This window comes from Sarcophilus harrisii, chromosome 2 (genome assembly GCF_902635505.1).
Source record: "Sarcophilus harrisii chromosome 2, mSarHar1.11, whole genome shotgun sequence".
Lineage (NCBI taxonomy): Eukaryota > Metazoa > Chordata > Mammalia > Dasyuromorphia > Dasyuridae > Sarcophilus > Sarcophilus harrisii.
In genome coordinates, this window is record NC_045427.1 from 43,482,351 (window position 1) to 43,770,708 (window position 288,358).

Sequence of the window (288,358 nt, forward strand, 5' to 3'; positions counted from 1 at the left end):
AACCAGCTTATTAAATGCCTTAAGAGTTCCAAGAAGGGGAAGATGAATGCAATGAAATTATAGAAAATATTAGGGAAGAAGTGAGACTGACACCAGTCAGGAAAGGATGGATAGGGAGGTGTTCAGTAAGGGTGTGTGTGTGTGAGTGTGAGTGTGTGTGTGTGTGTGTGTGTGTGTGTGTGTATCCATGTGAAGATTGAGGAGAAAAGGAAGCAGAGAAGATCATCCAGAGAAACAGCAGAAGTAAAGACAGAAAGGAGAGAATAAACATGGCACGCTGGAAGAAGAGTTAGGGTATTGCACCTTTATGTCCCCAAGGGATTGGGGAAGGCTGCACTACAGTATCCCCTTCACAGTACAGAACATAACTCTTCCATACCTATTCACCCCACCATACAATTCTTGTCCATTTCCTTGCATAATCCTCCATAGAAAAATCTATCTAAAGCACATAAGTGTTCCTTCCCCTGGACTTTTTAATACTTTGCAAATACTAATAATTAGAGTCAGAAATTCCCCAGCACTTTAAGATTCGCAAAGCACTTTATATATGTTATTTCATCTAAAACTCAAAACCACCCTGTGGGGAGTGGACTATTATCATTTCCCATTTCACAGATGACTGGTCCATGGTCACACAGTTAGTGTTTGAGGCAGGATTTGAATCCACAATTACCGGACTTGTATCTAACATTCTATTCTCTGCACTCCCTAGGTGCCCCTTCTGTAAATAGTGCTATTCTGATATACCAAATTATGCACTCTTTTCCTATTGGTGACTTCCTCCTGGAGCTCTTTGCTGCAAAAAAAGTCCAGCCCAGTGGTGTAATGGATCAAGCCCCAGACGGGTACACTGGAAGGCTTGAGTTCAAATCCAGCTCTAGATAATACTATCTGTGTGACTCTAGGCAAGTCACTTAATAGCTATCTGCCTCAGTTTCCTCATCTGTAAAATGAGGATAACAACAATGGCATCTCCCTCATAGGATTGTTATGAGATAACATTTACAAAGTATTTAGCATGGGTGTCTAGCACCCAGTAGGCATTTAATCGATATTTGTTGCCTTCCTTTCCTTCTCTGGTTTGTTCCTAATTTCTGGTCTTCTAAGTCATGTCATCTAACCAGGTACAACCTTCTCTACATCTTTAGCTCCTTTTGTGTGTTGTTTCCCCATTAGAATATAAGCTCCTTGTGGTCAGAGACTATCTGTCTTAAAGATTATATTTGTATCTTCAGCTTTTGTATGGTACCTGTTGTGTAGTAAGTGCTCACTATAACTGTTTCCTTCTTCCTTCTTCCTTCTTTTCTTGTTTCCTATTTCCTCCTTTTCTTCCTTCCTTCCTTCCTCTGACCATTTCTTCATTCCCTTTTTCTGTCCTTTATTCCTTTTATTTTCTTTCCTCCCTACCTTTCTTTTTTCTTCTTAAATCTTTTCTTCTCTCCTTCCTTCCTTTCTTTTCATTCTTTCCTTTCTCTCTCCTTTCCTTTCTTCCCTTCTTCTATCATTCATTCCTTTCTTCCTTCATCCCTTTTTTTATTCTTTACTTTCTTTTCTTCCTAAACCCTTTCTTCTTTCTTCCTCCTAAGTTTTTGAACTCACCACCCCTTCTACTCTAAGATACATAAAAGCAAAATAATTAAAAAGTTCTCTCTCTCTCTCCATCTCTCTCCCTTCATAGCTCTCTCTTCATCTCTCTCTCTCTCTCTTACTCTGTCTCTCTCTGTGTCTCTGTATCATCTCTTTTTTGTTATTAATATATTCTCCTTTCTGCCATTTAAGGGATAAAGACATCATGAACCAAGGAAATTTGGAAATCTCTGATCCAGATCTTTAGATTCAGCAAAATAAGATGAAATTCATTAGGGAAAAAATGTAAATTCTTGTTGGTCAGTCATTTTTCAGGACTGTCTAACTCTTTGTGACTCCATTTGTAGTTTTCTTGGTTAAAAAAAAGATATTGAAGTAATTTGCCATTTCTTTCTCCAGATCAAAAGTGAGGCAAAAAGGGTTAAGTGATTTTCCCAGAGTTGTATAGATAATCTGAGAGATAATCTGAGACTCTTGCATTTAGATATAAAACTACATATAGAGAAGGCAGGCTTGGCTGAAGTTTAAAAACTTGGGGAAAGGATTAAGGATCATTATACTTACAGTATGTATAATAGTTATACAGCATGTATATGGATATACAATATGTGACAAGTTATACAGTATATATAATGGAGTTATACATACCATGTAACTACATAACAAGCCAGGTCTCTACAATCATGTTGTCTCCAGCAGCTCTCTACAGCCAAGGACCAATAGAGAAAACATATGATGGGAATTGAGATAATGAGTTTGGCGAAAGCAATGTGAGGAAGTCCAAGATCCCAGAGTAATGACATTGGGTAATTGATCCTGGCTTCTAGTGTAACCAGAAACAGGCTGATGTTTCTCCAACAGGATTGGAGGGTTTGAATAATTGAAGGCACCAGAAGAGCGCACAATGAATGTCTGGTGAGGAGTGAAAAATCTAGTGAGCCAGGAAGTTGTGTTTGGAAAGCAGGAAAGCTGAGTCAGAGATCTCAGTTATGGAGAAGAGAAGACGGCTCATGAATGATACACGAGTTGGATCTCTTCAGGGTTAAGGACAAAGAATTACAAAGTCAAGAAGCATGAAGATTTGTCCATATGAATATTGGAAATTTGTAAGGATGAGCATGAGAGAAACATTGGTGGGGGTACAAGGGGGAGAAAAGCACATGAACTAAATCTCAAAATGATCAAAAATTTAGAAATGGACTTTGGGAAAAGGAAGACAATAGTAAGGAGATCTATAGATGAGTGGTACAAAAATGTTTATAGTAGGGCATAGTAGAGTAGACGTGGAATCAGGCCTAAATGAGTATAAATCCCATTTCTGACACTTGTAGAGACAGACATACACATACATACACACACATATGTAATACACCCTATGATGTAGATATTATAAGCCTTACAGAAGAGGAAAGTGAGATCTGAAAGCATTAAGTGACTTGCCCATAGTCACAAAGTTGGAAGGTATTGGATTTAAACCTTCTTCTGACTTCTCTTCCCATTATCCCATTCACCTTTTGAAATCTATTTGTAATTCTGGATGACTATAATAATTAAAATTATTATAGTATAATAATTATTATACATGTGATATTGATGATTCTACAAATTGGATAAAATGTTTCATTTTATCTGCTGGTTCAAGTTTAGGGGGCTACATGTTTCATCACCCCCTTCCCAACATGGCTTTAGCCATGAGACTATAGTAGCAATTATTGAGAAAACAAAACGGAAATTTTAATTTTATTTTTAAAAAATTATTTTGTGTGTGTGATTTAGGTCTGTGGGTGGAGGCCCTAAGCACCCAAATGGGCCAACTAAAATATATCAGGTGTCATGGGAAGAACATGTGAGTTGGTATGTAAGAGTTATATTATTAATCAGCTAATAAGCCAAGGGGTGAGTCTGAAAATACTGCAGGTGAGGTTATATTCACTTCCTTTTATACATTTTCTGTCTGAACAACATCTGTTGTTCTCATTTGTCAGGCTTTTTTTTTCTTTTTTAACATTCTTCTTAATATGGGGCCTTTATTTGGCTCTCCCAAAGGAATACTAGCAATTTCTTGTAGCAGGAGGAGAAATTTCTGTCAATTCTGCATAATGACCCAAACAGAGAGATTGTACTGTTTAATTGAAGCTGTGTGGATTGGAATGTGATGTATATTAACTCTGCTCGAAGCAAAAAAGAAAGCAGTAGGTGGGTATTCATGTGGGTTGCTCGAAAAGAGAATGGAGGCAATTTGGGCCTTTCTATTTGCTTTATTTATCTGAAGCTCATGCAATCCACAAGGGATTCTCTCCATAACTCTGCAAAAGTCAGAGGTGATGCTGATGGGGGGACGAAAGGCGGTGTAGAACAATAAAAAAAAAAGTCTAAAAGCTAAGTGCATATAAAAGCCTTGAGTTTATAGATTAGAATAATTTTATCAACCCACAACAATTTCACCTATCTAACCATCACTTCCCACACTTGTCAGGGTCTTAACAAAAGATGCACCCAAGAAAGAAATTGTAGCCCCAGGACGTATTGTACCAACATGATTGACAATATATTTTTTTTAATTTGGCCAGATTCAAATTCCTTCCAGCCCCTATCTCTGGATCATCCTGGGGCAAATGTTGTGAGCAAAAGGCCCTTGTCAGCTCAGATTCTGTGGTGCTAACAGAGGCTTTTTCAGGCTAGGAGAGATCTAGAGAAAGGTTTCAACTGAGAGACCATGGTGGGAAAAAATGGAAGTCAGAGAAGCAGCAAGTAAGAAGTTCTACACTTTGAGATGGGGATAAACTCTTTAAGGTTTGAGGTTAGTAGTTAGTAGTTTGAAACCCATAGGACTAGGAAATAGTAGTGCTAAGGTCAGTGATTGGGAATACCAATTGTCAAGATGAAATGAGCCTTTGGTTATAATCCAATGTATGTCCAAGGAAACTTCCAGGTCAAATTCAAAGGCACCACCAAGTCAAGATCAGAAGCATGATTAGAGAGCAGAAATAAAAACTTTGGCATAGGGCAAGCCACTGGTTATTTAACTAGTCTAAAAAGATTATAATTTGTTCTACTCATTCATATAAGTTCTTAAGTCCTTTAATATTCTTCTCAAACCCAGCCTCTAGCTTCTCCTGAATTTAGAGCTAGAGAACTCCCTTCACTTCTTAGCCCTCAAGATGGCTTTAGTGAATAGGGTACTAGATGTGGTCAAGGATTCAGAATCCCACCTCAGATATTTAAGAGCTGTAAAACCTGGGCAAATAATTTGACCTTTCTATGCCCCTCAGGTTTCTTCCCCTAAATCTATGATTCCATAGTAAATTTGGAATCTATAGTACTACAAATTTTAATAGGCTACAAGGGAAAAATCAAAGGGCTAACCTAACCTTAGAAGTGAACTACAGTTTTCTTTGGATGAGTATACAATAACTAAAATGTGGCTTCATGGAGGTGAACCTTGTTTTAATATATAGATTAGTCAACAAAATGGACCTTTTCAGTTTTATTTGGAGTAAAAAAAAAAATGGGGATAGGCCAACCTTAAGGGAAAGAATGATGATAATCAATGAGCATGAGAAGATAGAACTATTATATAATCATTTATTTTGCTTCTTCCAAGGAAAATGACTTTTGGATTGACAAGAATTTTTTTAAAAGTGTTTATCTATGATCTAAAATCTAAGATCAGTAATGGAAGGCAAGGTTGCACCTATCTGACTTCAATGGGCTCAAGTAATGAGACTCAGAAACCACATTTCGAGGGTCCTGAGAAAGCCTTCCAAATGTAATTCCTGAGCCAGTGAATACAATCTTAACAAAATCATGGAAAAGGAGGGAGGCACCAAAGGACTGAAGAAAAATGAATATTATAGTTACTTTTAAAAAAAGAAAAAACAAAAGTATAGAATGAAGGCTATAAACTGACTACAAATAGTAGCTTGATGTTACTTTCTTGCAAAATTCTAAATTGCATCCATAAAGGAATAGTCACTTATGATGAAAAACAATGACCACAGAGCCAGCAGGCTATGTTGTTTGGAATATTTTTCACCAAGATTTGGATAAAGGCATAAATGAAATTTATATATGGTGAATTACTATTAAGGGGAATAACATATTAGACAACAGAATCAGGATCCAAGATGATACTCAAAATATAAATTTCTTGGGAAAGGAAGCTTTTCTTTCTTTCTTTCTTTGAATGCTTTGTGCCTAACTCAATATTTTGCTGTTAAGAAAGTACTTAATGAAATTTGAATTAAGTTGAATTTTTAGAAACTAGGAAAAAAATGTACTGAATGTAAGGAAATGAAACAATAGGAGGGAAGTGAAGTTCTACACTTTGAGAGAAATGATTATTAATAACCAATGATTGGGGGAAATAAAGTTGCCTCTTTTTCTAAAGTTCTGATTTTAAATCAATCTCTTGAAGGATATTACTGATGAGATTGAATTAACTTTCTTGTTCAGGGAAGCCATTGTGCTCTACTAAAGTTTGAGATGGGAATAAACTCTTTAAATAATTTGCCCCAGACTGGAAGTAATTTAAGAAAAGTAAATGACAAAATCAAAGTTCAGATCCAGCTCCTCATTGTAATATTCATTCTCCCATTATTCGATAACCAATCAGAGTTTATTGCCACCCTTAGGAACCCTTCTCTTCCAGTGGGGATATAATTCCATGACTCTACCTCCTCCTCACCCTCACCATGATTGTCTTTGGTCCCAGCAAAGATGATAGAATGGCCATTCTTTTATAACTAAACATCCTGGCATTATTAATAAAGTGATTAAATTACCCATAAATTATGTCTCTTGAATCTTTTAAAACATCACAATTTTAAAATATCAAAAAAATAATTTAAGTATGGATTAGAACAACAGTTAATGGGTAAAGACAGGTTTAGAAGGCAGTCAATATGAAACAATAATGTGATGTGTGGATTTATGAAGAAACAGAAAAAAGAAACATATTATTGTTTTACATAGAGATGAATGTATATGTGTACGTATGTATATGATATGTGCGTGGGCATATGTACATATATGTATATATTTGTGTGTATATGTATACAATTAAGTATGTATTTATATCTATGCATATATACGTACTTAATTGTAACCTACTGGGGAGAGGAGGAAAGGGGGAAAAGGGATAAAGTAAAATGTACACAAAAGAGAACAAAAGAAAACATGGACAGCTCTGAACACAATGTGCAGTGTACTCCAGGAGAATCTGAGACTAGGAAAAAACTAAAAACACTTATGTTAGCCTGTTTTATTTGTTATCATCTAAGACGTGCCATCTTTTAAGTGTTTAGCAAACACTATAGGGTTTTTTTAGCTTTTTATAGCAGTTATCTGTGTCACTTTAATGCTTAATCAATTGAGAACCCTGACAAGAGCAAAGAACAATAGGACCTACACCTTCTACTCGCACCTGCCTTTTGCTGCCTCTCTATTTCCTTTTCTGGGCACAGGTCAGTGACTATTGATCCTGAGAAATAGACATTTCCAGCCTTGGGGGTTTATTCACAGGTAATCTTTAGATGGAGTGCTGAATTCAACATACAGGAAACAGCTGCCCCAAGGCAGAAGATTTCTATAACACACTTTTCAGAAGAAAAGAAGACCCAATGCCCATAACCTAAAGATTTTACCTTTAAAGGACTAAAGCAATGATGGGAGTGCAGCTTCTAGAGGAAATATAGCAGTAATCCTGAAGTCTCCTGGCTTCAGGAATTATATATTTCTTCCCCCTAGATTTTACGGAAGATACAGTAGTAATCCTGAGGCCCTCTGATCTTAGAAGTGTTATTGTTCTAACAATATGTCTGTCAAGGATTCTAAAGTCTTCTGGTCTCGGTCTGTTGGTCAGTCTTAACCAAGTTCCTGAGACAATAGTGAATAGACTATCCCTCAAACCTACCCATAAGCCATAAAATTAGCAATATAACATGAAGTTCTGGTCTCTCTAATTTTGTCCTATAAATTTATCTTTTGCTCCTGGTTCTTTGTTAAAATTCTTTTGGAAATTAGCCCACTTCAATTGAAATTACAATTATAATAAACTTTGCCTTTTGACTTGGAGATGGGTACAAACCTGCAAATTCTTTTGAGACACTTCACGACACTGGTCTGCAACCCCAAACTTTTGGAGTCTTCAATATGTTAACTAAGCACAATATTTGGGACTCTATCAACCTCCCATGATTATTATTATAGTGAATTGCTTATAGAAGGTTGATCCAAGATGAATGCAAAATAAGTCTTCAGCAGTTCCACAAAAAGTCTTTACTTTTTGTAAAGGAAGTGGAAGGGTCGTTTGTATAAGGTTATAATGGACTATTTGATTGTTTTATGTCCCTGTGTTTGTTCATACATTCCTATAAAATTGTTTGAATTTTATGCATTTGTAATGAGGTTTGGTGCTTACCCAGACCACCTAAGATGACAGCATCCATGAGGAAGAATCTAGGAGGTCATGTGCTTCCAAGAGACTGGAAGTTCTGATACATATGTGGATTTTTTTAAGTGACCTACCCTAGAGTTGCAAGCAGCCTCTTTCCACTGACTGCATAGCCAGAACTGTCAATGGCTTTGAAACCTTTGAAACTGTGACTTAGTCACAAATACAGACAAAAACTCTACATAACCAACAACATCCCACCTCTCCATTGCTGAATCGGACAAGTTTTACTCATACTGAAATTTTAAAGTTTTGATCATATGACTAATAGGGAAAAGATTTCATTTGGAGGCATTCAAACCATGTAATAGGACAATATAGAATATCAAAACATAAATCAGTCTTCCAGCCTCCCAGAAGCAGGTCCCCTGAACATTACAAATGGACTATACCATCCTAGATAGTCTAGGTGTGCACATTTCTGGATGGTGGAATAAATTTTTTAAAAAATGTCCTATAAAAATTGACCATATATTAGGACATAAAGACCTCAAAATTAAATGCAAGAAAGCAGAAATAGTAAATGCTTTCTTTTCAGATCATGATGCAATAAAAACTACATTCAACAAAAAGTTAGGGGGAAATAGACCAAAAGTAATTGGAAACTAAACAATCTCATCTTAAAGAATGATTGGGTGAAGCAGCAAATTATAGATACAATTAATAATTTCACTCAAGATAATGACAATGATGAGACATCATACCAAAATTTGTGGGATGCAGCCAAAGCGGTAATAAGAGGGAATTTTATATCCTTAGAGGCTTACTTGAATAAAACAGAGAAAGAAAAGATTAATGAATTGGGCTTTGCAACTAAAAAACTAAAAAGACCAAATTAAAAACCCAATCAAATACTAAATTGGAAATTCTAAAATTAAAAGGAGAAATTAAAATATTGAAAGTAAAAAACTATTGAACTAATTAATAAAACTAAGAGTTGGTTCTATGAAAAAGCCAATAAAATAGATAAGCCTTTGGTAAATCTGATTAGAAAAGGAGGAGGAAAATGAAATTAGTAGTCTTAAAAATGAAAAGGGAGAACTTTCCACCAATGAAGAGGAAATTAGAGAAATAATAAGGAGTTATTTTGCTCAACTTTATGCCAATAAATTTGATAACCTAAGTGAAATGGATGACTACCTCCAAAAATACAGACTTCCAGACTAACAGAGGAAGAAGTAAATTGCTTGAATAGTCCCATTTCAGAAAAAGAAATAGAACAGGCAATTAAACAACTCCCTAAGAAAAAATCCCCAGGACCAGATGGATTTACATGTGAATTTTACCAAACATTTAAAGAACAATTGGCCCCAATGCTATATAAATTATTTGATAAAATAGGGAATGAAGGAGTCCTACCAAATTCCTCTATGACACAGACATGGTACTGATACCTAAACCAGGTAGGCTGAAAACAGAGAAAGAAAATTATAGACCAATCTCCCTAATGAATATTGATGCTAAAATCTTAAATAAGATATTAGCAAAAAGACTACAGAAAATCATCTCCAAGATAATACACTATGATCAAGTAGGATTTATACCAGGAATGCAGGGCTGGTTCAATATTAGGAAAACTATCAATATAATTGGCCATGTCAATAACCAAATTAACAAAACCATATGATCATCCTCAATAGATGCAGAAAAAGCATTTGATAAAATCCAACATCCATTCCTATTAAAAACACTTGAGAGTATAGGAATAAATGGACTTTTCCTTAAAATAATCAGCAGCATCTATTTAAAACCATCAGTAAGCATCATATGTAATGGAGACAAACTGCAACCATTCCCAATAAGATCTAGAGTGAAACAAGGTTGCCCACTATCACTGTTACTATTTAATATTGTATTAGAAACGCTAGCTATAGCAATAAGAGCTGAGAAAGAGATTAAAGGAATAAGAATAGGCAATGAGGAAGCCAATTATCACTCTTTGCCGATGACATGATGGTATACTTAGAGAACCCCGAGAGATTCTGCTAAAAAGTTATTAGAAATAATCCACAACTTTAGCAAAGTTGCTGGTTATAAAATAAACCCTACATAAGTCATCAGCATTCTTATATATCACTAACAAAATCCAACAGTCAGAGTTACAAAGAGAAATTCCATTTAAGTAACTACTGATAATATAAAATATTTAGGAATCTATCTGCCAAGGGAAAATCAGAAACTTTATGAGCAAAATTACAGACCACTTTTCACACAAATTAAGTCTGATCTAACCAATTGGAAAAATATTAAATGCTCTTGGATAGGAAGCGAGCAAATATAATAAAGATGACAATATTACCTAAACTAATCTATTTATTTAGCGCTATACCAATCAGACTCCCAAAAACTATTTTAATGACCTAGAAAAATAACAACAAAGTTCATATGGAAAACAAAAGGTCAAGAATTTCAAGGGAATTAATAAAAAAATCAAATGATGGTGGCTTAGCTGTACCAGATCTAAAACTATACTATAGAGCAGCAGTTACCAAAACTATTTGGTATTGGCTAAGGAATAGATTAGTTGATCAGTGAATAGATTAGGTTCAAGGGATAAAACAGTCAACAAATATAGCAACCTAGTCTTTGACAACCCAAAGATCCCAGCTTTTGGGATAAGAACTTACTGTTTGATAAAAATTGCTGGGAAAATTGGAAACTAATATGGCAGAAACTAGGCATTGATCCATACTTAACGCCAGTACACCAAGATAAGGTCAAAATGGGTTCATGACCTAGAGCATAAAGAATGAAATTATTAATAAATTAGAGGAACATAGGATAGTTTACCTCTCAGACCTGTGGAAGGGGAAGGTTTTTATGACCAAAGCAGAACTAGAGATCATTACTGATCACAAAATAGAAAATTTCGATTATACCAAACTGAAAAGTTTTTGTACAAACAAAACTAATGCAGACAAGATTAGAAGGAAGCAATAAACTGGGAAAATATTTTACAGTCAAAGGTTCTGATAAAGGCCTCATTTCCAAAATATATAGAGAATTAACTCTAATTTATAAAAAATCAAGCTCATTCTCCAATTGAAAATGGTCAGTGATATGAACAGACAATTCTCAGATGAAGAAATTGAAACTATTTCTAGTCATATGAAAAGATGCTCCAAGTCATTATTAATCAGAGAAATGCAAATTAAGACAACTCTAAGATACCACTACACACCCGTCAGATTGGCTAAGATGACAGGAAAAATAATGATGATTGTTGGAGGGATGGGGAAAACTGGGACATTGATTCATTGTTGGTGGAGTTGTGAACGAATCCAACCATTTTGGAGAGTAGTTTGGAACTATGCTCAAAAGTTATCAAACTGTGCATACCCTTTGATCCAGCAGTGTTACTACTGGGATTATATCCCAAAGAGATTATAAAGAAAGGGAAAGGGACCTGTATGTGCACGAATGTTTGTGGCAGCCCTTTTGTAGTGGCTTAGAAACTGAAACTGAATGGATGTCCATCAGTTGGAGAATGGCTGAATAAATTGTGGTATATGAAATTATGGAATATTACTGTTCTGTAAGAAATGACCAACAGGATGATTTCCAGAAAGGCCTGGAGAGACTTACACGAACTGATGCTGAGTGAAATGAGCAGGACCAGGAGATCATTATATACTCAACAACAATACTAGATGATGACCAGTCCTGATGGATCAGGCCATCCTCAGCAACGAGATCAACCAAATCATTTCTAATGGAGCAGTAATGAACTGAACTAGCTATACCCAGAAAAAGAACCTGGGAGATGACTAAAACCATTACATTGAATTCCCAGTCCCTATATTTATGCACACCTGCATCTTTGATTTCCTTTCACAAGCTAATTGTACAATAATTCAGAGTCTGATTCTTTTGTACAGCAAAATAATGTTTTGGTCATGTATACTTATTGTGTATCTAAGTTATATTTTAATATATTTAACATCTACTGGTCATCCTGCCATTTAGGGAGGGGTGGGGGGTAAGAGGTGAAAAATTGGAACAAGAGGTTTGGCAATTGTTAATGCTGTAAAGTTACCCATGTATATATCCTGTAAATTAAAGGCTATTAAATAAATTAAAAAAAAAAAAAAGAAAAAGAAAAAAAAAAAATGTCCTATACCCAATATGCACACTCCCCATTGACTACAGTACCATGTTACCAAGATTTGGAGAAACATTAAATATGAACCATACCTCAGCTTGTTTTAGAGATTTTCCTGAAGTTTTACTTTGGTTTGGGAATGGAACCAGAAACACTAATTGTCTTAGGGGCCCTTCAAAATTGAACTTGTATCTGCGTGAGCCCAGAGTTCCTTGTGCGAGATCCCAAGCCATGCTTGACACCGAAATAACAGGCTAGGAATATAATGTACTTAAAAGAATTAATAAGAATGTATTGATCTGAAATTCTCCAAATCTAATAAAAAGAGCTTTAAATAAAAAAAGGAAGAAAACTTCCAAAGTACATTGGCCTGTCTGCTAAGATAGGTAACAATGAACAAAAAGAAATAGCAATAAAAACACCCAGAAGTTCACTTGAAATAAAATCTGAGAAAGTAGTCAATGAGAAAGCCCAGGGCCTTAGCTTTTTACAATCAAATGCACAAAGGATATCTTATTGCAAAGAGGCAATTTCACTTCATAAGTATCACTAAAGAGACAGAGGGGCACAGTGGATAGAAAGCTTGTTCTTGAAACCAGGATGGCCTCTAACACATAGTGGCTAGGTGACCCTAAGAAAGACACTTAACTTCTCAATGATTTAATCAATTCTCTAAGAAAAGGCACTCACCTTTCTAGATAGAGGGAATTTCCTCATGAAGAAATTCCTTCTATCAATAAAATTATGGGACTAGTTACAATCCCCATGTATCATTGAAACTTGGTGTGATGAGACTTATACCTGGAATATTAGCATAATCTTATTCAAAAGAAATAAGACAAATAAAATGGATGAGCAGAGTCTGTATATAAAGAAGACATTTTCATGTAAAGAAATCCAAGGACCCAGGGGAGGTAGGAATGGTAGAGAACATGTGGATGAAAGAGAAAAGATCCAGTCAACCTAAACAGAAAAAAGAAAGAGATAAGGAAACCAATACAATAGGGATAGAGTTTGTCAACTATCCAGAAATTTGTTTAAGCTCTCACTCTATAACACACAAAGCAATAAATAGTTTCTTTACATGGATAAATGATAGTTTTCTGCTTCAAAATGTAGAGTAAATAGTGTGGATATGACTCTCAACATCATAAAAGAATTGGATGCTAAGATCAAATTTATGTGGAATTATGTGGGAAATTATTGTGAAAAAGTGCCTCTTCAATCATAGAATTTGATCTAAAAGAGAGAAAAGTCCATCAGAATTTGAAACAAGGTGGCACAGTGGATAGAGCACCAGCCCTGAAGTCAAGAGGACCTGAGTTCAAATCTGATCTCAGACACTTAATATTTCCTAGCTGTGTGACCCTGGGTAAGTCACTTAACCCAAATTGCTTCAGAAAAAAAGAATTTGAAACAAAAAGCAGATTTCAAAAATTCAAAGAAGCTGGGATCGCTTCATCAAAAATTCTACACTTGTCATCATAGGAAGGATGAGAAAGTCTACTTGGTCAATCAGTCTTACTTCTCCAGGCAGAAACCTCTACATTCATAACATCTAGAACTGTGAGATAAGACATAACAATCACATTACTGACCGAGAAAAAAAGCTACCCAGAATAATAGATATCTTAACTCTATACCTATGAGATCTGCCTTCCAGCTAGATGAATTTCTTTTATTCCAGTGAAGTGAATCCAGGAATGAAAAATAATGATAGAAAATATATATTTAAAACATGTTGGAGTAGAATTTAAAGTTGGTGAGAAAATCCCCTGCACCATAAATATGAGGAACGATCAGAGAATAGCACATGTAGACAGGGATCTAGGAGGGATCAGTATCAGAAAAATCCAGATGGAAAAGAGAGGGTGAATATGTAATCAATAATAGAAATGCTTCAGAAACATCATAAAAAGAATTGAGAAAAGCCATTAAATTTAGTATCTTTGAAGAGATAAGTTTCATTTGAGTGATGAAACCAGAAACAGCATTGTCACCAGGCATCCCCCACCAGAGAGTTTCAGAAGTGCTTCTAAACATCCTAGTGCTGAGGCAGTCCACATGCAAGCCATAGCATGAAACAAGGCCAGACCAGGACCTGAGCAGCTCCTACCATATATCAAGTGCCAAAATAGAACTAGGGGCAGGACAGTCCCTGGGGAGCAAAGCATCTGGGGTCTTTCAGAAGGCCAGTGCAATCAACACATGTCCCAATTAGAGTTTATAAGAGTCACAGCAAGGATGGAGCCAATTCTGATTTTTAAGTTGTACAGGCATAAGGAGACAGAAGAGCAATCAAAGACAAAACAACAGTCCAATCGCCAAGCTAAAATTCAGTAATTTCTATATGGAGACTAGTCTTAAACACCACATCCAGAATCATTCATAGCCTGCCCACATTATGCAAGAGCATGGGAGCAAACAGAGATTGACCTAAGAATAAAGTCCCAAAATGAGGCTAAAGAATATGTCAAACAAAATGAGGATATACTATGAATTGAAAATCAACTCAAAAATAAATTCAAAAGAAGACAGTCCAGGACAAAAAGGCCAAGAGATCTTCACAGTCCAGGACAAAAAGTCCAAGAGATCTTCAAAGAGAAAAATGCTTCGGTCAGAAAGACTACAAGACTCTAAGGATAAAATAAAGTAAGACATTCAAAATGTACATTTTATTAGAAAAAGAGCTATGAAAGAAAGAATGGGAAATAGAATCAATAACATAGATAAAAAGTAACCTGGACCAACTGAAAACTAGAATGGCTCAAACCAAAAACATAATTCTACACAAGTCAACAAAAATATTGAAATGAAGTCAAAAGTTTTTTTTAAAGTATTTAAAGTAACAAATCAAAAACAACTAACCATGAAAACAGACAAAAGAGAAATTGTCTAAGAATCACCAGACTACTTGAAAACTAGTCCTGGATACCATATTTTTAGAAATCATTAGGTAAATATGCTATTAGAATAAGATCTAATTAGAAAATGAAAAAAATCCACAGGTCACTTCTTGAAAGAAACCCCAAAATGAAAACTCCAATGAATGTTATAACTAACAGTCAGGTCTCCAGGTCAAATAAAAAATGCAGCAAAAAGCCAAAAGAAAGAATTTCAGTACCAAATATCACTCAGAATCACCCAAGACTTGGAAGCTGTAATGTTTAAAAAGAAAAAAAGAAAAGAAAGTTTGGAATACAATATTCCAAAAGACAATAGATAAAGGCTTACAAAAAAAGAAAAACTTACCCTATAAAAATTAATATAATCCTGGGGGGAGAGGGAAAGACATCACAGAGAAGGGGTGAATTTTTAAAAGAATAGAGGATTTTTCAGTATTTCTAATAAAAGGACCAAAGCTGAGTATAAAGTTTAAAATGAAAACATAGAAGTCAAGAGAATATTGGAAAAAATTTGGAAGGAGCTAAAGGAAGAGGAATCATTTACAGTCTAATAGGGAAAACAAAACAAATGTCCTTTCATAACTTTAATGTCTTCGAGGGTCATGGAAGGAAGTAAATAGAGGCTAGAGTGGAATTTCCCAAGTTCTTCTTTCTTAAGAGAAGAATAAAAAGAAGTAATACAAGACATGCTAAGGAAGAATGGAAGGATACTTACTATCTCACATAATTGGGATATACAAGATGAAGAATATATAAACATAAAAGAAGGAATGAAGGAACAGGTACCACCTGAACCTCACTTTCTGAACCAGATAAACATGAGTCACACATTCTCACTTCTACAAAGACAGAGACAGAGAGACAGACAGAGGCAGAAACAGAGAGACAGAGAGACAGAAAGAGATCAAGATAGAGACAGAGAAACAGAGAAAGATAAATTCAAGGAAATCCCATCCAATATAAAAAATATTGTTGCAAATCTACTTCCATGTAGAGAATCAAAAGCGAATAAATATTTTCTAAGGATTATATTATATCTAAAAGAAATAAAGCAAGAGATTAAAAAAAAAGAAAAGGAAAAAAACTCCTAAAGTTCAGGTATGGTGGGACATACCTGTTAACGCAGGATGGCTGTGACTGGCACATTTTTTGAGCTGCAGTGAGCTATTCCAATCAGGTGTCCATATTAAGTTTAATATTAATATAATGAGTTCCCAGGGAACAGAGAACTATCAGGTTACCTAAAGAAGGGTGAACTGGTCTGGGTCAAAAATGGAGCAAATCACTTATGCCAATCAGCATAGCCACTGTGGGCGAGAAAGAAAGACTCAGTTTGTTAAACAAAATTTAGAAAAGCTGTTGAAAAAAGAATTGAAAAAAGAAAAAGTAGTAAATCTTACCCAAGAAGTGGAAAACCTAAAAAGTGGAATATATCAACCACAAATTAGTCTCCCTGAGACAATAATAAACATTACAGTAAATCAAAATATTGGAAAAAATAGGAAAAAATTGGTAGGTATATATATGGTATCAAAAACAACAGACATAGAAAACAAGTTGAGGAGAGATGATTTAAGAATCATTGAACTTCCCAAAAATTATGACTTGGGGAGGTAGAACTTAGACTCTTACTTTCAATAAATCATAAATGAAAATTTCCCAGATCTTTTAAGATCAGAGAGCAAAGTATACATAGAAATAATTCAATAATCATCTCCTGAAAGGGAAGCAAAAAAGAAAAATCCCAGAAATATAGTAATTAAAATCCAGAGTTCCTATATCAAAGACAAATTACTGCAAAAGTTCAAAAAGAATGAATTCAAGTACCAAAGACCAAGAGTCAGGATCGCACAAGAACTAGAAGCTGCTACAAAAAGCCAGGGGACAAGTTATGAAGGACTTTGAATGTCAAACAAAGGGTTTTATATATGATCCTGTAAGAGATAGGGAGCCACTAGAGTTTATTGAATACGGAAGTGAACTCTGCTTTAAGAAGAGAAATTTGACAGCTAAGTTGAGAATGAATTAGAGCAGGTAAAGACATGAGGCAAGGAGATCAACCATTAGGCTATTATGATAGTCCAGATGGGAGATAATAAGGCCTATTCCAGGATGACAGTAGTCTCAAAGAAGACAAGGGAGCATATGTTGTTGTTTTTCAGTTGTCTAACCCAATTTGGGATTTTCCGGACTGTTGCTGGAGGGGTTTGCCACTTACGGAAATGTTATAGCTCATTTTACAGATGAAGAAATTGAGACAATCAGTGTCATTGATTTTCCCAGGGTCACAAAGCTAGTAAATATCTGAGTATGGATTTGAACTTAAGTCCATCCTAATTGAACTTCAGGTCCTGAAGATTCCTTCCAGATCTGGCACTCTATTCATTGAACCATTCCGTTGCCCTGTTATAGAAAATGTGGTCATCTGTTAGAGATCTGTGTTTTATCTACCTTTCAGGTTATTCTCAACAAATCTTTTATCATAGATTGACTTTCCCTACCACTCATATAAGTCCACACAAAACATAATTAGAAGTTAAAACATTACCAAGAAAATCTACATCTCCAATCAAAATAAAGACTTTTTTTAATTTTTTGTTTCTTTGGCTTATCCCTTTCCTTGCTCCCTTTTATTACTGTGATAATTAAGAACTGATTTCCGTAGCATCCTCTTTGATTGCCTACTAGTTTGACTTGAGTAGGAGAAACTCAGCATGTAATCAAAATGAAATCTATTCTTGTTTGAACCAATTAAATATATTAATTCTGTGAAACTGTCTGATCAACATTAATGAATAAGGAGCCAATCCACAAAGAAACACCTCTCTTCTCTTCTGACCAAAGTAAATGCCCCCAAACCAACACCGATCTTCGGCAAAACTGTGGGTCTTAACCATCTTCTCTCTAAGTTGTTCTCTACTTCAGAGTATCAAGAGTCCTCCATGTGGGTGCCCAGGGATCTCATGCTGCTGACTTTTACCTTTGCAAGGACTCCCACTGCAGAGTCCCTTTCAGATCCATCTTTCCTAGGTACATTATTCCAAACGTAGGATTTTACTCCCCATCCTATCAAAATTTGCCCATAACAGTTATCCTATTCTCAATAGATTTTCTGCAAACATTTCTGCAGTGAGATAATCTGATAAATAAATTCACTCTGACATGTTGAAAGCTGATGGTGTAAGGAATAATATAATGGAGGAATTCAGAGAAATATGAAAAGATTTGTATGGCTCATACAAAATCAAGTAGGTGAACGGAACCAGGAAACCAATAAACATAATGGCCATAATACTATAATGTAAACAAAAAGAATCCTACAAGTAAATTCCAATTAATCATAATGGTTAATCTTAGTCCCTGAGAATTTATTTTGAAACATTTCTATAGAGAGGTGGGGGTCCAGGGATGTCCTGTCAGATCTAGGCCACAGAGCGCTGCTTTTGCTTAAATATTTTCTTTTAGTACACTAAAGGCTTATAGGGGGATGGTGCCAGATAAGGAAAAATGACTATTGTCTAAAAGTAAAAGAAAACAATAAACCTTTAAAAAAAATCTTCAGATCTGATAATTAGTTTAATGTGTTCACTGTTCAAGGGTAACTACATTTCAGGAAAAGGTTCTTAAATGACTTACTTGGCAATGACTTACTTGGAAGGGAAGGCTAAAATTTCAATTACCCAGGAAGGTTAGAGGAGAAGATGTTTTAGAGCAAGATTGTCTTCCCAGTGCCCTTCACATCACATCATATCAACGGCCATCTACTCCATTTACTGTAAGGCTGACCTCACCCAGAACCTTCTAGGGTCATTTCACACCAATAATGGATAACCTAGACATTCTATCATATCCACTATTTAAAATAAAGAAATTTCTAAAAAAAATTTAATTAGAAATTTTCTGAAAATGCATCAGTATATAAAAATGTTTAGATTTAAAGAGCTGGACCAAAAGAAAGAGTCCAAAAAATTACATCCTGATAACAGATTCATAACATGGTAGCCTCTGAAACAAAATATGTGAAATATGAAAAAGAAAATTAAATAGAGAAAGACATACAGATAGATAGAGACAGAGACAGAAATAGAGAGAGTGACAGACAGAGACACAGAGAGACAGAGACAGAGAGATGGAGAAAGAGAGACAGAGAGAGAAAGAGAGAGAGAGAGGGACAGAGATAGAGATACAGAGAGAGACAGAGAGGCAGAGACAGAGACAGACAGGCAGGGAGAGGGACAGAGACAGAGATAGAAAGATTTAGAGAGATAGAGAGATGAAGAGAGACATAGAGAGGGACAGAGACAGAGAGAGACATAGAGACAGAGAAAGAGACAGAGAGACAGAGACAGGGGCAGAGACAGAAACAGAGAGATACAGAAAAACAGACGAGAGAGAGAGAGAGAGAGAGAGAGAGAGAGAGAGAGAGAGAACTATGCACAGCATGATGAACTCTTACCAACAAGAATGTTGCAATGTCCCCTCCTGTTCAGACTCAGATTCTCCAAACTGAATTAACACTTGTTCATCTTTGTTTTCTCACCTTTTTAATGCCGTCCCTGTAATCTCCTTTTGCACTATTTTCTATGGAAAATAACTTGGAAGTGCCTTCCTAAGTCAATAAATAGAGTGGTCTGAGACATTTCTAGAAAGCTTATGTACCATGTAGCTCAAAGCCCCACTTACATCTAGGCTTGGGTGAGGGATGGGGCTAGCGAGAACTTGAGAAGAGAGATGCTTGAAGTCTTCTGAATGGTAGCTTCTAGGGAAAGTGAGAAAAAAGGGGTGTGACTGAGGTGGCGGCTCCTTCAGGTGTCCCCTCCTCAGGGTCTCACTAAAACCCTGTCTCTCAAGCGAAGCATCATAGCATCTCTATTCTCAAACTTTCACTCATTTTGCCCCTCATGCAGACTTGGGGCAGTGAGTGATCAATACTCACCAAGAAGGATAACCATATGCAGACTTTTGAGCCACACATTTCTTTTTTTAAGTTAAAATGCTATAGAAAATGATCAAGTAAAAAAAATTCTTGACTAACACTTCCCCCACATCTCACACATACTGTGCCCCAAAATCCATGTCCCTTATTATTTGAAACTGAAACAAAAACTTCTATCTCCTCTGAATGTTTGGCTCACACCTTATAGCTCAATCCAATATTATGAAGTTGATATTCCCTCCTCTTCTCCCTGTCCCCCTCATCCTACCTGCTCCCTTCTCCCTTCTGCTCCCTCTTCCCCTTCTACCCTTATCTACCTCTTTCTCTTCCTCCTTTTCCTCTTCTCTTCCCCTCTCTTTCTTCTTCTCCTCTATTCTCCCTTCATCTTCTCCTCTTCTCTTCTCCCCTCCCTTTCTCCCTGCTCTTCCTTCCCCCTCCTTCTTCCTCTCTTCCCTTCCTCTCCCTTGCCTCCTCTCCTGTCCTCTCCTCTCCTCTCTTCTCTCTCATAACTTGCCATATCCCTGCCATATCTTAGGCCATATCCATGAAGATTGATTTCATTATTTGTAGAGAAAATTAATACCTGCGTGATGGTGACAAGTGCTTTGGTTTAACTTCACCATCTCTGATGTAGAATCTCTGTTCCTCCACTGCAGTCACCAAGAACGAGACAACTGTTTACACGGGTGGTCCGCCAGAAGCAGGCCTCTCAGAAGACACAAAGAATTAGTCAGGCATTTTTAAATTAGTCTGCTCTGTTTTATTTTTAGATCATTTATAATGGATCCACTTAGGGCTGCCCACACTTAGATTTATAAGGGCCACCAGAAATTTAGGATGTTTTCAAATACCAGCTTTAATAATGCATGCTTCCAGATGCAAAAGGTTCTGCTATCTTTCTTTGGAAATTTAAAACCTGCAGGACATTGCTGAAGGTCTCTGAATACAGGCCTGAAAGTGAACCCCAGACACCTGGCAGGGAATTCCTTTGAGATGATGGCTTGCTGTCACAACAAGATCCCCTTTAATTGCTATGAAAAAAAATGTATGTTGCACACAAAACAGTACGGTACTATTGTGTTATAAGTACTGTAAATGCATAGAGTACACTCCTCTAACAATAAAAAAAGATAAATTAGAGAATAAGGAATCACATTACAAAAACAGTCTTTGCTTTGCAAAAGGTTCCTTTAATTTATAAATTCAAAGGAGCCCAAATTTAAAGCCGAAATGGATGTGATAAATTATCTAATCCAAACTGTTCGTTTTACAAATAAAGAAACTGAGATCCAGAGGGAGTAAGTAATTTTCCCAGAGCCATTCAGTTATAGCGATGCCAGTTTTTAAAACCAGAGTTCCAGAGTCTAAATCCAACCCTCTCTCCTGATTGTCACATTGCTTACATTTTCCCTTTGGCATCTAAAATATGGAGGAAGAGATTGAGAGAAAGAGAAAAGAGACCAAAAAAAACCAGATTGGAATAGAAAGAAAAAAGAGAGAGAGAAAAAAGACAGAGAGACAGAGACAGAGAAAAAAAGAGATACAGAGAGAGACCTACACACACACAAACACAAATATAACCCCTGTTCCAAAGATCTCTAATGACAGAGCCTTCCTGACTCCAAGTCCAACACTCTCTGTTTACTAATGTCGTGCCTTAGATCAAATGAGCCTTATAACATAAAGGACCACTTCGTAAGTGATTATTATCACTATGTGACCTAATACCCAAAGCCTATTGGTAAGGGCTCTTTCCTCTATTGGGAGAATGGAATGCCCCAAGCCTCTGAAAGCCTAGGATGGAATTGGGGAAAGGGGGAAAAGAGAGAACCTGATCTCTTCAGCCCCTTCATGTTCTTCTTTCTTTCAGTTTTGAGAAAGAAAGTGGGCTATGCCAGTTTCTCTTTGAGTCACTGAAGGGTGAGGAAGACTCCAAGAAGAAGTTGACATGAAAAGAGTTAGTAGCCTCCATCACATCCCTATGCTCAACTTGCTGTACTAGAGATCAGAGGATTTTTTCCCCAGGTGAGAACTCGGTCTCTCTCTCCCTCCCTCCCTCTCCCTTTCTTCCTTTCTCCTTTCTTCTCTCTCTCTCTCTCTCTCTCTCTCTCTCTCTCTCTCTCTCTCTCTCTTTCTCTCCCTTTTTTCTCTCTCTCTTTCTCTCTCTTTCTCTCTCTCTCTTTCTCTCTCTTTCTCTATTTCTTTCTCTCTCTCTTTCTCTCTCTATTTTTCTCTTTCTCTCTCTCTCCCGTTCTCCCTCCTGCCTCCCTCCTCTCTCTTGCCCCTCTTTTTCTCTCTCTCTTCTCTCTTCTCTCTCTTTTTCCCTCTCCCTCCCTATCTCCTTCTCTCTTTTTCTCCCTCTTCCTCTCCATCTCCTTCTCCCTCTCTCCTTCTCCCTCTCCTTCCTTCTCTTCTTCTTTCTCCCTCTTTCCCTGTTTCTCTCCCTCCCTCCCTCTCTGTCTGCTGGACTGATATATCTCACTCCCAATGAAAGAATTACTTCAATCTATATTATCTGCCTGGTAGATATTCTCATATATTTACTTTCTCTAATTTCTGTTTTGCTGTAGACTTGGATAAATGCTTTCTTTGCTATGTGTATTCAGTAAAGAATTGGTATTTTATGGGAAGGGAGTCAAGCTTTGGATATAAAGCTCAGTTGTTGTCATTGTTGTTGTTGTGGAATGATTCAGTCGTGTCTGACTCTTTGTGACCCTGTGGTCTGTGGAGATTGCCCATGGAATTTTCTTGGCAAAGATCCTAAAGCAGTTTGCCATTTCCTTCTCCAGAAAATTAAGGCAAGTAGAGGTTAAATGACTTGCTTGATGTCACACATTTATTAAATGTCTAAGGATAAATTTGAACTCAGTTCTTCTCTGTCCACTGAGTCACCTCACAGTCTTCTATAGAAATTTTTGTTGTTCATGACTCTTCATGACACCCTTTGAGATGTTCTTGACAAAGATACTGGAGTGATATGTCATATCCTTCTCTGGCTCATTTTACAGGTGAGGAAACTGAGGCAAATAGGGTGAAGTGAGCTACCCAAAGTCACACAGCTACTAAGTGTCTGAAGCTAGATTTGAACTTAGGAAGATGAGCCCTCCTGATTTCAGGTCCTACACTCTATCCACTATGGTACCACCAAACCATTTTCCCATTAATTAATAACAATCCAGAATTTATCTTGAACCTAACATTTATTTTCCCTAAAATAACAGTAGTCAAGGAAGCAGGTAGGTATAATTCTATTCTAGAACCTCCTCTCTGAATAGATCTCAGGACCAAGCTCTGGCCCCAACCTTCTCCTTCCCCTCCTGACAGAAATTAAAATCTCTCTTAGAAAAGGGTATGGGGAAGAGATGCTAAAGAGGACTATTCTTGCCTCCCTGCAAACCACATCAAGATAGCCACACTACATATGGGAGCGCTATCTATAGGAATATGACTATAATTTCTGGTTATTTATTTTGCAGGAAATTGTAGGATTTTGTTTTTTCAAAAGCTCTGGGTCATTTTTTCCCCTGTCCTTGTGTGGTTCTTCAGTATTTTGACTCATAAGAAGCCATAAATAGCACCTCTGCTATAAGGAATTGGAATAGAAAGACTCTTTTCCTGAGACTCTTTTCAGAGCTATTCATCCACCTTTGGTCTCATTCCCCCAACTCTCACCGGTGATGCCAGGAAGCTGTAGCAGGCCCAATAGCCACATCCCAGTAAAACTGTCTCAAAGGATGAACTAAACCAAGTTGAACATAACTGAATATAACTCACAGAGGAAGTGGAATGTTAGCATTTAATTGAGGCATTCAGTCTCTGTAAAAATATCTCCTTTGATTAGAAGGACCTCTTGCTTTTAAAGCAATTCCTTATCCTCAAAGGGTAGGCAAGTCTGGAATTCCCAGAAAGAACTTACTCTTAATCAGTATACTCCAAGTATCTGAAGACTTCCCCTACTGAAAGAAGCAAATGAGAACAATTTATTCCAATGGCCATGAAGACAGTTGAAACAGGCATTGTACAGTGTTGACAGTATTGAAGACACCAAAGTCAATCTGAGTCATTACCAGTCATTTTGACTTTTGGCCTGGCTTTGGACTTCAATGATCCTGCAAGAGAAGGTGAGACTAATGACTTTGGGCAACTTTCCTTCACTTAAATCTAATTCATGTGCAAGTCAAGACATCACCCTTTGACACCATTGCTCTTCTGCAGAAAAAGAAGGACAAACAATCATAAATAGGACTGTTTGAATATAACTTTTAGCCCACTTCACCTCAGGCTTTTACTGAATGGTCACTGAAAGCTCCAGCCTTCAAGACTCATTGCTTTGTGTCGGATTATACTTTTGTAAGCCTGAAAGGAATTTAGGTAGAATTTTTTTTTCTGAAAACACCAGTATTCTAAAAATTTATGTGAGGTTTTTTTTTTTGTTTTTGCTGAGAAATTCTGAGGTCTTATCCTTTGCCTCGATTTCTGATCTATCCCTTTGCATTTGAATGGATGTTGCTTCAGTTTAAGAAGTAGATTTCTGTGTTCCTACTCTGTGAAATCTTTTGTTTACATTTTTCTTCTTCATTTCTTCATAGGAAGTAGATTTTCTTTAGTCCTAGATAATTTTGTTTCTCTCTTGTCATACCTTCAAATTTGTTTAATGCACATTTTATTTTATTATGAGGTTTTTGAAGAACTGAAACAAGTTTATCCAAATTGACATTGCTTCATGGAAAATACTGTTATGCAATTGTTAAATTTATAATATGCATCTCTTAAAAGACTGGATACTATATATATGTGTGTATATATATGTGTATGTAACATCTATAATTGTTATATGTTAAAATATTTAAGTCATTGGCATTATTTTCATGATTTGAATTCATATATTTTGTATTTTTGCTTTAATAAATTACACTGATTAATCTCCTTGATAACTGTGTATTGAAATGGGCACATATGAAGCGATCTCTGGTAAACATGGGAGCTCAGGCAATTAAAGAGTACTCTTGTTTTTGAATTGAAAAGCATAGATCCCTCTTCAAATTAAGAATAAAACCAGACCTTAAGAATGAGAACATTTTAAGGATATAAGACAGAAAAAAATGACAGGTTGTTGGTAAAGACAGTAGTACTGTGTCTCTGATATGTCCAGATCCTCTCACACTCACTAGAGTGTCAGCATTGATGGAAATAATTCTAATCTTTTCAAAATTCTAGCAGAATACATCAAGCAACAAGCTAGAATCCAAAAGCTATACTCCTTGACTATTCATGCAGACTGTCCAAGGCTTTCAGGAGGATAGAGAGAAGTTTCAATGAATATCTAATTGTACACGCTCTGAGCTACATCCCCATGGTGTTTTATTTTGGGGACTAGCCAGTACCACAAGAATGGAAGGATAAAATTGAGGCAGGAACTCAGCATCAGGTGAAGAGGAAAAGGAAAAAAGTGTGAAAGAAGGAAATAAAATCTCATGAGTTCCCTGTCCTTTTCTTTGCTGTCTGACCATTCCTTCCTTGGTAATAATCTCTTTGACTTCTCCCCTGTTACAACTGCTGACTAGGAAGCAGAAAAAGATGAGCTCTAGCAATAAGGATTCAGCCCATGGGAATACTTTTTTTAAATTCCATCAAAACAGCACTAACAACATTCGCTTTACTGTTAACTTTTCTGTTTTTGGTCCAGATCCATGATTTTGTAATGAAAATCCCTGGTGTGGAATTTCTCACCACCTGATACATTTCAACCATTTGTCTGTATGCTTATTATCTTTGTACTTTCTACCAATAGAATGTAAGTTCCTTGAGAGCAGGGATAATTTCATTCTGGTTTCTTGCCAGAACTTAGCACAGAGTATGACAAATAATAGGTAACCAGGTAGCAGAATAAATTAAGCATTACGTGTCTAGAATCAGGAAAAGCTGAGTTCAAATTTGCCCTCAGACATTAAATGTGTGACTCTGGGCAAATCACTTAACTTCAGTTTCCTCAATTAGAAAATAGAAATAATAACAGCCCCAGCATTCTTGTGAGTATCAAATGAAATAATATTTGTAAAGCACAAGCACCTACCACGTAATAAACAAATGCTAGTTATTATTAAGTTTTAAAAGATGCTTATTAGATGAAAAAATTGAAAACTAAAGGGTTAAGTGGCTTACTCAAGCTTACCAGTATGTATTAGAGACAAGTTCTTAATCTAGGTCTTTTCAGGCTCCAAGGCTGACTATCCAATCACCACATCACATATGATCATAGGTCTTTTGTAACATGCTATTAGTACAAATTATATTCTCATCTAGGACACTGTTAATCATTTACTAAAACATACTGGACATTTCCAAAATCAAGCTTTAAAAAATACGGACACTTTATTCCTAATATAGTGTAGAAATCATTTGGAGAAGTCAAGAGTCCTGGCTTTTAACTTGAAATTTATCACTAATTCAATACATATCTTGGAACAAATAAATTTTTTGTACCTGTTTTTTCATCTGACTGACAGAATGAATGACAACATGTGTTCCATTGACCTTAAAATTGGAAGGATAAACCAATATGATTTACAGGAAAGCACTTTGAAGAGTATAAAGTGATAGACAAATAAAATACCATTATTACTTCTTTGCAAAGAAAATTCCATAAGGGCAAACAACAACTACTATAGTGATACAAAAATTCCAAAATCTGTTATGCTAAGAATCAAGATAGAAGGTTAAAATATTTTTTTCCTAGAATTTCATATCTGAGAGCCACAGTTAATGGAAGCATGCCTACTATAATACTATACAGAAGATCTTGCTCAAGGTAATTCAAAAAAGCTCAAGGGACATCCCTATCTCATGATGCACAGATATAGCTTCCATTTACATTAATAGCATCTATGTGCTCAGATCCAAAGGCAGACTCTTGTCTTAGAGGAGAAGTATACTCCTCTAAGACATAACCAAAATTGACAGACTTAATATTGTAGGAGAGAAAAGAAAAAAAAAAACCCTGAGAAATCATTAAACATATTTTGTCTATTAACTTGTGGATTTCACTTAATATAGTGGAATGGGGGAAGGAAGGGAATAAAGGTCTCACTTGAATTTCTCTTGTGAATTAAGAAAAGTTCACCTAGGAAGAAGCATTTTACCAGAGTTCAGAATAAGAAAGTATATCCTCAGAAAAAATTTATTGAGAAGCTATTTTGCTTTGTTCCAAGAAAAGATAAATGAAACCATTCTCACATTTCTGTAAAATAGATCATTATTAAATTGCCAAATTACATGCACAATTAAATCTATTTATTAAACAAGACATATGCCAACAACACTGCAATAATCCTGTAAGCCATAATAGCAAATTTTCAACTTTAATAACAACACTGTGCAGCCAATACTCACAGGGCTCATTTGAAAAGCTGGGGCACTCGGTAATTGAAACTGAAATTATACAATTAGGCACTTGAGTAATTTAAATATGAGCATAAGTGTCCTGACTGTGTTGCTTCTGGCTTTTAGTCAAATTTACTAGCACAAGTTGGACTTTATCACTCTAATGATTTCTGTGGTAGATCAGATTTTGCTAAACAGAAATTGAGAATTATTTGAAGTATTATTTTTATAATTTTTATGACTATGCATTTTCTGCCATATTATTATATCCTCCTTCTAATTAAAATTTCACAGAGATAATCAAGACAACCAAAGTGCTGCCTTTGAGGACTTGGATGGAAACACAAAGATAGCTGTATTTTGATATGCTTAGTTATTTCCAGTTAGAGGGGCAATAAAGAAACTGCTTAAACAGTGTAATGGGGACATGAGTCTTTGCTCTCATGGCCTGGTTTCCAGCAGCAGTCACCAGCCTCATTCCTTCTCTCTTGAGTGCTTCTAATTCTTACTTGGAACTTCTCCAATCAAAGGGTAATTTGCATGGTCACCAATGGGAATTATTGTTCAGTCATTTTTCAGTTGTTTCTGACCCTTTTGGACCTCCTTTGGAGTTTTCTTGGCAAAAAGAAAAAAAAATACCATTTCTTTTTCTAGCTCATTTTACAGAGGAGGAAACTGAGGGAAACAGAGTTAAGTGACTTAATCAGGGTCACAGATAGTAATTGTCTAAAGTCAAATTTGAATTCAGGTCCTCCTGACTCCAAATCCAATGCTTTATTCACTGCATCACCCTGCTAATTGCTAACAGGGATAAAAACAAAAAATTAAAAGGTCAATGGAAATCAGTACAAGTGTTTTTGCTCATCCCCAGAAAGGGGGAGTCAGCTACTCCTAACTCACTAAGAGTGAGTGCCCAGAACAATTAATTAAGTTAGTTGCTACAATAAGGAAAGTTAAGATGGAGTGGTGAATGGTGGGACTTGACAAAGAAATGTTACTAGAAATGTATTAACTACCTCAAGAGCATTTTAGCTCTAGGCACTAAATTATAAGAAAACTGTTAACACTTCCTCTAAAAAAGAAAAGAATTAGTATTATAAAAATATAAAAGGATCGAATTTTTGAAGATTATTTCCCTGGGGCCTCCTGAGTGATCTCATCAAGAGAATGAAGATATTTATAATTGAATTTGGGGAATGAGAAGTGATTTTATAAATATTCTAATTGGGGAGTTCTTAACATGAAAACCAAAAACTTTGTAAAAGATTTAATATTTAATTTTCCCCCAATTACATGCAAAAATAATTTTGAGTTGCAAATTCTCTCCCCCTTTCCTCTCCCCCCCCCCCCCCACAATGAGAAGGCAAGCAATCTTGTAAAAACATTGTACATGTGCAGTCAAGCAAAACATTAGCAGGTTATTCATGTTTAAAAAAAAACAGACCAAAAATAAACAAACAAACAAACAAACAAAGCAAGAGACAAAGAAACTGAAGAAAAAGTATACCTCAGACTCCATCAGCTCTTTCTCTGGAGACAGATAGCCTTTGTCATCATAACTCCTTCAGAACTGTCTTTGACTATCTTATTGCTGAGAATGGCTAAGTCGTTCAAAGGTGATCATCATACAATATTCTTTTACTGTGTACAATGTTTTCCCAGGCCTATTCATTTCACTTTGCTCCTATTCATGAAGTATTTCCAGGTTTTTTAGAGAGAATCCTGCTCATGATTTCTTATAATACAATATTATTCCATCACAATTATATTCAACCATTTGTTCAGCCATTGCCCGGTTGATGGACATCCCCTCAACATCCAATTCTTTGCCACCAATAAAAGAGTTGATGTAAATATTTGATCAAATAGATCCTTTTCCCTTTTGTTTTTTGGATTTTTCTATCTCTTTGGGATACATACCAAGGAGTGGTATTACTTGGTCAAAGAGTATGCATGATTATAGATATAGCTCTTTGAAGAATGTTTGAATCAGTATACAGCTTCACCAACAGTGCATTAGTGCCTCAATTTTATCACAAACACTCCAATATTTATCATTTTCCTTTTCTGTATTATCAATCAATTTAATAGATGTGGGGTGGTAGCTCAGAGTTGTTTAATTTGCACTTCTTTAAACAATAGTGATTTAGAGCATTTTATATTATTATAGATAGTTTTATTACTTTGTATGAAAACTGCCCATTTATATCTTTTGACTATCAACTAAGGAATGGCTCTCATTTGTATAAATTTCATTCAGTTCTCTATATGTTTTTTAAATGAGATGTCTATTAAAAAAAGCTGCTGTAAAAAAATTTTTCACGGTTAAGATTACTATGTGTTTCTCTCCATCCTATTCCCCCTATCTTGTTTATCCTCTTCTTTCTCTCTTGTCAACCTGTCCATCTTCAAGAGTGTTTTGTTTCTGTCTTTTACCTACCCCTATCCTTTCTCTCACCATCACCTTTTTCTCAACCCCTTCCCCTCCTACTGTTCTGTAGGGTAAGATAGATTTTTATACCTAACTGGATGTGATGTTATTCCCATTCTGCGTCACATAAACTTGTTTTTTTTTAATATTTTGATAATTTTATTTCACTATAATTGGTTTCCTTTATAATCCTATGTATTTTGTTTTATGCATTTAAGAACATTATTCTAGAAAGGATCCATAGGCTTCACCAGACTGCCAAAAGCAGTCCAGAACACAAAAAAGGGTTAAGAATTTCTGCTCTAGTCCAGTGGTTCTCAAACTTTTGTTTTCAGTATCTTTATCCTATTGAAAATTATTGAGGATCTCTCCAAAGCATTTTTGTTTATCTGGATTATATTTATAGACATTTACTATATTGCAAATAAAAACTATTTTTGAATTTGTAGACCCTCTAAAAGGGTTTCAGAGATCCCCAGGATTCTCTAGACCATATTTTGAAAACCACTGCTCTAGTCTAACTCAATTAATTAACAGAAAAAGAAACAGGGTCAGCAAGACTATGTGATTTGCTCAAAGTCACACAAATGATTACTAAGTGACAGAATAGGACAGTAACTCCTAACCTTATGCTCTTTCTTTCCATAGGGCTTATTTATTCACTGAGCTCAACACCTGAACATCATCTCTGCTTTGCAAATGAGCTGAGTCCCCTCAGATCACTGAGCCCTGAAAGGCTTGAAGATCTCTGCCACTCCACATCAGAGTTCTTCAGCCACTCCAATGGGCCACTTTACTGACACTCCACAGAAAAGGGGTCATTAGTGACAAGCCCAACCCTCTCCTCAGGTTCCCTGGCATCCATAGGAATGTTTATGTAATAAATCACACTATCAATGGAGCAAACGAACTTGTTGTAGGAAGATTGAGGCTTTTTTGCCAGCTAGACTGAAACTGCAAGCAACCACATTTGGATGCTGAAAGGTAAATACAATAAAGAGAGGAAAGCAGGTTTGATGCACTAAAGAATAATGACATCACTCCTTAGTCAACTTTTTGTTCTGCCTCAAAATTATTTGCAAACTAAACCAGAGACATTTGGGGATTATTTAACACTAAAATAGATAGTTGATTTTTTTTAGGAGGATAATTTTTTTTGCCTAGATACAGAAGTTTAAAAAAAAAAACTTAATCACACTCTGGGTGATATAGTGTTTTGAGAAGCTCAGGAGCAGGAGGAGCTGTGGCTGCCTTGCCCTGGGGAAGGCTCTGGGTGTAAAGGTGTCCTTGGCCCAGAAGAGGCTTTGGAGCAGGGCCTGCAACAATGAGGTCCTGAGAGTTATCTGAATAGGCTGGGAAAGAATGCTAGTTTGCCATGATGAGATAATTGGTCAGAGATCTCTGTCAGTCACAGGACATGAAATAGAAAAATACTACCCTTTAGAAATTCCTATTTGCATGTGATTCTGTACCTTATGCCCAGAGAGGTCTCAGGTTCAAATTTCTTAAAAAATTTCAGGATTTAATTCATTTTTAAACTGTTATGTCATCTTCATTCCTTTGTCCACTCAGAATGCAAATAACCATGACAGCTAAACAAAGTTCACCATACCTTCCCAGAACTCAGTTGCACCAACTAAAGACTGCTGAGGTCTTGAAGAGTCTGAAAGAGCATAACTGAATTGTAGATGTTGTATTTTTAATTTTTGTTGTCATTATGTATTTCATTTATTCTATACCAAATATATATAATACATATTATATAACATATGTTAATATATTATATAGCAAGTGTAAAAGGCTACATGCAGTTAAGTATGTTTTGTCCATTCATTTGGGAGAAGTGTATCCATTATGCTCACTTCACAAGGTTGCAGGGTACAATGAAACACAGGTTTCAAGAAAGAGAAAGAGGCACGGTTTGCCAGAGATAAAGACTAGTAAACTAATTTTGATGGGGTAAATACATGACAATCCACACTATTGCTTTGTAGCCATTTGGTTCTACCACATAAAGAGCTGACAACCAGAGAGAAGGCTCTGTACTTCTTAGCACTTCTACTTGGTAGGATATATGTGCATAGCCACCAGATTTTGCTTGAAAATTCTTATATTACCTGTCAAGCTACTATGGCTAGAGGAAGAATTCTGAACCAAAAAAAAAAGAGCTCATAAAAGAAAAGATAGGAACTTGTGACCACATATAATAAAAAAGCTTTTCCATTAACAAAGAAAATGTAACTAGGATAAGATAGCAAACTATCGATTTATAAAGAAATATTTGTATCAGAGTCTGTGAAAAAAGCCTGATTTCTGAGATATAAAGAGAAATAACAAGGATATGCAATTTTCAAAAGTACTGCAAACTAACTGCCATATGAAAAATTGCTCCAAATCACTAACAGTAAGAGAAATGAAAATTAAAGCAACTCTGAGGTTTCATTAGGCAACCAGATTTTTCTGGAGGTTTTTTTGGCAAAGTTAACAAAAAATGGATACATCAATACTGAAGGAGCTGTGGGAAGACAGATATATTGACAACCTAATCATTGTGAAGCTGTAAGTTGGTCTAATTATTCTGGAAAACAATTTCGGAATTATTTGACAAAAATCACTAAACTATTCATACCCTTTAACCCAAAGATCAAAGACAGAAAGAAAGGTGACATATATATCAAAATACTCATTGAAGCACTTTTTGTGGCAGCAATAATTACTGAATACAAAGAGTATACCCATCAATTTGGGAATTGCTAAACAAATAAGGTATATTAATGCAATGAAATAATATTGGACCATAAGAAATAACAAATATGAAAGCTTCAGAGAAAGATGAGAACACTTGTAAGATTAATATCATAAACACACCAGAAAAACAATATATTCAATGACTCCAAAAAATGAAAATAATAAAAAGCCAATAAAATTTGGATCAAATGAGTATTATTGATCTCTAATGACTGATTTCAATTTTTTTTTCTTTTCTGTTAAAAAAAAAAATAAGTGAAATATAGCCCATCCTTACAGAAGGAGTTTGCTTTGGTTTTTTGTTTCTGTTTTTGTTTTGTTTTGTTTTGTTTTTTAAAGAAAAGTACTAGGGTGGGAGTAAGGAGGTGCAAATGAAATGCATTAATAAAATCATTTGAAGTGGAATTGAATATCTAGAGAGGGGTTTTGATTTCACTTGAGGTCTTCAAGCAAAGGCTAGGCTTCCTTGTGAAGTATAGTATAAAGAGGATTCTTTTTCAACCATAAATTGAACTATATGGCCACTGAGGTGTCTTCCAACTCTGAAATTTTGATTCTATGATTTTGATACCTGGTCTCTATCCTAGACAGAGTTGAAGCAGGCATTATAAACACATATAACTATTCACTTCAGCATACACCCATAACATTGAGACCATTTTCAAAATTATGCAAATAATTTAGTCTTCCAAAAGTAGAGCAAGTTCCCCTAGACAGGGTGCAAGATACTCTGAGGTAATGCGCTAAGTGATAATCAAAATTGCTAAGCATTTTTTACTTTAACTCTCACATAAATCCATTTTTTCATGAAAACAAAGTTAAAATTAAAGTTAATGGAAGTGCGATTAACATTGCAAATTTGTTCCAGATGACAGTGAATATAGCACAGCAATTATTTAAGACTATTTACACAAAGTCAACTCTGAGTCAGTACAGATGGTGAATCTTAACAGGAACACTGTTGCCATCAGTTGGCATAGTCTTCTGACACAGATAAGTTGAATTGTCTCCCTGTTTCCTATATTAAAACATAAAGAACATAAGCTAAACATCAAATAATCTTTAATTATTCTGGTACTATAAATTGTTAGTGGGCAAATTAAAAGTACTACAATATCTGCTATAGATCTCAGTTGTTTTCATAGTACAATATAAGTTGATTTAAAAAAATATTGCAGCTTTTAAAGTCATAAAATCATATATTTAGAGCCATTAAACCTACAACTCTATCACAATCAACTACTTCATTTTAAAGAAATTTAAGCATAGGTCAACAAACATTTATTAAGCACTTACTATGTACCAAGCACTTTGCTAAGTGCTGAGGATAGAGGAAAGACACAACAAGTTGTTGCCCACAAGGAACTTCCAATCTAATTGGTGAAATAACATTTTGTTGTTATTATATGTATATGTATTATATATATGTAGATATTATATGTGATCTACATAGGCATCTACATATAAGATCTACATAGGGCATAGGGTCAGTCACTTGCTCAGAGTCATAAAGCTAGTATCTAAGGTAGAATTTAAACCTAACTTTTCTTGTCTCCAAGTCCAGTGATCTATTTAGTATACCAGACTTCTCAAAAATTGAGAGACTTAAGCGTACTTATAAATAATTATTTTAATATTCCCTAATTAAATTAAAATTTAATAATCTTGAATTTTTATTGTCTGGAAGTTTTTAAAAATGAAATAATATTCCTTCAGGGTGGGATAAATACATAATCAACTTAAAGAGCAAATTAACTAATGCCACCAAAACTAATAAAGATAAATAGAAGAAATTTCAGAAATATAAAGTAAAAAGGCCAAATTCAGAAAATACAATGTATTACATTTACAATTAAGAGTTAAAATTACTATTATTGATGAAGAAAAAAAATTCTTTGTGTTGTATGAAAACTTTAGTTGTAGATAGTATGAAACCTAGCTTTTCTGGGTAGTTCAAAAACTACTTTTTGAAAGAGTAAATTAAAAAAAAAAATCAGGTTAGCAAGCTATAATAATTTTACCAAAGAAATTTAGAAGCTTTGAACAAGTAAAACTATTTCCCCCCCCCCAAAAAAAAAAAAACCATGTCTATGACATCAGAAAGAATGCTTGGTTTTATAAGGTTGCACATAGAATTGTTTCATTTGAAAAAAGAACCATTGGTATAATCCAAAGCTATTGTTATGATTGGAATGATGCTTGGGAATCATATAGAAAATAGCTTTCAATTGGTCCCATGTAATATAGAGGGAAGTAGAATTACCCATATTTTAAAGACTCTACAGTCAATTCATCGAAAAACTAAATCTTCATATTTTCCACTGTAAGTGGATGAATGGATCAATATTAAAAGCTCAGTGAATGTCAGGGCAAAATGCAAGTCTATAAGTACCAGTTAAAAATGCAACCCTCATAAAATGTGGACACATTCAATACTTCAAATACCATCACTTTTATCAAGCAAGAAATATAAGTGAAGAGTATAATACAGTTTTCCTAGTTGTTAAATGATTAATCAGCTTTATTTTTTAAAGTCTGTTATAAGGAATCCTCTGCAAAATTATGATGATATGGGGGCAGAGAATAGGGCATTTCCATATCACTGCAAAACATTCTGGTTTTCCCATGGCAAAGTAATTCAAAGGGTATTCAAGCTAAGAGAAGAAAGTAACATGTTTCTTAGTAAAAATAGAGATGAAGTAAATTCATTTTATAACAAAAGTTTCTTCCTCCAATTTGTATATGTAATGGATTTTTTAACCGAGAAAGGAAATCAATGGAAGGTCTTCAAACTCACATTCTGCTCAGAAAGATAAAGTAAATGTATTTATGAAAGAGATAGAGCTATGGATATTTTTTCTAAATTATTTTTTTTTACTCTTTTCAATTTTAAAAATACCTGCCCAGCAAATGAAATAGAAGAAAGGGCAGGCTTATTAATTAATTTATTTATATATTGAAGGCATTCTTATTTGCTTTTAAAGACCCAGATATTTCTAAATATGAATAAATAAGGAACCAATTTGTTCCCAACAAATGTTACATTTGTACACTTCATATGGACAACACTGTAACAAGTAATGTTTTTCATCTTAGCTCCTTCCAGAAAACTCTATTAACCAAGTTTAATAGCTTGATAACAATGCATCAGGGGAACCGAATCTAACATTTCTCTCTGAGGGCATCTGGCAGATTCAATCTACAACTTCTAAAGATAATCACAGGGTATTGGATAGAGAGAAAGTCCATGAACCTAGTACTTGTTGTTGAGGAAATTTATCTAGAGGTTAGTAGCTGATTTAGATTGGGAGAGTAGTATGAATAGATTGCATTATTTCTGTCACTATACATGCACCTTAAAGAATTAAGACTAAATAATGGGAATGAATTTTCCAACCAGGAGGATTTTGAGACAGAAATATCTTACCAGAAAAATTGCTGAATCACTTCTGGAGATTTTTTCAATAATTTATCAGCAACCTAATATTTAAATTTGCTTGGTAACTATTTGCTTTTAAATTAATTTCAATGCATAAAATATCATAGAACTTTTTATCCACTCTTTCTGATCTTCTAAAGAATCTAATCAGATTCTTTTCATTCACCTTTCCTCTTCTTTGACCTATTGTTAGGAAGTTTTCATATTTCTTTATATTCTTCATATTTGTCCATTTTAATTGCATTGTAGGATTCCATTAAATTAATGCACCACAATCTATTTAATCATTACCTACCTTACAATTGGACATTTGGGTTACTTCCATTTTTTTACAATTACAAATAATGCTGCAATGAAAATCTTTGAGCAAATAACATATAATTTTTTATGAAAACACTTGGAACAGAATCACAGGTCAAAAGGATATGGTTTTTTTATAATTTTTATTGCTGGAGCATTCTCTGAAGTTTGCAATCCCACCAATAACAAATGAGTGTTCCAGTTTCTACATCCCCACCACCATTTTAAACTTTATTGTTTGAAGATATTTTGTATCTTCAATTTGATGGACATGAGACAGGACTTCAATGTTGTTTTAATTTGAATATTTCTAATTATTATTAGTGAAGTTAAATATTTTTCAATTAATGATTAAGTTTTAACAATGCAATATTGCATATCAATGCAGTTAACTGAATGTTTACTATCTATTTGCCTTTAAATTAATTTCAATGCCCAAAATATCAAGATAACTTTTTAGTAACTCTTACTCCTACTCTTATTCTCATCCACTTTCCCTTTTATATGGCCTTAGCATATGCTGTTCTTCTGTTTCAGCTTTTTGTGAGTGTCGTTTTATATTATTCCAACAACAGCCACAACTGCTGACCAACTGCTATCAATAGGCAGATAAACAAAAGAGCCATAGGAGTAGAAGCATTCTACCATTACCACTACTACCAGTCCAGGATAGCCCTGAAAGCCATCATTAGAAAAGCAACTCCTATGGCAACCAGCCCCATCAACTCCTAACCAACTGCCACTCACAAGGCAGGTGGAGAGCATGACTGAAGCAGCACGAACTATAAAACAGGGATGTTAAATGCACTCACCTTGAAGAGTTCTTATAAGTATCAAATGAGATAATATTTGTAAAAATTACTTAACACAGTGCCTGGCACACAGGAAGTACCATATAAAAACTATTCCCTTCTCCTGTCACCAAAGTCCTGAGCACTGTCAACATCAGAAACTAGCATGATTTTATCAGTAGAAATGGCATAAAAGAAGAGGCATTAATGTGTGCTTCACTGCTCTATTCTAAGAACCATGGAAGCTTTCCATCACCATTGTATCTAAAACTTTTCATATGTTTCCTCCCTCATTAGAATATAAGCTCCTTGGGAACAAGCACTCTCTTACTGTTCTGTTTATATCCTTAGTACTTTGCACCTAGTCAATAATTAACAGATTCTTATATCATTCATTCATTCATTTATCCATTGTAAATTGAGTTACTTTTTTGAATCTTAATAGATTATTATACATTTTAGATTTCAAGTTTTTATCTGTCATATTTGCAATGAATATTTTCCCAATCAGTTTTTATTCATTTAATTATATATTTGAAGTATAGATTTTTTATTCTAATGTAGTTGAGTATATATATATGTATATATACATATACATATATATATATATATATATATACTCAGCTACATAAACAACTATATATATCTTATCTCAAATAACTCCTAATTATCGAATAGGAAAAAAATATTTTTCTTTTGTAATTGATACTATTTTTTATTTTACCTTTTAAGATTTTTTTAAATGTTTCAGTCTACCTGAAATCCACTGAGGTATATGGTATAAGTTTGGGATCTAAATTCACTTCCTGCCAAATTGTTTTCCTTAATACATTTGTTTAATAATGGATTACTTGCCAAGTTTTTATTTAATGCAGCCTCATCAAATATTAATATTTTGTACATATTTGGTTATTCTGATCATTTTTAGCCATCAAAAAGTCTTTATACTTTTATAAATTTGTTAGAGAAGTAGAAGAAAAGAAGTAGAAAAAACTTTCCTGATGCCCTTCACAGCTTTATGATTAGTATACTGCAGCATTTTTATTTTTGCCATACTAAATCATTAAGGTTTAAATCGTTACACTAGTTTTAAAAAGCAAGTTTCACACAATTCAACATTCATTTCCTCATTCAAATCATTAAAGAGTGCATATCAGACATACAGCTTATTTCTAAGAAAACTGAATTTTAAACTTGATAAGCCTATGTGCGGCTCTAATGTAATCTACAAATGACCTTACTAAGCCTTCCTACCTTCCATAAATTTATATTAATTGTATCATTTTATTGAAGTTCTCAACTTGCTGTGATGTATTAGCATATTAAAATTAACTCTGCAGGCTCTAATCACTTCACCTTATAAACCAACTTAGTAGGACAAATTTGATAAAATTTTAGTACCCCCTTGTGGTGTTACCTTCATACCCCAATAGGACATTTCTTAATATTATATTTTACAAAAATCTTCTTCCACCAAGCTCAGTGGATAACTAATTAACCTTTTCCAAAATCCAATAAAAGCAATGGAAAATTAAAGGCCCCTTCACCAGATTGTGAGAACAGATGAGATAGGATGACATTTCACCATAAATTGAGAAAGAAATCCTGAGAATCGATACAGAAATACTTCCTATGGACTGGTCTACTCAGCCAAATTAAATTAAAAGGTTATGCAACTATCTATTGAATTTGAGTCTGTGGTGCCAGCTAATTCAGATAATCCAAAAACTCCTAAAAATGAATTTTCCTGTTTTATCAATGAAGGTTTTTTTTTTCATTCAGACAAAGTAAAAAATCAGTTAAACTTTTTAATAAAAGGATTCTTCCTTAAAATCATACCCAGTTCTCTTTCATATCTTTTTCAGTAAATCTACAATAAATTTTCAATATCTCTATGTTATGTGGAAGTTGAAGTAAAACCATCTTCAGTTTTGGGGGTAGAATTCTTATAGTCAGTGATATAGTGGAAAGAGTGGAAATCTGAGTTCAGATCCTGCCTCTGACATCTAGTGAGTAACTAGATGGTCTCTAATTCCTTAACTTCTTAACTTCAATTTCCCCAGATATGAGATGAGGATAGCAATCCCTACAATTAAAAAAAAACTCAAATAAGAGAAAAGTTGTAAGGAATTAAAAAGGAGAGGTTCTTGATCAGTTTAATGAGTCTACAGGGGGATGAACTTTTGTTTTGGATTTTTTATTGAATCAATAGGGGATGAATTGTGCATTGATTGTGGTTGATTTGGTAGGATCTGACCAGAGAAATTTGAATCCATCCCTTAGTACTGGCTTATCAATAATTTTTTTTTTGCTTTTTGACCTTCTTTTTGCCAGTACTAAGGGAAAAACTTGACTACTCACTATTGATGAGCATTGGGGCAAGGGTGCCCACTTTCCACCACCTGATTGTTATATCCCTACATCTAATGAAGTGCCAGGACTCCCAGGATCCCCTTGGTCTTAGTACACCCACATTGCTGAACCCCTAAATCCATTGCAAATTTGCTTCAGAGAAGGGGAATTGTCAGAATATTACTCTTAGAAGATTTCATTTGACTCAACAGAGCAAAGCCAACAGCAATTAGTAGGAGTTGAAAAGAGACAAATTAAGGCTTGAGGTCAAGATAAACTTCCTAATAATTGAAACTGTCCAAAAGTAGAAGTGACTGCCAAGAGAGGTAAAATGTTTCCTCTTCTTAGAAGTCTTCAAGGCCAACCTTTGCCAGAAAATCATGTTAGGTATGTTTTGGGGGAAGATCTCCTATATGAACAGGTTGAATTAAAGAGCCATAGGGGTCCATTCAAACTTGCAGATTCTGTGATCTATGGTCTATTTAACTGCTAATAGTAAATGGAGCTGGAAACATGTTCCATTTTGTTGATCAGTCATGTACAGTTGATTTTTCCTGATCCCATTTGGGGTTTTCTTGGCAAAGTACTTTGCCATTTCCTTCTCCAACTCACTTTACAGATGAGAAAACTGAAACAGAGTTGCATGACTTGGCCAGAGTCACCCAGCTAGGAAGTGAATCCAGATTTAAATTCTGGAAAATGAGTCTTCTTGATTCCAGACCTAGCACTCTGTCTACTGCACCACATAGCCACCCATACTTCCCATTGGTCACAAACAGTTCTAAGAGATACTGTGTTGAAAAAACACAATCTACCTTCCTGACTGCTCTGAAGCCTTTCAAACCATCAGTCACCCGTCAACTTGATATTCCCTTTTCTTCATATTATCACAACCTTACTTCTCCTGGTTCTCCTCCTACCTATCTAACTGTACTTTCTCAGTCTTCTTTGCTGTACCTTTATCTGGGTCACACTCACTAAGAGTGTATTCCTAGGATCAGTCTTGGCTCTTTTCCTTCTCCATACCATTTCACTTAGCAATTTCATCATTTCCTATGGATTCAATTATCAATTATATTGATGATTCCCAGATCTACTTATCAAGACCTATTCCTCCCACACAGCACTCCATCAACAACCTCCTGTGTCTTTACCTCCACATTCTGGCTTCCTTCAAAATTCAAATCAAATCCCACCTTCAGCCAGTGACCATTCTAGGTCCTTCTTCCTATGCCTCTGCCTTTCTGCTGCGATTACCCTATATTTACACAATGTTTGTCTTGGTTGCAAAATAGTCATCTATATGTCATCTATGCTCTTAGAATGTGAAGTCCTTGTCGCCAGGGACTTTGTTTTTGCCTTTCTTTGTATCCCCAGCATTTAGTCAATGTCTGCTACTTAGCAAGCACTAAATAAATGACTTGTTCACTTGACTATTGCCTCTATTGTAAAATACAAATTCTTCTGGCATTTTAGATCCAGTCTCCAATCTACCTTTCTGGACTGACTCCACATGATTCTATTACACCCTACATTCCAGTCAAACTGACCTATTAATTTTTACCTGTATATATAACACAGTCTCTTCCATTTCATGGGGAACTGTATGGACTGTCTGAAATGCTGGAAGTGCTTGTCTTCCTCACCTCCACCAGAGAGCTTCCTAGCTAAGATATAGTTAACTGAAGGCAGTTGCTGCTTCGTTTTTGGTTTTGTATTTAAGATGTGACACATCCAGGCCACCAAATGGCACAGTGGATAAAGCACCAGCCCTGGAGTCAGAGGACCTGAGTTCAAATTGGACACTGACCAGTTATGTGATTTTGGGCAAGTCATTTAACTCTGTTTGCCTCATTTTTCTCATCTGTAAAATGAGAATGACCAAATCATTCCAGCATCAGTGCCAAGAAAACCCCGAGGGGGGATCACAAAGTCAGATATGACTGCAACAATTGAAACATCATAAATGGATATTAAGTTTAATTAAATTAATGATTAAAAGTTTGTTATAAGATCATAGGATTAAAAGATCATCGATTTTATAAAAGGATTATTGATCTAGTTCAAACCCTCTTATTTTATGAGGAAACTAAGGCCCAAAAGGAATATATGGCTTGTCTATAATCACACTAGCAGTGACAGAATCAGTTCTCTTTAATACAGCTATGTAGTTACATTCATTAAACTTCTGTAGGAAATTGTTATTATTGCCATTGATGTCCTTTCCTCCATCCATTTCACATATTTCAGTATCAGGAATATGTTTAAATAGGTTGAACTAGAGTTGTGTAAATTGCCTCCACATCCTTTTCTCTTTTTAATATTTTCTTCCAGTTTTGCATTAATTTCGACCTTTGCTCTAACAATCAGTGGTCTGACTATACACCGGCAGCTGCTCCCAGAACAACTCCCACATCAGTAATGAGTTATTTCCTCTCTGCTGTAATAAAATAAATTTCATTTTTGTGGTGTTATTCATTACTCTTCATGTTCAGCACCTACCAATTCATTTCTCAAAGAAAATATAAATGATATATAGGCTTGAAGCTTCCATGTAACCTATAAACCTTTGGCTTTTCTCCTTCCCTACTCATCATACATATCTTCTGACATATTTTCCACCATCTTCCCCTGTGTCCACGTTTGCAATGAAGTCATCAAGTATCAAAGTATATGCTGATTTAATTTGGAGAATCTTACCGAAGCCTTCATAAATATTTTTCTGTCTTTTTGTTCTTTGAAACTGACAGTGCATACACTGCAATCATTTTCACAGGTATCTTTTTACAAATATTTATCATGAGAAGTACAATAGGAGACAATCAACTGTCCCTTGAAAAGCCGTTTCTTGTTGCCTTTGGACACATAATAAAAGCAATTCCACCACCTATTTCTTTAATTATCTCTCCAAGGAGAACCTGTGAGTCATAGGGTACCACTGGGGAAATTCTCCCCACTCCACGCCCACTATATTTACTTCTTCCCTTCCTCATCACCTCATCAATGCTGGAGGCTCTCTGCTCTCAGGCAGTGATCTATGACTAAGAGTCTCTTTTGGTTGGGGGTAGGAGAGAGTGAGTCACCCAGGATGAGCAGGCATGAATGAGCTGTAATTTGCATCACTGAACTTATTATCTTTACCACAAAACCTGATTTCCCTATTTCTGTTGTAAGTACTACCATCCTTCCAATCCTAACTAGCATTCTCAACTCCTCCCTCTCATTCACCCCATACAGCTAATCAGTTGCAAATCTTGTCACAACATTTCTTACTGTTGTCCCCATTCTCTCTCCTCACTCCCTTGTTTGGACCCTTTCCATCTCTTGACTGGCCTATTGCAATAAACTCCTAATTAGTCTCTTGGCCTTGAGTTTCTCCCCCACTCCACTCTATCCCCTACTCAGTTGCCAAAATGATTTTTCTAAAATACGAATCTAATTAAGTCACTCCCCAACTCATTAAATTCTAGTAGCTCCTTATAGACTCTAGGACAAAATTGCATTTCATCTCTAGCTCATCCTTTTTTCATTTGTTTTTTGGTAATTCCGATAATTATAAAGTATGGTGGTATATTATGGACAGCTAGTTGACATAATAGGCAGAGAGCCAGGACTGCAGTTAGGAAGAGTCAAATCTGGTTTTAGACATTTATTAGCTGTATGACCCTAGCAAGTCACTTAACCCTGGTTGCCTCAGTTCCTCAGATACAAAATGAGCTGGAAAAGGAAATGGCAAATAATTCCAGTATCTCTGCCAAGAAAACCCCAAATAGAATCACGAAGAGTCAGATACAACTGAAAAATGACTTTACAACAGTATATGTATATAATATATAAATAATCAACTATGCATGTAATGAGGACCTGAAACATGTGTAAACCCCATCAGCTTGCTCAAATGTTGGGAACCCATTTATAGAAGAGTGGTGATGACATGTCAGGGAAGTACCTTAGAGGGACTAGAGTATGAATGGACTTCCTGTAGCTGGTTCCAAGCAGCTAACTGCTTAATGAAAAAACTCTTTGATTGACTTTGGAGTCATTCAAAAAGGCATTTCAGCTGTGGTAACTTCCTCTGTCGCTCTTCATCTTATCTTCAACTATGATTTAGTAGTGTAATGACATCTGGTAGAGAGACTGTGCTGTAAGGGATAGGTCTGTCCTCTGAGGCAGAGGGACTGGTCCAAAAATAAGGAGTGGTCTCTAACCTTGAGAGTTTTAAAGGTTGGGATAATGAGCCATAGAAATCCAGGAGCCCAAATCCAAGCTGGGTATAGCACAATATCAATGCCTCAAGGAGCAAGGAACAATATTTGGGAGTGACCTTCAATACCCCAGTCCAGTGGAAGGATTCATTGTCACCTTTGAATGTGAACTTAGTAGGCTGAGCCAAGTTTCAAGCCTAATTTTCTCCCAGAGATTGGGGTGGTATAGATAGGACTATTGTCCTAAGGTAATGGAAATATAATTTATTCTTGCTGAATCTTTTGAAATATACTGTATATAAAATATTTTGTATATCTGTGAAGTAAAAATTTGCTTTGTAAAAAAGTTATCCAATATTAGGTGATTAAATGAAACTAGAATACAAGTCACTGGCTTGCTAACTAATGGGAGAAATACAATTGATGGGGGCTCAAGTTGACAGGAAAGAAAAGAGTCTTCATTAAGTCCCTTGGGGTACCTGGAAACCTTGAGAGGAGGGGAACAGAGAGAAGACGCCTGATCCTGAGGGAGTAGGGAGAGGTTGTATATATTATATACACATAATATATATGTTAGAAGATGGAAGTAGTTTGATCAGAAAAAATTACTGATAGGGTACACAATCAAAAATGTTTGGAAACCACTTTCTGGTTCATCTTTCACACAATTGACAAAACAAAATCTCTAATGTACAAATCTGGCCTCAAAAAACTTTAGTGACCTCTGGGATAAAATACAAAGTACTCAGCCTGGTGTTTTTAAAAAATCTTCCCAATCTGCCTTCACCTTGCCTTTCATGTTGATTTCATAAACCTTTTTACAGGTAGAGATTACTCTCCTTCATTCAAATAGACTAGCTTCATGTTTAACCTGTATCCCATTGCTTGATTTCTTGGGGTGGGGAGGAGAAGAGGGTAGAAGACATAGAAAATTTCAGAACACAAGATTTTGCAAAGGTGCATGCTGAAAACTATCTTTGCATGCATATTAAAATTAAAAATTAATGATGAAAACTATCTTTACATGTATTTGAAAAAAAATAAAATATGATTTTAAAAAAATTTTAATGAAATCATTACCTTAAAACTCAGGGAAAAAAAAGTCTAGTTTTAACCAAACTAGATTATGAGCCTTCTCCAGTCTCAAACTTCTGTCTTCCACCTCCCTGTCTGCATGGAGGCTGTCTTCATTCCTCATCTTCTTTTTCATCTTCCTTCAATAATAATAATATTAATAAAAATAATAACATTTATATAGTGCTTTAAGGTATGCAAAGCACTGTACATAAGTTATCTAATCAGAACCTCACAACAAACCTGTGAAGATATTATTTATCCTCATTCTATAAATAAAGAAATTGAGAGTGACTTTTCCAAGCTCACATAGCTACTAAGTATCTGAGATGAATATTGAACTCAGATATTCAAAGAATTCCTTCAAGGAGGGTTCCCTGATGACTCCTAGCTATAAGTGTACTTGTCTCCACTCTCAAATTTTCCTGGAATACTTTGTCTGGATGGTTCCTTTGTCCCATCATGTTCTACCTTGTAGTTTGCTTAGCTGTGGGTATCTAATATCCTACCTAATGCATTGAAAACTCCTTGAGGACAGAGATGGTGGAATATTGTGAAATAAACTGGGAGGGCTGAAGATGAAAGACTTTAAATAAAAGGCTGAGAGGTTTGTGTTAAATCAACAACTACTGCCAATTTCTATCTTTGTAATTCAAGTTGTACATTAGCCTGATAAACAAGCTGTAAGTGCTCAGATTTGAATTTTAAGATGCAAAAAGTGACTTACACAAAAGATTTGTGGTTATAGAATGGATCATGGTTTATTGCTTAAAAAAAAAATGAAGTGCTAATCAGAAGCCCCAGTAGCAGAATGACCACCCAAACCACTAACTCCACCACAATGACAATTTCTGAGGGAACGAACAGACTGGAAGCTCACCCTGATCTCAATTTCCAACTTACTGTAGTATACAGCAGGCCAAACATAAAATGGGATTGCACAGAGGAAATTAGGATTCTACTTCAGTGATGAATAAACCTACTCTCTCAAGACAAGGGGAATTTATACCCTCCAGGAGCTAGTGGAAAACCACTGACACAGATGGATTTTGTTCCACTACAGCCAGTTCCCAAATAGTCAAGAAACACAGCTGAACCTCTGACCCTCCTGGAAGTTTCATCACTATTTCAAGATGAAATCTTCCCAAACTTAGTTGATTCCTGGGAAACCAAAATCTAAATAGAAAAGCATGTAGACAGGACATAACCATCTTGTCCCTAGAAGGGACATAAGAGCACAGAACAAATGATATGTTTACCATAATGTTTAGTATTGGACTTGGCCTCTTGAACCAATTTATGGAGTAGTAATCTGTTGATTGCAGCACCTAGTACGATGCCCCTCATAGAGTAGGTGCTTAACAAATGTGTGTTGAATTAAATTTAATTAAATTAAATTCAATCCTGATTCCTGAATATAAACCAAATACCAACTATATTCATATAGAAATACTAATGATCAAGAAAGCATAAAATAACAATATTATAACGAAAGACACATTTAGCAGATTTTCAAACTGATCAATGAAATGATAAATCATGATACCAAAAAACCAAAGATTATGTAGAGGAGATGGGCTTAAAATTCAAATTTTTTTGACATTTTTTGGATAAGCCTAAGGTGGGAATTTGCTTTGTCAGATTATGAATATTTGGCATGAGGGTTTTCTTTTCCTTGTTCAACGAACAATAGTTTATCGTGGGGAAAGGAAAGGAGAAATCCTAGATAATCATAGTAAATAATATTAGGTTGCTAGGTAGTGCAGTACACAGAATGCTGGGCCTGGAGTCAGGAAGAACTGAATTCAATCTGACTTAAAACCTTATCAGCCATTTGATCCTGGGCAAGTTACTTAATTTCTGTCTGTCTCCATTTCCTCATCTAAAAAATGGGGATAATAATAGCATCTTCTTCCCAAAGTTGTTGTGAAGATAAAATGAGATGAAGATTATGAGCTTCTCCTAAGCAGGAACAGGTTGGTTTTTACCCTTTTTTGAATCCCCAACCCTTATCATGGTGTTTGATATACAGTAGATATTTAGCAATGATAACTGATTTGTAAAGCAGTTTGAAAACGTTAAAGTTTATGTAAATGTGCCACTATTATTACCCTATTATTGCCATTAGTGTATAATTAATAATAAGTAAAGAATAAAGTGATTAATATCTGAGTTTAGCTATATATTTCTAGGGCTCTTGAGTCAGGGGAGCAATGGAAAAGCTTCAAGAGTCATCTAGCTCAAACCCCTGCTTTCAAATGTTATCATACTTAAATAACTCAAAAAAAAAAAAAATGATGGCAATGGAGCATCCAAGAAAAAAAGGTAGGAGGTTAAAAAAACTTTTTCACGGCCAGGAGAAAATATACTCACTTGCCAAGAAGAACTCTCATACGATGTGAGCCCACATGTGGCATGACCCTGAATAAAGGCTCCTTTCTATACTCTCTAGCACAAGTAACGATGAAAATGTTTTGCTCGTCAAACAGGCACATTTAATTCAGCAGCAGCCCTTAAATCTGCCTTTCATTTTCCTACTGCCTTTCTGAAATTCCAGAGGAAGGCGTTATTGTTAAACAGCAGCAAGTGTTATTCTCACAGCAGTGCACATTAATAATAATTCAGTGTGGTGTCATGGAAGCCTGTGGGCTCTTAGTTGAATTTATTTGAAAAATAAAGTTTGTTTTTTTTCCCAGAGATCTTTACTTAAGTCAGCATGGAACTCTTGTAAAGATAACTACCAATAAGTCACAACTACCCAAGGATCAGTCTTTTTATTTTTTTTTTAATTCATTACTCACCATGACAACATAATAAATGAGCCCTTCGAGACTAAGAAGTGCATAACTATTTAAAATTTTATATTTTATCTTACATTGTATGCTTCCAATCATAACTTTCAACTATTTTTAAAATAATTCTCTTAAATAGCTTCTAGTAAAATGGTTTAATTCTCAACCACAAGCTCCTAGATAATAGTACTTTAAAGTTAGAGAGAAAAAAAAACAAGCCTTATTTGGTGAGTCATCCATAATTCTACAATTTCTGATTTTTAAAAATGAATGCAACATCTGTTTTCTCCATTTTTGTTTGGAGTTCTGTTCGATGTCCCTGTATCCTTTCATATATGACTAATAGGAAAGATACAAGACTAATAAGAAACATAACTGCGACTTCATTGAGGGGTGGTTTTAGTTAACAGCTGGTCTTTAAACTATCCAACATAAAAGCACACATTTTTTTAAAATGACCCCAAAACTGCTTCATAAAATAAAATATTTCATTTTTCAAAGCCTTAGGATTGTTTGAGAAATTATAGCACTAAAAGGTCCCTACAGTTATGGGTTGTGTTGCTTTGTTTTGTTTTAACAGAGAAAACAAAGGAAAAGCTGGAAAAGTTATGTTTTCAGCCTCAAATATATTGGAGAAACTAAAGATTTTACAATATTATAACTATCATAAATAAAACAAATCCATTCAAAACCTGTTGTGTAAAAAGTAGGATTCTGATACAAGAGTTTTTCCTTCCAAATTTTCAGGACTAACATAAAATAATAATGAGCAACTCCAGCTCTTTTTCCCATGATGTGTAGTCACCCAAATTAGGAAGAATTTCCATCTTTCCATCTATATACCGAATAAACTGGCAGTATTACATTTTCTCTGATAACTCAGCAGCTGATTCTTTTTGGCATAGTAAATACCATCATGGGGCATCATAAAGCCCCATGAATACTACATTGAATACTAATTCAATATCCCAGCATAATGCTTCCTCAAGCAAACCCTCAAAATAACCTTCCTAACCTATATAGAACATATGATATACTAAAGACTTAATTATTAATTAGATTATTAAATATTATTTAATTAAATATCATTTATTCATTTAAAATCAATCTTTTTGTTCTCTGTCTCTCCCCTTTAACTGGATTATGAAAAGGTGTAGAAAGTATCTTTGAGAAATATAGAAAAATAAGAATTCATAGCAATTTAGGTTAAGATAACTCAAGAAAGTCAAATGGTCAACAATTGCTCTGAAAATGGCTCATTTGAAAATTATGTGATCAATGTATAAGTCTGCCTAGTTTTCTCTGTAGCCATGATAATGAAGTTTTCATTACTTTTGGCAAATTACTGAAAGAAAAAACTAATTCCCCTTCCTATAAAAAGAAACTAATAGTTACAGACATAAGAAAAGAACTTTAACTATTAGGTTATATATTTTTTAAAGGATGAAAAATTGCATTTTCTTTTTTTTAGAAACAGTACATTTTCACACATAAATTTAAAACACATAAATTTCACATACACATTCAAAATAATCACCCCCCAAAAAAATCTGGGTTCTAAATTTCTCTCCCACTAAAATATGAGTTGTTAGCATGCACAAAATTGACTAATTTTAACTTCTCCTCCAGGATTATGCTTGCCTTTTGCTGCCTTTCTTTGAAGGGAGACACCTTAACTTCTCATCAATAACTCTAGCAGTGGGCAGTTGGAGGAGATACAAATTTGACAATCAGTCCTTGGATAATTAAAAATTGATAGTAGTTTATAATTGTAATGTGTCATGTCCTTTTCTAGGAGTCTAAATGGACCTACATTACCCTCCACACATCAGGAATGACATGCACAATTTAGGAGTTGTACTCATTTTTCATTTTTCCCAGACTAGTGTGTACTGTTCCACAGCACTGAGATTGCTCCCAATAGCCTGTGTGCCTCACACAGCTCCATGTGAAGGTGAGAGCTTAATAAATACTATTTGGTGATGAATGTGCTCAATTTGCGAACATTCAAAATGCTGCATTTTTGAGTGCCCTAAAAATAGCCAAGTAGTCACGTCCTTTATGTCCAGATTAACTCCAAGTTCAACTAATTCATTTTGAATGTGCAATCAATGCTTCATGACAGCTTCACTTTAAACAGTGGTTTTCACAGCTGCCAACACTAGAAAGCAAATCTCACAACCAAAATCAAATACAAAGTCATTGGAAAAGGGAGATGATGCAGCTGATTTTGTTGAGATTGTTTTGTTGGGTTTTTTTAAGCATCGAAACTCCGGTGTGCCATTCTTTATTCTAACAAGAAAACTGTAATTTATTACAAAATCAGAATTCTATGATCTTTACCAAAGACCATTTCCATTCATCCTCCACTCCCCATACTATAAAAATATCAGGAACTCTCTGAATGTTAAGAGTTAATGTGTATCACTTGGATGACCAGCTACTGTTCCACATGTATCCTCATTATTTGCATCTAATCCATTCACCATTAAGCACTATAGAAAAATAGGGCCAAAATGCCCAAAGAAATCTAACATGCACAAGTTTAGAGAGCAGGGAATAGAGAATGTGTCTTGGTTATAGAACAAAAGAACTCATTTTATCACTTGGCTTTACCGCTTGAGAAAATGGCTCCTGGTGTGCTGAACTCCATGATAAATGTGCCCCCTCTAGTTCTTTATTGCCTCTGTAAATCACAGGACTGACAGCAGTTAATAAGAAAAGCTTTTGAGTGGTTTTGAAGTTTTGCTTTGTACAAATAAAGTCTCATATTAAAGAATTTGCTAGTCCTCAAGGTGTGGAAAAATCAGCACAAGTAGGACTTCCATACTTTTAACTATTTGTCTCCTTTTTTAATTCCAAAACATACACACACACACACACACACACACACACACACACACACACACACAACCTACAACTTGGTTTCAGATGGAAATATTTTAAAATATTCATTTAGATTATTCAATATAGGTTTTATCTTTAATATTTAGGTTTTTATAACTAAATATTCAGAAAAAAATACCAAACACAAGAAAGGTATGAGATAAAAAGAAGGGATTTGCTATAGATTTAGTGTTGGGCTTCTATCCAAAATGGTATGCTCTGCCTCTTTTAGCCAAAGCAAATTTTGATGCAGTATCTAGAAATAAGAATTCCAAATTCCACTTGGATAGTGTAAGATGAAAAAAGTCAATTAATCAGCTGCCAGCTAAGGCATAAAGATAACTGACATTCTTATATCAGATTTTAGGGCATATTCCATAAATAATATTTCCTATGATATATCCTATATAAAAAAGAATTTTAAAGTGATTATAATGTCATTCTTTTCTCTGATAAGCTCAAAGAATCTTAGAGAAATTATATCATTAATCATCACAGCATCATCATTTCTTAATTTAGAAAAAAAAAGATATTATTATCATCTTTTCCAAAGAGGAAACTGAGGCAAAGGAAAAAGGAAGTGCCTTTTCCAGATCATCTAATGAGGTAATAGTACAGTAAGACATGGGACTTATAATCCCATGCTTTTCCCAGATGATAAATTCTTTCAAAGATCAGCACAAGTAACTTTGTCTACATAAGGTTTTTCCTGATAGCCCCAAGAACTAGAGTTCCTCCCCCTCCCACGCCTACCCACCTCCCCGCCACCTCCCCCCCCCTGCCCAAAGCACCTTAGTGTTTTATACATGATTATATATATATATATATATATATATATATATATATATATATATATATATAATTTCCCCTCTGAGAACTTAAACTTCCTGAGGGTAAGGGCTGCTTTTTGTTTGTTTTTCTATTATCAATGACTAGAAGAGTATCAAGCAGAGAATATATATTTGTGAATTGCTTGTTGGCTAATTGATTGATTGACCAACTGATTTCATAAACTACAAAACAATGATTTTGAATTTATATTTCCCTAATGAAATTGTCTCTGCCTAACAAAGAGGCACTTCTAATCTGGATGATGTGACCCAATACATTTCAACACAACCACCAAAGGGATACTTGCCCCAAAATGAGCAAATTGGCTAATTTACGGCCATAGAGTAAAAATTCTAGTTGGCACAAAGCAATCAGATTTAGTAAAAATGGGACTTTCTAACAATCCACCTAGAGAAAGCATTTTATAGTTTGGTACATACAGTACAAAAGAGATCGAGGAGCAAGACAATAGCTCATTTAAAATGTATTCTTTTACACAGTTCTGATTATTAAACACGCATTTCACTGCAATATACATTCAGTGCACAGCTTTTAGCATTAGGGTTTCTTTGAATGGCATTCAGTGAAACAAATTGGAACTAATGTTTTGATGATTTTGTTTTCTTTTCTGTAGCTTATATCATTCTAGTCTAATTCTGACCAATTCTTTCTAAAGTAGATTTTGTGTGAACAAAAATCCATATTCATTCAGACTTCACTGATTGACAAAAGATTTCCCATCTTAACAGGTAGTACTGGGCTTAAATAACTATCTTCTAAAGCAGTTTTTTGACACAGTTGTAGAAGGTCTCTTTGTGAAAAACCTATATGAAGCTAAGACTCTATTCGATGGCTCCCTAATCAGATGATAGTTCAGAATTCCACAGGCAACACGAAACTTAAAACTAATTTTTTTGCTGGAAATAAAATTCCTGCTTCTGATTGAATAAAATGCTTCATTTTTCTTCTTTGTCTTTCCAGCAGAAATTTGGACAAATAAAAGGGTAAGGAGACACTAACTAATAAGAGGAAGCCCACCATGGTCTACCTGATGAGACCCATTATGTGAGTCTCAGAATATACATGGGTCTTCTGTGACTATTTCCTGCCTAGAATGTACTGGTCACTTAATAAATATTTATTGGTTTATTGACTGATGTACCATATGATAAAGAAGAACTTTTTGTTTGGCTGTTGAGTCAAAAATGAATAGACATACAAAAGGTTATCAATTCTCAAACCAAATTCCTTCTTTCTGTTGGCCATCACGGTAAAATAAGCTCTCCTATGTGTGGCCCTCCCCACCAGGGCTAATAATACATGGCCTAAGTATAAATGGCCAAGCTGTGGTGTATCTATTCTTGCTTGTTCTTAGATGAAGGAATATTAGAAACAGAATGGACTAAGCTGCAACTGTGTGACCTTCAAAAACTTGGAAGAGTTATCAAGGATCCATGAAATAGAGGCCATGCCAGAATTTTCCAGCAATCAAAGCTGGGGAGGTGCCAGCAATAACCTATCAGATTAGTCTGTTTGACCTAGGAGACAAGGAATTAACCCTGAGTAGCCAAGATGCTATTTTTTGCAAATAATGGAACCACTTCATCCATCAGTTTTGTGGCATTCAGAAATGAACTCATAGGGCAAATGCTTTAAAGCGACCACTTTTAAGTTTGAGTTTGCTCTCCACTAAAAAGGTGGAAAAGAGGGAATGGGGAAGAAGAATATATTTGTAATTATTCTGGTTTTGCTGTATTTTCTCAATAAATTCCCTTTGGAAAAAGGAAAGTCAATTCAAGGATATTTCATGGGGTCCTCTCCCAAAGCATTAGGGGAAGTCCTGACTGGGAATATGCACCTATCAGGCCTTCTGTGGACATGATTTGTCAGTGAGAGTGAGACTTAGAATAAGGACTCTCAGCAACTATAGAAGCCATAATATCACACTATGAATCAAAAGGAATAAGAACTCAAAGTTCATAGGATGGTTTAGACTGAATCAAATATTGGATGCGCCTTCTCCAATTAAACATATTCAAGGGTTTGCCCTTCTAAGTTTAATTAAACTTTAGAATTAAGAGCCAGATAGATAAAACAATGGATGTAGTTTTGGATTTGGAATCAGGAGGACATGAATTCAAATTCTACCTTAGATGCTTACTTAGAAGTATGACAAATTATGTTACAACTAGTCTGTTTCCTTATTGACTACTAATGGAGGAAATAAAGATCTCTTGAAAGGATCAAATGAGATAATACATGTAAAATGCTTTGCAAATCTTCAAGTACAAAGTAAAAATGCTATTATTATTATTATTAAAATAGACTCCAAGATCTCTGGAACTTTAGATTGTCTTCCTAGGATCTGGAGCAATGATACAAGTGGTCCCATTATTATAGAGTCCTTGGCTGAAAGGAACCTCTCTTTTGGCTCCTTTCCAAAACTAAACTAGCACAATTTTCAAAGGAAAATTGCCTACTTTTTCAAATTCAATCATTAATTAATCAAGTATTTGTTGAGCACCTTTTCAAATTCAATCATTAATTAATCAAGTATTTGTTGAGCACCTTAGTATATATTAAGTACCGCACTAAGTTCTACAAGAATACAAGGATGTATAAGACAGTTTCTGCCCTCAGTGTAATAGGGGGTACAATAGGTACATAAATAATTATAAAATAAGATGTTAAAGGATAAGTTTTCCCAAAAGGGTAGGATATTTTTTAGTAAAACCCTCTTCAGTAGCATGTTTCTATATTCTTGTTATCCTCACATAAAATGCTCCATTTCGCATTTCTATACCTTTCTTCTAGCTGTCCCCTCTCACAGGCACCTCCTGGCTTCTGCTTCAAGACTGTTCATCAGTCCACAAGCATTAGCACCTTCTATGTGGCATGTAATGAAATAAGTGCTGGGGATACAGAAAAGGACAAAAACCAGTCTCTGGTTTAAAGGAGCTCACAGTCGAAGAAGAGAGACAGAATGAAAACAACAATACAAACAATATATATACAGGATAAATTAGAGATAATTAACAATAGGGAATTGGCATTAAGGGAGATCAAGAAAAGCTAAGCTCAAATCTCATCTTCTACAAGAAGCCTTTGCTGGTCCCCCTCAAAACTACTGCCTTCTCTCTGAGATTACCTCCCAACGACCCTGTATATATTGGAACAAGAGCTTTATAATGACTGTATAATGAAGGAGTTTCCCTTCTTTGCAGAGGAGAAGGACTATGGAATGGCATAACAACCAGCCAACCAGAAAGACTTCTGAGGTTCAGAGTTGCTTGACATATCAATGATCCTTTGCAAATGAACTCTAGCTAAATTTGGAGGTGCCTCCAGGAGGCAGAAACCACAGAACCAGCTTTGACTAGCTCAAGAGCACCTTTCTGCAGCAGCTGCAGGCTCAAGACTTTGCTCAGAACTTTCTAAACATCCTGGTTTATTGTGTCTACAGACATCTCTTTCCCCTTAATTCTACTCTTTGTTCAAAAACCGCTAGAAACTATTAATAACTGACCCTTTTCCACATCCCCCTTGAACAGCTAAGAACTATCTCTCTTTCTGCTCCTTTGCAAGTCTTCTTTTGTAAGCTCTTCTCAGCTAACATTAACACTTTGTAATCTGTGATCAGACTTTCATTTAAGTTCCCTTTTGGGGTTTGGGGGTCTTCCTTAAACAATATCTTATGAGTTCTTGCATGTTTTGCCTTTCTTGTATCTCTAACATGTGGTATAATACCTAGCAAATAGTAAGTGCTTAATAAATGCTTCTTGATTAGCTTGTTGACAAATATTACCAAAGAAGTCATTACTGAGGTGATTCAAGGCAATTTCAATAGACCTGGGATGGAAAGAGTCATCCACATCCTGAGAGAGAACTATGGATATTGAATGTGGATCAAAGCATAGTATTTTCACTTTGGGTTTTTTGCGGTTGTTTGCTTATTGTTGGGTTTTTTTCTTCCTCATGTATTTTTCCCCCTTTTGGTCTGATTTTTCTTGCACAGCATGACGAATATGGAAATGTTTAGAAGAATTGAACATGTTTAACCTATATTGTATTGCTTGCTCTCTGGGGGAGGGGGAAGAGAAGGAGAGGAGAAAAATTTGGGACACAATGTTTTGCAGAGGTGAATGCTAAAAACTATCTTTGCATGTGTTTGGAAAAATAAAAAGCTATAATTTTAAAAAGAAGTCATTACAAAAATCCAAACTAAAACTGTTCTATGCAGGATAGCATTAATTTTTCTTATTTTGCATATAAAGACCAACTGCCTCAGAATCTGACAAAATTTAATACAGACTCCATCCCTTTCTATGTCTATGAATTGACTAATTTCAAAACTTTCTAATATCATATACAAATATTTTCTTCGAAGTGAGTTCAGTTGTGGAGCTATGTAAACATATCTACCTTTGATAATCTAACTGCAAAACATATACAGATTATGTCAAAGAAAACAAGCAGCAAGTCTCTGCATCTTAAAAATTCCTGATAGGAAGGAGACAAATATTTTCATCCTAAAGTGCTATACAAATACTAGTGATGATGATGGTGGTGGTGGTGGTGGTGGTGGTGGTGATGGTGATGGTGATTTGAATTTGAATACATAAAGGAATAAATCCTTTTTCTCTTAATCTATTCATTTCTTTTTTATTAGTTTTTTTTAATTTTCAAAACATATGCACAGATAATTTTCAACATTAACCTTTGCAAAATATTGTGTTCCAATTTTTTCTCCTTCTCTTTCCCCCACCCTCTCCCCTAAATGTCAAGTAATCCAATATGTTAAACATATGCAATTCTCCTATACATATTTCCACACTTAATTGTGTTGTACAAGAAAAATCAGATCAAAAAGGGAAAAAAATGAGAAAGAAAGCAAAGTGCAAGTAAACAACAATTAAAAATGTGAAAATAATATGTTGTGATCCACATGCATTCCCCATAGTCTTCCCCTCCTACACACACACACACACACACACACACACACACACACACCAGAAAAATCCTCCTATATGAAAGAACTTTAAAATAAAGTAATTGAAGCACTGATATGATTAAATAGTTATGGCGTACTAAGTTTAAGGAAATGGAGTAGAAATGAAAATCCCTTAAGTTGAACAGCTGATATTAACTTCAATATAGATACACTCTTAGCTGTTGTTGAGTTATTTCAATTGTGTCCAACTCTCCAAGAGTCTATATAGGGTTTTCTAAGCAAAGCTACTAGCATAGTTTGCTATTTCCTTCTCCAGCTCATTTTACAGTTGAGGAGGCAAATGGGGTTAAGCAACTTGCCCAGGGTCACATATAGAATAAGTGTCTGAAGCCAGATTTTAATTTAGGCCTTCCTGATTCCAGGGCCAGAGTTCCATCCACTATACCATCTAGCTGCCTTCACCCAGAAATAGAAACAAATAAAAAAAAGGAAAATACAAATGCTATCAATGAAAATAACCAAGATCTTCAATTAAGATTTATGTAATACCTCTATGTATGAAAAACGGCAAAATTGCTTTTATGAAATCAGGGCTACATTCCTTAAGAGACTATTTATATCTGGCTCTCAAAAATCCTATCTATAAAGAGTTATGAAATTATAAAATCATATATTTAGAGATAGTGGGAACCTTAGAGGTCATCTAGTTCAACCTTTTCCTTTTATGGATGAGGAAACTGAAGCCCAGAGAAATTATATAATTTTTTCCCAGTCACCATATAATAACAAATAGAATTTTAAAGAAAGATTTACAAAGCAGAGAGTAGAAATTTTGGTCAATTGATGTAGATCATATAATTATTTCTTGAATACCTATCTACACAATCTGAATTCATTAATGGATATGAGCTCCCTTTTGCACTTTGTCCCCTATTTCTCTAACCAAAAAGTAGAAAAGGCAAAAGGTGCAGATCTTGAGATATGGAAGCCAAAAGGGTACATTACACCTTGTACAGGCATATGATTAGTGAAGAAATAGAAGATATTGGCAGAGCTTAAGTGTAGAAGAATCCCATAGATCCGACCATGTCTAAATGCCTCAGAAATAACTCAAAAAAAAAAAGCAAAAAAAAAGCAGAATATGAAACAAAAAGGGCCTCTTTTTCATATTTCTTTCCCATGAGGCTTAAAATGCTCTTGTATAACTACTTTGCTTTCTATTGACTATGCTTCTATGATTATTATTTTTAATTCCCACATTATTGTTATACATTCATTCATTCATTTGTTCATTTGTTCATGCATTTACCTCCAACTAGACACTCCAAACTCCCATCCTGAGACCTTGGACTTCTGATTAGTGAGCATGTACCACAACTGTTCTCTACTTCCCAGTCATACTGAAACCATATATTTGTATACTTACCCGTCTACCTCAATCCCTGCTCCTTAGTTTCTAACAATGGCTCTGAAAACTGTAATCAAATCAATATTATCAAAACAGTCCTTCCAAGGCACCATTGCCCAAGATATATTGTCTTCCCCTATTAGAATGAAAATTCCTTCTCTTTTCCTTGCTTGTATATTTATCCCCAGAGATTAGCATACTGCCTGGCATACTAACTTAACAAATGCTTTTTCTTTCTTTCATTCTTTCAGTCATTCATTCAATAAGCATTCATTAAGTCTCTACCCTTCTCTAGGCATTGTGCCTTACACTGGCAATACTAAAGTAAAACAGTATCTTCCAGGAGTTCTTCTGGTTCAGTAATGTTACATTTTTATTTGGTTTTCACTTACAAACAGATTTCACAAAGGCATTTTCAGTATCTCAGATATGTTTAAATTGATACCTATCAGCAGTTTTTAACAGTTTTTTTTCTGTACCAGTCAATTGTTACAATCAGACATGTGAACTCATTTAAGGGAAAGAACCCAGCTTTCCCTAAAATCATTTAATAGATCTAAGCATAAGTACACATTTCCTTGTGAAATTAATATTTAATAAAAGAAAAGAAAAAGAAAGGTTCTATTAATGATCAAAACATTTGCCTTTATAGACCTAGTCTGTTTAATGGGGAAAATTCAGGTGTCTTTTCTTGGTCTCCTGCCAGATCTACTTTTTACTGAAGAATCATTCTAAACTTCTAATCACAATTCAACAACCATCTGCCAAATCATATACAGATATTGATATTTGCCACTCTACAGTTAAACTGTATCAAATGTCAATCAATGCAATCAACTCATTAGCTGGCTGTTATCGAGCTTCAGCGCTCACTATATACTTTTGCAATTCTTTGATTAAGCAATGACTATATTCCCTGTCTACATCCACCAACTGATTAGCTCAGTGATACAGCTAATCTTCTGAAGCCAAATGAGTAAAAGAATCATAGGAATTTTAGAGCTATTAGAGACTTTGGAAACCATTTCCACACAAATCCCTTATTTTAAAGCAAAAGAAACTATGGCTCAGAGAGATTAAGTAGCTTGACCAAGGTTGAAAGTAGGCCAAAAATAATAAAGACCAGTGATTATTCTCTGTTCCTTTTACTCTGAATATCAGTATACAGCAAACCATAAAACAACTTTTCAAATGAAATTTTAAATTTTCTTAGAGAACTCTTAAACAAGAGTCAGATTAAGTCTTTCAAACAGTTTTTCATTGTGTCCAGGTGATAATCTGTTTTCATTCCAACATCTTCCTAGCCACCTGAGATTTTAAATTTCTCCAAATGATGTCACGATCAAGAAAAGATTGCGTGATTGTCACATACAGAATCTAAAAGCCAAAGGTCAATGCTGCTCACTGGTGTGCTGGCCCACTACTCCAAATTTTATATCTTTTCTGTCCCTCAGTTATTGCCTGACATGATTTAACAACTGTAATTCCTTATTTAACGATGTCAAAGGTTTTTAGGAAATTGACTGTATTTCACTGACGATATATTTCTTCTTGATTACAGAGTGGTTAAAATGATTTTAAACCAAGACAGCAAAATAAAGCAGTAATAAAATCAATAAAAGGTGCTTAAAACATTCCTTCTATTAGGTAATGGCATTTAAAATATCCGTAGCTTGTAATGGCACTTAGGATATGCCCAAAAATCAATGAGCTAAATTACTTATTGAACTAGTTAATTTGAACATTGAGTTTTTTATGTATATTGATAAAATAGGCTACTGAATACTACTAGAAAGTAGCAATATCATTTTTGTGGTCAAATGTCTCCCTCTGCTGGGAAAAAAAATAAATTAATTCTCTCAGGTAGGGAACAAAAAGATATCAAAATTAAAAGCTGTAACCTCCAAAAACTCCACAAGAGGTCCCCGAATCTTTGCAGGCTTCCTAAATTCATGCAGGTTAGTAGAGAATCTTTAAGGATTTATTTGAGTAGGAAGAGTTCACGCAAAAACACTTCTTTAACAGTTTAATAATTTATTCACTTAAAGTACGAATCATATTCAGATCTATGTAAATAACTGACAAAAAGCAAAATGAGTTCATCAGCAAATCAAAAATCACCAAATGAAGACTATAAGATTTTTCAGGCATTACTAGAATTCAACTTTTAATAATCTTAGATCCTTTCTCTTTTCTCTTATGTCAAGGGGTTTTGTTTTGGGGTTGGGGGAAGGGGTTTGTTAGGTTTGAGGGGTTTTGTTTTTTGTTTTGTGGTATGTTTTTTAAAGGCTAAATCTATTTTCAAGGAAATTTCTGCATTTTTACTAGTATACTGATTTAAGGTGAAGTCTAGATTGAGCTACTTTTAAACATTCTTTGAGAAGTCTAAGATTTGAATTATTATTTCATAACACAAGAGAGCCTTAAAGTGTAAATGATATGTAGGTAGGCTATATAAGTTTCTGATAGTACTCTTACCATGACATTTGCCAAATATATATATAGATTTACATATATGTATATTTTTATATAGAGATATATAGACATATATATAGGTGCTTGCAAGAGTTCACTTGCCTTTGTAAAGTATCTCCAGTCTTCATTTCCCTTCTCATCACTGAAACAATCTTTGTTCTCTCCCTCTCTGTGCCAGATGAATCCCAAGCTGATTCTGGAGTTCTGAAGACTTTAACTGGGGATTTTTAGCTATAATTACAAAGGCAGTTTCAGAAGTTACTTATATAGCAGGCTTAAATAAAGGGGATGTTGAAAGGTCATCTGTAATCACTTTTAAAATTATACCTAAAATTTTGAGGTAAACATTTTAACTATGCCCATGTTTAATTACTTTCATTACAATGTTTTCATCAATAGTGGTTCACATAGCCTTTCACACACAGAAAGTTCCCTGCATTTCAATTTTATTCACTTTTGTGTATTTAAAATGGCATGGATTACTCCAGAGAAGAAGGTAATAACAAATCATTGTGGTTTGAGTTGGTTGTGTTTCTTCACAAGCAAAAACATTACAGCCTAAAGAATAAAGCAATAATCTCTAGAAGATTACCAATCGAATCTTAACTACCAGGAGAATCCTTGCCAAAGACCAGGAAAATAAACAATTTTCATTATATTCCTTCATTTAAAGAAGCTTTTACTACACAAAGGGTGATTTTTGAGAAGACTTATAAAAAATGTTTATATTTGAGTTTTATTTGGCTAATAGAAAACTGGATTTTACTATAGAAACTGCATGTCAGAGAAATTGCATGTTGGAAGGGATCTTTGTGGCCATCTATTCCAACCCATTACCACAGTACAACATAACTGGAAGACTTCCAAGAAAGAAGAATATAATAACCATGAACCCAAATTAACCCATCCTACCACTCCAGTACAATCCAATTAATATTTTAAGTGCCTATTTTTTGCAATAGCATTATGCTAAGTGCCAGGGATAAAAAAAATGGAAAAAATGCCATAAAAATTCCTGACTTCAAAGAGCTTACAATCCATTGAGGGTAAAGGAGAGGGTGTGACATATACACAGCAGAATGTGATAAGAACAAAAAGAGAGGTTCAGACAAAGGACTGTAGACAGATTTTAGGAGGAGGAAAACTAGGAGAATTTTGTTGAGGAGTTAAACCTTTATAGAAAAGAATATTAAAAGGCAAAGATGATAGAAAGCATTCCTGACATAAAAGAAAGCCTAAATAAACAGATGCAGGAGAAGTTAAATTGAGAAGAGGAATTGTTACAATCAGTATATTGTGAATGAGATGAAAAATTTGTGAAGTAATAAAAGTAGGTAAGAGTCAGATTGTAGAAGTTTCCACTTACTAGGCTTTACATGATAAGGAGCATTCATTTTATCCTGTAGGTGTAAGCAGCAGCTCAAAAGGGTGACAGAGAAGGGATCCCAGCTATGCACAAAAGTAGACAAGATTCAATCTGAACAGATCCCTGAGAAAGAGATCAGGCTTTTCTTCTATTCTCATGTCTTAGGCTCCATCCCTGGGTTAGAACCACTGGAAATTTCTTAAATAAAATCTACAGTTTAAGATCTTTCCAAAAATAACTAAAAAGTTCCCTCTGGAAGAATTATTGTGCATAGTATAATATCAGGTATAGGACAGCTATTTTCTCCACTCTAAAGTGCTTCAAATGTAAAAGACACATAAATACACGAATACTTAAAACAAAGCGGTAACCTTTAAAGAGTATTTAATATCCTTCTTTGATACTGAATAACTAAAACATAAAACATCTGTGGGAATGTAGAACAAGTACTTCACCTTCACCTCAAATCTATACTGTCCAAATAATCCAACCAAAGACCCCATCTTACCCAGCCAACCATGCTGGAATACTCCTGTTTGTGGTCATCTTCTCTTCCAAGAAGCATTTAGTGCAGGGCAACCTCAGGCAACCAATATTTGATTCAATGACTTTAGATCTCTTAAAATTCATATAAGTAGCCATCAAGGTTAGAAACATCCATCTCAGAATTGCTATATCCTCACCTGGGCATACATAGTATGCATAGTAGCAGGAACAGAAATAATAGTAAGGAACTTGCTATCCAGACTCAAATCCTAGACATCAGATGTATTTGCTTTCCTGTGCATGTATCCACAACAATTACTGGTGGAAGGTCTCCCTCCATTGGCAGTCCAGAGAAAAGTTGGCTGAGTTCCAAACAACATGTTCAACAAGAAGTAGAGAATGACTCAGACTGACTAAGATGACAGGAAAAGACAAGGACAAATGTTGGATGGGATGTGGGAAAACTGGAACACTGATACATTATTGGTGGAGTTATGAACAGATACAACCCATTGTGGAGAGCAATTTGGAACTATGTGCAAAAAGTTATCAAACTGTGCATACCCTTTGACCCAACAGTGTTACTACTGGGCTTTTATCCCAAAGAAATCTTAAAGGAAGGAAAGGGACCCACATGCACAAAAATATTTGTGGCAACCCTTTTCATAGTGGCAAGAAACTGGAAACTAAGTTGTTGCCCATCAGTTGGAGGATGGCTAAATAAGTTATGGTATATGAATGTTGTGGAATATTATTGTTCTATAAGAAATGACCAACAAGATGATTTCAGAGAGGCCTAGAGGGACTTATGAACTGATGTTGATTGAAACAGGAAATCGTTATACACGACAATTTCAATATTATACAATGATCAATTCTGATGAACATGACTCTTTCCAACAATGAGATGATTGATGCCAGTTCCAATGATCTTGTGATGAAGAAAGCCATTTATACCCAGAGAGAGGACTGTGGGAACTGAGTGTGAATCACAACATAACATTCTCACTCTTTCTGTTGTTGTTCGCTTGCATTTTGTTTTCCTACTCATTTACTTTCTTTTTTATCTGATTTCTTTCATGTAGCAAGAGAGTTGTATAAATATGTTTAGACATATTGGATTTAACATATATTGAATTGTTCTCCATCTATAGGAGGAGGTGGGGGAAAGGAGGAGAAAATCTGAAATACAAGCAATGAAAGAATCAATGTTGTTAAATTATCCATGCATATGTTTTGAAAATAAAAAGCTTATTTTAAAAAAAAGTGGTGAGTAAAAGAGACTTTGGTATCTCCTTTTAAGTCCACTGAGTAGGTAGCTTTTCCTTACTTAATTACCCAATTCTCTTTGACACAACTGCCCCTTACCTTCACCATTAGGAGATCATAAGAACAAAGTTCTAATCATGAGCCTCTGGTCACTCATTCCCTTTAGCAAGAAGCCAAAGCATACATTCCTGTCACCAAAAATGGCCCAAGCACATGCTTAGTCCCATCTCCTTTGTTACTTGGGCATTTGAAACTCTTTGCATTCACTTCCTTTCCTCAGCTATATTAAAATGCTTCATTGATATAATCTTAAAGAATAGGAATAATGTCTCTGGCTCTTAAAAAAAAAGATGAAAAGCTTATATTCTTTAATCTGTTTCCAAATCTCATGTTTGTTTTTAAACAATTTGGTCCAAAGTAAATGAGTCAGGTAAAACTCCAAGGCATTTTTAGAATACTGCATGGTCAGGAAGTATAAATTATTTGTCACCTTAACAAGGGCAAAAAATATAACTTAACTCACCTTAAAAGTTTACAATGATATTAAATTAATTTTAAGCAATTCTTTTCTTTACAATTGAAATTGTCTAATAGAAGAAAGGAACAGAAGGGAGAAAAGGCAACAGGAAAATGAAAGCCTGACCAAGACTTGCTGAAGAGGAAGCAGCTGCAAAGCCCAAATGCTCATCTCCAGGGTTTCTTTGATATTTAACTGGCCTATGTGTTCATGTGCCAAATGTACATGTTTTATTTTAATCATAGTAATCCCTAACTCTGATTCTACAAGAAAATTAACTATTCAGATGGGAGACTCCCTGTAGTTTATGCACCAAAATCTGCCTAAGCTGTCTAAGCTGAATCTATCCAAGACAGACTCAACTGAATGCCACCGTATCCCAGGCTTTAAGGCTTCCAATCCAAAATGGAAAAATAATTTGTAATCCTCTTGTAGTGTGCCAGGTTTCCTACATGGATTACTATTTCTGTGATGTAAGGAAGAAATTGCCACAGTACTGTTGCGTTTTTTTATTTTTTTTCATTTTCAAGTAAATGAATTATAATACAAGCAAGAATAATGACTATGTAGTTACAAGAGAATATCATGATGCAATCATTTATATGAAAAATGCAACAAAGAAAGAAATCAAGTATCTCTGCAACAGCTATTCATTTGGGAAAGCCAATACATTTGAGAAATGGGGGAGAGAGTAAGAACAATTTTCATGTAGTTAAAAATAACTAAAAAATAATAGCTGAAGCATATATTTTAACTAGATAATTAGATAATAAATAATAAAATGAGGACATTCTACTAGATCGGCAAATACAGAGAAGCCTGGGAATAAAAAAATGTAAAAAATCATCATAATACATCACAATTTCATCTTAATTTTAAAAATTTGTATGAAGCACTTACCAAGTCCTAACTATACATCTAGCCATATAGACATAAAGGCAAAAGTGAAATTGTTCTTGCCCTCAAGGAACTTATATTCTACTTAGCACTCATACACTAATACTTTCATATTCTTTATCTTAAAGAAACTGAGTGTGAGGGACCTTAGTGATCATATTTTCCAACATTTTTTTACAAATGACGAATTCACATCCTAGAGAAGTTAATGCTCTCTCTTCTCCACTACAACTACTGACCTCACTGGCTTCAAGTCCCAACTGAAATCCCACCCTCTAAACATTGGGCTTGTTGCTGCGGTTTAGTCACTTCGAACACATCTGACTCTAACCCCATTTTGGGATTTTCTTATCAAAGAAACTAGAGTGATTTGTCATTTCCTTATCTGGCTTACTTTCCAGAGGAGTACTAAGGCAAACAGTGTTAAGTGACTTGTCCAGGATCACACAAGCAAGAAATTTCTGAGGCCACATTTGAACTCATGAAGATGAGTTTCCCGATTCAAAGTTCAGTGTTTTATCTACTGCACCATCATCTATCTGCTCCATATATAATTTACTTTGTATATATTTGTTTACATGTCTCCCCCATTAGATTTTTTGCCTCTTTTTGTATCCCCAGAGCTTAGCACAGGGCCTGGCATATAGTAGGATCTTAATAAAAGTTTAATGAATTTAATTTAATGATTTTTCCATTACTAACTGCTACCAAGAATAGAATTAACTCTGAAGATTCTGACAACAAAACCTAAAGTGGATGGGCAGGTCCTATCCTCATTTTACAGAGGAACAAAATAAGGCATAAAGATGTAATAGAATGAAAAATGGCTATAGAGTCAAAGGACATGGGTTCAAATCTTTCCTCTTATACTTACAAATAATATAAATAAATAAATTACAAATTTATAAATAAATAATGATTTAGAATCATTAGCAGTGAAAGGAGAAGGTCTAGCTGATCTCTGAGGTCTCCTCAGTTATAGAGCTGGTTTCATTAAATATCAAAACTACTTGAACTGCCATTCAAAATATTTTATATAAAATGAAAAGCTTCCCATAGTTGGATGGTGGTACTTAAGCAAAATTTTGAAGGAATCAAATTATTCTAAGAGGCAGAAGTAGTCAGTATAAAGACACAGAGATAGGAAACAGTATCATATGAGAAGATGAACAAACTTGTCAGTTTGATTAGTCTATGGAGTATAGGAAGACGAATAGTATATAGTAAGATTGGAAAGGTAGATGGTAATCCTACTGTGGAAGGCCTTAACTTGAAAAACCAAAGAGAGGTCCTCATATTTGATCCTAGAAACAATAGGGAGCCATTGGGTTTCAATGAGCCAAAAAGCAATATCTGGTTTACACTTCAGGAAAATCATGTTGACAGGTGTCTGAAGGAAGGATTAAAGAATGAAGCTTGGAGTCAGACCCTAGTGAGGCTAATGCAAATAATCTATACAAAGGGTGGTAAGAGCCTAAATTTGAGTCATAACTGAGAAGAGAGAAGGAACAAATATGAGAGATGTTATGTAGAAATGACAAGATATAACTTCTAATTGGATGTGGGGTGAGAGAAAGTTAAAATGTCAAGAATGACAATGGGTTTGCAAATCCAATTGATGGGAAGGGTGGTAGTGGTTTCAACAGAAATAGAAAAGTTTAGAAGAGAGGTGGTTTTGAGTGGCAACAAAATAATGAATTCAGTTTTTAGACATGTTAAATTTGAGACATGTAAGAAACATCCATTTTGACATACCCAATAGGTTGTGGAGATGTACAAACTGATGTCAGGAGAGAGATTAGAATTGGATATATAGCATATGCATGGAGATAATAATTAAACCCATGGGAGTTAATGAGGTCACTGAGAAATAATGTAAAGTGAGAAGAAAAGAGAGCTTGGGATGATCCTGGGCGTACATAATTAGAAGGCTTGATATGAATGATGATATAGCAAAAGAGGCTGAGAATAAATGACCAGAATGAGTAGGAAGAAAATCAACAGAGAACTATGTCAAGAAAACTCAGAGATGAGAGGGCATTTGGGGAGAGAATTTGGTCAATGTCAAATGCTGCAGAGAGATCAAGAACGATGAAGCCTAAAGAAAGGTCACTAGAATTGTCAATTAAGAGATCACTAGAAGAATGACTGAATAAGTTATGGTATATGAAAGTTATGGAATACCATTGTTCTATAAAAACAATGAACAATCAACCAAGAGTGAAAGAAAGGTTTATAAAGAATTGAGGTAAGCATCTCCTTATGCTATAAAGAAAAAAAAATTCCAAAATCCTGATCTTTTGGTAATAATATAATTGTACTATACTAAACTTTAGGAAGAAAGAGGGAAAGAAGAAACCCTTTAATGCTATTTTAGGTAGCTATGTGGCACAATGGATAGAATATTGTACCTGAACTTAGGAAAACCTAAAAAAAATAAAAATGAAAATGAAAAAGGAGAGGAAGTAGAGTATACAAAATGGGGGAAAGAAGCAGGGAGAGATGGAACAGAAAATTATCTCACAGAGGTACATAAGTAGATATCTGTAGAATCAAAAAGGAAAGGATAGAGAAAGCAGATGACACTTGAACCCACTCTCTGAACTAGTCAAATGATGGAAGAATATATACACACATGTGCTCCTGCATGCATAAAATTGAGCAGAAATACATTTTACTCAATAGGGTAGAAAAGGAAAAGGAAATAGGAAAGGGAAAGACAAAATAGATTAAGGGAGGAATTGAGCTAACTGTAGGCAATATAAAATATAAATTTAAATGCCAAGATAACTTAGGAACTATATGAACACAATTACAAAACATTTTTCACACACACACAAAAAGTCAGATTTAACAATTTGAAAAATATCAATTGTTCATGGGTAGATTGATTTAATATAACAAAAATGACAATTCTACCTAAATTATTTTATTTATTTAGTGTCATATCAATCAACAAAAAATATTTTATTGGGCTAAGAAAGATGACAAAATTCATCAATAAGAAGAACAATAAGCCAAGAATATCGAGGAATTAATGGAAAAGCAAAGGAAGATAGCATAGTTATACTAGATCTAAAACTGTTATAAAGCAGCAATCTTCAAAACTAATTGGTACTGGCCAAGAAGTAGTTTTGGATCAGTAGAATAGATTAGGTACACAAGACTTAGTAGTAAATTACTATAGTAATTTATTGTTGGATAAACCCAAAGAATTCAACTTCTGGGATAAGAACTCACTATGTGATAGTGATAAAATTTTAAAGCTTTTATGTGATAAAAACTGCTGGGAAAACTAGAAAATAGAATGGCAAAAACTAGGCAGAAACCAATATCTCACACTATATACCAAGAATGAGTATATGATTTAGACATGAAGGGTCATAACATAAGCAAATTAGGAGAGTCCTTAAGGAATAAATTACCTGTCAGAAGTATAGAGAAGGGAAAAATTTATGACTGAACAAGATATGAAGAATATTATGAAATGCAAAATTGGTAATTTTGTTTACATTAAGTTAAAATGTTTTTGCATAAACAAAAACAATGCAATCAAGATTAGCAGGAAAGAAGAAAGCTGATAAATGATTTTTACAGTTAGTGTTTCTCAAATATATAGAAAACCTAGTCAAAGTTATAAGAACACAAGTCATTCCCCAGCTGATAAATTGTCAAAAGATATGAATAGGCAGTTTTCAGATGAAGAAATTAAAGTTATATGTAGTCATATAAAAAATGCTCTAAATAACTATTGATCATAGACATACAAATTAAAATAACTCTGAGATACCAACATATACCTATCAGATTGGCTAATGAAAAATGATAACATGAGGGAAAATTGGAACACTAATGAATTGTTAATGGAGTTGTGCACTAGTCCAACCATTCTGGAAAGCAATTTGGAACTATGCCCAAAGGACAATCAAACTGCATATCCTTTGATTCAGAAACATCACTACCAAGTCTCTATCCCAAAGAGATCATAAAAAAGATCATCCACAGGTATAAAAATACTTATAGCAATTCTCTTTGAAATAACAAAGAATTGGAAATTGAGGGGATTCCCATCAATTGGGGAATGGCTGAACAAGTTGTGGTAAATGAATGCAATGGAATCCTATTAAGGTATAATAAATGATGAGCAGGATGATTTCTGAAAAACCTAGAAAGATTTGCGTGAACTAATACTGAATAAAGAGCAAAACCAGAACATTATACACCATTGCAGTAATATTGGGCAATGTCAACTATGATAAACTTATCTCTTCTCAGCAATACAATGATCCAAGACAATTCCAAATCTTAAAGCAATAGAAAAAATAGACTTAATTAAAAGAGAAATTACATTTTGCGAAAGATGTGATGGAAAATGAATGAATATCAATACAAAATACACATGCACCAATACAAAATATACATGCACCAAATGGCATAGCATCTAAATACATGAAATAAAATTAAGTGAATTAACAGTAAAAATAAAAAGTAAAACTATAATAGTGGGGGACCTCAAATTATCCCTTGTCAGAGAGGAATTTTTTTAAAATGAAGAAAATGAACTGAATTTTAGTAAAACTAGACAAATCTCTGTAAATTATTAGAATGGAATAGAAATGGAATGGAGTATTTCTCAGCTATAGTATAGTAACAAAAATTAACTATATATTGGACATAAAAATCTCAAACAAATGCAGAAAAGCAAAAATGTCAAACATTACAACAAACCACCAAGACCATCATTTTATGGATTACAATGCAATAAAAATTATATTTAACAAAGAGTCCTTGGTGAAATAATTAAAAATTAATTAAAGACTAAATAACAGAATATAAAAGAATGGTTAGGAAAAAAAACAAGTCATAGAAACAATCAATAATTTTATTAAAGACAATAACAATGAAACAACATATAAAATTTTGGGATATAAACAAAGTTGTCCTGAGGGAGAAATTTATATCTCTAAATACTTTTATCAATAGAGAAAGACAGATCAAGAAATTGGTCATACAACTTTTTTAAAAAATGGAAAACCAACAAATTAAAAATCCTCAATTAAAAGTCAAATAGAAATCCTGAAAAAAAGCAAAGAATAAAGTAACAAAATTCAAAGAAAAAACTTTTTGAATTAATAAATAAAATATTAGCTAATGACTTAAGAAGCAAGCCAAATTACCATTATCAAAAATGAATAAGGTGAATTCACAACCAATGAAGAGGAAGTTTAAAAAATTATTAAGAACTATTTCACCCAATTATATGTCAATAAAACTGACAATCTAAATGAAATGAATGAATAATTATAAAAAATATAAAATGTCTAGATTAACAGAACAAGACATAAAAATATAAGTCTTAGAAAAAAAAAGAAGTCCCAAAAGAAAAAAAGGACCAAGACAGGATGGATTTACAAGCAATTAATATCAAATATTGAAAGAATATTTTTATATTATATTAACTGTTTGAAAACATAGAAAAAGAAAGGATCATACTAATATCCTTCTACAGTACAAATTTGGTCCAGACCCCTACACCAGGAAGCTTGAAAACAAAGAAAGAAAACTATAGACCACTACCTCTAATGAATATCAATGCAAAAAGTTTTAATTAAATATTACAGAAACTATACCTAGATAGCCTATCACCAAGATAACATGGTATGATCAAATTAGATTTATACTTAAAAGCATGTCTGGCTAAATATTAGAAAAATCATAAATATAACACCATTTTAATAGCTTGAACAAAATAAATTCATGATTATATCAATAAATGTAGAAAAACCTTCTGATAAGCTATAATATCCATTAATGTTTTTAAAAAACCTAGAAAGTACAGGAATAAATGGATCTTTCCTTAATGTGATAGATAAGCAGCTATCCTAAATCAAAAGCCAATATTATATGTAATGAGAATCAGTCTAGGCACTGTGCTGAAGACTAGTGATACAAAAAGAAGATATAACATCTGTCTTTCAGAAGCTCACAATCTAATAGGTTTATTATTACCATTACTATTCAGTCTAGTGCTAGAAATGCTAGCTATTGCAATGAGAAGAAAATGTAATTGAAATAATAAGCACAGGCAAAAAAGAAAACAAATTGACCCCTTTTGTAATCTGTAAATTTTGTAAATGATATGGTCATATTTAGAGAACTCTATAAAGTGAAACAAAAAGCCTAACTGAAACAATTAACAGTTTCAGAGTTTCAGAAAAGATGAAGGATATAAAATAACTTCACATAAATCATCAGCATTTCTGTATATTACCAACAAACCAATGGTGTCTAATTTATCATGAACTCAAGGACCACAGCATGCCAGGCCCTTCTCTCCTCTACTATCTCTCAAAGTCTGTCCAAATTCATGTTTATTGTTTCCATAATACTATCTACCCATCTCAAGTTCTACTGTCCCCTTTTCCTTTTGCCTTCAATCTTTCCTAACATCAGGGTCTGTATTCAGTTAAATATATCTTTCCCTTTCTCCTTTACCTTTTACCTTTTTTCTTTCTTTAGTTATTTATAAAGCCTCATCAGAGAGCCATTTTGTCTTCCTGCTCTTCTTTTTTTTGTTTGTTTGTTTATTTTATTTATTTATTTATTTTATTATCTATTTTTTGTTGCTGCCTCCTACACAATATTGCAAACATTTGCCCATAGTTCTTCAGACATTCTTTCAGATCTTATCCCTTGAACCTTTTTTCATGTTTGCTTCATATTCCTAAGGGATGTTATCTAGATCATACCTATATGGTATTTTGTAGTTTTCCTTACTTTCTTCAATTTTAGTTTGAATTTTGTAATAAGAATATCTTTATCTGAGCTACAATGTGCTTCAGGCTTATATTCCTACTATTTATGCCAAAGAGCCCAAAGTTGATTAGTTCTATGAATAAACCTACAACATCTTCTAGAAATGACACCCCTCCAAAAAAAATATTACATTCATCATGAGTTTAAAAAGTTAAATTAGAAAATTCAAAAAAAATTGTATTACAGGCAAGTTTGTCCTTGGAGTACAAAATGAAGCAGAGACTAACTTAATAGAGTTTTGTCGAGATAACTCACTGGTCACATAGCAAATACTCTTTCAACAACCTTAAAGGCAACTCTATATATTAACATCACCAAATGGTTAATACAGAAGTCATATTGATTATATACTTTGCAGCCAAAGGTGAAGAAGATCTAAACAGTTAGTTAAAATAACTACATACAACATAAAATACTTATGTTTACTTTCCTACATACATATGTATGTGTGTATATAGGCACCAAACACAACCAGAACTTACTCTTTACACAAATGAAGACAGATCTAAATAATTACAGATATTTTCATTGTTTGTGAATAAGCCATATGTGATAAAAATTGATAATAACACCAAAATTAAATGGGCTATTCAGTGCCATGTAAATTAAATTACCAAAGAAGTAGTTTATAGAGCTAGAAAAAAAATAATAAAATACATCAGGGGAAACAAAAATCCAAGAATGTCAAAGGAATTAATGAAAAAAGTGGGAAGAAAGTGGTACTAAGAGTAGAATATCTTTATGACAAAGCGATTATCAAAACATTTTAGCACTGGTTAAGAACTGGAAAGATTGATCAATAGAACTTCTATGGCATATAGAAGTAAAGAAGCTCAGTAATCCAATGTTTAATGAACTCAATGATCCCAACTAATCAGGCAAGAACTCATCATTCAACAAAAATCATTGAGAAAACTGGAAAACAGTCTGGCAGAAACAAGATATAAACCAGTATTTCACACCATATGCTAAGATAAGCATTAAATGGGCATATGACTTAGACATAAAAGGTAACATTATAAATAAATTAGATACCCCTTTGGATGGGGAGGGTGGTGTTCATGACCCAAAAAAAGAGATAGAAAGTAAAATGGATCGTTTTTATTAAGTAAAATCTAAAAAATTTTGCACTCACCAAGAATAAATAAATAAATAAATAAATGATGCAGCCGGAATTAGAAAACAAGTAGTTTAATTAGAGAAAAAAATCTCTGTAGCAAGTTTCTCCAATAAAGGTTTCATTCCTAAGATATATAAGGAACGGATTCAAATTTTAAAAAAAAATTTTTAATTCCTCAACTAATAAATGGTGAAAGGATATGAACAGGAAGTTTTCTGATTAAAAAAATCAAAGCTATCTACAGTCATATAAAAAAATGTGTTAAAATCATTACTGATAAGAGAAAATGCAAATTAAAACAACTCTGAGGTATCAGAAGGAAAATGACAGATGTTGAAGTGGATTTGGGAAAATTAGGAACAGTAATGCATGTTAGTAGAGTTATGAGACACAAACATTTGTAATTTGAAACTATGCCTAAAAGGCTATAAAACGATGCATACATACCCTTTGATCCAGTAACACCACCATTAGGTCGACATCCCAAAGAGATCAGAGGAAAAGGACCAATATGTACATAAATATTTATTATTTATATTGTATGATATTTATTATTGTATGATATCTATATTGTATGATATATATTACAATATATAATATAAATATTTATATAGCAGCTCTTTTTGTGGTGGCAAAGAACTGAAAATTGAGGGAATGCTTATCAGTTAGAGAATGGCTAAGCAAGTTGTAGTGTATTATTGTGATGGAATACTATTGTACTGTTATAAGAAATGATGAACTGGATGATTTCAGAAAACCTGGAAAGACTCACATGAACTGATGCAAACTGAAGTGAGCAGAACCAAGAGAATGTTGTACATAGTAACAGCAATATTGCATGATGATGAATTATGAATAAATTAGCTATTTTTAGCAATACAATGATTCAAGAAAATTCCAAAACACTTGTCCAAAGCACATTCAAATAAAGAACTGTTGGAGTCTAGCTGCAGATCAAAGCATACCATTTTTCACTTTATTTTTTGTGGGGGTTTTGAAGGTCTGTGTAATCTTTCACAACATGGATGATATGGAAATATCTTTTGTATTACTGCGCATGTCTAACCTATTAAAATGCTTACCCTGCCATGGGGGAGAAGGGGAGGAAAAGGGAGAATTTGTAACTCAAAAAAAATTTAATGAATATTAAAAATAAATTAAATTATTTATTTATAATTAATTAATTTAGTTTCCACATCCTTTATTAATAAATAAATTAATATTTTATTCTAATTTTTATATAAATATTATCTATATTTATATTTATATAAATATTTTATTAATAAATAAATTAAATTTTTAAAAAATAAATTAAAAATAAAAGGCCAGAGGATATAGAAAGTTTTTACCGGAAGAAATACAAGCTAGCAATATCCATATGAAAAGAAATGTTCTAAATTGATATAAGGGAAATGCAATTTTAAAACTCTGAAGTTTCATATCACTCCTATAAAATTGGCAAAGTTGACCAAAAAAAGGAAAATGATAAATTTTGGAGGAGCTTTAGAAAAATAGATAATACTCTATGGATAAAATTATGAAATAGTCCAGCTGTTCTGTAAAGCAATTTGGAATGGTATCCAAAAAGCAATTAAACTATGTATGACCTAGTGTCATTATTACCCTCAAATACTATACTCCAAAGAGATCAAAGAAAGAATAAAAGAGTCCATGTGTACAAAAGTATTTGTAGCACTTTTTTGTGGCAGCAGAGAATTGGAGATTGAGGGAATACTTACAATTGGGCAATGACTGGGCAAATCATGGTCTATGAATATACTATAAATATACAGTATACTACTGTAGTATAAGAAATTATAAAAAGCATGTCTCCAGTGAAACCTGAGAAGACATAAAAAGATGAAGAATAGAGTGAGCAGAACCAAGAGAACAATTAGTATAACAATATTACAAAGACAAAAATCTTTCAAAGATTTAGGAACCAGATCTGATCAAAACAAGGCCCAATCATGATTCCAGAGGATTCATAAAGAAACATGCTCTCTACATGCTGAAAGAGAGGTGATGAACTCAGAGTAAAGATTGAGACTTTTTTTTACAGCTAATGAAATCATGTTTTGCTTGACTAAACTTATTTACAACAGAGCTTTTGTTATTCTTACTTTCTCAATATAGTGAGGAGGGAAGGCGGGGAGATGGCTCTTCACTTTAAAAAATTAAAATTTTAATTTCTTAAAAAGATTGCCAAGGAAATGTTAGAATATTCTACAAAGAAGCCTTAAAGTTTTCCTAATACAAAAAGTCTATTTTCTTAAGAAATAAAAAGTCATATTATATCAGATCAAATACTTGAAAAAAAAATTTTCAATATTTCACAAAGTGAGAAAAGAAATTAAATAATAAAAATGATAGCTAAGACCAGAAAAGGTAAGGCACTTCCTAAATGAACATGATATGAAAAAGCACTGGATTGGGAATCAAAGGATAAAGAATTTAAATCCCTGTTCTACCACTTACTAGCTACATGACCTTGGGCATTTCATTTTAAAATCCTTTAGGTTGACCTGGAATAAGGAAATTGAATTAGATGACTACACATCTATAATACTATAAACTAACGAGGAAAAAGTTCAAGATTCCAAGAAAAAGTCTTCAGGCACTAAAATGCAGAAGGGAAGGATCTGATTTTAAGAGTAGTTGATGACCACAGCCAGTCTTCAGAAATAAAGAAGCCTTGGGTGCCTGCACAGTTACAGTTTAAATCACCTACGAATGGAGGATTAAAAATTTAAAAGACAACAGCAAGTACCCACTAAATACAGTGATGGACAAAATATTTATATAAGCATATAATGGAGGGATTTTTTGCTTTTGCTGATTTTTAATGTACATATTTATTTTATATCATAATTAATTCAACATTAAACATTTTTTCAAAGGATGAGGAAATCTATCAAATTCAAAAACAGAACTTAAAAAACTTCTTGAAACCAAAGCTTCAGGATCTTTTAATGGACCACTAGGTTCCCCCCAAAGTACTGTTATAATTATCATAATTCAACTTTGAAATCAGTGAATTTTATAATTGAAATTTTTCATAAATGAAAAATTCCATCAAGTTTCTTCTTTTTGAAGTAGAAAAAGATCCACCTGTGTCCAGCACTGTTATTGTGTGGTTCAAAGAGAGGCAGAATAGACACCTCCAGCTTCTTCAACTCCCACCCCTTCTCCAAAGATGACTTTCATTCCTGATAGGAGGGGAAGCAAGAAATTAAGGCTAGAGGCCACTCTGTTCTTTTTTGAGAGAGGATTAGCAAGCCAAATTTGCAATTTTAAATCTTTATTTTAAAAACTTAAATTTTTAAATATTGATTTCTAAAGGATTTGATTGAGTTCAAACTAACTTTTGATTGCTCAATTGGAGGGAAGAACTCCAAGCTCTAAATCTAAGACTTGGCCCCTTTCCTACCAAATAATACCAGTTCTAAAATGAACATCTAAAGTGAATAGCAAAGAAATCCACTTATCCAAATCATAGCAAAACAGAAATGAGAGAAGGTAATGGCCAAGTCTAGCAATGCTGCTAGACACAGTATACTCTATCATTTGCTCTCTGATTGATGGCTATCCTAAACTTGTGGATTTTTCAATTTGCATTTCTCTGACACCCTTCACTTCAGTCTGATAGAGAGATTGGATGTATTTCCTGCCTTTTTAGAGGAAGATAGGTGATTCGGTGGAGTGAATAGAATACTGGAAATGGAATCAAGAATACCAGAATTTAAATCCAGACTCATTTGTGTTATCCTGGGCAAATCACTTAACCCCTTTTTGCTGCAATTTCCTCAACTAAAATGGGGGCAATGATAGTACCTACCTCTGAAACTTGTTGTGAGGATCAAATGATATAGTTGTAAAATATTTAGTATGATACCTAGCACATAGTAGGTACTTCCTTCCAATATCATCAAACATAAACTGTGCCTAGCTAACAACATTATTTACTACTTTTTCACCAAAGTTCAATCTCTGTCCTAATCACTATTATATTTTTAATTCAGAAAATATTAATTAAATACTTATGTGCAGGACAATTAGAAAGAAAAAGAAAAAAGAAAAAAACAGACTGTCCTCAAGGAATTTACAATCAAATAGGACAATATATGCATAAAAACACCCATAATATGATCAGAGAAGTCAATGAGAGAACTATGAGAAATTCAGTGAGAAAAGAATTACTTCCAGTTGGTAAACACTCTAAGGTGGATCTTGAAGGAAGAAAAGGATTTCAATAAATAAAGATTATCTGCTTCTCAAATGCCTCATACGATAGAAATGCAGGAGTGAATAAATATAGCAGACAAGGACAGTGACTGCAACAGTGAAAACAGAGACCAATGAGAAACTTCTTTCTAAATGTACACAGAAGTAGAGGTGAAAGCAGAAGTCTTGTGGAGGTAAAGGTGAAGAATTAAGCCTGGGGCATTATGGATAGAGCCTAGCAACTCTTCCTACAAGTGAATCTGCTTTTTTGTTTTGTTTTCTCCCAATACATATTTGTATTAATACAGATTAGTGGATTTACTCAGGACTACTACTTAGTAGTAGACTACTATTGGTAGAACTGTGAATTAGTCTAACCATTCTGAAAAATATTTGAGACATTTCACTTCTGACCAACCAATCCCACTACTGGCCCTACACCCAAAGGAAGGTAGAAAGGTCTCATATATTCCTAAATATTCCTACCAGGGTAGCTAGATAGTGCAGTGGATAGAAGGCTCTGACATGGTGGCTCTCCTTCATTTCTCCACTGAGACCACACCCTGTCAGAAGGGCCTCCAGAAAGCTAGCCAGGGCTCAAGTGAAGGAGACACACTGTGAAGGAGATAATAAAGAATTTGGACTTTATCCCTGGCTATCCTCCTGGTGATTATTCTGCTGAAATGAAGGCTGGTCCCAAGATCTCCAGAAAGCTAACCAGAACGTTATATTTTGGGTGTCCTGAATCCTTTCAGTTGGGATGGCACTGTTGTCTAACAAAAGAGACCATGGGATCATCTGGCCTCTGGTCCATTTCCTCTTCTGTAGGTTCTCCAGCGTCATACATGCTTTTCTTTTTTTCCCCTCCTTTTTTTGCTGAGGCAATTGGGGTTAAGTGACTTGCCCAGGGTCACACAGCTAGGACATGCTAAGTGTCTGAGACCAGATTCCAACTCAGGTCCTCCTGACTTCAGGGCAGGTGCTCTATCCACTGAGCCACCTAGCTACCCAGAATACAAATGCTTTTGTAAGGCCTTTTCCTCTCATCTAGTTTCATGATCTCTTTCAGTTTTTATTCACCCTCCCCATCAAAGTCATAACACTCTCCTTTATGCACCTCTTATGCCACTATCCAGATGAACTGTATTCTTTTTGTTTCTCAAATTGGGGTCTTTTTGATGGACCTGCATAACATGACAAAGAGAAGATGTACTGAAGAATATGAAGACTAAGTTTTTCCTTTTTCGTCTACTTCAGCTGAGGTATCTCTCAGCATTCTCTGTTCTACTTGACAAACTGAGAGGAAAAAAAAGCAGGGTGGGGAAGGGATGTGTGAAAAATTGTATAGCTGGACAAAAGTGGAAAAGAGAAAGGAACTAATAAGGAAAAATTCCAAAGGGAAAAGGGTAATAGGACCACTTTTTTAAAAAATTAAGGTAAAGTAACTGGAGGAATATACTACTATGTTTACAGCTGGAGCAGAGGAAAAAGCAATTTGAAAGAAAATCAATATTAGAGAAAAAAATGGAGGAAAAATATGAACCTAACTCATAACTTTAAACATGAATAGGTTAAACAATATAATAAAATGAAAAAGTGACAGATTAGGTTAGAAAACAAAACTCTATAATATGTTGTTGACGCTTACATTTTAAAAATATATATGCATATACATACACACACGCATATATATACACCAAATGAAACAGGAAATAGATTTTCTAAAGATGAAAAAGTAGACATATAAGTCTTTTTTGGAGGGGTGAGAGGAGATTGGGAGGCAGTCAGGATTAAGTGACTTTCCCAGAATCACATAACTAATAAATGTCATATTTGAAATCAGGTCCTCATGATTCAGACCAGTTCCAATGATCTTGTGATGAAGAGAGCCATCTACACCCAGAGAAAGAAGTGTAGGAACTGAGTGTGGTTCACAACATAGCATTTTCACTCTTTTTGTTGTTTGCTTGCTTTTTGTTTTCTTTCTCATTTTTTTCCTTTTTGATCTGATTTTTCTTGTGCAGCAAGATAATTGTATAAATATATATGAATATGTTGGATTTAGCATATATTTATATCATGTTTAATATATATTGGATTACTTGCCCTCTAGGGGAGGGGCTTGGGGAAGGGGAAAGAAAACTGAAAGGTTAATGCTGAAAAATTATCCATGCATATGTTTTGAAAATAAAAAAAAAACTTCCATATAAAAAAAAAAGGAAGAAATCAGGTCCTCCTTATTCTAGGACTGGTGCTGTATCCAGTGTCACTTAGCTGCCTTTCTAAATCAATAATTTTTGATGTTTTCTCAGTCACTCCTTATTAGTATTAGTAAGACTCAAAATTTTTTCCCATGATTTTGATATGGTCCCTTCAAACATTGTGAATGATGCTTTGATATCATCACAAGTGCTTTGCTTCCAGCATATATCACTCTGTATACCTTTGGTCCAATCTAGTTGCTGCTTCTGTTCCTCCTGCCATTTCTACTTCCAAGGACTGTAATGTTAGAATACAAGAGGGATAATTCTACTAATCTAAATGGTGAAAAAATTGTTATATAGTCACATTGTTGGCAAAACTGCAAACTAATTTACCAAGTTTATAAAACTATTTGGAATTATGCTTTTTTAAAAAGGTGACTAAAGTGTTCATACTATTTAACTAAGAGATCCCACTATTAGGCATATGCTCCAAATAGGTCAATAGTAAAAATAAAGAATCTATATACAACAAAATATGCACAGTATTTCTTTTCACTTGCACCTTACACATTCAATCTGATTGTCAAACCTTGCTATTTTCATCCTGAAAAGCATCTCTTTTATTGTCCCTTCTCTCCATTCTAGACTAGGCCCTCATCCTATCTTATAGACTACTGCAAAGACTTCAAATTGGTCCTCCTGTTCTTAAGTCTCTGCTGTCCAATATTCTACTGCCAAAGTGAATTTCCTAAATTACAGGTCTGACCATATCATCGTACCTATTCAACAAATTCCAGTGGCTTTCTATGGCCTCCAGAATCAAGTCTGTTTAGCATTTAAAATTCTCCATAACCAAATTGCCTCCTACCTTCCCAATCTTACTCTCTACTCCCCTCTACACACTCTATAATCCAGATTGCTTCATCTGGACTCAATCTGAGATTACTTTCCATATGCTCTGTATTTATGTCATATGTTATTTATATATTGTCTCCCTCATTAGATTACCACCCTTGAGGGTACAGCTCATGAGTTGGGGTTTTGTTTTGTTTTGTTTTGTTTTGTTGCTTTATTGAATAGCCCCTCACTTAATACAGTAACTAGCACATAGTAGGCTCTTAATAAAAGTGATAAATGATTAACTTTCTAATTTGCTAATGGTAGCACAGATCAACTGTGCTATATCAGTTGCTGATCAACTGAGCTATACAAACTAGTTCATGAATATAATAGAATACAATTACTGTGCTAAAAGAAATGATAAGTAGAAATCCAAAGACACATGAAAAGACATAGATGAGTGGATATAGGATAAAGTATGCAGAACCAATAAAACAATACATACAGCAACTGCAACAATGAAAATGAAAATAAGAAAAACAAGACCTGATACTTTGTACAGTTCACATAATTATACTGGGGGCAGTTAGATGACAAAGTGGGTAAAGCACTAAGTCTGGAGTCAGGAAGACTTGAGTGCAAATCTGACCTCAGATACTGTGTGACCTTGGATTAGTCACTTAACTCTGTCTCTCCATCTATAAAATAAGCTGGAGAAGGAACTGGTAAACCAGTATCTTTGCTAAGAAAACCCCAAATGCAGTCATGAAGAGTCAGACATAACTGAACAACAAAATAATCTTAGGGATCAAACTTGTCCTTAAAGAAATGATTAAATAATATACATGAGGTGGGGGTGGGGCTTATGGGTGAGAAAATAAAAGCATATAGTCAAATCTAGTTGGTATGCAATTTGGTATTATTGAACTAATTTTTTTTTCTTTTTTATCCTATGTTATGAGGAATGGCTCACTAGAAAAGGGAGGTGACAGGATATATATTTTTAAAGATCTACAAAGGAAAATAATTTAAAATTAAAATAAATGACTAAATTATTCGTAGATCATTTCCATTTTTCTTCAGTTTACTGTGCCTATTCCATCTTTATCCTTAAATGCCTTTGGAATTACTCTGCTTAGTAGGATCTCTTGCCAAACTTGCTTTTAACTGGTTTCATTTTCCACTGCTTCTCTGTTTTATGAGTTGATACTAATCAAAATAATCCATCAACCTTGTTTATAAGATTTTACAAAGTAGCTTATATTCAAAAATTCTATTGCCTTTGGCCACTATCTTTCTCTGTTTTAGTAAGTCAAGTGTCACTAACTATGACCCTTCTTATGCTTTTTTAGTAGTTGAATTATAATAGATTTCCACATAGACACTATAATGGCATTTATCAATTTATCAATGGCATTTCTACTATCCATTACACATTTTTCATTATCTTGCTTAAAAATTTGCTTAGTTTAAAATTGTTTTGATTTTTATACCATATCTGAATTGAAGTCTTCCTTTTGACAAATACTAGCTATGTGATCTTGGGCAAGTCACAACCCTTAGGGCTTTTTCAATTGTCTTGAAAACAACTATATGTTGCAAAGAAGGCACCAACCTGCATGGTTAAACACATTTTCTTCACCTGGAAGTTCCTTATACCAGTACCTATAGCACATTGAGGGAGAGAGGGTGTCTATCCCAGCCATGTAAAGACTTCTCCTGGTGGAATGGACAGATGAGAACAATTTGTTCCAATGGCCATGAAGGCAGGGGAAGCAAGTGTTGTGAAGTGCTTAGAACTTGGCTAGACATCGAAGACACCAAGGTCATCCACTATATCTGCAGTCATCACCAATCTGTCCTGCTACTGGATAGAGGGAGCTTTAGAAGAGAGAGTGAGGCCCATGACTTGGTACAATTGCCTTACTTAAATCCAATTTATGCACAAATCAAAAGACATCATCATACCATTTTTTCTAATCTATGCCACAATTCTAGTCCTTATCCCCATTCATATCTTTTTCTCAATATTTTTTTCCTAACTTTTTGTTAATTCTAACATTTTGATCTTCATTTCACAAAGTCTGTACACAGATACCTGAATACGACGGTTCCCACATCAACAAGCATTTCCACATTAAAAATAACCAATTTCATTTTTTGTGATTTCACTTGGTGCTCACCATGCCTAGTGTCTATTTTTAGAGAAAATATTTAAGATATAATGATTTGTATACTCTACATGTCTTTGTCCTCTCTTCATTTCTTATGTCTGATCCATGCTTTACTATATATTTATCTATTAGCTTCAATTATTTCTATCTTTGCATTAAGGTGCTAGGTGGCACAGTAGATAAGACTGTTGGATCTGGAGTCAGAAAGATATGTTTAAATATGGCCTCAAACATTTACTACATAACCACACACAAATCATAGCTTCTTTAATTGCAAAGTGGGTATAATAATAGTATCTACCTCTTAGGATTGCTGTGTAGATAAAATGAGAAATTTGGAAAGCACTTAACATAACAGATACTATATTTTAGATATTATTATAATTTCCTTTATCAATGAAATAATATGTTGATTGCCACAGGGTATGTTCATTTAATTTGGAAGGTCTTATTGCATACTTCATAGAATTACTTTACCCTCTCATCCTATACATTTGATGTTAGCATATGAAGTACAGTTATTTTCCCAATAGACTTTTTGGAAGCATGTATGAACACTGTAGTATAAAGTGACTAAATAAATTTGAAGGAGTTGCAAAGCAGCCTTTACTTTTTTTTTTTTAATTTAATAGCCTTTTATTTACAGGATATATGCATGGGTAACTTTACAGCATTAACAATTGCCAAACCTCTTGTTCCAATTTTTTCACTCTTACCCCCACCCTCCCTAGATGGCAGGATGACCAGTAGATGTTAAATACATTAAAATATAAATTAGATACACAATAAGTATACATGACCAAAACGTTATTTTGCTGTACAAAAAGAATCAGACTCTGAAATATTGTACAATTAGCTTGTGAAGGAAATCAAAAATGCAGGTGGGCATAAATATAAGGATTGGGAGTTCAATGTAATGGTTCCTAGTCCTCTCCCAGAGTTCTTTCTCTGGGCGTAGCTGGTTCAGTTCATTACTGCTCCATTGGAAATGATTTGGTTTTATGCCTAGGTCATGAACCCATTTTGACCTTATCTTGGTGTACGGTGTTAAGTGTGGATCAATGCCTAGTTTCTGCCATATTAGTTTCCAATTTTCCCAGCAATTTTTATCAAACAGTAAGTTCTTATCCCAAAAGCTGGGGTCTTTGGGTTTGTCAAAGACTAGGTTGCTATATTTGTCGACTGTTTTATCCCTTGAACCTAACCTATTCCACTGATCAACTAATCTATTCCTTAGCCAATACCAAATGGTTTTGGTAACTGCTGCTCTATAATATAATTTTAGATCTGGTACAGCTAAGCCACCTTCATTTGATTTTTTTTTTTTCATTAATTCCCTTGAAATTCTTGACCTTTTTTTTTCCATATGAATTTTGTTATTTTTTCTAGGTCATTAAAATAGTTTTTTGGGAGTCTGATTGCTATAGCACTAAATAAATAGATTAGTTTAGGTAATATTGTCATCTTTATTATATTTGCTCGCCCTATCCAAGAGCATTTAATATTTTTCCAATTGGATCAGACTTAATTTGTGTGAAAAGTGGTCTGTAATTTTGCTCATAAAGTTTCTGATTTTCCCTTGGCAGATAGATTCCTAAATATTTTATATTATCAGTAGTTACTTTAAATGGAATTTCTCTTTGTAACTCTGACTGTTGGATTTTGTTAGTGATATATAAGAATGCTGATGACTTATGTGGGTTTATTTTATAACCAGCAACTTTGCTGAAGTTGTGGATTATTTCTAATAACTTTTTAGTAGAATCTCTGAGGTTCTCTAAGTATACCATCATGTCGTCGGCAAAGAGTGATAATTTGGTTTCCTTATTGCCTATTCTTATCCCTTTAATCTTTCTCAGCTCTTATTGCCAAAGCTAGCGTTTCTAATACAATATTAAATAGTAACGGTGATAGTGGGCAACCCTGTTTCACTCCAGATCTTATTGGGAATGGTTGCAGTTTGTCTCCATTACATATGATGCTTACCGATGGTTTTAAATAGATGCTGCTGATTATTTTAAGGAAAAGTCCATTTATTCCTATACTCTCAAGTGTTTTTAATAGGAATGGATGTTGGATTTTATCAAATGCTTTTTCTGCATCTATTGAGATGATCATATGGTTTTTGTTAATTTGGTTATTAACATGGCCAATTATATTGATAGTTTTCCTAATATTGAACCAGCCCTGCATTCCTGGTATAAATCCTACTTGATCATAGTGTATTATCTTGGAGATGATTTTCTGTAGTCTTTTTGCTAATATCTTATTTAAGATTTTAGCATCAATATTCATTAGGGAAATTGGTCTATAATTTTCTTTCTCTGTTTTCAACCTACCTGGTTTAGGTATCAGTACAAACGCAGATGTTCCTTGTGGATCAGGAATGAAATAAACTAGAAGAGGGAAGAGGAGAGAGGTCAGAGAATGCAACTGCCTCTCATTCTCTTTGTATCATCATCATCTTCTCACATGAAGAGCTCCATCCTACAGATCTGAGTTAGACCTCCAGCAACCACTGGCAGGTGGCTTCCGTATCACAACAGGCCTACCCTTTATGATCCCAGGAACTTTCATACAACAATTGAACACAGAGTAAGACTTTGTGTCTAAGAGGAAGTTGTGCTATTCTAGGCTCTCCCTCAACCGACAACACATAGTCAGAATTAGTAAAGCCAAACAGATTTCTGTATAGTATACTTAGTTCTCAGATATAATCCACATCAAAGATGCTGAACTTCACAGAAAACAAACAGAAAGACTATAAAATAAAACCTCTTTTCTCTTCATAAAATGAGGGGATTGCAAGAGATAATGTCCTCCAAGGTTCCTTCCAGATTTTAGCTGCAGGCTCATTTCTTCTCAGTCTTCAGTATCTGAAGAACTCAGTCTCATTATCTGAAAAGGCCCCAACTACCATGGCATAAAGATCTTTCAATATTTTTAGAGAAGTGGGACTTGGCTCTCTTCAGCAATGAGATGATTCAAACCAGTTCCAATTGTTCAGTAATGAAGAGAGCCATCTACACCCAGAGAGTGGACTATGGGACTGAGTGTGGACCACAACATAGCATTTTCACTCTGTTATTGTTTGCTTACATTTTTGTTTTCTTTCTCAGGTTTTTTGGGGGGTTTTTTCTTTCTAGTTCCGATTTTTCTTGTGCAGCAAGATAACCGTATAAATATGTACACATATATTAGATTTAACATATTTAACATGTATTGGACTACCTGCCATCTAGGGGAGGGGGTGAGGGAAAGGAGGGAAAATTTGGAGCAGAAGGTTTTGCAAGGGTCAATGTTGACAAAATTAACCATGCATGTGTTTTAAAGTAAATAAAAAGAAGGAAGGAAGGAAGGAAGGAAGGAAGGAAGGAAGGAAGGAGGGAAAGGGAAGGGAAGGAAGGGGAAGGAAGGAAGGAAGGAAGGAAGGAAGGAAGGAAGGAAGGAAGGAAGGAAGGAGGGAAGGAGGGAGGGAGGGAGGGAAGGAAGGAAGGAAGGAAGGAAGGAAGGGAGGAAGGAAGGAAAGAAGGGGAAGGGAAGGAGGGAGGGAAGGAAGGAAGGAAGGAAAGGAGGAAGGAAGAAGGAAGGAAGGAAGGAAGGAGGGAAGGAAGGAAGGAAGGAAGGAAGGAAGGGAAGGAAGGAAGGAGGGGAAGGAAGGAAGGAAGGAGGGAAGGAAGGAAGGAAGGAAGGAAGGAAGGAAGGAAGGAAGGGAAGGAAGGAGGAAGGAAGGAAGGAAGGAAGGAAGGAAGGGGAAGGGAGGGAAGGAAGGAAGGAAGGAAGGAAGGGAAGGGAAGGAAGGAAGGAAGGAAGGAAAGGAAAGGGAAGGAAGGAGGAGGGAAGGAAGGAGGGAAGGAAGGAAGGGGGGAGGAGGAAGGAAGGAAGGAGGGAAGGAAGGAAGGAAGGAAGGAAGGAAGGAGGGAGGAAGGAAGGAAGGAGGGAAGGAGGGAGGAAGGAGGAAGGAAGGAAGGAAGGAGGGAAGGAAGGAAAGGAGGGAAGGAAGGAGGAAGGAAGGAAGGAAGGAAGGAAGGAAGGAGGGGGAAGGAAGGAGGGAAGGAGGGAAGGGAAGGAAGGAAGGAGGAAGGAAGGAAGGAAGGAAGGAGGGAGGAAGGAAGGAAGGAGGGAAGGAAGGAAGGAAGGAAGGAAGGAAGGAAGGAGGAAGGGGAAGGGGGGAGGAAGGAGGGAGGAAGGAAGGAGGAGGGAAGGAAGGAAGGAGGCAGGAGGAGGAAGGAAGGAGGGAAGGAAGGAAGGAGGAGGGGGAGGGAAGGGGAAGGGAAGGAAGGAAGGAAGGAAGGAAGGAAGGAAGGAAGGAAGGAAGGAAGGAAGGAAGGAAGAAAGAAAGAAAAGAAAAGAAAGAGGGGCTGGGAACATAGATTTAGAAGTTTTTAATATAGAAGAGACAGTTGAATATATGGGAGAAGAGATGCTTGGGAGAAATTATATGAGTCCTGAGAATCAAATCATGTTATATGGCGCTTAACTATAAATAATAAATCATGTTGGAAGTTTAAAAAAAAAAAACTTTAGAGAAGTGGTTGTCGTTACTATAAGATGTCAATACTTTTTACTTAAAAGAGTATTTTAGGAAAATAATTGCTTAATGATTTGGATGTTGTTCATCTTTCATTTTTCAAAAGGACCGATAACATTAGGGGTGCTATCCTGACTTGCGTGTGACTCAGCGTTAAGTGTGGGAGAACTGCACCAAGTGATCAGCTTCACTCTCTTCCAGTGGTCCGTGTCCTGCGGCAAGACAAATCAAGGCGACTGGCTCACGATGCGGCGGATGACCTCAGTGTCTTCAGCGTCTGACTCCCCGAACCTCCGTTTTCAGGCGCCTTGGTGGCCGTTGGGACGAACTGTTCTCAATTTCCCACGGCACTGAGGAGTCTTCACACGCTAGAGGCTTGGACATCCCTACAATTCCCTCATGGGTTTGGTGCCTGTGACTGGGATAGCCCACATCCTTTTCCTGCGTTCCATCCCCTGGAGCTCCTAAAAGTGCTGTGACAGAAATCATCGACCCTTAAGGAGCATTTAGACGCCCTCGGTTTGCGGCGTGCAGGAGGGGCAGAGAAGAACAAAAGGGGAACACGCCCGGATTTGGGAGCAGGGGACTGGGAGGGGCAGCGCCAGCCTCGTAGCCCGGAACGTCTGCGAATGCCGATCATTAGCGCGGGGGGAGGGGGAGGGGAGCCTGGCAAGCCGTTCCACACCTGACTCCGTTTCCTCATCTTTAAAATGAGGAGAGCGGCTTCGCCGGCCCTTAACGGCCTTCCGGCTGTAAATCCAGGGCCTTACCAAAGGGATAACGGAGGGAAGGGGGGAAGAAGCGGGGGTTGACGGAGGCGGGGGCTTTGGCCCGGAGCCCCGGGGCTTCCTGGCACAGGGGTCGGGGTGGGACATTTCGGGAGCCAAGGCCCCTTTCCGGTTCTCAGTGTCCCCATCTGCACTACTAGAGCTTCGGATCTATACGGGACCGCTAAACGCCGGGATAACACTTCCCCAAGCCGGCTCGCTTTTTCAAGATGGCGGCGCCCGCTGGCGTGGTGCAGGATGGGAGCGGAAGCGGGAGCGGAAACGGAAGGAGGGCGGAAGAGGCGGAGCCGGAGCCGGGAATTTGCGGACGCTCTGGGGAGTCGCTGGGGCTGCAGACTTGGGTCGGGAGACGGGCTTGGCTGGCGGGCGCGATGCCGGAGCTGGCGGTGCAGAAGGTCGTGGTTCACCCCCTGGTGCTGCTCAGTGTGGTGGATCACTTTAACCGGTGAGCGTGGGGCGGACGCGCGGGAGGGCTGAGGCCTAGGCCGTCGCTGCTGAGGCTGGGGCTGAGTCACGGAGGCCGCTCGGGCCCGAGGCCTCGGGAGCCACCATGGACGCGTCCCGGGCCCGGAACCCTCCGTCGCCCCTTCCCAGGGCCAGGGCGCGTTAGATTCAGGCCCTCCCGCTGAGCTGCCTGGGCCAGTCCTTCCCCGATGGGGCGCCCCCCCCCCATTACTGACGTGCACATGTCATGTACATAAATCCTCTTCTCATACGTCTGTGGGCCCGGGGTGGCTCGGGGTACGGGGCGCGGGCTGGGGTCGGAAAGACGCGTTCAGATGCGGCCTTAGACGCTTCACCAGCTTGGACTAAGCAGTTACCTCCGTCTGCCCAAGGTCCCTCCACTGAAAAATGGGGGTAATAACGATGCCCACCCCCCGGGGACGTCGTGGAGATAATTGCAAAGTGCTCTGTAAGACTTAGGGGTTCTGGGAAAATTCTGCGATTGGCTCATAGGGAAGTAAACCCGCGATAGGTGTAGTAAAGCAAAATACTTTGCAAACTGAAAACATTGTGTATAAAAAAAAAAAAAAACATTGCTTTGTTTTATATAGCAAAAAAAAAAAATTTGTATTGATGGTCATCCTTAGGGCAGAAAGGGGTTCTAGCGCTCATTCAGATGGTAGTCAGGTAAGGAAAGTAAGCTCTCCGCAATACGCAGTGCTGAAGAAAAACAGAATAAAGATATTAAAAATGCTGCATGAGATCTAAAGACTTAAGGCATTTTTCTCTAAACACCTGTGAAAGCTGTACTGAAAACCCTGCACCAGCTCCCTGGCAGGAATTTGTCTTTTGGAAAATAATTCTAATAGGGATGTGTGTGTGTACTTACACTACATACACACAAATATGTGTGGGTATATTGTTTGGATATCATTTACTGACGTAAAATTCAAATATAAGGCAGGATCTGCAAAGTGATTTTGTAAGCATCAGATCAGTTAGTTGTTAGTGGATTAATTGTAGAAATGGAGAGGTAGAGAAATATTCACCAAGATCATCAAACGCAAGTACTTATTTATGTTTGGACTGCCCAAACTGTCATACTTAAGTGAGTTTTTATATTTTCAAATATAAATAAACATTTTTGGACACATTTTCTTTGACCCTCAGGTTCAGATTATTTGTTCCAAGAAGGTGGACTCTGCTTCTATTTGACTTAGCTTTATATATCCATAGAGTTCAATTTAACAACTAAAACACTTAAAAACAACAACAAAAATAAAAACACTTTTATGTTGATTTGAGAATACCATTTGGGATATAATATGCGTATTTTTTAGGATACTGATCATTGTTTTTATTTTTCTCATGGATTAAGAACGGCTTCAAAGGCATTCTTTCACTTTTGGCTTTATTGTTTATTTTAAGAGTTGGATTTTTAGGAGAGCATGATAATGCTCATTTCAACAGGTGTAGAAACTCAGTATTAATCAAGTAAAGTAACTTGTCTAAAATGAATAAACAAATCAGTAACATATTCTACTCAAGAGTCTCAAAGTTTAGTTGATCCCATATTTCTCTAGCTTTTTCTGGTATAGAGTAAATATCAATAGTAACTTATTAAAGGAAAAATTAGGTTACATTGAAAAGCAGGGAGCATATATGGCCACTGGAAAGAATCATCTAATTCCCTGTTCTTTGATAGATGGTGGTATATGGTACAGTGGAGTACTGGGCATATCAGAAGGACCCATACCATAAGTGGTTTACTTAACTTCTCCAAAACTTAAAGGGATACTATGTGTGCTATGTAGGAAACAATGTAGATAATGTACCTACTTCACTCTGGGATCAAGTGATATAGCATATGCAAAGTACTTTGTAACCTTAAAACTAGTGTATATCACTGTCAGCTGCCATGATGGCATGATAAATCATTTTACTTCGTGTACCTCAAGATTCTTGACTGTTAAATGAACTTGCCACCAAAGATGTCCTATGTCTCCTAGGGAAGATCCTATACAGATTGTATGCTATCAAATAAATGAAAAATATTTGAACATGTAAGGACAATAATAAAGTAAATTCTAAATGATGATGGGAATATGTAAGTTCATTTTTTTCCCATTTCCTTTTTTCTTGCCCAGATAGGGTCACCAGATTATCACTGGTAATTGTATGCTTCAGCTAGCACATAAGCTATAATAATAGCTAATATTATATGGTGCTTACTATGTGCTAAGAATTGGTAAGCGCTTTTATAATTATTATCTGATTTAATTATTGCAACAATCCTGGGAAATAAATGGTATTAAGATCTCCATTTTATACATGAGGAAACTGAGGCAAATGGAGGCAAAATGACTTGCTCAGGATCACATAGTTAATAAATGTCTGAGTCCAGATTTAATCCCAGATCTTTTGGTCTCCAGACTCAGCCCTCTTATCCACTCTGCCACCTAATTGCCTTTAATAGTTGAATATATAAGTATTCAAATCATGGATTCTCAACTTTGGATCCATGAACTTGGTAGAGAAAAAAAATTATAAAACTAATTGAAATTTAGCATTTCCTTCAATTATGAATGTAGGCAACAATCCTTATTTAAAGAAGGGGTCTGTAGGTTTTACCAGACTGCCAAAGGTATCCGTGGCACAAAAAAAAAATGTTAAGGAATCCAGCTGCGGCATTTGGCAGGTACAAAGTCCAGTTGACCTTACAGATGATAGCAAAAAACAGAGTGAATGCCCATCATGTGGAGAGTGACTAAATAAACTTTGGAATATAAATATAATAGTGTATTACACAGTGAAAATGAGGAATATAAGGAAATCAGAGAACTACAGGAATAGGATTCTAGGTTAAGGTTGGACTGGACTTTAGAGGCCAAGTCCAACCCCCATATTTTACAGATAGGAAACTGAGGCACAAAAAGATAAATTTGTCCAGGGCTAATAAATCTTTGAGGCAGAATTTGAAAATAATTTCCTGATATTCATCAATTGATGCAGAGTGAAAGAAGCAGAACCAAAGAACAATGTTGTAAAGGAAATGAGCAGAAGCAGCTAGATGGTGTAGTGGATAAAGTGCCTGGCCTGATATCAGGTGGACCTGAGTTCAAATCCAGTCTCAGATACTTAATTTTCCTAGCTGTGTGACCCTGGGCAAGTCACTTAACCCCAATTGCCTCAGCCCCCCCCCCAAAAAAAAAAAAAAGAAAAGAAATGAGCACTCAAAGAAAACCAGACTTGATAATTAGAAACAAGTAATAGTCTCAGAAAATGAAATTAACTATATTTCTTCTCTCTCATCAGAGAGACAGGCAAGAGAAAACTACTAGGGCATAATGTATATGTTATTAGACATGGTTTGGTTTTGGTGGTGGAGTTATTTCCAGAAATAACATTAAAAACCAAAGGTAGTAAGACTTTAGGAAAGGAAAAAAGATTGGGAAAACAGGGGATACAACTACAGTAAAGCCAGCCACATTTAGACTGTAACAGCAGTCGTCAGGTAAGGCATAAAACCTAGTCACTAAACATGTTGAATAAAAACATTATGCAATATATTGTACCAGATAGACATGGTGGAATTCCTAGAAATAAGATCAAGTCCTCCAAATATTTTTGTTTGGGATAACATTGCTACAAGTCCCAGAACATTGAATAGCTTCCTAAAGGAGATCAATATTCATTCTAACTTTAACTGACCACAACAGAAAAATCAAGGGGATAAAGAGTACTTGTTCAAATTGATAAGAAAGAGTAAGCTTACAGAATTGATGTATTAGTATTTTTATCTTATATAGACACTTGAAAGGATCAGTAAGCTTGGGTATGTAATTGAATAGATGGGGGGAAGTAGACTGGATTTCATTTTGGAAATTTTTTAGTATTTTTAATGACCCTGGGTTTTCTCTAAAACAAAAATCTGTCTTTTTAAATACCAGTATTCTCATGCTACAGCATGGCTTTGGATCGTGGAATGCCACAGTCTTCATATAATTAAAATTGTGAGTCATCCACACAGCAATGGATAAATTCTTAATAGGTATGAATAGATGATCTCCTCACGTTCCCCCTCCCCCCCAAAAAAAGAACATTGACAAAAATTATGCAAAAAACATTGGAGATTATACAGCCAGGTTAAAAATGGCACGATTAAGTCGTGAGAGTGAGTAGTAATCAGTGGATAGCCAATTGCCATTTATGTCCACATGATGTCAAAATCTAAAGCCAAAGCTTCTTAGCCTGAAGTCCATGAATAGATTTCAGGAGATCTATAAACTTGGATGGGGGAAAATTATCTTTCTTTTCATTAATCAACATTTCTTGAAGGCAACAAATTTGCAGTAATATTTGGCTTCATTAGTCTTCCAAAGGCATGTATGACACAGATTTGGAATCCCTAATGTCAAGAAAGGCCCCCCCAATCACATTGTGTAAGCCTCCTTTCAGAAATTTATAAAAACACATAATCAAGATTTACACAGATCCGGTTGATATGGGTAAATTTCATACCATCAGAGGAAATGTCTCCATCAGAGATCACAGATCCCTAAAAAATCCTATTCCTGATTTTTTTTGTCTAGTTAACACAGACTTGAAGAATTTCTAACTTTTAAAATAGCAAATAGTTTAAAAAAAAAATCTCTCAAAACATGTCTTATTCCCTTTTAATTTAGTAATAGCTGCCAAAAAGATCGATCTATGTGTATCTGTGCAATCAGTATTTTCTTTTTTTAAATAAGTTTTTGTTGACCTCTTAGGTTTTTTCACATTATAATAATTTGCTCCAGGAAGTCTCCCCCATAAAATAACAAATAATAACAAGAATAGGGAGGGGAGATTAGTATAACTAAGCAGTATATCCAAAAAAAAAAGTCTTTAAAAAAATGTAGTGTACTCAACTTATTCATGGACCTCCCATTTCTGGAAAGGGGGTAGAGAGAATGTCTTATATCTGTCTTTGAAGCCATGCTTAGTCTTGTAACTTAGTCTTAGTCTTGGTAATTTTGGGGACATTCACTTTTTGATTTGGGAGAATCATTGTGTAATGTTGTTTTCTGGGCTCTTCACTCTGTATCACTTCATGTAGATTTCATTATGCTTCTCTGTATTCATCATATTTGTTATTTCTTACTGCACAGTAATGTTACATTATATTCATGTACCATATTTGGCCATTCATCTACTTTGTTTCCAATTCTTTGCTGTCACTGAAAGTACTTCTATAAATATTTTATGTATTTGGGGACTTCTTACCAGTGGCTTTCTTGGGATTTGAGCCTAGTTTTAAGTTCTCTGGATGTGGATGATTTAGTTGCTTCGTTTGCTTAATTCCAAATTGCTTTCCAGAATGTTTGTATTGATTCACATCTCTCCCAACAGTGCCCTAGTTTTCTATCTTCCTCCAACCCCTCTAACATTTACTGTTACTGTCTTTTGTTATCTGCTAATTTGCAAGGTATGAGGTGAAACAAGGTTGCTTTGTGAAAAGAATTATGAGGTTCTAAGATGTTATCTTCAGAATTCATGTGTTTGTGTTATCCAAGCTGGCTAGCTTCTGTTTTCTCTCTCAGAATAGGAAAAGTTGGGAATCAAAAACGTGTTGTTGGTGTGCTTTTGGGATCATGGCAGAAAAAAGTCCTTGATGTTTCCAACAGTTTTGCAGGTAACAAATAACATTACATTTTTCTGGCCAAAGGTTAGACTCATCATCAAACAATACATGTTTAAAGTTTTGGAGGTTGTTGTTGTTTTTTAAACCTTTTCTCAAACATTCTGGCCACTTAACTAGTTAGGGATAACTAAAGTTGTCCTCACATAGACATTATTGTTTATTTTTAATATTGATTCCAGGATAGGACAGTAAATTAAGATTCTGTCTTTTGTGATTGTAATATCAATATAGACTATTAATTGATAAGTTTGAGGACAATTTGTTGGTGTTTATATATTTCTACGCTTTTCACTAACCAACATAATAAATTATACTTTATTTTTCTCATTAGTCCCTTTTGATGAAGATGACAAAGATGACTCAGTCTGGTTTCTTGATCATGACTATTTGGAAAATATGTATGGAATGTTTAAGAAGGTCAATGGTATGTATTTTATTAAAAGAACTTGTAACATTTTTAAATTATACATAATCATAGTCAGAGCTAGGTATATGTAAATCTTAGTTAGCATCTAATCTAACCTCCTAGTTTTACAGATAAACAGACCTGAAGAGTTTAAATGAATTGCCCATAATCACATTTTAGAAGGGGCAAAGCCAAGACAAGCAGCCAAGACTCTTAACTCCTAATTCAATGTTCTTTCTGTTATATTCTACTACAATTCTATGACTAAAAAAGTATTTTAGCAAAATTATTTTGACAGCAGACAGAATATATTCCTTTAGGTGCTTAAATTTTATCTCGCATTTAAATATTACCCAACATCCTCTAGTTTTTGCTGTTTAAAAGTGTTGCTAATTCTATATTGTAGAAGCTATTATATATTCAGACGTAGTAATGAGGGAATGTATTACTAATATAGATTATAAACACATTCTATCTATAAAAATTTTAATTTCAGCTTATTTATTGTCTCTTATTCCTCACAGTAGAGTAGATGCTTAATGATTACTTGTTGACACTTCATTCATTTTCCTCTCTAATTAGAAACTTAGGAAACTATAGGTATTGAATGTTGCATGTTCCACCAATTAGAGAAAGATGCCTGGGATTTTCAAAAAACAAGACATAAATTACTTCCAATTCCAAATTCCTTCCCTTAGTGAGTGATCTTTTCAAAATTACTCTTACTAGAATTCTTTTTTTTTTTTTTTTCCTTCCCAGCCAGAGAAAGAATAGTTGGGTGGTACCATACGGGCCCAAAGCTACACAAGAATGACATTGCCATCAATGAACTCATGAAAAGATACTGTCCTAATTCAGTAAGTGCTCTCCAAATAATAACTCCTGAAGAGTGCCTCTTGTATTGCCAACTGGCTCAGATGGGATGGTCATAGAAGGGACTAAAATGGGTTTATAGTAAATTATTTAAACTCGAAGAGAAATAACTCCATCAGGTAATAAATTTCTTATTCCTTAACGATGTTGAAAATATAGCGCAAGCTCTATAATGTGGACTTGTCTCAGCTCATTGCTGACAAAGTAATCCTGTGGTGCAACTTGAAGACTTGATGAATCTTAAACTTATTCTGTGCTGAAACGTTTTCTCCTCCAGGTATTGGTGATCATTGATGTGAAGCCAAAGGATCTCGGGCTGCCCACAGAGGCATATATTTCCGTTGAAGAAGTTCATGATGTGAGTCACCATTCCAGCATTTTGAAGTTTTCTTTTTCTTCATCTTCTATAGGAGCCACATGGCTTTGGTTCTCTTTGGCACATAACGTTTTTCAAGGCAAAAACCCCTGTCTTGTTGCAGTAAAGCAAAAGGGCATTGTTAGTTTCTGCTAACATTTTAGTTTAAAAAAAAAAAAAAGCTTTTCTTTGAGTACAGTATTAGAATTAGAAAGAACATCTTAAAGAGCATCTAGTTCTTTCCCTTCTGTCTGCAGTTAAGGAAACAGAGGCCTAGAGAATCCAGTGAAAAGTTCGTATCAAAACTGGACTCAAGTTGTAAGGAGTTCCCTTCCTTGCTACTCAGCCACCCCGAGTTTACTTTCTAGAGAGCACTTTGGTGGTACCAGGAGATGTATTAATGATAGGACTGTCCATCCAATAGATCTCTTGCCTCTCAGAAGAGTTGTAGACGGGCCAAAGTATTACTATAGAACTGATTGTTGGCCTGATGGTGACTCCTGATCTTTGTGTGTATCCTCATCATTACAGTTACAGGAGTGATGAAGGGAAGAGGAGAAAGCTAGACAGGGCCAGATGGTTTTGTTTTATTTTCAGGGCTTTTTGTAAACTGTTAAGCAGCACTGCTTATGAAAGTAGGCAAAGTTACTACCAGTAAAAGTTAAATTTAAATTATTTCAAGGGCCTGTAGAATGCAGCCCATCCACTTTTCATGCTGTGATTCTTGGCCTTGTCTTATGTGTCTGTTCTCAGTAAAAGAGCCATTCAGAGTCTTGGTGCATTTCCTATGGATTATAATGTATTATAATGTTAATGTTATGACAGACCTTGTCTCTTCCAGGACGGAACTCCGACCTCTAAGACATTTGAACATGTGACCAGTGAAATCGGAGCAGAAGAAGCAGAAGAAGTGGGAGTGGAGCACCTGCTCCGGTGAGACCTAGTCCTAGAGGGTCACAGCTACTGCAGTGCAGAGCAAAACTGTGGTTGTCATAGAAGCACAGACGAAGTAGTGAAAGGCACCTCAGGAGCCATCTGGCCCAAACCCGTGCTTTCCAGAGAGGAGAAAGGCTTATCCAAGATCATAAGACAGGATTGAACCATATGCCCTTTTCACTATGCCCCTTGCTTTCTGCCATTTGCCTAAAATACAGTGTTGCCATATTTCTACATGCACTTTTTTGGTGGGGGAAGGAAAGTGTTCTTTATATTTTATCCTAGTGAGTCTGATTCGAATACTTGTATTTGTGTGACTCTTCTACTTGCTACAATTGTTAAAGCTCCTTTTGGTTGTGATTCTGTTATCTAATTAAGCTTCAGCATTCCACATGATCAGATAAGTCATAGGATCTTTAGATGACAATTAACTTTTATTTTAACTTTGCAAAATATCTTCTTGACAACAGTATTTTGAGATAGTCATATAGGTATTATCATGATCCTAGGATTTAGGGCTGAAAAGGACCTTAGAAATAATGTTATTTAATTAAGTCTCATTTTAGAAATGAGGGAACTGAGGTAAGGTGAATGTTGAAAATTATCTTTGCATGTATTTTGAAAATAAAAAGCTATTTTAAAAAGAAAGAAAAAATTTTAATTTTCTCTTGTTCCTTGAATTCCTTTAGGAAAATTGAACTTTTTTCCTCTTTAAAATGATGGAGTTGGATCATATGAACTTTGAAGCCAGGTCAAAATCTATGATCTTATAAACTCTTCAATATTAAACATAAATCTTAATAGTTAATGTTTCTCCAAATCCTTAAATTACCTGATAGTTTAAGATACAAAATGCTTTGTTTCACTTTACTTCCTTTCTCTGGTAAAGCTTTACCAGAAGTAAAGTGAAACAAAGCATTTTGTATCTTAAACTGAGTGTTTTCTTAAAAAATATGGAAAGTTGATTGCCTAATGTATTTTCTCATCCTTTTCTGGACAATTGCAGAGACATCAAAGACACCACAGTGGGTACTCTTTCTCAGCGTATCACAAATCAGGTCCATGGCTTAAAGGGACTGAACTCCAAGCTTCTGGACATCAGGGGCTACTTGGAGAAAGTGGCAATGGGCAAGTTGCCCATCAACCACCAGATAATCTACCAGCTGCAGGATGTCTTCAACCTATTGCCTGATGTCAACTTGCAAGAATTTGTCAAAGCATTTTACCTGAAGACCAATGACCAAATGGTGGTGGTGTACTTGGCTTCACTGATCCGCTCAGTGGTTGCCTTGCACAACCTCATCAACAATAAGATTGCCAACCGGGATGCAGAGAAGAAAGAGGGGCAAGAAAAGGAAGAGAGCAAAAAGGAGAGGAAAGATGACAAGGAGAAAGACAAAGATAAGGAAAAAGGTGATAACAAGAAAGAAGAGAAAAAGGAAAAAAAATAAAACTTGTGTTTTTTTGGAAATTAAAATATTGCAGGCTAAATGAGTATGCTGCTAGAGGGTTCTTTTCACTATCAAGTGCTTGTTATAACATTGTTTTGATAGTTTTCTGCCTTATCTCAGAAAGGGAAGCCCCTTGCTGTGGGATCGTTCAACTAAAGAGGATAAAAGGGATTGAGTTCACCTAAAATGGCAGCTCTGACACAGGTCCGTGATACCAGGGTTTTATGGTCTGGGCCTGAAGCATGTGGAAAGGGAGGAGCAGCAAAGATTTAGTGTAGTTTCCCCACTCCCCACCTCCCCCCCAATAAAATCATGTTTTGAAAACCCATTGTCTGCCCCCTTTTCCTTACCATTCGGTCTGTCTTCAGCAGTACATAAAACTTTCAGACTATGCACAAATGCATGTACACTGCCTTTTAGCTGCCTGCATTTTGTTTCTTCTTTTGAACTCTCAGTAGAGGATGCCACACCAAGGGATTTCACTTTCTGAGCCTGAGATTGCCTCAGCAGCCTCGGGATTTGAGATTAAGCTCCATATATTGTTTACCTTCAAAGATCATTAAATGGTTTGGTTTGTAAATTTGTGTTCTAGTCATTTTTGACTCTAGAAGTTAATATTCAATGAGTGTAAATGATAAGATAACTCAGTGGAAAGGCTTTTTTACCTCCTTTTTAAAATTTTTTTTTTTTTTTAAAGTTATAGATATGCATTTTTCTTAATACACATTTCTTTATGAATGATGTTAGGAGAGAAAAATCAGAAGGGAAGGGAAAAACCTCAGTGGAAGGTCTTAAAAGTAAGAGTCTAACCTGAAAGAAACTCCCTTAGAAAAGTCATTACATACGATGCTTGGAAAGTATGGATTTCAAATCATCAAATGGACCTAAATAAGTAGGCAATTTGGTGTAGAAGAGAGTATTTTTTCATCCCAAAATGTAATGTGTTGCCTAGTCCCAATTCTGCTCCCAACTTTATGTGACTAGGTCATCACCCTCACTAGGTATATGTCAGTGTCAGTAAAATGAAGAATTAAGGATTTCTTAATATCCTTTTATCTCAAAAAAGTCAATTCCATTAATTTAATATTTTATTTTTCTCCAATTACATGTAAAAAACAATTTCCAAGATTCATTTTTAAAACTGAGTTCTAAATTCTATCTTTTCCTCCTTCACCCCCCTCATTGAGAATCCAGCAATTTGATATAGATTATATTTGTGTAGTTATGCAAAACATTTCCATATTAGTCATGTTATAAAAGAAAACATCAAAATAATCCCCCCAAAAAAATTTTTTTTAAAGTGTGCTTCAATATTCAAATTACAACAGTTTTTTCTCTGGGGATAGATAGCAGTTTTTCTAAGTCCTTCAGAGTTGTCTTGAGTTATATCACTTAGAATGGCTAAGTCATTCACAGTTGCTGTTACTGTGGACAGTGTTCTGGTATTATTTCACTTTGCATCTATTCATGAGAACATCTATTTCATTATTTCTTATTTCATAATAGTATTCCATCCCAATCATATACCAGAAATTGTTCAGCCATTTCCCAGCTGATGGGCATCCCCTAAATTTTCAATTCTTTGCCACTAGTAAAGAGCTGTTATGAATATTTGGATATAGTTCCAAACTTTTGCAAAATGTTGAATCAGTTCACGATACCAGTAGTGCATTAGTGTCTCAAGTTCTCTACATCCTCTCCAACATTTATCATTTTCCTTTCTGTCCTATTAGCCAATCTAATAGATGTGAGGTAGTATTTTGAGTATTTTTTCAATTTAATCAGTAGAGCATTTTTTCATGATTAAATAGTTTTGATTCCTTCACCTAAAAACTGGATTCATATTTTTTTTTAACTTTATCAATTACAGAATGACATTTTTATAAATTTGATTCATATCTGAGGTGAGGACTTTATCAGAAAAACTTGCTTCAAAATTTTTTTATGATTTTTAACTATTTCCATTAACCCTCCCCATTTATTCTATTCTATGTCTTCTTTCACCCTGTCCCTCAAAAGTGTTTTGCTTCTGACTATTGCCTCCTCCAATCCACCCTCCCTTCTATAAGCACTTTCTCTTATCCTTTTCCCTCTGATTTTCCTGTAGGGTAAGAAATTTCACTGCCCAGTTGAATGTGTGTATATTATTTTCTCAGAATCAATTCCAATGAGAATAAAGTTCCAGGATTCCCTGCCACTTACCCCATGTTCCCCTCCACTTAAATAGCTCTTTCTTGCTTCTTTTATGAGATAATTCACCCCATTTCTACCTTTCCCTTTTTTCCCAGGACATTCCTCTTTCTCAGCTCTTATTTTTATTTGTAAAGATAACATTCCATCATATTCAACTCAGACTTGGGCCCTCTGTATATATGGTTTTCTAACTGCCCTAATAATGAGAGGCATTATTAATAAGAATAAGAAATAATATTTCAGCAATAAGAATAAGAAAATTCTTAGGAGCTACAAGTATCATCTTCCCATGAAGAAATGTAAACAGTTTAGCCTTATAAGTCCTTTATGATTTCCTTTTCCTGTTTACCTTTCTATACTTCTCTTAAGTCTTTTTATTTGGAAATCAAGTTTTTTGTTAAATTCTGGTTTTTTATCAAGAATGCTTGAAAGTCTGTTTTTTACCCTGAAGGATTATATACATAATTTTACAGAGTAACTAATTTTTGTTTGTAATCCTACTTCCTTTGCCTTCTGAAATAGTACATTCCAAATCCTCTGATTCTTTCACATAGAAGCCTCTAAATTTTCTTTTTCTGATTGTTGCTCCACAATACTTGGCATTGTTTCTTTCTGGCTGCTTGCAATATTTTTTCTTAACCAGAGACCTCTAGAATTTGGCTATAATATTCCTGTGAGTTATCATGTTGGATCTCAGGAGATAATTGGTGGATTCCTTTTGATTTCTATTTTCCCCTCTAGTTCTAGAATATTAAAACATTTTTCTTTGGTAAGTTCTTGAAAGATATCTAGATTGTTTTTTTGATCATGGTTTTCAAGTAATCCAATAATTTCAAGATTATCTTTCCTGGATATGGTTTCCAGATCAGTTGTTTTTCTAAAAAGATATTTCACACTGTCTTCTATTTTTTCATTCTTTTGGTCTTATTGTTCCTTTTGTCTCATTGAGTCATTAGCTTCGGTTTGCTCAATTCTAATTTTTAAGGAATTATTTTTTTGACCTAGGTTTTGTACCTCCTTTTCTATTTCACCAATTCTACTTTTTAAGGCATTTTCCTCATTGGCTTCTTGTACTTCCTTTACCATTTGTCCTGGTTTGTTTTTTAAGTTGTTATTTTCTTCAATTTTTTTTTTTTTTTTGCTTACCAAGCTGTTGACTTGTTTTGGGGAGTTTTCTTGCGTTGCTCATTTTTTCCCCCAATTTTCCCTCTACTTTTCTTACTTGATTTTCAGGATCCTTTTGGGACTCTTCAATGGTTTGAGATCAATTTGTGTTTTTCTTGGAGGCTTTGGATGTGGGAGTTTTGACTTTGTTGTTTTCTGAATATATATTTTGGTCCTCTCACCATAATAACTTTCTGTGGTCACATTTTTTTTCTGTTGTTTGCTCATTTTTCCAGTCTATTTCTTGATTTTTAACTTTTTCTTATAATGGGGCTCTGCTTCCAGGATGGAGGGTGCAATGTCCCACAGTGCAGGGATTTTGTGTAGCTGTTTTCAGAGACACTATTAGGGATCTATAAGTTTTCAGTTCTTCCCAGGTATGTATGATCCAAGGAGAGATGTTTACTACTCTTCTGGTCTGTGAATGACCACAAGGGCTCTTTTTTTTTTTTTTTTTTTTTTTTTTTAGTCCCAGAAGTGTGAGGAGCATCTCTGCTTTACTGCAGCCACAAGCTCTGATATGTTAGCGTTATCCTGGGACTGCAACTTACATACAAAAATGAACAAAGCAACAGAGTCCTGCCTCCTGTGACCCCTATAATCTCATTCTGACCAGTCTTTAGGCCCCCTTACCATCTGTGGCAAACAGCCACTACAGCTGCTGATTCATTCACACCCAAAGCATGCTCCTGGTCTGCACCAGACTGCACTTCATTCTCACCCCAGTGCAACAAACCTTTCCTGCCAACCTTCTAAATTAACTGTCTTGGACTGGAAAATTATTCCACCTCATCTTTTTGAGAGTTCTACTGCTCCAGGAATTGTTTTATGGTATTATTTAAAAGTCTTTGAAGGGGTTTGAAGGAGAGCTCAAGCAAGTCCCTGCTTTCTCTCTGCTGTCTTGGTTCTGCCCCCAAGATACTTGGTTTTAATTAAGTTTTCTTATAAAGTCTGTAACTGCAGTTCTCAATGTCATTAACAAGATTCGAGTCCCAATATGCAAACCTGAGTTTCAAGTAGCTGCCTTGATCTTATTGCCACTAAACCAAGTAAATTGACTTGCTGTCTGCCTCTTTGGTGAGATTTAAGCCCTATACTAAATGGGTATGTAGCTGAAACATAATATGAAGTGAAAGTTACTAGTGAATTTGAGATCAAGATCCCTTCCATCACTAATTCTACAATTCTTTGAAAGCAGTTTCTCATATAATTACATCTGTATGTATTGGCTGTGTCAATTACATCACTCCTTCAGAATCATGGGAAAGGATGATAGTAATGACAAGGAATGGATCATTGGGTTCTTCTGCAACCCAGATCCAAAAATGAACAAAGCAACAGAGTCCTGCCCTTAGTGCCAACAAAGAGACCCTTGTAATATTCTGACCAGGCTTTTGGCCCCCTTACCCTCTATGGACTGAGAGCAATCAGATAGCAATCAGTAATTATGAAGGTAGAAATAATGACTTGGCAACAATTAGGTAGGAGAGGTGTGAAGATAAGGAATAGAGAGCAACATCTATCTTGGGTGACTGGGAAGGTGTTAGGACCCTCCAGTAATGGGCAAGTTAGGAAGAAGGGGCTATTTAGAGAAAGCTAATGAATGCAGTTTTGGACGTGTTGACTTTGAGATGTTTCTCTAAGACATCCAGTTCCAGACGTCTAAATACCAATTGGATATTGCAAAATGGGAGGTTAAGAAAAGTTTGGGCTGAACAAGAAAATCTGAGACATCTGAGTAGGGATGATAATTGAAAACATAGTAGCTGATGGAGAGTTTGTCTTCTCTATCATGTAGGAAATACTAATTTTCAAAAGAACTAAAAATAAAATATTTAGCTCTAAAAACTATCCAGAGGACACTTTTAGTATTTACAGAGTTCTAAATTAGCCTTATAATCAATTGTATGACCATCTAAAAGGCTAGCTAATAAATGGCTGGTTAAAATTATAGAAGGTATAGGGGAAATGGTACAATGGATAGAGCACCAGCCCTGAAGTCAGGAAGACCTGAGTTCAAATCTGGTCTCAGACTTCTAACACTTCCTAGCTGTGTGACCTGGGTAAGTCACTTAACTCCAATTGTCTCAGTTAAAAAAAAAAATTATAGAAGATATAGCAGTTTTCACCATACAAACCATAGAGTTTGGTTACATTGTTATGTGTCACAGTTATAGGTCACATTGATATGCCTATATATTAATGTCTAAGAGGCATGCTTCTTTGAGTTTGAGCTCAGTTTAAAAGACAGAAATGTGGTGTGACAAATAGAAACAAAGAAAATGTTGTTATGATTTTTCTCTCCACAGAAGTTCCAATACAGAAAAGGAAAGACTAGGAGTGTTGCCTGAAGCATAAGGGAGAGAAGGGAAAGCATGGGTTGGGTAGAACAAGTAGCTTACAGAAAAAAAAAAAAACCTTTCAACTCAAAAGTGAGAGCCTAATTTATTTAGAACTATTTCCTCAAACCTGAAGAAGCAGAAGGAAGATTGACTTGGTTGTCCATACTTAGAAGAGGGGAGGGTGATAGGAGCAACAGAGCCTGGGGGCTCTGTTAGGGGTTAGGTCCAACAAAGTCACATAAAAATAGAATGGAAAAGGTAAATTCAGGAACTGATGTAGAAAGAAAAATTGAATTTACCAAATAGAAGTATCTCATTGCAGATCACTGAAAGGCAAGGATTTGAAATCTGGCCTTGTTAATGGCTAGTCTGATTTGAGCACTTTCCCATAGAGCCTGATCAAAGGATAAAGTTATACAAGATTGGGGGGGTTTAAATACCACATGTTTCTTAGTTGACGGAAGTGGCCATTGAGCATCAGAGTTAGAGAATAACCATGATTTCAAAAGTAGATCAATTATAGGTTAAAAACAAAAGATAAACAGCCCAAAAGTTGGACTCATATGGATAAGACCTCTAGAGTATTGAGTAAATTCTCAGCAAAGGATTTTAAGAAGACAATGGGCAAGAACGATGTTGGGGGGAGGGAGGCTTAACTTGCACTCCAAACCTACAGGGAAAGTATCCCTACTGATGACATGACAGACCCAGCAAAGTTTTGAGCAATAAGAATATTGGACCTATCTAGTTAGTCTTTGTTATGATGTCATCAGTGTGTACGACATAGATGGTAAAACAGTCTGACTTTCTTCTTTGTCCTTTCTGATGAAAATTTAGATGGGACATATAGTTTAATTAAGGGAGAATCATTCTATTTACAGCGAATGCTGCCTTCCATAAGATGATGGAGGACTTTACTTCCTGACCCAATATCATTGGGATTTATGGAGATGGGGAATGACAGAAATTCCAGTGGTTCTCTGTTACCTCTGAAATCAAATACAAAATCCTCTGTTCTGCATTAAAGATTTTCACCACCTGACCCTAGCACCCCTTTCCTGCCTTCTTTACAGATTACTCTCCATCCAACCTAGGCTATAGTCAATCTGGCCTTCATAATATTAATTATTCATGATATTTATCTCCTCTCTCTTTGCATGGTCTATCCTCAAGGATAGAACTCTATGCTTTTTCATAGTCAGTTTTTAATTAGGTAATTTTCTTCCATGAACAATGTTCATTATAAAGATTTTTCTCTCCATCTTCACTACCAATGCACATAAATACTTGATTCCCTGAATCAACACATTCTTACTTTCAGAAAATAAACACATGGGATCATTTGAATTTAGTAGCTGGGGAGAGGGAGGGTATTAGTCTAAAAAAAGAAAATATGATTGCTAGCTTAAAGTGTCTTGGGGCCACCGTGTAAAAGAATAATTCAGCTTGTTCTCTTTGGCTCCAGAGGATAGAAATAGGAACATTTGGGGGGAAGCTAAAGAACAAAGGAGGCTCAATGCCAGGGAAAATTTCCTGATCCTCAAAGCTCACAGTGAGTTCCCTCTCACTATCAGGTTATTGCTGTGCAGATAGGGATTAGATTAGACGGCTTTTGAATCTTTTCCAAACATCAGATTATTATGATCTTCTTTCTTACTTTTGTTCTTCTTTCCTTCCTTTCTTTCTTCCTACTTTCCTTCCTTCCTTCTAAGAGATCTCCCTATCTTGCCCAGGTTGGAAGTATATCAATAGCTCATGGGCCTTGAATTTGTTAATTGTTAATAACTAGAAGCTAATTCTATTCTATATTCTATATTCTAATATATTCTATTAATGTTAATAACTATTATTAACAACTCTAACTGTTGGATTTTGTTAGTGATACATAAGAATGCTGATGACATATGTGGGTTTATTTTGTATCCCTGCAACTTTGCTAACAGTGTGGATTATTTGTCTTTTTAGAACTGAAAAGGACCTTGAAGATCACTTAATCTAACCCTCAACTGATTTAACTTTACTTTTCATTCTTCTAAGGTTAATTGAAAATGAGCTTTGTAATACAAACCAATTTATTGCGATTTTACTGAACTGCTCTAAGTAACTAGTTCAGCAATTCATATATTTTATCCTTGTAATATATAGAACCAGTCTCATGGACTAATGATTTTTTGGCACTAGATGGCAGTGTTGACTGAATCCACACCCTGAAATATAAAATTCTGTTCTCTAGGAAGTATCCCTTAAAACCTATTCATAGTACCCTTCTAGTTTTGGCTTCAGCTAAGGAAAGCTTGATGAATAGCCCCACAAAAACTATAAAATTTCTCTTTGTTCTACCTAATCTAACCCATACTACTCCAGTCAAGCTAAAGTAAAGAGAGATAGTAAATTCTCTCTGCCGACTAGATTTCTTATTCCCTAGATTTTTCACATGGCTGATCCAACACAAATTCTCTTTAAGGCCATATATGGCCAAACTATATGGCCAGTCATCCCTAGCCCATTCAGCTGCACCACTATCATTAATATTCCTATGGTTATTACTCATGAGTTTTAGGGAGCCTAAAACAAGGGCAGTGATTTCATCTTTCACTTATTGTGCATCCTTAGCCAGTCCCCTGATATTTTCCTTTTGATAAAAGAAACGTTTTAGGACTCTGTCTTTTTTAAATCAGTCTATTTCAGAGAACCACAAAAGTTATAGATGGAAGAAACAAGGACCGAGTAGAAGTTTTTACTGGATTTCGATTTCGATTTTGTTTTTCTTAAGTTGTAGAAACATTTCAACTTAGTGTTTCTATATATTTTAATGGATTGTTTTTTTAAAAAAAATTGTTTATAGAAAAAATCATTAGACTTGGAGCCCAGAAGATACTGGTCTGAAATCTATCATGTTTACTAGCTATGTGAACTCAGGTAAGTCACATAGTATCTGAGCTTCAGTTTATTCATCTAAAAAAATCAGGATGATAATTCTTGCCCTACTGGTCTCACATTTGTGGGAAAACTCTTTTGTAAACTTTAAAGCACTATATAAAAGTTAGTCATTATTGCTCCTTCCCTCCAGGATGATGGGCCTGCCTCAATCTCCTCTCATAGATATTACAATCAACATCTGGAACCAGCAAATTTCAACATTAACTGGCTAATATCTTAACCAAACTATATAACCAAAATAGCCAGTTAAAAACCTAAACTACATGAGAGAAAGATCTCTTAACTAATGGTAGCATTTGTCAATGGTTGTAACTTGACCAAACAAGAGACTTCCCAAATACATACTGGACATTAGTCAATCAGTAGATTGCATGTTGATATTAACCATCTTAAGATAAGACCTCAAATACAACAGATTTTTGGATTGATGGGGAGCAAAAGTGGATGGGCTAGAGAGGGCAGAGGGAGAGGAATCTAAGATAGTTCAGGAAGAAAAACAGAAGAGGGCACTAATGAGTCATGAATGACTCAGGATAAAAGGTAAGCCAATAACGGCCCTTCAGCAGGGAAGCAGGGTTTTAAGAGTTTAGAAGTGAAAGGGACCTTACAGATCATCTAGGATAAGAATTTTTAACCTGGGATGCACGGATAGATTTCAGGAAGTCTTTGAATTTATATGGAGGAGAAAATACCTACTTGTAATTTATCATTTCTTTCTATTATGAATGGAGAGGACAACTATTATTCTGAAAGGGGTCCTTAGGTTCCCCAGATGGCCAAATGGATCCAGGACATAAAAAAGTTTAAGAACTCCTGATCTAGAAAAACTCCCATTTCACAAATGTGAAAACTGAGGCAGAAAGAGAAGTGACTGAAATAAGTAATACCATATTTAAAAAGTCAGATCTTCTGACTTAAACCAATGTCCTTTCTATTGGAACTTTTTAACTTTGTGTCAACCTAGATATATATTAGAATAGATGACCAAAGCAAGCAAAAACTTCTGTCAAATGAAAGGAAAATCAAAAGTTATCCTATAGCAGTAAAATTAATTCTCTCCCAATACAATGGAAATTTCCATAGTCAGCTGTCTTCTCCCTAAAGCACAGTCATCTAACATTTGAGAAATGGTAGTATAGGATCCCTGCCTTGTGCTATACTTCAAACTAATTGATGATCACAATGGTATCATTAACCCCTGCCTCTCCACCCTATAATTACCAATAACCCAGAAATTGTCCTTGGCTGATTACATGTGGCTTATGATAAATTGGGTTAGTTTGAAGCCCAAATACTAATGACATTCTGAGATCAGACACTGCAGGAATATAATGTCCATATAAAGGCAGATTATAACCACTGTTGCTATGTGAAGTGATGGCGGGTGTTTGGTAGGAAGAGAGAAAAAAATTACTTCAGATTCTCCGGATTCTTTTGTTTTCCCTGAGACATTCAGTAAGACCGGGCTAGGAATTAAGATCCAAATTTCACTTCTACTGCCCACTCTTGATTACAATTCTGGTCTCTGTGATCTGTATCTCTATAAAATGTCCATACTTTTACTTTTTTCATCTATAAAGCAAGACTGATCTGACCAAAGTAATTGACAACGGACTGCCAAAAATATTTCCTTCATTATTTAAGAGCCTTCATTTATAGTAATGGAGTTTGTTGGTTAGAGGTGCACAGGACAGAGAGCTGGAAATGATCACTGAACAACAAAAAAATCCTACTATGACATACCCAACAGGTAGTCATTTAGGCTTTTCTTAAAGACAAACTCCCATAGGGAGCCAACTCCCTCCTAAGACTGCCTATTCTATTTTTGAATAGATCTAATGATTAGGAAGCATTATATTTATGTCAAACTGCAACATTCACCCATTGCTCATCCTAATACTGACCTCTGAGGCCAAGAACACATCTACTCCCTTTTCCATATTCTCTTCAAATAGCTGACAAAAACTTTCATGTCCTCCTAACTTGGAGATTTTCTCCAAGTTAAACACCTCCAGGGCCCTTTGATCAGTCCTCATATATCATAAACTCAAGAGTCCTTCAGATTTGTAGTCACCCTTTTCTGGATGCTTCTTAAAATTGTGCCACTCAAAAATAAACAGTATTTCTAATAAAACACTAGGAAAGCTATCTCCCAGTCCCAGACATTATACATCTCCTAATGAATTTTAAAATCATAGCTTTTTTGGCTGCCACATCACGCTATTGACTTATATTGAATTTGATGTCCACTAAAATCCTCAGGTGTTTTTCAAACAAATTACAATCTGTCAAGCCTTAATTTCAAATCATTCCTACCATGTACTTCCTTCCCTTCTATTCATAAACTCCTGGACAATGTTAGAGTAAATCACGAAACCATGCTGAGTGATCGACCACAAATTTATGTTACTACTTTATCTCACCTGGGACACTTCAATGAAGCAAGGCAAATTTTTTATACCTTCACTATCCCACAAACCACATAGACTTTTCCAAAATTTTTAATCCCTTTTTAAACCTTCTATAGCTCCTCTTCCTACTACTCTCTCAAACTAAGAACCTTACTTTCCCTCATATTTCACTAAAAACATTAAAGCCATTCTCTGAAGGTTCCATCTTCTTCCCACCTACTCAACTCACATCACTCAGATGGCTTCTAATATGTCTGACATGATGAGAGGGCCCATTTTGCAAGACTGATCTTCTACATTCACCTTTTTTTAGAAAAACAAGTCATTTATTTTTAACATTCATTTTTTAAAATTCTGAGTTCTGAATTTTCTCCTGCCTTCCCACCACTTTTCCATTTATTGAGAAGGCAAGAAATGCGATATCAATTATATGTGATGAACTGAAGGTGATTGAAGCAAGGAGAACCAGGAAAACATTGTACACAGCAATAGCAAGATTATGTGATGATCTCTTGGCTTGGCTTGGCTCTTCTCAGCAATTCAGTGACCCTAAGCAATTCCAATAAACTTTGGATGGAAAAAGCCATCTGTATCCAGAGAGAGAACTATGGAGACTGAATGCAGATTGAAGCATATTATTATTAATTAATTATTATAATTAATATAATATTAATATGTATTATTTTTATCTTTTTTCTTGTTTTTCCTCCTGTTTTCTTCCTTTTGTTGTGATTTTTCTTTCCCAACATGACTTATATGAAAATGTTAAAAATGAATGTACAATCTAAAAAAATTTTTTAATTACACATGTGAAATTATATAAAACATTTCCATATTAGCCATGTTGGGGGGAGACAAGAAAAATAGGAGGAAAAGGGTGTTTAATTCTGCATTCAGACTCCATTAATTCTTTCTCTAGAGATGAATAGTATTTTTTCAACCTAAGTCCTTCAGAATTATCTTGAATGATTATATTGATCAGAGTAGCTAAGTGTTTCACAGTTGACTATATTTACATTATAACGGTTCCTGTGTAATACTGTTCTCCTATTTCTCCTCACTTCACTTTGCATCAATTCATCATTCCCCAGGTTTTTCTGAAACCATCTTGCTTGTCATTTTTTAGAAGCACAATAATATTCCATCACAATCATATGCCACAACTTTTTCAAGCATTTGTCAGTTGGTGGACATCGTATCATTTTCCAATTCTTTGCCATCACACACGTAACACACCAAAAAAAACCCATAACAACAAACTCCTATGTAAATGCTTTTGTACATTTTAAATAGCTCTTTCCCTTTTTCTTTGAGTTTTTTGGGATCAAGACCCAGTAGCTGTATTGCTGGATTAAATGTAGATACTAAAACATTTTTGATGGAATTGTGAACTGATTCAACCATTCTAAAGAGCACTTTGGAACTATGCCCAAATGGGTATAAAACTGTGCATAGCCTTTGACCCAGCAATATTTCTACTGAGTCTGTGTCCCAAGAAGATAAAAAACAAAAAGGAAAAGGACCTATATGTACAAAAATATTAATAGCAGCTCTTTTTGTAGTAGCAATGAATTGGAAAGTGAGGGAAAACCCATCAATTGGGATTTGAACTAAATATGGTATATAATTGTGATGAAAAACCATTATGCTATAAGAAATGTCGAGCAGGATGCTCCCAAAAAAACCTGGAAAGACTGACATGAACTGATGCAAAGTGAAATACGTAGAACCAGGAGAACATTATACACAGTAACAACAATATTGTATAGTGATCAACTGTGAATGACTTGGCTACTCTCAGCAATTAAAAAAAAAATCCAAAATAATTAGGACTTAGGATGAAAAATGCCATCCACCTCCAGAATAAGAATGCAATGCAAATTGAAGCATATGTTAAAATATTTTCTTTATTTTTCTTGTGGATATTTTTTTTTTTGCCTTCTGTTTTCTTTTACAGCATGACTAATACGGAAATATATTTTGCATGACAGTACTTGTATGACCTATATAAAATTGTTTGCCTTCTCAATGAGTAGGCAGGAGAAAGAGGGAAAGAATTTAGAAATCAACGTTTTTAAAAATCAATGTTAAAATTGTTTTTTATATGTAATGGGAAAAATAAATAGTAGATATATTGCTGTAATCTTGTTAGTATCAATTTTAAATAATACTAAAACTTTTGTATCAATATTCATTAGGGAAATTTGTATGCACCTCATATCCCATTCCATCTATCTTCTCTAGCAAATCATCCCTTCTGTCATCCCCACTCTCACTAATCTTCAACCTCTACCTGGCTACTGACTGTTTCATTGCAGCCTGTTAAAGGGCTGAAACTCTTGAGTTGATGCACTGGGGTTGGACAACCGAGCACTTAGGGCTAATTACCGATTGGACAATACTCTATAAGCATATGCTTGGGAAATGGCCCTTCCCATCATTCTGTGCTGGCTCGGATCTGTTGGTGTATACAGAGAATTGTAGGAGGGATTAGAGGATGGAGTAAATTTGGGGGGGAAGAAGAAGAGAAAGAAGGTGTGGAGACTGCTGTGTCCATTCCCTTCAATTCTACCCCAAGAATAAAGACCAAGGACTTTTGCTTACCCTGACTCTGGCCAATTCTAAGGGCATCCAGGGTGCTAACTCGGTCTTCATAGTAGCCTACAAACACAATCATGTCTTCTCATCATGAAAAAAAGGAGCCTTTCATTTGATATAACCAATCCTATTATTTATTATTCCTTATATCTCTCGCTCTTTCCCTTCCTCTCTCCACCTGTCCCTTCCTCCCTCCCTCTATCTCTCTCTATCTCTGTCTTTCTACTCTGTCTCTCCCCACTCTCTCTCTCCTTTTCTTTTCCTCTCCTTCCCTCCCTTTTTCTCTCTCTTCCCATTTGGCTCCTGACCTCATCATTCAGCCAAAACTCTCTCTAAAATTACTAACAACCTCCTAATTATCACAACTAATGGTCTTTTCTCAATCTTCATCCTTCTCTGTAGCCACTGACACTGTCAATTAACCTCTTCTAGACACTCTCCTTTCCAGGTTTTTGGGACACTACTGTATTCTAGTTTTTATCCTATCTATCTGATTGCTCAATCTGTTTCACTTTCTTGATCTTTATCCATATCATACCAATTAACCATGAGTGTCCCACAGTCCTCTGTCCTGGGCCCTCTTCTCTCTCAATTAATATTTTCCCTTGGTGATCTCATCAGCCACGATAACCAATGATTTCTCAGATCTCCTCATCCATTCTCAGCCTCTCTCCTACCCTTCACTCACATTTTTAACTGACTATTAATTATCTCAAACTGTATAGCTAATAAACAACTTAAAATTAACATTTTACAAAATGAACTGTCCTCCACTCTTCCTAATTTTCCTATTAGTGTGGGAGCCTCCTAGTCATCATCCTCCTAATCACCACATGACCTAGTATTGTCCTTAAATTCTCACCCCCATATGTCAAGGTCCATTAATTCTATCTTCACATCTTTTATGTGTGATTTCTTTCCTCTGATACTGCTACCACCCTTTTCAGGCCTTTATCACCTCTCCTAGACTAAGTGGAGAAGTAGACATTAACCTAATAGTTGGTCTCCCTGATTCAAATCTCTCCCTGCTCCATTCCATCCTTCATTCAGTAGTCAAGGATCTCTTTCAAAAGCACAGTTTTGATCATCTTGTCCTTTTATTAAATAAACTCTGGGATCACATATAAAATCCTATTTGGCATTCAAAGCCCTTCCTACATTTCCTGTTTTCTTGCATCTTTATATCCTATAAAACTCCTTGATGTTCCTCACAGAAGCCACTCCAGGTCTTGACTGCATTCTCACTGGCTGTTCCTCTACTACTACTGGGATACCCTCTTTCCTAAGTTCTTTGTCCTGGCTTCCTTAACTTCCTTCAAGGCCCAGAGAAAATTCTACCTTCTGTAAGAAGCCTTTCTCAATTCCCCTTAATGCTAGCATCTTCCCTGTTAATTATCTCCAATTCACTCTGTAGATCTCTTACTTGCATCCTGACTTTGATTTCCTTGAGAACAGGAACTGTACCTTCCCATTCTTTGTATTTTTGTATTCCCATGCTTAGCACAGTGCCTCACACATTAATAAATGCTTAAATATGTGATAGATGTATGATATTGATATTTAGTCACACAGTCCATACATTGCACTTAGAAGGTTGATTTTTTTTTTACCCTCAGTGTAAGCCTTTGCATCTATCCCTATTAATTTTCATGTTCTTGGATTTGGTTCAACTTTTTGGCTCACTAAGAACTTTTGGGACCCAACACGCAATCCAGTGTGTCTGCTCTCCCTCCTAATAGAGGCTAATCTGGAAACTTAATAAATATACCTTTACATGGAGTCAAGGGTAGATCTTTGGATTACTGCATGAGAGGCCTTCTTGCAAGACTATCAGTCACCTATAAATAATTTCTTTTTTGTTCTGGTTATTAATCCAGTTTCAAAAAATCCTATAGACTATCATCTGGCCCACATCTCTCCATAAGAGGAGCAATGCATGATATGAAATGTTTTGCTAAAGATGAGGTAAACTCTATCTGGATCACCATTGGTAGAAAGGACTTCAGAGGCCGTCTATTTAGTCCAGGCCCTTTATTTTATAGCTATGACTTATCCAAATCCACACAAGTAATATAGGTCTGAAGTAAGCTTTGAAACCAGGTCCTCCAACTCCAATGCCAGCTCTCTTTCCAATATCCTGTAATATTCTTCTCTAAAATATAATGTTGTCTGGGAGCAGGTTTCTTGAGGGGCTTCTGGAGGCAGCCTTAGTTTCAGTTCTGTGTAATAATCACCTCAAATGCAGCCAGGAGTTGAAGTCCAAATCTTTTATTGTCTTCAAAGTCTTATCTCCTTCACTTGGGGCTCGGCTAGCTTTCTGGAAACCTTCTGCCTCTAACTCCCTCCAAATGTCTCCCAATCCAAAGGTTTGTACTTCAGCTTCCAGCCAGCACAAAGGTAGAAAATAGAATGAATCTGTCTCCACCTCCAAGAGTGGGCTTCTCTTCTAGTGGGTTTGTCCTTTTATATGCTCTCTTAAAGGTGTGAATCTTGTAGAACTCTAATAAGTACTAAGTACATTAGAGAACTGTTAAGTACCCTGCTAAATTAGATAACTGACTTAGCACCTTGTAAGAATCCTGTCAGCTCTCTTTCCATTATCCCACTTTGTATTCCACTTCCCTGATCTACCTGACCCTTTCAAAAAAGGAAATCATTGATCTGGATGAAATCATAACTCTTTGTGATTACTTCCTTTTTTAGATATTCATTAATTATCCCTCAGATATTCTAGAACCAAAGTCAAGTCAGTGGCCCATTTTTTGTAGATTCTACTCTCTTTTCAGAGAGGAGAGGGGGAGACAAAGGCAAAGAGAGGGAAGGAGAAGGAAAAGAGAGACAGAGATGGAGAGGGAGGGAAAGACAGACACAGAGACAGACACATTTTGTCCTTTTCTAGCTCTACAATTCTGTCATCACCAATACTTTCAGTATTTTAACATATACGTTTAGTCCTGAATTCATGAAGGCAGCTAAATGCCCTCTTATCTCCCTACTCAATTCCTTGTGATTCTCTCATTCGTATTTTTCAGATTATTTTCCTTCCCAGAAGAGGGTAGGGGAGACAAAATAAAAAGTCGAATAAAGTTGCACTTTCTCTGGCATCCATCACTATTGTCATTGCCAACCAAAACAGTGAGCCTAAATCCTCTCTTTTCTCCAACATTGCTTAAGCATACCTTTTTATTGTCTTTGACTTTGCTCTTGAGCCCAAGTCATTCTGAGCTTTATCACTTCTGTTCTGAATTTGAATAATTTCTGGGAAATTCCTTTCTCCTAGTTTTTGGACAAATAGGTCTAGCCAATCAAAGGAATTGGACTTTTTTATAGTACTTCATATATTGGGATAATTTGCATTTGTGTCATGGGCCAAACAGACATGATTGGAAGCCAGAGAGGTTAATCCAGTAGAGTTCCTAATCTTATTGTCACAGGACCATGACACTTTTATATTCTTCCTCGGTTACCTGCCGTTGCTTCCATTTTTTTTTTCCTTTTAAACAAATCTGCATGGCTCATTTGAGTTCCCTGTATATTTACATTGGTCTCCTTAGACTTTCCCTTTTCTTCTTCATTGAAAGCTTTTCTCTATGTCTTCATAATTTCATACTTGAGAACCTCCCATTCTTCTTGGACTACCTTGTAGCATTTTAGTCCCTGTGCACCATTTTATTCTGTGAACCCTCTGAAATTTACTTTCCCCAAATTCAAGAAGCGTGTCAACCAAAATTCACTGAGCTTTTCTCTTCTACTTCACCACAAGTTCTAAATTGGAGTGCTCACTTCTACCACACAGAATTTCCTGCATCATTTCTACCCCAAGACCTAGACTTCTTTTGTTGTGATGCCCTACATAATAGCATTTCCCATTGTTGCTTTCTCCACTTTCTGTAAGAAGCAAACATAGGCTCACAGAATTATGGATTTAGTGCTGGACAATACGTCAGAGACCAGATGGTCCAACCTTCCTACTTAAGAGGAAACCCTGGGGCTAGAAAAGAGGTTAGGAACACAGGTCCTCTAATTCCAAATCTAACACACTTTCTGTATTGTACTATTAACCTATTATTAAGTTATTGCCATATCTTTACATTGTGATATATCTTAAATCCTCAAGAAACATTTATTGCAACAGTACTGTTTTAGGGGCATTTCCTCCCTTTCTCTGGCCTTTTATTTTTTGGTGAGGCAAATTGGGGTTATGTGACTTGCCAAGGATCACACAGCTTGTGTTGGCTGGATTTGAATTTGGGTCCTCCTGACTCCAGAGCCAGTATTCTATCTAACCACTGCACCACACAACTGGCTGACTCCATGTCTTATTTAAGAGCCAAGTTTGAAATCAATGATTTTTGTGACCTTGAATCAAATTAATTTTTGTTTTGAGAGGAAGCTATGCCTAAGTTATCTTCAGTGAGATAAACAGCTCCAGCTGTCAGGCTACCTTTCTGCCATCCTCTTTCTAAAAATTACCTTTAGGGGAGGAGACTACAGACATTCTGCTGGTTTCCTCCTGGGATCTCCTGATTCTCCATGTTGGGACAAGCACTACTAATTCTGTCAGGTGGTAAGCAGAGCTCCAGGAAAATGTGAATAATGTTCTATATTGGCTATCACGTCAGATATGACCTTTCTCAAAATGGTTCCTATTAATCCACGTAAGCCATGCCTCATTTTGTCCCTTCACCCAGAGAATAAACATAACTCCTCAGCTAAAAGCCCTGCATGAAGCTGCCATGCTTTCTGGGCCAAACTCCCAAATGGGCAATGCTTTCGTTGGCAGGCCGGGACCACGGGCTTGACTTTGGACAATCTGTATGTGACAAGTCTTTTCCAAAGTCTTTAAGGCGCCATTGTGAGGGCCCCCCTTGCAAGCGGGTGTTCAGAGTTTTCTTTAGCTGCACCTGGACAGTCCAAGAACTGACACCTCTGCTGGACTGGCAAAGACGTAAACTACCGTCAGCACTTCCAGTCAAGTATTGCCCCATCGCCAGAGAGGAAGGTACAAAGAAATCAGCGCCTGGAAAGCCTGACAGAATTAGTGCTGCTTGTCTCCTTCCCAACTCTGAGATGGGGACCCGTGGGCCTCAGCAGGGAGCCTCGGGTTTTCCACTCTGCCAACGTGGGCACTGGCTCTCCAATAGACTGTAAGTGCAAATAAGGTTTTGAAAATGTCTTTGAATACTTGACATGATGAGGTTAAGAGGTTCCACAAAGAAATGATTTTTATGTTTTGTGCAGCCCTATGGAGACTCTTCCTGGATTTAACAAGAGAAGTACTTGTTTACTTTAGGATATGGACTCTATGAGCACCATTACCCAGAAATAGCACAATTCTCTAAGATAAAACGATCCACTGCTATAACACAGGAAGAAGGGAGAACAGAACTAGGGCTTTTCAAGACATCATAAACAGCAATATCACATGACTACCATCAATTAAGAAAAGGAAGGTTTAACTATTTTCCTAAACAGCCCAAACCCAAAAAAACCTCCAATAATTCTGTTACGTGATTTGCAATGTCAATGAAAAGTGACCTCCTGAGACTTTCACTGTTCTGGGGTTAACTCTCAAACAAACCAGACCAATAATGCATGTGGATATACTTGGGATTATACTGAATCCTGTGCAAAATATTGGATACTGTTATTATTGCAATGTCCCATCCAGCAGTAATTTCACCAGTGGTGGGAGATGATGGGCAATAGTCTTCCATTGGTGTCCTTGAGATGAGGAGAAATGGAGAAAAGCCCCTTTGTGAAAAAGACACCAGCTCAATTGTTGCTCAGATATTATCTGTGACTCCTTGTCACCTACCTTTCATCTATAAAATGGGGAGTAAAATGGCACTTCCCTTTCAAGTTTGTCGTGAGGATAAAATATTTGTACAGCATTTTTGCTTGTCTTAAGGCACTATGTAAATGTGCTTTTGGGGTTTTTTTAAAAGTCATTGTTCACAAAACTCTTCTCACAAGAACCTAAAGAGGCAGGTGGTCAATAGATAATCCTCCGTTATCTTATTAGAATGGGAACCCTTTGACTTAACAGATGCCTTGGTAACTTAGCCACCTTTACAATGTTGGTGTTGAGCAATTCTCAATGCAGTGATGCTGACCTTCCGCATTCCCGTTCCATGAATGACACTCCCACCTCAGCTCCAGCTTTTCTCTGGCCGTCTCTCACACCTGGAAGCCATATGTGCCAATTCCCTGTGGATGCTATGGCTGAACTTCTGTGCTTCCCCAGTGCCCTTTGTCCCCACCACTCAATTAGAAGAGGCCATACCTCAAAGAAAGCATCTTAGGAGAAAGTTCAGAGCCCAACCGCCAACCTTCAACAACCCGACCTTTACGCCATTGGTTTTTGAAACCCTCCCCACACATTTCAGAAAAAAGACTTCGGAAGTCTGACGTGGGGACTGCAGAGTCATTATTCTCACTGAAACATGCTAGTTTGCCCACCCCTAGTTTAATACCCAAATTCTTGCTTTAAAACAAAAAAATCCCGAATTGTATAGAGATGTGAGGCTAGAAATGTCCAGAGGGAGCAGGAGCAGCTGACCCTGAGCACTGGGAGCCCAGGCAGTGACTCAGGCCTGCTTCCCAGAATGGCGAGGTGAGCGGGCACCCACCCTCTTCCCAGAAGGGGCAGTGAATGATTCCATTGACTTCCACACCAATACAACCTGCAGCTGCTGATTATTTATTGCACAAGAGATCAGTGTTACTGAGGCAGAAGGGGCATTACAAAATGAGCTGGTGGCCAGCCCGCTGCTACAGAAGGAGGATTTTTTTTTTTTACAGACACTTCATTTATATACACATATGTACACGCATATAAGCACACGCACGCGGGTGCGTACACACACACACACACACACACACACCCCTAGAACTGACACCGTGCGGCCAAGGTGGGGCGCCCCGGCAGTGGCAGCCTGAAGGATCAAAGGGGATCGCGGTACAACACAGCAAACAAGTGAGAAAACAGGGGCTGGTCCCCCCTCCCAAGCTAGGCGTCATTCAAAGGAAGACATGACACACATCATCACGGAGCTGCTGGGCTCAGGTCCCCACAAGGGGAACGAGCCAGGAAGCAGCTGCCAAAGAACCCTACTTTAAAGCTAGAACCCTATGGCACAGGGCGGGGTGGGCAAGGAGCAGCTGGAAGAGGCATCTGGGGGCTCCGGGAGTTAAGGAGGTCTTCGGAGCAGCATGTTCAGATACAAGGAACAAAACAAGAAGCAGAATCCTCAGGCATCAGGAGCCTTCGGGGACCAAGGAGGTAAAAGGGGAAAGGGAAATGTGGGTCCAGACGCTGGGGCAAAAGGTGCTGCTTCCCGTCTTCCTTTCTGGCACACCGAGGGAGGAGGACCTTTGTTTGTGGGGGCAAAAAGAATGAAGACCATCCTCCCTGTCCAAATCTGCCACTACCCGTAGCACCCCCAAACAGGAGATAACAGGGGACACTGAAGAGCTGGGGAAGGGCCCCTGGGTGTCAGGCTTCACTCACGGAAGCCCCTGCATGGGCAGATGCCCAAGGACCCGGAGAGAGGGAAGCTGAACAAGCCGGTGGGCAGCTCTCCAGCCAAGCTGGGCCCGGACCTGGGGGAGCTTTTAGGGAATTGGTCACCCCAAGTCTCAGCAGTCCTCTTAAGGCCAGACCCAGGCTCAGAAGACCTTGACCTATGTTCCTGAGAGGGAGGAGGGGAGAACTTGAGCCCCAGGGGCCTGGTTCCCCAAAAGTCCCAGCCAAACCCAGAGCTAGGGCTCCACGGAGCAACAGCAGCATCACACCAAAAGGAACAAACAAAAACCCACGATATGTTAATCAGGAATAACCTCTGCAGTGGCCACCCCTCCTCCTCCACCCTAGGGAGCTGGAGTGCTGAGTACGGCCACCCAAGCCCCTGTGGGACTCATATGGAGGTGGGGGGACAGGCCCAGCCTGACCCTCAGGCTCTATTCCAAATCCCTCACTCTCACATTCAATTTAAATGAATCACTAAAAAAAAATTAAAACTTCTATTTCAAAGATCAAAACTTCTCCTATTGGGAAAGGCAAAGAAAAGCCCCCCAACCTATCCCTCTCATCACCTCTTCATCTGATCGATTGCTTGGTCCAGCAACAATAGGGATTCCTCCCCCACACGCACAAATGGGATTCTCCAGCACTAGAGAAAGTGGGAACACCTTCACTGAGGAGATTCTGGCCCTCTGGGGCCCTCACACATGCGCACAGACACGCACACGTGCACATCCACTGTGAGAAGAGGGGCGATGGGTAACCCCAGGTGCCGTTCCAATCTCCCAGTGGCTGGCTGCCAAGAGTGGGGCACAGGAGCTCGGGCGCGAGGGCCTGGAAAATCTGCCAATGCTAGGGGAGTTAGAGATCCTCACCACACCCCCTGCCGGGGACCTCCTGAGAGTTAAATGTCCTGCTGCCCCACGGACAGGACCTAGTGACTGCCCAGCCATGGCAGGAAACTCAAGAGGAGGCCGTTCTTCATCACTCTTGTCCGAAACCCTCTGTCTCCTCAATGGCATAGAGTAGCTTCTCTTTCAGCTGTTCATAACTCTTGTAGGGGGGAAGATCCAGACGGTTGAAGCTGGCAAGAAAAAAGGAACAATGCTGTCAGTGAAAATCCAGGGATCTTGGACTCTCCCCTTGGAGGCCACTCACTCAGAGAGGAGGACGGGTCAGACAGACCACACACCTGAGCACTTTGGGCTCATCTTTCTGAGCCAGGCTACAGCCCACTGCTTGCTTTCAGAAAGGGGTACATTTCAGGCACAGAACAGGGGGACCCCCCCCCAATCAAGTATAAGCCTCAACCCCATCTTGTCGGGGAATTCCATGTTCCCCAGGCACCTTCTCCAAAGGAGCAGACTTACCAGGTGTGGCTCCGAGGCAGCCAGGTCTCCTTGCCCACCTTATCAATGCAGAACTTCTGGGGTCCATTGCTGCCTAGTGGCCATGATGAAAACACAGGTTTCAGTGACGTATAAAACTGCCCCACCCCCATTCATGGCAGTTCCAGTATTTCTAAGAGACTGAGGCCATGACCTCCCTAGCACCACTGCACCTGAGCCTACGGAACTCTGGGACTCCGCAGCTTCTGAGCCTATGGGCTATCACCTTTGGTCTCCCCTCTCCTTGTCTGGTCCCCACACTTTAGGGGCTAAAATACCAACCGATGAGTTCAGCAAATCCTCCCACAGGCAGGCGGCAGGTGCCAGTGACAAACTGCAGGAGGCGGATCCTTTTCTCATTGTCCATCTCCTTTACTACCTGAAACCCAAAAAGAATGATGTCCAATCAGACAAAATGCTGGCCCCATCCTAAGCAACAACCCAATCCTCCACCCAAAATGGAGAAAGAGTTAGAGAGAGAGAGAGATCCTTTTCTCTGCCCTGAGATAAGACAGTATCCCCAAGAAGATGAGACAGTGCTGGACACCCTAAGCTAGCCCTCTCCCAAAGAACAGAACTGCAGAACATTAGCAGCAATGCACAAGGTAGTGCTGGGCCCCTGGGATCTCTCGGTCAGCCTCCAGGTCAGTACTCCCTCCAGCAGCAATCAAGCCCATAGAGCATGAGAAGAAAACCCCTAACCTTGGCTAATCTTGGACCTTTAATGTAGAAAGCACTCAAACTCACAAAGTCCAGGTCTGAAAGTCCATCCCATTTCTCTGAAGCTGTATCTACCCTTCCTGACTGACTAGTAGGGAAGTCACTGACTAGCAAACGCTTCCTCCTTTCCAGCCTCTGCCCCTTGTCCAGTGCTCTGCCTCCTCCACACCAGTGATTAGAACCGGAAGGAAGGTGACCACTAATTCCACTTATCACCCTAGATCTGCCGTGCCAGAGCCTCTCCAGGCCAAGAGAGCTTCGACTTCCTTTCCAAGGAACCACATTTGAAAGCCTGAGGACAAACAGCCACAGACAATACAAGTATGTATGTCTCTGGGTGGGTGTTTTTGCACAAGCCATCAGCACAAGGGCTAAGAGGTAGGGAAGCAGCGGGAGACGATGGGAAAGGGCAGCACAAGGTGCTCTGGGCTTAGAAGGCTTCTTGGGCTCATGCTCTGTGTCCTCTTTGCCTACCCATCCCTCCCTAGAAGCAGGGGCCTATCCCCAAGACTCACCTGCCAGAACCACTGAATGGGTCTGCTGTTCTTGGTATAGTGACGATAGATGGTGTTCTTCTGCCAGTCAGCCATATCAATCTCCTGCATGCCACACAGCATCAACTAGAAGACAGATGAGGAGACCCATCAGCATTAGGGCCAGTTCCCTCGAGAATTAGCTTCAGGGCTAATACCCAAACCAAGAGGGCAGGGGCTGGGGTCGGGGCAAGTGCTGCTCTCTATATCCTGAGCAGCCACAGACCCCTACCGAAGAAGGATGTTAGATCTGTAAAGTTATCTGTATTCATTAATTTCTCAATTGGGATTTATCCCCTATAAGGAGCAAGGCTTTAATTTTAACCATTTGATAGAAAATCCTTCTAAAATAAAAAATACACATATTTCTATGCTTTCCTAAACAAAATATTCTGGTCATAAGGTAACCTCTTCTTGCTGACTCTGGGCAAACATGATGACTATCAATTACTGTATTCTATCATCCTCAGAACCTCCTAATGTATGCAGACAGATGTCTGCCCCTGTCCAAAGAACCTCAAATTTTCATGAATTTCATTTCAAGTGTTTGATACTTTCCAAATTCACATGTATTTTAATAGGTTTTCTGCCTTTTACTTGACAAGAGGCTGTCAGCTGTAATTTTTTGCTGCTTCACTGTACCAGGCCCAAGCCTCTCTCCTCCCTGAAATTTTTAATTTGTTGTTCTGATGCTTCTGGACTGGACAATCAAATATCAAATCAAAAAAGAAGAAAAAACAGGCCTTGACTGAGGGTCTAAAAGCTGCTTATGAGTAGAGTAAAAATGATTTATTTAGTCGGTGGACTTTTTAACATATATTTTGACTATTCAGAAGCCTCTTTTGCTAACTTTCTAGGGAGGAATCTAAGTTCTAAAAGGTCAATGCTGTTATAAAAGCAACCTCTGGGAATGAAAGGCCAATCTCCCAGCAGGATACTTCCCATCAACAAAAAAAGAAGTCTCTACAAATAAGTAGCCCAGAAAGGATCACAAGCTACCCCTACCTGACTTGGGAACCTCAAGCATGTTAACCTGGGGCCTGAAAATCACAACTACAGAGTTCAAGGAGCCTAGTTAGCTAGTCAGACCTCTTCCTTTTCCAGGTGAGTAAACTGAGGCCACAAAGATTAGGGAGTGATTAGTCTCAAATTCCTTAAATCACAGATGGCAAAAGTGGGACTCAGCCTTAGCTACCTGAGCTTTAAATCCTGTTCTTTTCCAAAGAACTATGAAGCTCTGATTATTGAAAGAGGAATTTCCCCAGAAGCAAGTTATGACCTCTCAGCTACTTAAAAGGAAAAGAGCCCCAAGAACCTCAAGGATCTCACCTCTAGTTCCTTTTCATCAAAATAGCGGAGCCATTCCAATGGAGCCACTTCATTGAAGCCATCCAGGAAAGCTTTGGTCTGCTCTTCTACACCTCGGGTGAACCTCCAATCTGTCAGCAACCTAAAATCAAAACCGGGACCATCAGCCACCAAATAAGTTGAGTCTCCAACCCTTTTTCTCAGGTTCTCTGTTACCCGTAGAATTATTTTACATGCCCCAACCCATACAAGCAAGGGAGCATGCCTGGATTCAACCCTGTGCTCCAGAAGCACAAATTTCACTCATTCATTAACTCAAATGTTTACTGAGTGTGTTCTTTGTGAAAGGCCCTATAGAGTCTGAGATATAAAACTGAATAAATTACACAATCCCCACCCTCACAAAACGTATAATTGAAGAAGAAAGATAAGACAACCAAAAGATGTGATAGTGTTGCATTATAAGGATATAAGGGAGATAAAAGTACAATAAGTCATGAGAAGACACCTCCCCTCACTGCTCTGTGGAGGTGAGAAATTCACAGATATAAAACTATATGTTGCCAGATTTTTTTTTTACTGATTATTTTGTAATTTTCTCTTTTTCTTCTGAAAAAAAAAATAAAATTATAAGGGGTGATGATGAGAGGGAGGCAGGAGGAGTATACAGAAGGAAATTTTGGAATTATGTAAAAAATATGTATCAAAAAAATTTATTGTTTTAAAAAAAGTTAAGTGCTCAGTGAGATCACGCCTAAATGGTAAATAAACTGAAATTACATGGAAAAAAAGAGAATTTAACCTTAGTCTTCATGGATGGGTAAGTAGAATTTTCAGAAACAGAGATGGTAGGGAGATCATCCCAGAGAAGAAGGCTATGAGAATGTATCACCCAATTTAACTGCATAGAATACACGAAGGACAGATTTATTATGAGCCAAGGCTAGGAAGAAGAAGAATCATGAAGCTATTAAGTCTAAACTATATTCAGTTTATTGTAAAATATAACTGAAGACATGCATTAAGAAGATTAATCTTACTGTATGTAGTGTTTAGGAAGATTAGATATGAGGCAAGAGGCAGACAGTCTAGCTAAGACTATTGGAAGATGTAATAAAGGACTAAACAAGAGTGATCAAATAGTGACTATGAAAAGGGGTACAATCTACAGAATGTACATTCCTGAAAAAAAGGAAGAAGCAAGGAAGAGGAAAGAACTGAAAATAAAATACAAGGTTTCAAGCTTGAATAACTGGGAAGGATGAGATGGTTACAGATGAAAGATGAGTAGTTCAGTTTGTAAATGCCAAACTCAAGGTATGCCAGCAGGACATGCAAGGAAGATGTCCAACAGATGGTTGGAATTACAAGCCTCAAGTCTGAAGTCTGAAAAAAGTCAAAGCTGCAAAAACAGATTTGAAAATCATCCACAGGGACAGCCAGGTGGCTCAGTGGATAGAGAACTGTCTCTGAGGTCAGGAAGACCTGAATTCAAAACCAGCCTCAGACACTTACTAGTTAGATGACTCCAGAAAAATCAATTAATACTGTTTGTTTCTGTTTTGTCATCTGTAAAATGATCTGAAGAGATGAAGTGGCAAACCACTCTAGGATACTGGCCAAAAAAACCCCAAATGGGTTCATGGAGAGTCAAACAATAACAAATATCATCCACATGATGATATAACAGATGAAACTTATGAGAATGGATGAGATAGTCAAGGAAGAGGAACAGAGGGAAAATAATTATCTTATGATGACAATTCATATAATAATATTTTTAAAGACTTCCTCTTTGAAAGTCTTTAAAATGTAAAACAGTGAGAGAAAGAGACAGAGACAGGCAAGGGCAGAGTCCTGAGGAATGGTGACATTTAGGGGAGAGAAGAGAAATAAAGAATCTTCTTTGGTCACAGAAGTCCAAGAAAGAATAAAGGATCAAGAAAGAGAAGGCAGTTATGTTAAATTCTGCAGAAAGGTCAGAGAATGATAAATGGGAGAAAAAAAAAAAAAAAAAAAGGAATGGCATTTAGCAATGGGCGATCATTGGTGATCCTTGAGAGAATAATTTCAGTAGAGAGGAGGGAAAGTTGCACACTAAGTGTGTGTGGGGAGGGGGAGAGAATAAACAGGGATGAGAGTGATCAAGGACTACAAGGCTTGGCAGTAGAAATATGATAGTGTGAAAAAATAGAAACCTTTTTTAAGGCAAAATTGGGAAGAGGAAGAAAAGCCAGTGGGGCAGGCTGAAAATGGATTTTTTTTTCCCCTGAAGCAATTGGGGTTAAGTGACTTGCCCAGGGTCACACAGCCAGGAAGTGTTAAGTGTCTGAGACCAGATTTGAACTCGGGCCCTCCTGATTTCAGGGCTGGTGCTCTATCTACACCAACTAGCTGCCCCAATTAAAATATTCATTAAGCCAATATAAGAAGTAGAATAAAACTATGAGTAAATAATAAGTATAATAAAACTATGATTGTTAGAGTATGCAAGAAGTGAAAGTCTTCTTGTCTTGGGTAGTTGTGCTGAGCATTGCCTTTCCCAGAAAACAGGAGGCAAGTGAAGTAAGTCACAGAGGAATATGAGAAAAATGAAACAATTCCTATGAGAAATTAAATAAGTAGATGATAATATGTGAATAACACAAATGCTCTGTAGTGATGGAGTTCCCATTAATTACTATTAATAGGCAATGGTTCCAACCAAGAGTTTCAAGCCTTTCTCTGTCTATAAGTGATTGGCAGCATAGGTAAGAGAATGGACAAAACAATGTCGATGGAGAGAGATCCTGAGGTTGGGAATCAACAAGGTGGGTAGAGAAGAGTTCAATAGACAATCCATTCAGCCCTACAGAGGCAAAATTCAAATGGTCTGGAGATAAAGAATTTTAGGGTAGTCATGGGATGGTGTCCCGACAGAGAGAAAGCTAAAAAGACATTGCTGGATTGGGAGAAGTAGGACAGGTAAGTAGGAAGGGAAGTAACAAGTAGGACAAAGTAAGAACCTGGAAATCCTGGTGCACAAGAAGGAAAGAGTGGATCAGAGTGAGGTAGAAGGGCAGGAGGTGACAATCAGAGACCGGATTCACAGATGGTTCGGGCTCTTTGGGAGTGAAGCAGCAGAAGAGCTTCCAAGAAAGGTCGGGGGCCTGAGACCATATCACCATCAGAATGAGCGCACCAGAGAAGCTTTAATAAGGGCAGGGGGCGGGAAGAGGAGCGAGAAAAGGCTGGGAACAAGCAAGGGAGGGAGGAGAGAAGGAGGCAGAATGGTCAGAGAAAAAAAGTCACATTTCTCATTTGAAGCATTTTCTTCTCATTGAAAATCCAGGAATGTAGGACTTTATTACCTCAAAGGGCTGAAACTTTTCTAATATATTTTTTAAGTATCCAAAATTATTCAGCGAAAAGGAGATTAAAATTCAATCGATCAATTAAAAACAAGTCCATACAAGGGGCTGGATCTTCAGGTCATCTGACAGAACACTGACCAGGGATGTCAATGAGAGGCCAAACCCTGCTACCACTGAATATCTGTAAAATGAGACTGATCAGGAGTTCCCGCTTCCTTCTCGGCCTTAGGTGAGGGAAGCACTTTACTGCTGCCCAGCCCAGCCTCATCCCCTGTTCAACGAAGAATAAAGAATGGCTCAGTCTAGACCTGGTCTGGAGCTTCTAGGTGCAGCGTTGTCTCCCCCATTACAACGGGAACTCCTCCAGAGCAGGGGGGGTGTTTTTGCCTTTCCCCACATCACAATCCTTAAGAGGGTACATAGTTCGCACTTGCTGGGTGACTGGCTGATCGCAGAGCGATATAGGGACCCTCCCTTCTTCAAAACATTAGCCAGGTGGCGAGACTTGCTTGGGCACATTTGCCATGGGCAGTCAGAGCACTAGACTCGGGTTAGCAGCCTGTCTGCACCTCTGCCCACACTAACTTGGACATGCCATAGGACTTCATGCTAAGCCCGCCTGCCTATGGAATGGGGATCACAACACTTGCCCACATCGGGGCCATCAAGTCAGAAGAGAAAGCGCTGCCTCGAGTGAGTCGCTGGGGAGCCTTTGCCATTCAAGGCCTGGCTTGTGGCAACTCACAGGCACAAGGCAGAGATACCCCCTGCCGTGGGGACCAGGCCGCGGCACCCAGCTCAAACACCGGCTCCCTCACCTCAGGGCACAAATGCAGTGTCCGAGAAAGCCGAGGGCCAGGCTGGCCGAAGGGACTGGCTCAGCCCTGGCAAACGGCAGCAGTGATAGGAGAGGGAGATGAAGGGCCCCCCACGGCGGCTCCCACCCTCTTACACCCCTACGGCCCACCCCGAGGTAGGCCCAGCAATATCTCTCCTCTGGCGGTCCCAGTGCAGGGTCTCCCTCTCCCCATCCCCATCCTCTGAGAATTACATGATGTATTCTTCTTTATTCTCCTCCGTGACCCGGATGCTCTCGCCACCTTCCTTCAATTCATGGGTTGTCACCTTACCCAGGATCTCCATGTCCTGGATGAAATAGAGCTCTAGCCCACACTCCTCCAGGTTGTTTTCTCTGGGTGGAGAAGGGACCGGAAAAACAAAAAAGATTTACATCATGGGAAGGGACCAGCACAGGAAGATGCTCTCTCATCCTCCCACAGGGCCCACAGCCAAGGACCCAGGGGGTCCATGGGTTCCTAGTCACTACTGGGGGCGTCCTCCAGAAGCGACAGGTCACTGACGCCAAGCCTGGATCCCACCACACAGTCTCAGCTCCACGGCACAAAGCTGCTGACAGGGTCTTCATTCCCGCCCATCTACATTCTAGCTCCACAGGCAAAGGGCAGACAGCTGCGCGGCGGTGCTAATCCTCCACGCCGAGGGCCGGCTCCCGGGCAGAGGCCCCAGCACCAGACCCTGCCTGCCAGTGGAAACCACTCACTTGATCCAGACGATAGAGTTGTAGAATTCGGGATCGATGGATTCCAGGTCCTTCAGCGTTGGCCTCTTGTTCAGCATGCGCTTGTAGAAGGGCAGCGTGAAGCCGGTGTCAATGAACTTTCCATGATAGAGAGCCTAGAGAAGGAGCCACAGGCAGTGTCACCTCACGCTTGGGAGTGGAGGAGTCGTCCTCGGCCTCCACAGGGACCCGGGGAGGAGGGCTGAGGAGAGGAGACCGAGGGCCCTCCCACCCTACTTCTGATGCTCCATCATGGAAGAGTTACTCCCCAACTCCCAGGACATGGCCCAGTGACCAGTGCTGCCCTCCTGGGCAGGGCCCGCAGAGGGGCCTGGGTGCTGGCTGCCCCTGGGCTTATTGAGAGCACTTGTCTAAACAGCTCCAGGGGGCTGCCTGACTCATGGGCTGCAAGATCTGGGAGGCAGAGGCAGCCAAAAATAATGCAGACACTGGAGAGGACTGGCGGGCCAGTCGTGAGTAATAGTCTGGGGTTTTACTGGTCGGTCCTGTCAGCTCTCGGGCGGGCAGCCTTTGGGAGACCTGAAAGGAATGTACCCACTTCCTGAGCCCAGCACCTTGGCCAAAAACTTCTAGACGAGGGGGAGGGGCACACAACTCTGAGAAGCAGGTCCTCAGGCCCCTGGAGGAAGGCAGGGAAGCCGCTGCCTGACATCACAGGAAGAACACGTCCTTTCCCTCAGTCCTGGGATGGCTCTGCTCCCCATAAGTCACTGCCATGACAAGACAGGCTTTGCCCTAGTCAGACAAGCCCCTAGCCTGGGACTTCAATCACACTGTCGCCATCTTTATGAACCTCCCAAGAAGCCTTTGGACACGCCCTAACTCTCCACATTCTGAACCCTCCTGCTCCTACACCTCCTGTTCTAGACTCTACATTTCCGAATTACAGCTCACTAACACTTTCCCCTCACAGACAGCCTCTCACAAAACTCCTACGAGTGGACGTCCCCCAAGAAGGATGGACGCTCCACTGTAATCAAAGCAAAGCTTTTGCAATCACAGATCACCTACCACCCCCTCCGGCTCCAGCCTGATATTTGCAGCCGCCTGGGTGCCCTAAATGGCCACTTAATTCTGTGGGGCCGAGGCCTCCACCTCTGCCTCCTCTCTTTGAACTGGGCTCCCTAAAGCTAGCAGGGGTGAGGTAGAAGCAATCAACTAATCGAGGGGCATCTGTTATGTACCAGGGCCCAGGCCAAGTCACCAAGAACCCAAAGGCAAAGGCAAAGTCCCTGCCCTCAGGGAGCTTCCAGTCGCCAGGGAGAGAGGTCGCCGACCACGCTAGGCTGCCAAGGGGTTCAGCAGAGAGCTGTCACTGTCACCCCAGGGCAAGAGTTCTCTTCTGTGGGCTGGCTGCACTGGCATCTGACCCCCACTAGCTCCTCAGGTGGGAGTAAGTGGCCCACACCTCTGCAAGGGAAGCCAGCGCTCCTCCCAATCCCAATCCAGCCAGCCTGTTCTGAGGAGCAAAGCCAGCATGGTAGGAATGCAGGGTCAGCAGAAACATGTCCATGGGTTGGGGAGAGGGGCAACGGTTAAAGGAGTCCCCAGGTAGGGGAGAGGGGCAAAGGTTAAGGGAGTCCCCAGGCCTTTCGGAATGATGTTTTTATGGGTTTTTAGGTCAGTTGCTAGGAAAGAACTCCAGTAACAGTACTAGATGCACACTTCTTATCATGAACATTTTAAGCCAGAATCCAAGAGATTTTAGTACCAAAAAACTTATAAACTATTGGAGGATAGGGAAGAAGCTCATGGAAGAACTAAGCAGCCCCCCAGCCATCCCGCTCATTCAGCCTACTTAATCATAACTTTCCCTCCACCCAGTCATTCTTTCCAAGGCAAGGACAGCCCTGCATGTGTCCTGGGGTCACCATGGAAGGAGGGAGGGGAGATGGGGCCTCTGGAGTCCAGGTGTCCTCCGGGAACCCTTACCATGGCGATAAACCTGCCGATGAAGCGGAAGTAGGTGAGATGGTCTGGGTTGATGGAGGAGGCAGGGTTGATCTGCAGGCAATAGTTGTTCTTCCCAGCATATTCAAACAAACAGTACATGGGGTTGAGCACCTCATGAGACAGAAGGAAGAACCATTCTCTGTGAGAGAAGAGAAAAGGCAGGTCTAAGGACAAAGGGAAGCCTACCCCGAAGACACTGGACTGCACTTCCTGCTACAGCCTCAGCAGCAAGCTCTGGAGCCAGGAGTCCCGGGGAAAGGCCTCGGTGGTCCTCCTTGGGTCTGCTACGCTCAGAAACGTATGGCCTTCCATCGAGAAAGAGGCGGCAGGAGAACCTGTAAGGGCTGGCCAGGGGGAGCAAGGCCTCAGCCCCCAGCGTGGTTTAGCCCAGGGAGGCTTGCGTGAGTATAGGCTTCCCTTGGGGACTGTTCCACATAAGCCCATCTCATGCTGCCTCAGCTACAAGCAGAACAATAGCAATGACAACAGCAGCAACGATAACAACAACTGGCATTTGTCTAGCTCGATCAGGTTTGCAGAGCGCTTTACAACGTGAGTTGGGTCCCTGTTCCTCCCTTCACTGGTCCCAGCGCAGCCAGCTCTGGGACGCAGCCGTGCCCTGTGTCCCAGGTGAGAAGGCAGAGTAGACAACGTGTTTATCTGTGTTCACCTCCCAGACCCAGCTAGCCCTCACCAGGTTCCCTAACCTTGCCGTAATTTCTGGGTTTCAATGATCAATCACATTTTCCATCACGTAATGTGTACCCCTGGGCCCCAAGGAACCTGTCCTGTGCCACTCCCCACCAGGATGCCTCTCCCATCCTCAGGGGCATGCATCTGGGCCCCCAACCCCTGCACTCTCCTTGGGCACCAGGCTCGTGCCAGCCTTCCTGAACCCTCAGCACCTGAGCTAACCCAAAAGGAGCCATAAGTAAGCCAGGTTCCTCAACCCCTCCTCCCTGGCTTCTCAGCTGTTTGTGGCCAGAGAGACGAGGATTCCTCCGATGCCGAGAGCGCCCCAGTATCCTGTCCGTGGTTCTACCCTGTGGTAGAACAGCATGACGTAACCTACCATAGGGTAAAACCACTGGCAGGACACAGAGAGAGACACACACACACAAAGGGCAGGAGCCACACCGGAAGCCCACAAACCAAAGCCTGGAGAAGGAGGAGGAGGAGGAGGAGGGTCACCACGGAGAAGGAACAATAATCTAGAGTGGGACAAACACAAGTGCAACAAGGAGAGGACATGGTGGGCCAGAGGAGTGAACCCAGAGCCAAGCGAGAGACACCCCAGAGCGGCAAAGGACACGCTCACTGACACAGAAGCCTCCTTTCTCTGCCCATTCACCTGCACTTTCACAAAGGGCAGCTTCTCCCAATGGCTGCCTACTTTATTAGGTGGACAACAGAGGAGGGCAATAATTCGGGGGCTGCAGGGGGTCGAGTCACCGACTTCCTCTCCATGTGTAACCTCTTCTCTGCATACTAGTTACTGTCCTACAAATTGTGAACCAAATTACAGAAAAAAACATGTGATGGTACTTGAAACTTTTAAAAAAAAACCACCGCCTTATCTGATCCTGGTTTTGAGGGAAATATCTGGGGAGAGGATGTGACTCCCACAATGTCTGCAGTGCTTGATTTAAAGTACCAAGAGTATAAAATATATTTCACCACCTGAAAAATAGGAAGAAATCCCTGGCTTCTTTTCAGGTGCACACTTTGTGCTAACTCAAGGGGGTCCTGGGGAGGAGACAAAAGGTGATGTGACACCGAAGCCAAAGAGAGAAAGGAGTCCACCCGAGTCGATACAATCTGAAACCATCTGGGTCTTGTTCCCCAGGAGGGAGAGAAAAAAGGAGCAGGCATCCGTGAGAACATTCAAGCGCCCACCCCTCGGGCTCACCTGGCAATGCCACCATAGTCCAGGCCCTCCTCACCACGCATGATGATGTACAGCCGACGGCGCAGGTCATACGGTTTCATGTTCATGATCTGAGAAGAAAAGAATGCAGACACCCCCCCCACCAGAAAAAGGGTTAGTGCCCCGCTCTCGCCGGCCACAGCACGGCGCAGACCTGCCAGGAAGCTGAAGACCCTTCCCCACGGCCTCGGCTTGAACAGAACAAGCACCTTTCCAAAGTGCTCTCCTTTGGACCGCTCCACCTATCTACTCAACCAGTCAGCAGACCACAAGGACCTGGGCATGGCTCTTCCACATCTCTGGGCCGGGTAAAGGGGCAGAACTCGGGTGATTTGGTGCTTTCCTACCTGTTGGAAAGAATCCTCAAAAAGCGTCTGCCTGGACACACTGATCTTCACGTGACTGGGGAGGGCATTTGACTGTAAAGAGAAAACCAAATCCTTTAGCAGGGCATCGAATGATCTTCACTTATTCTGCTCCCCACTACTCCACCACTCAGTCATTCCAGTCCAGGGGTACCACACAGCAGGCAGCCTCAGCCTGGAAAGCCAACCTGACCTCAGCTAGAAATGAACATCCAGGTTCCTAAACCACTTCCACCGCAAAAGTCAAAACTACAGACGCTCTATCTACCCAGAATGAGAGAGCTTAGCTTTCCTCAAATCCTTAGGACTCCATAGGATTACTCCTCATTCCCTTAGGGCTGAAAACAACTAAGCAATGATGATTACTATGGCTGGGACTGTCCTCCTAGATGGGGGTGACATAACTGATACCGGACTCACATGGCAAAGAAACCGGAACTGATGATACTTCCAGCGAAAGCTTCGATCATAGGCTCCGGGAGAACCACCTGGTTTATTTCTATGACAAACAAACAATTTGCATAGTTCGTGAAGTTTCCCAAGCACCAGCAGTTTACCTTTCTGTGTACTATAAGGTTTTATCTTGGGAGAGTTGGTTAGTTTAATAATGGAGAGACTAAGACAAAGAGAAAGTGACTTTCATGAAGCAACTTCAAGGAGCCAGAGTTTCAGGGGCATGAACGCTCTCCCCACAACCACTCCTTGGAAGGTGCTTCCCCACCCCCCATTAATCTGCTGAGCAATCTTTAGAACAGCATCTTAGCCAAACGACCCCAGGTCTGGGACAGTAAACACACATGTTCTCTATCCCTGGTCGGATCCTCAAAGACTTTCCAACACAGTAGGACCCCTGAGGGCTCGCACTCTGCCACGGCAGCTGGAGAACCCAGAGCTGCCACCAGGCTATGATGAAGCACAGAGAAGGCCTTCAGTGGGATTTGGGGATAGACCTGGCACGGAAACTCAGACTTCCTGCTTCCCAGAACCCTGACCAGGCAAGCTCAGATCAGGTTCGTTTTGGAGAGATCCCAGAACCGTTACTGTAAACCATCTGGAAATGAGTTGAATTCCTCCTCCACCATCATCAGGCTGGCTGATTCAAGTCCACCATATATACCATAAGCATCTGCTATAGAATGATCTGAGTGTTTTTCAAAAGGGAAAATGAACTTTGGACAAAGCCATCTGTGTTATTCCTACTGTTCAATACAGAATGATGAGAAGGCAATGTGCTTGGGAAAGCCAGCTGGTTCCAGTCCCCGCCTCCAGGGATCACAGTTATCTCCAAGAGGTGTGCTTCTACGCATTTTAACTTAGGGCTTTTTAATCTGAGAAGGGATCCACGGGCTTCATCAGATCACCAGTGCAGTCCAAGACACAAAAAAGGCAAAGAACTTCTGTTTAAAGAAACTCCAAAGATCCACAAAGGAGTTCCTGGGCTACCATCTATTTGGACCCTTCCTCCTTTCCAGGTAACTTCTGTCTAGCATTTTTGGGGGTCCTGGAGATCCACGTTAGAGTTCAAGGCTAGCCACTAGGGGGTGCTCTCAAACAGCACAAACCCAAGCTCACCTGTCTGACCATCCTCTCCCAAGCTTCCCTCTCTGGGCCAGGCTGAAAGCCTGACTGAGTCCTGAAAGCAGGATAAGAACTTACCCCGATTCAAATCCAGGCCGAGGGTCCTTGAACGTTGTGGTACGTGTGTTGTGATCCACAAAATAGCGCACCCCCTCGCTGGTGTATTTCATCTCCCAGCCTGGGGGCAGGGCAGGCTCCTGGATCATCCTGCAGGATCCAAAAGAAATGTGTTGTCCTGGGCCAGGGACGCAGCAAAGTCCCTGCTCTGCAGGCCCCGGCTTCTCTCGTCTCAGCCTCATCTGGGTCTTAGTCGGTGTCTGCAGAGTTCTTTACTTTAGGACGGCCCAGAGCTGGGCCCGACCATGGCGAGAGAGACAGAGGTGGCTATCGTCCCGAGAAAGACTGCCTCCTTCTCCAAAGCTCTGAGAGAGGAGCATGCCTGTACTACTAGGGCATGGTCCGACCAATCCTCCCTCCCCCCCCCAAGGGGTGGGCAACGGCCCTTTAGGTTTTCTCTGGGATCCTGCACACCCGCACTGTGGGGCAGCATGGCCAAGGTCCCAAGAGGCTTTTTAGATGTTACTGGCAGCAGAAGCTCTCCAGAGGGGCTCTAGGAGCCAATGTACCGGCTCTACTTCCCCTGGATGGCGGGTGCAGCGCCAGGCAGGGTCAGATACTTAGAACTAAAGGTGCTCTCACTTCCCAGGCAGGCCCCCAACCCCCATGCATACATACCCTTGGGTCCGAGGATCCTCCCACTGGGTGGTGCGGGTGTTGTGATTAACGTAATACACCCGGCCATTGTCCTGTCTCTTTTCTGGAAAAGAGAAAAAGACAAGATCATTTAAAAATTTCTTAGCATCTTTCTTTTCCTTTGAACTCATCCTAAAGTTCCTCTCCTTAAACCTTTCTAAACCAATGAGAATTTGGTACTTCTTCCCCCATCCCCACCAAGACAATTCCTTCTCTGGGCCAAGCACTGTCTCCTTGGCTGTGGTTGGGCCCAGAGAAGCTGAGGAGAAGCAGCAGTCCCTCCTGCATGGGAGCTGCACCCGGCTGGGCACCAGACACAACCATGGGATTCCAGTCTAGCACACAGCAGGTGCTCCATAAGTGCTGACTCACTAAGCCTCTGTCCTCTCCTGGTTTTTGTCTAGCTCAGGCTTCAGGCCACAAGGAAAGGAGCAATTAGGTTTGGGCCAGCTGGCATGATCTGGTCCTAGAAGTACCTACAGGCAACACAGTTCTGTAGTCATCACCATTCTTCTACTTGTTCCCACCTCAACAAATTTTGCACAGGAGCACTCAATGACTGCCCCAACACGGCCTCCGAGCTTGAAAACACCCTTCCCTTAACCAGGATCCTAAGTTTTAGAGGTCTCATTGTCCAAAGTCCCAATTTCACATATGAGGAGACTGAAGGTCGGAGCAGAAATGGAATTCCAACCCCGTTGCGCTGCCTCCTAATTCAGGGCTCCTCCCTCCAGACGACCGCCTCCCTTCTTACGCACTCACACCTCCCTTCGGAGGCTATGGAGTTTTCACCCAAACCCCTCCATCCAACATTCTTTAGGCTGGTCCAAGCCTAGGCATATAGACAAGTGAATCGAGCCCCTCTGGATCAGAAGCCCAGAGAGACATTTGGGGTGACTGGTTTGACGGTTCTCTCTTTGCTCTTCTTATTCCTTAAGCTACTGTGACTTTGGTTATGCCCTTAAGCCCGGGATCAGCCTGGCTGCTGTCCTGCCTGCTGGAAATTGGTTCAATGATGAAACTGAGAGAAAAAATCTACTTTGGGGTTCAAATGACTTCACTTTGAGGTAAAAAGCACTAAAGACTGGGTCTGTAGGAGCTTGTCTGGGCTCCTCTAGGTCAAAAGGACCTTAAGCCAGTGACTTTCCAACCCTCCTTCAAGGTTCAATAGAATTCCTGAAGGAGCCACGACTACAAAGTCCACAGGAAACCCAAAGTTTCTATAGAGTTCCAGTCCTGAGGCCAAGAATCCAGAACACAAAGTGCTTTTGGCTCTCCAAGCCTCAGTTTTCTCATCAAATACATAAAATAAAATCCACAGTGATATCTGAAGTCATTATCCTACAGAACTCAGAAATCATCAATCTATTATGTTCATTTTATCATTACTACTACTAATCTCTTTATCTTCTGCCAAGGGATTAAAAACTGTCAGTCAGATCCAGAAGCCAGAGCAAGTTGAAGCTCAAACAGGAATCAAACTGGAAACTCCAGCCAGTTACAACCCCCTTTCTATGATCCAGCTCCAGAACTCCCGAGTATCTATTGGAACACTTTTTTCCCTAATCACACTAAACCTTTTAAATAATCCTAGAATTTTAAAAGCTAGAAGGAACCTTCTGGAGTTTATTCAAGCTTACCCCCCTCATTTTATTGAGGAAGAAAGTGAGGCTCAAGAAGGGAAATGTCCGGCCTAGGCACAGAGCTTGAACCCAGATAAATTCATGTTCAACTCATTAGTCAAACGTTTTTCTACTGCTTTCTTCTCTCAAGTGTATTGATGGAGAGAAAGGGAAGAAGGCCAGGAGCCATGAAGTAGTTACAACTGCCTCAAAACAGCCTGTGACTGGAACCTCCCTTCTCCAGAGGTTTCTGTGGACAAGAACAGACCCCTCCCAGCAGAGAAGCTGCTGCTGCCTCCAAATGAGAGCCCTCACGTCTGTATCCCTGGGTGGGTTTCAAGCTACCTGCGCCTCAGGACCTATCCAGCCTGTCTCAAGCCAATACAACCAAGTGTGCCTGTGATGGCTGAGTATATCGACCTCAGCGTCATCCTCACAGAAAAACAGGGCTTCAGATGTGGAAGGGGCATCTGAAATCACGCTACATTTAAGAAAACCGAGGGAGACTAGGGGGCTCAGAGTAGGGATGGAAGGAGAGAATCATTTGCCAAGAAGAAAGGAGTTAGTAGCAGTGCTGGGACCAGAACTCAGGTCTCCTGACACACTTTCTCCAGGGCTCCTTCCATAAGGCCACTCTGCAAAGATAATGAAAATAAGTCTCTTTTAGGGAGCATCTAAATGGTTATATTATTAGGCCAGCAACACCTAAGGTTAAAAAAAACACCCAGTGTATCCTGACAGCCTTCTGGGAGCCAGGACAGAAGAAATGGGATCACTTCTCGTTTTGTTTGGCTCCTGGTCCTATTCCTTTTTAAATATTCCCAGTAAAGTGGCTACTACCATGGACCCAGGCAGACCAACACACAGTCCAAAAGAACTTGCGGTGAAGAAATGTTTCCTGATGCTGAAGCCAAAAAAATTCTTTTTCTCAATTTTGTCCTATTATAGTCTTCTAGTCCAATCTTGCCTCTTCCCTTGGATTTTACATCCTGTAAACAGTTTTTAACCTGGCCCTCTAGTCTGCTACCATCCCAATATAGCTCCATGCTTAGTACTGAAAAAAACTTCTCTCATCTGCTTACTTCTTTAAAAATCCTAAGTGGTTTTTCTTTATTGACAGCTCGACAGTGGGAGGAATTCAGAAATAAACAGCCTGAAATGTGTTTCTCCTCCCTGGGGCCAGATGAACAACTACTGTTCCGGCTTAGAGCTCTGGGTCATAAATGCTCCAAATTCTGCTGGCTCTTTTCTACAAATTAGATTACAAAATCACTTTAATTTGATGCACATTCTTACTTCTTGGAAGCAGCTTTAGTGGAGAGCTAAGAGCATGGAGCTAGGAGTCAGATGATTTGGGTCCAAGCCCTGCCCCCACTCAAGTCAGTAGTATGACCCAGACTAAGCCACTTCTTCCCCAGCTTCAGCCTCTTCATCTATAAAATGAGTATACTCCTTGCAATACCTACCCTCAAAGGATAGATTATGAGGAAAGCATTTTGTAACCTTTCCCATTCTACATTACTGTGTATTATCAATACAATTATTACCATTTGCCACTAAGAATAAAATCATAGGAAGGGATGGGGCTGGATCAGATGCTTCAAAAATCCCTTAGATTCTATAATTTCACCCTTCCACCAAGCTTTCCAAATTTCTGTAGCCTTGTCAGTATGTGAAATCCCAATAGTTTTTCTATTAATATGCTTAGCCAAACAGATTACCTGAGTAAGTAACTCCCTAGGAGCAAATAAGGCACGTCTGGAACATGTGTTAACTCAATGGTGCTGCCAAAGGGACACTAGGTACAAAGCCCATTTTGAGTCCTTCAAATACAATACAATAAAAGGGATCTCCTGATGGTCTAAAGGAATGGATGCTCCTTCCTAGTTTGACAACCAAGAAGGAGTTTCTGGTCTGGAAGAATCCAGTTCAATAGATGTCTTTTACTGCCCTTCCAAGTCTTCCTGTCTGATTCAAAGTCACCTTGCCTTCTTTCTGTAAGACTTTGATGGTAAGTAAAACCAGTACTCAACAATCCCTACAGCTGAATCCGACCACTACCAGCTCATTAGTGCCTCTTTGATGGCCGTTCTATTCTCAAGCTTTTGTGACAACTACAGACTTGTTCATTAGTTAGGAGAGCCTTATTACAAAGTACATTAGAAAGACCCACCCCAACCCAAAGAGTTGAAGAACTCTGAGCTTGCCAACATAACTAACAACTACCCTAGGGCATGATGGGAGAGGACACCACCATGAATTGCCTCTCCAGTGCATAGATGCTATCAATATTCTTACTGTAGCACAGTACCAAATCACGTGACCTAGTCTGGTTTCGTGCTCTTAGTATATAACCTAAATCACTATGCAATGTCCATTGGCAATCAAGTCCTCAGTCTCTCCAAAGGGATAGATTTAGTTGTCCCCCTAATCCACAACTATTTGCAGCATTAGTAGTAACTTTCGTTTCATGCTTAGAGGAATAGTAGGAAAATGCTAGGAAAAGTAACAGAAAAGCAGAGGAGATATCAGGGTAAATAAAGAAGCAGTATGTTCCTGGGACCCATGAGTCCGCTAGAAAGAACTCCACATTAGAGTACTTACTTTCTCCTTTCAGCATCTTACCTAACTACATCACAACCAAAGGAGTTAGGTTATTAACAGAATTGAAAAGAATCGTCATTGCTAGCTATAATGAGGCTCAAGTCCCCAATGTCTTGGCTTCCATGAGAACCCATTAAAGTGTTTGAATCTAGCCTCAAAATCACAGATCATACTGTGCACAGATAATCTCAACATTTCTCATTAACTTGGCTTCTTAAGCAAAAACCTAGAAATATAGGTCCAAAATACAACAGTCAAAAAGGCTTTCAAAATCAGGAGAACCAAGATTTCCCTCACACTCATACTACTTTAACTAAGGCTAATGGGAGCTGAAGAAGTGCTTTACTCCCTTGCTTTACTTTCTTAATTCTAGGAACATATTTGCCCATGATTTCTTTGAGAAACTAAGGCTTTAGAAGGGCATCTCCAGGGTCAGAGAAGGAAATCAGTAAGAAATTTGGGAATGAAGACCAATAGCTGAGAAAAAATCCAGCTGTTTTACCGAGGAAGGCACAGAATGGCACACCTGGAGAAAGAGGGAAGGGGTTCAGGGACAGGAGCCATAGAATATACTACTTACCCCAGCCAGGAGGAAGAGGGCCGAGGGGATCATGGTCAGATGAGGCACCAGAAGACTAAATACAAAAGACACAGCAAAAAAACAATACATACATATACAACAAAGAGGTTAAAAATGACAATAAAAACAAGAAGCAAATGTCAACAATTGATTCTTAAATTCTTCACCATCAGGTTCCTCCCACCATCCTAGAATTTCCTCTGGTACTTATGGAGCAAAAAGGGGAAATGTGAAGTGGTTTCTGCTCCATCAAGAATTTTTTAAAAGCCCACCAATTCAGCACCCCAAAGGTACAGGGAGCTGAAGGGAGAGAATGAGAAGAAGAACAAGATGCGTGGATGAATGTGAGTCAGGCAGGGAGGGCTAAGGTAAAGTAGGGAAAAAAGGGCCGAGGGATGGCAGGACTTCCCGGGAAGTTCAGACATGTGTGTCTGCTCTGCTCTTGCTGGCCAAGACGACTGAAATCACCACCAACTCCAACTTTCTCCAAGAACCACACACAAGAGGGGAAAAAATATCGCAGGCCTTTCCAATGAAATCATTCCCACAAGCCCTGCCCACGCCCAGAGCTTCCTGGCTGTAGACAGCCCCCTCCCCTCCTCATCTCCCTTCCCCCTTTTCTCAACACGCTGTGAGAGTAAGCAGCAGTGTGCGATATTAACTCAAACTGAAGGGACATTCATGCCCTCACAGACAGGCGTCTCCCCCAAGCCCCTTCACCTCCCCCCGGAATGTTCTTAGGGCCTTTTACAAAGCACCTTTATTCCTCCTCCTGCCAGGAGCCAGCTCTTCACCCGGCCTGAACCTGGGGATGCTCAGAGCTATGGACCACTCTCACCAAAAGTTTGGGGAAGGAGGGAGAGAAAGGGAAAGAGAGAAGCAGAGGAAGGGAAAGCCAAAGAAAGTGTGTATTGGGGGAGAATTGGCTCAAGGGCTAGAGTGTCACTGTTTATATTATAACTCCCCTTCCTCAGCTCTGCTGGGAGCTCCCTAGGGAATGGCAATGCCAGACTGAATGTTCACATACCCTGGAGGGGGGAGGAGGGCTGGAGAGAAGGGGAATGCTGTCAAACACTTTTCATAGTTAAATAAAAAAACCATTGTTGCTTAAAAAAAAAAAAGAACTTTTTATTTCACCTACTAAAATTTAATACTTGTATTAGGGGATCACATTCCAAATGCAGACTTCAGGATGCCTTATTTGCCTAGCCTAGGGGAAAGGGGGCCATGGATCAGGAAGGGAAATATATGAATGGAGCTCAGTCTGAGCTTGTGAAAACATTGGTCTAAATTGCCACTCACCCCACCCTCATAATACTCTCCAACACCCCTCCCAAAAAAGACAGAGAAACTTTTTTCCCCCAAGGGGACAACACAGCCCACTACTCAACAGAAGAGTTTTAACAAAGAGGTTCAGTTTAGAACCCAAGGATCACTTGCTTGAGGGGCTCCATGGCCCTGCTTCAGCCAAGTGCTTCCTATAAGCTGAAACCGCACAGGGACAAAGACAGGCAGAGCTCAAGCCCTTGACAAGGTACCAAGGAAAAAAGTCAGAGTGTAACAGCAAAATATGACAATTAAAAGTGATGTGTCTGCCATCTTAAATCAAGATCCCCCCAAACTTCTCTCCTCGAGAGTACCTGAATTGGGTAGGAAAGGCAGAAACTTGTTTTTACAGATATTTGCCCTTTATTCCCCCATCCATGGCACACATAAAAACCCAGACTACGCTCAAGCTTCTCTGCTTTTCATTACCAGAAAAAGCACCCAAATGGACCATCCCGCACCAAATTCAGTCATGAGATGCTATCCCAAGTAAAACTGAGTTGAAATTCTGTGGTGAAGTTCATCTAATAATTACAACCACCATAAACACATTTAGGCAAACGAAGGAAAGAAACTGGAACCAGACGGGAAACAGAATGCAGATATTTTCCAAAAGACAGAGGAACGCATTAAGTAGAAAGATGCAGAAATGTCCTTGGAGATGAGCTGCATAAAAGACAATTCTTAGAAAGGGGAGGCAATGAGAAAGGATAGACATATTGGCCTAGGTCCTCCTCAGATGCCAAAACTTCAGAAAGTACATGAGTATTCTTTAAAGTGATTTTTTCAAAAAGTCCTTCCTATCCACCAAGGCTCCTCCTATCAGATCTTCCAAACCTGTAGGAATGAGAAGAAGAAAAGAAGGAAGGAAGGAAAGCATAAAAATAAAAAGGAGTAACATAATGAAGAAGACCATTAGCAAATGAGCCTGGAGGAATGAAGATACTGACAACTTGTAAAGATGGATATTTTTCAGTTCAGATATTTGTCAGTTAAGATTTCCCAAGTGCTTAGCTCTGTTCCACATATTTTTTATTTTAAAGAACTCAATGAAGAAAAAGAATGGATAAGGATAGTAAACAGAATCAAATTAGAAACGATTAAAGAAATCCTTGCTCAGTAAGACCTATTCCTCATCAAAATATATATATATATTTAAAAAAAAAAATAATACCAGCATTTATATAATGTTTTATAGTTTAGTTTTTAAATTTTACTTTATTCTCCAAGATTATCCTGGTTTCCCTTCCACTTTCCTCTCCCTCCTCCCAATCCTGCATTGAAATCCCCATTACAAACAGGAAGGCTCCAGCAAAACAAAATTTCTCACTGGTCATGTCTAATAAAAGATATACTTCAATCTGTACTTGACTCCATCTCCTTTATGCCAAGAGATAGATAGCATGTTTCATAACATAAACCCTCAAGAACTGCATTGTCACTGTGTTCATCAGAGCTCCCAAGTTTATATACACATACATATGTAAATATATACATATATTTTATATGCATTATATATCCAAACATTCCATATAATTCTTTCTATATACATATTTATATATACAATCTGTATATATGTATCTATTTTTTTTCCTATTTTAATTATTCAAGATCATCTTTCTCACCTTTCCCTCTCAACTCCTACTTCCTTCTACTGAGAACACAAGAAAAACAAAACTTATTACACACATATCCTCAACCAAAATAAATTTCCACACTGGTCACATCTAAACAAATATTTGTCTCATTCTGCATTCCAAATCTTTCACTGCTTTATCAGGAAGTGGGTAGCATGAAATATGGCACAACATTACAATGATAAGAATTCAGGACTACTGTGCTGTATTCCATCTTGTCCAGCCATAGCCTAATTTATGGGCACTCCCTCAGATTCTCATCCTTTGGTACCTCAAAAAAAAAAAAACCCATAATTATTTTTGTACATCCTTAAAATTTGCTTTGCTTTGTACTAATGCTCTCTTACTCTACCTTCCTCCTTATCCACACTCACTGAAAAGGCAAAAAAAAAAAGCCCATTACAAACAAACCAGTTATGAAAACTCAATTTTCACATCAGTCACATACAAAAAGAGGGAGGGAAGGAAGGAAGGAAGAAAATAGGCTTCACTTTGTACTGAGAATTCATAAGTTCTCTGTCTGGAGGTAGATAATGTTTTTTTTCATGAGTCCTTTGGAACTGTGGTTGGTTATTGTGTTGATCAGTGTTGCTAAGTCTTTCAAAGTTATTTGTCTTTACAATATTTTTGTTATTGTATAAATTGTTCTCCTGGCTCTGCTTGCCTCATTCTGCATTACTTCATACAAGTCTTCCCAGATTTTTCTGAAACCATCCCCTCATTATTTCATCATCATTACCTCTATACAACAGTATTCCATCATATTCATATACCATAATTTGCTCAGTCATGCCTATTTGATGGGCATTCCTTAAGTTGTCAATTCTTTGCCACCACAAAAAGAACTGTTATAAATATTTTTGTACATATAGGCCCTTTTCCTCTTTCATCTTTTTGAGGGATAGACCTACTGGTGGTATTTCTGAGGCAAAGGGTACTCACACTTGAATAGCTTTTTGGGCATAACTCTATGTTGCTGTGCAGAATAACTGAATTAGTTCACAGCTCCACCAACAATGCATTATTGTGCCTTTTTTTCCCAAATCCTCTCCAACACAATAGAATTCTTAATAATCCATTAGGATAAAGATTCCTTCACAAACAAGGGAGTGTGGCAAAAACTTGGTTTAAACCAATATCTTAATATGCCATATACCAGGATAAATTCCAAATGGAGATGTGACCTGAATATAAAAGTTCACATAAGAAAAAACAAACAAAAAAAAGTTTAATGAAAGGAGATTCCTTTCATAATTATTGTTAGAGGGAGAATTCTTACTTAATAGAGAGGATCATAAAAAATAAAACTGCACTTTTCAATTACAGAATCAACATTCTGTTTTTACATAAGCTTTTGCAGTTAGAATCAGAAGGAAAACTGGGAAAATATAAAAGAACTGATTCAAATATATAAGAATAAGAATCATTCCCCAATATATGTCTTCAGAGAATATGAAACAAGGGTCTTCAAATGAACAATGAAGGTTTATCAAAAGTCTCCAGATCACTAATAAGAGAAACACACAGTGAAACTCGGGTTTCATCTCAAACACTTCAGACTGGCAAAGATCACAAAAGAGAAAAATAGTAATTGTTGGAAAAGTTGGGGGAGAATATCTATGAACTATCTCAGTGTTTTTAGAAAAGTATTTGTAACCATACCCAAAGTCACAAAATTGTCCATGCTGTTTGAGTTAGCACTATTACTGTTAGGTAACCCTAGAAAGGTCAGGGACAAAAGGAAAGGACTCCCAAGAAATGGAAACAAAGTGGAGGGCCATCAATCAGGGCTGGCTGAACAAACTATAGTATATGGTAAGGTTACTACACTGTAAGAAATGAGTGAGGCATACTGAAAAAGAGCCGGTCTCGGAAAGAAGAAAGCCAGGGTTTAGGTCCCATCTGTAACATACACAGACTGTGTGACTCTGAGCAAACTAATATCTCAAAATCTCAGAATCTCTAAGTCTCATAAGGTTGTCTCCTTCAATGAAATGAAAATTCCAGTTCCTGTCCTTGATTTACTTCGTAAGAAATGAGTAATATGATAAAATCAAGGAAATGTGGAAAGATATGTATGAAATGAGGCAGATGGAAATGAACAGAAACAGGAAGATAATACATGTGATCATTGCAATTAATAACGTGAGGTATAACAACTTTGGAGGACCTCAGAACTCTGCCCAAAGCAGTAACAATTATGGCATCATCTGTCTAATAAAATATCCTTTACCTTCCTAGGGAGAGATGATAGAAAGGGGTACAGAACAAGGCAGCCATTATGACACAAAGCCAATATGACTGACCCTATACTTTTGTGAAAGGGGAAGGGGAGGTGTTAATAGATAAAAACAGATATGTTAAAAGAAGACATCAATAAAACATTTTTAAAGCATAGAAGGAAAAAGGTGCAGAAGGGAACATTAATACAACAATATTGCTATTACCTCATTAAATTATATTTATGTTCCTTTAAAAAACTGCATGTAAGACAATTTCAGTTTCTTGAAAAATCCTCTTTCCTGTTTTTTTTTTAATCTTGAAATGTCTGTTTCCCGATTATTGTTACATTCGCAATAAAAAAGAACTTTTAAAATAAGTGGGAAAAAATAAAAACAATAAAAGTAAATAAACAGATAAATAATGAAAATAATAAAAATTAAAAATAAAATAGAATAAAATAAAATAAAATAAGTAGGGGAAAGTGGGGTGCTATCCTGGAAAATAAGGAGATGCCTTTATTAAGGGATTTACTAAAACTGCCTTTACTAAGGCACTAACTAAACTAAGTGTTTAAACTAAGTGTTAAATACTAAACTAAGTGTTTAAACTCACTGAAAAGGATGTTATTGAGAAGATATTTGTTCAGATATAGATTAAACCAAATGATCTCCAAAACCCATCCACCTAAGATCACATAAGAATATTCTGTAAAAAACTGTGAAAGACAACATGTATGGAATAAATGGCACAGAGACATCACTGAGGATATAACACAGTATATGAACTACTCTTTTGGGAGGGACCTCACTCAGATTTCCTTTACTTATGTTTCAATTCACTCTCCAGACTATTCTTCCTCTTCAAGGACAACCTCCTTGGCCTTACCTCAGTACCCTTTCCCCATTTTCTTCCACTATCCTTCCTCCCATATTCCACTTTGCCTTTAGAATATCAGCTCCTTAAACGTGAGGATTATCTTGCTTGCTAAATGTATACCTACCGTGCCTAACATGGTACATAGCCACCAGGGAGCTTTTAATAAATGCCTTATTTATCTATAAATCTAGGTGGAAGCAAAGAGATCAGTTAGGAGGCTTGGAATGTGGTGATAAGAGTCCAAAATAAAATGGTAGAAGTGAAATAGGAACAAAAGGACAGATGCGAGGCATTTTAAAGGACAAATCTACAGAAATTGATGCCTTTTTGAATATAGGGATGTAGGAGTCAGAAGATGAACCAAAGGTTATTTCCAAGTTTCAAGCCTAGAGGTCTAGAAGACAAGGAAAATCATTAACAGAGATAAGGAAGATTGGAAAGGGAAGATGAATTCCATTTTAGACAGGGTGAATCTGTCCAAAGACAGACAAAGTTTCCTTAGGCATAGATGAGAGAAATCGGAATTGGCAAGTGAGTACAATTCCTCTTTGGAGGAATTCACTGTTTGTGAACCACGCTGACGCTTCCAACTCCTGCCCATCAGCCAGAACTAAGGCAATGTACTTCCCCAAACCCTTTCTACACTTAAGTTTCTTTCTCTTCCTGTAAACCACCCATGACTCTTACCTGGTAGAGGAATCTTTGGCTGAACTGCTGCATGGCCCCCTGCAGCTGATTCCTTTGACATTGCCACTGTTCATAGTTTCTCACGTACTCTGCTGTTGGACGCTGCCAGGTGGTGGTCCTGGTGTTGTGGTCCACATAGTAATACCTTCCTCGGGGATCCACACGCTTTTCCCAGCTGGAAACATCAAGTACACAGTCAGCACAATGGCCTCTAAATCTTGGCAGATCCCAAGATTTCCCAGGCTGAAGACAATGGGGATAAGTTTGGGTCCAGCAACTTGGGGTCCCCATCAAGAAAGCAGCTAGATTCCAGTCTCCAAGGCTTACAGAGAACACATAGTATTAACAAAAATACAGAGGAGCACATGCAAGAAAGAAGCTGGTTCACAGAACAGCAGAGCTTTCTACTGTCTCTTCTGATATAAAAGTAGCCTTTTCCAAGGCTGAACCTTAGCTGTGGAAGTGACATGGGGGAGTTAAAGAGTAATGCAAGGAATAAAGATGGGCCAGGTAAGCCTAGTGGATATAATGAAATGCACACTGTCAGGAAAGAGTAGCAAAAGCTAAATCTCAAGAGTGCGCTCACATTGCAGTAAATAGTTAATAAGGCAGTACAGAGCAAACCCAACATTAATACTAACCTTTCAGAAAGCCCCCTTGGCTAATGCCCTCTCTGATTTCTCTCTGCTATGAACTGGTTACCCCACAATTCATTGGGTCATATCTCAATATTATGAGCTTTGGGTTTATTCCTCCAGCCAGATTCTACCTGCTGGCTCTTGGTTATTTCTTTAAGACTTCTGACCCTTCACTCTTCCCCATCACTGCACTGCTCTGCCCCTGAAGCAATCTTTAATCCTCAGGTCTGTTTCTAGAGCTGCTGTCCTGAATCACTAACTACCTGCCAGATATCTCCATTTGGACATCTGGCAATAACTTCAAATTCAACATATCTAAAACCACTCATCATCTTTCCCCCCAGATTACCTCTTCTTCTTGCCTTCTCCTGTTCCTATCAATGTCTGCACATGTGAAAAGGTGGATTTATCCTTGTCTCTTCCTCTGTTCCCTCCTTCCTACACCAGTCAATAAGAACCAAGTTACAGCAGTTTTTCTTGTATTGATCCCTTCCTTTCTATTTCCAGGGCCATCAGGCTTGTCTAGACCTTTCCTCCAGTTACTGCTGCCTTCTGCTTACACAAATCCTTACTGACTTCCCCACGTCTGGAATTGTCCCTCTCTAATGTATCTTGTATATCACTACCATGTTAATCTTCCTCAAATGCCATTTTGTTCCTATCCTACTATGTCTGTGCTGAAAAAGCTCCAACGGCCATTTGTTGCTAATAAGTTCAGGATTCCCAGACTAGCATCCAAAGTCCTTCAGAACTCTAGCCTCCTAGTAATCCATCTCCCATTAATTTCCCTGCATGAATTCTCTTCCCTCCCTGAGGAGTATATTCCCATCTCATACTTCTCCTTCTTGCTACTGCTTGTAGCTCTCCCTCCGCTTAGAATACCCTCCTTCTTTCTCTCCTCATCATTTAAGCCTGTCCAGCTCACGCCACACTTTCTTTGTGAAGTCTTTCCCCAACTATCTCAGTAGTAGTGACCCCTCCAGTTTTTTATCTCTTGGAGTATTTAGTGTCTATTTTAGTCACCCGGCACAAAGTATGTACCATTTCACATGGTTTTTTATCTCTCTGTGTAAATTGCCTACTTCCCCAATTCAACAGTAAGGCACTAGAGGGCACAGATCATGTTTTATAGATATTTGTACCCCCAGAGTTTAACATAGCTCACAGTGGGGACCCTAATACGCATTTGTTGTTGATGACAACGATGACATGGACAAGCGAGAGCTTCCTCTTTTCCTAAGCCTTGAAAATGGCACTCTATTCCAGTATAGGACCTGAATATTCTGGGAAATTAAATAAGAAGAAAGAGAAAAAACAAGATCAAAAGCTTCATGGAACAAATTATATTTAAAGCAAAATTTTTAGCCTGAGGCCATGAACTTGGAATGAGGGCTGGAGGGGCTGGAAATCACATCTTTATTTTCACTAACTTTTTGCTCTCCTTTATAATCCTATGGATATAAAAACCTTATTGTGAGAAATCCATAAGCTTCATTTACCAAAGGATCCATGAACCCCAAAAAGAACCCATGACTTAAAAGGACAAAATGGCCAATTATTCTTACCCTAATGATCAGTCACAAGAAGAGTACATGGGGGGGGGGGGGGGGGAGAAATGGCTTTTCTCTTATTCTAAAGCTACCACGAGGGCAAAAGAAGAGCCCGGAGCCAGAGAGGACCAAAAAAGGAATTCCAGAGCTCAAACTGAGACTAGGGAAGGAGACCAGCTGTAACAGATTTGCGCATGACAATCCTGCTACAACCAGCCTATTCTGGTTCCTCCCACACACTGCCCCATCTCCCCTCTTCCCGCATTTGCTCAGGCTGTCCCTGCCTGGGAGGCTCTTTCCCCACCCCTTCACCCTTTCAGTTCCCCAGGTTTCCTTCAACACTCAGCCCACACCCCCGTTGTGCAGGCGGCCTTTCCTGCTTCCCCTGCTGCTAGCAACTTCCCTTCTGAGAGGACCACCTGCCCTGCACATGTCTTCATTTACCCGGTCATTCACATGCTGCCTCTCTTAGCAGAAAGTAGGAACTGTTCTTTGCGTTCCTTTAGCCAGGTACCTGGCACACAGTCATCACTGAACAAATGTGTGTTGGGGCAGCTGGGGGGCGCAGTGGAGAGAGCACCAGCCCTGAAGTCAGGAGGACCTGAGTTCAAATCTGTCCTCAGACACTTAACACTTCCTAGATGTGTGACCCTGGGCAAGTCACTTAACCCCAATTGCCTCAACATCAAAAAAATGCCTGTCAACTGCCTGACTGCCTGCCTGGCGGTGCTCTGATCCAACTCCTCCGTTTCCCACACGAGGAAATAAAGGGCCTAGGAGTTATACGACTGCCAGGTCTCCAAGATTAGAGCCGGGAAGTACTTGGAAAGGCAGCAAAGCTCCCTTTGTGGCCCTCAGCTCTCTGGAGTGAAAGGACTAGGATGAGAGAGATGGGAGAGGAAGGGGTGGCTCTCTTCAAAAGCCCCAGAAAGCAAAGACTGAAGAAGCCTTTTATGAAGATTTCTGAAGAGGAGGAGATCCCTTGCTTTTACGGATAATGCTACAAAGCAAAGGAGTCAACCCTGGCTGTTGCCTGAGAAAGCAGCAAAGACCAGGACTGTACCAGCCCCGGTCCCATCCTCAACACTCTAGCATGGAGGGAAATATCAGAATGGCTTTGAGCTGAGGTCACTGGCTCAGGTTTATGTCACAGGCAAACAAGGCGGTGGCCAGGACTGCAAGTCAGAACAGCCGTGCTCTGAACATGGCCCCATCACTGCCCCAATTGCCCACTGACCCTGGACAAGAGGCACCGGTCTGCTCCATCCAGTTCTCTCCACTATGACACTGGATAAGTAACTAGAAGAAGGAAGGTTTGACTTCAAAATTATTTTCCTTTAAAAAGAATGTAGGAAATATTGATAGGAAGGCAAGAGGGGCCAGGATCAGGTCTCATCAGGGCGTGAAGCTGCAAGTCTTCTGTGAAAATCCTCGTGCCATAATGAAGTAGAAACCCCTATCCAGCCTCCGCGTCTCAGCACAGTGCTAAAAGGAAGAGGAAGTACCACTCATGGACCATCTTTATTTTCACATTATCTAAGCACTGACGAAGATAGAAAACCTGAATAACTTATAGGAAATCCCTCTGATAAAATGGTATCTAAAGAATAAAATTTGTGTGTGTGTGTGTGTGTGTGTGTGTGTGTAAGAGAAACAAAGAACAGAGAGAAACATAGAGAGACATACAGAAATGCAGAGACAGAGAAGACAGAGAGAGAAAGAGAGACAGACACAGACAGAGAAAAGAGAGAAATGGAGGAGGGAGGGAAAAAGGGACAAAGACAGAATTTCCCAGACAAGGAATAAAACAAAACCATGCCTATTCACACTTACATGGAAGGGGTGAGGCTTCCCTATACTATATCCTGATCACACAATGTGAACATCTGTAAAATCTACCACTGAAAGATGATGCTTAACTTGGGTCATTCTAAAAACGAAATTCTAAAGTATTCAAAGTGAAAAATAAGAAAAAGAAATAATAATGAGAATTTATCAGAGACTCTTTTCTCAGAAGGGGCGGGAAAGGGGAAAAAACCCTCCTACTGGAAAACCCTAAGTTATGAGGAGACTCTTAATGGAAAGTCCTAGGGAGAGAAGGTGGGGCCGTGTTTGCTCAGGGCCTGGCTGGCATCTGGGCGGCAGCCGAGCCTAAAGCCTCTCAGGTATCCTCCCTGCTGCTGGCCTCCCTTCCCACACCACACTGAAGAGGGAGGGAAAGAGGAGGGAGAGAGGGAAGCCTGCCTGCCCGCCCATGGACATCTAAGCCTTCATGGCTTCTTTATTAGAAAAGGGTTCTTTTTTCTGTGAGTGGGAGACATTCCCTTTCAAAAGTTCTGAATGTGGAGATTCACATTTGGAAAGTACGTTCTGTCCCTGGCAGACATGGAACCAAACCACTTCTCTTTATACTTGGACAGTTCTCTTTCCCTTGGAAACCCCTCATGTCCTTTGGTTATGGCAGAGAATGCCCTTCCCTCCTTCCAGAACACAGATGATTGGAGAAGCACACTGTCTACAGTGGCAGATTTCTTGAAGGATACACTTAATATGTGACCTCTCCAGCTAATTTTTATGAGTTTTTCAAGAACATTCTCTCCCCTTACCTCTTCCCTCCCTGTCTTCTGAACGCTACAATTCCATATAAGCTATCAGGAAAAGTACCCAACAAAGAATTGAGGCAACCCAAGAGAGGTGTTTGTATTCTGTATTTTGTAAAACTAGGTAGAAAGTCCCAGAAACATGCAAGACAATAGAAAAAGTTTCCATGCAGTGAAATCTGAAGACTTGCAGATGGACCTCTATAGGCCAAGGGCTCTCCAATGGCTTCAAATTTTAGGTCCCCAACCACTTTAACCCCAAAGTTCCCCTTGTTACTTAGCAAGGCTAATCCATGCTCACAGGTGAAAGGGAAGGCCTCTAGTCAGTGCAGTCAAGAAAGAAAAAAAGGGAAGAGAAGGAGGAGAGAGAGGCCACAGTGCCCCCTCAGCTGCATCTATCCCACAGACAGAGGATCCCAGGATCATCTTAGGAATATTACCCAGGAGGAAGAGGTCTTTCCCAGGTAGTCGTTTTTGTATTGTGGTCGACATAATAGACTCTCCCATTGGGCAGCTCTCGTTGTTCCCACCTGAAAAGAAATAAGAGAGATGTGAGATGCACAGTGAAAGAAACCAGGTGAAATGCGGGAGCCCCTGACCATTGACACGCCAATGAACCCCCAAAATCCAACAACTAGCAAGGGCCAATTGTGTGCAAGGTACCCTGTGGATGACAGAGGCACTGCCCTCAAAGAACTTATATTTGAGCGGATAACAGAGGTGTCATAAATAGGCCTTAAAAGTCCATAATTCCCTAAAGTCTGTGATCTATGAATTTATCTACATCTTACTATACAGTATCTAGCTCTCTTTTTCAATAGGGGTAATGTTTAATGATTACTCGCAGCTCTGGCACAAACATACTACATCTTCCTGGGCTATCCTCCAGGCCTGGAATGCTCTTCCTTCCTTGTCTCCTCCAGCTGCTGGCACACCTTCATGGCTCAGTTTAAACCCTACCTTTATCTTAAGAGTTTTCCCAATCCCCCTCCAGTGCCTTCCCTCTAAGGTGACCTTCCATCTGCACTGTATATATCTATAATGTACTCTAAGTTATCTCCTCATTACACTTTGAGCTCCTTAAAAGCAGAAATCTCTTCTGCCTTTCTTTGTTTATTCCCAGTACTTAACACAGTGCCCAGAACACAGTAAACACTGTGTAAGTGTGTAAAGTGTTTGCTGACTTGATCCTACATAATCATGATCAAATATATCTTCAGAATGTAGGAACAACAAATGACTCAAAAAACCTGGATATATCATCATTTACTTGCCTTCTTTGGTTTGCAAAGTTTGTCCTCTACTTCTACCATCAAAGGCAGACAACTTTTTTATTAGTACTGATGGAAGGATGACAAGGCAATATTAATAATAATAATAATAATAGCTGACAGTTCTTACTATACTAATATATACATAATACATTAATATATAAAAATACTAAAATGATATTTTATTTTTCCAAATACATGTAAACATAGTTTTCAACATTCATATTTATAAACCTTCATGTTCTAGATTTTTCTCCCTCTTTTCCTTACCTTTCCCTCTTCCAAGACAGCAAGCAATCTGATATAGATTAAATATGTGCAATCATTTTAAATGTATTTCCATAATTGTTATATTGTGCAAGAAAAATCAGACCAAAAGGGAAAAAAAACTATGACAAAAAAAAAAAACCAGAGATGAAAATATTACATTTCAATCCACATTTAGTCTCCATAGTTCTCTCTGTAAATATGATTGGTGTTTTCTATCCTAGGTCTACTGGAATTGCCTTGAATCACCACATTGTTGAGAAGACTTCATGTACAATGTTCTCCTGATTCTACTCACTTCACTCAGCATCAGTTCATATAAGACTTGCCAGGCTTTTCTGAAATCAGTGCTCTCACCATTTCTTATATAGAACAATAATGTTCCATTATGTTCATATACCATAACTTATTCAGCCACTCCCCAACTGATGAGCATTCACTCAATTTCCAGTTCTTTGCCAGTATGAAAAGAGCTACTGCTGGCATTTTTAAAGTGCTTTAGTTTCGAAAAGCACTTATAAAACTAATGAAGTGATGCAGAGTGAAAGAAGCAATTCACAGTAACAGCAATACTGTAAGGATGAATAACCATGAAAGACTTAACTACTCCGATCGATGAGATGATCCACAAGTTACAAAGAATTCATAATCAACAATCCAATCTTCCTCCAGAGAGCTAATGTAATCTGAGTGCAGACTGAAGCATATTTTTATCACTTTATTTTTTTTGCAACATGGCAAATGTGGAAATATGTTTTACATGACTTCATATGTATAATGAGTATTAAATTTCTCACCCCAGGAGGTAGTGGAGGGAGAAAATAAGTTCCTAAAAAAAGACATACATACACATAAACACACAAAGTCTCATTTGAACCCACAAAAACTTTGTGAGATAGGTAAGGAGAACATTATTTATTCCCACACAGGAGAGAAGAGCAAAAGATGGAATGGGAATGGAGCTAGCTCCAGAATTGAGGCACAAACTGGAGTTAAGTGTGGTTCACCCAATTCCCACTATGACTTACTATTTTAATTCCCTCACAGAGGATACCAAAAGAGAGACCAAAAAAAGAGGCAATCCCCGATCTCAAGGAGCTTACAATTTATACGTGCAACAAATATATACAAACCATATATAGGATAAATAGGAAATAATTAGCAGAGAGAGAAGACACTGGAATTAAGAGATACTCATAAAGGCTTCCTGTAGGTGGGATGAAACTGAAAGGAAGTTAGGGAGATTAGTATTTTGAAAAGAGGAGGAAGAGCAGCCCTGGAATGGGAGATAGCCAGAGAAAATACCTAAAGCAGAGTTGGAGTTTCTGGTTCATGGAACAGTCAGGAGGTCAATGATAAGCCCGAAGCCCAAAGAACACATGTCAGGAAGTATATTGTAAGACTGAAAGGGGCAAAATTAGGAAGGCTTTTAAAAGCCATATAGAATATTTTGTATTTGTTCCTGGAAGTAATAGGAGCCACTAGAATTTATCAAGGAATGGGGGTGACAGGATCAGACCTGTCCACTTCAGGAAAACATATAAAAGGACTGGATTGGAGTAGAGAGACTTGAGGCAGCCTCACCCCAGCAGCTATTGCAATAATCCAAGTGTGAGGTGATGAAAGCCTGCACCAGAAGAGTCAGAAGTGAGAAGGCATATTTAAAGAGACATTGCAAAGGTGAGACTAACAGGTTTTGACAACAGCTGAACAATGAGCAATCCAGGATAATTCCAGGGCACAGGTGAGGCTCTAACACTCACTCCAAAGTTCTCTTTTCTTTTCCTTAATCTTCTTTTAGAAAATGAAATAGATTTTTATTGATAATTTTTGTTTTCACATAGCCTAGATTTCTTTTTAGATGTTTTCAATTCTGAAATTAAAAAATACCAAACAGGCCTTTTCATATGTACATGTATGGATAAATACACACACACACACACACACACACACATATGAGTAGAAAAAGAGGTCTGTATATAAAAATGCAGAGCTCTATTAAAAATAGTTTGATTTTGTTTTTAAGTATGTAATAGACAACATGTAACTTTCAAAGCTGTCTTATTTTTCTATGATTCTTTCTGTTCTCTGCTTTGTATTTTTTTAAATGCTTCAAGAACCTTCTTTTCTTTCTTTCTTTTCTTTCTCCATCCTATTTTACTTCCTTCTCACCTTTCTACCCAACCCCCAAGTTGGAAAAAAAGGAAAACAAAATCTTGTAACAAATGGGCATAGAGAAGCAAAACAAATTCCCCATATGAACTGTGTCTGAAAATGTATGTCTGATACTGCATCTTGAGTCCATTAACTCTCTGTCAGCAGGAGAGGAAGCTTGCTCCCCCATGAACCCCTGGATACTGATTGGTCACTAAATTGATCAGAATCCTTTTGTCTTTCAAAGTTTTTATTTTTAACAATGTTGTGATAAATTTTTCTATTGGTTCTACTCAATTCCTTCTTCATCAATTCATATAAATATTCTCAGGCTTCTTTGAAACCATTCCTTTAATTATTTCTTATGACACAATAATATTCCATTACATTTACATATTATAATTTTTGGCCACTCCCCCAGAGAAGGAGTTTACAAGTTCTTTGTCATTGTAAAAATGGCTGCTATATCTATATACACATACACATATAAATATATATATATATATATAAATGCATGTGTTATTTATATACATATATACATACATATATATTTTTAGAGCTGCTTTTTGTATTTTATACACACACACACACACACAACTTTTTCTTCATTCTTTGCTCTCTTTGTATATAAACCTAATAGTGATATCTATGGTTTAAAGGACGAACACAAAATAACTCTCCAGAATGGCTGGCCCAATTCACAGCTCCTCCCACAGTGTATGTGAGTGCCTCTCTAGGTATTAGTGACACTCCTCTATCCTGATTCTCCCCACCCATTTGCCCACTTCTCAGTCTCCTCTGCTGGATCTTCATCTTCATCCATATCATGGCTCTGTTCTCAGGACTCTTCTCCACTGAAAATTATTTCACATGGTGATCTCATCAGTCCCCAGAGATTCAAATATCATCTCTAGCCTGACAATTATCCAGCCTCTCTGCTAATCCATTTCTTGCACATCCAAGTGTGTGATGACCATTTCAAACTCAATGTTCCATCTTAAACTCAACATTTCCAAGATTGAGCTCATTTCATTGTCTGTGCCCCTCAATGCTCCATTCTTCCTAGCTTCCCAATTCCTGCTGAGGGCACCTCCATCCAGTCACCCAGGTTCACATCTCCCAAATCTAATTTGTTTCCATGTCCTTTGCAATATCATCCACGTATACCACCTTCTCTGACACTGCCAGCACCCTGGGACAAGCCTTCGTCATCTCTCACCTGGATCAAGGGACCAGCTTTCTGGTTAGTCTCCCCACCTCAAGTCTCTCCCCATTCCAGTCCATCCTCCAGTCAGCTACCAAACTGATCCTCCTAAACTGGAGGTCTGACAAGGCTTAGTCCGAGTCAATAAACCTGAGTGCTTCAAATATAAGATTTTCCATTTGGCATTGAAAGCCCTTTACAACGTGACCCTCTCTGACCTTTCCAGTCTCCTCAGACCTTACTCCTCACCACGTACTCTTCAATCCAGTAACATGGACTTCCTTGCTGTTCTTTACAGGGAATTCTTTATCTCCTAAGGACTTTTTCACTAGGTATCTCTCATGTCTGGAGAGCTCCTGTTTGTCCCTACCTACATGGCTTCCTTTCATGTCTCATGTAAAATTTAACTCTGTACAAAAAAGGGTTTTCCTAGTTCCTTGCATACTGCTATTGCTTTTCCACTGAGTTTTTTTGGGGTTTTTTTGGGGGGAGGTGTCTGTTTTTGTATCTCTAGCATTTAGCACAGTGTTTGGCACTCAGCAAGTACTTCATAAATATGTGTTGACTGATTTTTAATTCATAATTAATCTAAATACATTTCCTGGAAATTTATTCAGTGGTCCATTCGAATCTAAATGGGGGAAAAGTGGGATATACAAATACAAAAAACCAAAATAATTTCTTCTCTCAAGAGCAATTGTTCAAGTTTAAGGAAAGAAGGCTATATATAAATATAGGCAGAGTAAATAGAAAATAAAGACAAAGCAATTAAATTCAAGATAGTTTGGGAGAGAGGACACTAGCATATGAGGCGATCAGGAAAGACTTCAGAACACTGACCAGTACAACAAGCCAGCCACAATTCCAGAGAATTCATGATGAAACATGCAGACACCTCCAGACAGAAAGCTAATGGACTCAAGAGTACAGGCTGAAATTCAATTTCTCTCTTCCTTTCTTTCTGTTTTAGATATAGCTAATGTGAGAAACTTTTTTGTTTGGCTCATATTTGTAATAGGTTTTGTTCTTCTTGCTTTCTCCACAGAGGAAAGACAGTGAGAATTTGAAACTGAAAATAAAATTGAATTTTTTTAAAAAAGGAGAAGCAATGTTTGAGTTGTATCTTGAAAGAAGAGACGGATCCTAAGACTAAGAACTGAAGATTCTGGGACATCAAGACATTTGCTCACTCCTTAAATACACAGATGTGCACTGTACAGAGACATCATTGAGAATTCTTTAGGGCTCTGCACCAGATGTCTGCCATACTTTCCCTTTTCTCTGACATAGAAGAGAATGAAATACCCTATTTTCAACCTGGAAACTTTTTGGCTAATTTCCTTGCCACAAAGCAACCAAACCAGAGTTCATCTGTTTACTTTTCAGTCACTAATTCACATCTGGGCAACTGTCCACCTGTGGGTAGCGCTTCCCCCTTGTCAAGAGCAAACGGTCTGCTGTAGGTGTGAAGGATGAAGGGAGGTAAACAGTTTCTTTTTAAACCAAAAATTCTTTCCACAATTCTTCCATCTGTAGTCTCGACTTGTGACAATCTCACCTTTGTATTTCACCTAGTTAAGCCACTTTTACTATGCTTTAGCTACTGCCTGAATTTTGAACTAGAATCTTGAGGGTCTCTCCCCCTTCACTCCAATTCTCACAAAGAGGGCAATTAAAACCTACCACATCATTTTTGAAATGCTTTTAACCGTCTTCCAGTTGTTCTACCCTTCCCTCAATCTTCCAGTCCCAAAGAAAAAAATCAATTTGCTTTTTGGAATTCTTTTCACTTATTACCAAAGAACCATCACCATCCTATCTCTGATCCTGGCTAATCCTTTTTGTGTGTGTGTGTGTGTGTGTGTGTATGTGTGTGTTTCTTTTTTCTTTTTTTTTATTATTATTATTTAATAGCCTTTTATTTACAGGTTATATGTATGGGTAACTTTACAGCATTGACAATTGCCAAACCTCTTGTTCCAATTTTTCCCCTCTTCCTCCCACCCCTCCCCCAGATGGCAAGATGACCAGTAGATGTTAAATATATTAAAATATAAATTAGATACACAATAAGTATACACGACCAAATCGTTATTTTGCTGTACAAAAAGAATCAGACTCTGAAATATTGTACAATTTGCTTGTGAAGGAAATCAAAAATGCAGGTGGGCAAAAATATGGGGATTGGGAATTCAATGTAATGGTTTTTAGTCATCTCCCAGAGTTCTTTCTCTGGGCGTAGCTGGTTCAGTTCATTACTGCTCCATTGGAAATGATTTGGTTGATCACATTGCTGAGGATGGCCAGGTCCATCAGAACTGGTCATCATATAGTATTGTTGTTGAAGTATATAATGATCTCCTGGTCCTGCTCATTTCACTCAGCATCAGTTCATGTAAGTCTCTCCAGGCCTTTCTGAAATCATTCTGCTGGTCATTTCTTACAGAACAATAATATTCCATAATATTCATATACCACAAGTTATTCAGCCATTCTCCAACTGATGGACATCCATTCAGTTTCCAGTTTCTAGCCACTACAAAGAGGGCTGCCATAAACACTCGTGCACATACAGGTCCCTTTCCCTTCTTTATGATCTCTTTGGGATATAAGCCCAGTAGTAACACTGCTGTGATCCTGGCTAATCCTAAGAATGAAGGGATCCCTTAATGACCAGACATTCAACATCTTTCTATGAATTTATCCTTTTGTTAGCTCAGCTAAAAAAATCTAAGCTAAAAAAAAAAAAAGCTCAGCTAAAAAAAGCTCAGCTAAAAAACTACCAGAAAAAAAAAATCTTTCTCCATTCACTTTTTCCCCTCAGTTTTATCTCCCTTCAGTATCTAATTCCTGCTCAGATCAAATGGCCTCTTTGGCCTGCCTGGTCCATAACTCTAGCTAGGTGGTTTCCTTAAGGAGCAAGCACTCAACTGCACCCCTATTCAGTCAATTACATTATGCACATGTGACCCATAGAGGTCTCTTCATTTCATTCACAGTATATAGCTGGCAAATTCCAGCAGCATCAATCAAAACAAGATCGTCAGTCCTTCACTCCCCTCGGTAACTACTGACCCTTAAATCAAACTCATAAGCTGCGTCTCCTTGAGCTCAGGTGACACATGTGGGATATTCTTTTTCATTAAAATACTCCCCATCATGTTATGTCTTCATCCCATTTCACCAACTTTTATAGTAAGATTAAAATAGTTTTCCATCAAAATACCAATGGATTTCAAAACTACTCTGAATGGTCACCCCATAGATCATATACTCTCCATGTGAATAATTCTACTTGATGTTTTTAGAAAGAGCATTCAAAGCACCAGTTTTGTTTTCAGATTCCTATCTAATACAATGTTCCCTGGCCTACTGTGAAAGACATTCAAACTAACCAATCAGGACCTTTGTACTTTAGACTGACTAAAAAGTAGTAGACAATTTCTCTTAATTTTGGTTACAGGCATCTAAAATTCAAGAGAATTTTAATTTTTCATCAGTTAGATGCATATACTTATGTGTAAGAATCATTAGGCTAATGGCAAAAAAAAAAAAAAAAAAAAAAAAACCACTTTGATGAAAACTCAATACTATGAAAAACTAAATAAATGTAATATATGTAAATATTAAAGGTACGGTTTGCGAATAAAAGTCACAATCCCAACTTTTGGAGGTTTTCTGAAGTAGTGTGGGATAGCAAAAAGAATGCTAAAACTAAAGTCTAAGGGACTGTATTCAAATCCAGCCTCTCTGTCACTTACTACTTGTTGGACCCTGGGCACCAGACATCTCTAGGCCCTGAATTCTTCAACTGCAAAACAAAAGGGTTTAATTAAAACAGGAGCTCTTAACCTAAGAACTTTAAGTTAAGGACCTAGAATTTTTTTAAAGAGTATTTTATAATGGCATTGCCATTTAGTTGGTTTTCATGGTAACCCCACTGTATTTTATTTTATGCACTATCCAAAAAGTAAAGATTCTCTGGTCTCAATTATCCCCAAAGGTCCCCTTTCCCTCTAAAATCTGTGATCTGATGAGTTCTAATTTTCTGCCCAAGGTCAAGTACTGGGATTCTTTCAAGCAGACTCTTCTTGGATTGGTGCTGCCATTTACCACAACTCACAGACCAAGAATTAGAAGGGACCTTATAAATCATCTAGTCTAGCCTCTCATGTTTCAGAGGAGAAAACTACATGTCACATCCCAAGTCATTCAAATTATAAGTAAAAGATCTGGGATTCAAGCTCCCCACTCCCCAGCACCTGATCCCTGAAAGGGAAAGTTTCCCAAGCAGGTCCATAGTTGTGACTCTTCTCAATAGCTACTGCTCAATGTTTGCCATTAGACCGTCTGCTCAGCACTCAGTCCCCAAGCCAGCATACTGCCTGCTCAGATTCCTGTTATTATTATAGGTGAACTTTATAACCCAATCAGTTGTTACAAGCATTTTAAGTGCTTATCATGTGCTACAGTCTGGAGAAACAAAGAAAAACAAAAACATGTGCTCTACCCTCGAGAAAGCCTTCTTAATTCTAAGTATATAAAGTATAAAGTATATACATCTAATAGGAAGGAAAGAAGGGAGGGAGGGAAAGAGGGAGAGGGGGGAAGGGAGGGGAGAATGAACAATGAGGAAATCATTTCAGAGGAAAAGCACTAACTATAGTGAGGACAGGAAGTAAGAGAAGACCACCACCAGGTAGGATTTAAGTTGCCAAGAATAGCAAGGAGGCCAGTATCACTGGATCTCAGAGTACATGAAGGAGAGTGAAAGATAGAAAGACTAGAAAAGTGGATATAATAATTATACCAACTATTAGCAGTTACATAGTTCTGCAAAGTGCATTACAAATGATCCTCACAATAATGCTGATACCATGACTATTCCTCTATCACATATGAGGAAACGGAAGCTGACAGAGGGCGAGAGGCTTACCTGTAGAGCATCTTGAGGCCAGACTGAAATGGAGGCCTTCCTAATTCTAAGGCTATCCCTCTATCCACTATATTATCTAGCCATCCAGGTACCAGCCAGATAGATTGAAGGGCTTTCAAAACCTAACAGTGGAAGGGAGTCACTGCGATGTGATGAGTGGGTAAGGGTAGGGCATGGCCCTTAGACTGAAGTGGGGAGAAATGTGAGTCAGGGAGCCCAACCAGAAGGCCAATGCAACAGTCCAGGGGAGGTGGCAAGGATCTACATCAGGCAACCCTGAATAGAGAGAGAGGCAAGCTAATGAAATGACATGGGTTTCCCTTCAATTGAATGACTGGTTTGCAACCTAAAGATACTAAATTTTTTATTGATTAGAGAAATGTAAATTAAAATAATTCTGTGGTACCACTTCACATCTATCAGACTGGCTAACATTAAAAAGGAAAATGACAAATGCTGGAGGGGATGTAGGAAAACACTCTTAAAGCACTATTGGTAAAGTTGTCTGATCATTCTGGAGAACAATTTGGAATTACATACATCCAACCATTCTGGAGAGCAATTTGGAACTATGCTCAAAAAGTTATCAAACTGTGCATACCCTTTGATCCAGCAGTGTTACTACTGGGATTATACCCCAAAGAGATCATAAAGAAGGGAAAGGGATCTGTATGTGCACGAATGTTTGTGGCAGCCCTCTTTGTAGTGGCCAGAAACTGGAAACTGAGTGGATGCCCATCAGTTGAAGAATGGCTGAATAAATTGTGGTATATGAATATTATGGAATATTATTGTTCTGTTAGAAATGACCAACAGGATGATTTCAGAAAGGCCTGGAGAGACTTACACGAACTGATGCTGAGTGAAACGAGCAGGACCAGGAGATCATTATATATTTCAACAACAATACTATATGATGACCAGTTCTGATGGACCTGGCCATCCTCAGCAATGAGATCAACTAAATCATTTCCAATGGAGCAGTAATGAACTGAACCAGCTACGCCCAGAGAAAGAACTCTGGGAAATGACTAAAAACCATTACATTGAATTCCCAATCCCTATATTTTTGCCCACCTGCATTTTTGACTTCCTTCACAAGCTAATTGTACAATATTTCAGAGTCTGATTCTTTTTGTACAGCAAAATAACATTTTGGTCATGTATACTTATTGTGTATCTAATTTATATTTTAAATATATTTAACATCTACTGGTCATCCTGCCATCTAGGGGAGGGGGTGGGGGGGTAAGAGGGGAAAAATTGGAACAAGAGGTTTGGCAATTGTCAATGCTGTAAAGTTACCCATACATATAACCTGTAAATAAAAGGCTATTAAATAAAAAAAATAAAATAAAATAAAATAAACATAGCTAATATGGAAATACAGATGCTATGATTTCACATATGTAATTAATATGCTATTGCTTGCCTTCTCAGTGAGTGGAGGGGAAGGGCTAGAGGGAAGGAGAAAATTTGAAACTAAAAAAAAAAAAAAATTAGTGTTGTAAAATAAATAAGATTTTTTAAAAACTTAAGAGATACAGAGAAGTCTCAATCAAAATAGTTATGTCTCCACTCTGGCAGCGCATATACTAAAACTGAAACAATGAAGAGAAGATGACTCTTCTTGGGTTTATGTTACCATTTATTATGTCTTGAATCCTAGACTCACACCAAGAACAGACCAGGAATCTTAAGAGAGCTCCTCTAGTTCAATCCCCTCATTTTACAGAAGAAACAAAATGACGTGCTCCAAGTCCCATAAATCATAGGGAGTAGAAATGGGATTCAACCTAGCAGATGGTAAAATATCAATACAAACTGATCTGTTCTGAAAAGAAGTGTTCACGATATTTCATAAGCTGCCAGTAGTCTACACCATATGAAAGACATCTCCTGCCCACATTTCTCAATGTTTCTGTTGCTTCTTTGTAAACTGGCAGTAAGAAATATTCAGCTCAATCATTCCCCAAGAACCTTTCTCAGTATTCTGAGCTACTCTTTAAGCCTAACACTGAGCTTCCTTTCACAAAATATAAACAACACCTTCTTTATTTCTTTTACACACAGGACGGCATGGTAGCAGTTCTTCAGGTCCCTGAATTACATACTCATTTTTTTCCCCTTCTTTAACTAGTCCCTTTCTTTCACCTTGGACAAGTTTCCAAAGTTTATATGGAAGTGTTTAAAAAAAAATCTTTATATAGTGGAAGGTTTCTGTAGTAAATACAAGTACAATCTATTCACAGATTTGATGCAAATAAAAGGGAAAATGAAAAAAAATGAATGCTTATGAATTATACCTATGGACAGAAGACAGATAAATATCAACACTAATAGTAGCAGAGACTGTAAATCTCCCTCTACAGAATCACAATGAGATAAAGATAATAAGTTCGTAAGACTACTGTTCGGCATTACCAGCACATTCTCTCTTAGTAAAGAGCTTGAAAACTTCAGGAATGAATTTGGCTGGTGGTAAAATTCAGTCTGGGATGCAACAAAAAGGCAGAAGCTGGTTTCTAGCTTAGCCAAAAAAGATCTAACCCCTGCTTATTGCTAAAATGTCTCTACAAATCAAGTCTCATATGAGAACACAGCAGCCTGGGGTTGAGGAAAGGGGGGGTGTCTCTGGGGCTGCTTTGAGAAGGTACCTCTGAAGCTCGACATGGTGGTCACCATGAATCTGACGGTCCCAGAAGCCCCCTCATTCCAATTAATTCTGCTCTGAGGCAGGAAATAGCTCGTGCAGCCAGTGACTGCAAGGAGAAATGACTGTGGGGAGGTAACCCAGCAGTCCAAACAAAACGCCCTCCCTTATGTAAGAAACCACAGCGACATGCTGTTTGCCAGGACAACATAATAGGCCTCTGTGTGAAGCAGTGGAGCGCACTATGGGGGAGCGAGCACCCTCCCAGAGTTTACCTAAGCCATACCTGTGCTAACAGTATTAATGAGTGCTCTGTCCCCAAAGCAGGAGCCTCACTGATAGGAACCAGATGCAGGATGGGTTGACAATAGCAGCCTTGCCTTACTATTATCATCTGGTCAAGATATTCTGCACCCTCTTTAATTGATGTTTCAAGCATCTTTTTGAAAGATCAGTTTTTCTTCAACCCATTTCCTTAAATCTAATCAAATTCAAAGCAAGTTAAACAAAAAACCTACATGTTTTAAAAGGAAAGAAAAACCCCAAAGAATGGCCATTGTCATGTTCAGTTCTACTGAGATCCATTCCACTCACAGAGTCCTCTGTCCAAATATTAATTTGCAAAATTCCTCTGTGTTCACAATATCTGCTGCATATTTTTAAAGACAGATGAATGCTTCAAAATCCCCACTTTCAACAAGTTCAGCAGGAGAGACAGGCAAAGTCCAGGAGACCATGCTGGGAGAGGGACAGACTGAGGGGTGTTTGGGAAACTCAAGTTTAACTGCCCCTAGACACACCAGTCTAGGAAAGAAAGTGTTCTCCAGAACTTATTAATAACTAAGTACGAATCTGAAATGGCATAAAGAACTTCAAACACTGTGAAGGATTCAATCCAATTAAGTAAACATTTATTAAAGACCTATTGCATATAAGGCATCCTCCCAGGAAGTGGGGGAGGAAATATGAAAATCAGTTTCAACTTTCTAGAAACTTACAACTTAGTAATTATAAGATTTCAATAAAAGTTTATTTTTAATAAAGAAAGATTTCAAAAGGCATAGAGTTAAACAGTATACTCTAAGCACTGGGATTGGGGAATGGCGTGTGCAAATTTACAGAGGTGGAAGAGGGAAGATGGCATTAGAGAACCCAATTTATAGAGTTTAGCTGTGCTTCAGAGAACTTGTCAGGGGGTAGTATGAAATAATACCAAAAAGATAAATTAGAACGATTCTAAAGATGTGAATACTCCTAAGAAAAGCTTGTTATTTTATTTTATTTTTTATTTTTAATAATAGCTTTTTATTTTCAAAATGCATGCAAAGATAGCTTTCAACACTCACCCCTGCAAAACCTTGTGTTCCAAATTTTTCTCCCTTCTTTACTCCTATCGCTTTCCCATAGACAGCAAGTAATCCAATATAGGTTAAACATGTACAATTCTTCTAAAACATATTTCCACATTTATCAAGTTGCACAAGAAAAATCAGTTCAAAAAGGGGAAAAAAGGAAGGAAAAAAAAAAGGCAAGCAAACAACAACAAAAAAAGGTGAAAATACTATGTTGTGATACACATTCAGTCTCCATACTTCTCTCTTTGGATGTGGATGGTACTTTCTATTCTAAGTCTACTGGAATTGGCCTGAATCACCTCATTGTTGAAAAGAGTCACGTCCATCAGAATTAATCACATAATCTTGTTGCTGTGTACAATATTGTCATGGCTCTATGCACTTCACTTAGTATTAGTTCACATAAGTCTTTCCAGGCCTCTCTGAAATCATCCTGCTGATCATTTCTTATAGAACAATAATATTCCATAACATTCATATACCATAAGTTATTTAGCTGTTCTTTAACTGATGAGTATCTACTCAGTTTTCAGTACCCTGCCACTACACAAAAGGCTGCTACAAAAATTTTTGTAGATATGGGTTCTTTTCCCTCTTTTTTGATCTTTTTGGGATACAGACCCAGTAGAGGGACTCTTGGATTGAAGGGTATGAACAGTTTGACAGTCCTTGGGGCATAGTTCCAAGTTGGAGAGCTTGTATTTTATCATATATGCAATGGGACCCCACACAAGTTTTTTGAGCAAGAGAGATGAATGTAATCAGATTTATACATGAAGAAGATGATTTTGGTAGCTATGCAAAGGAATGATTAGGAAACAGAAAGAATAGAAGGTGGGAAGACCTTTTAGGAAGCTATTAGAATAATCTTGGTCAGAGATGCTTAAGACTTGAACTAAGGTGGCGATAATATGAGTGAAAAAATAGAACAAGGAAAGAGAAATCACTGTTTGCTGAGATAAAATTCACAGGATTTGGTTCCTGACAGGCTCTGGTGGGTGAGAGGAAGCAGAGGCACTGAAGATTCCTAGGTTTCCAGCCTGGGTGAGTACAGTGACAATGGTGCCATCTCCAGAAATTGGGAAATCAGGAGTGAGAAAGTAGGGGGGCAAGTTTGGATATGAGCTTGGAGCACTACAGGGGCACTCAGCTGGAAAGGTCACTCAGGAAACAAGAAAAGTGAACATCTGGTGGCTGAATGTGGCAAGCAAGAAAAACCTCCATTTCAAGCTTAGTTTGCACTAGTGAAGGCTTGGTAAGCTACCTGTTTCCGTGGGCCTCAGTTTCCTTATCTGTAAAAGGAAGATAATAACCCCCATGGCAATCACCTCACAGGATGACTGTGAGAATGATCATCACATTTCCATACATTCTCAAATATGGAATGATTTCTGCCGACTTTAAAATGACCATTTTTATTACTGTAGTTATTAAAAGTGAAATTGGATCACTCTAGCCACAGAAATAACGAGACCATCGGGGAAAGGAAATAAAAACCCAGTAAGCAAAGAAGATATTCAGAAGCAGCAAGGGAACACAACCAGGACTCTAGAAGCAGGGAGTTGAAAGTTTAGAGCTGAGAGGGAGGGCCTGAGGTGGAGAGCCCTGCTTCTGAAGATGAGACAGCCAAGGTGCTACAAAGCCAGGCAATCTGACCAAGACTGCCCAGCAGATCAGCATCTGAGGCAGGATCTGAATCTAGAACCTCCCAACTCTTAAGTATAGTGCCCTGCTGCCAGCTGAGAATCAGACCAACTATTGATGTAGCACAGAAGTTATTTATTCTTCAACTGTATGAAAATTTAATTACAAATTTACGTGGACCTAAAGAATTTTTCCCATAGGCATTTAATTATATCTCCCTCAACTTTTCTAAGAGTGATTTCTTTCTTGTCTTGCCTTTCTTCACATTCTCAGTGATACATGTAGTGCCTGGCACAAAGTAAGTACTTAATAAATGCTCAATGACTAATTTTTGTTAGTTTGAGCATTTCATATTTTTATAGGTATCCATCCATTTCATCAATAGATGGAGAATGAACTGTAAGATAATAAATAGTTCATCTGAAAATATCATGATGTTTTAGCCAGCTATAGAAGCTGAAAAATCTAATGTGATCTCAGTGTGCTTTTAAGCGTTTAAGCATTACGATAATTGTATAAATTATATACAAATTGTATAAATATATATAAAAATATACATATTTATATAAGTATAAATATATACAAATCCAATATTGGACTTAACATATACTTCTACCATGTTTAACATATATTGGACTACTTGCCATCTAGGGGAAAGTGTGAGGGAAGGGGGTAAAATTGGAATGCAAGGTTTTGCAAGGGCTAATGTTGAAGAATTGTCTACGCACATGTTTCCCCCCCCCCATTTTTGCAATATATATATATTTTTTTTAATTTTAAATTTAAATTTTTAAAAAATTTTACAGCATTAACAATTGCCAAACCTTTTGTTCCACTTTTTCCCCTCCTTCCCTCCATTCCCTCCTCCCAATGGCAGGTTGACCAATACATGTTAAATATGTTAAAGTATAAATAAAATACAATATAAGTATACATGTCTTAACAGATATTTTGCTGTACAGAAAGAATCAGACTTTGAGGTAGTGTACAATTAGCCTGTGAAGAAAATCAAAAATGCAGACGGATAAAAATAGAGGAAATGGGAATTCTATGTAGTGGTTCATAGTCATCTCCCAGAGTTTTTTTGCTGGGTGTAGCTGGTTTAGTTCATTACTGCTCTATTGGAACTGATTTATTTGGTTCATCTCATTGCTGGAGGTAGCCACGTCTATCAGAATTGATCATCATATAGTATTGTTGTTGAAGTATATAATGATCTCCTGGTCCTGCTCATTTCACTCGGCTACATGCATGTTTTGAAAAATAAAAAGCTTTAATAGAGAAAAAAAGAATTTATGTAAACCAAAAAAAAAGTTTCAACATTTAAGGGAAGTGAGTTAGAACCAGGAGATCATTGTACATGGCAACAAGATTATGTGATGATCAATTCTGACAGACGTAGTTCTTTTCATTAGAGAGGACTATGGGAACTGAGTATGGATCACAACATAGCAATTTCACTCTTTTTGTTGTTTGCTTGTATTTTATTTTCTTTCTCATTTTTTCCCTTTTGATCTGATTTTTTTCTTATGCAGCATGATAAATGTAGAAATATGTATAGAAGAATTTCATGTTTCACATATATTGGATTACTTGCCATCTAGAGGAGGGGTGGGAGGAAAGGAGGGAAAAAATTTGGAACACAAGTTTTTTTTTAAGGATGAACATTGAAAACTATCCATGCGTATGTTTTGAAAAAAGCTTTAATAATAATCATTTTTTAAAAGTTTCAGCATTCAGTTGGGCTTGCAATTAAGCTAGAAAAAGACCAAATTAAAAACCCTCAATCAAATACTAAATTTGAAATTCTAAAATTAAAAGGAGAAATTAATAATATTGAAAGTAAAAAAAACTATTGAATTAATAAATAAAACTAAGAGTTGGTTTTATGAAAAAAAAATCAATAAAATAGATAAACTTTTGGGAAATCTGATTAGAAAAAGGAAAGAGGAAAATCAAATTGTTAGTCTTAAAAATGAAAAGGGAGAACTTTCCACCAATGAAGAGGAAATTAGAGCAATAATAAGGACTTACTTTGCCCAACTTTATGCCAATAAATTTGATAACCTAAGTGAAATGGCTGACTATCTCCAAAAATATAGGCTTCCCAGATTAACAAGGGAGGAAGTAAATTGCTTAAATAGTCCCATTTCAGAAAAAGAAACAAAATAAGCTATTAATCAACTCCTTAAGAAAAAATCCCCAGGACCAGATGGATTTACATGTGAATTCTACCAAACATTTAAAGAACAATTAGACCCGATGCTATATAAACTATTTGAAAAAATAGGGGAAGGAGTCCTACCAAATTCCTTTTATGACACAGACATAGTACTGATATCTAAACCAGGTAGGTTGAAAACAGAGAAAGAAAATTATAGACTAATCTCCCTAAGGAATATTAATGCTAAAATCTTAAATAAAATATTAGCAAAAAGACTACAGAAAATCATCCCCAGGATAATACACCATGCCCAAGTAGGATTTATACCAGGAATGCAGGGCTGGTTCAATATTAGGAAAACTATTAGTATAATTGACCATATCAATAACCAAATTAACAAAAACCATATGATCATCTCAATAGTTGCAGAAAAAGCATTTGATGAAATCCAACATCCATTGCTATTAAAAACACTTGAGAGATCAGGAATAAATGGACTTTTCCTTAAAATAATCAATAGCATCTATTTAAAACCAGCAGTAAGTATCATATGTAATGGGGATAAATTGGTACCATTCCCAATAAGATCAGGAGTGAAATAAGTTTACCCACTATCACCATTACTAGTCAATATTGTATTAGAAATGCTAGTTTCAACAATAAGAGTTGAAAAAAAGATCAAAGGAAGTAGAGTAGGTAATGAGGAAACCAAATTATCATTCTTTGCTGATAATATGATGGTATACTTAGAGAACCCCAGAGATTCTACTAAAAAGCTACCAGAAACACCTTTAGCAAAGTTGCAGGATACAAAATAAATCCACATAAGTCATCAGCATTCTGATATATCACTAACAAAATCCAACAGAGAAATTCCATTTAAAGTAACTACTGACAGTATAAAATATTTGGGAATCTATCTGCCGAGGAAAAATCAGGAACTATATATATGAGCAAAACTACAAAACACTTTCCACACAAATAAAGTCAGATCTAACCAATTGGAAAAATATTAAATGCTCTTGGATAGAGCGAGCAAATATAATAAAGATGACAATACTACCTAAACTGATCTATTTATTTAGTGCTAAACCAGACTCCCAAAAAAACTATTTTAATGACCTAGAAAAAAATGACAACAAAGTTCATATGGAAAAACAAAAGGTCAAGAATTTCAAGGGAACTAATGAAAAAAAAAATCAAATGAAGGCGGCCTAGCTGTACCAGATCTAAAATTATATTATAAAGCAGCGGTTACCAAAACCATTTGGTATAGGCTAAGAAATAGACTAGTTGATCAATGGAATAGGTTAGGTTCAAAGGACAAAATAGTCAATAACTTTAATACTCTAGTGTTTGACAAATCCAAAGACCCCAGCTTTTGGGATAGGAATTCACTGTTTGACAAAAACTGCTGGGAAAATTGGAAATTAGTATGGCAGAAATTAGGCATGGACCTACACTTAACACCATACACCAAGATAAGGTTCAAAATGGGTTCATGACCTAGGCATAAAGAATGAGATTATAAATAAATTAGAAGAACATAGGATAGTTTACCTCTCAGACCTGTGTAGGAGGAAGGAATTTATGACCAAAGAAGAACCAGAGATCATTATTGAGCACAAAATAGAAAATTTTGATTGTGTCAAATTGAAAAGTTTTTGTACAAGCAAAACTAATGCAGACAAGATTAGAAGGGAAGCAATAAACTGGGAAAACATTTTTTTACAGTCAATGGTTCTGATAAAGGCCTCATTTCCAAAATATATAGAGAAATGACTCTAATTTATAAGAAATCTAGTCATTCTCCAATTGATAAATGGTCAAAGGACATGATCAGAAAATTCTCAGATGAAGAAATTGAAACTATTTCTAGCCATATGAAAAGATGCTCCAAGTCATTATTAATCAGAGAAATGCAAATTAAGAGAACTCTGGGATACCACTACACACCTCTCAGATTGGCTAGAATGACAGGGAAAGATAATGCGGAATGTTGGAGGGGATGTGGGAAAACTGGGACACTGATACACTGTTGCTAGAATTGTGAACACATCCAGCCATTCTGGAGAGCGATTTGGAACTACGCTAAAAAATTTATCAAACTGTGCATACCCTTTGATCCAGCAGTGTTTCTAGTGGGCTTATATCCCAAAGAGATCTTAAAAGAGGGGAAAGACCTGTATGTGCAAGGATGTTTGTGGCAGCCCTTTTTGTAGTGGCCAGAAACTGGAAACTGAGTGGATGCTCATCAAATGGAGAATGGCTGAATAAATTGTGGTATATGAATATTATGGAATATTATTGTTCTGTAAGAAATGACCAACAGGATGATTTCAGAAAGGCCTGGAGAGACTTACACAAACTGATGCTGAGTGAAATGAACAGGACCAGGAGATCATTATATACTTCAACAACAATACTGTATGACAATCAATTCTGATGGACGTGGCCCTCTTCAACATGAGATGAAACAAATCAGCTCCAATAGAACAGCAATGAATTGAACCAGCTACACCCAGCGAAAGAACTCAGAGGAATGAGTATGAACTACTACATAGAATTCCCAATCCCTCTGTTTTTGTCCACCTGCATTTTTGATTTCCTTCACAGGTTAATTGTACACTATTTCAGAGTCTGATTCTTTTTGTATAGCAAAATAACGTTTTGGTCATGTATACTTATTGTGTATCTAATTTATATTTTAATGTACTTAACATCTACTGGTCATCCTGCCATCTGGGGGAGAGAGTGGGGGGTAAGAGGTGAAAAATTGGAACAAGAGGTTTGGCAATTGTTAATGCTGTAAAGTTACCCATGCATATATCTTGTAAATAAAAGGCTATTAAATAAAAAAAAAAAAAAAAGAAAGAAATGACCAGCAGGATGATTTCAGAAAGGCCTGGAGAGACTTACACAAACTGATGCTGAGTGAAATGAACAGGACCAGGAGATCATTATATACTTCAACAACAATACTGTATGACAATCAATTCTGATGGACGTGGCCCTCTTCAACATGAGATGAAACAAATCAGCTCCAATAGAACAGCAATGAATTGAACCAGCTACACCCAGCGAAAGAACTCAGAGGAATGAGTATGAACTACTACATAGAATTCCCAATCCCTCTGTTTTTGTCCACCTGCATTTTTGATTTCCTTCACAGGTTAATTGTACACTATTTCAAAGTCTGATTCTTCTTGTACAGCAAAATAACTGTATGAACATGTATACATAAATTGTATTCAACATATATGTTAACATATTTAACAGGTATTGGTTTACCTGCCATCTGGGAGAGGGGGTGGGGAAAGGGAGGGGAAGAGTTGGAACAACAGGTTTTGCAATTGTCAATGCTGAAGAGTTACCCATGCATATGTTTTGTAAAAAAAAAGTTATAATGAAAAATTATTTAAAAAAAAAAAGTTTCAACATTCAGAAAAAAAAAAGTGATAGTTGTGCAATGCTCTCCTGTAGTCAGGCTACATGATACTAAATTTTTAGAAGAACACTGAGAAACTGGCACAACCTTGGTTTAGGGTGATAGGAGATCTCATAAACTAACTTAAGTAGTACTACCCATCCCTCAATAGTTTCCACTGAAAGAGAACCTACTGTCTGCCACGACAGCATATTCCACTTTTGAACAGCACTAATTATTAGGAATTTTTTCTTTGTCCTGAGAAGATATGTGCTTCTTTGAAACTTTAACCCACAATTCCTATTCCAGAAATAAAGAATGGCCTATATAAATGGGGAGAAATAGGAGGCTACAAGTCATGTTATTAGCCCTGACTAACACAGGGAGCATAATGGGCAATGGAAGAGAGAAGGCAGGCTGGGCAGGGTTCATCTGCAAAGTTGAGGAATTTTTTTCACTTATCCTACTGGAAACAGAAAGACACTAAAGATTTCTGAGCAGGAGAATGACATGAGCAGATCTGTATCTTGGGACAGCTAATTTGGGATCTGTGTAGAAGATGGGTGGACAGAGGACCGACAGAAGCAGACACAAATTAGTCAGTCATACCATTGGTCCAAACCAGAGACGATGGGTCTCTAAGTGAGGATAGCATTGATACAAGATGTATGCAAGAAATGCTGTAGCGAGAACTGGGCAACTACCTGAATAGGAAGGGGTGTGAAAAAGAGGGAAGAGCCAGGGCTGACTTAGAAGATGAAACCTTGGTGACCAGAATAACTGTCATGTTCTCAATAAAAACAAATAACTATGGAGGAAAGTTCCAATAGGAAATATGGAGACAAGAAAATGTAATGAGTTTAGATTTGGCCATATTCAATTTGAAATGCCAATAAGACATCCAGGTGGAGATATTTTAAAAGTAGGTGCTGAACCAGAGTTCAGAAGTGATATTAGCACTATATATATATATATATATATATATATATATATATATATAGAGAGAGAGAGAGAGAGAGAGAGAGAGAGAGAGAGAAAGTGACACAGAAATGATAAAGGAACTCCTGAGAGTTGATAAGATTGCCAAGAGAAGACAGACCCAGGACAGAAGGTCAAGAGTAAGTTGGGGAGGAATGAGTAATGAGCCAGGGAAGAAGATTAAAAAGGAACAGTCAGACAGCAAGAAAAAGAACTAGGAGAGAATAATATCACAGAAGCCAAGAGAGGATCGATTATCTAAGAATAAGGAGTCAAAAGGTATGAAGAAGTTACAATAAAAATTAGGAAAAAGCCATGGAATATCCAAGAAAAGGGAGTCAAAAACTGTAAAGTCATATAGAATAAAAATGAGGAAAAGGCCATGGAACAAAAATAAGGAGTCAAAAGCTGTAAAGAAATCAAATAGAATAAGAATTAGGAAAAGGCCATAGAGCATGTAAGAATAGGGAGTCAAAAGCTCTAAAGAAATGAGAATAAAAATTAGGAAAAGGCCATAGATTTAGCAATGAAAAGATGAACGTAACATCAGTCAAGTAACTGGGATCTAAAGGGTGGAGAAGCCAATCAGAGAGGGATGAATGTCCTATTTTCATTAAAGAAAAAGCCTAAAAACCATGGTTTTTGACAAGCTTCAGTGAATGACAGCTTAAAACCATTACTGACTTATGCAAGCACTCAATTACTGTATTGAGAACCTACCCAGCTAGAAGAACCTGCTCCATAAGCACTGGAAGATACTTCAGTCAGTGAGGCGGGCACTCTGCCCTTATAGAGCACACAATCTGGCAGAAATGATATGATACAAATCAAATGTGTCGTGACTAGGATCTTTAATAGACTCTGAGAAGTGAGAGGTACTAAACAGGGCAGTGGGAAGTGTCTAGAAAGATTCTTTTTGTCTGTCTGAGGCAAGCAGAGGGAAGGACAGCGGAGGCTTCATGGAAGCAGCATGTGACCCAGGGCATTTTCTGAGGAGAGCAATCAGGCAATGGCACCCCTGTACAAGCTATGCCCTTGCGCAAGGAAGCAGAGATAGCAAAGTACTTGACATGTACAAGGGATGTCCCAATACAGGGAACCAATTAATAATCTGTATGCTGAAACCCAAAGGAGCAGGCAAGGAGGATGCAGCTGTCCAACCTGAAGATCCCTGACACACAAGCTTCCTTGGAGTTTTGTCTTCCTCTAAACAAATAGCGCTAATTCTGCTTCTTCATGCTCTTCTCTCATAATATGGAAAGAAATGACCCTAAGCGACAACTGGCATGAGAACAACCCACAGGGCTGGGAATAACCAGCCAATCACCCAAACTCTCGATACACTGGGGTAGAGACGCAGAGCTGGCTTGAAAAGCATCCTGAGAGACACCTCCAACAGCCATGCTTGGGATCAAAGGTACCTCGACCTAGGAAGCTGGCCACAGAGATGTGGGCAGGCTCGGCCATTCTCCAAACAGCCTTGGGAGAAGAGACAGGCTCCCGGACAAGAAGCCCGGCCGGCGGCAGGAGGGGGAGGAGGGCACACAGCCCTGGAGCCAGACCAGGGATAAAGAAAGCTTTTTTCGGAGCTGACTGGAAACAGGAAGCGTCCAACCCCAGAGAACAGTAACCCTCACACACACTCCACACAAAGACACACTGAGCTGTTCCCCCTAATTACCTGTGACGGACACACGAGTGAAGCCCCAATCTTCCAGGCAGCAGTGTTAGCAAAAGGAAAACAAACAGCTCACAGGGAACACAGGCCACTATTTTCCCCCTGAAACGGCCTTCTTGCTCCCAGATTAGAATGCAGATGTGAAATGAAAGATTACACAAGGATTCTCAGGCATTCTTCCCCACAAGAGGGACTGGCCCAGCAGGGAGCAACAGGACACAAGCAGACACGAGCCGCAAAAACTTTTCCATGCCTGTTATTAAGTCCATCCTTCAAGGCTTTCAGCTCGCACCTCCTAGGATCCAGGTATTTAAAAAAAAAAAAAAAGAGCTACAACATTCAATGTGGATAGAAATGAAACTATGTTCTTAAACAGAGTTTAAAAGGACTCGACGGGAGACACCACAACAGGGTATGCACTCAGAGAAAAGTTACACATTCTTCCTATTTTCCTTTCAAGCTTAAAATTCAGTTGTTCGTTCATTTCCAGTTGTGTCTGACACTTCATGACCCCATCTGGGGTCTTCTTGGCAGAAATACTGCAGTAATTTGCCATTTCCCTCTCCAGCACAGTTTACAGATGAGGAAACTGAGCCAAGCAAGGTGAAGGGACTTATTCAGAGTCACACAGCCAGTAAGGGTCTAAGGCTGAATATGAACTCAGGAAAATGTCTTCTTGACTCCAGGCTTGGCATTCTATCCACTGTGCCATTAATTAATATCACTCTGAAAAATAAAATTCCCCAAAAGAGCTCTATGGTTGTGGTTGCTGCATTCTGCCTTAATCCTGTGTCTGTGTGTGTGTGTGTGTGTGTGAGATGTTTCATTCCAAGATCATTAAGAGACTCCATGCTAGGATCCCACACATGCCAGTCTCTCTCAAAGGAAGCATGCGTCCCAGGTTTTTCTGACCTACGCTGTCTTCTAATACTCTTCCCTACATATTTATAGGGAGGCATGAGGCTGATGCACTGAAATCGAGACCATACAGGTATGTATTTAAGTCCCAACTCTGAAACTTACTAGTTTTTAAGAAACCTTGCTTCCTGTTATCTTGCTTGTGTCCCATGTCTACTTCACAGTGTTCTTTTGAGAAGAATATTTTCCAAATGTTAAAAGCAATATATAAAAGGAGAAACCCATGATTACTCCTCACATTTGTCATTTTTAAAGGATAAAATGAATACTATATTATTTCACTATGTTGGTATACTACAATATGTTCAATCAGTTCTGAGAACTTGTGATGAAAAATGCTATCTATCCAGAAAGAACAGATGGCATCTGAATGTGGCTCCAAGAATACTTTTTAAAACTTGATTTTTCTAAATGCTCTAAATCACTATTGATTTGAGAAATGCAAATTAAATCTGAGGTACTACTACACACTTTTCAGATTGGCTAAGACGACAGAAAAAGATGATAAATGTTGGAAGGATGTGGGAAAACTGGGACACTAATAGATTGTCAGTGGAATTGTGAAATGATCCAATCGTTTTGGAGAGCAACTTGGGGCTCTGCCCAAAGGACTATAAAACTGTGCATACACTTTGACCCAGCAGTATCTCTCCTGGATCTGTACCCCAAAAAAATCTTAAAGGAGAGAAAGGAACCCACATGGGCAAAAATGTTTGTGGCAGCCCTCTTTGTAGTGGCAAGAAATTGGAAACTGAGTGAATGTTGATCAGTTGGAGAATGACTGAATAAGTTATGGTATATTAACATTATAGAATATTATTGTTCTGTAAGAAACAATCAGCAGGGTGATTTCACAGAGGCCTGGAGAGACTTACATGAACTGATGCTAAGTGAAGTGATCAGAACCAAGAGAACATTGTACACAGCAATAAAAAGATTATGTAATGATCAACTGCAATGGATTTGACTCTATTCAACAATGAGGTCGTTCAGGCCAGCTCCAATAGACTTGTGATGGAAAGAGCCATCTGCAACCAGAGAGAGGACTAGGAGGATTAAGTGTGGATCACAACATAATATTTTTACCTTTTTTTGTTGTTTGCTTGCTTTTTTTTTTCCTTTCTCATTTTTTTCCTTTTTGATCTGATTTTTCTTGTGCAGCATGATAAATGTGGAAATATGTTTTAGAGAAGAATTGCATGTGTTTAACCCATTGGATTATTTGAAGTCTAGGGGAGGGAGTGGAGGAAGGGAGGGAGAAAAAATTTGGAACACAAGGTTTTGCAAGGGTGAATGCTGAAAACATCTTTGCATGTACTTTGAAAATAAAAAGTTATTTTTTAAAAAAAGAAATTAAAAAAAAACAACTATCAGCCCAGCACTATATCTGGAGTGAACCACAGGGAAAAAATATAAAGAGGAAAAAATATCCTGTCTTAAGATTTTAAATCAGGTGGGCACTCAGCTCTATGGCTTAATCCATATTCTTATATATCTAGGACAATCACTAAAAAGGAACAATGAGGGCACAGAAGTTGAGAGGAGAACAGCAGGAAGAAGTATATTTAGGATAGTATATTGAGTTTGCATTCATCAAAAGCCATTTATTTGCGAAACCAGGACAAAAAGAAGCTTCTTTTATTTTTTACAAACATATATGAATATTGGAATATTACCATTGATATTTATTTTCCTTTAATATTCCTATATATAGGAATGTTAAAGGAACTGTTAATCTTTTTTACCTTCACAAGAATTTTCAGTTATTGAATTTTTAAACATATCCAACAAACTGTTTCTAAGAAAACGTGCTAAATAGCCAGAGAGGTTGTGAAAAGTACTGGAAAACAAGTGGGAGTAATGCATTGTTTCCTTTATATAAAATGTTTGTTTCGCCTAGATAAAGAGTGAGCAAATCACTAAAAAGTAAAAGAATCTTGAAAGACTCCACGATTAAAGTGTATAACAGCAAAAAGAAAAAATTGATTTTTCTTATGTGTGTTTTCTTTTACAAGATGACTAATATGGAAATATGTTTTGCCTGTCTATACATGGATAAACTATATAAAATTGCTTGCCTTCTCAATAAGGAAGCAGAGGAGGGAACATGAAGAGAATTTGGAATTCAATATTTACAAAAACAAATACTGAAAATTTTTACATGTAATTGAAAAAAAGTATTAAATTCTAAGGCGGGGGGGGAATGCTCTTTCCCAAATTTCTTTTAGGAGGGAAGACTAGGCAAAGGGCCCACCAAGTAAGCTTCCTTATTCTTTATAAAAGCCATGTTCTCAAGTTAAAGTTTTCCTTCAAAATGTGAAAAAAGGTCACCTTCCTTTCGTTCCCTCTAGGTGACAGATTCCGAGGCCACCTTGCCCAGCAGGCCAGGGACTACCTGCAGCTCTCCCTTCCCACAGGGAAAGCTGTTGATGCCCACATTAGTGATGGAGCCGCTGGAAGAAAGTGAAGACAACTCACCCAGGAGGCAGAGTTTCTGAAGCTGGTGCTGCTACAAGGGGCTGCACCGCATCCACACTAGAAGTCGGCTCCTGTCCTTCCCGAGGTTCTGCCGTGGCCGGGAGAGAGGTAGTCCCAGGGTTAGGGGTAACACTTGACACTGCAGCAGGGGGAGATGTCACACCAACCACAGGCCGCTCTTCAGCATCAGTGACTGCTGCAGACTCTCCATTCACTGAAAAGTACAGAAACTCGGTGAATCAGCTGCTTTTTAGTCAGTCCCTAAGTTTTTACCTTAAGCTAAATTTATTTTTTCTTTGCTACAACAAGAACCTAGAATATTCTCATACTGTTGAAAGCAGCAGCAATGATATACTTATCAATTTAACACACATTGGTAATTTATCTAATTTTATTTAACTTTATCAACTTAGAACACATGTTCTAAAATTGACATGAACACATACCCAGGGCCTTAAAAGAATCCAGGCAGAGGGTCTCAAAGTAAACTGAAGCCACCACTAACCCTCTGTGATGTTTTTTTTTTTTTAGGTTTTTTATAAGGATGTGTCTAGCAGACTGATATGGATAAATGTTTCTGTTAATTTAATCCAGTGAAAGGATAGCAAGAAAAGAATAGATGTTACCACGAGAACGAAAGGGCGCTCCTAGTAAAAGGCAGCAAAACCAGTGTAAAGTCTGTAGGCCCAAATAACTTGCTTTATACTTGTCTTTTTTATTGTTAAAATAATTTTTATTGATAATTTTTTTTAAATCACCTATATTTCCCATTGCTTTTCTTTCCCCTATCCCTCTTTTACAATAAAGGACCCAAAAAGGAGGAAGAAAAAAAAATTTCTCAAAACCAATATATTTCAAAGCCTGCCATTTCATAGTGTTGTTCCACATGTACAGAAGCAGAAGGAGGTATCTAGAATCTTCTCATGGAGATACCTAGATTTGAAATCCCTAACATTTGAGTTCAAATTTGGCCAGAGACACTAACTATGTGACTCTGGACAGGTCACTTAGCCATGACTTGCCTCAGTTTCCCCAACTGTAAACTGAGGATAACAGCCCCTCTTCCCTCCTACAGTCATTGTGAGGCTCAAACAGAGAATATCTGCAAAGTATTTAGCAAACCTTTGCTTTACATCTATTATCTCATTATGAATACCTAATATACATATGCTATGTGTATATATGTTAACTCTCTTCTTCAGGGTCAAGCTTTAGCAGTTTTAATTGTGTTGTCATGATGTAGTCACTGTACATGATTTTCCTGATTCCACTTATTTTTATATTTATATTTTATTTTCATTTCCCTGTTGTCTCAGTAATCATCATAGTATGTATTTCTTTCAGGACAGTAATGTTCCATTACATTTGTGAACCAGAATTAGTTAGCCACTCTTCAATCCATGGATATATACTTTGTTTTCAGTTGTTAGTACAAAAAATGTTCATAATATTTTGGTATACATGAAGCCTCTCATCTTGTCACTGACCACCTTGAAGTAGATATACAGGAATCTCTAGGTCAAAAAAGTATGGATATTTTAATCGCGTTCTTCCCATGATTCCAAAATGGTTTCCACAAGGGTTGGACCAATTCACAGCTTTCCCAACAATGCCCTCATACACCCATCTTTCTGAAAAATCCTTTAATTCAGACTTTTCTCATCCTGTCATCTTTGCAAATTTGCTAGGGGACCTGAGACCTCAAAGTAGTTTTGATTTGCATTTCTCTTAGTAACTCAGAGCGTTTTTTCATATGGCTTTTCATTTGCAATTCTTTTGAGAAATGTTTAGTTATATCTTTTGGGCAAGTACACACAGGGAAATGGCTTTCAGTCACAGCTTTTTATTAATTATGTGAATATCTTAGATATAGAACCTTATCAAAAATATTTTATACAAACTTTTAAAAGAATTTTCCCTCCTGTGAACTTTTCCCTTCTTATGTTGGTTACATTAATTTTATTCATGCAAATTATTTTAAATTTCATTTAATCAAAATTATCTAGCATCTCAAACTGAAAACAACTTTCTCAGGACGACTTGACCAGAATGGGGCCAAGTCAGTGAGAAGAAAGAATAAAGAAGGAACCCTCAAAGTGTTATCAAGTACATCTGGTTAGTGATCCCCTCTACTCCTTTTCTGATTAAGAATTCACCCCCTATCCATAACTACTTTGTCCTTATCTTGTAAGCTAACAGAACAGATTTGTGACAACAGCTTCTAAAAGACATCACTCCCTCTGCTTTGAACTTCTATGCTACCAGTTATTTAGATCGGACTCAAGGAAAAAGGCAAAGATTATTTCTCAATGAGGAGAAATGAAAACTGAGGCTCCAAGATTCAGAAATTTATCTCAAGCCTCTGGAAGGACTGAAGAGTGCTGAAACCTGAAATGTCACTTGAATCAAAGATAAAATTGCTAAAAATAAAACTGGCTAAATTTCATATAATTTTAAAGTAAGTTGATGCTGTTTTTTGGGTTCTTTAATATTCTAAATCAGTAGCCTATATGTAGAAAATGAGAGTATATAACTCTCTCCAGGAAGTCCCCCCAAAAAGGCTCAGAACAATTTTAAAGTTTTAGTTATCTAAGATTTTTATGATCCCTCTTATTAACCAGAATACTGGATAGAATCAGATAATTCTCAGGTCAGAAGGAAACTTTAGAGGTCATTCATTCCAACCTTCCAAAAAGCACAGAAATCCCTTTTCCAGAATCCCTGAAAAATGGTCATTTCATTTCTATTTGAATAATGTGGTGATAGGAAGAAACCCCTGTCCATTGCTGGACAGCTCTCAATGTTAGAAATTTCTCTTCTTAAATTAAACTGAAACCTGATTCTTGAAACTTCTACCCAGTGGTCCCACTCTGAGACACAAAACCAAACAGGCTGCCTCCACTCCATGACAGCACATCAAATATCTGAAGATAGTGATCACATTTCCCCTGAGAATTTTCTTCACTAGACTAAACACACTCAGTTTCTTCCATTGTTCCTTAACCAATATGGATTCCAGACAATCTACGAACCTCATGGCATTCCTCTGCATATGATCTCCTCTGACAGGACCCCTTCACAGGGTGGTACCTCCAATTAAACACAATATTGTCCCAAAATGGGAACAAAGTTGGACCTGTGCTTCCCAGGATCAACTCCATTGGTTCTCTCGATTAGAAGCAATATGGTATAGTATAAGAAACCCTGGAATTGTCCTCAATAGGTTTGGGTTCAAGTGTCACATCCTATACTTCCTAACTGTGTGATCTGGAGAAGTGCCTTCTCAGAGTAGGTTTCTTTTTTCTAAAATAAGATTTGGCAAACTGGCCCAAGGGTCAAATCTGACCCTCTAACTGCTTTTGTACAACCCACAAGCTAAATGTGGTTTATATATTTGTAAGCACTATTTTTAACATTTAAGTAACATTTAAACAATCCTTTACACTAAAAATATATGAATATTTAAATTTAAATATTATTTTTAAAATGTAAAAACCCTATTTTGACAATGGGTTGGATTTGGTCGGTGGGCCATAGTTTGCCAATCCCTGGTCTATAATATGGATCTAATAATTAAACTTCTCATCATATAATGTTGCTGTGTGGCTAGAATGAGATGTGTAGAAAATGCTTTGTAACTACAAAACACTATTAAAATGTGAAGGAAATAGTATCACATTAAAAAAAAAAAACCAATGAAGCGCATGAATACAAAGCACTTTGTGGGGTTAAAGGACATGAGACCTCTTATTTCATTTACACAGGGAATTCTCAGTGAGAAAACTGCTTCTGCCAGTGTAGCCTGGGCCTACTCTGCAGTTTAGAGTCTCAAAGAGCTGCTAAGCAGTAAAAGGCACTGGATGCTTCAGTGTCCACCAGGGGCATACAGCTGGTGTGTGTCAAAGACACAAGCGCTTCCAGCCACCAACATCACGTTGGCCCACAGCACATTCATGGTATATAAAAATCCCTAAAGATTTTGCACATGAACTGCTGCCATACCACGCTGCCATATTCCTGTTCTCATGTAATGGATCTGTTAAAGTGACATGCAAGGATTGGACTTGGAGTTTGAAAACCTGGGTTCACGTTACTCTGAAACATATACCAGCTGTGTGACTATAGTATGTAGCCTCATGTAGAAATGGCTAATGTGGAAAGATGTTTAACATGATTATAAACATGTATAACCTCTATCAGATTACTTGCTGTCTTGGGGAGGGGGTAGGCAAAAGATGGAGGGAGAAAAAGTTAGAATTCAAAATATTACAAAAATGAATGTCGAAAACTATCTTTACATGTAAATGGGGGAAAGTACTGTTAAGTTTTAAAAAACAAAATGACAACCTCTGTGTCCCAGAAACCTAAGATTGTTGATCTGCACTGGTGAAGGGAACTTCTATAGGAAGTTCCTTAAAATGATGAAATCAAAGCTCTAAACCAAACCAAACCAAACATTTATCCCAGTCTAAATTTTATCTGGCTGGTTTGGGCTTGGTTAAGAGCACTGATACTTCAGCCTCTCAAGATGTTTTTGATTTTACTATCTCTGATATAAAATTCACATTAAGAAGCATGAGAGAGAACAATTCTTCAGACTAACATGCTAGTAGGGAGTAGAACTGAAATCCATCTCAGTTTCCTCAACTAGGGAGAGGAGACAACAATCAGGCTAAATCACAGGTTTTCAGGGATGAAAGTGCTCACAAAAAAAAAAAAGAAGAAGAAGAAGAAGAAGAAGAAAGAAGAAAGAAGAAAGAAGAAGAAGAAGAAGAAGAGAAAGGTAAATTTGTTTTGGAGATCTGCTTGCCATGCCATATGTTGTGGTTAATATTCAACTTGGCACTTTATTTTAGACCATCATTTGTTATTTTTTAGTCATTTCAGTGCTTATTTTCTGCACGTATATAAATCAAATCTCTTAAAAAGATCAGAACATCCTTGAGAGCAGGAACTGCATCAGTAACTTATTTCTAACTGGCTGTCTCTGAGGTCTCCATACTCTCTCAAGACGAATCACTACCTATCCCAAAGGCTTTCTGAAATCTGTGGTGTTGCTCAAGCTGATTCTCTCATCTGGAATGCTCTCCTGCATCTTCCTTATTTCTAGAAGCCCCTGATACAACAGATCTCTTCTGAATTCATGATACTGACTGACTACATTAATCAGAAAAGTGTTTATTACCTTGGCATGTCTTATACTATGATTTAATCAGATATTTTTATTTAAATTTTCATGTACTTATGCTCTTTCCAAATTGATTGGAAGCTACTTAAGGATAAGGACCACAGCTAATATTCATTATGAAAGTGTCCTATATAAAGAAGGTGCTAATATATATCTGTTGACTGGTTGACAGAACTCAATAGGTAGTTGTTAAATAAATCCTCTAACAGGAAAAAGTTATTTGGAAGTAAAATAGGGAAAAGGGAGTCAAAAAAAATTAGAAGATAAGATGGCCTTACTATATGGCATGGGGAGAGAGTAAAGAAAGACAATAAACAACATATGTTAATAATCACACTTAAATGAGACTAAATGGGCATGGCTGAAACCAGCAGCAATTGGAGAGCTTGGAATTTCTAAGATCTAGGGTATTTCACAATGTTCCTTCCATATTGTTAGTAAATCTTGTAGTTTTTTGAACCAGAAGGTTCATTCAGTACTAGGACACACTCAAATGATTTGCAAAAGGTAATGGGAATTGGAAACTTTCTTCCTGATCCCAGAGATACCCTGCCAATTCTCTGTGTAAGCCTGGGTTCTTAATGTGTGTGCAGTGTTTCAACGGTTGGTCAAACAGTGGTCTTTTCAGACACACACAAACAGAGGGTAGTCACCATCTGGATTTTTTAGACTGAAGTACAATTAATACAGTGTGAACCAGGGTAACATAAGTCACTGAAGAACAAGGGTTTCTCTCATTTAAAGTTCAGGTAGCATTTTTTAATAACCTTGAAAATCATGCAATTCAGGTCTCCAGAAAAACAGTATACCATTATATTATTTCTTCCCTCAAAAACTTAAAGTCTCCTTCTTTAGATACTGTGTGTTCATACAATTTGTCTATCTAATTCTCTTTTGTAGAAAAGTTGTTGGCTGTGACAAGATAACAAACACCTGAAATGCTGTTCCATTTTCTCTTTCAAAATGGTTCCCATGTGTGCTATAATTCAGTGAAAAAGGTTCCCTTAATGAATATCTTCTGTATGTGGTATCTTCACAGCAAAAATTATTTCTTGAATTGAGTGGCTGCCCATCAGTTGGAGAATGGCCGAATAAGTTATGGTATATGAATGTAATGGGATATTATTGTTCTATAAGAAATGATGAACAGGCTGATTTCAGTAAAGCCTCAAAAGACTTACATAAATAGATGCTGAGCGCAGTGAGCAGAACCAAGAGAACATTGTACACAGTAACAATAACATCTGTACACAGATAATCAACTGTGATGGACTTAGCTCTTTGCAACAATGAGGTGATTCAAGGCAATTCCAAAAGACAAGGGATGGAAAATGTCAATTGCATCCAGAGAGAGAACTATGGAGTCTGAATGAGGATTGAAGCATGTATTTTCACCTTTTTGTTTGTTTTCTCTTTCTTATGATCTTTTCCCACCTTTTCAGTCTGATTTCACGTTACACAACATGACAAATATAGAAATATGTTTAAAGGATTGCATATATATCAGACTGCTTGCTGTCTTGGGGAGAGAGGGAGAAAAACTTAGAACACAGAGGTTTACAAAAATGAATGTTGAAAGTATTTTTGTATTTATTTAGAAAAATAAAATACTATTAAAAGAAAGAAAACATTTCCTGAGGACAAGGAAACACCACTTTTCCTAAGAAGTCTTCCTTCACAGCTCTAGCACAAAGATCCAGATGAATGCCCCCTTATCTGGATCTCCCCAAATCTTTTCTGTTCACAGGCTACCATGAGAAAATTACTTCCCCAAGTACTCGCCACGCCCCCAAAAAAGGGGAAAAAAGTGCTATAACTGTTACTCTTCAGATTGCAATTCTTCCTTTCTCTTCCGTTTCATTCTCTTCCTAACACAGACATGGTTTAGTAGGGAGACTACAATCTCTATAGTGATTTCAAAGAAAATCCTATCTTTCTAGTGGGTGAAATGAGAGAGAAGAAGAAATAAAAAGGAACCAAGGAATGAAATTAAGGAGGGAAGTAGAAAAGATAAAAGAACCTTGTCTCACTGATGGTTTTTTAGGGAATAATTTGTCAGCTTGTGCACAAACCACCTTGAAACTGTTATTTGTGCTTGGAGTGATTTGACTGATATCTCTTCTACACTGTAATATTTTGGGGGGCAAGGAAAATATCTTTTAGTCTAGTTTCATATAGTGTATTTATCATGTGTTTGTAATGTGTTCATTCAACATTTAATAAATGATCAATAAATAAAAGATACTGCAGATAAAAAAATGAAAATAATTCTTGCCCTCAATGAGTATATATCCTATAGAGGATACCATAAGAAACAAGTAAATGCATGATGATTAGAGGAGGAAGATAGCTCTACTTAAAAAGCAATCAATAAACAAACATTTAGGGGCTGCTAGGTGGGGAAGTGGATAAAGCAACAGCCCCAAAGTCAGGAATTTGATCTCAGACACTTAAAACATTACCCAGCTGTGTGACCCTGGGCAAGTCACTTAACCCCTATTGCCTCAGCAAAAAAACAAACAAAACAAAACATCTATTAAGTACCTACTATGTGCTAGGCACTGTGCTAAAGATCAGAGATGATCCCTTCCCTCAAGGAGTTTACAATCTAACAGGTGAGACAACATGCCAACAAATATACACAAAGCAAGCTGTATACAAGATAAATAGGAAATAATTAACAGAAGAAAGAAATTGGAATTAAGAGGGATAAAGAAAGGCTTTCTATAGAAGGCAGAATTTGAGTTGGGACTTAAAGGAAGCCAAGAAGGTCATTAATAGGAATAAAGAAGAGAAGAGTATTTCAGGCATGGAAGATAGCCCGAGAAAATGCTCAAAGTTGAGCCATGGAGTATCTTGTTCATGGAACAAGATAGGAGGCCAGTAACACTAGAGTAAAGAATATGTTTCAGAGAGTAAGGTATAAGTCTAGAAAGACAGGAGGGGGATATGTTATGAAATGCTTTGAATCCAAAAAACATTATCTTGTATTTGATCCTATAGACATAAGGAAGCTATTGGAGTTTATTTGGGGGAGGGAGGAAGGTAGGGTGTTATGTAACATGGTCAGATTTATGCTTTAGGAAAATCACTTTAGTCTGAGACATAGGACTTGACTGTTACAGGACTTCAAAATCTGCTGGGATCATTGGATTCCCTGACATGTGAAGCAATGGACAATAGATTGGTTTTGGGACTATCTCTTGGCTGCTGAAGAAGGTGTATGTATGACTGTTGTTTACATACCCTCCTTCTAGGACTTCTGGTGATCTTTTCCAACACCATGTTGATTTATATTGTTTGCTATTCCACTACTTGCGTGTACAATTTATGTTTGTTACACCACATCGAGCCTGCACTGATTGTGGGGAGAGTCATTCCTAATAGCCTCTGCGTTATTGCTATGTGCTTGTGTAATACCTCCCATGCTGATGGGTTTGTGCATAATAAGACCCTTCAGTCCAGAAACCCGCTAGCAACCCCCACTTCCCTTCCTGAGATGTCAGGGAGGCTGTGATCACCTCCTTTTTGGTGCTTTCACCTCCTTCCCTGAGAAGTTAGGGAGGCTGTGATCACCTCCCCTTGGGGGCTCTGACCTCCCTGAGGAGTCAGGGATGGCATGACCACCTGTGTTCTAAAATAAAAGAAAGCGGGAGATGTAATGGGCTGATGTTTGAGTTGATGCAATGAGGTCCCAAGTACATGAGGCTAAATAGTAATTGGGTTATACTCTATTAATATACATGATTGGATGGGGCCAGAATGGTCCCTGCCCACTATCCGTGCAAGTCCTGATGTGTTGTATAGGAAATGACGATTTTGGTGGGTGGAGGAAGAGAGGCTGGGGGAGATTGGCCTGGGTTCCAAACTGCTAGCTGCTGGTCGTGTGGCTGCTGGTCTAGCTAACTTCTTGACTCAGCTACACACATTGCTATTGCCCATTCTCTTCCACCTCCAATCCTTCTTCACTGAGAATAAAGACTGACGATTTTCCCTTAACCTGAATTCCTGACTCCTGCTGATTTAAAAATACATGGTCTTCACACTTTAGTGATCCAATGGAGGATGGATTGGAATGAAAAAGAGTTATGGCAGGCAGACCCACCAGCAACAATCCTAAAACAAGATGCCAAAAGCCTGAGCTACAATGATGGCAATGTCATAGGAGAGAAGGGTGCATTATTTAGAGGATATGAGATCAATAGGTCTTGGATATGGGCAAGAGAGAATGAGGAATCTGGACTGATTCCTAGTTTTCCCTCTCCAATAATAGGGAAGACAGGAACAGGGAAGGGAAGATAAATTTCATTTTGAACATAATGAGTTTAAGATGTCCATTCAGTTCAAAATGTCTGAAAGGCAGTCAGAAATACAAGAATGTAGGTCAACTATGAGATTGGGAGAAGAAAGGTAGTTTTGAGAAGCATTCACATAGAGATGATAATTAAATCCATTGGAGCTAATAAGATCACCAAGTATTATAGAAACAGAAAAGAAGAGAATCCAGGACAGAACCCTTAAGGTCCCCCTACAATTAAAAGAGTGTTTTTTGGAGGAGGACACATCAAAGGAGAGAGAGGAGTGGTCAGATAGGCAGGAAGAAAACAACAGAGAGTAGTATGTCATAAGGACCTAAAGAGAAGAAAGTATCAAGGAAGAGAAAAGGATCAACAGTGTCAAAGTCTGTAGAGAGACAGATTGGCTTAAATGACAGGAAAAGAAAATGACAAATGTTGGAAGGGATGTGGGAAAACTGGATCACTAATACATTGCTGGTGGAACTGTGAACAGGTCCAACCATTCTGGAGAGCAATTTGGAACTACACCCAAAGAGCTATAAAGCTGTGCATACCCTTTGATCCAGCAGTGTCACTCTTTGTCTGTATCCCAGAGATCCTAAATGAGGGGAAAGGACTCGAATGTGCAAAAACGTTTGTGGCAGCCCTTTTCATAGTAGAAAAGAATTGGAAACTGAGTGAATGCCTATCAGGTGGAGAATGGCTGGATAAGTTATGGTATATAAATATTATGCAATATTATTGTTCTATAAGAAACAATCTGCAGGAAGATTTCAGAGAGGCCTGGAGAGACTTCCATGAATTGATGCTGACTTAAGTGAGTAGAACCAAGAGAATACTATACACAGAAACAGTAAGATTATGTGATGAACAACTGTGATGAACTTGGCTCTTTTCAACAATGAAAGTGATTCAACGTAATTCCAATAAACTTGGAATGGAAAATGCCATCCACATCCAGAGAGAGAACTATAGAGACTGAATGTGGATTGAAGCAAAGTGTTTTCACCTTTTTTGTTATTGTTCTGTTGTTTGCTTGGCATTTTCCCTTTTGATTTGATTTTTCTTGTGCAGCATGATGAATATAGAAATATGTTTAAAAGAACTGCACATGTTTAACTTATATCAGATTGCTTGCTATTTTGGGCACAAAAGGGGGGGGGGGGAGGAGAAAAATTTGGAACCCAAGGTTTTTTGAAGGTAAATGTTGAAAACTATCTTTGCATGTAATTGGAAAAATAAAATACTATTTTTAAAAAATGTTGCAGAGTCAGGGTCAAGAAAAATGAGGATTGAAAAAAAGAACATTGGATTTGTCAACTAAGAGATCATTAGCTTTCCATAAAAGCTATTTCCCTTAAAAGAATCTAAGGATTGGATTATAAGAGGAAGAGGTGATAAGGAAGAACATTCTGCATAAGCCCACAGTCTGTGCAATGGCAGAGGGGTGGAAGATAGACTGCCAATTTCAAGGAACAGCAAACACCAAATCTAGGTCGGTTTGGCAGGAACATAGATGATGAGGTCAATAATGCCAAATAAGTCTGGAAAAGTAAGCTAGAGCCAGGCTTTAAATTTGAAAGACTTTATAGTCAGACTTACGCTCTAGGAAGATTTTTTTTTTTTTTTTTTTGGCAACACTGGAATGAAGAGAGACAGGAAGGAAAAAAGAGCCAGTAGACAGGGAGAAAATGAAGATGGGGGGAAGAGGAGGAGGAAGGAAAGGAATGATTGATGGAGGAGGTTTCTAGAGAAGTCAAATCAGATGAACATGGACTTGCCAAGAAGAGTCATCTCTTCTTCAGAAAACAAAAGCAGAGGAAGAATAAGGGATAATATAGAAAAAATGTGAAGAAAGAAGAGAAAAAGAAAGCCTCTACTTTCTCTGTAAGCACTGGAAAGAAGGCAAGTCAAGAGAAAAATGAATTGATTCATTCTTCTCTTCTAATTCCAGACCATCTTGTTACTGTGAATCATACAATAAATCTGTTTCATCTTTTTTTCTTATCATTGGCTCATTCCAAAGCTAGATTTTTAAGCACATACTAAAAACAACTGTCATAGAATTTACATTCTTACATTCAAGAACATTCCTTGCTTCAGTTAAGTTTGTCCTTCTAAGTCAATGTAAATTATTATATGCAACAACTCACCTGTGCCATTGGCCAAGCCACTATGGTTCTGACTCTTCGCTGGTTGCCGGTGTCGATTCCTGCTACTGGGGCTCTGTTCAACATTTGCTGTGGCTCTAGTTGGTCCAACAGGATGTCTGTGTGTTCTTGGGAATCAAAGAATAAAAAAAGATGTGAACTGTTGTGAGAAAGAGGCATCTCCCATTGGAAGAAATTGTTTTCTTTTTCTTACTCATATATTGTAATCATGTGTTTTTATCAAAAACTTTTTGAATTAAGACCTCCCAGTCACCCCTGCAGACTAATAAGACTACCCACAAAAGGAGACCCAGAGGAGTTTCTTTATCAATCAATATACTGATTAGATAAAATATGTTTATGTATTTTTCAGATCCTTAATGAAAGGATCCCTCATATTTTCTAGATTCAGAGGATGCTTGCATGCCCCCTCTGACAACGTGAGTCCATAATGATATTTTGGCTGAACTCAACTCTTCCATCCTCAGTCCAGTACATAAAACTGTTAAATAAGATACAAAACCAAGTTTCTATGAGAAGAGGATTCCCAACTAGGAGTACAGAGAAACATCAACATCTGAAAACAACTGGTGAAAACTTGGAGTTTTTGTTTTTTTTTAAACTAGGGAGAAATCAGATGAAGAAATTGAAACTATTTCTAGTCATATGAAAAGATGCTCCAAGTCATTATTAATCAGAGAAATGCAAATTAAGACAACTCTAAGATACCACTACACACCTGTCAGATTGGCTAAGATGACAGGAAAAAATAATGATGATTGTTGGAGGGGATGCGGGAAAACTGGGACATTGATGCATTGTTGATGGAGTTGTGAACGAATCCAACCATTCTGGAGAGTAGTTTGGAACTATGCTCAAAAAGTTATCAAACTGTGCATACCCTTTGATCCAGCAGTGTTACTACTGGGATTATATCCCAAAGAGATTATAAAGAAGGGAAAGGGACCTGTATGTGCACGAATGTTTGTGGCAGCCCTTTTTGTAGTGGCTAGAAACTGGAAACTGAATGGATGTCCATCAGTTGGAGAATGGCTGAATAAATTGTGGTATATGAATATTATGGAATATTACTGTTCTGTAAGAAATGACCAACAGGATGATTTCAGAAAGGCCTGGAGAGACTTACACGAACTGATGCTGAGTGAAATGAGCAGGACCAGGAGATCATTATATACTTCAACAACAATACTATATGATGACCAGTTCTGATGGACCAGGCCATCCTCAGCAATGAGATCAACCAAATCATTTCTAATGGAGCAGTAATGAACTGAACTAGCTATGCCCAGAAAAAGAACTCTGGGAGATGACTAAAAACCATTACATTGAATTCCCAATCCCTATATTTATGCACACATGCATTTTTTATTTCCTTCACAAGCTAATTGTACAATATTTCAGAGTCTGATTCTTTTTGTACAGCAAAATAACATTTTGGTCATGTATACTTATTGTGTATCTAATTTATATTTTAATATATTTAACATCTACTGGTCGTCCTGCCATCTAGGGGAGGGGTTGGGGGGGTAAGAGGTGAAAAATTGGAACAAGAGGTTTGGCAATTGTTAATGCTGTAAAGTTACCCATGTATATATCCTGTAAATAAAAGGGTATTAAATAAAAAAATAAATAAATAAAATTTAAAAAATAAAAAATAAACTAGGGAGAAATAAAAACAGAATTCATTATCTTCAAGACTGGTGGAAATGGGTAATGGACAAATATGATCTATAAAAACAAAACTTTAATATGGACTTTTTTAAAACTCAATTTTCTTTCCTAAATTCTTTATGTCAAAGAAAATAAAAAGCTTTAAGTCCCTTCCCACCCTCACGGGAAAAAATGTTTAACATCACTGAGCCTTTTAGGATACCTTCAGCCAGGCACATACACTGAGAACATGGCTACCCAGAAGGCAGGCCAAAATGAAAGCTATGATTTTTGACATCTATAGCAGAATGGGGGGAGGCAATAACTGGGGGAGACCAAGTTGGTTGCTCCTGGATTTATTTCAGTTGAGAATCCCTTTAAAAGGCAAAACTCATTTCAATTACTCATTCTATATGTAGCCCTCAGAAAAGGCTGAGAGGGCTTAGGCAGAGAAGAGCTGCTGAGGTAACAGAGAACCTGCCCCATCAGCCCTGGTACACTCTTGGGTTCAGAGAAGCCTATAATTACTTCCAGTTGCCTGGACTCCTTGTCCCCTAGTAGTGCAGCTGGGCATGACAACTGGGTGGAGTCCATTACTCTCCTCACTCCCATACTCTACTCCCTCTTCCACGAAGGGGTGTGTGGTCAAAGGCAAGAGAGAAGAGTTTTAAGAAGCATTTAACCACTAATGACAGCAGTTTAGCTTGTATATGGAAGAGCAGTGTCTGCTTTATTCTCCTCCCCACCCCACCCCCACAAGAAACCAGAAGCAGCTGGGACCATTTTGGATAAGATCACAGCCTCACCTCTGTACCCCTCCCCAGATTCTTTCCTTCCCCTAAATCTGGAGTTACCAATTTTTTACTCCACTATTAAATTTAAAATAAAACAACCAGAAGAAAGAGAATAACTAGAGAGTTGAGGAAAATGTTCTAGTTAGCTCAGTTTCCTTCACTAAAGACTTTGATCAGATCAAACCTTAACGATGGAGCTCTATCTTGATTAGAATCTGGCCCCAGTGCTCAAACCATCACAGCCCCCATAAACAAAAAAAGCACCACAGAAAACTGCAGTAGTGGGTTTGAGGATGAGCTAGGCTTTCATCACAGACAACTGAGTGCAGACTCTGCCAGCAACCTCAAACCTGGCCTGATCCCCCACTTTTGGAGAAGGAGAAATATTCGGTCTCCTTGGCAACCCGACACCAGTCTGAATATCAATATCTAAGGCAGCCAAATCCCATATGTAATCAGTACTGTCTCTGGCTACAGGAACCCCAGCTCACTTTGCAGAGTGCCCAAATCTCAAATGTGAATTCTGATCCCAAACAAGAGGCAGACACTTTCCTATCAAAAATCTTTCCCTTAAGAAAATGCTAATTACATCATCAAGATAGCTATTCTCATCCAGGGGTCCCTTAGCTATCTCAGGAAGTGGCTCAAGTGTTGAAAAAGAGAACATCAAGACAGGCAACAAATTGCACAACTATGAAGTTTATTCATTTACCTAGGTAAAATGGATGACCAAAATGGGAAAACCAACCAACAAGCATTTGTCATTGCTAAAGTTCATTCAAGTCCAACTCTTTGTGACCCCATAGACCACAGCCCACCAGGCCCTTCTCTCCTCCCCTATTTCTCAAAGTCTGTCTAAACTCTCATTCACTGTTTCCAAGACACCCTTTTTCCTTTTGCCTTCAATCTTTTCTAGCATCAGGGTTTTTGTTTTGTTTTGTTTTGCAGTAAATCCCATCTTCTCACTATAAGACCAATGTAGTTAAGCTTCAGCTTCATTATTTGACCTTTCAGTGAATATTCTGAATTAATTTCTTTAAGTATTGACTTATTTGATCTCCTTGCTGTCCAACGGACTCTCAAAAGTCTTCTCCAGTACCATAATTCAAAAGTGTCAATTCTAAAGTGCTCAGCTTTCCTTATATAGTTCAGCTCTCATAGTCATACATTGCTACTGGAAAAACCATAGCATTAACTGTCTGGACCTGTCAGAAAGGTCATGTCTCTGTTTTTTAGTACACTGTTCAGATTTACCAGAGCTTTCTTTCCAAGGGGCAGGTGTCTTTTAATTTCAGGACTTCCATCTTCAGTGATCTTAGAAAGTGACGAGACCAAATGCCAAGATCTTAGTATTTTTGATATTAAACTTCATATTTATTAAGCATTTATTAAGTATTGTGGTGAATCTCTAATAACACGTCTGGTCCTATCAGGATTTGGAAGACAATATGAGATAGTGCTGGACGAGAGACTTCAATTCCAGTTCTGTAACCTACAACTTTCTAGATTCTGAGAGAGTCACTCCACTAGACTTCGCTTCTTTCATCTTTAAATGAGTGGGCCTAGTTACAGCATCACAGAATCACAGATTTCCACCAACAGTGGAACCTTAATGGTTGAACTCTCTCATTTGTAGACGAGGAAACTGAGGATTTGAAAGGTAAAATTACTTGCCCAAAGCCACAAAGTCTACAATACTATAATATTTACAGAAGATAGGACTAAATTGAATAAGCATAAATGTTCCCCAAATCCCACTTGTACTATAAATCATAAAAATCCACCTAACTGATTAGTCCCAAACAATTAGCTTGCTGATCTCCTACCAGTCTCCTACAAGTCCTCTCAACTGTGTATTGTCTTTTAATAGCAGCATGGAAACAAATTTTAGTGGGACCAGGCCAACTTCCAGCAAGACAGGCCCAGAGGGAAAACAGGCATTTAAAATAGCAACCAAAAAAAAAAAGGGAAGTGGGGAAGGGAGGGAGAAGATACTGCTTCTCCCATTCAGAGAAGTAAAAATGAGAGAGACAATCCCAACCCCCATGCTCTTCCCATACCAACTATTTTACTCCCAGTAAAATGTAGGTTAAATCTGAGCTGAGGGCAGCAGGAGAGGGAGAAGAAAAAGTGAAAAGGAAAAGGAGCAATTCTGAGTTAAAATAGGCCCATTCCAGACATCCTACTCATAATTTATGAAACCTTTCCACACCCTGCCTCTAGGTTGCCAACCTCACAAACAACAGACAAGGTAAAAATAAATGTTTGTTAAGTCCATGGCGAGTTTCAGAAAGACAAAAAGATACAGTTTTGTTTTCATTTCATTTTATTTTATTTTTTTGCTCCAATCAAGGGTGTGGAGCAGACATATCTGGCAAGGCTGATTTCTAGAACCAAAAAATTCAGCTTCAGTCGCACAAAATCAAAGCCAGCAGTATTAGCACTCCATAAGAATGAGCCAACCTTACCACCACCCTGAGGAATAGGGCCAGGCGACATGGCCCCAGTTCAGGGGAAAATAGTTTCACTATTTCAGTTTTATCCCTAAGCCCAAAAGAACAAGCCTCAATAGTCAACGGCTTTGAGGTATCTTAAACAGAGAGAGCAGCACATTCTGATTCCTGATTTGCTCCCATCTCAGACCAAATGCTGAAGATGTACTGTGCCCTCCCAACTCCTGTCAAGGCCTCAAGAGAGACATAGCTCCTTTGTTCAGCCTTGACTGGGCTAGAACAGACTTCTGTATAAGGCAGATGAAGGAAAGAATGGCATACAACTGAAACAGAAAAGTAGAAGAGAAAAAGAGAGGTAGGAACTAGAAATAGTTTATCGACTTACAATGACCATACGGACTGAGGAAAAAGACTGAGAAGCACTGCAAATCCCCAACTTAGACAACCACCAAATGGTAGCTTTCCAGAACAGAAGCCCCAGAGATAACATCATTCACAGAGAAGAAAAAGAAGGGCAAAAAACAAGCGAGAACTTCAGTCCAGCGCTGAAAAGGACTTCCCATACTTCCTAGGCAAGTCGCTCTATTTGCCTGTTTCCTACTTCAGAAGATTGTTGCGAAAATGAAATGAGATAAGCATTTTTGGGGAAGAAACCACTTAACACGTTGCCTGGTACATAGTAGGCATCACATAATTGTTTATTCTTTCCTCCCTTCCCCATTCTCACATCATTTTCCTCCATCAATTAAAGCAACACAGACATAGTAGCCAGTGCACAAAATAAAGAAATGTTTTACGTGAATTTCAAAAGATGCTGAGGAAGCTGGAGCACACTCGTAACCCAGAGGTCTGATTCCAAGACTAACTGGCTTTGTGGGTGTGTGAGATGCTAATGATTTTAAATAAGTCTAATGAAGGGCAGCCTCCACCAGCCTGCCCCTGAAGCCTAACAGGCAAAGCTCTGTTACATAAAGCATGCTATATCTTGAGAGCATCCCTAGCTCCCCAGTTTGAAAGTCATTCCCCCATGCAGCAGAAAACTGGAGAAGCAAAATTCTCTGATACTCCTGCCTCAGCCCTTTCAGATAAAAACAGTTAAGAGTAGTCCCCAGGGCCAGTGTCCATAAGCAGGAAACCCTATTTATTTACATAGTGCCTGCTGTGTGCCAGGGAGCATACTAAGCACTCTTTTACAAACATGATCTTTTGATCCTTACAATACTGAGAACTAAGGGCTATTGTAATCCCCATTATAGACATGAGGAAACTGAGGCAATAGGGTTCAGTGACTAGTCAAAGTTCACAGATCTTCCTGACTCCAGGGACACTCTCCACTGTGCCACAGCTGCTGCTGAATAGAGACAAAAAGAAAACTGAGAAAACCCTGAGAAGCTACGGGAACACTGGGAAGAAGGACGTGTTAACTAGACTAGAGGTGTCACACACAGTTTCAGCCTTCTGAGATGCAGCCTGAACTGGATTAAAATGTAATTGAACATACTGAACAAAATAAATAAAACATGCATCAATAAATGCCGCAGGGATCCTTATATTCAAACCAGGGCCCCCAAAGGCCTGAGTGTGACACCACAAGTCTAGGCCATGGAGGAGGGAGGGCAGCCCCCTAAGACACTAAAATAGGAGGGGAGCAAAAGGAAAAGAAATGCTAAGAAACCTTATTTTTAGAAATGAACATATTTCTAAGGCGCTGAATCCTGCTCCCCACAGCATGTCTTTATTTTATATAAGGATCAGCATGTGTTATAGGGCACAGTTTAGAATCTCTGGCAGCCAGGAAGGGGAGAGAACCTGATTTTCAAAACTTTCATGCTTGGTCATCTAGGGGAGGGAGTGAAGGGTGGGAGGGAAAACCGGAACAGAAGTGAGTGCAAGGGATAATGTTGTAAAAAAAATTACCCTGGCATGGGTTCTGTCAATAAAAAGTTACTATAATAAAAGATAAAATAAAATAAAACAATAAGAATTTGGAAAAAAAAAAAAACTTTCATCAGTCCCCCAAAATGCTTTATCCTGATTCTCAGTTGCCTCAGCAGGGAGATTCAGCAGCCCTGAGATGAGCCAAAAGGAATATAGCTGATGCAACCAGGAGCCAAAATGGGGCCACATGGAATCTTAAATAGATCCCTAAACTTAGGGCCTACTTATGAAAGGCACAGAAGCTAAAAGAAACCAAAGTCTCAGCAAACCAAGTCAGTGTTATCCCCCCTCAAGGAGCTTCTAAAGCACTTCTAATTCTGCAGCCCCTCCTACTGTTTTCTTGCCTCCAACATCCCCAAGGTCAGACTCAATGGTATATTTAAAGCTAGACTGATAGATGTACTATCTCCCAGAAGAGCAAGGTGCCATCCTCACATAGCACTATTCTTTATTATCAGGGTCTAGGGAGAAAAATCATCACCCAGAACTCTTCGCACCTATGCCTACATATTAAAATTGCCAGAGATCATCCTGAAATACAAGAGAATTCTATCTGGCATCATAATTTGTTAGTTATACTTTCTTTTTTTTTAAATAAGTTTTTATTGATGTCTTTTTTCTACATCACCATAATTTTGCCCAGTAACTCTCTCCTCCCCACTCCTTCACAGAAAAGCATTCCATATAAATAATAATGCTTTAAGGACCTCCTCTCTACCCCAAAAAGGGCAAAATCAGCAAAACTAATCAATATGCTGAAAAAAAAAATCACAAGAACTGCACAATGTACCACACTCATAGTACTAGCTGTACTTTTCAACACATCCAAGTTACAAGAGGCAAGGGAAATGAAATAATAATTATAGAGCATTTAACATAGTGCCTGGCACATAACAAGTGCTATTATTATTAAATTGTTCAAATGGGAATCAGAGATTAATTTTAATCAACATGTAGCCAGAGAAAAAACTGACTTTTTAAATCTACTGCCCAGGGTACAAACCCTAAGTATTAGCAGCTTTAATCCATACTCACTGAGGAATTCCAACTAGTCACCATATCTTACCCTAGTTTCAACGGGATGTGTCTCTTCCAGCCTTTTTGTCATAAAAGCCTGCTCTCTAAAATCCCAATAACAGATGGAGAAAATGATATTAGGGCAAAATTTGCAATTCTATGTGGCTGAAGAGCTCTGGAGTGGTAGGGGAGAGAGACAACTACCCAAAAAACAGACAGTCTACTTAGGTGTGAGTGGGCAACACTTGGGCAGGATTAGGGTACATCTGCTTGGCAGAATAAAACATTCCAACATGGCTGCTCCTCTCTGATTCCAAAGCTAACTTTCAATTTGCAAGGCGAACATTTAGATTAGATTTAGAAAGCATCAGCCAAGGAAAAAAGTTCAAAACAAAAAGACTAACCACAGTGACCAACAAGCTGAGACAGAAGGGTTTCAAACACAAACATGGGTGTGCAACTGGATGCCACGCTGAGGTCCAAAGACCTTTAGGCAGCGCTGCAATAAAACACAGCCAGTATATAAGCCTTGGAAACCACGCCAAGACTGACAAGATGCCTAAGAACATGGAACAGAATAGAGACTACTCAGTCAGCTCCCATTTCAGTTCTGTCAAATGAGGAGATGAGGAAAAAACTTAAACCAGACCAAGAGAGGAAAGATAGTTATCCCTTTCAGAATAAGAATATGCAGAAATAATCTGCAAAGACAGGACAACTAGGTGGCTCAGTGTATAGAACACCAGCCCTGAAGTCAGGAGGACCCGAGTTCAAATCTAACCTCAGACACTTAACACTGCCTAGCTGTATGACCCTGTGCAAGTCACTTAACCCCAAGTGCCTCAGCAAAAATAATAATCATCATCATCTGCAAGGATTCCCTTAACTTCTTGATAACCAGCAAAAGCAAATCCAAATTCTATGATAGGAATACAAAATAAATTCAACAAAAAAGAATTTGCCTCATGATAATTTGACTTCTGTAAGAAAAAAATCACAAAGTACACCAAATTGACAGCAGAAATACTAACACCTAATGAGGCCAACACAAAAGTCTTTAGAGCAGGAGCTAGTGAAGAATGCATGCAGTAGGCTGCAGAATTCTACAGACTATTACCAAATTATCAGAAAAATCGGCTCCCTACGAGAAAGGCAAGCCTATGAAGGAAGCCAGTCCTGCACAATTATTCTAGAGATGGAAAATATAAAAAGGTAGTCCTCTTTAATGCTAATGACATCCTTCTGAGATCACCTCAAATTCATCCTCAGTTGTTTCTACAGTTGTTTACATGTTGTGTCCTCCCATTAGAATGTGAACTCCATGAGGGCATGATTTCTTTTACAATCAATCAGTAAATAACTATTAAATGCCTACTATGCGCCAGGTACTGTCCTAAGCACTGGGGATACAAAAAGAGGCAAGAGATAATTTCCTTCTTCAAGGAGCTTTCAAAGTAGTACGGATGCAAACAAACATAGAAAGCATATATACAGACAAGATAAACAGGAAATAATTAGAAAAGAAAAGGCTAGGCAAGACAACCTTAGAAAGTGGGATTGTAGTTACAGGGAGTGCCAATAGTCACACTGGAAGAAAAAGAACAGCCAAATACAACACCCAAACCCTAGAGATGAAGAATATTACTCGATCAAAGAGTACATTTTGGGGAAGAAAAGTACAAGAAGACTCAAAGTACTTTGTGTTTGATCCTGGAGGAAATAGGGAACCACTGAGATTACTGAGGAGGGGGTGACATGATTAGACCTGTATTTAGTGGTCGAATGAAGGATGAACCCGAGTGGGGAGAGACACAAGGGAGGCAGATCTCCAGCAAGTTTTTGTGACAGGGATGAGGGTCTGTACCACAGCGAGGGCAGTGTCAGAAAAAAGAAGGGGGCATATTAGAGAAGTCAGCAGGATTTAGCAGAAGCTTGGATATGAGGGGATGAAGAGAGATTGAGGAGTCCAAGATGACACCCAAGCTGTGAGCCTGAGAGATCGGAGGATAATGTCGCCTTCTACAGTCATATGAAAGATAGGAGGGAAAGAGGGTTTGGGTAAGATAGATAATGAATTTGTTTTTGAACATATTGAGTTTAAGATGTCACTGGACCTCTAGTAGTTTGAGAGGTCTGAAAAGCATCTGGAGATGTAAGACCACAAGATATGATAGTGATTAACCAATCAAAGGAGAAAAAGGATTGAGAAAAGGCCATTGGATCTGGCAACGAAGAGGTCACTTAACAACTCTGGAGAGAGCATTTTCCATGGAATATCATCAGAAGCCAGCTTATAATGGGATTAAGAGGAGAATGGGAGGAAAGTGGAAACCCCTATTACAGACAACCTCTTCCAGTCTGGCCACAAAGAACAGAAGAAAAATAGAATGATAGTTAGTGGGAAGGAAGATCAAATGAGGGGGTTTTTTTTGGCCTTTATATTTCCCAAATTTAGCACAGAGCCTGATACATATTAGGCATATCACCTATTTGTTTCATTATTCCATTACTCCACTTTCCTCTTTTTCTCTTTTGGCCTCTCTGCAGCCTTTGATTGGTTAATCACTCTTCTCTTTGATCTATCCCTTCTCCTTTGGTTTTCAGGACACCCTCTCTCGTGGTTCTCCCTCCTATCTGACTGCTTTTTCTGTCTCTTTTGCTGGATCCACATCTAGCCTCTAACCATAGGTATCCCAAAGGTTTCTATCTAGGACCTCTTTTCTTCCTCCATACCACTTGGTGATCTTATCAGCTCCCAGAATTCTAATTTGACCTTTCTGAACTTGGGATTCTGAAATTAATCTGTCCTATCTCTTTGCTGACTTGTGGTCTTATATTCCCAACATAGCAGCTTTGGCTCCTTCCATCCCAGGATAAGGAAAAGAGATGAGAAGTCAAGGATAGAATAAAAAATTAAAGCTTAATTCCCATCTGTTCCTTTCCTTTTTTCCTGCTTATACTACCCCTCCTCTTCTGCCTTCCCTTGATTTACTGAAATATTCCCAGTGGACTCATACCCAGCATTAGTTTATTTTCCTTTCCATTCTGGGGCAGGCAGTCTGCAAGACACATTTGGCCAATTATTTAGAGGTTTCCATATGTCTTTGGGGCTTTGTTCAAGTCTAGAATATTACAAGTCTATCAGATCCTCCAAGGTTAGTACAGACAAAATGATTCAGTCAGTATACTCGAAATATTTTCATCAAAATAGAAAAAAAAGGAAAAAAAACAATATGTAGTAAATAAAAAGAACAGAACATTTTAACCAAAGGACCCTCATACTTCCAGGGCTATTCGTGAAAACACCTTTGACAGTGGAGTTTAACTCAACAATCCAAATTTTACTACCTTCTGTGGATGGTTGGTTGCTGGGACTCAATTAAACGCTTCCTTAGTAGAATGCTTTTTTAAGTCAGAAGACACCTGGGCAAATGCAGAGCTGAACTGATTTGCAGAGATAAGCTGTAAGGGGATTCAGGGGAGTAAAATAAATTCCCTACTGCCAGGACAGACTTGGGCTTATGAAGGAAAGGAAAGAAGAAGCTTTAGTATCTGGTCCATTGATTATTTCACATGGTAATGGAAGTAAATCTCAGATAGCTGAGAATTTGGTCACTAATGAAAGGCCCCCAATATCACAGCTTTTCCACTCCAAAGCCTAGAATTTCACACTCATTTTCTAATGTCACAAGGACTTTGAAGAAGGCTGCCAGTATAAGCTTGGGCTTTATTTGGATAATTTCCCTCTCCTTCAAGATGTATTTCACTGGCTCTTCTCATTTACCCTCAAATGTGATTCTGAGCTATTGTGTGTCTATGAAAAGCTTCACCAGCATATATCTTTGTCCCTTCTCCAAAAAGTTTCTCCCAAATACTCCAACCCACACTTCTTTTCCTTTTTCTAAACTCTTAAATTACTGGTTTTAAGTGTCCTGATCAAATAGGACAAAAAGATCAAATAGGATCAAATAAGTATTATTATTTTAATCGATGAATGGGGTTTCTGCTAAGAGAGTAAATTGCTCTGAAGACAAAGGCTCTCTCCAATGCTTGTTGTATCTGGGATCAGAACAGTCCCACTGTGGAGAAGAAGAGGGGGCCTCCACAGCAATCTTGCACACCCTGAATAAGCAACTCCTTACCCATGGGCAATCATCCAGCTATAGAATTGAATTTTATCATCTTACAAAGACTTGGAATACTTTGGCCCACAAGAGACATGACAGTTACTGTGTCAGTTGCCATACTCTTCAATTTTGGCTTAGACTTCATTTATCCAACTCCTGACATAAATATTTCACTACAGTAGCTGTGCCTCACACAAAATACATTTATAAATGCAACAGGACTGGCTTCATGCAAATTCTGAGAAGTAGATGACAAACTAAGACTGTAGCAAGAGACCTAGGATGGGGTCAGAGCACCCAGGCTTGAATGTAACTTTTACTGATCTGATGATGACCCTTTTAGAACCTCAGTTTCCAACTGTAAAGTGAAAGAGCTGGCTAGTTAAGGCTAAATGGCTTCTGAGGCCCTTTCTGGTTGTAAATCTATTTCCTTCTAAATACGTCCATTGATTGTAAACTCTCAGCCTTTTCCCAAAACAACTGAAGCCCAGTACATTGCTGGGACATTTCTGCATTGGCCCTCTCATGGGAAATTAGACAGAACCTATTAAGACATTTCATGCAGAGATTTTGGGGGAATCAGAGATAATCCCACTTGGGAACAAAGCTTTGAGTTCTAACCTGGTAGGCAGGAGCTAGCTATTTGCCTGATGGTCTCAGAATGATACAATCTTGAGGCTAGTAAGACTAAATAGAGGTTAAGTCAATTAGCTCTTGTGACACTGAATGACACACAGGAGAGAACAAGGACACCAGGATAGCGCCACTGTCCTGACCAGGCATCTGTATTTCAGTCTCTTCAGGGAACCTGGCATGATGTAAGTCCCAGAAAAACCTGCCCCTCAGACAGTAAGAACTAAATATTTAGTCTAGAAGGTTGAGTACAGAAGCTAATCTTTCACTATGCTCGAGGGGCAGGAGAGTAAAGTGCTGTCATTGAAAAGGTAGAGGTCAATTCCTTCTCCTCTCCACACTAGTCTTTCTTAAATTCAACCTCCCAGGCAATAATTCACCCTTTCTCAAGCTCCTGAAATCTACAAGGCCCCCCACATTTATTATTGCATTAACTATTACCATATGGAGTAGCAACAATAAAATATGGTGGAGCTGACAGGCTCAGAATAAACTAACAAAATAGTAACATCTCCAAAAGGGTTTCCTGTGAAATGGCAACACCCACATGTATACCATGTATACCCACAGAATGCCCATCATCCAAGGATTTCAGAGGGCTACCTCTTGATTTTACATATACATATATATATATATATATATATATACACATACACACACACACATATATATATATATATATATAGTACCTAAAGTACCAAATATTGCTATTAAATAAACAATACTGCCGTCTAGCCATCTGCAAAGAATCCACATGGTATTTACAATGGATACAGAAATGACTTTCAATATTTACTGAACGTTCATAACATGCAAAGAACCATCTCTATGGTGGAATCCAGTGGATGTTTTAACAACTTTTAACAAATTACAATGTAGAGAAGGAATGTGTACATGTGAATGTGCTTTCCCCCCTAAATTAATCTTTAAAAGAAATTTTGGGGGCAAAGATCAGATGTGCAAATCCAAATGTGTTCAAGGCATTATGACAGCTTATCCATTACTATGCCCTCCAGTCCTTGAAGTAAAAAGATGCATTAACTCAGTCAACTACAAAGAAAGCTTACTAAAGCAAATGGAACTCCAAAATACTTGTGACTAAAGAAGCCACATCTTCAACAAATGAGATGGGAAAGCTGCCTCCCCCTCCCAAACAGCTAGTTACCACTTTAGTTCTGGGTTCAGATCCAATGTTTCCCATTGTGGATACCAAAATTAACTCCTTAAACTGAAAGAAGAATTGGTAAATGGTACCACTCATCTCGGTGCTATGAGATCGGATTATTTATTCAAATTTTTTAAAAATTGTCAACAATTCATGGTTGAGCATAACTGTCCCATCCCTTTACAATCTCAAAAGAGCAGTTTATCTCATCTTCTCAAGGAATAAAAGAAAAGGATGCTTTTAATGACAACACATAAAAACAAACCAAAAACCCAGTCTTTCTTTCCCACCCTCTTCTCAAACTATAAAAAAGTCAAATCACATCAACTCATCAACCCATGAAAACAGTTTAATCCCCTGGGGTCCACTGAGATGAGCAGAATAGCCTCGCCAAAGGTCATGCTTGCCCCTGGAAGTCACACAGGTATAAGTAATAATTACTTTTGCTTTTTAAAACCTGCTTCTTCGTGGCATTTCTGCCTCAGAACAATTTTGCCCAAATTTACCAATGGGGATTTTACCAATCAATTTATCAGCTGCTCTCTGAGGAGCACACCAGACTGTCAGATGGCTTTTTTCCTTAAGGTGACTGGAGACTTTATACATTGTAATAAACAGGCCAGACCATCCCCACCCCCAAGCTCCTCTCCGCTCATAACCGTTGCCATGGGAACACTTTTTCATTATTAACACAAGGGCAAAATGGGAATTTCACTAAACAAAATGAAGTCACTTATGATGGGAGTAATAGGACACATTATGACGCAAATCCCAAGGGTTCTGTATGTGGGTTCTAAAAGGGGCAGTGTAACAATGGCACCGGATGGAGCAAAGGGTAAAGCCATGATCTCCTCTATGACCTTTCACAAATTTGCCCACTCAGAGCAATCAACTCTGCCAACCACCATTCATACTAAGGAGCCTAAACTCCTCCTTTCCAAAGGACCAGGGTTCTACTTTCACCTCTGAAATACCAGAAAAAGCTTCAGTTTAAGAGAATTGGGAATTTTTGAAAGTTTTACTGTGTAAATTGTCTCTTAGCTACTGCTCAACATCTTTGAATAAACCCAATGATATGCTCAGCTTTGGCTGCTACAGACACCTAGGTGTAAGAAAGCCATACCTGGATCTACCTCCAAAGCAGTTTGTGCTGGGTGGCTGGTGCCGTGCCTCAGTCACAGGACCTGTCCCACTGGGCTCTCTCCCAGGTAGCTGTGCTCCTGAAAGGGGAAATCCACACAAAGAGAATTGAAAGATTAAACACTTGTTCTCTGCAACACAGCGGGGACTCCCCACCCCCAGAATGGCTGACTTGGAACCCTGGTTTGGAGAACAGTGACCACCAATGGAAGATTAAAGGCATCTAGTCTACATAAGCATGCTATTGCCACTGGGAGAGAGAACCCATGAAGGAAGAACAAACGGAGAAAGGTATGAGACAATTCTACTAACATGAAACGGGGTCCAGGAGCACAAACCTTAAGACCAAATGTTAGAGCTGTTTTTGCTCTAGTCACTTGTAGAAGGTCTCAGGAGGAAGCTCTATGGCACAATGGCAGAGTTGTCACATTTGGAGTGAGAAAACCTTGACTTCAAATTCTGTCTCAGACACTTAATAGCCATGTGACCCTGAGAAGTCCTCAACTCTTTATGCTCCAACTTCTTTCTCAGAAAAATGGAGTTGAACTCGACTGATGGCCAGGTCCCTTCCAGTTCTAATCTATGACCCTCAGGCTCAAATTTCTTACTTCTAAACTGAGGGGAATGATCTTGGAAGTCCCTTGCTAACATTGCAAGGTCTCATGCATGTTTGAGATACTTCAAAGATCTGTGACTTCCTAGGTGTGAGCAATCCTTTCATTGATGCTGAATGAGACCTTGTGGCAACTCAGTAAATGGTCTTTCAGATTTTCTGCTGCTCTGTGGGCCACTTGGGGAAGAGTCTCTTCACACTTAGATAGTTGGGGCAGGGAGCCCCAGAGGCATCCATCACAGAAAGCTCCATCCCCTCCCATCCTCAAGATAGCAAGCAAAGATATATTAACAGAATTTAATTTCAAGGTCACAAAAAGTGTGTAAGAGAGCATGAGGAGAAAAGGGGGGCAGGCTTTGCCAAGATCTCTTTGGACCCAAAGTGGCCCTAAAGTGACCTTGTCAGTCTCTAAAGTCCTAGTCAGCAAGGTCTCCTCTACTGCTTCAGTGCAGAAATCTTTCAGCCCAATAAATGAAGGTTTAGTCATGTCTGACTGTCTGTCCCTCCTTGTCAACATGCTCTGCCTCCTTATCCTAGAGACAGGATCCCAATCTTGCCTAACCTACAAAGAGCCTCCCTGAGATGCAGAAAACTCTATGGGCACACCTCATGCACTAAAACATTTAATAAGGGAACTATGAGGAAACCTAATCCATTTCAGGGCCAGACCTAATGAAATCATTTCTTTCTGGATCCAAAGGATCCAAATTCATACTAGACTAAACGAGGCACTTTATCCACACTGGAGTAAGAACACTCATCCCTCCTGGCTCTATACCCGTTTTAAGAGATTTATATAGCTAGGACAGCCAGAATGCTGCACTGGTATACATGAAACATTAACTAAAAAGCCAGAAGAACTCAAGCACAAGGGGATAGATTCTCTATGAAAGAATAGAAAGACAGAAAAAAGAACTGTTCGGGATAAGTGAGCCTGGACATACTGCAATCTATTCCCTTGGAGTAGCCATGCTGAGGAGAGCCTGAATATACAGAAATATGAAGGCCTAGAGATATCTGCACTACAGATGAATCTGCTCCAAAGAACGTGTGTTCTCACACAGCACACCCTCATATTTCTCCATTAGGAATAAACACAGAAGGAAGAGAGAAAATGAGCTATTTCCAAGAATTCCCTGGGACTGAATATAGATCATTGCCTTTGCTGCTAAACCAAAGAGCAAGCATTTACTTTTCAATTTCATATTCATCCCCAATCAACCAAGTCCTGGGAAAACCATATTAAAGGAAGTCAGATTCTTGACTTAGAGACAAAACCTAAGACCAAAAAACACATCCAGCTCATTTATGAATCCAAGATGTTCTGCTACCTTTCACCCCAACAGGAACCAAAGCCATATTATGGATCAGGACTGACGGAGAAGTACACAGAATGAGGCTTCCTGGTACTGAACCAAACTCCTACTACTACCCCCACCCATGGGGCCCAAGCCCTGCCACTCCCCTTCTCAGACACCACCATGAACAGGGCAGCACTCACCGTCTGTCACGGCATTGCCATTAGGCACACTTCCCAGATCAACAGTTGGCCCGTCCAGGAAAATTGTCAGCTCTCCGCCTGAGACAACGCTGCCTTTGTTCTCTGTCTGCAGGTTCAGGGTCAGCTGCGTGTTCTCCACTGTTGGACAGAAAAGGCAATTCAGACAGGGCAAACCAATTTCACCATTAGTTAAAGATTTTTTCAATTGAAAACCTCCCGTTTTACTTTTTCTTTCTTTCTTTTCTGGTTCAATTCTGTTTTTCTCTTACAAGACTGAAAGAAGGGTTAGGAGGTAGACAACATATTGTGGAAAAAAAGAGACCAAGAAAAATTTGAAACAGTATCCAATGTACCTACTTCAAGGGCAAAAGCAAAGCAACCCCCTCATGGAGATTATTCTTTCCAGTTACAGAAGGAAATGAACATGACCAACTTCTTACTGGTTGAATCTAATGCAAGCAAAATCGTCAAGATTTGGCCTTGTGAGTGGGATGGAGAGGAGGGAAGCTCTCAAAATTAAGGAAGGAGAAGAACACAGTCCCCTGGCACACTGAAAATTCAAACCCATGAGCTTACTATAAAAGAGAGTGTTGATATCTGTGGCAAATATATTATACAAACCAACAAAATCTCCAAATGCAGCATTTAAATAAATGTCTTGAAATTAAGACATAGGAAATAATCCATCTTAATTCCTTCCTATTCCAGGAACTATTTATTTTGTACAAATGTACTGTCCATGCAACTTTTTAAATCCATTCCTTTTTATGATATTTTTGACCACTATTATCTCTTGATAATAAATTCCATAATTAATTTTCTAGGAAGTATCACTCTTGTCTTAAAATGACCTATTTCCAACTTCAGTGCCCACTAATTCTAAATTAGATTGTTTCCTTCCAACCCCCCCCCCTCTTTTACCCCTAAAAAGTACTTATCTTTTATCTACTCCATAAAGGGAACTTCCCTTAATTTGCCAAGTTTAGAGGTCTTTATACAGACCTCATCCTCTTTCATTCTTATGGCATAGCAACCACAATGAGGATAAAACAATGTGGTTAAACTTGTTTCCAATACACTTCTTGATGGTACCAAGTACTATAATATCCATTTTAGTTAGCTACCAAGTAAAAATATTAGAGGAACAACTTATAAACACATGAATATATTCCTCTATATCTTCTATCATCATCTTCTAAACATGATCTCTTCCAGGTGAAAAGATGGCAACGTCAAAGATCATCATGGGGCAAGAAACTCTCCCAGCTACATCATATCTGGCGATGGCCTTTCACACAAGCCAAAGGGGCCCAACCTTCAAAGAGGTTAGCTTCAACAGGCAGACCAATGAAAGGTCTAGAGAAAGGCAGAAGGGTGGGAACCGTAAAGCAAAAAGGCACATACAGTCTCTAAGTCCCATGGTTACATCAGGTGTTTTTGCTTCATTGTTTTTCTTGGTTACAAGGAAAGCATCAATGGGGGAAGGAGAGCATTCATGAAGGGTTTCTCTTTTTTAAAACAACTGCAATAACCCTAGCCCAAATTGGCTCCAATTATCTCATGGCCTCAGTTTTGCTTTTCTTCCTTGTTTTCCCACTGTTTCTGGCCAGATCCACTTCATACACACACACACACACACACACACACACACAAAACTCTGCAGTCATATGCAGTACATTTTATCTTCATTTCACTCAGGGGATATTTTTATGTGTATTTTTTTTTTTATTAAACTTCCGAGAATACAATCTCCCATTCTTCAACTTGCTTTACCAAAAAACCACAGAGCCAGGGGAACTATACAATACATAATGGGGCTAAGAGAAGGTGATTAGCTAATTGAATGACAGACTAGGGTACCCAGTGGAGCTGAGGAGGAGTGTGTGTGGCTGGAAAACACAGGCTGGAATTGGAGTTCTAAATAGGGGCATTAGCTATCCTCCCCCTGGAGACCAGCAGGAAAGCTGATTCTACAGAAAGCCTTTCTTCTCTTGTAATCCTTTCTAGCACATTCCTCTAAATTATGACAGTAACACCAAATGGGTATAAATCATCCTCCTGACGGCATGAACGAGTCAGCCTCAGCCAAGGCTTCTGCTATGTCTGGCTCAGCTCTGTTTGTGCTATCAGCAGATAGCACATGAAACAAAGGCTACATTGCTCCCTCAGCAATGACTAGAAAATACTCATTCTCTACTTTCTGTAACTGTTTTAGAGTCTCTGCCAATACATCTCATCGGTGGCCCTCTGATCTACTACCCTCTAATTCTAATCATGGGGCCTCTTTAGCAGAGAACACCAACTTATGGAATGGCTGGAGGAAATCAGATGCAATCAAAACAAAATATAAATACAAATGGAAATAACCGGCAGAATTCGTTATTGCTGGCCTGGGACAGCCCAAGCCAACTTTCTAAGTTACAGGGTTGGTGGTTGTAATGGTTATTTCTGAGATAATCTTAGCAAAGGCAAAATAGGCTCGATAGCCTGAAAATAAATTAGCCCTAACACCTAGAATTAGGATGTCCCTCTTTTCTATTCCCTTTAAACCAAAAAGCAGCACAGAATGAGAAAACCATGAGCAAACATAGTTGTGGATCTTTCATTGCCTTCCTCCTCTGATGCCTCACTGTGAGTTACTGGGGTCTGAAAGGCTCTGCCAATGAACTGCCAGTCCTTACTGGTCTAAACAAATGCAGGCCCAGCAAAGATGGTGTATGTTACAACCAAGGACCAGGCTTGACCACAGGATAGTGAATTTTTCTGCCACAGCAATTTACAAAAATCACCTGTTAAGGCAATAATAATTTACAATCTATGTAAGTGGAGGGATTCCTCCTACTTCCTCCCAAATCTATAGATTCCTAAAGTTCTAAGACATACACACACACTCACACTGTGCCTATTCTATGGACAAAATGTTTGGCCCTACAATGGGCATTTTTCAAAAGCACCCCTACCATTTTAAATAAGGTCTAAAGAGCAACCTTCTAGATAGGGGTCCTCAAACTACGGCCCGGGCCAGATGCGGCAGCTGGGAACATTTATCCCCCTCACGCAGGGCTATGAAGTTTATTTAAAGGCCCACAAAACAAAGTTTTTGTTTTTACTATAATATGGCCCTCCAACAGTCTGAGGGACAGTAAACTGGCCCCCTATTTAAAAAGTTTGAGGACCCCTGAATCTAGATCAATTGTCCCTGCTGCCCTAATTTGTCACATTAAGGGGAAAACAAATCTGTGTTAAGACTTAAAGTCTTAACTAACTTTCCCTGAAATCCCTGAAGCAAGGAATTCCTTTGTCTTCCTACTAGAGAGCAATCAATTTCTAGTTTCTTAATATAAACCTATCAATCCTTATCCAAATACAAATTCAAACAGCCCAACTTTAATCCCAAGGAAAAATGATCAAGAGTCTTCATCCCAAATTACTATATTCTCAAATTTGGCCCCTCCTGGGCATCACATTAGTCATGTCCCCCAGCAGCTTCAGATAACTCAGTAAAATACCCACCATATGTTCAATGAAAAATACTAGAATTCAGCTTTTCCCTTAACTGTGGTATTCTAATGTGTAGTTCCCATATAGCATTAATAAGCACAGATGGATAAGAATCTACAGCATTGACGGTTTTTTTTTTCTTATGCTGATGATTAAAAAAAAAAAAAGGCAGAAAACCTCAACTGCTAAAACATTATAGCCACACTGTACAATAATAATAAAACTACTATATGTTTATGAAATCCAGGGCTCATGCTCTGCAAAGGGATTTCTAAACCCTCAGGATTTCTGAAGTGTATGTGAGAAAGCATTTTTTATTTAGATGCTTAGCTGTGTTTGAAACCCTTCCTCCCCAAATATGCATGCATTACTTTTTTTTAAAAGGGACTGTTGTCCTTGATTTCTCATAACTCAAAAAATGAAGGCAAGGATTTCATTCAAGCATTCAACTTTCCTAAATCAACCTTTCATTCCCCACCACAAAAAAAAAAAAAAAAAAAAAAAAAAAAAAAAAAAAAGTCTACACTGTACTTTTTGGAGGAAACCAATACTGAAACTTTCAGCTCAGAAAGGCTTCTTTATGGAAACTGACAATGATGTGGTTTACTTGGCTTTAACTCCAATGATTACCGAAACAAGGCTCCTTCATGCCATCATTCCCATAATATTCTCAAAAGGAAGAAAAAACAAGTAGTGTGTTTATTAACAGGTAAATGCTCATTTTGCACATGACTGTAAACCTCTTTGTATACCTAGAGCTACTCGGCAACAAAGCACAGAGGAAATACCAGAACACGGTGTAGTTTTCCCTTACCAGCCCTTCACAAGAGTAAGCAATGCACATGATCTGGGGTTTAACCAGCTTCCTCTACTTATACAGCTTTAACCCAACATTCTTCCTCCATGTTCCTGCTGCAAAAATCCACAAGCCTCCAGTATTAACTCTCATAAGAATCTGCCACATTTGAGACATCTTTGCCACCATCTGGCTTCCCACCAGACATAGTCTGACAGGAGAAATCCGTTATTTTGAGTTTCCCTCCAACTAGCATCAGCCTGAGAACACTAAACTCTTGTTACTTGGACTAACTCCACCATCCCACAATGAGATCCATTTTGTTTCCATCTCTTGCCTGAGGGGAAAGTCCCGATCTTATTTGCCATCTGCAAACAAGCACTTCAACTTACAAATGAAGTGCAGGCTAACAACACATAAGGTTACACTAACTTGGCCCGAGAAAAGTGCTTCATCTCACAGGATCAATTCAAGCCTACACATATAAGAACTATCTGACTAAGAAAAAAGAATGGTCATGAATGTACTTCAGGTACCAAGGTACTTCATTCCAAACTTACTTACTCACACACACCCCCACACACACACCCCTACCTCTTTACTATAAAAAAAAAAAAAACATATATAAACAGTATCAAATTCTCCCAATTATTATTACAATTTACCCTATAAGACACATTACACAAAGAGACTTTGCTGGCCCAACAAAAGTATACAAAGCCCCCATCTATTCTGGTATGTTTCACTGTCATGCCCTAGCAAATTTCAGATTACCGGAATGATTTAGAGGGAATAATTATTATTTTGGGAAAAGCAGGTAAGTGTGACTTGAATGAAGTCTCAGTTCACATCAGCACTGCTGTCCTGCATCATTAGTACTTTTATTCACTAAGGGAAGAGTGAAATTCCCGCTCACCTCATTAATCTGGATTCCTAGAATCGGGCCCAATTTTAACAGATTCTTTATTTCCTGGCCCTTAGGAAACTTCACCAACCCACTCTCCTTTTGTGCTGCATGATGCCAAAACCATCATCATAAACATCATAAAAATCTTTACAATTAGCACTTCTGATAAAAGTCTGCCTTCAAAATCCTATAAGGAATTGACACAAATTTATAAGAAATTCCATCACCCAATAGATAAGAAACAAGTTGGTTCTCAAAAAAAAAAAAAAAAATTATAAAAAGGCACTAAAAAAGAGGAATGAAACTAAATTTCAGAGAAATTCACATTAAAACTCTGAAACACTATCTTATACTTATCAAACTGACAAAGAGATAAGATTCATTGCTGATGGAATTACTGAAAAAATAAGCATGCCAATATTTTGTCAGTGGAGTTGTGAATGAGTATAATTTTCTTGGAAACAGGGAAATTACACCCAAAATATTTACAGAAATACTGATACTCTTTTATCCAGTGATCCCAATTTGGGAGTGATATCCTAAGGAAATCATAGACAGGGAAAAAGATCTATGTGTCCCAAATAATTACAGCACCTTCTGTAACAGTCAAAAATAAAAAAGGAGGACAAACTGGGTGTCCATTGTTTAGAAAATGGTTGAACAAATTAAATTACATGAATGTATTAGATTATTATGTATGAAAAATAACTATGAAGAGTTAAAAGATAGATGGGAAGAATGAGTCATCTTTCCTGATTATCAAAAAAACAAAAACCAATCTGCAAATCACCAAAACTGATGGTTTGTCTAAAAGAAGCCTCATGAAAGCCCCAGAAAGGGGAGAAAGGACATCCAGCATAAGAACTTCATGGATGGGCTAGTTGGTCTTAGCAAGAAATGCTAAGCTTGAGCCCCTATTCTCCTAAACTATCTATGTGCTTAACAAAGGGGAGTCATAGACTTTGATGGGGATGTTTATGCCTACCATATATCAGCTGAGTCAAAACCTGCTTTTAGTAACTAAAAACTGATGTTTACATTAACAAAACAAACTAAAAATCTCTACCTTAAATGGGCTTTGTGACTCAGCACAAGTCATTTAACCTCTCAAGGGCACAGGTAATTCTCTAGGACTCCCAAGTTGCTACAGCAGATTTCCACCTGCATCAGTCCTGCACCCATGAATGATATTCTAAGATAAATTATAGACAGGGAAAAAGATCTATGTGTCCCAAAATAATCCTAGCACCTTCGGTAAAAGCCAAAAATAAAAAGGACAAATTGTGTCATACTGGTAAAATGAAACTAAACAAATACTGTAAGGGCAATCATTTCAGCAAGTATCCAATTCATTTTCATCATCCTCAACCAAGTGCAAAAGAGTCCTAGTAAGAAGAAAAAATGGTCAGAATTCCAAGCAGGATAAGATGCAGGGTTCTGGGTGGCCTGCTGTTGGAGAGACTTCTGCTTGGCTACCTAGGCTGTAAGAAGCTCCTCCATAGGGAAAAGGGGAAGGAGATTCTGCCCCTCAGCAATTAGTAGGGCTACAGAAACACACAGATGACTGTAATGATTATCCCCTCCCCTCACTCAATAGCTCTCTCTTCCCTTCTCGAAGACCAGGCCAAAGGGGATACTCAAATTATCTTGGTAGACAGTGGGAAAAAGAAAAACAGAAGCATGAATGAACCTTATGATTGAGTAAACCTAATGGTTAGCCTCCTGCTCTCCAAGTAGCCACAGTCACCTACAGAGAAACTAACCAGGCTGCAATAAACAGTAGGAGCCGGTCGTTGTTACAAAGGACTGATTCAGATTGGACACCATAACTAAAAGTTCAGGTTTTCATTTTTGTTTCTAGCAGGGGAAGGGAACAGCCTCATTCTCCTATCATTGGTTCTAGTTTGAGGCCAGGTCATCGTTCAATGCCCTTTAGAAAATAAAAGTTTTGCAACAAACTGCTGAAATGCCTTTTCAGATATATTACTGGCCAAGTGAGGGGTAGAAGCCTGGTTCTATGGTACAGTGTTGAAAGGAAAAGTGAAGGCAATTCTGGGACTGCTATAATCAACAGGATCCTAACTTTAACCACTCTGTCTGTTTTCTCATATGTAGAAAAAAGCTGAGATAGGCATTCTCCTTCGCTGTTTCCAACTGCAAGGAGACACATCACATCCATCACAACAAAAAATTAATGACATAAGATTCCTTTCAATCTGTGGATTCTTCCCCAATATTAAATCAAATGGGGGTGGAGGGAATAAGGGGGGTGGGCCCTTCTATTTCTTTCCTGAACAATTCCAGCTAGGAAAAAATTCACTGGATATCTTTGCCACTTTCCAGACTTCTTGATTTTTCAAAAGCCCTTTTGTTCTGTATGCAAGGATCAAAAAATTCTCTCAAACAAAACCCCACTCAAAAGCTGGAAAAATGTTCATTCTGAGAAAAACCTCTATTTCATAAGTTAAAACATGGAAGGGCCTGAAGAGAGAGGGAGGGGACAAGGAATTGTGGGTGAAACCCTGTTAACCTCGAACCTTTTGCAGAAAGGAAAAGGAAGATGATCCTCAACCACAGCTTATGTTTTTAGTTAAAGAATCATTCCCTACTTCAGGGACAGCATCAGGGACATTTGCCTGTACGTTCCATGTGGTTTAATTGAATCATTCTGGTGGTCATTATGCCCATTCCAAAACTGATGCACTTACAAATCACTTTAAACACTGAAGTGAATCCCAGACTATGCAAAAGGGGCCAAGAATAGGGGAGAAGAAGACTTTTAGTCCAGGCCTTTTTCTTCCTCTTTCTGAATGTGAAATTTTACAAGGCAAGCTTAGGGCTTGAGATATAGAAAGCAGGCTTGTTTTAACATTCATTTCAGGGGCCTATGTGTTTGCTTTTTAAGATTCATGACTAAAAGAACCTTTTCTTTCAAACAGCTCTCCTTCTCTGACACCAAGTCACGAAATGGGTCCAACTGCAGCTTTCAGGAGGTTGGGGGAAGGGGGTGGGGTTGCTGTTGGCTTCTTAAAGAATTCCTTGAGGTTCTGGCTTGGGCATGTATGCCTGAGGTGCAGGAGGATGCAAAGCAAACACACAAGGCGCTTTTCAGAGGCTGTTAAAAAAAAAACAACAACCTTGGCATCTGGTGCCAATCAAGAAACAGTAGCCGCTGATGTAACTGCAACCCGATCGGAGTGCAATAAAACAGAGGCTTTCATTTGGAGGCTGTGGGCTGGCAGGCTCCAGTGGTCTGATTCAGCACACAATCCATCTAAGGCTGCATCAAGGGGCCGACAACACAAGCAAGCTCCCACATCCCTGGTCCCAAGGCTAGGGATGGTCCCAGAGAGTTGCTCCTCATTCTTCCAAAGCTGCCTCCCCCTTCCTGAGCCATGAGTGGCTGTGCTACTGCTTTAGGGATATCCCAGGGTTGAGACAACAGCATCTCAGTAGTTTCCAGAGTTCTAAATATAACAGGCTGGTTATGGAGTCCTTCAGAAATTGATTTAGCAGTTTCTGCTCTTGGTTATGAGCTCCTCAGGCCCAGATATAACACACAGAAGTACTGTAAAGTCACTTTTAAACCAAATCTTCCTATCTGCTCCAGTAGCTATAGACACAGTCTCCCCTTTATCCATGCCCGAGTGCCTGGCACAGTGGAGGTGTTAAATAAATTCATGACGACTGATTTTCCCCTCCTCAACCAAGCTGGAGCAATAGTAAATAAAATGGCTACAGCTTAGACACAGAAAAGAGAGTTTGATCTCCTTTCTGTCTGTTTCTTCTCCCATTTCAAAGGTTTAAAGGATTAAAAGTTTAATTTATATTAAATAGGAAAATTAGAGTACATTTGGGGTAGCAGTGGAGGAATAACTGAATTATCACATTGAGTACAATGCAAAATTACCATCCTGAAAAGGAAGAAAGGCAATACGGGTTTAATAGATTGAATGCTGGTTTTAAAAAACTCAGAAGAGTTGGGTTTGAGCCTGGCCTCTGACAGTTACTGAGCAGCTCTGTTATTCTAGCGAGTCAAGTCACTTAAATTTTAAGGGTCCAACACGATTCTCTGAAATGAAAAGTTATAGACAAGCTCTTGACCTGCATCAGTAGAAGGAATTTCCAGGGACCCCTGCAGGAACAAAATCATAGGTTTGGACCAAAAAACCAAAAAATGAATGACAACAATGAAAAATTCAGAGAAACATGAGAAGAATTATATGAACTGATGAAGGGTACACAGACAACAAACAGAATGCTGATGACAACATAAAGAGATATTAAGAAGCAGCAAAAGGAGGGTTCAATACAAAAAAAAAAAAAATATATATATATATATATATATGGTGACTATAGGGTCCAAGCTGAGATACACATTCTCCCTCGCTGTTTTCAACTGCAAGGAGACACATCGCATCCATCACAACCAAATTTTTACATGGTGAACCTGACTCATCTTCAGGGATGTAGCTCAGTGAGGTAGGGTATTTGCTGGGGAGTTTCTATGTTGTCAAAACAGAATGTATCAAGAAGAAAAAGATTTACAATGTTCATGGCCTTCCTGTCTGGAGCACAAAAAAGAGTGGGCAGACATGATACAGCTCATGATTTGCAATCTGGTCTTAATACTTAGAACATGATCAAAGAATCCAACTCTGCTTATAAATATGTACAAATGAACCTTTTCTTCTTACTGGGAAATGGATAGCTAGAATCAGAAAGAGACAGAACAAGCAACATAAAGAGAAAGTAAGACACAGGCCAAACATCACATGGCAACTAACAAAGCAGATAAAGCTCTCTGTGGCCACCTCCAAATCCTATCTCACAAGTTATTAACCCCTAGGTTATGGACAAGTCAACTTAACCTCAAAGAATCTCAGTTTTCTCATCTGCAAAATGATGTATTGATAACATGTGTACAGCCCTCCTTCCTGTATAAGATGTGCATTTCACAAAGCATACAGTGATACAGAAATGGGAGCTACTTATCGTTATTGTTTTTATTATGGGGAGACCACATTTAAAAAAGCAAGTTGCTCTCAGACCTACCTGCCATTAGCGCAGAAAGAACTCAACATCAAATACTCATTTCTCACACTCAGAGCTGTTCCTGTGCAGAAAAGACCCCAGGAAGTAGCCTCCATCTGCAAACCAGAGCTTAGCATCAAATCCCATTGAAGGCAGAGACAGGGGAGATGTCCCAGCATAAAAGCAGTAGCTACTGGCCACTGTGTACTTCTAAGACATTAAGAAAGCTCTCCATCACCATTTCCTCTGCCAAGGAAAAATCCAATAGTTTTTTCTTGTGAGAACCTCAACAAGAAAAAAGTAAGCATAAACAGTCGACTTTTCCAACCATCTTTCATCAATAGAAAGACTAATGAAAGGATCCAACTGTGTCTTGTGGAGCTGCAAAACTACAGGTAAAAATGGCAAACTGCCATCACCCAGATCCTACTTCAGAAAATCAACTTTGGACGAATTGGTCCATTTACTTAAAGAATTTCTTAACACAATGTGATCCAAAAACACTAACAGCAGCTCAATTGTGTGTCACTGCTTATAATACTCACTACATTTCCAGCAGAGAAAATCCACATGGGGAACAGAGATCATGACAGAAAAACTGATATCCTTTTTTAAGGCAGATGAGGAAAATCTGTGGATAAAACAGTGGACTAGAACTAAGGCCAACCTGAATTCAAAATCTAACTCCAACAATTACTAGCTGTATGAAAGTCACTTATCCTCTCTCAGCCTGTTTCCTCATCTGTAAAATGGGTATAATAACCTTTATACTTATCTAACAGGGTTTTTGTAAGGATCATGTAAGATCATGTATGTAAAGTATTTTGACAACTTTAAAGCATTCTAGAAAGCCAGTTATTATTTGTGACATTTTCCCCCAAAATCTCCTGTCTAACCCAACATGGAGCTGATCAATGCAATCTCCTGTTTAAGCAAGGGCTGCTATTTACCTTCTTTCAAGACAGGAGGCCCCTAAATGCTTCTCTCTAAAATGCTACCCCTCCCATGTTTCCAGGATGGCAGGCATCAGGAGAGACAGAAGCAGGCCTCTATTTGACTTACAATCGCTGCATAGATCTCTGCTCTGAATAGGCGGCTTTATGGAGTCAGAAAACCCACAGCTATGGACCACACCACAGACCACAAACAGCAGTAAATATCCATAAGGTTGTTTTTCTAAGTGGGCAGTAACACCCTGTCTAATTAAGGTACAGTTTCCATCATATTCTAGTTTGGTACACCCCACTACCAAACCTAGCCACCCATTCAACACCCTACGGCAAAAGCCAGATAGCCAGCAATGGGTTTCAGATTGACAATTCCTGTTCTTCTGGCTTGCTAAAAGGTAGATAGGGAAAATGACAGTGGTGGCGCTGACCATGAACTGCTTTCAGTAAAGGAGTCGGTACAATTCCTGAAAGCAACCTGGAATTATAGAAATAAAATTCCTGTAATATCCATATCCTCAGACCCAGAGATTCACTCTGCTAAAAGTCAAGGATGTTAGAATCAGAAAGAAAGATCCCATATACTTCAAAATGCTCAAGAGAGTACTTTTGGGGCAGTTAGGTGGCACAGTGGACAGTCAGAAGGACCTGAATTCAAATCCAATCTCAGACATTTGACCCGTACTATGTGACTCTGGTCAAGTCACTTAACCCAAATATCTCACCAAAAAAAAAGAAAAGAAAGAAGAGAGAGAGAGAGAGAGAGAGAGAGAGAGAAGGAAGGAAGGGAGGGAGGGAGGGAGGGAGGGAGGGAGGAAGGAAGGAAGGAAGGAAGGAAGGAAGGAAGGAAGGAAGGAAGGAAGGAAGGAAGGAGGGAGGGAGGGAGGGAGGGAGGGAAGGAGGAGGGAGGAGGAAGGAAGGAAGGAAGGAAGGAAGGAAGGAAGGAGGAAGGAAGAAAAAGGAAGGAAGAGAAAGGAAGGAAGAGAAAGGAAGGAAGGAAGGAAGGAAGGAAGGAAGGAAGGAAGGAAGGAAGGAAGGAAGGAAGGAAGGAAGGAAGGAAGAAAAAGAGAGAAAGGAAGGAAGAAAAAGAGAGAAAGAGAGAAAGAAAGAAAGAAAGAGCGAGAAAGAAGGAAGGAAGGAAGGGAAAGAAGAAAGGAAGAAAGCGGGAGGGAGGGAGGGAGGGAGAGAGAGAGAAAGAAAGCACTTACAATAGCAAGGAACTGGGGGAAAGGGGGAGATATCCATTGATAGGGGAAATGACTACACAAATTGTGGGTACATGCATGGAATATGATGGCACTTTAAAAAATGATGACCATGAAGAAGAAAAAAAATTGGGAAGATCTCTTAAAAGACTGATAGAAAGTGAAGTGATCAGAACCAGGAAAACAGGAGACACAATGACAATGTAAATGGAAAGATTAATAACAAAACAACAGAAAGTGAATGCTGTGAGATTATAGGAAGCTTGACTTTTTTTTTTTTTTTTAATTTTTTTTTTTTTTTAAATTTAATAGCCTTTTATTTACAGGATATATACATGGGTAGGAAGCTTGACTTTCAATGTAAGACAAGCCCATCCTTTCACCCAATTTTTTGCAGAGTGGGGGACCCCTATGTATAACATCAGAATTTTCAATAGATTAATATTGCTGAACATTTTTCTCCTTCCTCTTTTTTCTTATTTATTAAAAAATGGTTACTCTTTGGAGGTAAGTTAAGAAAGTGATACGGTGGGAGATGTAGATGATAAAAACCAAAAGGTATCCATAAACTTTTTTTAAAGAACATTTTGTAATTACAATCAAGTCTGTCCTTCCCTCCATCCTCTGCAGAGATGGATTCCAAGGGCTGTATATACCACCTTATTCTGATAATGATTTATCTAGTTTTGTTGATTTATTATTATTTTTTTTTTTTTTTGCTTTTCTTCTTTTGTTCTCTACTGTAAAAGATAGAGAAATAGAAGGGAATAAGCACTTATTAGTCATCTATTGTGTGTGGCACTGTGCTTAGTGTTTAGTGATTTCTAAATATCTCATTTGATCCTCACAACAGGATCGGCAAGCAGGTGCTATTTTATTCCCCTGTTTACAGATGAGGAAACTCAAAGAAAGATGAAGTGATTTGCCCAGTCACCAGATAGTAACTGAGGCCATATTTGAATTCGGGCTTTCTGGACTCCAAGTCTAGTACTATACGAAGGGAGACAGCAATAATATAATCAGAAATAAAGGCAATATGAAACCTAGAGACATCAATGAAAATTTCAAAAACAAAAAGGGAAAACAATGCTTGAAAAGTGACAGAGAAGTGTTAAAAAGCCAAAAAAGAGCCAATTAAGAACTAGCCGCCTGTGTGCTCTTCCTGAGGTAGGCATCCTACATGTTACCAACCTTGCCCACAGTGGATTTACTTGTTCCTGTGGCAAAGCCAATTCTCCAAACAAACAAGCATTACGTGCATGCCAGGGAGACAAGAAGCTCGCCCAGAAAAACCACACAAAGAAAAAGGAGGCCTCTTACTGCAGCCAAAGTATAGTAGGAATATTTTCAATCGATCAATTGAAAAACATTTAAGTGCTAACTGTGTGCTGGGTACTAACTATTATATAGTGAGAAGCCCAGCCAACAAATATTTCTCCCCCAGAGAGCTTCCTAAAGGTCATCTTGTTGTTTCCTTAATCCTCAGCTTTAAAAGGGCAGGATGGGGTTTCCCAAATGTTCAGAGGGCCCCAATGAAGAAGAGCCTCGGGAATTTTTCTGTAGCCCTAAGAGCAGGTATAGCTCCAACATCATACAGTCCCCGAGGCCACCGAGGACAAAGTTCCATTCCTGCATTTGTCAGGGAAGATCAGAATGAAGGAGACTCTGGAGTTCACACAGTGGCCCACTCAGAGAAGGGAAGAGATAACCAAGTAAACTCTTTTTTCTTCGTAGTAATCTCCATACCATATTATATCTTTCAAGCTTAGTCCCATGTATAGAAAATAACTTCTGAAGGGCCAACATGAGGAGAGACTGGCATTGTTCTAGCTGTGGCTTACAGCAACCTATGGTTGTGCTCTGAATAGAATCCTTTATGGGATGGGGCCAAAATGCCACAGCTGTGGGCCAGGTCACCGACCAGGAAGAGCAATAAATAGCCATTTGTGTTTCCAGGCAGGCGGAAGCACCTTGGCTAATTAAGGCACATCATAAACAAGTGACTGCCTGACAAAGATTTACTGAATGCCTACTGTGTGCACAGCCTCACCACATGCAGTGCTGCCTTGTTCTATCCTGAGACTAAAAATAAAAAGGGAATAACTGAGAAAGGAAAGTTTGGGGCTATTTTTCCCCATACATCACATACCTCTTCTACCACTAAAGTAAACAGGGAAAGGGTGTGTCCACAGCAGGAGCAAGTTATCAATCGCCTCCCTCTTCCAAAGGCTCTACTGGGAAGGGCCTGAATACTGCCGTGGCAGACAATCATACTCCTTCCCTTCCAAAAGCCCTAGATGGATCATCAAAGGAAAACAGAGTCCTGGTGCTGCTTGCTGCTGGTAACAGTTTAACCACAGGGTTTAGTTGTCCATGACGCTTGGGAAATTTGGCTTACAAAAGCTGAAGGCTGACAGTATGAATACGCCTTAGTGACTCCCCATAATGTTTTGCATCCAAAGCACCTCCATCATTCCTTCATCATACTTACTTTTCCCCCCGTTGTTCTTCAGCACATTGGAGAGATTGACAGAAGCAGTGCCCAGCAACTCATTTCTCAAGGTGTGGCAGCTCCAAACCTTCAGATCTAGGTGGCTCTGGGCTGTGACATTCCTGAAAAACAAATATCTACTTTATCCCACTCACACACCGAGCAGATAAGCTATTCCTACAACTCAGGAGGAACCCAAAGTAGTGTTACAACTCTGAGAAAAAGCCTCGAGGGTACAAACAGAATTCCTGTCACTCACAAAGATGACCCTGAAATTTTCTGGCTGGTCCCAAACACTTTTTGACACTGATAGAGGAGTGCAGAATGAAGAAAAGGGATGTGAGAGACCGGCCACATTAGGCTCACCATGAGGCCTCCTTTCTCTTCCCATACTACTATTTCAAGAGGAAAAAAGTTCTCTTACAAGATGATGATCTCATTCCAGAGTAGCTCAGAACTCCCGATCCGTTTCCCAGTCTTCTTGGTCTCGCTGGGGAGCCCATCCACTGCCACCTCCACAAAGGAGTTAATGCGAGGCTGGCGACTGTGCACCTTGGGCTTTGCTGACACCACTGTGCAGAAAAAGAGAGACAAGGGGAGTCCTCAAAGCCAGGTCTCAGGGTTCCTTCACACCCCTCCATGGCAGATCTCTGGAGCTCACTCAATTGTAAGAGACTAAGATTTCATAGAACACAAAGCTAAACAAATATCTTAGCTGAGCCATCAACAATCAAAGCGATAATAACTCTGAGTGACAATAATAGGATCCCCCTCTATGTCTTCTAAGTACCCACAAATCAGAGGGCATGCCTGGCACTCTCTCTCCAACCCATGATGGCAAATATACTTCTTCCTAACATGGCTCGTCAGGTTCACAGTTAGAGGCTTTTCTATCTCTGTAGCCTCTCTATATGGATCTTTTTAAAAACACTCCAGGATTTGGGGGTATTATCCTTGTGCAGGAAACAGAAACATTTTCTATATCACTCTGTTCTCAGCATATGTGTTAACAAAGAAAGCCTCGTCTTTGTGAAGATTTTACAATCCCCTCCTCTCACTGAGATCTCAAAGGCGGATATATGGCGAGATTCCATTGCCTCAAGACACGGCTAAGGCTGCTATCCCATCATCAAAAAGGTAGTGTCCCCCAGAGAACCAAATTTACACAGCATGTGCTAATAAATAAATGCTTCTTGATTACAAGTTTGCTTTCTAAATCTGCCTACTTTTAGAAACTCACAAGAGGTCAGTGAAGTGGAGAAAAAAGAAAAGCCCAAGAGCAAGACAGAGGCAAGCTTGGCTTCCAGAGTGACAAGGTGCTGGAGAAAAGGGAGAGGGGCCCAAATGAGGGATATGGGCACCACCTAGTGGTAGTGGGGACTTTCAGCACCCAGAAGGGATGGATGGGTGACTACAGCTAAGTCTGAAATAATGTCTTTCCACCACAAAGCACTTTTAAGGAGAGCAGTTCTCAATTAGATGGTACTTTTCAGCTAATGAAACATTTTACAATATCCTCACGCCAACCTTGTCAGATAAGTAACTTAGAATTAGAATTGGGTTCACGTTACCAATGGGGAAACAGGCTTCAAGTGGGAAGGGATTTTTGCCCAAGGTCACACAGTCAGTTTATTGTAAGAGACATTTTAGTGCTCTTTACACCACTCCCCCACTTCAAAAAAGGCCAAAGGGCTGGATAAAAGAAGTACTTAAATGTGTTCCAAAAAGACAATAAATCAATACCCAAAGCAAGTCTCACTATCAGAACAAAAATTACCTGAGATGAGCACACCGATTCTCCAATAATATTGATTTCTATTTCTAATGTCATCAAACTACCACAGAATGCAGGATGCTAAGAGTCAACATGGGGGCGACCTTCAGGAACCAATATCCATGAGCATTTATTAAATGTTTACTGTGAGTTGTGATATGTACATGGGAGTCGTCTTGTCAGAGCATCTTGCTCTAAAGGAAGCAAACACTAAAAACTGTGAAATCTTGAATGTCCTAAAAATGACTACAGAACAGGTTCTGGGCTATACACAGGGGACAAAAAGCTCAAAGTGAAAAAAGCCCCTGCTCTTTTAAGGACTTTGTAGTCCCATTAAAAAAAAAATAGCAGCTCACAAGATGCTACTAGAGGGATATAACATTATGATCTAGCACACACCAAAGTCTCCTTTATTCCTGGCTTTGGGCACTCGGGGAGAAAGAAGGAAAGGATGAAGTCATTGGTGGAGACAATCCTCCATATTCCCCGCTGACCCAAGTCCTCTCAAAAGCTGCTACAGAATAGAACTCTGGGGCACTAACAATAAAGCTGGCAGACCATAATACAGTTTTGTCCAGGAATGATCCCGTTGAGAGGCCTAAGATCAACCCCTAAATATTGTTTCCATCATTCTATAGATGTGGCCCCAGAGCTGGGCCTGCTCCCATGTCAAGAAACTAACCTTCCTACCTTCTTCTGGGACTTTTCGAGGGAAGATCTAGGGGTGCTAAAAAGGACAACAGTACAAGAAGGGGTGCCCACTTAGGGAAAATGCAGCCTCCTCTCCACAGTTCTAACCAACACACTGGGACTGTCCAACAGTGGGCTAAGCTCAAAGAGGCTGGTTTTCTCTGCCCAGGACAATGCCTTAATGTCTCTTCACCAAAGATTCTCCTTGCTGCTGTAGGTCACTGGCCCTCAACAAGACAAACACAAGTTTCACTCACCTTTCAAAGTAAGCTGAGACTTCTCGAAAGGTAGGCCCACCCCTGCCCTGCTGGAGCTAGCAGATGCCATATCATCACCATGAAACTGTAAGACAACAGATCAATAAGCTTTAGAGAGGGTTCGTCTGAGAAAAGAGGAAACATACTCGAGACAGAACTCAAGGTCATTAGTGGCAAAATGACCCAATAACTGGGTCACCCGGTGATTACTATAAATTACTATGGACTTGGAGGATTTTAGAACTGCTCAGACTTGGGCAACCTCTACAAAAGTACCCAGGAAAGAAAAGTGGAGATCTGGAACAGCCAGAGATCATATGAAATATGGCTTGATAATGTCAAATCACCAATTCCTCCAAGATACTGGAGGATTTTAGAGTTCAAAAGGACCCTAGCAATCCTGTAGCTTTACTCCCTGACTGTGAAGATGAGGAAATAGAGATCCTGAGAGGAAAGGACATGCCCAGAGTCAGACAAGAGATAAGAGGCAAAGGGGGATAAGAAACTATGGTCTCGTGCCCTAAATGCAGGGGTCTGGTCACCCCACCATGCTGTGTCCAGGAGGAAAAGAGGAGCTTTGGGAAATGCCAATTCAGAAAGCCCAAGACAGAAGACCCAGATGGGAAGATGTCAGCCATTATGATCCTTTCTTTTTATTTTTTATTCTGAATTTAACAAACAACAACAAAACCTGCTAACAACATTTCTACATAAAAGGAATAAAAATATAGAATTGATTATATGAAGTTGATAGAGGTGCTGCTAACAAACTGCCCAGTACAGCCCAAACCAGATTAAAATGTAATTGGGAAATTTTAACAAAATACAACATAAAAAATTTGATTGTTTTCTAAATCCTCAGAAATCCATTTCTTTTTGAGGTTGACAATTGTCTGCGTTTCCTTATGAACTTTTTCCAGCTCCCTTTTATGCATTTTGAAAAACAGTTTCAATGATCCCCCTTTTATCACTACCTCCTCTCCTTCCCCTCAAGCACCTCACATACATAAATACTAAGAGAAAAACATAATCCCTATAACATATAACATAGTCGAGCCACACACTGGTCAGTCCAAAAGTACACATCTCCTTCTGCCCTCCCCTGGGGCAGGAGATGGGCTACATGCTCCTGGCTCTTCCTGAGTCAGTCGCAACCCTTTGATGAAATCAATGTGCTGCCATCAGCATTAGTCCAAAGCCACTGTGGCATCTAGTCATCACCTCATTGGTTCCTGGGGTTTCATCTGTACATGATCTTTCTCCCGTCTGCTCTGAACAGTCATTCAGGTTTACAACATGGTTCCTATTCCTGCACTTCACCCAACGAATACTGTTCCCACCTTTAGTACTGCAACATGTTCTACTCTCTAGAAATAGCCTTGGAAGAAGAGTTCATTATTGATACAAACTAAGCCACTGTGATCTCCTGGGTCAGTTCCATTTTTTCAGGACCCACATACAGAGAACTTTTTGCTTCTAATCCAACCACAGAGTAGTAGTGATTTATGAAATATCATACAGAACAAAAACACACAGTTTCTAAAGTAGACAAAAGGTCTGTTTTGAAACCTGGAGGCTGAAATGAGTTAGTCAAATATTACCATAACCATATCCCACAAGGCTTCAGGAGTCATAATAGCACTGTGGTAAATTCTCCCAAAACCCTTCAAAGCTGCAAATGTAATAACCACTGGGTTGGCTCCTTTACTTGCTTCTTAAAACTTTTCCCATTCAAAACCATTTCCATTCAAGATCCCTTTTCACATTAAAATTTTTATGTGACTCCAGGCAAATAGGTATATAAAATAGGTATACAAATTAAACATTTACTAAAAATAAATCATAATTTTGTGACCTATTTGGTTACAATATCCAAAAAGATATTTGGGTCTGCCTTCATTTCATAAACTCCATAATTCAATTACAAGACCACATTTGGGGTCACAAACCAGTTTAAGAAGCTGGGTCTTACAATTTCAACAGACTTGTGATGGAAATAACTATCCACATACAGAGAAAAAACTACAGAGAATGAATGTGAATCAAAGCATAGTACTTTCACCTTTTTTTAGGGGGGGGGGGAGGGTATTTGCTAGATTTTTTTATTTTCCTTTTCATTTTTTTCTCCTTTTGACCCGATTTTTCTTGCACAGCATAAAAAATATGGAAATATGTTTAGAAGATTTGCACATGTTTAACCTATAATGGTTAAACCTATATATATATATATATATGCATAAACTGCCTAAGGGAAAAGGGAGGAAGGGAAGTAGGGAACACAAGATTTTGCAGGGATGAATGTTGAAAACTATCTTTGTATGTGTTTGGAAAAATAAAAAGCTATTTTAAATATTTTTTTAAAAGAAACTGGGCTCTATATAACTCATTAGAGGCAGTTTCCAGAAGTGCAAACTTACTTGTTCACCCCACACTTAAGCTCTCTATGAGAGAAAGATGCAGGCATTTTAGCCTCAGTAACTACTTCTTAAATCCCCACAGAAATCAAACACTCATCTTTTGTTATTTCCTGAAGGTGACAGGGCAGAAAACTTGACCTTTGGTGACCATGGTGAGTGCAATGCCCCTGACTGTCATTTATAAGGAACTTTAAGTCAATCACATTGTTGATCTTCAGAACAACCCTATAAAGGAAGTGCTTTCCCCAATTTCCAGATGGAAAACCTGAAGCTCATAGACAGTAAAAGAATTGCTTCTAACCACAGAGCTATGACTAATTCCATACTTTTTGGGGGGACAGATCTTAGATTTCATTGGTGTAATGAAATCCTCTCCACGTAAACTTCCCCTACCAAGACAACCTAGCATATGTTCTGTATGATATTTCATAAATTTTACAATTTTTAGTCTTTGAGAGCTCAGAGATTAAATAGCTCTTCCGAGATCATAGACAGTGTGGCTACAGATAGGCTTGGCCCCTATGTTTTCCTGGCTCTTTAGCTACCAGCACCCCCCACCCTTCCATCCCACTCCCTCCTTCCTCCTTTCCATAACAAGGTGACCCAGAATTGATTTATATTCCAGTCCAAAAAGAGAATCAATTAGACTGATACCAATTAGAAAGGACAAAATTCTGCACTTCATCTTTGGATTTAACACTCTCCCAGGGCAGAGCCCAGCTCCTGCCTGCTTGGGTAAATGAGTGTTTTCATAAGATTATATGACTAACAAGCTAATAATAATAATAATAATAAAACAATAATAATGATAGCTAAGTTTTATATAGTGGTTACTACGTGGCAGGAATTGTGCTAAGCACTTTATAATTATTATCTCATTTGATCCTCATGATAACCCTCCAAGATCAGTACTATTATTATTTCCATTTTACAGATGAGGAAACTGAGTTAAGCAAACCTGCCTAGGGCCACATAGCCACAAAGTGTCTGAAGCCAAATTTGAACTTGCGTATTCCTGACTCCAAGACTAGCTCTCTTATCCACTGCATCACCTAGCAGCCAGTCTCCCAATGACACACCTCTATACATTTAATTAAACTGGTCCTTGGACAGCAGATATTTGGGTCTGCCCTCACTCCACAAACACAACTCTGTCAGCTTGGGAAGAGGTACTTGAGCTGATGTTCTACTTGAAATAGCCTGGAAGAACCCAGAGCCACTCTTGCACTAGGGAGGCATCAGAAGGGGCTTTGGGTGGAGGTGACGTAGATAAATGCAATCTATACATTCACTTACGTCCTCGTCATGGAGAATATTCCAGATCTGTGCATTCCTTCTCAAGCCTCCCACATACAGCACCCTGTCCCTGTATCTTTATCCTCCTAAGCTTTGCCCTGGACCTTCTTTTGTCCCTTTAGGCTCTCTCACCTGTCATGGGCTCCCTTGATCCAAAGATCATTGCTATGCATGCTATATCCAGTATGTATAGAGAGAAAGATACCTATATCTCTTTCCTGAGCCACAGACATGCATCTCTAACAACCTGTAAGATATTTCAAATTGGATGTCCTATAAACAATTCAAACTCAACATGTCCAAAACAGAATTCCTTATCTTTTCCCCAAAAACCTCTTTTTCCAAGCTTCCCTATTACCATCAAGGATACCTCCATTCTCCCAGTTACCCAGGTTGGCAACCTCCAGAAAAACCTTGACCCTACCCCCACTTAGCTCTCCATCCCGTCTGTTGTAAGATCTTGTCCTTTCTCCCTTCATGGCACCTTTGCTCTATGACCCATTCTCTCCAGCCATGTGGCTCTCATCACTCCTCTCCTGACCTGCTGCTCCAGTGTGCTGCTTGCTCTCTCTGACTCAAGTCTCTCCACACAATTTCTCGTTCCTAAAGCAGAGGTCTGATCATCCCCAACAGACTCCACTGGCTCTCTCATCCGGTTCTTACCCTAACAATCTTCTTATACTCTATTCCCCCAAACACATTCAAAAATCCAGCCTGGCCTTCTTACTGTTCCTGAAGTATGACACTCTCTCTGCTAACTTCATTTCTCTAGCTCCCTCTTCTTATCTTGACTTCCTGGTTTCCACAGCTTCCCTCAAGACTCAACTCAGTAGGTAAACATTTAATAAGCACCTACTATGTACCAAGCACTAAGTGAAAGATTAAGGATTAGGTCCCTGCTTTCAAAGAGCTCTCACTTAAATAAGAAGACATGCAAAGAACTGTGAACAAAGAATGTAAAGGATAAATTGGAAATAATCAACAGAGGGAAGGCATTAGAATTAAGTGAGTCTGGGAAAGACTTTCTGCAGATGGGATTTTAGCTGGGAAATAGAAGAAATCAAGAAGTCAGGAGGTAGAGATGAAGGGGGGGAGAGAGAGAGCATTCCAGACATGGGAGATAATAAAAATACCGAGAACTGCAACATGGAGTTTTTTGTTTTAGGAACAATGAGGAGGCCAAAGTCACTAGGTTGGGAGGGAGGGAGGCAAGGAGAAGGAGGAGGAAGGGTCTGGGAATAAGGTATAAGAATACAGGAAAAGTAGAGAGGAGTGAGGTGGGAAAGGGGCTGGCTGTAAAAGAGTTTTGAGGATAAAAGAACAGAATGTAAAATTGGATCCTGGAGGTGATAAGGAGTCATTGGAGCTTACTGAGTAGTCAGACCTCACTTTGACTGCTGCAGAACAGACTAGAGTGGGGCGAGCCTCATGACAAGATCATCAACCTGCCATAGCTGCTGCAATAGCTCACACTTGAGATGATACACAAGGGTGGCAGCAATGTCACAAAGAGGGCCATGTGAGATACCTTTTGTATCTCCACTGCTAGGACTTTTCCTCCGAGATAACCCTCCATTTACACCATATATATCTTGTATATGAATAGTCTTTTGCACGTTGTCCCATCCATCATGTGAACTCTTGAAGATAAGGATGCATTTCTAACTTTCATTTTAGCGATGGCATTTAGCACAGTGCCTGACATATAGTGAGTGCTTAACAATTTGCTTGCTAACTGATGGCTGTCTGCCATTCCTAGAATGCTCTCCCTCCTCACCTCAGAATTCCAATTTCCCCAGTTTCTTTCAAGACTCAACTCAAAGCCAACTTCCTACAATAGGTCCTTACCTGCCCTCCAAACTGCTAGCTCCGCCCTCTGAGATTACCCTGTATAACTCTGTATCTTATACATCCATTTTTATCTGCATGTTGTTTCCCTGGTTAAAATATCAGGTGCTAGAAGGCAGGGATTGTATTTTTGCCTTTCCTTGTATCCCCAGCATTTAGCTCACTGACCAGCACATAATAAGCATTTAATAAATGCTTGCTGACTGACAGCTGAAACACCAAGTTTGCCTGTGTTCTGTTAAGCTTCAGATCACAAATACATGTCTTTAGGACAGGTGACAGGTAAATATTCTTCCAAACACTGATTCTGCCATTGCGGGCTTGTTCAGACTCATTAGGTGATTTTATTTATAACATTTTCCAATCTCGGGGTAAAGCCCAGAATCAGGACAGTCAGAAGAAAGGAAATGGTATAAAGCTGTCAACACCAATTTTCTGACTTAGATTTTTTCTGCTTGGGACACACATTACAAAGAAGGATGGGACTAGAAGGCACACGACTCCTATAAAAATCACACCATTCAAACTGAGGCAACATAACTGTCCTCCCATAACAAGACTGTGAAACAACCCCCCTTACCAGGAAAAAATGGCAAAACATGGTGGTTGTGACTCACCTATACAAGTAACTTTTCCACTGTGGATATTTTCATTTCAATCTTTTCCCTGATAATAACCTAACAGCTGAATGATGTTTACCCCCTGGCCCTTTCAAATTATCTGGAAGTAATCTTTTGCATTAGCCCAAAATGAGAGGGAGAAAACCTTTTAAAATGTAATCATGCTGGTTCTGCATATGTAAAAACAATCTTAATCTTAAAAGAGATAAACATGATGAGGTTATTAATTATCATTTTTAGAAAAAATAACATTTGATCCCAGTTCCCCTGCAAGTCAGAAAATCTTATAGGATCTCCAAGTGGAAAAGAGAATTTGAGGGGGGGAAGTTTGCTAGTCTATACCAAATCAAGAATAACCTTTTACAATCAATCAATCAATGAATAAGTGCCATGAACATACAATAAATAAGACAGCAAGTGATTATTCAGCCTTCTCTTGAAAAGCTCTAGGAAAAAGCATTGAGGCAGGCTGCTACACTTTTGGATAGCTCTAAACTCAAGTTCAATGAAAGAGTTTGTTCAGGTCCCCCTTTTTTGGGAGGAAAAAAAAGCCAACCCAATTCTATGAAATTATCCTGTCAGCAAGAATTCTCTTTAGTATTAGAGAAGGAGGAATCAGGACAGAGAAAGAAAATTCAGCAATATTTCAGAGTTCATTATGCAAAAAACACCTTGTAAATCTTGAACTGCAGACAAGACTTTAATTGGAAAGGAGTCCATCGCCATCTTGAATCCATAAGGACCAAGGTATTTTTCCCAAACCAGGTGAAATGAATAAATGAAAAAGATTTAATGGAAAAATTGAGATTGTTCTAACCCTTTGTGAAACACAGGTTCCACTAAAAATCTGTTCAGATGCTTTCTTTCTAGCAGGGAGAGACCCTAAATATTCAAAGGCAAATTTGAGCAGGCCTACAGCCTAGAAAGCCTTTCAGCATGGCACTACCAATGGACTGTAGGGCTGTAGTCCAAAGACCACACTAAGCTAAGTTTTAAGAAGCCAATAATCAGAAGATTGGTCACAAAGTGGTATTTTTTTTCCCTTATCACAGCAATTCAAGAAGGCTAGCCATTAAGGTGTCGGGGTAAAGGGTAGGAGGAGAGAAGTTGAGGTTGAATGGACAAAGGATTATATTGATTAAATCATATATCTTCTGAAATGAAAAAACTTACTTATAAAGCATAGTGAGGTCACGCCAACCACAACACTGTCCTCAGAAGCAAAGCTTTATCAGAGACTGAGACAACAACACATAACTTCCTTTGGAACTGACATTTTTCCCACAGGAAGTCTTCTATTCAACTCAGCCTAAAGGATGATGTCTCTGCTGGATTTTAATAAGAAACCACTATCCACATTAAACCCAAACTAAAGGCCACTGTTTTCAGAAAGGTATGATTCTACTGATCCCATGTGACTGAAATTGGAAGCCTTCTAAGTATCAGGGAAACATCTCTGGTAGCTCAACTTCAATAGGGCTCCCACATCTATCTAAACATCAAAGCAGCACTATCATTTTTCTTAAGAAATTAATCCTAATGTAGCTCTCTTCAACAATGAGATGATTTAAACTAGTTCCAATTGTTCAGTAAAGAAGAGAAACAGCTACACCCAGAGAGAGAACTATAGGAAATGAGTGTGGACCACAATATAGCACTTCCACTCTTTCTGTTATTGTTTGCTTGCATTTTTGTTTTCCTTCTCAGGTCTTTTTCTAGATCCGATTTTCCTTGTGCACCAAGATAACTGTATAAATGTGTATACATATATTGGATTTAACATGTACTTTAACATATTTAACATGTATTGAACTATCTGACATCTAGGGCAGGGGGTGGAGGAAAGGAGGGGAAAAATTGGAGCAGAAGGCTTTGAAAGGGTCAATGTTGAAAAATTACCCATGCATATGTTTTGTAAATAAAAAGCTATAATAATAATAATAATAATAAAGAAACTTAAAAAAAAAAAAAGAAGAAAGAAATTAATCCTAAAAATTCAGTTTCTCCAAGCTGACAGTAAGTAACTGACTTGCTGGACTTTTCATTTCTTAACATTCTTAACTATAAAGAAATAGGACCATTAAAGGTTATTGTAATTTTTAAAGGTTTATTTTTTCATGGTGTTTATTTTTAAATGGCTTGATTCTCAAACTTTCCAAAAGGAAAATAGTCATCGTCATTTGTGGTTGTTAATAATGGAGAAGGAAGGGAATGAGCAATAATGTAATGCCTTTTAAGTGCCAGGCACTGTGCCAAGTTCTTGACAAATATCATCTCATTTCATCCTCACAAGAACCCTGAGAGATAGGCCCAAGAAATATCTGTATTTTACAGATGAGGAAACTAATACTAAGATAGGTTAAATGACATGGCCAGAATTACACAGCTAGTAAGTGTCTAAAGTCACACTTGCACTCAAAGTCTTCCTGATGCCAAGCCCAGAGCTCTATCCACTGTGTCAACAGCTCTTTATTACTAATTATTGTTATTAATGATGATAACAGTTCACATTCATATAGTACTTTATAATTATGGTTTACAAGTCTTTCCTTATAGCAACCCCAGGAGGTAGTATCAATGTTCTTAACTCTAATACACACTTATATACATATGTGTACATATATACATGTATGTGTGTGTGCACGTGTGTGTGTGTGTGAAAAATGAAGCCCAGGAGTTAAGTGGCTTGTTCAGGGTCACAAAGCTATTTTAAGAGTCTGTGCCAGCATGATGTTACCAGGCCAGGTGTTCTTTCCAAGATATCAAGCTGTCCTACACTATATTTTACTTGCCTCTTATTTTATGTTTGTATCACCAGAGAGGTGTGTGTGTGTGTGTGTGTGTGTGTGTGTGTGTGTGTGTGAATGAAAGATTAGTGAAATCTGGGTAAAAAATAAAATAAAAAAGAAATACTGGGTAAAAAATTAGCTCAAAGCCAAGCAGAGAGCATCCAATAATGATGCCACTTAGTGCTCTCTAAGCAACCATTTGTCAGACTCAAGTCCTACCCCTCACCAGCTCAGGCAATTTCCTCTCCCTCTTGTCTACTTTCCAACTCCCTTTTTCCTCTTCGTTCCCCACCCTTTCCCCTGCCTAAATCTTGGACCTGCTTCAGATATTGCTTAGAGCTTTCATGTGGCACAATGGAAGAAGGCTGGTGGGCTTCAGATCTGAGAGGCTCTGAGTTCAGATCCTGCCTCAAGCACTACTCTGGAGACCCTCAGTAAGTCGGTTAATTAACCTAGACAAGCTTCAGAAAAAGGAGGATAAGCCATATAACACCAATCTCCCAAGATTGGTGAGAAGATATAATGAGATAACATTCAACTCATCCACTAGCATTTATTAAATGCCAACCTTGAGCCAGACGTTGTGTTAAATGCTGGGGATGCAAAGAAAGGCAAAAACAGCCTCATCTCCAAGGAGCTCACTCACCCTGTAAACCTAAAAGCACAATAGAAACCTTTGCCTGTTGTTGTTCTTGTTATTGTTACCAGCAGAAAGCAAAGAAGAGAAACCTCTTTTCTGGCCACAGAAAAGAAATCCTGTTGAATTGTAAGCTGACGCTGTCAATAACTCTGACTCCTGCCTTAAGATCCAGCACTGGCTCCCAGGTTCATTCCAGCATCCCAAAAGAGATATGTGCATTTCACTAGCCCCACCTGCTGGTTCAAAGTTTTCAATCCTCCCATTCCAGGACATGAGCAAAAAGATTCAGCAGGATACCTTTAATCTGAATTACTTTAGTAACTGTGGCTACAAAGTGAGAGGAAAAGAAATTGCAGAGAAAAAAACAAGGAAGAACCACTACCCCAGATGATTTCACAAGTGTATGAAAGCAAAAAGAGTTGCAGGAGGTGTGAAGCTGAGGCAGGCAGCCCCACTGATGGAACTCTTGGATCTGACCTCTGAGAAATAAAGTCTCAAGACTGGACAGCTACCTTGAGCTAAGGGCTGAATTCTATTGTTCTTTCCAGTGTGGCAGGTAGATGGTGCAGTGGTTAAAGCACTGTTTCCATTCACCTTCTCCTTCCCTCTCCCCCTACCTAAGTCAGGAGAACCTAAGTTCAAAACCTACCTCAGACAATTACTAGTTGTGTGACCCCAGATTAGATACTTAACCCTGTTTGCCTCAGTTTCCTCTTCTGTAAAATGAGCTGGAGAAGAAAATGGCCAATATTTTGTATCTTTGTTAAGAAAACCCCAAATGAGGTCATGGAAGAGTTGGACATGACTAGAAAAATATTCCACTTAAAGCAAGCCACTCTGACTTCCCATCTTCCTTCAGCTTTGTAACTTATTTTTTTAACTTTGGAAATGGCTTCTAGGATACCCAGGAGAGCTTCTAGTCTGAAATGAAGGACATTTTATGAATGAAGGAATCAAGACCCAGAATACAAAAATGTGTTGCCCCACAGGAGCTGAACCCTGATCCTTAGAAACAAATTCTCAGGGCTTTGTGCATCTCAAACAACAACACAATCATCACCACCACCACCGAAATCCAAAGAGACTTTTTACAGAAGCAGAAGTCCCACCAGATGGGCTTTCTTGCTCTATGTAGCTCTAGGTCTATCATGACCTAGTTTCAGGAGAGATTCTGCAGGTTGTCACTATAACTTGTCTTCTGAGTCTCCAAAATCACATCCTGGCATTTTCTATGTCTTATCCTACTCTCCAATAGGAATCTGAATATTTATCTTCTAGTTTTGATTAGAGACCACTGAATCCTGATTTCATGATGAAGGGAAATCTGCAGGGGATCAAACAGGTTGAACACAGAGGACACGGGACCATTCGACAGCAAGATTTTCTTTTGAACACACTCAGCCATGGGAAGAAGCATTTATGCCTTTATTTTATTTTTCTAACCAGAAGCAAGCCCACCCCAAAAAGAGACAGAGAAGAAAGGCTTCACCCGGAATTCTCTCCCTCACTCCCTTCTCCCTCCCCTGCTTTTCCAAGGACTTCCTGTACCAGTTTCTGGTGTTCCCTTCACCAGCCTGCGTTCAGATTGTAATGACCTACAAGAAGTCCAGGAGGCTCTGCCAACTCCCAGCTCATATAATCCTGAGCAGGTCATTGAGCAGCTTTGGAGGCTGCAGTTTCCCCAGCTGTCAAAAGAGAAAGCAAAACTAAAGCAGGGGCTTTTAAGCCTTTTAGGTGGCAAAGACCCCTCAGGCAGTGATCCGGAAAGCTGATAGAGTCCTTCTCAGAATCATGCTCTTAAATGCATAAAAGAAAAACCATTATAGGATTCCATTTACAAGGAAAGATTAATTAAAATATTTTTAAAAACAAATTCATATAATTCATTCTATGAACCACTACTCCAGATGATTGCCAAGATCCTTTCCATTCCGGCATTCTATGAAACCAGCATTAAGAGAAATACTAAAAAGCAAATAAAATCAGATTTTTTTCAAAGTCTCTTGGGGACTAAAAATGAGAAAAGATGCCATATGAAGTCATTGAGGTAGCACAGTAGATACAGCTCTGAGACTGGAGACAGACCAGCTTCAGGTCTTACTAGCTGTGTGACCCTGGGCATGTCACTTAATCTGTTTGTCCCAGTTTTCCCAAGTGTAAAATGGGGATAATAACAGCACCTAATTTAGAGAGTTGTTGTGAGGACTAAATATTTGCAAAACTTAGCAAAATGCTTAGAATACAGTAGGTACTATTAAAAAGCTTAATTCCTTCACCTTTCCCTCCTTCATATCCCTGGGAATTCAGTCAACAAACATACAGAAACATTTACTATGTGTCAGGCAAAAACTTTCCTGCCCTCAAGGAGGTTAGCTACTAAATGGGAATGCAACTCTGTGTGTGTATAAGATACAGTGTAACTAAATAAAATGGAAGGAAATTTCAGAGTGAAGGGTGGAAGAGTACAGGAGGAAATGGAGAGGCTTGGAAAGGCTTCTCACAAAAGATAGACTTTGAGCTGAGTTTTGAAGGAAGTAAAAACTAGAAGGTGGAAGTGAGCACGGATAGCACTCCACGCTTAGGAAACAGCCAAAGCAAATGCATGAAATAGGAGAATCACCAGCTTTCAATTCTATTAGCAGAGTTTCCATTTTCCTGAGCCTCAAAGAAATTCCAGAGTCTGTATAGAAAAACAAAACAAAACCTACTCCGAATATCCTTGAAAACAGCTTTATCTATCACTTCCTATGATTGTGTTCCTAAGTAATACTACTCCTACAAACAGGAAAGAACTCCCAACCTCCTTACGCCCACTCTTCCTGGCACCCCAAAGCCCAGAAGCCACTATTGCAATTTTTCTCTTCAGGCAAGAGGAAGAGAGGCAACTTTCTCATCAAAACAGCTGGTAATGGGAGAAACTTCCAAGCTTCTTAAGGACACTCTAAATAACGAGCAAATCCAATTAAAGTCAATCTCACTGAATTCAACCAAAATTTAAAAGGCACCTATGGTGTGTAAAAGAGCAGTGATTCAGCCTCCAGTCTGAAAATCAAGAAACCATAAATTCAAGGTCAGTCTCAGACAATTCAAAGCTATGTGACCCTGGACAAATCACATAACCTCTGCTGCCTCAGTTTCTCTATCTATAGAGGGCTGAATCACTTATAACTTTCTGTACCAAAACCCTTACCTAGAGTAACCAAAACCTACCTAGAGTCAGGCACAGTGCCTGACAATGGCCTGAGAATGGTTCATTCTCTACCACCTCTCCCTCTACCCTCTGACCTTTAATTAGCCTCAGTCAGTCATAGAACACCTGCTTAATAATTCTGATTAACCCATATGCCTATTCATGACAATAAAGGGTCCATGTGACTATGATAATGCCTTTGTGAATTTTTCACATTTGGAACCAAACTGCTCTCCCAAACTTGTTGCTTCTTTACCACCACCACCATCAAAGGCAACATGCTAGGATACAAAGTTATTAAACTAATTTAATAAATTCAATTGGAAATTAACTTGAGGGATTACAGGGTAAAGTTTTTTGCTTGAAAATTTAACATCTAGTAGAATAGACCCTTTAAGATGCATAGTGTTTCTTCTACACGAAGAGCCACTAATGATAGCTTTTTTCCCCCATTTCTATCTTTTTCCTTGGAAATAATGGAGTAATAATTTAGAACTGGTTCCTGAAAACAGACAACCTTGTTCTACCTTCCCCTTTTAGGGGGAAAGGAGTAAACAATCAAAAGACTTTGATTCTCAATGCTGCTCTGTTAATTGCAAAAGGATCCTAGGCAAATCACTCTGATGCTAGGTTTACCCTCCTTAAAACGGGAATGCCAACTGTCCTGCCTATGCCACAGGGTGTTGAGAATTAAATGAGACTCTATCTCTAAAAGTATTATTATTTCTACTTCGTACTAACAACTATCCCTAGGCCCAACATGAATCTTCTGATCAGTAATAGATTTCAACATGCCAATTTCATGTTTTCAAATTTTGGCAACAAAGCCAAAAATTTGAGGTAAAGTAGACTGACCTAAATAGGCATTTAAACTAAGAATGAAGTGGCCAGATAGAGGGCACAAAAGGGCACTAAGGAAGAATGAGAAACATGACTTTATCTTTGTCTTTTATTTATAAAGAAATGTCTACTGTTTGAAACACTCAAGCAAGCTGGAGAAGGAACCGATAGATAGATACATAGATAGATAGATAGATAGATAGATAGATAGATAGATAGATAGATATAAACAAGAAACATTTGTGAAAGTAAATAGTAGTACAAAGACCTTGTTTTGCAATGTTTGGAAATAATTACTAAATTGACTCTAATAGATAGATGCAAAATACTGAATTTATCTTCCATAAAGGGAATTGAAACAATAATTCTCCAACCCCCAAATATTACAAAAACTTTAATGTTTATAATCTTCCATGAAGCTGCAGCATTTTAAAGTGGACAGAGCCATACATTTGGCATTTGAACACCTCAGTGCAAATCCTTGCTCAGTCACCACAAGCTATGTGACCTTGGACAAAGCTTTTCCTCTTTCCGGATCTGGTTTTCTGCAGATAATCTTCAAGGTTCTTTCCAGCTCTAAAACTTACTCTCATGTTTAGTCTGGCACAAAGAAATGACCTTGGGATCTTAAGGTTGAATCACTTGTAACTTTCTGGACCAAAACTCCTTACCTAGCCACTAATCCCCTCTAAGTATTGTTTCCCTCTTTAGAAGAAAAACTCCACGAGGACAGGGGCTGTTATTATTTTTGTATCTGTATCCCTAGTGCTGCACCAATGCTTGGCACATAGCAAGTGCTTAACAAATAATTTTCATTCTATCATTCACTGAAGGCTATATATCATCAGAAAACGCACTCTTACAAGTCTCACCTATTTGAAAAACTTTATATACAGATATTCAGAATGTACATCTGTCATCCAAACTCTAACTAATTAATGTTTGTAAAGCCTCATCACTAAGAGTAAAGTCATCAAGTAATGAATGTTTTTGGCCACTGACACTCATAAATGCATTTATTGGGGCAGAAAGAAGTTACACTCTGAACTCTTTCCTCCTTGAAATCCTTTTAAATAATTTTGGTTTGAAAAACAATTAAGCTTCTTTTATTTTCAAAACTACCTTTCACTTGGCTTCATAATTCATGTCCAAACTTCTAGGGGACAATAGGAGTTTAAAACAGAACTACTGCAGAGACTCTGAATTTTACATATACATATATATTATATATTTGTATACATAATATATATTAATATATAACATATTAATAATATATATTACTATATAATATAGTAATAATATATTAATATATAATATATTAATTTTATATATATATAAAGTCTCCATATAAAGCAAGCTGCATGATGGGATAAGGAAAAACTATGATTGTGAGTCACAGTCATTACAAACATTAAGGTCTCTCTCTCCAGGTCAAGCTTGCTTACGTTTATCCAGATAAGCCAGACCTGACTGCCGCCACCCCCTGGCTAAGGAGCCTGAATAATTTAGATCAAACACAAGGGGGAAAATGGAGAGTAATAGAGAATAGAGTCTGTCTAGGAGTTCAGCCTTTAAAGTTTTGACAGCCCAGGCGCGAGGCAAAGTCAGTCCCGAGGAGGACTAGTTCAATGCCAGAGCAAGGCGCGTTCCTCTATTTTGATTTTATTTTTTGGAAGCTTTCGGGCTGAGCTGGGCTAAAGAAGGCTACGAAGAAAGATGATATGAAGAGCCAGCGACTCCTGCAGAAGTGGAAAAACCACACCAGCAAAACTAGGGAGTCGGATGAAAGAAGCGCGTCAAGATTAACAAGACAAGAGAACTCTTCCAAAGCGGGGAGGGACGCAGGGACACCAGAAGCCGCAGGACGCCGAGGAAGGACGCCCGTCTGCGGGGGCTCGCCCACTGGCCCCCTCCGAGCCCGGGTCTCCCCCGACCTTCCCTCTGAGTGTTCGGGTTTGCCTTTCCGGGCGTCCCAGCACACAGAAAGCGCTTAAGAGATGCGAGCCGGCAGACAGACTTCCTGACCCCCAGGCCAGAGGTCACCGGGGCCGGGTCATGCCCTGCCCCCAGCTCTCGGAAAGAAGGGCGCTCCCGCCCCCTCTGTTCCCCTCCCCCCGAGTATCCCAAAGTGGGTGTATGGACAACCCCTCCTCAGAGGCCGGAACCACCGTCCCAGGCCCCTCCCACAGGAAGCCGCCTCCCCCCGCCTCAAAAGCCGGCAGTCAACCTCGGGCTGGCCCGGCCCTGGCTGCCCGACCCTCCCAGGGCCGGCTCGCCGAGCCCGCCGGGCGCGGAGCCGGGACCCCTACCTGCAACAGGCCAAGCAGCGGTGCCGAACTCCTCTTCTGCTTCCGCCTTCGACCGCTGCAACTCGGGCCGGGTCATGTGGCCATTGTTGATCACCTGACCCGGAAGAAGCGAAGCCAGCCCACACGAGTGTGGGCAGGAGAAGCCGCGGACGCCAGGAGTTGGGCGGGGCGGGGGGGCGGAGTTGGACGCGCTTCTTCTCTTGCGTTCCAGCGAGAGCACGAGGCACGCGTGCATTGGTGTGGAGCGAAGCTTGCAGCGAGGCGGCCTGCAAAGCCTCTGTATCTAGGCTGTACCAAATGATTTGAATACGAATTACAATCCACTTTATAGAGTATAAGCTCCCTGAGGTCAGGGACCGTTTGGGGGTTTTGTCCTGTTTTTGACTCCTTCCCAGGGTCAGGTCACATGTTAGGCTGTTTTTTTCTTGAATAAAAGTCTAAAATGGATGAAAAATCATTCATTAAGTAGCTAGGGCTGTGAATACAAATTTAATTCAGTAATCATTTGAGTGTCTTTTTAGTATTGAGGCAGTTAGTGTCACTGCGCTGGACCTGGAATCAGAGACTGGAGTTCTTATCCTACTTTAGACTCTGTGAACAACCCTCTGCAAGACCCTTACTCCTGTTTGCCTCAATTTCCTCATCTCTGAAATAAGCCAGAGAAAGAAATGGTAAAGCACTCTAGTGTCTTTGCCCAGAAAATTCTCTCTGACTCAGGAAGAGTCAGATACACCTGAAAGCAACTAAATAAAAATTTGTACAACTAATAAAAAAATCGGCTGCATCCAGATTTGAATTCCGGTCCAAATAACTGGAAAAATATTAACTGCTGCGAATCCACATAATTCAGTGCTATACCAATCGAACTATCAAAAAATTATTTTATCGAGATAGGAAAAATAATAATTCATCTAGAAGAGTAAAAGCTCAAGGATATAAAGGAAATCAATGAAAAAAATGCAAAAGAAAAAATCCCTACTAGATCTCAAACTGTATTATAAAGTATTATAGATCTATCACTAGCTAAGAAATGGAGTGGTGGATCAAGAATAGATTAGCTACAAATTATATTATAGTAAATGAACGTGTGATCTAGTATATGATAAACCCCAAAACCCAAACTTTTGGAACAAAAATTCATTATTTTATTTAAAAAAAAAACCCGCAGGGGAAACAGGAAAAGTTTGGCAAAAACTTGGTATAGAACAACATCTTATACTCTATAACAAGATACAGTCAAAATGGGTATGTGACTTACATCTAAAAATTATACCATAAGCTAATTAAGAGAGTTAGGCATAGTTTATCTATCAGATTTATGAATAAGGGAAAAATTTAGAACTAAAGAAGATAAAGAGAGCATTACAAAATATAAAACAGATTATTTTGATTACATGAAATTAAAAAGTTTTGGCACAAACAAAATGCAGAAAATGGAAAAAAATTTGTATCTCTAATAAAGACCTTATTTCTCAAATATATACAGAAGTGAGTCAAATTTATAAACATACAAATCATTCTCCAGTTGATAAAGGATCAAAGGATATAAACTGGAAGTTTTCAAAGAAATCAAAACTATTGATAATCATATAAAATGCTCTAAATCACTATTGATTAGAGAAATGCAAATTAAAATAACTCTGTGGTGTCACCTCATGCCTATCAGAGAGGCTAAAAAGGAAAATGGATGCTGAAGGGGATTGTTGGAAAACTGGGACACTAACACTCTGTTGGTGGAATTGTGAACTGATCCAAATTACTGAAGAGCAATTTGGTATTATGTCCAAATGGCTATAAAACTATGCATATCCTTTGATCCAACAATGCCACTGCTGGGTTTACATCCAAAAAAAGGGGGTGGGGGTGGGAAGAACCTATATGTATGAAAGTATTTATAACAGCTCTTTCTGTGGTGACTAAGAATTGGAAATCAAAAGGATGTCCATCAATTGGGCAATGGCTGAACAAGTTGTGGTATATGATTGTAATGAAATGTTACTATGCTGTAAGAAACACTTGGAAGCACTTAAATGAACTTAAGTATTGTGAAGTGAACAGAACCAGGAGAAACAGTGTACACAATAACAGCAATATTGTTCAATGAAAAATTGTGAATGACTTAACTGTTCTCAATAATGGGATGATCCAAGACAATCTCAAAGGACAGATGATGAAACACACTATACACCTCCAGAGAAAGAACTGATATTATTTGAATATGGGCTGAAGCAGGCTATTTTTTGCTATCTTTCTTTTTTTTCTTTTACGCAAGTCTTCTTGAACAAAATGACCAATATAGAAATGTTTTACATAATTTCACTTACCATCTCAGGAAGAAGGCAGGACAGAGTGAGAAAGTATTTGGAACTCAAATTTTTCAATAAAAAATGTTTAAAAAAAATTTTTTTTAAACTCCAACAGATTTGAATTGTAAAGTTGAGTCTTCCTGACTCCAGACCTGGTGCTCTATGCATTATGGTGCCACCTAACTGTCCCTTTCCCCTCCCTTCTTCCCCCAATGTCTTTCATTTGCCTTGGAGGCTAAATTGCAGTTCTGCCATTTATTACTTATGTGATTTTGGGCAAACTAAATTCTCTGGCCCACAGTTTCCTCATCTGTAAAAATAAGATTTTTTTTTTTTTGGAACAATGGGCTATAACTCCCCTTCCAATTCTAGATAGATCTTCCTATAATCCCACAGACAATAGAATGAAGTAACTTTGCAGGAGATGTTGGCAGCTTCCTCTGAATGGAATGTGAAATTTTTAACAATTAAACTAACTTAAGTGCTTTCCACCCAAAGGGACACCTATAATCAGGTAAAGATTAACAACCAGCTCTTCTTTTAAAAAATATGCCCAGGACACACGTTTATATTTAATCTTCATTATTAATATCTTCTCCATAATTTTCTTAAGTATGGACAATCAACAAAACAATAAATCAAGGTCTGATTTATAGCATTTGCAGATGTCTAATTTATGTAAATACACTGATAGTGATGAGTTCTAAGCTGACTCCAGCACACTCCTACCTATAACATATATTACAATATAAAAATAGTTGCGATTCATATGGTATTTTGAGAAAATCAAAACACTTTACCTGCTCTATCTTGCCTCATTCCAACTACAACCTAGTGGGTTAAGTACTTTTACAATTAAGAAAATGAATGCTCTGGGTTTAAGAGACTTGTCCAAGTTCACACAGCCAGTACTGATAGAGTCACTATTTGAATCCAGGTTCAGGCTTCATTCCACCATACCATGTAGTCTTGTTTGATCATGGTCACTTAAGTGTTCCAAACCAAAAATCTTGACCTGTGTTCTGATAATAGATATTTTTGCAAAATATTTTAAAAGTTCATTTTCTTTTTATAACGCAAGGAAATCTGGCAAATATAGTCATTACATTGTAGGGGAAACAGCAGTGATGCTGAAGCCCTTTTAACTTAATGAGTGCTCTTGTCTGTCAATGATTGTAAAAGTCCTCTGGCCAGGGCAGCTAGGTGGAGCAGTAAATAGAACTCCAGCCCTGAACTCAGGAGGACCTAGTTCAAAGCTAGCCTCAGACATCTAACTGTCCTAGCTGTGTGACCCTGGACAAGTCACTTAACCCCAATTGCCTCAGCCAATTAAAAAAAAAAAGTCCTGTGGCCTAGGAATGTGTAATAATATTTTTTTTTCCTTTAGTAATCCTGAAGCCTCCTGACCTGAGAGTGCTCTTACACTAACAATCTATCTGTCATAGATTTTAAGGTCTTCTGGCCTTAGGATAGTCCTAGATCTGCCGGTCAGTGATAACCAAATTCCCAAGACCACGCCTCAAATTTACTTATAAGTCACAAAATTCAAAAATATAATCTGCTGGTCAGTAATGACCAAGTTTCTGAGAAAACAGTAAATAGATCATCCCTCAAAACTATTTGTAAGCCATAGAAATAGCAAATAAGTTACATGAAGCTCTGATCCAATTTGGTATAAATCTATTTCCTGTCCCTCCATCCCTTGCTAATTTCTTTTGGAACTTAACCTGCTGCAATTGGTGTTACAATTACAATAAACTTTGTCCCTTGACTTGGATATGGATTCAAACCTACACATTCTTTTTAAGAAACCTCATGACACTGGTCTGTGACTCCAAACTTTTGGGGTCTCCCCTTCCCAACCTCAACAGTCATATTAATACATTTCATTATGATTTGACTACTAAGGTTTTCTGGCTTGACCATGTCATTTTAAAAAATTATTCTTTACCAAATAAAACGAACATTTCCATAAAAAAGTAGAAAAGAAAAAGGGTTGCAAGTGAAACTGAATCTTGATAATATACAGCTTATTTTTCTTTTGAAGTATTTAATAAATTCAAGACTTAACTTAAAAAGTGGTGGTTTTTTCTGCTTTTTTACCTTTTTAAATGCTATAATGATATTCTTTTCTTTTTTCAAACATGGGGAATATACAATACAAAAAGGAAGCTGGAAAGGAGAGGAAACTGAAGGGCATCTGGCCCAGGGGCATGATTCTTTGGAGTTCAAACCAAGCCTAACTGCTGATGCAAAGCAGAGACTTAGCTAGAAAGTTGTGAAATCAGTCTTTATTGTCTATTTTCATAGGGCTGGGAGTATAAATAAAAAACACAAAATGGTACCAGCCCTAATTACATTCTATTTGTGGAATTTACATCTGCACAGCTAAGTAAATATATGGTCATTTGAGACTCAGTAATAATTTGGGAGGCAAAAAAAAAAAAATTTCCCTTAAAAGCAGCTTAAACTGACTATTGAGGAAGGAAACTAATATAAGTCTAAGAGAGAGAGTGAATTCCAGACTCAGTGAAATAATGAATGTGTGAATGAGTAGAGGCAGGACATCAGGGAACGGCTAGCTGTTCCAATTGGCTAGCTGACAGTTTGGGAAAGGAAGAGTGATAATCTGATGGCCCAGTTTGAATAGGGTTTGAATTACAAAGTGTTGGAAATACTACATGAGAGAATTTTTGGTAGAGTGGAAAGAACACTGGTCTTGTAATCTGAGAACCTGGATCTGAATTCCAGGTGGGCCTCTTTCTTCCCAGGTAACTGTAGGCAAATCTTTTCTTCTCTTTGGGCCTTAGTTTTCTCATTTGTAAAATGAGAGCCTGGTTGGACTAGCTGACCTCCAAAGTCACTTCTAGCTCTAAATCTATGATCTTACGCTTAGAAGCTTAAAGAAGTTTACTGAAAGTCAGCCTGTGCAAATACAGAGACTAGAGAAGGAATGTTAAGTTTGAGGAACAGTTTGCATACCAATCTGGCTAGACATAGTATGTGAAGAAATAAAGGGGTGGAGCAGGGGGCAAGGTGTACAGGTAGGTTGAAGCTAGATAGTGAAGGGTTTTAAATTCTAGGCTGAAAAAAATATATTTCATTCTTAAAGTCATTTGGGAGCTACTAAAAAGTTATGAGCACAAGAATAATATGATCAGACCCATAATTTGAGACAATTATTTTGTTATCTATGTCAAGAATGGATTGGAGAAGGAAAATTCTTGAAAGAAAAAAAAAGGAAATCATTACAAGAGTCAAGATGAGTGGTGATGCTGGCCTAAATTATAGGGCTAGTTGTGTTAGTGGAGAGAATGGAATAGTGTGAGCAACCTATAAAGTTGTATTTCCATATAGGAACGAGGACTTAAAGAAAGTTCACATCAATGTACATTTACATGTGTAGATATACAATCTAGTTAGTTACAAAGCAAGATATTGAGTCACTGGAACTGATAAATTGAAAAAATAACTCTGAAACAAAAAGTGGGTTAAAGGTAATAACTGCAAGCATTGACTACCCATACTTAATGAATTAATTAATACCAACTTTTCCCCAAAGGAAGAATTTTCTGCCATTTTGGAACATGGGCTGTATGGTGAGGGACAGAGAACATGTTAAGGAGGAACATACAATGAGAGAACAAAGAAGTCTGTCAAGTTCACCATCCTCAGCCAATTGTGGGAACAAGAGAGGGACTTTGTGTGTCAGAATAAGAAATAAAAAGCTCATTCCTGCATTTATAAACTCAGATCTGCCCAGGGATTGTCCCTATGTGGATCACCCATTTCTTACAAGCACCGTAAGTAAACGAACTTATTCCAAAGGAGCAGAAATTAAATGAATCAGCTACACCCAACAAAAGAACTCTGGGAGATGACTAAGAACCATTACCTAGAATTCCTAATTCCTCTATTTTTGTCCACCTGTACTTTTGATTTCCTTCACAGGCTAATTGTACACTATTTCAGCCTGAAATTCTTTTTATACAGCAAAATAACTGTTTGGACATGTATAGTTATTTTGTATTTAATTTATACTTTAACATATTTAATATGTATTGCTCAACCTGCCATCTGGGGAAGGGGGTTGAGGGAAGGAGGGGGAAAATTGGAACAAAAGGTTTGGCAATTGTCAATGCTATAAATTTTATAGCATTGGCAATTGCCAAACCCATCCATATAACTTCTAAATAAAAAGCTATAATAGAAAAAATAAAAATAAAATAAAATAAACGAACTTATTTCATACACTCCTGAGTCCTTTTTCTCTTTGCAGCATATTTCTAACAATAGAAAAGATGGCATGAAGATGAAATTGATGAAATATGGCAGATGACTGGCAGTGGAGAGGAGGGGCATTGTAAAAGAATGAATCAAAACCAAACTCTGAGGCCATAAACCTTGGGGACTCCATGGGTAGAAATGTCCTGTACTAAAATGGAACTTTGAAAGACAGGTTTAGAGGGAAAGATGATATGTACTATTTTAGACATGGTAAGTTGAAAATGCCAAAGAGCCATCCAAGTAGAGATATTTAAGAAGCATTTGGTCATACCAAAGAAAAGTTCAGGAGTAAACTAAAACCTGGATCTGTAAATTTAGGAGTCATTAGAATATTGCTAATGGCAACTTCATTAACCAACAAATAAGCATTTATTAAAAAGAAGTTTGGGTAACATTGAAACCTATTTCCTATTCACAAGTTGGATTCCCAGGCTTTGAAGTGGATTGTTACTAAGAAATTCCAAGACTATGTTTATGGAGCAAAGTTACAAAGTTATGACCTAATAAAGAAAACATACTGAAATAATCTAACAAGTGCCAAGTTAAGAAGAATAAATATTTATTAATTATGTTCCAGGCACTGAGCTAAGTACTGGAAATACGAAGAATGGCAAAAACAGATGGTAGTCTCAAGAGGGAGACAATAAGCAAACAACTATGTACAAAATAATGGGCAGCTATCTGGCAGTGCACAGACTGCTGAGCCTGGACTCTGGAGGAATTGAGTTCAAATGTGGCTTCACACACTAACTACCTGTGACATCCTGAGCAAATCACTTTACCCTGTTTGCCTCAGTTTCCTCACTTGTAAAAATGAGAAGGAAATGTATCTTTGTCAAGAAAATTCCAAATAGGGTCATGAAGATTTAGATATGACTGAAACTACTGGGGAAAAAATGTACAAAAAACATATATAGAGATCTATATACATAGATATATAGATGATGATCTGGAAATCTCAAAGAGAAAAGCACTAACATTAAGAACAAGGGAAAAATACTTCTAAAAGTGGGGTTTTATCTGAAACTTAAGCTGAGAAACTTGGAGGCAAGGGTGAAGAACATTCTAGGTTTAGGTATACTTTGGAAGATCATTCTGAGAGCTAAATGGAAAAAGGATTGTAACAGAGTGAGCCTTGAGGGATGCAGACCCACCAGCAGACTACTACAATAGTCCAGGTGTCAGGTGATGAGTGCACTAGATTGGTGACAGTGACAGAGGAGAGAAGGCGGAATATTTGAGAGATGTGGCAAAGATGAAATCAGGGGAGTGAAAGATAATAAGAGTTCCATTTCCAGGATGATTCCTAAATTTTAAATCTGAGGGACTGGGAAGATGATGATGTCCTCCCAGTGGCTCTTTCAGTACTTTCTTGACCCATATGCCCGAAGTCATCCAAAGCTTTATTGTCCACAGATTACCAAATGCATTGAGTTGCACCAAGTACTTCCTTATACCAAGGGTGGAATCAATGTCCATTCAGTACAATATTCTGTTATTATTTTTAAGTCCTAACTTCTGCCATTGGCTCAACAATCAAGTGTCTTCAAAGGATTGGAACTTGAGTCCTTTGACATCACATCTTTAATTCTTGGCTTCCCATAATCCATGAGCCATTTGCTTTTTTCACCAATCCTTCATAGACATTTGGGGTAAAAGAAGTTGATTTAATGAAGCAAAGGGAAACTAAAAGGGGAGAAGGTTGGAGAGGAAAAATTATAAGTTCAGATTGGAATATGTTTAGAATAAGTTATTTACAGAACATTCCATTTGAGATATCCAATAGACTGTTAGAAATGAGAGACTAGAGATCAGGAAAGAGGTAGGGCCAGGATGTAATAGATCTGAAATCTGCATAAAAATGATTATTGAACCTATGGTTCAGAGAAAGGTAGCCACACTAACCAGTTATGAATTCAGCATGCACTACTGATCATGGAAGATCAATTGGATGCAAACACCCTTTCCAAAAGGCCATGAGATGTCCAAAGCAGCTGGGTAGTACTGAAAATAGAGCACTAGGTCTGAAGTCAGGAAAACCTGAACTTGAATCCAGCCTTGGATATTTACCAGCTTCCCCTCTGTCTATCTCACTTTGCTCAAATGTAAAATGGGGATAACAATAGCACCTACCTCCCTGGGTTGTTGTGAGGAATAAAAGAGATAATATTGTAAAGCACTTAACACAGTGCCTGGCATATAGTATGTGCTATGCAAATTCTTATTTCTCTTCCTTTCCCACAAAGAAGAAGTGAAAAACCAAATATAACTTTAAGGAAGCTGGATTATAAGCAGTTGGCACCATAGCATTTAGCAGCATATGTGAAGCTCTCTTCACTAAATCAATTTTCTTTGCCTTATAGTTTTCTATGGATGACAAGTAAAGAGAACAAATGTCTGATGAAGGACTATGTGAAATGATACAAGGCAAGAATCAAGAACGTGACTCCAAAAGATTCAAGCATTAGTTCCCTGAATTGATATGGCAGAAGTTGGAACCATACAGTGGAATATTACCCTAGATTGTCATTGATCTGGTACATGGTATGAGGAAACAGTTGATGCCATCCAGTTGGGAACTGTGGCCAAAAAAAGCTTTTGGACATATGGGTTCTTTCTTGACCTATAAACCTTGACCTTGACATAGAACCTATAAACAACAGATCCCAGCACCTTCCCCCTCCAAAAAAAAACATCCTTCAGATGTCACCAAGAAGTGTGACTTTTGCCTGTTGCATGGAAAGAAAAATGTTGCCAATTCATGCTATATATTTGATTGATACAAATATTAACAAACTTTTGAAATTTGTGCACTTTGACCTTCTGTCTTTGAAAGACAATGAGAACAAAACTATATATTGATAGTCACTGACTACTTCACAAGTTATACATTGGCATGCCTATCCAAGAAGGAGAAAGTATCCCTACTTGCTAAAGTATTGTGGGGAAAAATATATTATTTAGCATATAACCTTTTTAGGATCTATTTGAACCAAGGCAGAGACTTTGAAAGATATGTTAACTCTGGCTATCATCCAAAAGTCTAAAACAACCCCTTATCATACTTAGGGGGATCCAAAAGCCTAAACAGTTCAATGGCTCACTGTAGAAAGTCGGAATTCTGAAAAGATGTATGTGAATCAAGGACAGCAGGGTGCTTATAGTTAAGCACCTACTCAGTGTGAGATAATGGTTCTCTAAACATATACTTAATGTGATATGATGATGTATTGGTTGTGCATGCTCAGTGTACTGTGGTGATGTAATCATACTGAGGTATTTAAGGGAGTCTCAGATACAGAAGACTCTTTTCAGCCACAGACACAGAGGACTCAGCCACAGATACAGAGAAGACTTGACCAGCCTCATGGTGGCTCTCCTGCCTTCATCACTTCTCCACCTAAAGACCAAGGGCAGTCCAGAGAATTTCCAGAGAGCTAGCTCAGACATTACAGCTCAAATTAGGGACACTGAGGCCAGAATAAACTTTAGCTAGAATAGGGCTCCTTATAATATGTGAAAAAATTCTATGATAAATCATGCTACTTATTCTATAACTTGTTATTGTTGTTGTTCAGTTCTTTTCAAATATTTCCAATTGGTAAAGACAGTAGTTTGCCATTTCCTTCTCCAGATCATTTTACAAATGAGAAACAGAGGCAGAGTGAAGTGATTTACCTAGGGTCACATAGCTAGTAAGTATCTGAAGTCAGATTTAACTCAGAAAAAATGTCTCCCTGATTCCAAGCCTGGCATTTTATTCACTACAGTGCCACCTAGCTGCCTCATTCTAATCCTTGTCTGTTAATATTTGGGCATGAATCAATTGTATTGGATCCTCCAAGGATGGAAAGAGTATAAACACACTTGATCAGTATAAGTATTTGGCTGAGAAAAAAATTAAATTATACTTGCCACACAGCTATAACTATAGCTCAGAAGGAGGCCAAAAGAAATAAAAATTAGTAGGATGCTCATGTTTATTATACAAGACTTTTTAAAAGGTGAGAGAATTTTGTTGAGAAAACTTCAGGGTTGAAAAGACACAAAAGTCAGCAGATGGATAGAATACTACCCATGTCTATTTGTGGAAGGCTGGGCAACTTGCCTATTTGGAAATGACACCTGAAGCTGGCAGGGGCTCTATAAATATAATTATTGTTGATTGATGAATAAATTGATGGACAAGTGGAAATTGAAGGACGAGACGAGTGAACTCTGAGGGGAAAAAAAAAGACCTTCTGCTAATCATATAAGAATCCAAACAGTAGGTTTAAAACCTTTGGGGGTCATTACACTGTACAGTGGATAGAGCACTTGACCCTGAAGTCAAGAGAACTAAGTTCAAATCTGAGCCCAGACACTTAATTCTTACTACCTGTGTGAACCAGGGCAAGTCATGTAATCCCAATTGCTTCACAAAAAAAGAAAAAAGAAAAGAAAGTCACTTTGAATGAAGATTCTATGTGATATCATACTAATAGTTGAGAAGAGGTATGAGAATTCAGGTGGGGAATCCCCTCTGGTCAGCATAGGTCCAGTGTGAAAGAATTCACAAACCTAAAAGTCTGAGGCAAAAGGGAATTTTATTGACACTGAGAAGCCAGCTTTGCTAGGAAGACAGACTTCTCAGTGGGTAAGGAAGGTCCTGTCAGGGAAATAACAAAGATTAACACTGAGAAGAGGATATCTTCACAGCAGACAAGAGTCCTGGCAGGCAGCTTTGCCAAGAAGACAGTTTTCTTGGCAAAGCATACTCCTGCTTTGGACTTCTGCAGAGATTTGGAGTTCAAGAATTGCCTTTTATTAGTGGTCTGAGGCTCTGGCTTCCATTCAAAATTGAATGAGATTCTTTCACTGTTGTCACTGCCCCAAGCTTAGATTTCCAGTTGAAAAGAGATGATCTTGGAGTTTTGAGCCACTCTATAGGAACATCAGGCCAAGATCTCCAAATGAATGAGACCACTTAACTGGGAGTTCCAGCTACTGGGAGTGGTCCTGAATTAATTTTCAACTCAATAAAGGGTGCAACTAGTCTCCGCCAAGATTTGCAAGTGAATGAAACCACTTATCTTGATTCTTTGAGGGCAGGTCTCTCCCAGAGGAGAGTTTCTCAGAATTCACCCCCATTGCTTCCCCCCAAAAGTCAAGAGGGCACAATTTGCATTATATGCATTATACCACAATAACTAGTTTCAATAATGAAAAAGGGCTGAAATCCAGAAGAAACATCTTTTCTGCTTGATATTTTAGCAGCAGCATGACCTAGGATTTGGACATACTCCTCAGAATGCAGTAGTAATACCAGCTAACTTGGGCCACCCTCAAGCTTTAATACCTACTATGGTTCTAATTAGAGCAGCCAGGTGGCACAATGGAAAGTCCCTTGGACTTTATGAAGATGAAAGCTCATCTTCATAAGTTCAAACTTGGCCTCAGAATCTTATTAGCTGTGTGGTCCTGGGCAAGTCTCTTACTCTTGTTTCCTCATCTGTAAAAATGAGCTAGAAACAAGGAATGGAAAACCATTCATTTTTCTGCCCAAAAAATTGGGTTTACAGGTAGTTGGACATAACTGAAATGACACAATAACAAAAGTAATTCTGATAAGATTTCTGATCAGTCTAAGCATAGGTATGGGGCAGGTCATTCAACAGGTGGAAGGAGAGCTGGGATTATCCAACCAGACAACCTTATTATAACCCAAGTTAAAATGGTGAAAAGGATACCTGTGTACCCAAGTAATGTAACAGTGTCTTGAATGTAGCTACATATATTCTCTGATATATGTTACTATGTATTTAGTTTGTATCTATTTCATTGTTATTTTTGCCATTTTACTTAATTACTTCATATAGCTATTGTTCCTATGTTATGGTTACATTTGTTAATTCTCTTTAATTTTGTAATAGCCTATGTTTACAGTTTTACTATTATGTCTTGATATTATGTAGATCCACTGTTATGGCTTTACACTGTTTGTTGTTATGCATTTTGTTTTTGTTTTATTGTTATGCACTTCCTAGAAAATTTATGCATATAATGTAATCTATGGATCACTTAGACTGGTGGTAATATAATATGATTTTATGGTTCCCTGACCTTGGGGCTTCTAACAGGAAGTCAGTAGTCCTAAATCTTCTTTGGAATCTGCCTCAGGAAACCCCCACACTCAATCTGTCTAACCACTCCTTAGTCAGATAGCTTCTAGCCTCAGGAAACTCCCATAGATCAAACTCCTGAGACAATAGTGAATAAGATCACTCCTCAATTCATTGCTGATTAGTGATCTTGTCAATATTCTAATCAACCAAGAGCCACTCCTTCCTACCCATGAGCCATAGAATTAGCATATCTATGATTGAAAGATGGATAAATGTATCTCCTTGCTTCTGTTTCTTTGCTGAATTCCCTTACAATTCATTCACTTTTGTAATGGCATTACTATTGCAATAAAGTTTGCCCCTTAACTAAGGAGATAGGTTCAAGGCTACAAATTCTTTTGAGACACCTGGTGACACTGGTCTGGGACCCCAAACTTTTGGGGTCCCCCTTGCCAACGTCAACAGTAGTTACTAAAGCCAATGTCAAATGATGTTTTACATAGTGCCAACTTCTATTGTACCTATTGATGTGATGACACTCCAGGATGATTGCCTGAGACTCTTAGCTAATCATCCCTTGTTCTGCTTAGCATAGGTGCACTTGATGCTATTATATTGCAGTGGTTTTTAATTTTTTAATTTTTAAATTAATTTTGTTAAATAGTTTTTATTGTTAAATATTTATTATTGTTAAATAGTTAAATAGTTGCCAATTGCATGTAAAAAATTTAAAATCCATATTCTTAAATTTTGAGTTCCAAATTCTATCCCTGCTTCCCATTCATTCCTCCTTTACTCCTTAAAAAAGCAACTAAAATGATATGGACTTATATTTCTGAAGTCATGCAAGTCATATTTCCTTATTATATGCTGTTGTAAGTAAGTACCAGGATTTGCAGTTGATTTTGCAAGGGATTTAAAAATTCCAAATCTCAGGAAGGAATATAATACCTTGGAAAATGATCAAGCCTCCGAGACTAAATAGCCTTCAAAGACTATGGCCTCCTGGAAAATTAAGTCAGTATCTTGACAGAAATATCACATGAATTAATTTTGATCCAAGAGAAGAATGTTGTCTCCAGACTAGCTCTCTGGAAAATCTTGGTACCAACTAAGTCCTTGGTCTTAGAGGAGGAGTGATGAAGTGGGACTCATGTGGATGGTCAAACATGTAGTCCATTTATTCAAATTCTCTCAGCATTGCAAACACTAATACCTTTATATAACCAAAGCAACACTGTGCATGTGCTAAATATATACTGTGAATGCAGGACCACATAAACAACTTGCTATTGTATGTAGATGACCTTTTAACACTGGGTATCACTGCTTCAACTACAATAGAGGTTGTTGCAGCTTCCTGACTTCTCAGGAAGGCCAAGAGCCCTTAGGGGAAATGGAAAGCCAAACCAGACACTGTCAGCCGGTTCCCTTTGGGCTAAAGGGTCTTATAACTCATCCCCACTATCTGTGGCCCTCTTCAGAAAAAGGTATTGTTTGGTTGAGTAACTCATAGGATATATAGGCTAGAAGCTCTCTTGTAATATTCTTCTTTAAAATATAATATTCTCTGGAAACAGGTTTCTTTGGGGGCTTCTGGAGACAGCCTTCATTTCAGTTCAGTGTAATAATCACCCCCAAATGCAGCCAGGAATTATAGTCCAAATCCTTTATTGTTTCCTTCCTTGGGCCTGGTTAGCTTTCTTAGAGGCCTATCTCTCTCCTTGGTTCCAAGAGCTCCTGCTGCTAATCCTTTGCCTCTGCCAGCTTCAGCCTCCAGACAGCACAAAGGTGGAAGATAGAATGAATCTGTTTCCACCTCCGAGTGTGGACTTGTGTTCTCTGACTTGTGAATCTCCTGGACTGAATCCTGGCTTGTGAATCTCCCGGAGTCAATCCTGGTTGAGGCTCCTACCCTATATATGCTCTCTTAAAGGTGTGAATCTTGTGGAATTGTAGTAAGTATTAAGTACATCTATAGAACTGTTAAGCATCCTGCTAAACAACCATTGTCTCTATAATTCCACTGAGTAGCACCTTGTCTCTACTTCAAATTTCCAGCTTGAAGGGAGAGACTACATGATCCCTGAGGGGTTAATAAGATATTGTTTAGTTATGTGAATGAATCTATAACTTTTCCAATAAGCAGAACTTTAAATATGAACTTGGGTGTTTACTTTCTTTTCTCCTAGAAGGAGTTTGCAGTAATCAAGGGTATAGCAGAGAAAATACAAACTAATCACTGTGGCTAAAATTATATCTCTTTACCTGGAGGGATAGGGGAGTGTATTTTCTGGAATAGCATGAGTACAGAAGCAAAAATATAGACAGTATACTTAGGGAATGACAAGGACATCAGTTTGACTAAAATAACATTCTTTCAGAGGTGGGATGGAAAGAGAAGGTAAGCTTCCTTTAGACATATGTATTGAGATATAAAACTACCTACTGAAAAGAATTAGGAAGCATGTGGTAACTATTTTTAAAAGCTGTTTTTCACAGAATAGTGGGATAAAAGCCAGATTTCCGTGGGTTGGAGAGAAGTACACATAATAAATAAATGGAAATAGTGAGTATATTCTGCTTTTTTTTTTAAGTGGACTATAAAAAAAAGGAAGGAAATAAGGCATCTGCTAGAAGGTACAGCCAGTAGGAGTGATGATTTTTTTCTAACTAGGAAATATTTGTGCATCAATTTTTTTTGTGGTACAGGGGAAGGATATAATAGGAACTTGAATTTTAAAAGAGTAAAAAAAAAAAAAAGGAGGGGTTGGCAGAGTCATTGAGGGTGGTATACTATGAAATCCATAAAGGAAAAATGATCATGTTGCAGAGCAGCACAGAGTTTCTTATCATTTTGTGTTGAACAGTTAAAGGTGTCATTGAAGCTAATTTCTGTAGAGGGCACTTTATAGACAAAGATACTGGTGGGGACTTGAAAGCTGCAGTTTAAAATGTAGGCACAAAAAATGTTTGTGGCAGCCCTTTTTGTGGTGGCTAGAAACTGGAAAATGAATGGATACCTGTGATGACTGCATTAGCACCCTATATACCTTAGAATCAGCCGGAGTCAGGATAAATAAAAGTCCTTAGTCTTTATTCTTGGTCTTTAGAGGTAGGATTGAATTAGATGGAAACAGAATCTCCATGACTTCCTTCTCCCTCGTCTACCACCAAAGTGACTCTGGCTAGTCTTATTCCACCCTCTACTTCCCCCTACAATCCTCTGTATACACCAATCATCGAGCCAGCACAGGATAGCGGGAAGGCCCATTTTCCAAACATATGCCCATAGAATATTATCCAATCAGTAGCTAGCCTTAAATGCTCGGCAGTCCTGACCTCAGTGCATCGACTCAAGAGTTCCAAGTCCATTACATCTCCCACTTTCTTTTGTTTTAGAACACAGGTGGTCATGTCATCCCTGACTTCTCAGGGAAATGAGAACCCCAAAAAGGAGGTGATCACGCCCTCCCTGACTTTTTAGGAAAGGAGGAGAAAACACTGAAAAGGAGATGATCATGTCTTCCCTGACATCTCAGGAAGGGAGATGAAAAGCACCAAAGGGAAGTGGGGATTGCTAGCAGGTTTCTGGGCTGAAGGGTCTTATTAGAAACAGGTATGCACAAACCCATCAGCATGGGAGATATTACACAATAACACATAGGCTATTCGTGGTAACTCTCCCCACAGCCAGTGCAGGCGCAACGTGGTGTGACAAACATGAATTGTAAATGCAAGTAGTGGTATAACAAATAATATAAATCAACGTGGTGTTGTAAAAGATTTCCAGAAGTCCTAGAAGGACAGTATGTAAACAACACACCTTCTTCAGCAGCCAAGAGATAGTCCAAAACCAATCGATTGTCCATTTCTTCACGTGTCAGAGAACCCAATGATCCCTGCAAGTTTTTGAAGCCCTGCAACAGTCTTTTGATGTGTTAGAGAATCCAATGATTCCAGCAGATTTTGAAGTCCTGCAACAGCCTTATCATTTCTCAGAAAATCCAATGATTCCTGAAGGTTTTGAAGTCCTACAACAACCTTTTCATATCTCAGAGAATCCAATGATTCCTGAGGGTTTTGAAGTCCTACAACAATCTTATCATGTCTCAGAGAATCCAAGGATTCCTGAGGGTTTTCAAGTCCAACAATTTTTGATGTCCACGAGTCAAACACCATAACAGCCAGGCTCTTTCAGTTGTGGGCACAGTCAGCAATGGAACCATCTGATGTTTCTTGGGTGTTCTCCTTTGTTTCAAGGGTCTGCTCCGTCTCTCTCTGATGGACAAAGCAAATACAGCTCATTGGCACCCATCTGATTCCTTCTCCAACTGTAGAGATACAAGCAAACCGTCTCCCCCCAAGCAGTTAACCTATCTGGTCCTTTCCATTCACCACTTTCTGGGTCTCTCCACATCACCTGGTGATTATCTAAAGATAGTGGAGCTGCTTGCACTGAACACTGCCCTTCCAGTGGGTTATAAAACCTGTCTGCCAGAGCCAGTGCATTTTTGTCAAAACTCAAGAAGTTATAAAGAGCTAGATTTAGAAGTTCTCTAGGGTTATTTGTGGCTCCCCCTTTCTTTTGTTTTTGGAGGAGTATCTTAATGTCTCTGTTTCTCCTCTCTACTATTGCCTGTCCTTGAGGATTAAAGGGTATGCATGTGTAATGTGTGATGTGTAAAATCTTATACTGTGCACAAAAGTGTGCAAAATGTTATATATGCAGGTCCATTATCTGTTTTTATTGCTTGTGGCACACCCATAACTGCAAATGCTAGTATGAGGAATTCAGTGACCACTCAGGCTGTCTCTTTTGCTGCTGGTATTGCATAAGTGAATCCTGAAAAGGTGTCTACCACAACATGGATAAAAGACAGGCGACCAAAAGATTTATAATGGGTCACATCCATTTGCCAAATTTCATTGGGTCTCAAACCATGAGGGTTCTTCCCTGGAGGGAGCATAGGAGTATAGAAAGGAAGGCAAGCTGTACAGCTTTTTTACTATGCTTCTTGCTTCCTCTCTTGTTATTCCAAATTGTAAACATAAAGCTTGAGCAGTCTGATAATATTTAAAATGAGATTCTTGGGCTTCCTGAAATAAAGGAGTATTGGCCAACATAGTTAGAAGGCTATCTGCCTTTGAATTACCATCAAAAATAGGACCTGGAAATGCACTATGAGAGTGGACATGCAAAATATAAATCTTACCTGGATGCTTTCTCACTTGCTCTTGAAGTTCCTTAAAGAGCTGATATATATTAGACACTACAAATTTTATTCGGGTGTGGCAATTCTTTGTACCACACCTACTGAATAGGCCGAATCAGATATTATATTTATATCTCCTGAATAATAAATAAGAGCTAGAATGATTGCATACAATTCATTTTGCTGAGTGGACTGAAAAGGAGTTCTGACTACTCTCCTTATAGTTAAGTCATGAGAGTATACAGAGCAAATATGTTTGGATGCATCTGTAAAGATAGTTGGTCCTTTAAGAGGAACTTTAGAAATGTTTTCTTCAAGAATCCATTGCCAGTTATGTAATAGCTGAGTTATCTTTAAGGGAGACCCGTGTGTAAAATTTGGAGCTGTGGCCAATAAAATTTGCCACTCTGGGATGGTTTCACAGCATACATTAATTTGTGTATTAGTATAAAAGGTGTATATCTTGTCAGGTCCTATCCCAGATCATTGTACTGCTCACTTAATGGCCTTTAATAAAATTCTAGCCACAAGCACTGGGTAGGGTGTAAGGCTTTGTTCTGGTTGTGCCCGGAGGTTCACCCACTCTATCACACTGTCTCCTTGATGAAGGACTGCTGTGGGTGCCTCTTGTGTAGCAAAAACTGATATTTCCAAGGGTTTTTGAGTGACTCAACCACATTGGATAAAGCCAGTTTAACTTCTCTCAAAGACTCTTGAGCTTCTTTTGTAAGCTGGCGTGGTGAGTTTAAAGCACTATCTCCCCTTAAAATGTCATATAATGGTTGTAACTGATAGGTAGTCAAGCCTAACACTGGATGCATCCATTAGATATCTCCTATCAATTTCTGAAAGTCATTTAAAGTGTTTAGCTTCTTTGTTCTTAAGGAAAGTTTTTATATTGTAAGTATCTTAGGGTATACTTCATATCCTAAATATTGAAAAGGAGCATGTCTTTGAATTTTTTCTGGAGCTATGTGCAAATTTTTAGCTCCTTAGTGTTTCCATGGTCTTTTGTAGACATGTTTCTAACATTTCTTCCTCAGGTGAACATCCCAACATATTATCTATGTAATGTAATAACATAACTTTTGGAAATGCTTTTCTTACTGGAGTAAAAGCAGCAGCAACATATATTTGACATATAGTGGGGCTGTTTTTCATTCCCTGTGGCAAAACTATCCATTCATATCTTTTATAAGGCTCAGCTAAGCTAATGCTGGGCACTGAAAAGGCAAATCTTCTCATATCCTCCTTATCTAGAGGAATAGAAGAGAAACAATGCTTAATGTCTATAACCCAAAGAGGCCATTCTCTAGGCAATTGAGTAGCAGATGGAAGCCCAGGCTGAAGAGTTCCCATAGTTTCCATCTGCTCATTTACCTTTCTTAAATCAGTCAACACATCCTCCATTTTCCAGATTTCTTTCTTACAACAAATACTGGGGAATTCCAAGGACTTAGAGAAGGTTGTAAGTGTCCTTGGACAAGTTGCTCCTGTACTATATCTAATAAGGCCTGAATTTTATCGCTACCTAAGGGTTCTATCCACACTGGTGTATCAGTTTTCCATTGGATAGGAACAGTGAAATTGTTGGCAGACATTCAACAGCAGCTCTGCCTAAAAAACCAAAGTACTCATTTGTAATCCTAATTGTTGTAAAATGTCTCTTCCCCACAGATTGATGGGGATTTTTTCAACTAAAAACTCCTGTTTCACCTTCAAATATCCATCTCAAAGGGGTAACACTAATTTCAGCTGCTATTGATCCTCCTACGCCAGGCATGTAAGTGTCTGCCTTCATCTTTGGCCAGTGACTGGGCCAGATGGCACCTCTAATGACTGTGCAATCTGCACCAGTGTCTACCAATCCTTCTAATGGTATGCCATTTATAGATACTGAGCATAGGTCAGTCAGCTGTCACAGCTGCTGTCCAGTATATTCCTGGATTTTGTTGCTTGGAGTCAGAATCTGGGCGACTATCACTTGATTGCTTATTAGGAGTCTGTATCAGTAAACCTGATGCTACTACTTCTCCTGGTTGATAAGTCACACATTGTCTACCTGTATTAGTGACAGATATTATCTATACATTCCTCAGTTTCCCACATCAATGTATGGATGGACATTGTTTTGTAAGTACACTCAGGAGGTGAAATGGTCAAGCCTACTGTGCCTGGAGGCAAGGTATCCATAGGCTGAAGAGAAACAGATTTCACCTCTCCAGGGGGTATCTCAATTGTCCCAGCTGCATACAATTCCATTCTCCCCAATTGTAATCCCTTTCTCCCATCAGGTGGGTTCCTGGCTGGTTGATTCTATCATCCCCTTCTCCCATCAAATTGCTTCCTGGCTGATTGTTCATGTTTGGGTACTGGACTTCTAGGCACTCTCTGGGTGTACCATCGGCTGCCATCATGCCCCAAGTATTTTTTGCCTTGGGCCCTTCATCCCGTTTCCCAGAATCAGTCTACATTCTGATGTCCAATGGAAGCCTCTGTTGCATTTTGGACATGGGGTTTGTTCTCCCACCCTGTTTTCTTACTCTGTCTCTATGCCAACATTGAGTTTTCAGATGCCCTACTTTACCACACTGAAAGCATTGACAAGTCTTTCTGGAAGTCCCTTGCCAAAAGAGACCCTGTCTTCCCATATTCGGATCTTGGGAAGTCTGCATCATATCCTGGCTATAATAAGCATTTGTGCCCACTGTGGCACAGCATCTTATGATCTCCTCTAAAGGAGCATCCTTGCATAGTCCTAGTATAATTCTTCTACAAACCTCATTAGCATTTTCTTTAGCAAGTTGCCTTATCATAATTTCTGTTACTGCATTTTCACCATATTTCATATGACAGCTGTCTGCAAAAGTCCCACAAAATCAGCAAAGGGTTCATTTGACCCTTGTGCAATTTTTGCCAAGGCCTCTACCTTGTCGTTTTTATTGGGGAGAAAAGCCCGTGCTTTGATAGCAGCAGCAGCAATTTGCTCATATGCTGCTAAGGGGTAATTAATCTGTATTGAAATTTCTGCATAAGAACCTATACTGTTAGTTGGTCATAGGTGATTGGAAGATTAATTCCACTATGACTATTTTGTTGGCCTTGTATCCTACAGAGGTCACTATATTCAGAAAGCCACAACAAGTTTTGTCCAGGTTCTAAGCATATCCTTGCTATAGATTTCCAGTCCCTAGGGGTTAATATTTCATAAGACAAATTCCATAATAACATCTTAATAAGCTGATGTAGTCCCATAAAGAATGCAAGCCTTTTTCAGGTCTTTGAGGATTTCTATATCAAAAGGAGGGTATCTTCTACTTTCTTGACCTGAAGAGTTAAACTGTTGAATCACAGGATACATACTTATTTTCAGATCACCTAAATTCTGCCCTTCTTCTCTGCTTTAAGTACTGCCTTTTGCAATCTAGTCATAGGAGGGGGTGATTGCTGGGGGGGAGGTGCTAGTGGTATCACTGCCCCTCCCACTACTCCTCCCTCCATCCAGGAAGGTGAAGTTGAGGCTGTCAAGAACCAATTCCGGTTTAGTCGGGTCGAATCACCACGCCCTTCACAATGCCCTTCATCCTCACTTAACTCCCCATGCCCTCTGGTGATATTGCTTTTAATATGTTCTTTGTCCTCCTCATTTTCCTCACACTTCCTCATCTGGCTATTCTTAGAATTTTTCTTTTTTTCTATAACTTGTGGGATTCTTTAAGACCAATTGTATTATATTGTATGTATAGAATGTTTCCTTGGAAATTGAACGAGGACCTTTATCATTGTAGTATTCACATAGTTGCTCTCCTACTAGCTTCCAATTATCTAGCCCTATCTCTTCTTCCTTTAAGAGCCAAGGAGACGTGCGTTCTAATGTACCCAAGAGTTTAACAATCTGCAACCAAGTTACAATTAAGCCTTGTCCCTTGATCAACTTAAGCATGCTTTCTATAGCACCTCCTTGGAGTGGGGGTGGGGGTGGGTCTGGGGCTGAGGCTGGGGGAGAATCTTTTCCCAATATTTGCCCCATTGTAGCTAGAAAAGATTACTATTTTAGCCCTTAACAAAGTAAGTTCCCTATTTGTCTATTAAAATATTCACCCTATTTCCTTGTCACCAAAGACTTCTTCAGTGAAATTAGGGTCCACACATTGGGCACCAAATGTGAAGACTACATTAGCACCCTGGATACTTTAGAATCAGCTGGAGTCAGGATAACCAAAAGTCCTCAGTCTTTATTCTTGGTCTTTAGAGGTAGGACTGAATTGCATGGAAGCAGAATCACTGTGACCTCCTTCTCCCTTGTCTACTGCCAAAGTGACTCTGGGTAGTCTTACTCCACCCCCTAATCCAGGGGTCCTCAAACTTTTTAAATAGGGGGCCAGTTCACTGTCCCTCAGACTGTTGGAGGGCCAAACTATAGTAAAAACAAAAACTTTGCTTTGGGGCCTTTAAATAAAGAAATTTCATAGCCCTGGGTGAGGGGGATAAATGTCCTCAGCTGCTGCATCTGGCCTGTGACCATATGGGAACAGCACCGTGTGAACAGAGCCCTGAACTAGGAAATCAGGAAATCAGTTTGAGTTATATGGTTTGGGGCAAGTCATTGTCTTTTCGATGTCATCCCTATCTATAAAATCAAAAAGGGGTGTCATTTCCAAAATACATAGAGAATTGACTCTAATTTATAAGAAATTGAGCCATTCTCCAATTGATAAATGGTCAAAGAATATGAAAAGACAATTTTCAGAGAATGAAATTGAAACTATTTCTACTCATATGAAAGGATGTTCCAAATCACTATTGATCAGAGAAATGCAAATTAAGACAACTCTGAGATATCACTACACACCGGTCAGATTGGCTAAGATGACAGGAAAATATAATTGGAGGGGATGTGGGAAAACTGGGACACCAATGCATTGTTGGTGGAGTTGTGAACGAATCCAACTATTCTGGAGAGCAATCTGGAATTATGCCCCCAAAGTTATCAAACTGTGCATACCCTTTGATCCAGCAGTGTCTCTACTGGGCTTATATCTCAAAGAGATACTAAAGAAGGGAAAGGGGCCTGTATGAGCCAAAATGTTTGTGGTAGCCCTTTTCATAGTGGCTAGAAACTGGAAAATGAATGGATGCCCATCAATTGGAGAATGGTTGAATAAATTGTGGTATATGAATGTTAAGGAAAATTGTTGTTCTGTAAGAAATGACCAGCAGGATGAATACAGAGAGGCTTGGAAAGACTCACATGAACTGATGCTAAGTGAAATGAACAGAAGCAGGAGTCATTATACATTTCAACAACAATACTGTACAAGGATGTATCCTGATGGAAGTGGATTTCTTTGACAAAGAGAAGATCTAATTCAGTTCCCACTGATCAATGATGGACAGAATCAGCTACAACCAGAGAAGGAACACTGAGAAATGAGTGTAAACTGTTTGCATTTTTCTTTTTCTTCCTAGGTTATTTTTACCTTCTGAATCCAATTCTTCCTGTGCAACAAGAGAACTGTTTGGTTCTGCACACGTATACTGTATCTAGGACATACTATAACTTATTTAACATGTATAAGATTGCCTGCTACCCAAGGGGGTGGAAGGAGGGAAGGAAAAGTCGGAACCGAAGTGAGTGCAAGGGATAATGTTGTAAAAAATTACCTATGCATATGTACTGTCAATAAAAAGTTATAATTATTTTTTTAAAAAATTAAATAAATAATAAAAAAAGAAAATGTAGGCACGAATTTACCCATACCAGGGTTATAGTACAGATTGGGATAAGTGAAATATCTCAGAGAAAAGAGAAGGGGGGAGGAAATAGATGCTACATCCAAAGTTACTCTCCCTATAGGTACCAAAATATAAATATCAAAATTAATAGAACACCAAAATGTAACATGAAATAATCCCATTTCAGAGAAACAAATGGAATTAGTTGTAAAAGAACTATCAATGGGGGAGAGAATAGTGATCCATACGGATTTATAGAAGTCTATCAACATTTTAAAGAACAATTCATAACCACACTTCAAAAATTATTCTTAAAAACTGAAAAAGAAAGCTATTTTCTAAACTTTTATGAGCTATAATCTGAGTATTTAAATCAATGATCAATCAATAACTATTGATTAAATGCCTGTTGCAATTTAAATTGCAAATTTAAGTGCTTACTTAAATCTAAGTGCTTACTACAGGAGAGTCCTTTTCAGTCTCCTTGATCTCTATCTGACCCCTGGAGCCAGACGGCTCTGGAGGGGAAACCGAGGCAGGCGACCTTGCACAGCCTCCCTCACTGAAATCCAGTTCACTTGCGTGTCAGGGCATCAGCTCCCTGATGTCACGGTCCTTTTCCAGAACCAAGTTACAAACAGCAGCTTATACCTGCCAAGCACTGCGCCAAACCTGGAGAGATAAAAACAAAAAAATAAAAATAAAAAAAATAAAGGGGAAAGGCCTCAAGACGCTAATAAGATGACGCGGTCGGACTAAGTCCCTTCCCACCAATGAACTTTTTCGAGGGAGGGAGTGGGCGGAGCCCTGGTTATCCCCCTCCCACCAGCAGGGGGAGACGCATTGAGGAAATGTGCCGAGTTTGCTGGTCTCGGCCTCCTTCCGGCGCGGCGATAAATTGCGCAGGCGCGGCGTGCTCGACACTACGTCCTGTCAAGATGGTGCGGGTCGAGCACGTTGTGGCGGACGCCGGAGCCTTCCTGCGGGACGCGGCGCTGCAGGTAGAAGGGTTTTACCGGGAGGGGGAGGGGGAGGGGGCACCGTTCCGGACGTGGGCCGGGGGGCTTCCGCCGCCCCTTCGCTGATCTCGGCTCCTCCGCAGGACATAGGGAAAACCATTTACACCATCCGGGAGGTGGTGACGGAGATCCGCGACAAGGCCACCCGGCGGCGCCTCGCCGTCCTGCCCTACGAGCTGCACTTCAGGGAGCCCTTCCCCGAGTACGTGAGGCTGGGTGAGTGCGGGGCCCCTGCTCCGCCCCTCCCCCCCCCCGGGCGGCCCCGGCTGCAGAAAGTTCGGGGACGCCCCGCCCCCTCCCCGGGCTCTCCCGCGGTGGCTCCGCCCCCAGTGGGCGGTCGGGACAGAACTCGGCCCTTTGTGTCAGAATCGCCGGCGCTCGGGACGGGAGGGACGGCACGGAGGGGAAACCGGGGAAAGTGCTGGAATGATTCTTGGAAGCGAGAGCGTTAGATGAAGGGCAGGGAGCCTGAAAGAGGGAGGTTTGGAAGCGACACGTGACGGGGAAAGTTCGAGAACAGCCAGGGTCCGCGCGGCTGGAAAGCGGAATAATGAGGGGACTGAGGCTGGCTGCTTCCTGCCCCGGCGGTTCTTTCCTTCTGCTAGCCGCTTATTTGGGGGCAGACTTGGAGATCACACGGTCTCGCCTGTGGCTTTGGATGCTTGTGTGGATGATTAACAAAGCAAGCAGGGGCCTATGCGTGAGTCGGGCCACAGGACGGTTCCTAGAGGTGACACGGAAAGGCTCAAAGGACTTGGCAGTTGACAGACTCCGGGAGAAAGGGGAAGAGCAAGATTTTAAACTGGCTTCCTGGGGTCATCGGCCCCACAAAATGGGAAAGATCAGAAGTAAAGTGGGCAACCCTAAGCAGAGTTTTAGGCATGTTGGATTGGGGGTGTGACCCCGACGTTCTGCAGTGAGCAGGTGAGTGTAGTCTTTCCAGAAGAGAATTGGGGTTGGAAATAAACATTTCAGAGTCATCTGCGCAGGGTTGGGTTTTTTTTTTAATTTATGTTGATAAGACAGGCAGTCCAAGGGAGTCATGGGGTACAACTTTGATTAGGGAATTACTAATGGATGAGAGGCTGAGCTATGGACAGAGAGAGGAGAGCCATGAGATGGTTCTCCATGAAAGCCAAGCAAGAGAGAATGGGGCAGAGTTGGGTATCCAGGGAAGAGATAGTGAATAAAGTAAAGGAAGGTTAGCATCTCATCTTGTGCATTATTTATTTATTTAATAGCCTTTTATTTACAGGATATATGCATGGGTAACTTTACAGCATTAACAATTGCCAAACCTCTTGTTCCAATTTTTCCCCTCTTCCCCCCCCCCTCCCCCAGATGGCAGGATGACCAGTAGATGTTAAAATATAAATCAGATTTGTGTATTATTTTTAATTGAAGCCAAATTACCAGGAAAGGTAAGAAATGAGCAGGTGGCGTGGAACTAGCAATGAGAGAAGTTAATTCTAGTTAACAAAAAAGGTACAAAGATTAGCTTGAGGGAGTGGAAGGGTCAAGTGAAGTGTGTGTTTTTAAAATTAATCAGTAAGCATTTATTGGTAATGGTGATGTACCAGGCACTGTGCTAATTGCTGGGATACAAAAGAGGCCAAAGATGATTGCTGCCCTCAAGGTGTTTACAATCTAGTGGGGAAGACCACATACAAATAAATTTATACAAAGTGAGGTATATGTAGAAAATAATTAATCAAGGAAAGGTACTAGAATTAAAAGGGATTAAGGAAGACTTTTGCAGAAAGTGGGAGTCTGGAGTGGAGGGAGGGAGAGCATTCTAGACATGGAAGATAGCCACAAGGAACATTCTTATCAAGAGATGGAGGGTCTTGTTTGTTGAAGAAGTAGGAGGCCAGAGTCTCTGGATGGAAGAGTACTTGGGAAACAAGGTGTAGGAAGACTGGAAAAAGCAAGAGAGAGGGCTAGTTTGTAGAAGGGATGATTGGTCCACCAGATCTGGAGAGGTTGAAGATTAGAGATTGGAGGTAAAACAAACTTGTGGGACAGCTCATCAGAAAACAAGAGGGTACAAATAAAGGGGCTGGTCAGGGCCGCCTTGTCCTGTGGAGCACAGGAGCATTGAAGATCTTGAGCATTTTTGGAGAGAGGAAAGCTTGTGATGGGCAATTTCCCTTCCTGAGGTAATGGATGACTGAAAGGCCTGGGCTTGAGAACAATTTGGATGGAACAGCTGCTGCTAGAAAATCATCTGCTAATAAGTGTGGCACCTTGGGGAATTAGAGAAGAAAAGTTTGGGATAGATATTTAGGAATAAGAGAGTAACTGAGTCCTGGGGTCACAGGATTATCTAATAATGTACGAGAGACCAGAAGTCAAATGTCTTGATTCAGTGTTTTTCCTGCTCTCTGTCATGTTACTTTTTTGATCATGATTCATGCAGTCCTAAAGCCAAGATCCCTAGATGATGAACTTTTCTCTTACCACTTGCCTTCTTCCTGGAAGAATGGAAAATTAAATTCTAGGCCTAAAAGCCATTCTTTCTTTGACCTGGCTGGATGATGCTAATTCTCCATTTCAGATATAATTGAAACCAAAGAACTTATCAAGTAAAACTCAAAACAATCTTGAAATGGACAAAACTCCAGCTTTAAGTAAGGGGGGGAAAGGCTGCTTAGGACTTTTTCGTCTTAAAAATTTGTTTCCTTTAGTTTCTTTTTTCCAAAAGTTCTTTTTTGTTGATAGCTTTTGTTTTTGTATGGCCTACATTTCCAAATGAATCCTATTCTTTCTTCCTCCTAGAGTTCCGTTTCATGCAGAAAAGAATAAAGAGAACCATTCCTCAAAATTAACTACATTGAAAAAATATTATTTGCAGTGTTATGTATTATTTCCCAAAGATTTTAATTCATTTTGATATTTTTATCATTAGTTAACATCTATTGTCACTATTGCTTTTCTAATTGTGATCACTTCTTGTTTATAGTAACTGAATTTTCCAAAAAGACTGGTGATTATCCCAGCCTTTCAGCCACAGATATCCAGGTGTTGGCCTTGACTTACCAGTTGGAGGCAGAGCTTGTGGGGGTGGCTCACCTGAAGAAAGAGCCAGAAAAAAAGGTATGTGATCCATGCAAAAGAAGTATCATTTATCTTCTTTGGGACAAACAGCTTTCTTAATTTAAATATGAACACATGATAGGTCTATACTTCACTGCCCACAAGAATTGATAGATCAAATTTTTGGTGAATTTGTGTGATCCTGTCTGTTTAAAATTCTTCTTCAAGGACTGTAGGACAGTATTATCTCCTATTTATAAGAGCTGTGTCCCACCAAGTATAAACAAGTAACCTAATCTTCATTTCACAGCCATCTGCCAAAAGGGGTGTAAATTGTAATTCTGATTTTAGAGGTGCTTTGTGTTCATTTGGGGGAGTGGGGAAGGGACAGATGTTGGCAGGTGTATATCCTTATTGTTTTCTTGCTCAGAACTGTCACTCTTGTACTCTAGGTTAAAGTGAGCTCATCAGTGCTGCATCCAGAAAATCCTTTACATATTCCTGGTTTTCACCTGCCTTCTAAGGTAATCTTTTGTGCTAGCTACTGAGAGGCTACAGGACATAACTCTATAGGCAGTATTCATTTTGATTTTTATAGTCTATTGTGCTATAAATCTGCAAAACTGACTCATTTTTTTTTTGCAGTTTGCCATTCTCAAATCATTTTCTTTGTAAAAATTTCAGCCCAAACTTCCAGAGGAAACAGTACATCATGTACCTCAAACAGTTGAATCTTCTGAGAACCCAGAATATAATTCCTTTCTGTTCTGGAGAAATCCTTTGCCCAACATTGATGTTGATCTTCAGGAGTTGTTGGTGAGTTTCTCCCCTGATCCAGCAGAGTAGTTTGTATCTCCTCACACAGTCTTCCAATGTGTTGGATTTTTATGAATTTTTAATTTTCCAGACTGGAGAAGATCAGTGTGTCCCAAGTGAGGAAGAAGACAATGGGAGAATAGGAAAGAGTGGAGGTAGTGCTGAGGAGGATGAGGATGAGGATGAGGATGAAGATGAAGATGAAGATGAAGATGGAGGATGGATAACACCCAGCAATATTAAACAAGTCCAGCAAGAACTGGGACAATATGACAGTCCTGACAATGTCCAGGTTGGCTGTGTAACCACAGACTTTGCCATGCAGGTAAGGTAAATAAACAGGCAATTTCTGAACTAAGCTTTTGAAGATTTACTACTCTGGATTGTGGCCCGCTTTTGCTATGTCCAAGCACAGTTTCTTTCCTTGTAAAAGCCTAATGTTTAAAGAACATTTCATTCATTCACTTTCAGTCTTTGGGACTTGAATGCTTTGGAAATTGGGATCCAACATAGTTAAATTGTTGTATAGACCAGTTTAAAGTTTTGATCCCTCATTCTAATTTTTAGTTGTTCATATTTCAAGATATGCAATATCTTTATTCTCAGTCAAATTTTGAAGAAAGTATTTTGCCATAAAGACATTGTATTTGGTTATGAAAAGATATGACTTATGTGTGTTAAGATTTTGCTAATTCATAAGACCTTGAAAAACTGGTGATTCTGTTGATAAGGTCAGTCTTAGCCTTCACATACAAATTTTGAAATATAATTTGAAATTATAGAAATATTCGTGCCCTTGTCTTCAGTCTCGTGTATCTGGTAAGACGTATAAAGCCCAGTTTTCCTTAGGAAACCTCTGTTCTAGTGAGAATTGGGGAGCCACCTGTCCCTCTTCTTGCTGATTTGGTTCATTGGGCCACTATGAGATTCAACTTTGTTGAACTTTCTGATTGCAGAATGTTCTGCTCCAGATGGGGCTCCATGTGCTCGCAGTGAATGGGATGCTCATCCGGGAGGCCAGAAGCTACATACTACGTTGTCATGGCTGTTTCAAGTATGTAGAGTTCATTGAATTTCAGAAGAGAAAATGCTTGCTTTTGTAACTGATAACAGATCCCTCAGTAATTGAAGGGAGTTGATATGAGTCTATTAGTGCAAAATTTGTGTAGTGTTTGTATTTGGCATATTCATGAAAGGACGGGAACTTAGGGCTGGCTCAGTCATAATCTCTAGATCTCCACTAGGCCCATCTCATATTGGGGGAAAACCGTGACAAGACTTTTATCTCTTGGCAGAATGAGGGCAAACAAAATTACAATTCAGCATACAGATATTTTGTCCTTAAGTAATTATAGAATATTCAGTTTAATTGAATAAACGGAGATTGCAACATATATACACAAAACATTGTATTGAATTCTATGAACATTCAGCTTGGTGTGCCAGACAATATGGGAGTCGTCAAGGAGTGGGAACACAAACAATAAGGTAACCATCAGGGTGTGAAGAATGATTATATGACATAATCCCTGCCCCCAGCTAAGAAAGCAACAGGGGAGGCTGATAGCCTGGAGTCCTCACCTAGGAGATCCTTATGGGTCCCAGAATCTTAAGTGCACATCTAGAAAAATGAAGCGACATTTCTGTTACACTTTAGCATGGGGAGCTGCAGTCATTCTTCTCCCATTCATTTTGTAGATGGTGATAGAATGTAACATAAGCATACATTTAGTCCAATGCCCTCGTTTGCAGAGGAAGAAATTTAAGCAAATTCTTACTAAATGAAGTGACATATAATAGGCTTTTTAAAAATAGTAGCTAGTTGAGTGTGCAGGAATAAAAACCCCAGGGTGGTACCAAGTGGTTCACCTAGGCCTCTCTCACGTATAAGCTTTGAAAAGACAATGATGGGGACTCTCCAGGTCATAAATAAACCCTGTGGTCCTCCCCTCCACTGTCCCTACAAGTCTAGCCTAGTGCCTCTGTTAGTGGGGAGCAGTGACTGCCCTCTGACACACACAACCGCCCACTTCCTAAGACAACTACTTTTTGTTTTTGTTACAATGTGGGTTTACTGTAGAGGTATAACTGAAATTATCTTTACCCAAAACCTCTTCATGTCACTAATAAGTTTAATTCCCCAAAGTTGTACTCATTCTCCTGAGAACTTGTGAATTATCTCCATTCTTAAAAAATCAGCTCTGGGCCTAAGAAATAAATGCTTACCCAAGTGTGTGAGCAGTCTTGGATCTGCCCAAGAGGGCTACATAGCTTGCTGTGCTCAGTGCTGGCAATGACAGGGTGGGTCAGAGACAATACCTACTTTCAAGGAGTTTACAGTCTGGGTAAGGGGACAGGCCACTGTGGCATATATCATTGCATTGTAGACTTCTGAACCAGTAGTGCATAAGGACTCAGAAAATCATGACGGTTGTGGGAGAGGGCCAGAAAAGACTTCCTGGAGGAGAGGACAATTGAATTGAGGTTGAAAGGAACTTGGAGAGTCAGGGGGAAGTTATAGAATTCAAAACTCCCTTATTTTGGATCCTCCTTCCTGACTTCAGGGTCAGTGCTCTAGCTATTACACCACCGAGGGGCCCTAAAACTCCCTTATTTTAATGGATCCAGAAGGGCAGTGACTGGTATAAATGGCAGAACTGGAGCTACAGTCGAGATCCTCTGACTCACTCTGGCATTCTTTTCAATCAGACCATGCCAGCTGCACCTTATTGAAATTCTGCATATTGTAGGGATTATGTAATCTTTTCTCTGGATTCCCCATTATTTCCTCTTATAGACTTTATCAAACTCAGTAATTATTGGATGGACTTTTATATTCTCCACAATCCCAGGCACACAATAGGTGAAGTAATACATGACACACATACATTGTATAAAAAGAATATTTTTGTTGTTCAGTTGTTTCAGTTACTCTACTTTTGTGATGCCATTTGGGCCTTTTTTGGCAAACCTACAAGTAGTTGGCCATTTTCTTCTTCAGCTATTTTACAGATGAGGAAACTGAGGCAAACAGGGTTAGTGACTTACTCAGGATCACACAGCTACTAAGTGTTTGAAACTAGATTTGAACTCAGGGAGATGAGGCTTCCTGATATCAGGAGCAACACACTATCCACTCTGCCACCTGGCTGCCAGAATAAGTGTTTTGCTCCTTAGAAATGTCTCCTAACCTGATATTTAGGGGTTTGGGTTATAAGAATTTGTCCCTTAAAGAATTCAGTGATAACATCACATATAATTTGTTAATCCTCTCCATTTCATAGTTATTAGAACATTTATGCCCAACTCCCAGAAGAATGAGGAGGGTTTTACTAGGTCTTTGGTATTGACACTTTTTGAAGAACTTTCACAAGCATCATGGATAGATGTACCTGTCACCAGTAAGCTCTTTAGCCACAAGCTTTTCCACACTGTTGTCTCCCACATGGGTGGGTTTGCTGCCCACAGCTCAAGCGGTTCTGTCCTTCTCTTCTAGGACCACCTCTGACATGACCAAGATCTTTTGTGCACATTGTGGAAATAGAACACTGAAAAAAGTGGCCGTGACAGTCAACGATGATGGCAGCCTTCACATACACTTCTCCCGGAACCCCAAGGTGCTGAATGCGCGTGGCCTTCGGGTGAGTGGTCAGCCATTGCCTACTTCATCAGAGCAGAACCTCGGGCTCAGCAGGAAGGGTTAGGGAACAGACCTGACCAGAGGCTCCAGAGCTTCAGCGGGGTCAGCACTACTGGGACTTAAATTAATCGACAGAAATGTGTCTGTCAACAGGAACGGTTGTTTGGCCAGCTTGTTTTGTGGTCTCCCGGGAAGGGAAAGGAGGCACAGGGCAGGAAGTCGGTGCTTGGGATGTGGTACAGAGACAGGGGAAGCCCACTCTGGCTAAGGGGATCCTGGGGAGGACAGAGTGAATGAGCCAGGGTTTCATGGACAGTGAGCTGTAGGTTCTCTGCTGTACGTTCCCCTCATTCCCAAGATGAGTGCAAGAGGGATCCTGGATTGGTCTCGTTCTCTCTCCTCTGCCACGTCCACTCTGGTCTCTGGCAACAGGACTGCGTTCCTTCCTCTCTAAGAGTCTTTCTCTTCTCGTGCAGTATTCACTCCCTGCTCCCAAAGGAGGGAAGCACGCCAACAACCCCCACCTGACGGAGGACCAGCCATTCCCACAGCAGCGGCTGTCCCGAAAGGCCAGGCAGAAAACCAACGTGTTTGATCCCGATTACATAGCAGGGGTATCACCCTTTGTAGAGAATGATATCTACAGCCGGGCAGCCACACTGCAGATCAGAGACAGTGCACTGGGCGCTGGAAGGAGGCGCTTGAACCCCAATGCTTCAACAAAGAAGTTTGTGAAAAAGAGGTGAAGGAAACGGGGGATCCCCAAGGACGAGGCTGAATGGCTGCCATTGCAGTGACCTTTCTCGGCTCTCTGCTTTCAAGAGCTTTTGCAAGGCAAGAATGGGGCAGGAGCTTCTGTGTGAATGTAGCCTTGCTGACAGTTCTATTTTGACTTGGCAACTGGAGTGAAACTGAATGTTGGCTTTATCTCCAATGAATTCTGGGCCGCCTCTTGGCCTGATGATTTGGGCTGGTCCACCTCCCACTACTTTAAATGGAATTTGTAAAGAAAGGATGAATGGCGCCCTACAGCACCTCTCTATTCTCTTGTACCTTTAATGGAAGAATGCTGTCTCCTAGTATTTTTCTAATAAATCTACTCTTCATAAGTTTTGTGTTTTCATTAAGCATCTCTGGCAGCCAAAGGGGACCTCTGTGTCCCAGGCTATTCTTGGGTCATTTGAGTGCTTTAGGACCACCAAGAATTAAATTGCTGTGGACACTGGAAGAGATTCTGTGTCTGCTTTAACGGTGCGCGACTAGCTTCTTCATCGCAGGGGTCCTTGGGTTTGGAAGGGTGGCGGGGCCTGGGGTAGGAAAACCAGGGCTGGCGGCCACCTCTGGCCTGATTTGTGACATGGATGTGAGGGCACTTCTCTGCCCTTGGGGGTGAGGACTGAGGTCACAAAGTGCAGCCTGGCAGGGGGAGCTGGACTGTGAGACCTCTGACCATTCAGGTCTGTGGAAACGGAGTAAAAAGTCTGTTATAAATGATTCAAGCCAACCTTACGTTTAGCTCATTATGCAGCGAATGATGGCATGGGACACATTCTCTTTTTTGTACCCAAACGTCAAAGGAGGCTTGCCATCTTGCTGAGTTCTGCTATTTCCAGGCTGATAGATTTAGTGCTGCAAGGGAGAACCTTAGCGGTCATCCAGCCCTAGAGCCTTCGTCTTTCAAACCCAGGTGTGGCAGCAGGTCCAGGACTCTCCAATTCTTTGTGGGAACAGTGATGAGGTCAGGGGTCAGCTCTAGTCGCCTCAGAACTGGTGTGAGAAGCTTTCTCAGACTCTCCCAAAGTGCCGCAAAGGGAGAAGGCGGTCAGCGGCCGTTGGTCACTTGTGGAGGAATAGTGTAACAACCCCACTGGCTGAGGCAATTGGGGTGATGTTAATACAGAATTCATTAGTTCCCCCAAAATAGAAGTTTCCACACACAAGAGTATTCCCCAGATAAATAAAGGTGAGAGCAAGATGGCCGCTCCACCCCAGGAGCTCAGACTCTGCCACAGGTCAAAGAACTTGTACTTGGAATGAGAGAGAAAAAAGAGCCGCTCAAGGTGATCCAAGGAACTAGATGAGAGAGTGAGCACACGAACCTGTGGGAACAAGGAAAGACTCCTTGATACTTGGGGAAGGGAGGCTCCAGACCAGATGTGGGAGGTGGCAGCCAATCCAGGTAACGGTTTTAGTGTGAAATCACCGTGTTTGACACACCCTGTGTGTGTAAATATAGAGGGGAAAGATTGGAGAAGTAACAGCTTGTGAACAGGAGCCTTACCTGTCAGGTGGAGCAGCTTGTATGTCATCCTAGGGGCAGTGGGAGCCACAGTGGACATGGGAATCGGAACTTTCCCTCAGTAAGATGATTTTGTAAATATTGTCGCTCTGAATGGACCAACTTGGAAAGATGCATTTGGCAGCTGCTTGGATGTGGGAAAGCCAGTGGTACTCCGAGTGTTGAAGACAGTGACATCACCAACAATATTCAGTTTGGGGCAGTGACAGTCTCGGACAAGGGCAAATTTGGGATTTCAGTGGAACCTCCACATAGAGATGTTTACCATGCAATTAGTCATATAAACCTGAAGAACAGCTGCGTGTATACATTCGCTTAGAGTTGATCATTGAACACCTGAGAATTGATGACTTTCCCAGATTTGAAAATAGCCATCCTCAAATTCAGGGACTTCTTTAAATTGACTTATATAGGATTAATTGAAGGCTCAGGAACCTTGGTATAGGTGGAAAGAGACCCATGAAAAATAAAGCATTTATTATGTGTTAGATCCTATGCAAAGTTCTGAGGGTAAAATCATCAAGCCAGCAAGGCAGTCTGTCTGCAAGGATCTCCCTTTGTAATGGAGGAAGATAAAAGGAAAATTCAAAACGGTGTGGAGGAAGAAGACTATCCTTTCAGGGACAAGGGGAGAAGCCTGAGAACCCCTGTAAGATTAGGGGAAAATCTGATTTATCAAAGCTGGGAAAGCTAGGAATGAAGTCCAGATTTTCCAGTGGATTGGAAATGATTGCAGAGGAGGCACTGTGTTCATTGGGTCTCAAACCACAAAGAGATCAATTCGGACCAGGCTGCTCCGGGCAACCTCAGCACTGACCGAAGGAAGAAGAGGCTGGCCACCGCCTCAGGGGCAGAGAACATCCAACAGAAAGCCGAGGAGAAGAAGGCCTGCACGAAGAAACCTGCACAAACTCTGATTAACCGATGTCAGAGAGAGAGAGGAAAGTATCTAGAATTAGGGGATAAGCAACCACGTCCAGTGCCAGAGAGAGGCCAGGAAGGATGAGGAGTGAGAAAAGACCATTGAATTTAGCAATGAAGGAATAACTGGTAATCTTGGAAGGAATGGTTTCAGGCAAGTGAGTTCAGAAGCCAGTTTACAGGATGTTGGGAATTATGAGGGAGGAGAGAAATGGGGAGAATTTGAGTAGGGCCAGCTTTTTCCAGGAGTTTGGCTGTGAAAGGAAGAGATACAAGAATATAAGTGGCATAGGGAAGCCAAGAGAACATGGGTTTTTAAGGATAGGACGGGGGGGGGGGGGGGGGGGGGGGGGGGGGGGGTACTTGTTCATCGGCAGAAGGGAAATAGCCAGCATGTAAAGAGAGGTTGAAAATTAGGAAAAGAACTCATCATTAAAGGACTGAACATTCAAAGGAAATGAGAAGGAGATCAAGGGCGAAGGGGCTTATGCAATGAATGAGTTCAATTAAAAAGAAAACTTTTTTGGTAATTTTTAAAATTTTAAATTTAAATACAAAATGAGAAAAGAAAAAATTACCATAAACACAGCAGACAATAAGAGAAGGTTCAATATAAAACAATGTCTCCAATTCTATAAAATCTTTATAATAAATACTACATATTGCTTAGAAAGCCGCCCACTTTTCTTGCTTGTTTTTCTTTTGTTCTCTGTGCACCTTTTGCTTTTTTTTTCCTCCCTCCCCTCACCACCCTAAAGAAAGCCATAATTAAGTGTGGAAACATCAATTTTTTTAAAAAGTAAAAAGTCACAGAAGTAACAAGAAGTTTTGAACAGTTGCTATAGGGAATGTTAACAGAAGTGATCAGGGCTGGGAAAAGAAGCATCAGCTCACACCAAGGTGGGGCATGTAGACTGAATCATATATTTGTGGTGGGCTTACCCAGTCAGCTGTGAGACCCTCCAGGGGCATTCAGCAGCATATCTGTGACCAGAAATACCCACAGACCTCAAGGAGCAGGATGGAGAGACAGCTACCATCCCCTTAATCGAGTCAGACTTTGGAAATAACCATTTACTACCATAAAATGACCACAGGAACAAGTCTTTTTGGTCAAAACAACCTGGAAAAGAGGGCTCTGGCTAGAGAACAGGAGAGGGCCTTTAGAAACCATCCAACCTTCCTTTTGCAGATGAAGAAAGAGGCACTATGACAGTAAGTCACACAGGTAATAAGTATCTGAGGAAAGACTCGATCCTGGATATTCCTGAATGCAGTTTCAGGAGTCTATCCTTGCCCTTCGTTCTAATACAATGTCCTTGCCAGCATTTTTTTTTCCACCACACCATGGATCTCTATCTTCATTAGTCAGATTCCTGTCCATTTGCTGCACACTGACTGGCCCCTGCCATCGCACTGCCCTTGTCTACTTCTTCCCAGTCCTGGAAATCAGACTTCTGGAAATTTCTCTTGGGGTTTGGGTCTAGTTGCTCAGTCCTGCTTCCAGTTTTGAAAAGTAAAATAAAGAAGAGGACAAATGTGTTCAGATTAGACTTTTTTTTATGGGAAGGGATTCAAAAGGCAAATGTCTGCCACCAGATGGAGACATGTTGCATTTGTCAGTGGAAGGAGGAAACTTCTAGCAATGAATGCTTAGTAAGAGGGATAAAAGAATTAAGGGAAGAGAATAGCATTTATTAAGCACCTACTCTGCAGTAGAAACTGCTACTTGCTTGACTGATAGTAACTCATTTGAATCTCAACAATTCAACAAGGTAGGTGCTATTTTATCCCATTTGAGGAAACTGGAAGCAGTTAGATTAAATAACTTGATCAGAGTCATACATTCATTCAGTAAAAATCTGAGGCTGTATTTAAACTCATCTTCCTACCTCCTTGCTTAAAATATTAGGGAAATTTCCTAATTTTCAACCTTTGTATATGCAACCTTCCCTCCTGCCCATGAACAAATACCCCCATCTTAGCCCTAAAAATCCATGTTCCCTTGACTTCCTTATGTCTTCCGGTTATAGTCTTGTATCTCTAGCTTTCATGGCCAAACTCTAGAAAAAGCTGGCCCTATTCAAATTCCTCCTATTTCTCCCCTCCCTGGTGTGAGCTGTTCTTTTTCTTCTCAGCCCTGATCACTTTTATTAACATTTTCTGTCTCCACGCTTAATCCACTGCGCTTCTTTCCTTTAAAGCAAATATTAATTATGTGATAAGATGAGTATATGTCCACAAGGACTATAGAATTTAGAAATGGAAGATATATTAGAGACCATCCAGTATGTCCTTTTTGTTTTATAGATGAAGAAATTGAAACCTAGAGAGATTAAATAGATCTGGTCCTCTTTGACCAGATCCATTTTCCTTTCCCATCACACCATCCTCCTGTCCCTCCCAAATGTGGCCTATCAGGGAAATGAGGAAATCAACAAATAGAGATAGAATAAAAAGTAGACTCTAAGTTTGGAAGACAACCTACACAAATACACAAAGACAATTAAGGGCTCATTTCTTGTGGGGAGCCGGCACTAATCTACAGCCACATAAGGCCAACCTTGAATAGGTTGAATCTCCTAATCACATCATACCAAAGACTTCCTGAATAGGAATCTCCTAATCACATCCTAACTTTGAATAGGCAGATATCTAGGCATCCCCTAATCCCATCATAGAGCTTCCTGCCACCAGAAACATCTGAGCAGCTCATCCTTGGGCGGGATACCAACCCTTTGTCTAGGACCCTCACCCTGTACTGTGTTTGAATAACCCTGCCTTCTTTTCTACTGCTATATATATCTGTACTATTGCACCCATTAAAATGAGGCTTGATCAGATGGATTTGTCTTGCCTCCATTTTGCGCGTCCCCTCTCTCTTGCCCTTATCTCTTTTCTTCCAGGGTCCACACACTCTGCCTCGTGGGCCGAGGCAATTTCTAAAATCTATAAGGATTAAATTCAAATTTAAAAGAACAAGAGCCATTCCCCAATAGATAAATGGTAAAGGTATATATATTATATATATATATATATGTATATATATAATATAATGTATATAATGTATATATATATATATACATTATATTATATTATATATTATATTACATATAATATATAATGTATATATAATATATAATGGTAAAGGCAGTTTTTAAAGGAAGATATCCAAACTGTCAACAGATAATCTGGAAAATCGTTGTAAATGACTCATAATTAGAGAAATGAAAATCAGTGCAACTTTGAGGTTCCACCTCATACCCTTCACACAAAGATGATGAAAAAGGCAAAGAACAAACATTGGAAGGAGGGGCTGAAGGGAAAACATATGCTAAAGTGGTGTTGGTGTAGCTATGGCTTGGTCCAACCATTCTGCAGAGATATTTGGAGCTACCAAACTCTTCATCTTCTTTAACCAAATGTTACCTCAACTGGGCCCAGAACCCTTCTAGACATTAAAGAAAGAGGAAAGGGATCCATGTATACAAAAACATGTACAAAAACACTACCCCAGCTCTTTTTATGATGTCAAAGGTCTGGAAGATGGAATGGCTAAAAAAAATTATGAACATGGCAGAAGAAGCAACAGTTTCAGAGAAACTTGGAAAGATGAATGTGAATTGATGTCAAGTTAAGTGAGCAGAACTAAGAATTGGACAGTAACAATAATACTGTAAAGGCAAACAACTTTAGAGATGTTTTTGCAAGGCAATTGGACTTAAGTGACTTGCCTAGAGTCACACAGCTAGTAAAATGTTAACTGTGTGCCTGAATTTGAACTCAGGTCCTCCTGACTTCAGGTCTGGTGATCTATCCACTGGACCATTTAGCTTCCCCTAAGGCAAACAAACTTAAATTCTCAGATGAATGTAATGACCCACTGGAATTCCAGAGGACCAGTGATAATATATGCTACACAGCTCACAAGAGAGAGATGATGGAGTCAATATGCAGACATAAATTTTTGGATATGGCTAATGTGGGAATTTGTATTGTTCAACTTAAGGCATATTCTTTAGAAGAGGTTTTCTTCTTTTAAATTAAGAAATGGGGTGGCAGGAAAAGAAAGAAAAGAAATACTCCTTAATTGGCAAAGAAAAATAATGAGTGCCCAGAAAATGGAATATACAGGATGAAATCAGGGATCATTTTACTAGAGCAAATTATATGAAATACGGTGAGAAAGGCAGACAGGAAGCAAACAATAGAGAGCTTTAAATTTCATCCTGACAAGTTGTTTTCTTCCTATAGACAACAAGCTAAATTCTTTTTACCCAAGTGCCTTTATATAATAAAATTTTAGCTTAGCCTAAGGTATTCTTGCAATCCCAGCAAAACAAGATTCAATCCATTGAACAATCCCATGGAGTCCACTATAATAGGATATTTTCTTTCTCTAATAGCCATCTTGACAGTGAAAAGAGGAAGTAAGGATAGGGAGATGATTTAAAGTGGGAGATCATATTATTTTCTTCCCAAATGCAGAGAGCTGCCCCCTCCAGGGAAACTTGGCTGGTATCCACAGGAACCATATCAAGGGACAACAAACTTCTGAATTCCCCAGAGACGCCAGATGGGAGCTCTGGGTGACTGTACCAGGTCCATCATCTATGTCTCAGAGAAAAGCAAAGGGGCTTTGGGGACTCTTTGTGCAAGAAAGATGCTGTGCCGCATGGACACAAAGCATTACCTGGTGCCTAATGAGGCTGTTTATATTCTCTGATCAGGAGGAGCCAGAGGGGACATGGATGGGGGGACTCAGGAGAGTTCCTCCACCCCCTGCTTTTTTATTTCTGGCTGTGGATAACAAGTACCATCAACACTGCCTGCATAAGGCTAAATGGTCTTGAGCAGCACCCTGGGGAAGAAGGCCTCAAAGGCTTCTTCCATTTTCAGTAATCACACTGCACCAAGAATATGCCAGCTGGGATATATTATATACACAAGCCTTTGCTACAGCCCAATGAAGCAGGACACTGAGAAATGATAATAATAATAATAATAATAATAATAATAATAATGTCTGACATTTTATATAGCATCTTAAGGTTTGTATAACTCTCCATATATACATTATGTCCTTGGATCCTTAAAACAGTTCTACAATTGTCCCTATAGGTATTTGAAGAATCACAGCATTTCAGACTTGGAAGAATGACAACATTAAAAGAATCCCCACTGTAATACATCTGGCAAATGGTCAGTCAGTCTTTCCTGGGAGCCCTCTGGTGATAGGTCCCATAATCTCCCAGGGCAACCCATAGGGATCCACAGAAACCAGGGAAACACATTCTCCTTTTGGATATCCATAATTGCTAGAAAGTTATTCCTTTCCCTTAAAAAATGTACATGTTTCTATATATATATAAATATGTATGTATACATATATATATATATATATATAATTTACTTCAAATTGTTTGCCTTCTTAATGAGAGCAGAGGGAGAGAACTTAAAATTTTAAAAAACGTTAATTATTTTTAGATGTAATTGAGGAAAATAAAATAAAGATTTACATATATATATTTTGTTCGCAACTTAACAAACACCAAAAAAAAATGAACTTTTCCTTTTACAAAGTAGAACATTTAAAAATTGAAAATTTAATATAAAATAAATTAAATCTCTAGAAGTTTTTCATTTCATGAAAACCCATGAAAGCATTGCACAAGACAAGGAGGGATGAAGGTTGCAATCTGTGTCACTGAAGGAAATATTTACATGGATGAGATTAGAGATCTGTGGCAGCATGGTACAGACCAGTAACTCTAGGGTCAAAAGACCTGGATAGAAATCCTATCTCTGATGCTCTTTATATGTATAATGGACAAGTCACGTGACCTCTCTGCATCTCATTTTTCTCAAAAATAAAGGGTTGGCCTGGGTGGCATCTTCTAGGTCTTTTTCAATTCTATGAGTCTATGAGTCTTTGAGGAGGCCTTATGTTCAAGCTAAATTTGTTCCTTTGCACCTTGCATCCATATTCCTACTGGATTGCCTGCTGGGTTCAACTTAACTCAAATGAACCTAATCTTTCTTCTATAAGGCAGCCTTTCTTTAAAAAAACATATCTTGCTAATATTTTATTTAAGATTTTAGCATCAATATTCCTTAGGGAGATTGGTCTATAATTTTCTTTCTCTGTTTTCAATCTATCAGTACCATGTCTGTGTCATAAAAGGAATTTGGTAGGACTCCTTCAAACCCTATTTTTTCAAATAGTTTATATAGCATTGGAGTTAATTGTTCTTTAAATGTTTGGTAGAATTCACATGTAAATCCATCTGGTCCTAGGGATTTTTTCTTAGGGAGTTGGTTAATAGCTTGTTCTATTTCTTTTTCTAAAATGGGACTGTTTAGTCTATTTACTTCTTCCTCTGTTAATCTGGGCAAGCTATATTTTTGAAGGTATTCTTCCATTTCATTTAAGTTATCGAATTTATTGGCATAAAGTTGGACAAAGTAACTCTTCATTATTGCTCTAATTTCCTCTTCATTAGTGGCGAGTTCTCCCTTTTCATTTTTAAGACTAACAAGTTGATTTTCCTCTTTCCTTTTTTTAATCAGATTTACTAAAGGTTTGTCTATTTTGTTGGGGTTTTTTATAGAACCAACTCTTAGTTTTATTAATTAATTCAATAATTTTTTTTATTTTCAATTTTATTGATCTCTCCTTTTATTTTTAGAATTTCAAGTTTAGTGTTTGACTGGGGGTAAAAAAAAAATGTCTTAAGGACATCTTCATTGCTATATCTTCCTGATAACTACCCACAAACACCTTCTCAAGAGAATACTCGTAAGAAAGCATATTTAAACAAAACAATTAAGCCAGTTGCTCTGCTCTGACAATGTATATCTCATTCTGGACCTCCTAGTCCAGAACACCTCTAGTGAGAGAGGGGAGCTGGGATGAGTTAGAGTCATCCTGAAAGAGTAGATTGCTAAATTTTTAGTGTGAGCATTTACACCTAGAAATTGGCAAATGCTACAAATTAAGGCTTGATTTATTGTTTTGTTGATCTCAGTAGGAAGGTCTAGGAAAGCCTTCCTTTTTCTCTTCTTTTAAACATATTTCCATATGTACTATGTTGTGCGAGAAAAATCAGACCAAAAGGGAAAAAAAACACGAGAAAGAAAAAAACAAAACAAAACAAAAAAAAGTGAAAATACTATGTTTCGATCCATAGTCTACATAGTTCTCTCTCTGGATGCAGATGGCATTTTCCACTCCAAGTTTATTGGAATTGCCTTGAATCATCACATTGTTGAAAAGAGCTAAGTCTATCACAGTTGATTATCACATAATCTTATTACTATGTACAGTGTTCTCTTGGTTCTGCTCAATTCACTCAGCATCAGTTCACATAAGTCTTTCTAGATTTTTATGAAACCAGACTGCTCATCATTTCTTGTAGAACAATAATATTCCATCACATTCATATACCATAATTTATTCAACCATTCTCCAACTGAAGGGCATTCACTCAGTTTCCAGTTTTTTGACATTACAAAAAGGGTTGCTACAAACATTTTTGCCCATGTGGGTTCTTACTCATCATTTCTTATAGAACAATGATATTCTTATTCAATCATTCCCCAACTGATGGGCATCCACTCGGTTTCTAGTTCCTTGCCACTACAAAAAGGGCTGCTACAAACATTTTTGCACACATGGGTCCTTTCCCCTTTTATCATCTCTTTTGGGATAAAAGCTCAATAGAGACTCTGCTGGATCAAAGGGTATACAGATTGAGCATAATTCCATATTGCTCTTCAGAGTGGTTGGATCATTTCACAACTAGGAAAGGCTTCTTATAGGAGGGACTTTAGTTAAGACTTGGAAAAAGTTGGGAAAACCAGGAGATGGAAATAAAACAAGAGAGACGGGTTCCTGAAAGATAGTTCAGAGCTAGAAGACAGAATATGTGTATGAGGCCATTGACTACCAATCACAGAGTACTTTGAAAGAGAGGCTAGAGTAAGAAGACCCCAAAGTTAATCCCACTTTCTGCAAGTAGTCTCTGCTGGTCCCTTTTAATGTCGGTGCCTTCCATCTATTGATTCTCTCTCTTTTTTGTTGTATATATACATAGTTGCTATATATTGTACATAGATACATATTGTCTCCTGTATAGACCGGTAGCTCCCAGAGAGCAAGCTCTGACTTTGCCCTCCCCTGTATCCTCAGCACTTTGGACGATGACTGACACAATGTAAGTGCTTGTGGATGACTCTACTTGTTACAAGTATGACATTTTCCTCTAAATAAAACCAATAAAATATGTTTTATCTCCATTACCTGAGAACAAGATATGATCTGAAGGCGTTCAAGTCTCTCTTTCTTGCAGCTAATGTTAACACCATGCTAAATGATTACCATGTTTTACATGGTTTATATAGAAATGTTTTACATGATTTCACATTTGTAATTGATATCATCTTGCTGCTTTCTCAGTAAAAGGACTAAAGAGAGAAAGAGAATTTGGAACTCAAATTTTGAAAAAAATGTTTTAAAAAATAGTCTTTTCATGTAACTGGGAAAAATAAAAAAAATTTTAATGAACATTATTATATTATATTTTATATAATATATGTAAATATAATTATCATTTTAAAAATAAATAATTAACCTATTTTAAGCTGAGGGACAATATGAGAATCACATGGTACTCTCCTCTTTTTTTTTTGTTTGTTTGTGTAGGGATTATATCAGACAAAAAAAAATTAGAAGTATGGTCATAATCTCTCTGAGCCAATTAGGAAAATTACTAACATCTATGTGGTGTGGCTGTCTGCTTTAGTTTACATTTATCTCTGCGTAGTTTACCACTTGCTTTTTTGTGGTTAAGGCAAAATTCAGGAAGCGTTTAGGAAAGCAGCAAAGAATATTACCCTATCTGTTACTAAACAGGCCGTAGAATAGAAGGTGGGGGAAAAGTTGACCTTTTCTTGGAACTTTTTGTGTGTTTGAGGAATGGAGACAGTTGCTGGACTCAGCTTCAGTTTCCTGCTTTGAGATACTCTCATCTTAAATTTAAAGAGACTTTTTACCAGGTAAGCCAAATGGTGACGAATTTCCTATTTATAGCTATTAATTTATGGAGTGGTGGCCATCTTTACTCATTGGGGGAGTACATTTAGTGATGAAATTATCAGTCCTTAAAGTATTAAAGCAAATGCAAAGTTCTACATTTGGGTTCAAATGCAATTTACAAAACTCCTTGATATGACTTTTCAGTTGGAACTTTTAACCTCTACATCTTTCATTAATCTAATCTAATCAACAGTTTTTGAGCTCAGAATTTGTTGTTTTTTTTTTTTCTGAGATAATTGGGGTTAAGTGACTTGCCCAGAGTCACATAACTAGGACGTGTTAAGTGTCTGAGGTCAGATTTGAACTCGGGTGCTCCTGACTTCAGGGCTGGTGCTCTATCCATTGCGCCACCCAGCTGCCCCCAAGCTCAGTGTTTTTGCAGATAAAAATTTTCTTATATATTTCCTAAATATACTTTAAATTCCTTAATTCCTTTTCATAGCCTGACAGCATTGAACATAAGATAGAGGTATATTATATCTTGTAATAATATATATCTTGGACCTCAGTAAATTCTGGATAACAGTGGTTGGATATGTCATAACTTATAAAAGTGGTACAACAGATAGAGTAGTGAAGATAGTAAGGCCTAAGTTGGAAAAGAGCACCAGGCATTTAGCCCTGAGCAAGTCTCATTATCTGTTTTAGCCGCAGTTTTCTCATCTATAAATTGGGGATAGTAATAGTACCTGTTTCACTGGGTTGTGAGGACCAACGGAGATTAAGGTATGAAAACCTTAAAGTGCTATATAAATGCTAACTGTCAATATTATTAAAAGATTCAAGTAGGGAAGAATGGTTAAGATTTCTGTTAATATTCTCATTTTTAAGGACAGCCATTTATTAGATTAAATTAGACCAGCCTCGGTCACTTATCAGTAGATTACATTATTAAGTGAAATGTTCTATTGTCATGCTCCTCCAGAACCAAGCATCACCTTCCTGCCATCATAAGACATCACATAGGAATGTCATTTTATTCTTTTTTTTCCCTGATGCAATTGAGGTTAAGTGACTTGTCCAGAGTCACACAGCCAGGAAGTGTTAAGTGTCTAAGGTCAGATTTGAACTCAGGTCCTCCTGACTTCAGGGCTGGTGCTCTATCCACTACACTGACAAGCTGCCCTGGAATGTCATTTTATTAAAGGCAGCCTATTACGCTGGGTTATGACCCAAGAGATCTGGATTCTAACCCCAGTTCTACCACTAATTTTGTTGTTGTCCAATTGTGTCTAACTCTTCCTGACCCCATTTGTGATTTTCTTGGCAAATATTCTGGAGAGGTTTGTCATTTCCTTCTCAAGCTCATTTGCCAAAGAGGAAACTGGAGCAAACTGGTTAAATGACTTGCACAGGGTCACAAAGTTAATAAGTATTTGAGACCAGATTTGAACTAACAAAAATGGGTCTTCAACCTTTGTGCTCTATCCACTGTGTCACCTAGACAGCCTAACTAGTTGGGACATTTAACATGCCCCAGAGATTAGCACCTCCTTTCCCACCCAAGTATATTGTATTTATTTTGTTTATGATATCTTACAAACTTTTTGTGTAGCAAGTGTACATTTATTATCTAAGTAGCACAATAGATAGAATTCTAGATCTGGAGTTAGGAAGACCTGAATTCAAATCTCAGATTCTAGCTGTGGGACTCTGGGCAAATCATTTTTGCCTGTATCTGCCTCAGTTTCCTCAGTGATAAGATATAGATAATAATAGAATTTACCTCCCACCATTGTTATAAGGATCAAATGAGATAATATTTGCAGTGTTTAGTACAGTGTCTGGCACATAGTAGGTACTTAAACACTTATCTCTTTCCTCCTTCCTGCCCTCAAGAAAAAGGTAAGCTCCTTGCAAGCAGGGGCTATTCCTTTATTTTCTCTGTACATTTAGCATCTAGTGTCTGGCATATAACAATAGAATTAAGGTTTGGTTCCTTTGGTGTAAGGCAATGGTGTCAAACTCAGAAGCTGGACCATACACAGAGATCCCCGCATTGACTTAAGAAACCCCATATTAACAGTATCTACTACATATTTTTATTTATTTTGTTTAATATTTCCCAATTACATTTTAGTCTGCTTTGGATCCTCTCAGGAGTTTTAATGCCAACTGCTAGAGTAGAGACCTCCCTACACTAATTTTGGCATTCGATACCTATCTCTGGTATCAACCTCCCTACACCTCTACTGGTTGGCACCTTCTCTGCAGCTTAGCAGATGTTTAATACCTGCAGAATGACCAGAGTGACTGGCTCATCAACAATGGAGTTTACACGGTTTAATTTTGGGGTAGACAAAGGACCTCAGCTCTCTCTAGCAAGTCACTAATTAAGATTATCAGACTCCAAGGAACTTTGAACACTCCGTCATGAAGAAAGTAGAAAAGGGTATATGCCGGGTTAGCCACAGTCTTTTGGTCCCTAGGGGATTTTTGTGTTGTCTGAATATCCCCTAGTCTTGCCTCTGAGGGAAGAAAAGCCTTGTTAGACCAGAATCTTATTCCTCACTTTGGTTGATGATACGGCTAGGAAGCTACTTTTCTGCACTCTTTCAAAAGTGTTTGTTGATTGATAGGTTGAATTTAAAAAAACAAGTTACCCCTTTCACAAACAAGCAAATGATCACATTAATACAAAATTCTTAATGAAATCCAAAGTGACTTCTTAGAAGATACAAGTGCCAAGGGAGTCATTAACTTTGGTGTATTCCCCCCAAGAACAAGAGTTCAAAGTTGTGGTATGGTCTGATAATGAATATTGGCCTGCACACAGAATTAGATTGGAGTCCCAAAGATCTGAGGCATTTATTTGCCTTAAAACTAGTGCCTTCTCTTTATTGATTATCTCCAATCTAGCTTGTATATAAGGGTATTGAGGTGGCTTAGTAGATAACATTCTGGACTTGGAGTCAAGAAGATTTGAGCTCAAATGAGGCCTCAGACACTTACTAGCTTTGTGACTCTAAACAAACTTGTTTGCCTCAGTTTCCTCATCTGTAAAATAGGGATAATAACATCATCAACCTCCTACTGTTGTTGTGAGAATCAAGTGAAATAGTCATTGGAAAATCAATCAATCAATCAATCAATTATTTAATCTAATTGGTTAACAATTAATGAGAGAATTAATTTTTTTCTTTTTTATTATAGCTTTTTATTGACAACATATGCATGGATAATTTTTCAACATTGTCCCTTGCAATCACTTCTGTTCCGACTTTTCCCTTCCTTCCCTCCACCCCCTCCCCTAGATGTCAGGCAGTCTCATACATGTTAAACATGTTAAAGTATAGCTTAAATACAATATGTGTATACATATTATACAGTTCTCTTGTTGCACAAGAAAAATCAGATTTAGACAGGTAAAAATAACCTGGGAAGAAAAACAAAAATGCAAGTAGTCCACATTTATTCCCAGTGTTCTTTCTCTGGGTGTAGCTGGTCCTGTTCATCATTGATAAATTGGAACTGAATTGGATCTTCTCATTCCTGAGGATATCTACTTCCATCAAAATTTATCCTCATACAGTATTGTTGTTGAAATGTATAATGATCTCCTGGTTCTGCTCATTTCACTTAGCATCAGTTCATGTAAGTGAGAGAATGAATATTATAATGAGAGATGGGTTATATTTCAATGAAGGTATGATATTTGGATCACCCAAGTCTTGGTCAATAAGACTTATCAATTTCCATATCACCTGCCTGAAAAATGGGAGAACCCACATTTTCCCAGACCTATCTGAGTAAACATAGTGAGCAAGAATCCACCCATTAGTCTAAACTTAGAATTTCTTTTACTGTCTGATTAGATCCAAGCCTTTGAGAAAGATTTCCCACATGGGTTCATTTCTGGATGATGAAATAGAAAAAGGGAAAAACCTTGGTCCTGATTCAATAATTATATACTAGCACCAATCTTCATATCACATTGCATCAATGCTATTCTTTAGCATTCTTTTAATTCTGTTCTGTACATAATGGTTAGAGAACTGGGCTTAGAACTCGAAAGACTCATTTTCATGAGTTCAAATTTAGCATCAGACACTTACTAGCTGTGTGATCCTGGATAAGTCATTTAAACCTG

At 38.5% G+C, this 288,358-nt stretch overlaps 3 protein-coding genes, 1 long non-coding RNA gene and 1 other non-coding gene across 7 annotated transcripts; 3 read left to right on the forward strand and 2 right to left on the reverse strand.

The window, feature by feature from the left end:
• The first annotated feature begins 87,558 nt into the window (after nt 1-87,558).
• PSMD7 (proteasome 26S subunit, non-ATPase 7) lies at nt 87,559-98,011 on the forward strand. The gene is made up of 7 exons (XM_003758539.4): nt 87,559-87,728; nt 93,310-93,401; nt 93,742-93,834; nt 94,576-94,673; nt 94,967-95,047; nt 95,886-95,977; nt 96,987-98,011. The coding sequence occupies exons 1-7, from the start codon at nt 87,655-87,657 to the stop codon at nt 97,429-97,431; spliced, it is 975 nt and encodes a 324-aa protein (XP_003758587.1). The 5' UTR covers nt 87,559-87,654; the 3' UTR covers nt 97,432-98,011.
• Nucleotides 98,012-117,759: 19,748 nt separating this feature from the next.
• Nucleotides 117,760-239,887, reverse strand: WWP2 (WW domain containing E3 ubiquitin protein ligase 2). Of its 3 annotated transcripts, XM_031950075.1 has the most exons (24): nt 239,792-239,874; nt 223,843-223,927; nt 221,546-221,693; nt 221,122-221,243; nt 206,241-206,378; nt 204,110-204,206; nt 189,192-189,316; nt 177,553-177,766; nt 150,866-150,955; nt 145,638-145,812; nt 138,889-138,943; nt 134,065-134,146; nt 133,408-133,536; nt 132,172-132,250; nt 131,734-131,805; nt 131,369-131,457; nt 129,439-129,598; nt 127,468-127,601; nt 126,958-127,098; nt 122,575-122,695; nt 121,228-121,332; nt 120,275-120,371; nt 119,975-120,047; nt 117,760-119,688 (listed from the first exon to the last, which is right to left on the reverse strand). In XM_031950075.1, the coding sequence occupies exons 2-24, from the start codon at nt 223,910-223,912 to the stop codon at nt 119,589-119,591; spliced, it is 2,616 nt and encodes an 871-aa protein (XP_031805935.1). In that variant the 5' UTR covers nt 223,913-223,927; nt 239,792-239,874; the 3' UTR covers nt 117,760-119,588. The 3 variants fall into 3 exon arrangements, with proteins under 3 accessions (XP_031805935.1, XP_031805934.1, XP_031805936.1); XM_031950074.1 differs by lacking the exon at nt 223,843-223,927 and having other exon boundaries at nt 239,792-239,887; XM_031950076.1 differs by lacking the exons at nt 221,546-221,693; nt 223,843-223,927 and having other exon boundaries at nt 239,792-239,843.
• MIR140 (microRNA mir-140) lies at nt 130,460-130,609 on the reverse strand. The gene has a single exon (NR_105685.1). It is a non-coding gene; the product is annotated as a microRNA mir-140 (primary transcript).
• Nucleotides 204,206-208,739, forward strand: LOC116421298. Its single transcript, XR_004231612.1, has 3 exons — nt 204,206-204,417; nt 207,456-207,565; nt 208,456-208,739. It is a non-coding gene; the product is annotated as an uncharacterized LOC116421298 (long non-coding RNA).
• A 24,455-nt stretch (nt 239,888-264,342) lies between the features above and the next one.
• Nucleotides 264,343-273,176, forward strand: NOB1 (NIN1 (RPN12) binding protein 1 homolog). Its single transcript, XM_003758514.4, has 9 exons — nt 264,343-264,441; nt 264,543-264,675; nt 267,422-267,555; nt 267,948-268,019; nt 268,180-268,311; nt 268,403-268,636; nt 269,268-269,365; nt 271,808-271,952; nt 272,428-273,176. The coding sequence occupies exons 1-9, from the start codon at nt 264,379-264,381 to the stop codon at nt 272,695-272,697; spliced, it is 1,281 nt and encodes a 426-aa protein (XP_003758562.1). The 5' UTR covers nt 264,343-264,378; the 3' UTR covers nt 272,698-273,176.
• The last annotated feature ends 15,182 nt before the right edge of the window (nt 273,177-288,358 follow it).

Excerpts from the sequence above, each read along its gene's own strand:
- PSMD7 (XM_003758539.4), top strand. The coding sequence starts at position 87,655 with ATGCCGGAGCTGGCGGTGCAGAAGGTCGTGGTTCACCCCCTGGTGCTG. Across the intron at positions 93,835-94,575 it reads AATGTTTAAGAAGGTCAATG|CCAGAGAAAGAATAGTTGGG; the intron begins GTATGTATTTTA and ends TTTCCTTCCCAG. Across the intron at positions 95,048-95,885 it reads CCGTTGAAGAAGTTCATGAT|GACGGAACTCCGACCTCTAA; the intron begins GTGAGTCACCAT and ends TGTCTCTTCCAG.
- WWP2 (XM_031950074.1), bottom strand. The coding sequence starts at position 239,867 with ATGACCCGGCCCGAGTTGCAGCGGTCGAAGGCGGAAGCAGAAGAGGAG. Across the intron at positions 177,767-189,191 it reads TGGCTTGGCCAATGGCACAG|TGAATGGAGAGTCTGCAGCA; the intron begins GTGAGTTGTTGC and ends TGTACTTTTCAG. Across the intron at positions 138,944-145,637 it reads GCCAAAGATTCCTCTACCAG|TCTTCTGGTGCCTCATCTGA; the intron begins GTAAGAGTCATG and ends TTTTGTATTTAG.
- NOB1 (XM_003758514.4), top strand. The coding sequence starts at position 264,379 with ATGGTGCGGGTCGAGCACGTTGTGGCGGACGCCGGAGCCTTCCTGCGG. Across the intron at positions 264,676-267,421 it reads CCCCGAGTACGTGAGGCTGG|TAACTGAATTTTCCAAAAAG; the intron begins GTGAGTGCGGGG and ends TCTTGTTTATAG. Across the intron at positions 269,366-271,807 it reads CGTTGTCATGGCTGTTTCAA|GACCACCTCTGACATGACCA; the intron begins GTATGTAGAGTT and ends CTTCTCTTCTAG.